The sequence below is a fragment of the Pinus tabuliformis genome, chromosome 6, assembly GCF_031772625.1.
Source record: "Pinus tabuliformis cultivar Carrire ecotype Pingquan chromosome 6, CPIR1, whole genome shotgun sequence".
In the NCBI taxonomy this organism is placed as follows: Eukaryota; Viridiplantae; Streptophyta; class Pinopsida; order Pinales; family Pinaceae; genus Pinus; species Pinus tabuliformis.
Genome location: NC_142292.1, coordinates 1219032834 through 1219321191, shown reverse-complemented (window position 1 = coordinate 1219321191; position 288358 = coordinate 1219032834). Strand labels below are relative to the sequence as shown.

General features: G+C 37.3%; 2 protein-coding genes across 4 annotated transcripts; both read right to left on the bottom strand.

Moving 5' to 3' along the window:
- Positions 1-12373: 12373 nt before the first annotated feature.
- Positions 12374-16357, bottom strand: LOC149263083 (ferritin-4, chloroplastic-like). 2 transcript variants are annotated; one of them, XM_089387102.1, is made up of 9 exons: positions 16151-16325; positions 15536-15901; positions 13531-13614; positions 13342-13402; positions 13134-13224; positions 12962-13023; positions 12786-12851; positions 12619-12682; positions 12374-12496 (listed from the first exon to the last, which is right to left on the bottom strand). In XM_089387102.1, the coding sequence occupies exons 2-9, from the start codon at positions 15880-15882 to the stop codon at positions 12417-12419; spliced, it is 855 nt and encodes a 284-aa protein (XP_089243228.1). In that variant the 5' UTR covers positions 15883-15901; positions 16151-16325; the 3' UTR covers positions 12374-12416. The 2 variants fall into 2 exon arrangements, with proteins under 2 accessions (XP_089243228.1, XP_089243227.1); XM_089387101.1 differs by having other exon boundaries at positions 12377-12496; positions 16241-16357.
- A 34452-nt stretch (positions 16358-50809) lies between these two features.
- On the bottom strand, positions 50810-53177 carry LOC149263082 (ferritin-3, chloroplastic-like). Of its 2 annotated transcripts, XM_089387100.1 has the most exons (9): positions 53033-53177; positions 52329-52700; positions 52089-52172; positions 51937-51997; positions 51734-51824; positions 51549-51610; positions 51365-51430; positions 51201-51264; positions 50812-51051 (listed from the first exon to the last, which is right to left on the bottom strand). In XM_089387100.1, exons 2-9 carry the CDS (start codon positions 52541-52543, stop codon positions 50969-50971), a joined length of 726 nt encoding a protein of 241 aa, XP_089243226.1. In that variant the 5' UTR covers positions 52544-52700; positions 53033-53177; the 3' UTR covers positions 50812-50968. The 2 variants fall into 2 exon arrangements, with proteins under 2 accessions (XP_089243224.1, XP_089243226.1); XM_089387098.1 differs by lacking the exon at positions 53033-53177 and having other exon boundaries at positions 50810-51051; positions 52329-52598.
- Positions 53178-288358: the final 235181 nt, after the last annotated feature.

The following is a 288358-nucleotide window of genomic DNA, read 5'->3' as shown; positions in this document are numbered from 1 at the left end:
CCCCCAAAGATGACAGGTTGATATGGTATGGGGGATCAATGCAGGGGAGAGTAAATGTAAAGGAAGCATACAATCTCATCTCTATGCCCCCTAGACAAATGAGGGTTCACTCGTGGATGGTCAGGGCTTAGAAATGGAATTTCCCTTTGAAACTCAAATGTTTTTCATGGCTTGTTGCCCACAATCGCATCCTCACCTGGGAAATCTTGTGCAAGAAGGGTTTTCATGGCCCTGGTCGTTGTAGTCATTGCCTCTCCTCTGGAGAAGATTCATTCCACCTCTTTTTTCTATGCCCCTTTACCTCTTCAGTGTGGAATGGGGTGCTCCAAATGATAAACTATCCAGCTGATTGGGAGGGCCCAGATGTCCCCACTTACCTTGGTCGATGGAAATTAGACAACAAACCCCATCGTACTTTAGCTTTCTTTATCATTTGGGGTATATGGAAGTCTAGAAATGCCATCATTTTTAAACACATTTTGCCGAATATTTGGAGAACCTGTTGTAGCATCCTCTCATACTATTATGAATTTCTAGCTCCTTTGACATCCAAACAACTCTGTCCTTCTCCTCCTAAGGACCTTTGGTCTTCCTATCCCATGGGATTTTTCGATGGAGCCTCCTCTTTTGACTCCTGTGGATGTGGCATGGCCATCCACATCAACCCTGAGTGCTTTTACAGATTCTATTGGTACTGTGGCTTGGGTACCAATACTCGGGCCAAACTTCTTGCTCTTTGGGCAGTCCTTCACTGTGCTACTTGGCTTGATATCAGGTCCCTCTATGTTTTTGGAGACTCCAAATCAGTTATTGAATGGGAAAACAACAAGGGATCCTTAAACTCAGCTGTGGAAGGCTCACATCAAAGCTCTATCGGTAGTTTTCCATCATTTAACTTTTCAGCACATCAGCAAAACACAAAACAATGAAGTCGACCATCTTTCAAAACAGGGTTGCAGCTCTGTCCCAGATCAGATTATTTTCAACCAGTTTGATCTCGGGATGCTGATAGGGGAAGGTGTCATTCCTATTTAAAATGAACACTCTACTTGCTGGGATACTCTGTCTCCCCTGTTTTTTCCTCTAGTTTTCTTGTGGTTTTTGTCCCTCTACAACGTTTATAAGTGTTGATTTTTGTAGCTGCTTGTTTTTTCTTTCTTCAGATCATTTCAGCATCAGGAAAAAATAGTTTTTTAAGATTGAATGAGCAACCCCTGCTCCAGTACTCTAATAAATGATAGATTGTATGCAATTTGTTATTTTTTTTCTCTGTTTTAGGATTGTAATGGAGAATCACATCTCCCAGACTCATGTACTTTCTCTTATAATAGAAAGCAACTTCTTTCTCTTTGAAAAAACATAAATTATTTACATGGATATGTGTCGTCAATAGAAGGTTTTATATTATCCAACATGTTTACATAAATTGTGCCAAAAAAAACATCTTGCATCTTGTTGCATTTTCTCTGAGACTTCCCAATATCAAAGTTGTTGTGTGGACTAGAATGGAAACGAATTTTAGAGTATTTTTACTTATAGGTCGTAACTTCTCTTTTCTTTTTAATGAAATAATATTGTGGTTCCTTCCTTACACCCATACTTCACTGGTGATGGTCCTTATAATTTCCATTAATAACACTTAAACTGGATCTTAGTTTCGGATTACACTGACCTTATCAACATCTCACAATTCATATCGAGGTCTAGAATTGTTCCTAGGTTGTTGGTTTAATTCGACTTGGCCAGGGGTACTACTCTAGTCACTTTAACTACTCTTTCAATAGTGTTCTTCCAACTTTCTATACTGGGTAAGAGTTCTTGTTATGGTTATCAGTATGCTTAATGAAACCGCAAATTCTTATCCAACTCCAGAACCCACTCTTTTTCCATTGACAATGTACATACTTAGGTGCAGAAACCTAGATTAACAGTGTAACAACATACAGTTTAACAATGTCCATTTTTATATCTATTCTTGTTTATCTTCTTTTCTTTATATTTGAATTCCTCTTACTATATCATATAAATATTTAACCCAATCACTCTATCACATCACAAAATTCCTTCTCAAAGGATTATACTATTTCTTATCACAAGTTATTATTGTAATTTTATCACAATCTTGACACAATTTCATTGTGGACTAGGTATAACGGAATTTCCATCAATCTTTTCCAAAAGAAAATTTAGGGCAGAGTTTTAATAAAGATTTCATGTTCTTCCATTATTTGCAATAACATTTATTAGTTCCTAAAACAAATACAGAACTTAGAAATGCAGAGTACTTATATGTTCCATTAGGATGAAAGGAATTTCACAAGGGAAAAGACTACTCTTCTCAACCAATGAGATTGGAAATTACATCTAATTCTTCCCACAAGACTTTTCAATTCGAGAAAAATAGATTAGGCAATGAACTTATATGTTGCATTAGGCTAAAAGGAATTTTACAAGGGAAAACTCAACCAATGAGATTGGAAATTACATCTGATTCTTCCCACGAGCCTTTTCAATTCCAAAACAACAGATTAGCAGTGACCTAGCAAGGTCTCTTCTCAGACATCAAGGCTAATCCAGTCCAACCTAGAATTCAAAGAATCCAATATGTATTAGGGTTTCCATTGGCTCTCAATCTAGCTCAAGAATATCCTACTGGCAGTGTCGTACCTCTACCTCACCTTAATAATGTTCTATTCAAGGTTTAATTTCTTCTCTCTTTCTCCAAGATGGATCCAACGTTTTCCTCCTGCCCTCCTTGGCTTCTTTTCCCACAGAGATGTTATATGTCTAGGGAGAGAGAAGAAGTAATTGTCCTATGACTATCTGGTAAATGAAAATTTTCTTCCAGGATTTTTTCTGGTGAATTCTAAGACTTGTCATAACCTTTAAAATAATTTTAAATAAAACTTTTTAAAACAATAAATTTTCACTAGTGTTTCCACTCAACCCATAAGTTACCAAGTCTTGTATAGTAAAAGTAAATAACAAAATATTTACAATAAATGAGGTGTTACAAGGGTTCATATTTTTTTTTTTAACTTTTATTTATTAAAAAAAAAGCCTATCAAAATATAAATAAAAAAGTAAACAATACAGAAAGCAAATTGATGTGTAGAAATTTAGCTTGCCCATAAATTTAACCATGTAAATAGTAAATTTAATTAAGTAGAAAGGTGTTTATATCATCCCGTGTTCTTGTGGAACATCTTACATTGGTGAAATGGGGAGGTCCATTAATCAAAGGATTAAGGAGAAAGCTCCTGATATTAAGCACAATAGGACTCACTCTTTAGCCTTAGCAAAGCACACAGAGAAGACAAAACATCATATTTGCATTGAGTAGGCTAAGGTCATTAGGAATATTTCTCATTTCCATCACCGTAAATTTAGGGAAGCCATAGGAATTGAGAAGAGACCTAGTAATCTTAATAGGGATGATGACTCGAAGATTAATACTTGTTGGGTTCTTTCCCTTTCCTCCTAGTTTCTTTTCCTTTTCTTGTCGGATTCCTCGCGGATCCTCTATTATCCCTCTTGTTTCCATTTCTCTATTTTCATTCCCCTTTCTACTTTTATGGTCTCTTAGTTTCCTTTCCCTTAGGTTAATGTTTCTCTAGTATTCCGTTTATATATATATATATATATATATATATATATATATATATATATATATATATATATATATATATATATATTATTTTTATATTGTTTTAGTTAGATATATTTTTATTTATTTTTATATGGTTTTAGTTAGATATACATTTATTTCATTATTTTTCTTTTCTCATGGGTGATCTCCCTTCTTCCCAAATTAAGTAATAATAAAATATAAATAATAAAAATTGTTTATTTTAGAACTATGTTAGTTTTTAGTTAGTTATAATCTATTTAATTGATAATATACCTATTACTATTTATTACTTTTACCTTTGGCCATTAGTTTGAGTTCCCTTAAAATAATATCTACCATTTATTTGACTCTCAGTTTACTTATATTCTTAATTAAACATATAAGTAAAAGAATTTTAAATCAAACTAATTTAAATATTTTAAATTAATTAAAAATGGTTTCTCAATTTAATAATTCAATTTAACAATTACTTGGATAAGGTTTCTTCATACAAATATTTAGGTATTGACATTCATCATGAGCTCAACTAGAATTATAGCATTGAGAAAATGATTATTAGAGGATGAAAAACTTAATGTTATGAGCTTGAAAATAGTTGTAAGTCGACCCATCATTGGGTTTGGAGTAAAAGAAAGTTCCTCTTTGATACTCTCATCACCCATGTTGTTTTATATAGTTGTGAGGTTTGTGGTTGCAGTATACCTAGAGAATCGTGGAGGAAGATCAAGATGATCCAAAAGTAAAGTAATTTATAACTTACAACCTCAAGATTAAAGGAAATGATCCCTATCATATCCTCGTGATTGAAGCTAGCCTTTCGCCCGTTGAAAGTATGACTATGTTTAGGTATTTGATGTATAAGAATAAACTCTACAACATGGAAGCCAAGGAGTTCCCAAAAAATGCTTCTAACTCGTGCCAAAACCCACTCCTCCCACTCAAACAGGGATGGCACAAGGATGCTCAGTCTTGGCTCGAACATTGGGGGACAAAGGAGGAGATCATCATGGGGAAGAAGGATAATTTTGAAAGTACTATCACTTCCGAATTTAAAGATAAGGAGCTAGAGGGGTAAATGAAGTTGAGGTATAATAAGGAGGTGATCAACCCCACTCTTGCTAACCAAAATTATCTTTCTGACTTGACCAGTCCTAAGAAGAGGATGAAGATAAGAACTAATTCTAATGAGCTTTGGTTAACACCTTGGGATGAAAGAATCTTCCACCTTTGTGATACTAAGAGGGTTGAAGATGAAAAACACTATCTCTTGGATTGCTCGGCTCTTATTGACATGCATTATCATTTCCAAAACATTTGCCACACTACCAACCTTCTTGGCTTGTTAAGTCCACAAAACTGTGGTGATTTAGGAACGCTTATTTCCCTTCTTTTTTATCACAAAAATAAAATATTAAAGAGTATCAATTAATTTATTTCTTTATTAAAGTGTGATAGACCATATTGACCTTAGTGAAGGTTGATCATCATCATCATCATATTTTTAGTTTAAAATAAAAAATATATTATCATTGGATCATTTAAACCAATAATAATAATAATAATGTGAATAAATTTTAAATTTTTATAAAAATTCAAATTTAAATATAATGTGAAAAAAAATAATTAAATTATATTATTATTCACTATAACTTTAATTTAAACTTTCTCTAAACCATTTAAGAAAACTACTTCTTTCATAGCAACGATTCTCAAGCATATTAAATGAAATATAGAAAAAAAGGAAAACAAATTCATATAAACTTAAAAAGGAAAACAAATTCAAATTCATATGAACTTCAAAACCGAAAGATTTTCATGAAAAGAAACACATGAACCTAACATTTCCAAGAAACTTCAACCATGTGAAACCTAACAAAAACGAGCTTAGAACATGCCATTCCTACATACAACTTGTGGAAGTATAACTACACATCCTGCAAAACTAAATTATTAAGTAAATTGACCTTAAAAGATAGAACTTTATCATTATCCCCGTTCCATTATTCACTTAATTTGTTCATTCAATGTTGCTTCATGACCATATGAGAACTTCTGTCTGGCCAAAGGCTCAGAGAATGATAGAGAAACTTGCGTTAGCTCATTCTAGACTTTAACAAAAGGCTAACAAAAGGTTTAAGACAATTCCAGTTAGAGCACCTGTAGGCTTCCCTTCACCCCCCTTACAGTTCCAATATTTTAAACCTTTTTAAAAGTTAAGAGGAATGTAATGTTTTGAGGTGTAGTTTGTGGTAAAAAAAAGCTTATATTTATAAAGATTTAATTTTTTTATACTTAATAGATTTAGATTTGATTAAATAAGTAAAAATAATCATAAAATCAACTAATTATAATTTACATATCTAAATATAGCTTAATTCTTAAACATGAAAATCTATATCCAGAAACCAACTGTTCATTCTTGGAAAAAAAAAACAACATTGCTGTAGCGAATTACCAAACTAATAAAGCTAACACAATGCCTATGCATGTTTACCAGTGAAACAAAACAAAAGTATGAAATATAGTACAAATTACTAACCCCTTTTATGTTTTTGGGTATTGTAAACTATATACAAATGAATGTAAAACTGAGCGATAGGCTGCTCCAAATGAAGTATTTATATTTATAAAAAAAATATGTTTATTGCAAAATGCTTTAATGATATCTTCAGATGTTCATGTCTAATATCATTTTACAGTATAAGTTAAATGTTAGAAATTAAATGGAAGTTTCTAAATCTTAATGTGACCCAACTAATTAAGTCATTCCATAATTAAAAGCATTAAAGCATTAAAGCATTAAAGGATTAAAGCATTAAAGCGTTGAATTGGTATATGATGGACGTACCAGATTTAAAGTTAAAAATATAAAGGATTGGGTCCTCTCTCTCCCACACAAGAGTTGTATTCTTCTCCATCAAGAAACACATAAGGAAGTGAGGGCAAGAGGAGAGAAACCGAATTCTGAGAAGAAGAGTAGCAGCTGTCAGGAGACAGAAGACATAAGATGGCAGCCATTACATCTTCCGCTGTTAATCAAGGTATGTCATCTTAAAATCATGTTCTGTATGTGAAATATTTGGTATTGATGATCTTTGGGCTGTCAGTTAAGATTTTTACATTTGGTATCAGAGCTACAATCAATAACTGAATATTTCCTATGATTGCAATTGATCTGTTCTGTGCTTTACTCATGTGATTGAGCCTTCGGGAAATTGTGGGGGTTTCATGAAATGATCAATCCTTTTGTTGCTGTAAGTATCATCGAGAGCCCTATCGAAATCCACAATCGAACCATGCAATGGATCATATACCTGTGATTCCCTTGTCGCTTACTTGCTTCGAACTGATTTGAAGGTCTCAGAGGTGGCTACTCGATTTCGAGTAGATCCTTTATCGATACTAGGTGCCAATGGATTCGATCCTCTGACCTCTGATTCTCAAACCCAAATCCTTCCCGCCGGTTCGTTCTTAAAGGTACCCATTAAATGCCAATGTGTCAATGGAATCCGGAAGTCTATGTCCACTGTGTACACTGTCCAACCCATTGATACTCTGCGCGGCATTGCGGATTCGGTGTTTGGGGGCTTGGTCACACCATATCATTGTATGTTCGCTGTGTATGTTGTTTTGAATAATATTGCATGCCCTCAAGTTTAAAGTTAGATATAGAGGACGGTATGTTCAGTCCATCTATCGCTGCAATCCGCGTAGTCCATGACACTACATTTCGTACATTTCGTTGCGGAATTTTGTCAAACACATTGCATGCATCGTCTATGCTTCCGCATTTGCAACACATGTTTAAAAGGATGTTGTTGAGACATGAGATCAACGCGTAAGTGTTTGATGGGAAGATTAAGATTTTAGTGTAAATCTTTGTTAAACGAAATAGATTTACATTTTAATGTGTAAATAAAGCTATTAATAAAGTTTCAATGTACCACATAAATAACGTAACACAACATGTAAAGAAACCCGTGATGTAGCTTTATCACATATACTCTGTGCATATATATTTTTAAGAGGGAAAATATATATTTTGATATTTTATAGAAAATCAATTTACACATTAAGAAGGGTGTGTATATATTTTGATCAATAATCAGAGTTTTTAGGGTCTTTTCGTGCATCATTTATTGTTTTGGCTTTGCACGATTAAAGTTTACTGGTGCAAAATAATTGTTTGAAATTTGGGCATAAAAGTAATTGCTCTATGACTGATTGTTTTGCATAAGGTATGTGTTATAAATTATTTATGCACATGAGATTTATGATTTTGTTAATCACCAAAGTGGTCAAAATCAGAATGTTGTTTTGCATAAGGTATGTGTTTATGCACATGAGATTTATGATTTTGTTAATCACCAAAGTGGTCAAAATCAGAATAATCATTTAGTGCATAAGTGACATAATGATTATTGATAGAAATTGCCAGTTATAAAAATACCAATTAAAACTGGCGTCACTAATGATAGAACCTGAGAACTTACCCAAAGGAAAGTCTTGTTCTATAACTAGTTGACATGATGAGGTTTAATAGATATTTTGATTAAATAAATATTGATCATCCAAAGATGTCAGTTCTATTTGATTGAATATATTTATTACCTGCTTATGTTTTGGTATTTAATTATGTTAAGTATAAGATAGTATCTACCCAAAGGAGTGCTATATTATACTATTATGTCTACATCTGAATCGCGTTAGTTATGAGCTTATAGATATTTCAATTTTTATTTGCAGGAGTTACCATGAATACACATGCTTCATCTGTTACATTGTTCACTGGTGCTAATTTTTCTGAATGGAAAGAACAAGTCAATTTCCATTTAGGTATACAGGATCTTGACTTGGCACTCCTTGTGGATAAGCCTGCTGCTCTTACAAGAGATAGTACTGAGGCAGAAAAATCACACCATAAAGCATGGGAACGCAGTAATAGATTGAGCCTTATGTTTATTAAGATGACTGTTGCTAACAACATCAAGTCAACAATTCCACAAACAGAAAGTGCTAAGGAATATATGCAGTCTGTGGAAGAGCGTTTTTGTTCAGCTGATAAGTCACTCGCTGGTACTCTTATGGCAGAACTCACGACCATGAAGTTTGATGGGTCGTGAACTATGCAAAAGCACATTATAGAGATGAATAATATTGCAACAAGGTTAAACTCCCTGGGACTTACAGTAGAGGATTCCTTTCTTGTCCAGTTCATCCTGAACTCGCTACCTTCTGAATATGGACCTTTTCAGATTAGCTATAACACTATAAAGGATAAGTGGAATGTTAATGAATTGGCCAGTAGACTTGTTCAGGAAGAAGGACGTTTGAAAAATCAAGTGAATCACTCAGTAAGTTTTGTGAGTAATAAAGCTGGTAAAGAAAAGAAAGGAAAATCAAGTCATTTCAAGAAGGAAAAGGCACCTGCTAAGAATGGGCAGGATGAGGAAAAGAAGGAACTAAAGGGTGTTCAATGTCGTGTCTGTAAAAAGAGACTTATCGTCTAATTCTAGAAAGTGGATATGTATTAAACTTATACAGTACCCTTTATGTACCTTCATTATCTAGAAACCTTATTTCCGCAAGTAAATTGGATATTTCTGGTTTTAGATGTATGAATGGATCTGGTTGTTTTGATTTATATAAGAATGCTGATAATGTTGGTTCTGGTATTCTAATTGATGGTTTATATAAATTGAAACTGAATGACACTTATGCGAATTCCTTGTTGAATGTAGTAAATAATGTTGGATGAAAACGTAGCATGTTGAATGAAAATTCTGCTTTCTTGTGGCATAAACGACTAGGTCATATATCCAAAGAAAGAATGATGAGATTAGTAAGTAATGAAATTTTGTCAAATTTGGACTTTAGTGATCTAGAATTATGTGTGGATGGTATTAAAGGTAAACAAACCAAACATAATAACATAATAAGAAAGGAGCCACTAGAAGCAGCCAGCTTCTTGAACTAATACACACTGATATTTGCGGACCTATGGACACTCCAGCCTTTAATGGAAAAAAGTATTTCATCACTTTTATTGACGATTTTCCCGTTATGTCTATTTGCTTCATGAAAAATCTCAATCTGTGAATGTCCTTGAGACGTTTGTAAATGAAGTTGAGAGGCAATTAGAAACTGGTAATGCAAGATTCATTGAGAATGGTGAAGTCAGTGGGAGTACTAAAAGAGAAATAGTAGAAATAAAGAAACAAGGGTAAATGTTACATTACCTAGAATAGTTCCTCCATCTACTATTACTCCAAATGAAGAAGTACTTCCTGAAGGAAATGACTTACATAATGCTGATATGCATGAACCACAACAAGTAGCATTAAGAAGACCTCAAAGAAATCGTAGGTCAGCTATTTCTAATGATTATGTGGTTTATATGCAAGAATCAGATTATGATATTGGAATCAATAAGGATCCAGTTTCGTTTTCACATGCTGTAGAAAGTAAAGAGTCAAAGGAATGGATTAATGCCATGAAAGAAGAACTGAAATCCATGCAACAGAATGAAGTTTGGGATCTCGTTGAGTTACCACATGGCCGTAAAAGAGTCGGAAGCAAATGGGTTTTTAAAACCAAACACGACTCTAGTGGTAATATCGAACGGTATAAAGCTAGACTTGTTGCTAAGAGTTACACTCAGAAAGATGGTGTTGATTACAAGGAGACATTTTCTCCTGTTTCGAAAAAGGACTCACTAAGAATAATAATGACATTAGTAGCTCATTATGATTTGGAGTTGCATCAAATGGATGTGAAAACAGCTTTTCTGAATGGAGATCTTGATGAGGATGTTTATATGGATCAACCTGAGGGTTTTTCTGTAGAAAGTAAAGAACAATTGGTGTGTAAACTTAAGAAGTCAATATATGGGCTTAAACAAGCATCCCAGCAGTGGTATATTAAGTTCAATACCATTATTACATCTTTTGGTTTTAAGGAAAATACGGTTGATCACTGTATATACCAAAAGATCAGTGGGAGCAAGTTTATTTATCTGGTCCTTTATGTTGATGACGTCTTGCTTGCTGCAAATAATTTAAGTATATTGCATGAGACTAAGGAATTTCTCTCAACGAAAGATTACATGCTCATCCAATGAATCGGAAGTGATTGGATATAGCGATTCAGATTTTGCTGGATGCATCGATACTAGAAAATCGACTTTTGGTTACCTGTTTATGTTTGCTCAAGGTGCCATATCATGGAAAGGTGCGAAACAGACTATCGTTGCTTCATCCACTATGGAGGCAGAATTTGTGGCATGTTTTGAAGCCACAATTCATGCATTATGGTTGCGGAACTTTATTTCAGGACTTGCGGTTGTCGACACCATTAGCAAGCCGCAGAAAATTTATTGTGATAACTCTGCAGTAGTATTTTTCTCAAAGAACGACAAGTACTCTAAAGGTGCCAAACATATAGAACTGAAGTATCTTGTTGTGAAAGATGAGGTTCAGAAACAAAGAGTGTCAATCATGCACATCAGGACAGAACTTATGATTGCAGACCCTTTGACGAAAGGGTTACAACCAAGACAATTTAAGGAACATGTTCAAATAATGGGTCTAATTTAAGGAACATGTTCAAAGAATGGGTCTTGGTTGTATTTGTAATAATTGATGTGTGACATTCTGAGCTCTTTTATGTGTTTCTGATATACAATTATGTGTCTCTTATTTTAATGAAGTAGTACGTATTTTATGTAATTTTAAACAAGAAAGAGTCTTATAAAGATATTGTGTTTAATCATTATGATATAAGACATTATGTGGACCATTATGCTGTTTTATATAAATTATGAGTATGAATTGATGGATTGCTGGTATTGTAGTATATGGAAGGGAATGCATTGAATTAATAGTGCACAACCGCCATAACTCTAAGCAATTTATCATAGTATGATGTTCAACGCTTAATATTATGAATAGTCGGGTCAAGTGGGAGAATGCTAGAAATTAAATGGAAGTTTCTAAATCTTAATGTGACCCAACTAATTAAGTCATTCCATAATTAAAAGCATTAAAGCATTAAAGGATTAAAGCATTAAAGCGTTGAATTGGTATATGATGGACGTACCAGATTTAAAGTTAAAAATATAAAGGATTGGGTCCTCTCTCTCCCACACAAGAGTTGTATTCTTCTCCATCAAGAAACACATAAGGAAGTGAGGGCAAGAGGAGAGAAACCGAATTCTGAGAAGAAGAGTAGCAGCTGTTAGGAGACAGAAGACATAAGATGGCAGCCATTACATCTTCCGCTGTTAATCAAGGTATGTCATCTTAAAATCATGTTCTGTATGTGAAATATTTGGTATTGATGAAGGTATGTCATCTTAAAATCATGTTCTGTATGTGAAATATTTGGTATTGATGATCTTTGGGCTGTCAGTTAAGATTTTTACATTAAATACTTTGAAAAAGGTGTAAACTCAGATTACTCAAGAATAACATGATATAAATATAAACAGACACACCAATCCTAACAGCCAAAAATTTAATATGCTCAAAAACCAACGGATGCAACTATACATGCCCGGCATATTAAGCAGGAGAAAATTTCAAAACAGTTTGACGATTCGCCCATTGGCATCGCAACATAAATATAAATCATAGCGATGAACATCTTTCATATATATATATATACACACACATTAAAAGTATGTACTATAGGAGCAAAATATTATTTCTCTCATGTATATAGAGCATGAACTATAGAAATCTTTCTCAATATGACAATAGAGCAAAATATAAATTTTAAAACGGGCTCAAGCAGCAAGAGCTCCACCGTCAGGGGCAGCAGCTACATCACCTCCATTTTGGAGCATCTGATCAAAATGCCATACAGCTGCAAGAGACAACCAAATAAATTACAGTTCAGCTTTTAGTAAAGGATGGAGGCATGCTTACATAAATTCTTGACTTTGTCTCTTCGCATATGTTATCAAAATGATCATAGCATCATCATACCGTGCCCTTTGCCTACCCTTCTCAGCTGGGACACATATTCCGATACCTTCTTGATAGTTTCAACCTGCAAATTTGCAGAGAAAAATATAATGTGAGCCTCTTACCATCTTTAATGTTTATACTTCTCTCCTACTTCATATAACGAGAAAACTTAGAGAGCATGCAACCTGCGGGGTGAGAAAGTTGCCCTCAATGAAATCCGTCATCTGACCATCGTTAGCCTCTTGGGCTACCTGTTCCCATCAAACCCAAGAAGCTTCAAAATTATTTCTAACGCAACATAATTTCGAAGTAACAACATATATTCAATCAGCAGCCTAAAAAAAGTTCAGCCGATACTGACTGCGTGCAAGTTCAGAAGCTTTTGATTTGTAAGTTTCTCCAAAGATAGGGTCAGCTCCATGGCTGTGACCAGTAAAAATAAAAACATATTATTATCTTAGGGCTACATTCAAACAAACAAAATGACATGAAACATGCGCGTTGCAAAATAAGAGTCTATGGAATGGACTCACCATAAAGGGCATCACCCTTCTGAGCGTTTTCAAACTCCATGAGGGCAGGCATCAAAATGGATTGTAGTTTAACTTTCCCACCTCTGATGTTCTGCTCAAATGAAACATCAATACAGAGCAAAGTATGAAATAACAGTTATAACACCAGCTTCACTAGAGTTTAGAACCTAAAACAACAGAATGAAGTAAAACACAGAGTCTCATAAACCTGATATTTCATGAGCTTTTCTGCATCATCCCGCTCATCGTCACTGGAATCTTTGAAGAACCTGTCAGATTGGAAAAAATCTATTATTCATCACACTTCTTACAAGGATTATATATATACACAAGAATATCAGAATAAAATTGGTTACGAATACAGGAGAATATAAGAAGAAAATTGGAGGGTACTCACTTAGCAAAGCCTGGCAGAGCTACGTTGTCCCTATCGAAGTATGCAAAGAGAACATGATAAATATATGAAACGTTGTACTCCACGCTGCCAAAAAAACAAGGTTCATGTGATTCCAGGGTATGTAAATGAAAGTTTGATAGATCAATATAAGTTAATCTTATATTTTAGATTGGACCAGCTCTATTGAGGTGGATGGAGAAGAGGAATTGACTAGAGAGTTATTTTGGTTGGAATTTCGTCGAAAAAGTTTCAACAAATCTTGCAGAAAGAGTGTTTAAATGGTATTTTTGAAAGTGGAAATAGATTCAGCACCATCAAAAATTTCTATGGCACCCACAATCTTGAAGTTTAACAACTGTAACTTGGATTTATAAAAATTCCTATAATAAACCACTGCTTTTAGATTAAAAATATGAGATTATTTTTAATAATGAAATATTTTTATTAATATTTTTTCAATTTTAAATAAAAATTACATATTTTTATAATAAACAATCCTTACTACCATTTTTTTAAATTATTTTTTATATCTTAAAAATTAAATTCAAGTAAAAATTCAAATATATTAAAATAATTATACATATTTTTTTAATATTATAAAAAAATCTTATCATTTATATATAAATATAAAATTATATATTTATTTTATATTAAGTTATAAAAAATATGTTTCAATACATTAAATCAACTTTTTATTATTAAAAAATTAATATCAATTTCATGTAAAGATAATTTAATATATATCCAACCGACCATGTACATAGTCCAAATTCTAATCATAAGTGTAAAGCAAGATGTTTGATTATGTATCACATAATTTTTATGTATAATATAATTCTTCAATAAAGAGTAGTAAGTTTCATTTATCATCTAAAAAAATGAAAATTACTTTACAAAAGTGTGTAATTGTTATAAATAAATAAATAAATAAATAAATAAATAAATATAATATTTATTTATTAATAAAAAATATATTATAAATCATGAGAAGTTAAATATTTATTATAAAACCAATTGTAATAGACAGATTACATAAATAAAGCTTAAACATCACTTACAAAGCAAATCGTAGGGTAAGAGTTATGCTACATATGTCATAAAATTTTACATATGTAAAAAGTAAATTTAATTAAATAATTATTTTTACGAAAACATTATTCATTAAAAAAATATAAAAAAACAATATTTTATATTTTAATAAAACTAAAATATATAAAAAAATTATTTAATTAAAAAATATTACAATTAAATTAAATAAACAAATAAAAAAAACACATTATTTTTAAAAAATACAAAAATATTTAAATTTTAAAAAATAAATATATTATCTTTAAATTTAAATAAAAAAATATATTATTTTAAAAAATTAAACACAAGTGTCACTAATGCAACTGATTGAGAATAGACTTTTTCAGCGAAATTAGCCAAAATCAAAACTCACAAAGCCACAAGTTAAATTTAAAGATAAGAAATAAATAAACATATTATCAGTAGAATTAAATAAAAAAACATTTAAATTGATATTAAAATTTTTTTTTTCGAATATTTTTATTTTATTTTTAAATATTTATTATTATTTTTATTTTATATCAAATTTAATTAAAAAAATTTACAAAAAAATTAAAAATAAAAACTCTACATAATTAAAATAAAATATTATCTATATTAAAAATAATATAACCCTCTCTCAAAATTTCCCCAAAAACTTATAAGGAGGAACAACCATGGTAAAGCATATTGAGAAAAAGGAGGAAAAAAAATACATATAAAACTTAACAAACAGATTTTCATGAAAAGAAACCCATGAACCTGATTTCCGATAGACTTCAACCATATGAAACGGAACAGAATTTCCAAGAAATTTCAAGCATATGAAACATAACAGAAAAGAGAGCTTGGAACATGTCATTCCCACAAACAAATTGGTCCGACAATAACTACACATGATGTTCTACAAAACGAATTTATTAACTTAATTGACCTAAGAAGATACAACTTTACTTACTTGATTTGTTCATTCAGTGCTCCTTCACAACTATCTGAGAACTTCTGTCTCGCCAAAGACTGAGAGAATGACAAAGAAAGTTGCGATAGCTCATCCTGGACTTCAACAAAAGGCTCAAATATAACTCCACTCAAAGCACCTGGTTTCCCTTCACCGCCTACAGTAGCTCTAACGCTATGAACCCCACCTCCTCTCTTACTCTTCATGTACCTTGCAGCAACACCAACGCCGCATTTGTCTCCTGAAATTCCATTCTTGCACAAACCATTGTGCTGCTGCTGCTGCTGCTTCCATGGAGAAGAAGCATCAATGGCAGGGGAAACAATAGCAGGAGCTCTGAGAAGCATGGTCGCAAATTGAATCAACCTGCAAATGAGTACAGCATGCAGTCTTGTATTCAAATACCCACAATATATAAATTAAAATAAAAATAACCAATATTATACCGGAGATATATATGTAAGCCAGAACAGAAAACTCATAAAACTGAAATCCACTACTCCAAACTCGGAAATCAAAACTCGATTTAAAACGCCCTCAATCAAAAAATGCACATGTTTGGACTCCACAGCTAGCATCATGGAACCTCAATATAAGCATATCATTAAATCCAACCTTTTCACTGTAAAGTTAATATGGCAGCAAAGAAAATTTGTCAGAAACAATTTCAAAATCTGTTTCTACCTCCATTCCAGCAATACTCACCCACTGAAAACCGCAATACACTTAAATTGTGAGAAAGTAGCACATAAACAAGTAATGCAAATAGGGTATGGCAAATTGTGGTTGCTTCTGCCCTCTGTATATAAGCTCGCCTCCGCGCCTCCATGGCATCAACTGATTGAGACATAGGGTGTGAATCATTAGAATATTCTGGTTGGAAGAGCCGTAGGAGCCCATCTTTGCTACCACAGAACGACAAGTGGACGGTTCAGATCGACGGGCATGTGGAGAAGCGTGGCGGACTCGTGCTCTCCAGATTTTCATTTGACAGAGCGTGCCAGACTTGTGCTCTCTAGATTCTCCGGAGATATTATTTTCTTTGCCCTTTGTCTTCTTTCCATTTTAATTGGTGGAATTTCGCTGCCATTTTATAAAATGTGATGGCCGTGCTTTGTCGGTTTTGTCAATTTACATAATTGACAGCGAAATTACTTTGACGTGTTGATAAGTAATAAAATGCATGGATGTTTTTAGTGTGATTTTTCAGAAGTTTTGTTTTTGGATTTTTCTAGTTTAATTTTTTAAAAATTTTGATGGAATTTATTGAAATCACAAATTTGATGGGTAATCTCTGCACAATAGAAGTGTCTTAGTAGTTTTAGTTTTTCATGGTGTTGAGTCTATATATACAGTGAAAAAACTAGTTTAAGTAACACAAATCAATATTTCTACACAACTTTTCTCCCACTAGAAACTCCAAAAAGTCACAATAAAAACATCTCCGATAAAATGTAGATTTATTTTAATTTTAATTTATCATTTTTGGAGAGATTAAATCCGTTGAAAGAAATAATAATATTGTTATATTTTAAATAAAGTTGTGTGTTTTTTTTTGGTCAGATTAAAAACCTGTGCTGTAATTTTAAATATATATATATATATATATATATATATATATATATATATATAATGTTTAAAGTGGGGATAAAAATATTTTTTCTAACCATAGGACCTTGATGATTAGCCATATTCTAGTCAAACAATATGAGCTTATTTTCGAAAAGAAGGTTAGTGTGGCTTGAAAGCCTCTGTAAAAAAGTTAAAGTGCAACTTGGTTGTAGGAGACATCACTCAATTACTCACCATCTTGTCACTCTTAGGATCATTGTGGAGGAATGTCGCAATAGTAAAAGTGATATTTTTGTGTTATGTTGATGACTTTATAAAAGCTTTCGACATAGTTCCTTAGGATAAGCTATGACAAAGACTCAAAGAGATAATGGTTCCTCTTGAGTTGAGGGTTGTTGTAATTCAACTATACAAGAATGTTGTCGCCAAACTTAAGACCACCAAGGGTTGGTCTAAAGAAATTAAATGCAATATTGACGTTAAGCAAGGATGTCCCCTATCCCCTATCATTTTTGACATTTACTATGATAAGCTAGAAGAGTGTTTGGAAGCTACGAGATGTGATGACCCCAAGCTTGGTGATATAGTCATTTCTCCTCTCATTTATGTTGACGATATTGTTCTTCTAGCCGGAAGCCATGATCATCTCGATAAGCAACTTAAAATCCTCTATGATCACTGCTCCAAGATGGGTATGACTATTAATACCGACAACGTTAAAGTCGTGATAATTAAATCCAAAAAGATCAACCATGATAATTTCATTTATGATAACAATTACTTGGAGAAGGTTTCTTCATACAAATATTTAGGTATTGACATTCATCATCAACTCAACTAGAATTATAACATTGAGAAAAAGATTATTGGAGGCTGGAAAGCTTATTATGAACTTGAAAACAATTGTAAGTTTATTGATCTTTGGGTTTAGAGTAAAAAAATTTCCTCTTTGATACTCTCGTCACCGCTGTTATTTTATATGGATGTGAGGTGTGGGGTTGCGGTATATATAGAGAATCGTGGAGGAAGACCAAGTTGATCGAAAATCAATTTATAACCTACAACTTCAATATTAAATAAAGTACTCCCTACCCTATCCTCTTGAATACTCCCTATCGTATCCACTTGACTAAAGCTAGTCTTTCCCCCATTGAAAGCATGACTATGTTTTAGTATCTAATGTATAAGATGAGGCTTTCCACCATGGAAACCAACCGGTTCCCCATAATTGCTTCTAACTCTAGTGAAACCCCCACCTTTGACTCAAGTGAGGATCACACAAGGATGCCTAGTCTTAGATAAACCATTGGGGGATAAAGCAGAAGATCATCTTGAAGAATAAGGATAATATTAAAAATACTATTACTTCCAAATTTAATGGTAAGTTGTGGGATGATGACGATTTAGAGGGGAAAAGGAAGCTAAGGTATTATAAGGAGGTGATCAACCCCACTCTTGCTAACCCGAATTATCTTCTTGTTTTGACAAGTGTTAAGAAGAAAATGAACATTGCGAAGATAAGAACTAATTCTCATGAGCTTTGAAGTGAAATTGGGTGTTGGCTTAGGGTCTATGCATGAAGTTAGGTTACACCTTTTGGGAAGCGAGGGTGCATTATGGGTGGAAAAAAGCAGCGCGATTGAGCCTTCTTAAGTGCTTGGTCGAGCAATCTTTGATCCCTCGACCAAGCTATTTGAGGGCTTAAAGGTTGCTTGATCGAGCATTAAAACAAACCCTCGATCAAGCTCCTGTGTAATCGAAGGTTATCTAAGAGCTGGATCGAGCAACAGGCTTGATTGAGCCATATTTTTGAAATTTCCCACCAAGACAACCTAGGTGTGAAATTAAAAAAAAAGTGGTTTGGGGCTTGATCAAGCTATAAGCTCAATTGATCTTTAGGGCTCGATCAAGCCTCTATTTTTCATTAAAAGACCCATCTGTATTCTGCGCAAGCCATTTTGCACAAACCGCGAGGGAAAGTGGAGCTCAACCGAGAGTTTGGAAGCTCAACCAAGATGGAGGAGCTCAATCGATCCACCCAACAACACCACCAACGTCCCAGAAACTCAAATCAACCACTGTCTAGAGGCCAAGGTAGGTTTCCTATCATTTTTTGCCTATTTCAATTAAATTTTCTTGCAAAAAAAAATGAAAACCCACCATTCACCACCATACAAAGACCATAGAAAACCACAAAATGCAACCTATAAAACCATAAAAAAAACCATGAAAACTACCAAGAATACCATTGAAAACCCTTGAAAAAAAAAAAAAAAAAAACTATAGTTTAGGTTTTATTTATTTTTTCATTCGAAGTAGAAAAAAAAGAAAAAAAGAAAAAAGAAAAAAACTATAGTTTAGGTTTTATTTATTTTTTCATTCCAAGTATAAGTTTTTAATAAATGCAATGATAGCATGTTTATTATGATTTTTTTTAATGGTAAAAAAATTATTTTCTTATTATTTTAGGTTTTGAAGTTTTTTATTAGAAATTTAGTGAAATACAGATTTTGAATTTTTGTTATTTAAAATGCATTTTACATTTCAAACAAATTTGACCAAAAATATGCCCAAAAGAAACTCCAAAACATAAAACAACCAAAATATAACCAATAAATAAGTATATAAATTTCACATGGCATAGAACATTATTATATTATATATTGGATTAGAGGTAGTGATAACCAAAGTCATTAAGAGCTTAATATTGAGATAATGAATATGGTTTCTCATGGTGAAACTCTATTTATCAAATAATTTATTATTATTTATTTATTTTTTAATTTAAATTAATTTATATTTTAAATATCATTTAATAATAAATATATTAATTTGTTTTAAAAAACAATTACATAAATAAAGTATTAACTAAGTTAAAAGTTCAAAACGAGAATTTTTTTTGTTATTTAATTAAATCTATTAACATATTTCATTATGTAATTTATACGTGTGTGTGTTATTATGATGTTTTTCGTGGCGACAGTGTTCAAATTCGTCGTCCTCGACACAATCTTGAACACATGTCCGGCCTACCTAATTATTATAATTATGACGATCCATAGCACTTGAAGAAGTAATTTGCTTCTAATAATGAAGATGAAGAGTCTTTGTGTTCTTTGGATGCTTATTCCTGTGATGAATTTAGAATGTATGAATCTTTATATTCAAGATCTGTGGGCATTTGGAGAGAATCACCAGGTTTCCCCATTCTCCTTCACGAGATGTTGTTGTTGTGTATTCTTGCCCATTTTCATAGTTGTTGCTATTGTAGAAGTATTAACACCGGTGTTGTTCATGGTACTAAAGCCTAAGAAGATGGAATTTGATTTACATAGTGTGACAGTAGTGTCGCACGAGACAAGTCCTCCCCTTTACAACACCCTGACCAGCATGGAAGTCCTTTTGATGTTGAATATAGGCATGAATTTCGGTGATTTGAACCCAAACAAGGTGGGAATCAAGTACAGTGGTATAAAATTCCATGTCATGTACAAGCAAATGCCTCTCAGCCTGGCCATGGTTCCCCTTTTTTACCAGCCTTCACACAGTAACATAATATGATCACAATTTGAGCACAAATTCATCGAATGGAACAAAAGAGAGTACCTTAGTTTAAAGTCGACCGCTTCTTATCATCCTTTGATCCCTATCCCTATATGTTCTTTCTTATAAATACCAATTCCATCTCCCTTTTGGCTCTCTCTGTCCACCTTATACAAGACCTAGCTAGCAAAATAAGCACTGGAATTTGAGTAGCAGACCGCTAGTGCCTACATGGCCTGAACTTACATCTTTAAGTGCTATGGCCACTAGTGCCTACATGGCTTGAACTTGCATCTTTAAGTGCTACGATGTGATCAAAACCAACCTTGAGTAAAGTGGAAGTGTGTAGTATATGTCTTTTTAGAGAAAGATTCCTTAGGGTTTGCATACAAGAAGTGACAATGTCTCGTGCTTTTCTTTTCAATGATGCTCATCTTGGATGCAATTCTTATCAGTATTTTGGTAGATTTATTCAAAAGAGTTGGTGGAAATAGAATGTTGCATATTTCTACTTGGCGTTTTCACATGCACGCTTTTCCTCCTGTCTATCCTCCACAACACATGGTCTCATTTGGCCCACAAAAAAAACATATGTATCGCCTTCCAATGTCACAACTCTTATTGATAAATGGTCTCACAATGGAATACTAGCTTTGCGTTGTGTCTGCCTAATAGTTCCTCGTAAACTATGTGCATTGAGTATTACAACTCATCAGTTCCTATGCCTAGGATCAATAGGTCAGAACATGTGGCACACCATCACAACATTATAGGAAGAAGAATGAGTAAATTGCAAAATGTATTGTTTCATTGTCACATGGACCCTTTCTTTATACTCATTTAAATGGAAAGCTTCTGTAGCACCTCACTTTCGTTTCCCAAGTATTAATTTTAGACTAACACACCTAAAGGAGTAGCTATGGGGATCCATCAATACGGGTGTGCCATGCTACATTAAATCTAGGCTCTATGATGGGTACACTTGATATGTACAATGATGGATCCTGTTACAGAACAGGTTCAAGAGAGTGAGCATGACTAGGTTCTTAAATTCTTTTTGGATTTGTCCAGTCAACTCATTGAATGAAAGATCCAACAACTTTATGTTTCTTAGATTGTTGACATGGGGAAGAATGGGGCCCGACAGGGTGTTCAAGTAGAGGAAGTGTGAAAATATGGAATCCACTCCAACTCATAATGTGCTTGGGGAAATTAATTTAGTTTATGGTATTGTTGCCATGAAATTCTTGAATTGAAAGGTTCTTCAAAGACCAATTTTTATTCACATACTAGGTCATATTTCTCACTAGAGACCATGTTTTCATCATGACATTAGCTAAAAATATCCTTTTTATTGTATTAGCCTATTAGTGTCCAAAGGTTTTGTGAAAGTTATTCTGCAAGAAACATATCGATTTTCTTGAAATTTGTGTTCCTTAATATAGATTTTTATTTCCAAGTATATTCTAATATTGTTTAATATAATAACAAAGGGCGAGCTACTTTCACTTTAACAGTGCGAGTGAAAAGTCTCCAACCTACGCCGATTTTCTTTGTTTGTTTGAAAGCTTTGACTGGAGTCTTCTTTTCACAGAAAAATGGCATCAGATCTTATTCCATATTCTCTATTTGCCGAGAATGCATCTGAAAATATTGTTGTTTCCAAAACAGCTTCAGAGAATGATAAGGAAGGAAGTCCAAAAATTTGGATATCGGACAAGGGACATGATATTTTCAGCATAAAAGAACATGCTTATATGGCAGGTGAGAGGATTACAAATGGTGAATATGACTCATGGTCCAATAAATATGTAGGGGTCCTTGAAGGAAATTGGATCAATAACAGAGGATTTACACCACATGTTTCTATGGAGAATTTCAAGAGTGAGGAGAATTTGAAGGGTGAGACTGATCACCCCAATATAGAGGATTCAAGACAAAGGGAATTGTTAATGGAATCAAGAGTTAGAGAGATAGAAATAAAAACATTTGCAGCTGTCACTGAATGGTTTGAAGATTTGCAAGTCAAATCACGGGAGTTAGAAAGTGCTACTATGATAGACAAAGAGGCCAAAGAGTTAGATCCGAAAGATTGGTTGGCTGGTCTATGGCGAATGGCTCATACGAATTCAGGGATTATGTGTCCTCCAGGAGAGAAGCCAGGAAATACTATTGGAGAAGACAATTGGCTGCTTGCAGAATGGGGTGCATGCATTGCAGAAATTCTAGAATGTGGTGATCACAAGGAAAATTCCAATTGAATTGTACCCAACAACAAAGCCAATTGAGAGTACCAAGAAACCTCCTCTTCTACAGGGAATGGACTAGATATTATATTGGGTTTTCATATTCTTGACTATCAAGAATGGCTACTTGGAAAGTAAGGATAATATCTTGACATTTAAGGAGGGAATGGTTTGAACAAAATGTTGGGTAGATTTAAAGATTTAGGGTACTAAGTAATTGCTATGGACAAACAAATGTTTCCTCCAAGAGAAGAAGAAACAGGTGTTGCACCAAAACTTGTAGGTGACAGGTGCCTCCATGAGCCCACTGCTGACATGGCCAAAGTGTTTTGGGAAACAAGTAGGTTCCCAAGGTTTATCAATTCTGATACAAGTGAAGTAAACTTAGTCAAATAAAACAATGTTACCCAATATGCATTAAATGTGCATGCTATTTATTTTAGAGCCTTCACAAAGAAGTGCAGATACTGGCTTTATTGAATGCAGTAGAAGTGGCCGAGTAGAAAATGACATACAATTTGGAATGTTGAAAGAGTGTAATAAGCAAGTAGCTCCTGGAGGATCGCCTCATGAGGCCATTTTTTTAACTCTATTTTATCTTAGCCTGCAAGATCTTTTTTCAATTGAGAGGGTTTGTAAATCTATGAGAACTAGCATCTACACGTGGAACATTAACTAAACAAAAATATTACAAATGATAGCTTTCCATAGCTCTTGGCAAGGGCTCAAGTTCATCTGCAATGTATGAGCTTGGTGGACTGTTTAAAAATCACAGATGATGGGCTTAAATGAGTTCTTGATAGCAACCCTAAAGTTACAAAGGATGGTACTTGTATTTCTCTTCATTAAGACAGATCTCTTTTGTCTAAATTCAAGTTTTAAAATAAAATAATTTTGGCGTTATGTTTGTAAGGCTTTTTGTCTTTACCACGTGCTTCTCTTGTTTGACTTGTTTGGGGCAATGCACTATCCATCAAGACTTAGAAAGTGTATGTGATGTCATTGGTTGCAATTTTGAGGGCAAGTTGTTTTAATTCCTCTTAGTGGCAATTGGCAATTTTTTTTTTTCTTCTTTTCCAAGAAAATGAGTATCTCACCTTGGAAAGTCAATATTCCTTGAATATGTTTGCATTTCCATTCTTTCATGATAGAGATTAATGTGTTTTTATTTGATGTTTGATTGGTAAATGGTTGATTTTGTTTGTATTAGGTTATTGAATATTAAATTCCCTAACTATCTATAAGTTGTGGTGGTCAGAGTCTCCAAGAAAATGAGTATCTCATCTTGGAAAGTCAATATTCCTTGAATATGTTTGCATTTACATTCTTTCATAATAGAGATTAATGTGTTTTTATTTGATGTTTGATAGGTAAATGGTTGATCTTGTTTGTATTAGGTTATTGAATATTAAATTCCCTAACTATCTGTAAGTTGTGGTGGTTAGAGTCTCATTGATTGACAATGGTCATGGGAGGAAATGAGGATTAGTGGCTTGTTGCTTGGGTAAAGGAGACTTGTTTCATTTTATAATTTCTTAGTTTGTAAGTTTCCATTTTGGTAGGAGAATGGAAAAATATACTTGTGAAACACAAGTCTCATTCATTTAGAGGATGAATGTTCTAAACCTCTTAAGTGTTATGAATGTTATTTGGCTTCTATATGATACCTTTGGAAAAAAATATTATATTATTTTACAACAGTATATTCCAAATGTTGGCTTAACAAGCATTTGAATGATGGACACCTAATACGAACTAGACTTGACCTTATTGAAAAAATGGTCTTTCTGTCGCCAATGACTATGAGGTCCATTGATCCATTGAATACAAAATATCTACTCTTTTTAAGATCACACCCATTAAAGGTTAGCATTTTTTGTGATTCATAGTTCCTTACTGCATTGCTATCAATGACATTAATTGCAAAAGTCGTGCTAGAACGTTCACACTGAGACAAGACAAAATGCATTGTTTTTCATTTTGTTTTCTTAAGAACCCTGAGTTGACATGCCAACTTAACTTTTAGGATGCTTCTTTCCATGGGCTTGCTTCTTTAAGTTTTCCATCTCCTTTTTTATTTGAAGAAAACAACCAATGTAGGCATGTTGGGCACATTATTTATGTTATAGATTGGAGTGTGCTTGAACAACTACAAGCTAAGTTGCATAGGTATGGATCTGCCATATTTTTTTTGAAAAGTTAGGATATGGATATGGGAAACGAATTTGTTTTTATCCCCTAGAAAACATTTTGGGGAAACCCTCCAGGGGCTTCCTTACATTAATACATTCCATAAATGGTGCGCAAGATAAATGTCATTTTTCATTCAACATGTATGCCTTTCTTATCAGAGTTTTGTTTACTGGAACCTTCATGTTGCAAGGGTTCTGTGGGAGAAGGGAAGTTTGATGATATAACAGAAAGCATGGAAGTTCCAGCTGGTATGTGTTCCTAATGCTGCTATAAGTGGTATGGTTGAGGTAGAAGTGTTTCTTAGATTATACCCCCTTAGGGCCTTGCTCGTTGGCTCAAATATCTCAAGAGTAAGTTTGTTAAATCTCTTTTTTAGTTCTCATTATGGTGTGTATTTTGTTAATAATTTCATATGCATCACAATTGTGAGAGGGAGATTCCAAGTTGTTGTTTGTGTATAAACATCCCTCTAGTCACCATTCTCATCGTTTATATTTCATAGAATTCCTTGACTTAATTTCATCTTCAATGTTGTTGCAGAGATGTCTCTTTAATTAATTTATATGGAGACATTCCCTTTTCAATATCGAAGTTGAAACAACTGGAACAACTGTAAGCATGCTAACGTTCTGCAGTTGCTAGATTTTCTATCTTCTTCTAAAGAGGTAAGTCTACTATGTAGTTGTATATTTTCGATTTTTAATATAATCAACAATTGTAAAAAGGTCACAAAATTGACTACATGATTCTCAAAGGATTGGTATGACGAAATTGATTGTAGGTTACTCAAATGATTGGTTTGGAAGTCTGAAATTAATGGGACTAGCATGGCTATGCATTACAATGCCAATGCAAAGTAAGTTTTAGACATATAACAACCTTTTAAATTTTATGTACTCGTGCCCCATTGCTATGGATACTTTTTTCTTCACTATATAACTATTGGGTTAGATTCCCATTTTTCCTCAAACAAAAGTCGTGCATTAACCTACACACAAGTGAATGAAAAGGCCAATCCCCAATAACATGTTGGTTAGATTCTCTTGCTGGAAGGTAGCTAAAGTATGTTGTCTACCCATTTTGGAAATGATGTCGTGCAAGTGATGTGTAGAAGGATCAAAATTATGCCTTTCTACAATAGAATTATCCAAGGACAAAGACAAGAAGAGAATTTCTGAAACATTTACCTTGATATCTCTGCTTAGAGGTGTTAGCAGTTAGAACTATATCTTATTATAAAGACTACTAAGTTACGTTGAATAGAGTTTGTTTTGACCTTTGATATATTATTTCCATTATGGGGGATTGTATTATAACATATTTATAAACTCTCAAATTCTTTTTACACAGGAATGACCATTCTTGGTTGGAGAAATAGATCTAATGTTAAAGCCTTTATACAATATGAAATTTTGTAGTTTCCGGTGATCTATACCTACTTTATTGTATATTATGGAAAACAAGTTATGTTGCACCTGTTGTCAATTCTAGAGACATCCTCTGGTTTCTACGAGACTAGTGCCTAGAACATCTAGATATGATGTGTCTGTGGTAGTTCTTCAAAGAATAGAGACATCACTTGTAACTTTTCTTACACAGAGAATTTAGTTGGTTCAATCATCAAACAAAGACATAATTGTTGTTGGGAAAAGTATCCAATACGGAATGACCCTATCCCACTCTAAGGGTGATAGTTCCTTAGCAACAATCAAAGCAAAGCTATCTGAGATTACTTCTTTATGAGATGTAAGAGAGGGGAGAAAGAGATCCACTAACCGATGTCTTCCGCTAATGATTGATCCAATCTTCTCTCTTTGCTGCTTGCCCTCAGTTCCTTGCTCTTTCACTGGCCCAGCTACACCAAGATCCTGCAAAATGACAAGAGAGGGAAACTACAAGAAGCATACATTCATAATTGATTCAAGGATTAGAATAAATCAAATACACAAGTATAACAACACACCATTGAAACACATGCATATAGAAGAACCTCAAATGCTTTATTAATGGAAGAAGTAAGGTTCAGGAAGTGATACAACCATAAAAGGCCCAATCCAGCATCACCTCCCAGCAGAAAGGAATCTCCTCTTCACCTCCTTCAAAGCAAATCACCCAATAGTTCTAAACTCAAACCAACAACACTTCCTTACATTCACAAGATTCCAGCCTCCTTAGACCTCATGAGAGAGATCTATATATAGGATTTTTGGAGAAAGGATGAGTCAGCTTGAGAGCTGACTAGTGTCCTCTCTCACTTTAGTTATTCTTCAGTTCTTGAGTCCACTTGGAGGTTCTTGCTTCCACTTGGAGATCTAGACCCTCTTACTCATCACCAGTCGAATTCCTTGATCCAAGTGTCATTTTGGAAGCTTCCTGGGCATTGACACCTTGAGGAATGACTGTGCCACATGTCCAAACTTGCCCAGCGCAGGTAGCCTTCTTTGCAGTTGACATTCAGTGCAGGTAGACAGTGGAGCACTTGACATTCAGCGCAGATGCTCAGTGGAGCAGTTGACATGATCCAGAATTGCCTTGTTTTTGAGTGTTTTCAGGTGGAGAACTTTTATTCAGTGCTGTGGTTTGCTGACCTTGTTCCTCTAGGGGTAGGAACAACATGTTTAGGGACTTTGGATCCCTTAGATTATGGACATTTCATGCTTCATGCTGTAAGGCACAAAAATGTCTATAACAGTTGCCCCCCTAAAGTATGAGGTCGTTTATCGGGTGAAATGCTTTATCAGGAGGATCCAAAGTTCATTCAATCGCTGAGAGGTGACCTGTAATAAAATACAATACAATACATTATGACTCATTCTGCTTTCATGATCTGGCTGAGGCGCGCATTCCCATGCTCAGCTTTATAAATTCATTTTGGTACATAGAACAGACGATCGTCTGATGGTAGACTGATAATTCTCTGCTGAAATTATCATCCTTTGAGTAGGATGATCATCTGCTGCAATGATGTACATGTCAAATGTCTTTATATTTCCTGAATATATATCGTAGCCCGGATGGATGAAACTAGATCCGGGGTCTTCAAACTCGTTCGATCTTCACTCTAAGTACAAGTCGATCCATGTGAGAATTGCGCTGAAGGCGAACATGGAAAGACATCGCTTGATTACCGGTCAATGATGTAAACCGTTAACAAGCGCGAGAGGAATCACCGATAATGATAATGACCCTCAAGGTACTGCAGTACAATTCACGTGGTGTGAATAAAGGACTTGGCGTCGAACACCACCCAAAATCTTCTGGTCGAAGGTCATTGATGTATACCTGTCCAGAAGTGAGAAACTTGCCATTGAGGCATGCAAGCTTCAAAGTACTGAGGGGTTTGTTCCTAGATCAACTTCTTGGATAATGAGCTAAAGTCGACAAGAAGCGATCCGTCAAAGGAGGGCCTTAATGAATCCCACATCAGTGACACAGAATGGAGCTAATGATTTTAATGGAGGTGAAAACAATCTGTGACATATGATTCAGGGTGGCGGTCATGGATGGATGAAGGATAATGTATGGCAGTGGATGGGACACGGTTGACTCTTTCTGAACAACATCTCTTGAACATATAACGGCACTGATGCGATGGATCGGTAGCATTACCCCAAATGTGGATGGTTTGGCGAGACCATGGTGATGAGACCGGTGAATGAAACAACCCAACCCGATGTGGTACGGAGGAAAAGTGTCATGTTCAAGAGAGACTTGCTACCATTAAAGCTTTGAGGTTCTCCCAATTTTTCCCCAGTCATTTCTGACCAGTACCTCTTTATTTTTGTCAAGCTTGAGGAGGATAAAATATGCTTGTTCTATAACCTGCCTTTCGGGCAAGCCCATCGCTATGTTTTAACGAGCCTAGCGATAGGGAAACTCGTTCTCGTCTAAAGACAAGTTTGTCGCTATTTAATCATTTTAACGAGTCTAACGACAAGGAAAACTCGGTCCTTTTCATTTTTAGAGAGTCTGAAAAGGTACAAAAAGTTAACTCCATAATTCCTTTTTCGTCATCTAATCCCTTAAGTCCGAAAAAGTATAAAACAATACAGAAGGGATGAGTTTTCGATAACTTTAACGAGCCGAATAAAACAAGTGCTCGACCTTTTTGTGCAATAATCCCTCAGGTCCAAAAAGATTAAAATCTAGAGGAGGGATAGCTCTTCCGGTCCTTTTAATGAGCTGGAAGGCCAAAACTCGGCAAACTTTTCATATTTTACGAGTCAGTTGAAAAGAGCTCAAAGAAGACTCGTCTTTTGAGGAACGAGTGATAAACAGGGATAGCAACTTATTCCAGGTACAGGTTGGAATTTTCCAATCATGGCAGTGTCACAAGGATGGCTAGGTGAAATCACTCTTCGCAGCTGTTCCTCAAAATAGGTAAACAATCATATGGAGGTGAACGATCGGCCAAATGACGGTGGAGGTGGCAGGTGCAAAACACGACCAAGGCTTTTATGGCTGATAAATTTACGATCACAGCGGTTATTTACCGGGATAGGTTCATTTTTTATTTAAAAATGAGCTTAAACTCTGGAGGAAACATTGCTCACTGCTTTTATTTATTTTTTAACGAGCATGAAGACCGCGTTAAAACTGCTCGGATCTTGCGTTTATTTTTTAACGAGCATGAACTTTATGCTAAAACTGCTCGATATACCAGTCATAAGATAAGAAATGTCCCCTGTGAGATCTCTATTTTTTAAGGAGTTTCATCTTCACTAAGCTTTACTCCATATCCTTTCTTTATGCAAGTTCGGAAACGGCTAATCCAAAAAACAGATAAATAACCGCTCTTTGCTTGCACTCCAAAAGGGTTGCATGCCCCCAGGTATAAAATACAATTTCAAGGCTGCCCCTCCTCCTTCCCACCTCTGCTTTTCTTTGGGTGTTCACAGCTACTTGTCGTCTTGCCAGTCTAATGTTAACGATACTTGTCTTCTCGTTATTTTTAACGGGTCTTATGCGATACTTGTCTTCTCGTCAGCCCAACTTTTAACATATCTTTCGCAAGATCGCAAGAGAACAGCTACTTGCGACAAGAGAGAAACTACTTGCGACAAGAGAAGAACACTACTCAAAGAAAAAACATTTGTGATATTGAGGGAGGCTTGCCTCTTTCTGGTTACCCAAAGATGGTCCTGTTATTTTTCAACAAAACACTTCCTCGGCAATGTCTACCGAAATAGACAAGGGTGAATGACCTTTGTCAAACACGTAACTTTGACAAAAGAATCCTGTTCCAGAACAACCCCTCTTCCTCTATGGACGGGGTACGGACTAGTCATATTCTCTCGCGGAAATTCTATCTTATACCCAAGGTTTTCTCTGCCCAAAGCAGACCAGGATGCATGCCCCCTGGGTTCCAGTCCCATCTTTCCGAATCACTCGCACTCATCGGGAAGAAGGACTGGGGGTGGAGACATTTCTTGATTGAATAGACCATTCAGGGTTGGTATGTGACTATTTGCGATGCGTGATCCCGGAAATGAAAGTTGGTCTACGAGTTTGACCATTCTTCCTTCGTGTGGAAAACACATTACTCTAAAGAGTGAGGAGACTATTGCTCCCATGCAATATATATAGTCTCGTCCAAGGAGTAGGTTATAATCCAAGGGTCCTTGAACGACCATCACGTTCATTTGAACGGTCTTCCCTTTCAATGTTACAGGCACATTGGGGAGGATCCCTAATGGTCGACTGGTTCCTTTATCGAAACCCGAGAGATTTCTTATCTCAGGCAAAAGCGTCGGGGAACCCAGTGCTTTCCAAGCAACAGAGGAAAGGATACTCACAGATGCCCCTTCATCAATGATAGTGCCAGCCATTACCATTCTGTAAATTTGGACTATGATTTTGAATGGTTTACTGGCTGGCAACCGGGGTCTGCCCAGTTGGTTCCAATTAAAGGACACAACCAGGTTGCTTGGTGGTGGGACCAAATACACGGCCGGATATGACCCTGACGATGTTCCTTCCTGCGATAAAGGAATGGGCGCATTGCCCTGATGCTCGTCAGAGTCTGTGTTGATGAAAAGAATCTGGATGGTGTCATCCTTATTCTCTTCAGTGAGGGTGTCATTTGAAGATGAATCTTCAGTGACGGTGTCATTTGAAGATGAAACTTCTGAAGGGAGAACCGGGTCAACTGCCGTTTCGACCTTTGGAATTTCGTCCGGTCTAGATTCAGTAGGTTCATTTTCAATGACTGACGCTTCAGCTGACCACTTGAGCGGGCCAGCTGTATTCTCAACCAACGAAGGACTTGGCACGAGTTTTTTGTATCCAGGAGGAAGTCCCAATGGTGAAACTGGACGATCTTCCAAAACTCTCTTTGCTTCGTCTAAGAAGGGACAACGGTGGATGGCGTGATCGCCTTCACACAGTCTGCAGGGGGATCTTGCTCCCCCTCTTTGTCTTGAACCTTCACTTTCGCTGGTTGACGGTAAGCATTCAACATGGCTATCAGAGGTTGATGCTCCCGAACTGTGCAAACGAGGGGACCAGTCCCTTAGTATCCGGGGAATATAGGGACAATCTCTATGGAAGTGGTCTCCTCTACATATGACACATGGCGATTTAGGCCCGGTCTGTGCTGTGTGTGGATTTTTGTCAGATGTCTTTTGCTTGCCCCCAGTCGCCTTAGGCTCCTTCTTCTTCTTCTCCTTCTTCTCCATGGGAGCTTGGCTTTTGCTGGCTCTACCTTGCGAAGATGAAGGATTGGAGGAAGAGTTATAGGAAGTAGAAGGCTGGTGGGCAGCTCTAGACTGATCTAACTGTTGACTCGACTGTTCAGGAACCATGGTGTTCTGAACTACATTGGTTGAGAATAGCCATATTGGCAGGCCAATTGTCAGTCCTGGAAGCGACAATGTGGCCATGTGGGGCGCACCAACTTCTCCCCAAGAGGAGAAAGGACTAGGATTCCCATCACAGGGAATTCCTTGGTTAGTGCGTTCCATGTTCTCAACCTACAGATCAACGCAGGAATAGGAGGTGATTATGTTCCGTTTAAAATAAATTTTATAACGATGCTTTAGACACAACTTGCTTTTTCACTTTTTAAGAGTCGAGAAAAAGCTAAAGATGACTCTAGTCTCCTTCGATGTTTTAACGAGCCTGAAGTGACAAATGCTCGGATGGACTTTTTCAGTTATAGAGTTTGAAAAAGGCCAAAAGAAACTGCTCTGGAGATCTAGGCAGAGGGTGTGCCAAACCTTTCGCAAAACCACATAATACGTTTTATGGTACGGGTGGTTGATCTTCGTGAATGTTGTGTTCACTGCATTGCGATCAGTAGGGCGGCCAACACGTCTTCCTATGGATAAATGCTTTGTTCCTATAGGGGTCTCCCAATATATACGCGACGGTACGTGGGAGCACAATTCTGTATTAGTGCCACCGACTCTCAGGAGGAATCACCCACCTTCTTTGAGATCGACAGTCACTATGTTTAACGACGCCGGAACACGTCTCTACCTTAGACCTCTATGTGTTTGCGTTATGTTTCAAAGCGTTGTTATGTAAATTCAATTTATTTTAAGTTGATCTTCTTTAGCAGTTTGCCTTTATGGATCACCACGAGATGTATGGTACAACTCCTAAATGCAGTCTAAGATGATAAGCAAGCTTTTCAATCTTTCAACTTTGAAAATCTTAACTACTGAGGGAAAATAAAGACATCATCTTTTCACACAGATCATAGAGCACACACTAATGCACTTTTTCCTAAATCAACATGCAAACTGTCAAAATGCACATGCACAATGCATGTATTTCTTTTCTCTTTCTTAATGTTGGTGTGCTACAAAAAGAAAGTTGTTGTATAACTTTGAATTCAATTTCAAGTGAAAGCAAACAAGCTTTTGTCCAAAATCAAGATTTACTTGTTTCAACAATAGAAATACATAAATTCAAACCATATGATGAAAGCAAAAGCTCAATCAGCTATGAACAGCAAACAAACTAACTCTTAAGATCAGAACGACACTTATCACAGGTCTAGATCTAAGAGGCCACAGCAAGACTAGTTCACTTTCGTTATGGGAAACTGCAAATGATGTAAGAAATACAAAAAGAACAAATACAGTTTCTTTATACAACCGAGGCGGAATAGTGGCAAAGAAAGGTGGTTTCAGATAGGTACATTGACTGATAACAGGCTGCAAAAACAAGGATGAAAACAGGGCAATAGGAAGTAGAGAACCCCAGTTGCACAAGGCAAAACTGGTTCAGCGCAGGTAGTACACTGTCAGTTTGAAATTCAGCGCAGGTAGCCCCTTCGGGACCTGCGATGAAATGCAGACTGCCTTCACAGTGCCTGCAATGAAGAGAGAAACTCTCGTTTCTCTTGGTTTCCGGGTTACAGATTGCTCAAAAATCCACAGTTTTTGGCCAAATAAAAAGCTATCAATCAAGTACACACTAAAGGGTAATTAGGAGGATGAAAAGCTATCACTAAGAGCTGTTCAGAGTCCTTGTGGATCAGCTCTTCAAATCATAAACATGCCCAGAAACTGAGCTAGAGTAGCTGCCCTCTACTTTGCATTTGAAAGATTCAAATACAGTTCGATTCGGTACTCCATGTGTTTAGGAAATGAATAGCAAAAACACAAACAACCAACAAGATACGATCCCCAGCGGAGTCGCCAATTTGTTGTTGGGAAAAGTATCCAATACGGAATGACCCTATCCCACTCTAAGGGTGATAGTTCCTTAGCAACAATCAAAGAAAAGCTATCTGAGATTACTTCTTTATGAGATGTAAGAGAGGGGAGAAAGAGATCCACTAACCGATGTCTTCCGCTAATGATTGATCCAATCTTCTCTCTTTGCTGCTTGCCCTCAGTTCCTTGCTCTTTCACTGGCCCAGCTACACCAAGATCCTGCAAAATGACAAGAGAGGGAAATTACAAGAAGCATACATTCATAATTGATTCAAGGATTAGAATAAATCAAATACACAAGTATAACAACACACCATTGAAACACATGCATATAGAAGAACCTCAAATGCTTTATTAATGGAAGAAGTAAGGTTCAGGAAGTGATACAACCATAAAAGGCCCAATCCAGCATCACCTCCCAGCAGAAAGAAATCTCCTCTTCACCTCCTTCAAATCAAATCACCCAATAGTTCTAAACTCAAACCAACAACACTTCCTTACATTCACAAGATTCCAGCCTCCTTAGACCTCATGAGAGAGATCTATATATAGGATTTTTGGAGAAAGGATGAGTCAGCTTGAGAGCTGACTAGTGTCCTCTCTCACTTCAGTTATTCTTCAGTTCTTGAGTCCACTTGGAGGTTCTTGCTTCCTCTTGGAGATCTAGACCCTCTTACTCATCACCAGTCGAATTCCTTGATCCAAGTGTCATTTTGGAAGCTTCCTGGGCATTGACACCTTGAGGAATGACTGTGCCACATGTCCAAACTCGCCCAGCGCAGGTAGCCTTCTTTGCAGTTGACATTCAGCGCAGGTAGACAGTGGAGCACTTGACATTCAGCGCAGATGCTCAGTGGAGCAGTTGACATGATCCAGAATTGCCTTGTTTTTGAGTGTTTTCAGGTGGAGAACTTTTATTCAGTGCTGTGGTTTGCTGAGTTTGTTCCTCTAGGGGTAGGAACAACATGTTTAGGGACTTTGGATCCCTTAGATTATGGACATTTCATGCTTCATTCTGTAAGGCACAAAAATGTCTATAACAATAATCCATTATCTCTTTGTACATTCACATATATATGATACTCAGAAACATAAATGATAAATCGAGAAGGCCAAACAACTCAAGGAATTACAGATCAATTACTTTAGCAGTAGTACAAAAGCATACAGAAAGGAGGAAGTAACCCATCATGTAGAGCTCGAAATATCGAGAATTCTACACTTATCTGAGTTCGGAAAGACATGATGAATATGCAGAAGGAATGGATGCAAATATTCACGGAGCGCAATTAAAGATTTAGTTTCCAAAGACTCATATAGGCATTTGTGCTAATACCTTAATTCAAATGAATCTGTAAGAAAGCAGGAAACATATATGGCAGCTACATAACATGGAATTTGAGAGGAACATGAACATTATGAAATTATAATAGAGAGAAGACATACTGTAATCCTAGAACGAAGGAGTCACCATGATTTTCATTAATAATCCGAAGTGATACATACTTCAAAGAAGTAGAGACGTTCCCAAAAAATAACATAGAGTTTTCTTTCCAAAATTCTGAACCTGTTTTCCTTTGTCGAGACCATATATATACAAAGACCTTAAAACATAGGTCGTTAAAGAAATATTCTTTCTTGATCTTTTCCATCATTGCAAAAAATCACATATCAAAATTATAGCATGCACAAGAGCACAACCCTTCTAATCATAATAAAATGTCTTGCCAAAAACATAGTAAAACCTAGAGTAAAAATAACTAGAAAGTGAAATAAAATGCCATAACTGGCACAATAAGCATGATCTTTTAGGAATGACGAGATGATGTTGATGCTTGGTGAGAAGCAGTTGAAACCTGAGGATGAACCATCTGAAGTAGTGGGGGTTGGAAAATTGTTCGCATCGCTGCCACATGGTTAGAGGAGGTGGAGGGATAGAGTTGAACTGTCTATAATGAAGCCTGAGATTGATCACCCCTGCATAATCCAATTTGCGTTGAAAGATACCTTTAACCATCTCGAGAAGGTGAAATTATTTCTCAAGGAAGTTCATTATGGTTGTTCCTTTAAGGACCAGTGTTTTCTCGGGAGCTGCTCTAGTCCTGCTTTTAATCTTGATCATTTTCTGGGTATATAGCTCCTGTGTGAACAACTCTCCATTGGCTCCCCACAAGTTAGGTAACTTGACTTCAAGGAGCTGACTGAACTTATCATCGAAAGCTGCCACCTACTTTTTTAGATTTGCTAAGCTTTGTCATTCTTTAGCTCTGGCTTCTTCCTTCGAAATAACCTTTGAAATTTCCACCACTGCATCCATTCTGTCAGCTATATCAAGTGGCCTTAGCTCCCCAATTGACCTCTCACTCAGGAACTGAATGTATTTCTTAGCATACTGAGAGTTGGTGATGCTTTCTTGCTTTCCATTTAGGAGAGAAGGAGAACATTCAACACTGAGCTTCTTTTGATCATGTATCAAGGCTATTTGTTCCTAGCTTTGGTTGATCTCATAAATGATCTTGTCCCAGACCAACTACCTAGTTTCAATGAGAGCCAGATTTCCTTTGAGCTGAGTCTTTAGTTCCTTGTTTTCTTGAGTGGAACTCTGTAGATCCCTCTTAAGCTTGTTTGTATTTGCAATCGAAGCTTGGAGTAACTTCTCTTTTCAGACTACTTGAAATTTGGCAGCATCTAAGTCACTAAGGTTTTATTAACTCTTCTTTAGATATTTTCAGCCTGGTTAATGCTTGGGCAAGGTGACCAGTGGGGTTTTGAGGATCATTAGGGACAACTACCGTGCAGACATGAGAAGTGATTCTATTCTATAAATTTGTTACTGTCATCTCTAAGGCAGTAACTCTGTTCCTGCTTTCGGTCAGCTCCTGCATTAAAACTTCTTTCTCCTTTTCGCTCTGGATCAACTCAGGAGTTTGAATGTGCTCACCCCTAGGCATATTTAATTGTCATCTTAACTCCAGATTCTCCTTCTAAGTGGCTTATAAGACAACTTCCATTGTTTCCTTATCCTCATAAGCCATTCCCATATTCATGATCAGTTCTTTATATACTTCCTTCTGTTGAAAAATAGCACGAGACTTGATCTTCTCTGTCTTTACCTTTTCGAAGATTTTCTCTATATAGACTTGAGCCCGATCAATGGTCATCTGGTGCTTGTTGATGTCGTTGTACAACATCTCTCCCACCTGCTTGTGTAAATTGACTTTGTCTGCTAAAAGGACATTGGTAAAATCTAGAGACACATCCAAATCCTAGAACTGGGAGCCAGAAGGCAGGGTTTGGATGGAGGGATGCTGCAATCTTATTTTCGTCTCCTCTTTCTCTAGGTCCATTGCAACTAGTACCCTGGTGTGTCGAGGAGTGATATTGGAGGCAATTTCTTGGCGCAACTTTTCCTTTGCTCTCCTATTTCTCACTTGGATGGCCTTACCTTGTGACCAACCTATTCTTGCAACATAAAGGCTTTCCTCAGATTCTGGTACCGCTACCTCAGTCGAGGATGTTGATGAGGAAACTAGTGGTATTTCCAAGTTGATATGAAAACTCGGGCTATTAGAAACTTGTGTTTCAAGCTAGATACATTGTTCTTCCTCCTCCTGTTCCTATTCCGGCTCTTGACTTCTTTCCCTTTTATGAACCAGTCCTTCTTCCATGTCAGCTATCCCTGAAGTGTCAATAGTCCTCTCTTTTTCTTTGTTCGCGCTGACTAGGGATTCGGTCTCCATTTCTGTATCAAGAGGCCATGAATCAAATTTATCTTTTCATTCAACGTCGGGCTTAGGATCATGCACATAAGTTGAGGCTTTAATCTTTTCCCTTCTCCGAGTAAGGATGTCTTGGGGATCATAATGCCAAATTTATCCTTTCTCAAACTCCATGGCTTCGAGCAAGGCCTCAAATATTTTGAAGGCTTGTTTGGTACTTATCACAAAAGGACCTACTGGCTGTCCCATTTTAAAATGTAAACTTTCTTTTTTCGGTATAAAGTGGAGTAGGTCAACACTTAGGATTTTCTTGATGAACTCGAGGGAAAATATCCTCATTGGCAGAAATACTGGTAGATGATATGGAGGAGTTCACATCTATAAACCTGAATTTCTGTATGATCCTCAAAGAGGTACCGGTCTCCAATGGAAACTTCCTCGTTGAGTTGGAGGAGCTCTTTTTTCTCTAGGAATATTTTGAGAGGTGGGACCCCATGGATGATTTGGTAAGAAATGGCCATAAAAGACGAGATGAAATGAGAGTACCCACCCAAACTATGCCTCTTCCTTACTGAGATATTACAGTCAAAGACTGAATTTCTCTCTTTATTGGGAGCAAACACATCCAGGTGAAGACATTCAAATTCCTTGATATGGGCATAGAGGAACAAGTAAAACAACAATGAGTAGTAGCAAAAGAAGGAGGAGACCTGAAATAGTTGAATTGGAAGCAAATGGAAGCTGAAATATATTTTGGGATGTTTAGTTGACACCTAGGCTGCTTCATCTTATGTAAACATCCCAGAGAAACCCTGCTTATTTTCAGGGTGGTGTCTTCACCCAATAGACAAGAAACAACGGCTAAAACAGGCTGAACAAATGTCTTAAAGAGAGTTAATGGAAATCAAATATCTGAGGGCAGGGTTTTGACCTCTGGAGCGAGGATTTTCTCCAAGAATGATTGCTGCTCTCTAGCTGGGAGTGCTGTGAAATAACTGGCTAGGGATACATCAGTGAATGTGTACATAATGGAGGATGTAGGGAAATTAAGAGCTCTTTGGATTAAGAGAGGGGTTATCTCGAGGATTACAACCCCTGAAGTAGAAACGAAGCGATTTCTTTCCTTTTGATAAGAGTTGGCCAACCAAGTTACAAACTCAGGGAGGTGATGGATTGGAGGGGAAATTTGATAGTACAACCCATAAGTCACAACCCTAAAAGGGTCCTCATTCATCGCATGGTAGGTGAATATTTCATAACAGAGGTTTGCAAGTGGAAAGGGATAGACAGGGTCAACTATTTGGGTTTCGGTGTCCGTTAAAGGCCTGACACCAGTGCTTTTGACCTTGTCGTTGGGGGTTGCAGGCGTTGCGTGCTTCATCCCTCTGAATAAAAAAAAAGAATCAAATAATGAGGTCACGGTGTCGGGTTACTTGGAACCTGCAGGGAGGAATGAAAATGACTTGGGAAGAAGTCCTTGACCTTTTGGAGTGTGTAGAGAGAGGAATCCTGCGTTGTTGTCGAAACGAGAGGTTCTTTGACTCGGATTGAAAGATCCCTGTCGGGCGGTATCTTTAGGGTTTAGGGGATTTATGCAAAGGACATGGATAAATGCCCATATGGCGGAAGACGAACTCAGGTGTGGGAAACACGTGACAATCGAGGATTGGCTTGGGGTGACAGAGGATGAGCTTATGCAGAGGGACGAGTTATTCATGACTTAATCAATTACTTTACCAATTTACCTTTTAGCCTGATACCTGATACCTTATACTTTCCGCATTTCCGAGAAAATAGGAGAAGGAGACCTGTCGGGTGGTCTCCACGTTGTTACGACGGGGTGTACTGTGGATCAGAAGCATCATTCGTTGGGTGCTAGAATGAATCATGGCCATTAGATGAGCGTTGAAGTTCAATGCCAGGGGTTTACACCTTTGTTAACCCCTTTGTATGTATGTCGCTGGAGTTGAGGTTATGTGTCAATGGATTAGGATGGCAAGCGATCCGAGCTCTGAGTTGCGCGGTTAATAAGCATCGATCAAACCTTTGGCCCCTTAGTCCAAAACTTTAAAATAACTTAATTTATTTGCACAACTTTTTCTCCCGTGGGCTCGAAATACATAATATTTTGAGGTTAAGATACATGGAATGGGTTTGTTTCGCCACCTTATAGGTTTACATCTCATCTCTTTCCTCGGAAGGGAACTTTTGGGCGAGATGGAAATAACAACACCTTCAGTATTTCATATATTCTTTCTTTCTATTATTGAAAGAATTAATTGTTTGAGTCCAAAAAAAGAAACAAATTTTGTGTATCTGTAGTTCTTTTCTTAAGGAAATTCAATTGGTTTCAATGAAAACAATGCATGTTTCTTTGATGTCACCTTGTTGTCCAATTTCATCATTCGCACTTGTCAAAGACTAATTTTTTTTTATTTCTGAACAGTTTGAAGTTGATCATTAACAAGATTGGGACAACAACATGCTAACTATGGAATAATTTGATGTTACATTGCAAAGAAAAATAGATGTTGTTATTAAGCGAGAGAGGGAATTTGCATATGCATTTTCTCATCATGGATGTGCCTAACTGTTTCTTGAAACTACTAATACGCCAAATTCAACAGTTTGTTTCACACATTTTGGTAATCTTGCATGTTTAGAGTTAACCAAGTTAAAAAGCTTATGTATTTAACTTTACTAATAAATTAAAATTTGAAAAATATAAACTATATACACATAGTTTATACACATATATCCAAAACATACACCAATTAAACAAACTACTCCAACAAGAAAATACCCCTAAATTTAACTGTTTGGCCAGATTGCCCCCAAATTAAAATACTTTCAATTGACATGATATTTTTATGCTACTTAGTTTAATTTAGCTACTAATTTATTTATTAAGTATTGTTGTTGTCATATTGTTTATTTTCCAAGATGTTATATAACAATTTCACTTTTTCCTTTAATGTGTCATCTACAGAGCCAAATAGTTCAAGAACTTTTGTGCTTCTCAATGGTGGCATTGAGAAATTGTATCTACAATATGTGTCTTTTCTCTTATTACAACTTTATGTGAGCTTTTTCTTTATTTACAACTTAATGTTTTATTTAAAAAAAATATTTTAACTGTGGATAAAGTGTGAGGAGTTTCATTAAATTTCTTCCATGTACCACTAGTAATGAACATGCCATCAAAGTCATTATGGTACTATATGGATTTTGTAAATAATAATTATATTAACTACTAATATATTATTTAATTTTTTAATGTTGTTTATATATTATAATATTTATGATGTATATAATTGGTAGAAGATAGAAATATCTATATTTTTTAAGTACCCTTTCAATATATTGTTAAAAAAAAAGAAAAACTAAAATGCATTTAACTTATTCATTTATCTCAACTTAGCCATGTTCTAAAAAATAATTTTCAAAAAGAATAAATGTATTTTAAAATTTAAATTTATATATAACATTTTCAAGTAAAAGTAAGTTAATTATATAGTATATAAATTTTATTTTATTTTAAGAATAAGCTAAAATATAATATAATGTAAAATTACTACACCATGCATTAGCATTTAATGAAAATTTATAATTATAAATTTAAATTAATAAAAAATTTAACTTGGAGTGTGGTTCTAACACATTAAATAAAATAATAAATAATAACTAATAACACATTCATTTAGTAAAATGTTGAATAGTATAAATTATGATAAATATTAAAGTGCTTATTTCACATTATAAATAACTAAATTTTATTTTTATTTTACATTATTATTAATTATAAAAAAATTAATATATAACTTAAATAATATTATTAATCATAAAAATTTATTATGGAAATTTTTGAATTATTAATCATAAAAATTTAAGCTTAATTTATTATGGAAATTTTTGAATTATAAATAGTTTTGGTTACTCCAATATTAAATAAACAATATTTATAAAAATAAAAAAAATTTGGTAATATATTGTTCCCATTTTTACATGGGATATTTTCAATTCATTCTTTCTGAATTTTATTGAAAAATCCGTGACTTTCATTTCCACTTAATATTGAGTTTTGAGTTCATTCATGCTTTATTTTTAATGAATATAATTTATTATGAATCGTAATATTTAAATTGATTGCACTAAGTTGAAAGAATAAAGATTAATATAATTTATGTTATTAAACTTTTAAATATTTCAATCCAATTTAATTTTTATTTTCATTAGTGATTATAAATTCTTCCCCATATATAACACCGGTGTCAAGACTGACCAGAAGGCATAAAACTTCTGCATACTTTTTTTTAATAATATTTGTTTACAGGCTGTGCCCACAACACTGCAAACGGTACAACATCATCAACATCATTTACATTTTAATCTTAAACGCCTCAAAAGAGGTGCAAACTCTTTAATGTTTACTGAAATATGAAACAAACCGTAAATGAAGCATTTCTTTTAATGTGTTTGAGAAACAATGATACATGCCCATCATATTAAGGGAGAGAAATTGAAGAATAAGAGCCACATTCTTTTAATGCGTTTGAGAAACAATGATACATGCCATCATATTACGAGAGAGAAAATTGCAAAACAGTCTGACAATGTGCCAATTGGCATTGCAACATAAATATAAATCGTAGCAGCGAACTTTATTCATTTATATATTAAATTTATCTCAATGATAACTAGTGATTATTCTAGTTGTGACAGTAGAGAAGAATAAAAATTCTCAAACAGTTCAACCAGCCAGAGCTCCGTCTGGGGAAGCAGCCACATCACCTTTGTTGAAGAATATTGGATCAAAATGCCTTTAAAATGCTAGTAAAGAATGTTAATTGAAAGATTAGGTAAAAAATGAGATTCAAGTTAAAATCAACCACATATGAAAGCTAATTAAATCAATAAATGAATGAAATTGAAGTTTAAATTTTAATTAACAAGGGAATTTAAATTTAACATATAAGAATGAAATTCAAACTTAACCTTTAAGATAAAATTCAAGTTTTTATTAAGAATATAATTCAAGTTTAATATTTATGATTAAAAAAATTAGATATATTAAGTTGGTAGAGTGGAAATAAAGTTCTAACTTGATATCGAGGTAAACTCTACTGGAATATTGCAAAATAAAACATGATACTAGGTTATCAATGTAATTTTCAATACAAAATAGAACTAATTTTTCCCAATCTAGGCTACCAAAACTTGTATGGGAAGAAATCCAAGTTGCGGAACATCATAGTTCAAAAAGCTCATACAATAATATTCTCTTTACTTTTGGAGATTATTGATAGTGAAATAAATTATAATCGCTCATGCTTTGAATTGAAAGACTAATCTAGATCGAATCAAAGGAAAGAAATGGGCTCAAGTACATTCGATAATGTCTCTATTTTACTCATATAGGTGAAATGTTAGAATTAATAGAGAAATATACAGTTAGTTGTTAGTTGTTTTAAGGATAGGATTGAGACTCTAACATTAGGTCTCAGATCCTACTATCTAGGGAGTGGTTGAAACCACTTTGATTATGTGAAAGCTTATATGTACTAGGCTATTCCCCTGATTGATGTGAGTGCGTGTATGAGTGTTTGTACACTCTCCAGGTATCTCACTTGGAGAGCCATTTAGATAATAAACTCAATTTTTATCATGGTATAGCTTCAGGGTTGTTGATCCTGTAAGCTGAGTGGAGACCATGACTAAGGCGAAATCTTCGCAAGCGCGTGAAGGGAAAATCACGCCGATCACACTGTATCACTTCCCGTGCTTCCAAATTTGTCAGTCGTCGCATATATGAGGTGTACAGTCACGAAGACCATCGCGAGTCCATGGTGCTAAGATGTGCCGATCTTGAGAAATAAAATCACCGGGTGCAAGCTGTCAAGGAATATTACTGTGTCATATTTGATGTTCCTCGATGATGTTATTTTGATTGAGAAAGCAACCATTTAGGAATTGAAGGCATATCATCATATTTTATCTGATTTTTTGGCGGCATTGGGTCTAATTATGAGCAAAGGGAATCATGAGCAAGGCGGACCCAAATATAAAGGCAACAATATGTCATATGAGCAGAAACAAAATCGGTGAAGCCCGTGCTGCTATCGAAGATTCACATTTAGATTCAGCGAGCAGAGGAATTTGCTCTCTTATTCTTTTTCGATCAGTGAAGCCCGCACGATTTAGGCCTAGATCCCAGAGTGAAAGCCGTGGAGGAGGCCGTGATCGCTGCTGCGTGAGGAATGCAGGAGGACGCAGTAATTTCGAATTGAATCCCTGCTCAGATCGAATCGATGTTCCTTTGATTGACAGCTGGAGGGAGCTGTCGGGCCTGCAATCATTTCTGCCTTCCTAACGACCATATCCCTGCTATTAAAGGTCAAGGGATTAACTAATCTATCGGATCTGTCCACTCTCATCCTTCTTGTGTTGGTTTAGCAAGAGATGGGCAGCGTGTGATAGGAGCGAGGGTTTAGTCTGTTGTTGCAACCCACAACTGAGGGCTTCTTGAGGATTTAAATCTGGGCAGTGCATTGGATTTAAGGCGTGATCTGGGCACCAGGTCATCACTTGTGTAGATCGGTGGTTTCGAACAATAGTGAAAGAGAACCTGAGACTTCCCTGGAGGCTGAATAGTTTGAAGCCAACATTGCGTTGATCATGAATTGGTGGTGTTGCATGGATTCAATTGCTGGTGCCTTCGATCATTGTAGATTCGTGGTGTCGTGGATCGATAGATCTGCTTCTGGGTGCAGCGTAAAAGAGTGAAAATCGTTCGAGGATCGGAGGAGGGCGGTCGATTGCAGATCGTTGGTGTGTATGCCAAACAGGTTGTGGAGATCCCAAAACGAATTGGGTAAATTTTCTTCGAAGTTATTATATGCCACAATGAAAATATGAAAGTTCTTATTGATTTGAACCCATCTTCAGAAATATATTTTATTAGAAATTGCTAATTACATATATCAGAATTAGGTATTGAGAACGTTTCCAGCTTGTGAGAGGTTGTTTAGTTGCTCGTCGCTAGAGCCGAGGGCACTAAGACCTGCGTGGAACAGAAGCCATAATCTACAAGGTTCTAGAGTTGAAGAGCTGTCAAAGGGAGAAGTTTCCCGCTTGCGTGGTAACGGGGTTGTTGGAGTTCGAGGACAGTGTGGAGTCGAAAAGAAATCTCGAAGCGAGATAAGCTGGACTTTAACAACATGTCTATATTTGAAGATATTTTTGATTATGATGATGATGATTTTCTCATATGGGCATTTGGAAGCATTAGCATGGGTAGTATGTTTGAGTCAGAAGAAATTTCAGAAAAACAGTGTGGTTCTGTTGATGACCACGAGAATCAAGAGGCACAGTCTGTTGTGCAAGATCCTGAGATTGAAGACTCACGAGCTGATCTTCAGGAAGGGTGTGAAGAGGAACAAAGTGTTGAAGATCAATTAGACGAGCCACATGAAGCTGATTGCAAAGACGTGGCAGAAGAAGACAAAGTTGGAGCGAATTTAAATTTAAATTATGATGATCTCATTAATATTTCTGTGTGTGCAGACATTACATGAATGAATGATGAAGACATCATAACTGACTTTCAGATGGGTGACACTTGAAATAGTGAGAGGGAAAATTCTCCTATCCAGCCTGCCATAATCTTGAGAAGGGCGAGAATGAAAATTCAAGCTTTCCATCACTGGGGAAGAAATGAGGTGAAGAGATATCACTACCTCATGGCGAGGAAAGCAAAGATGAAGCCTCGACTCAAGATGAACAAGTATGGACTCTGTTACAAGAAGACTAAAATGAACTCTGTTACCAATTTTTTTTCATGTTTTAATTGTAAGCCCAGCTGAGATAAGACCAGCAGGCATATGTTATTTTTTAGTACCCTTTCTCCATTAAGGGGGAGTGTTAGAATTAATGGAGAAAGATATAAGGATAGGATTGAGACTCTAAGATTAGGTCTCAGATCCTACTATCTAGGGAGTGGTTGAAACCACTCTGATTGTGTGAAAGTCTATATGTACTAGGCTATTCTCCTCATTAATGTGAGTGCATGTATGAGTGTTTGTACACTCTCCAGGTATCTCACCTGGAGGGACATTTAGCTATTAAACTTAGTTTTTATCATGAAAGAGGCTTGCAACTCTGCAAACCATTCCAATCATTACCTAAAAGCAAGATTAAACTTGTTTTTATAAACAAATTCTACACTAAATCAAAGAAAATAGTTGTTGGACAAAAACAAAGGTTAGTTTACACATATGTGACATGAAATTAAATAAAATATAAAGACATATTTACTATAAAGACAATGCATATGAAACTAAAATATGTACACAAGAAAGAAAGGTGCACATGAAGAGATTATGAACCCTCTAACCTTTAACTTGCATACACTAGAAAAGATTATGGATGGTAGAAACTTAAAATTTATGTATATAAAATAAAAGTGATAGATACAACACTTAATAAAGAAACTTATTCCCTTCTATGAGTATTTATACAAAATAAAAATTAAATTAAAATGCTAATAATTCTCGATGACCTAACTAAATGACTAATTTAGTGTTCATCTCCCACATATTCGACCTCTATGGAAGCCAAAATCATGTCATATAGTGGAATGTAAAAAAAGAAAATTTAATAGCATTGACGTGATTTTCCTTTACCACACACAAAGGAATTTTTCCATCTCATGAACATGAACTCGGAGAAAAAATTATCTTAAGGAATGAGAAATTACTAGATCAAATTACTTCCTATAGAATGGGTATAACTGCTTTTCAGCATTTAAAAATTACTAAATTACAAATAAAATAAAATAAAATAAAATAATGTAAATATTTTTTATTTTTTTATTTGGTTTAATTAGACAAAATGGGAAAATCAAGTAAAAGTGAAAGAAAATACATTAAATATGGCTAAAATATTGTTTTATTTGGCTTTATTAGACAAAATGTAAGAAAAATCAAGTAAAAGTGAAAGAAAATACAGTAAATATGGCCAAAATAACCATTATTTTGGTGGTTTTTTAGCGACAAAACTTTGGACTAGTACCACTATCATGGAGAAGGTGAAAAGTTTGTGGATTAGAAAAGCATTTTTTACCAAAATAATTAAGGACAACTTGTTACCTCATCAATCCATCACCTAGAGCAACTATTGTTGGTGGCATTCATAAAGACATTTGGACTAGCAAGAAGGTAAAATATTTTCACCTGACTTTTTTTATGTGAAGCATGTATGTGTATTCCCAAAGAGCATAAAACCAAGTTAGATAATAAATCCATGAAATACATTTTTTCTAGTATATGTGGATGGTGATTTTGGTTATATCTATGCTATTCAGTACGTATAAAAAGTCTGCAAGTGGTATGGAAGTAAAAAAAATTGTTGATATGTTTTTTTTTTTTCACTTACTGGTTCACGGATACCCGGGTCAGTGGGTAGCCGCTACGTCCAGGGTTTAAACACTGAGTGGACGCCACCCGAAGGGCATCAACACCCCTCGGCCTATTTACTGACCTAACCCCAAGAGCTTTCGGGATTCGACCCTGTGACCTCCCATTGGCGAGGCACTTGATTTGACCGATTGAGCTAACTCTTGGGGCTTAAAAATTGTTGATATGTTTGTAAGAACAATAAGAAAATATCCCACCATTGCAAAAAATTGGGCAGCAAACCCAAGAACTTTATGGACAACAAGTGGAAAATGATAGAGAATACGAAGAGGAAACCTTATAGTAGTTGTTGCAAGCGACCCAATTGTAAAGACACCACCATATTTTTTTTGCATTTCTACTAGGCCTCATAAGTTTTCACAAAGGTATCCACCCTCAAATTATATTTTCTTGGCTAATGAAGGGAAACCTCCTTGTTTCTTTGGAAGCTTATAAAGTGGAGACTAGAAAACAGTGGAAGAAATAAATCAAGGAAGAAATGGGCCCCTTGTTGGAAAACAAAACTTGGAAGTTAGTAAAGCTTCTAAAAGGAAGAGATGTCCTACAAAACACATAGGTATACAAGATTAAGCATACACGTGAAGAGAAGAAGGAAAGATACAAGGCAAGGTTGGTGGTGAAGGAATTTTCCCAAAAAGAAGGTATTGAATTGACTTGATAAATTCCACCTATTTTTAAGATGCCATCCATAAGGGTTATTCTTGGTGTTGTTGTTGCTTTAGATTTGGTGAACAGTTGGATGTAAAGAAATCTTCCTTCATGAAGAATTGAAGGAGGGGATTTTTACGGTGCAACTAGAAGGATTCAAAATAAAAGGTAATGAGAAACTAGTTTGAACGTTGAAAAATATCCTCTATGAGTTGGAACAATTACCTCATCAATGGTACAAGGAATTTGATTCACTTATGTTGGAGTTTGGTTTTAAAATACTAGAGCTTGATCATTGCATCTACATCAGGAGGTATAACTAAGAAAATCATATTATACTAATGTTATATGTGGATGACACGTTGATTGTTGGACATGATAAGATTATGATCAAGAGATTGAAGAAGGATTTGGGCAGTCAACTTGCAATGAAGGATTTGGATCCAACACAACAAATATTGGGTGTGGGGGATTATATGTGACAAAAAGAACAAAATTTGTGTCTATCACAAGAAAAAAATATTAAAAAGGTGTTAAACGGGTTTAGCATGAAGGATGCCAAAATAGTTGCTACACCCTCAACATCCCACTTCAAACTCAATGTTGATTTGTTCCATTGTGTAAACAAGAAGGAGGAGGAACTGAGTAAAATTCCTTTTGCTTCGGTAGTTGGTAGCTTGATGTATGCCATGGTATGTACACAAACAGATAGTAGATTCATTGCAAATCCAGATAAACAACATTGGGAAGCAGTAAAGTAGATTTTAGGATATTTCAAGGGTTCTAATCATTATTGTTCATGTTTTGATAATAATAATGATGATGATGACAATGATGATGATTAACGTCCTCTAAGAGCAATGCAGTCTATCTGACCTCAAGAAAAGAAAAATAATCTAATTGAGATTCTTCAAAATCTTGTTTCTATGATAAAAAAGAAGGGAAAGAAGAGCTCCAAAATCACTATAGTTGGGTTGACTTAATAAGTCAAGAAGATTGGAAGTGTGGAAGATGTTAGGGAATTGAAAATGGATGTGAGTAAGAGTTGGGCAGTCTAAAAGGAAGTGTTTTTCATCTTCCACCCTCTTAGTATCGCAAATCTGATAGATTCTATCATCCTAAGGAGCCTTGGGAGTAGACCATCTCCCAGTTTCACTTCGAAGCTCGTGAGAATTAGTTCTTATCCTAGCGATGTAAATTTTTTTCTTAGTGCTGGTCAACATAGAAAGACAATTCTAGTTATCGAGGGTGGTGTTGATCACCTCCTTATAGTATATTAGCTTCCTTTTACACTCCAACTCCTTATCACCCCATAACTTGTCCTTAAAATTTGAGGTAATAGTATATTTAACATTATCCTTGCTTCCCATGATGATCTCCTCCTTAATCCCCCAATGGTTGAGCCAAGACTGGGCATCTTTATGCCACCCGCACTTGAGGCGAAGGTGGGGGTTTTAACTAAAGTTAGAAGCAATCTTTGGAAGCCTCTTGGATTCCATGTTGTAAAGATTCTTCTTATACATAAAATATATAAACATAGTCGTACTTTCAATGGGGGACATGCCAGCTTCGATTAAGAGGATATGATAGGGAGTATTTCCCTTGATCTTGAGGTTGTAGGTTATGAATTTCTTTTGAATCATCTCAATATTTCTCCAAGGCTCTCTGGATATATTGCAACCCTAAACTTCACATTCGTATAAGACAACAAGGTTGACGAGAGTCTCAAAGAGGAACCTTTTTTTACTCCAAATGCAAAGATTGACTGACTTACAATATTTTCAAGCTCATAATACGCTTTCGAGCCTCCAATAATCATTTTCTCGATGTTGTAAGTCCAGTTGAGGTGATGAGGAAAGTTAATACCCAAATATTTATAAGAAGAAACCTTCTCAAAACAATGGTTATCAGTGCTATACTTAAAGGTTATACATATGCAAATATTGCTAGAGATGTGCATTCTAAAAATTCCACCAATGGAAATTTAAATACTTTTACAAGAGTAATAGTGCCTTGGGTTTCTATACTATAGAAAGTAATAGCAATTCTTAGGAGAGCTCGGAGTAAAACAAGACAAACATGTGTTGCATTATGATCGTGAGAGTGTCATTCATTTAGGAAAAAAAATCAGCATATCATTGTAATACAAAGCACATGAATGTGAGATACCATTGGAGTCGTAAGTGATGGATGATGGACTAAATGCTCCTTGCTATTGGGAGGTCATGTGTTTAATTCTCCTTAATGCTCTCGAGGTTAGGCTTGGATTAGTTTAGCTGGGGAGTGTGGCCCCTTCAAGTGGACCTACCCTCATTTTTGAGGTAAAAAACAGAGAGAAAGAAAAAGAAAAAGAAAAAGAAAATATGCAAATGTGATGAAAGAAAAATAGACATAACAAAATGAAGCATCTATTTGTTTTCAAATAAAAAATTATTATATCTAAAACTAACTAAAATAAAATAAATAAATAAATAAAATATTTTCTTAACCTCTTCAAATTAATTTAATTGAGTCATTATTTTAAAACTATAATATCCATGATCCATAGTATCACATAAAATAAAATCCTCATTTGTAATGAAAAAAGTGTTACAAATTGAGATGAGATGAAGGTAAATAACTTTACTAACAAATTAAAACTACTAATCCTTTGAAAACGGTAAACTATATACACACAAATCCAAAACATGCACCAAGTAGAAAAGCTACTCCAACAATAAAGTACATATCACTTTCATGGCAAGCGTTTAACTTTTTGGTCTAAAGTGGGATGGTAGATTGTTCCCAAGTTAAAATACTTTCGATTGAAGTGCTATATTAATAATACAGTTCTGAAATGCACATATCTGGAATCATTTTATTCTATTCCCATTTGTATTTGTATTTATATCTCGATTCATACTCATATAAAATTACTTAAATTACTTATAAAAGATTGTATTCGTTTTAAAATGCTTTATTCCCATTTGTATTTAGATCTTGATTCATTCCTATAAAATTATTTATAAAAGATTATATTTATTTTATAACTATTTAAGAATATTGTTAGATGTTCCTATCCATCTTAAATACTTCGGAATAGGTGTAAACTCTTTGATGTTACTGAAAGATGGCCGAAAATAAATATGGAACAAACCCTATATCAAACATAACAGCCAAAACAGCCGGATTCTATTAATGTGTTTAGAAAATAGTGGATGCAAGAATAAATGTCCATCATATTAACGAGTGAAAATTGCAGAACAGTTTGACAATGTACCCATTATATATATATATATTTTAAAGGCATGAAGTATAGAAATTTATCTCAATGATAACTTTAGAATTTTCCAGTTGTGACAGTAAGGGGAAAAAATATAAATTCTCAATCAGCTCAAGCAGCAGCAAGAGCTCCTGCGTCTGGGGCAGCAGCTACATCACCTCCATTTTGGAGCATCTGATCAAAATGCCATACAGCTGCAAGAAACAACCAAATAAATTACAGTTCAGCTTTTAGTAATGAGACATGATCAAATAAATCTGGGATATAAATCTTTGTTTTAATTGTGAATATGAAAATGGTCTCTCCTCGAATGTTTATCAAACTGGACATAGCATCTTCATACCGTGCCCTTTGCCTATCCTTCTCAACTGAGACACATATTCTGATACTTTTTTGATGGCTTCAACCTGCAAAATTCCAGAGGAAAACATAACATAAGCCTCTTATTATGCTCATTCTTTATACTTCTCTCTTACTTGTAACGACAAAATATACAGAGCATGTAACCTGGTGGGCCAGAAAGTTGCCCTCGATGAAATCTGTCATCTGACCATCGTTAGCCTCTTGGGCTACCTGCTCCCATCAAATCCATTAACTTTCAAAATCATTAATCTAATGCAACATGATTTTAAATATTTCAAAGTAACAAGATATATTTAATCAACACGTAAGGAATTCAGCCTATGCTTACAGTGTGCAAGTTCAGAAGCTTTTGATTTGTGAGTTTCTCCAAAGACAAGGCCAGCTCCATGGCTGTGACCAGTAGATCAAGAACCGACCCAAAGCACAAACAAAAAAAAATATTGCTATGTTAAGCTACATTCAACCAAAAAAAATGGCATAAAATATGGACGGTGCACGTTGGATTGGACTCACAATAAAGGGCTTCACCCTTCTGAGCGTTGTCAAACTCCATGAGGGTAGGCAACAAAATGGATTGTAGTTTAACTTTCCCACCTCTGATGTTCTGCTCAAATAAAGTACCAACACAGATCAAAGTATCAAATAACAGTTATAGCTTCACTAAAGTTTAGGACATAAAAACAACAGATTGAAGTAAAACTCTTAGTCCCAGAAACCTGATATTTCATGAGCTTTTCTGCATGACCCCTCTCCTCGTCACTGGCATCCTTGAAGTACCTGTCGCATTGGAGAAAACCTGTTATTCATCACACTTCTCACAAGGATACGTATACACAAGAATATAAGAAGAAAATTGGGGGGTTCTCACTTTGCAAAGCCTGGCAGAGCGACGTTGTCCCTATCGAAGTATGCAAAGAGAGCATGATAAATATATGAAACGTTGTATTCCACGCTGCCAAAAAAATTTCAAGCTTCATATGATTCCAGAGTATGAAAATAAATTGGTCCAAGAATAACTACACATGTTATAACTTCTACCAAACGAATTTATTAAGTAAATTGACCTAAAGGTATAGAACTTTAAGATAAGCTTCGTCTCATTACTCACTTAATTTGTTCATTCAGTGCAACCTCACAACTATCTGAGAACTTCTGTCTCGCCAAAGACTGAGAGAATGATAAAGAAACTTGTGCTAGCTCATTCTGAACTTCAACAAAAGGCTCAAATATAACTCCTCCCAGAGCACCTGTCGGTTTCCCTTCACCGCCTACAGCAGCTCGAACGGTATGAACACAATGCTTGCCTCCTCTCTTACTCTTCATGTACCTTGCTGCAACACCAACATCGCATTTGTCTGCTCAAATGCCTTTCTTGCAGAAACCATTGGGGCGTTGCTGCTTCTTCCATGGAGAAGAAGCATCAATGGCGGGGGAAACAATAGCAGGAGCTCTGAGAAGCATGGTGGCAAATTGAATCAACCTGCAAATGCGTATAACATGCGGTCTTGTATTCAAATACCCACAATATGTAAATTCAAATAAAAATCACCAATAATATACCCCATATATATAGATATATAAAAGCCAGAATAAAAAACTCATAAAACTGAAATCCACTACTCCAAACTCGGAAATCAAAACTCGATTTAAAACGCCCTCAAACAAAAAAATTCACATGTGGACAGTCCACAACTAGTCATCGACTCAAAACACATCATGGAACTCAATATAAGCATCATTAAAATGGCAAGCAGAAAATTTCTCAAAAACAATTTAAAAATTTGGATGTATCTCCATTTTAACAATACTCACGAATGAAAGTGAAACCTGAAACCGGAATACTGGTTCACTCAATTTCACTAAACACACTGGAAGCTAATGATATGATTAATCCCAGAAACACTCTAAAAAACCAATATGAATCACAAAATTTGAAATTAGACCCTTGCCTTTCATAAGTAGCGGACAGTGGCTAAATTGTGCTAAATTGTGAGAAAATATAAATAGTGGCCGCCTCCTGTTCCGTGGCATCAACGAATTCAGACTTACGGTGTGAATGGTTCCGCTACGAGAAGAATATTGTGATGGAAAGAGGCGTAGGAGGCCATCTCTGCTACCGCAGAATGGCAAGTGGACGGTTCAGATCGACCGGCTTGTGGAGGAGCGTGTACAACTCGTGCTCTCTATATTCTCATTTGGCGCAGCGTGCCCAACTCGTGCTTTCTAGATTCTGCGTACATATTATTTTCTGTGGGCCTTCTTTCTCTTCTTTTCATTTTACTCGGTGGAAATTCGTGGCCATTTTTTAAAATGAGTTGGCGTGTTTTGTCCGTTTTGTCAATTTCCACGAAAGGAAAGCGAAATTACGTGAGTTGGGGTGTTTTGTCCGTTTTGTCAATTTCCACGAAAGGAAAGCGAAATTACGTGGTCGCCGATAAATGTAAATTTTTTTAAATCAAATTTTATTATTTTAAAGAGTAATATATATTTTTTTTAAATATTGTAAATTTATAATAAATATTAAAACATTTATTTTATTCATAATAAATATCACAATATTTTATAATATATTTCAGATTACAAAACATTTAAAATAAGATAAATATTAATTAAGTTATAATTATTATATTTTTATTATTATTAATTATAAAAAGAATATATGTATATATAAAATATTTTTTTTAATTATGGAAATTTATCTCTATTTTATTATGGAGATTCTTAATTTGTAAATAGACTTTATCACAATACTATGGGTTAATACCATGGTTTATCCATACCATATGTCCAAAAAAACCATAACTCATTTAATTTTATATGACTCTTGTTCATATGACATTTGTTTTAATTAATGAGTTAAATTAAAAGAGAAAAAAAGACACCACAACTTGGGAAATAGATCTCAATTTTTAATTTGTGTATACTACCAAAAATATTTTAGAATATTTTATGCAAGTTAAATCTTATTATCCACGTAATTATTATCGATAACCACCTAATAATTATTCATAATTAAATTAAAATTTTAGAAACATTTTTCCAAATAAACATAATTCTAAAAACTTTATTTTAAAATAAACATACCTATCAACATAATAATTAAATTAAAATCCTAAAAATCTTACTCCAAAATAGAAATTCTAATCACATAGTCTTTGACATTGTCTTGAAGATGGACCACATTAGCTAGTTCGAAACATCGACCAATTCATGATTATGTGATTAATATGAAAGGCATCTATATATCAAGGTTCTTATCAACACAATTGTATATAATTTAAGTTAATTATTTATTTTTAATTTATTTATAAATATATAAAATATTATCAAAATAAAAATTCACACAGATACAGAACACCAATCCACCCGGATTTAATAGTAACAAGGGAAGTTGCACGACAACTAGTACCTGCTTGAGGCTCGAAGAAAACTATGAAACCATTGCTCTGGTAAAGCACAATCAAGCCAAAGAACTCTGTAGAGTTTCAACCGGCTAATAAACAACGATAGGGGCAACTTTAGTTTAGTTCAAGGCCAGTGAGAGATTAAGCTCTTGGATCAGGGGGTCAATCTCAAAAAACCTTATAAAATGCATGTTTGAATAAAGAGAACCTTTGTTTGTAGAGGTTCCAAGTCATATTAATCTACCGAGGTTTAAAACACTATTTTTGTATGGGGAATCGAGCTACTCAGTACTCTGTAAGCTATAAGCATTACCTTAATCAAACGTGTTGGTTACATTGTATACGTGTATTCCATGGAGAGCTAATCAAACGTGTTGGTTACATTGTATACCCGTATTCCATGGAGCGTTGCATATCTAACTGGAAGGGAACATAAAGTGATTAATTAAGCTAGTGTGTTTTTTTGTTGTGTCCTGATAATCCAGCCTTTCCTAGCAGGACAATTCCAAAAAACTACAACTACAAGGGAGGGCTAAATCATTGAAAACTACAAATCCTATGAGGTTCTGACCTTAGTCGATTATACACTTTACTCACATTTGCCCACCTTAGCAAAACAAAATTTACACGATTTCAATGCTGAATAAATTTGCATTAATGTAAAATAATAAATTAATTTCAAGTATAAGAGAAATATTCAATCTTGAAGTCCCTGAACTTGATCATTAGCATGCAAGTGGCATAGAAAATTTTAGGGGTGAATGTTCGCCCTTTGGGGGAATTAAGGGGTTTCTAAATTTTTAGTGGGTGAATATTTTGTATCATAGCACATTTTTACAAATCACCTCAAATAACCCACATTTTCAAGAATAGGCTTTATTTAAGTGAATCCATTGGCCCATTTTCAAGAATAGGTTTTATTTAAGTGAATCATATGGGCCAAATACCATATTTATAAAAGAGGTATGGTAAATTAATAAAAATATAAATAAATAAGAGGTATGGCAAATAAATAAAACATTTTTTATATTTACTCCATAAGTCACCTTATATACATGCAAGGGTGTAAACAAATAAAAATATAAGTAAAGTGGAGGTATGGTAAATAAATAAAACGTCTTTTTATACTTACTCAAAAGGTATGGTAAATAAATAAAAATATAAATAAACTAGACGTATGGTAAATAAATAAAACCTCTTTTTATATTTAGTCCATAACCCGGCTGAAGAAAGAGGTTTTATTTATGTGTATGGTAAACAAATAAAACATTTTTTTTTATATTTACTCCATAAGTCACCTTATATTTATGAACACTCAAAAAATGTGTTATAGTTAGGTGAAACCTATGGGCAAAATACTATGGGACAAATACCATGGACTAGATTATTATTAATACCATGCAAAAAAACATTATTAACCCTAATATTAATATTAATAAAAATAAAAATGGCACATGGTATTGACCCATGGTATTCACCTAGAATGTAGCATATTTAAATGGGGGCATAGATCCATCTTTACTCTAGATCTACTAACCCTCTAGAGCTAGCAAATATCATGATATGCAAACTAGCATAGAGTGAAAAAATATTTGATCCCTCTCGGGGCTTGGTGGATTTAATGTATGTTAAACATTTTAGGTTGGTTAAAATAAAAAATAAAATAAAATTCAACTATTAATTTTATTAATTTTTATAAATTACTAATAGTAATTTTTAAGCTCCAGGTTTATGATAACCCATTGCATTGACCCATGGTAATACCATGGTATTCATGTGAGAATAGACTATTTAAAGGGGAAATTCTATCATCTTAGATCCATTTTAATTCTGGGTCTACCAAGTGCTTAGAGGGATAAATAGATTTCATCCCCCTGAGAGTGGTAGATGTGGAGTTAAGATGGATATAGGTTGGTTTTTATGATAATGAAGATATTAAATAGACTTAGGAAATTATACTGTAAAAACATCTTAAGGTGAATGGTTAAAGCATAGACGAACAAGTATATTTTTATACTTCTGTTTTAAACTGAAACAAATCCAGGGCTAAAAGGAATGGTTGATTGCACTAGTCATCCTTCTATAACTTTCCAACATATGCTGGAGTAAAAAGATTGTAATTTGGTTCTAACTGAAAACAGGAACATGGAACATACTTGTGTATTGGTAGGGTGGTTACGAGGTCCCTAGAAGTGATGAATTTGAATTTCTCTTGGTTTTATATATAGTATTAGATTTTTTCTCATGCTTTCTGTGAATGACACGGGTGAATTTTATCCTACACCCACTAGGTTATCGATATGTAATTTCGGTAATTTTGATTTCAAAAGATATTTTAAAGAAATGCAATGATTTCATTTGTGTATTCAATAAACACAATATTTTAATGGAATTATGGATTTGTGGTTTACCTATATAGATTCCATGGAGAAGTGGTTGTGGTGTGACATCAATTGTCCTCAAGCAGAGGCTTTAGTTTTACTCTTTTTGGAAGCAAATACTTTCTTCCAACATTTTTGAGTTCCATTAAAAATTTGAAAGTCCTAATAGTATTCAATTATGGGTTCAAGAGAGACATAGTATTCAATTATGGGTTAAATAGATCCACACTGAATGATCTATCGGCCTTATCTTCACTTAGTTTAAGACTATTCACTTGGAGAGCCTGCATGTGCCGCCACTTCAAGAGCATAGTAAAGTCATGTAGAACTTAGAGAAGCTATCTTTAAGCTTTTAGTGAAGAATGGAAAAATGTCTAGGTTTTAACCTGAAGCACTTTTGTGATTTGGAGGAGATGCTCCCTCGTATTTGTGACACATCTTCAGTTGTGAATTGGACTATTACTAACTGTCATTTCCTTCGAAAGTTACCTAATGACTTGGAGAACCTCAACTCTTTAAGAATGTTAAGGAAGGAAAGAAAGTACATTATGCTAAGTTCTCTTATGCTTTTCAAGTTTTTCTTGGATATCTACAACATTTTAGGTAGGAAAGTACATTCTGTTAATGAAATTTTGTCTTGATAGAAAGGCCCAATTTCAAATTCTAATGCTTTCAAAAAGCATTGTATAATTGTAATGTTTCTAAAAGGAAAACATATTTTTTCAATTTAAGTATCATGATCCCGTATTCCAACTTATTTTTCAGTAACCCATTAGGCTTTGTAGCTTTGAATAAATCCATGTCTTTTGATAAGATCCTCTTCCAAATTAGAACGCAGTTTCCTTTTGGCAATAACCACATACAATGTCTTGATTTTGTTATTGAGAAAATAGAGGTTGTGAAACAAGCTTGTGCCATACAAGGACTTGATTCATTGATTATTAATCAATTATGGCTCTTGATGTAACAATGTCTTGATTTTGTTTCTTGAAAATAAAGGTTGCGCTTTACTATTTCACCGAATTTCTTACAATCTTTCCATAAGTATTGATTTGTAATTGAGGGATGACAATAATGACAAAGTTAATATTCCATGGTTTGAAGTTACCCTCTTACTAAATATTTAAATATATCACCACAATTTAAATGTTAGTTAAAGGAATTGTATTTGATTTGTGAACAATTCATTGCTTGATTTATAGATTTTGATTTTTTCCCTTTTTTATTTTTTTCTCAGATTTGGTATGAGATATCTTCCAATACTTGGGTTCCCTAGTTTCCCCACCATAGCTATGAGGTTTAGATGCTATCATTAAATATTCTCAGAACGTTACAACTTTTATAGTAAGTGTACTTTGAAACATTGTTGTTTCTTTTCCATGGTGTTAATGCAAATAAGCACTACAACTAGTGCCATTATTTAGATTAAGTCCGAAAATCTAGGTGGTCTTGTAATGATGGAGTGATTGTTTTCTAGCTACTAAGGCCATATGCATTTTTATCTCTTATGTTGTCCTGAGATATTCAAATTCAGAATAAGAATTGAGGTCTCGTTTCCACTGTAGATTGCAGTCAGTTTCTTGAACATAATATATAGTAGATTATATTTTACTAATCAACTGTGGATGTGATCCCTCGCAGGAAAGGAAATTCAAAGTGACTTTGTTTTCACATTGATTTGTCAAAACATCCACACAGGAAAGGAGATTCAAAGTGACACTGATTTCAAACTGATTTGTCAAAATGGAGGCAAGAGAAAAGGAAACTTTGTATTCAACAATGCTCTTAATTTCATATGTACATGCATAGACATATTAGTAGAAAATATTGAAGGGTTGCCTAAGTAATATTTTCCATTCCACTACATTCTTTACAGCTTGTAAATAAATAACTCGAAACAATTCATTACACTACTTGTTATTCTTTATTAATTAGTGGTTAAGAATTTGATATTGAACTGGCTAAGATTTTTCTTCCTTCTATGAAATTGTGTGTTCTATAATGCTTCTTTTCCATTCACTATGTATAGCATATAAAGTGTGTCTAATGAAGTAGTAAGATTGGAAAGTCTTGTGATCCTTGAACTATGTTACAAGGCAGAAACCCAAAGGGGCAGGGTAGGTGCATCCCCACAAAGGGGTCACAAATACCAAAATTGGTATTGGCTAGTCCCTTGAGCTAGAAAATTTCCTTTACCCTTGTATTAACAGTGAATCTGGAGAGGATTCTAATATTATCTTTATAAGATTTATATCAGTTAAGATTGATGAATAAAATTCATGAGACATGAGCTAGGATGTCCTTGCAAGGAAGTTGTTGATTATTGGAATCTATGATGGCCATTATGTCAGGCTAGGTGGTCGCACTCCCTTGATCGTGAGCACGATTGTGATCAAGATGGAAGACTTCATAGTCTAGATTGATTTTTTAGCAGTGATAATTAGTGGGATCATTCACAAAAGCTTCTATTTCACTAATCCTTTTTATAGAGTTGTCAGATTCAATTTCCAAAGGTTTTAATTACACTATAGAGTTGAGTTCTGAGAGAGTTGTGATTCACAGTGTTAAGTATAACAGCTATGACACTTGAATGAAGACAAGCATAATAGATGTATCAAACTCTGTTATAAGCTTACCTGCATATTATAAGGGACTTGGTTGGCTTTTTTATAATTTTATAAACAAGTTCCATGTCGTGGAAATGTGAAAAAAAACAGTGATATTGCCACCATGTAGCTCTTGTCATATATGGTTTTATACTTTTTCAAAAAATTCTCTAAGAGTTCACAATGCTAAGATTCACTGGGACCTTACAAAGTTTTATTATTTAGTGAAAGACTCACCAAGATCTTACAAGACTTTATAATTGACTAAAATATTTGCCATGCCTAGTGAGAGATTCGCCAAAAAATTATATATACATATTATATTATTGATAAAATTGCCTTCCATTTTTCGTATATACCATGGAGATTCGCCCGTTTATTATACATATAAATTTGGGGGGGTTCTTAAAATTTTCCCTGGAAAGTGGTAAATAACAATATGTTCATTGGACATGTAATAATTTATTAATCTGAGCTTATTAAACTCCTATCAGCATGCACGCCTTCCTATTAAAATAAAATATTACAGGACCCTGCAAAGGCTGGTCTAATATCCGCTTTCTAGACAGAACATCACTCCATCTTCGCCAAAGCTGGAAGTTGCAACTCGTGGCTACAGGTACTGAGAAAGCGAGGAGATGTGTCAACATGACGTGCATGTTTCACATCTGTTTGAACTCAGAATAACGTTATACATTAATTTTCAGGTATGCATCCAAGATTGCATGCAAGCCACGTGCTTGTGTGCCATTATCCACGGGTATTGGTAAATTATATTCATTGTTATAGCAGACCCTACCTTGAATGTGGATTCATTATAATTCTATGACTTAGGGCATACTTTTTTAAATTAGGTGTTGTTGTTTGCACATTAAACGAAACGAAAAGAGGGAGAGCTTATTCTTGCGGAAGACAATTAAATTGAACAGTTCGCTGAATTTCTTATCTCTATGCCTTCTGGAGTATAGGATGAGAGAAAAAGAGACTTGAAGTGAAGCTCATTCTTACGGATCAATTTCAGGCCCATGAACCCCGATTCCAAGTTATCTCTTTTCCTATGATCTGGCTACTTCTAGCATTTTCTTTCCTCCTGTTGTGTTTGCTAGTTAAACCCGTGCTTCTTCAATGTTTGCTTCAACCAGCTCACCATATTTATTATAGGTAAACCGTGTAGGTAAAATTTATCTGGGACTGCAACTGATGGTTATGGGTAAACGGGCGAAACTCCAACTACTTATAAAATTGTCTTTCCCTTCGCTACTGATTAGTATGGCTTTCGGCAGGCAAGATGGTACTCTATTTTAAGGCCACGTCAGAGGCTAGTGATTACACCATCTACATGGGCATTGATAAGTTCGAAAACGAAGAACTCATCAGATACGATATTCCTGAGGATATCTAGTATGTATGCATGTTCTCTTATGTTATCTCTTCTTTTGCATTTTTGGGGATTGGGATTGTGTGTTATACCTAGGTTTCCTTCTGCAACGTATATTAAATATTGTGCTGCAAATTGATAATATTCTCTTCTCGCTTGTTAATGTGTATATGAGTAGGGCCTGCCCTCTCTGCAAGGTAGGGTATGCTTTCCCTTTCTTGTCACTTTACGGGGGCTGTTTTGGAATTTTCGATCAAAGCATGCTGGTCTAAAATTAAGCAGCTGACTTGGATATCCTTAATCATGGGAAAACCTAGGTGCTTAATAAACATGGAGTTATGTCTGAGCCGTGAACTTCCCCAATAAAATGGGAAAAAAGGGTTGATTGGCCGGTTGGTGGGTTCAATGATCAGTCTCTGTTGTTTTGCCAACTTTTTTTCATTTTAAATTTACATTGATCATATATGATAGCAGATTTAATTGCAACCATCAGATATGAAATGCCATGTTTGTTGCTGCGAGCCCCAATTCTGTAGATTTAGAGACGTATTGGCTTTCTCTTTATTGTTTTGTAGGTATTTTATTGTAAGATATTCAATTGATTGTCCTTTATACCACATTGAATTTCCTTTTCACGACTCTGAAACTTCTCTTGATTGTTGGTATGTGCAAAGATTGTAGCTTTTTCATTCACCAGAAGTTTTCTGTTGAAAGATCTTGGCTATCTACTGCACTATTCTATGAATGATTTGCAAGAATTGATTTAAAGCTCACCATGCCAAGAAGTTAGCCGATATGATACACAAAAACAGTTGGAAAATATAAGTTTATTACAAGATTGCATGATGGAAGTTTAGAATTGGTGTGCTCATATGTTCATAATTGGATTTTAACATAGACCCATGGTTTTCTTTCAGACCTAATAGATGTTAATAAATTATTGTGCTACATGTTCATGTTTCTTATTGTTAGTTGCTTTAAACCCTATATGCCCTAATAGCATTGCATAATAAACACTATAAACTTCTAGCTAATACATAATACTTATTTGTATTAGTAGTATCATCATTGAATCCTCTTCTCTATGCGAGGAATGACCTACATGTAGAAAGAAGCCAGAAGACAGGGAAGCCAGCTTAAGGACCAAGAGCAACTGAGGCACCACTAGTGCACTGTATGATCCTCTTCCATGCAACACTCCTGCACTGCATGATCCTCTTCCACGTAGCACTCCTGAAAGATAACATAGAAATGGAAGAACTTTCTATGCCATGGAGCAAAGATCAAGTAAAACTTAGGTAAAGTAAAACTTAGGTAACGCAAGTTCAAGTAATGCAAGTTCAGGTAATGCTTAGGTAATGGAAGTTCAGGTAATGCTTGTAATTTTAGGTCAGAAAAGTGAATGAGAAAAGCGGGCATACATGGGAGGTGACTGCTGGCTTTCCCTGTAACTTGAAAGCACACCATGTAACTTGGCATCACACCATTACATTCAACGACTGTTGCCTTTACCTATAACTTGATAGCACTTGACAACACACCATGTAACTTGAAAGCACACCATTACATACACACAAAATCATGTCCTCATCTACATATACATTAGCAAATACCCCAAACATTAACTGAAATATTATCCCAAACATTTAATTCTTGCTAACTAATGCTAGCATTAGTTTCTATTTTGGACTACTTGGAAATACCAATGATTTTGTCCTCATCTACATATACATTAGCAAATACCTCAAACATTAACTGAAATATTATCCCAAACATTTAATTCTTGCTAACTAATGCTAGCATTAGTTTCTATTTCGGACTACTTGGAAATACCAAAAAAATAATATATGATTAAACCGAAGTTATATAAGGAATATAGCCTCTCTACCTCAAGAAGAGGCCAAGTAAGACAATCAAAATAATTGATTGATCTTGAAAATCATTCCTGCAATTTCATACGCTGAGCAACATTTGTTTTATGAAACAGAGTTAAAAACTTTAGGTTAACGATAGGCAGTAATAATGTTATTGCCTCATTTTGATTACTATAGTCCACTGCCACAGGGGGCAGGGAGTAAAAAGAAGGTAACCAAAACACTTCAATATTGTCTACGAGTATAAAAAAAGATGAAACTATGTCTTCCATCAAGGTTACTTAGTAATTTCTCTTCTACTTATTTCTTTAAGTCTAAGAGTATTCTTTTAAGTTTGCAAACCACTTCTCGTCCATAATATAACTGAATTCTGGTCCAAAAGACATCAAATAAAACGGCATCCTGAAGTACAAATGAAGTGTTTCATAGTCATAAAATAAGTCTAAGAGTATTCTTTTAAGTTTACAAATCACTTCTGGTCAATATTGATATAACTGAATTTTGGTCCAAGAGACATCAAATAAAATTGCACCTTGAAGTACAAATGAAGTGTTTCATAGTCATTAATTCGAGATGCTTTAATAATGGTAGTTGATGATTAGTGGAATCTTACATCCTTCAAATATTTCATCATCAATATTAAGTATACTATCCAATGAATATTTATTTTTACAATTATTTAAAAATTTTAAATTTAAAAAATTTAATTTTATATAATTTCATAATTGATAAAAGTATTAAGTATTATATTTTAATGAAATGAGTCATAAAATTATTAAACAACAATTTAAGATAATGATTTTGTAAACACTCTACACTTTGTTGCCCAGGTAAAGCATTAAATAATGATGCATTAAAAGCTTCATAAGATAATTGTTAGGTTATCCATTTTTGTAATTAGTCACTAATAAATTATTTATGGTTTTTTATTTAAATAAGTTTACATTTATGTAATTTCTAGAAGAATCAAATTTTTTAAGTTGTAAAAAAATTTGAGTGTAAAATGTGAGAAAATTTTTGTATCTCTACAAATTTGACCTCTCTCTACCCTTGATAGTTTTGGAATTAAGATAGATCTAGATCAGTGATACACACACACACACACACACACCATTGGTAAAACCGTGGGTTATCAGAACCTAGAGCCCAAAAATCACCAATGATAAATTGGTTCTATGACCTCAATTTTACCTAAACTGTTGTAACAATATTTATAAGAATTTTTTTTAATAGTGGGAAAACCTATCATAATTCAATTTTCAAATTAGCAGTAAGGGCAACCATCACTAGTTGTTATCCATGTGTAGGATGACTGATCACTGTCATTTTGATCTTGTATTTTTGGATCCATCGTATTAAATTTTTTAGTCTTTCAAGCTAGCAAGTGTGGCTCATCATCAAGATGTTGATAAGAAATATGATCATGCTTTGAAAGGAAAAAAGAATTTAGGTAAATGTTAGATAAAAATTAATAATAATAATAAAATTAATTAATTAAAACATTCATATTAATTAATTAAAATTATACAAAAATTAAATAATCAAATATATAAAGGTATAAGTATAATAATATAAGAATATAAATAAAATAAAAAATGATAAATGAGAAAATATAATAGTAAAACCATGTCACGTAGAATTATATGTTGGTGGTTTGTAAGGGGGCAACTTTCACTCCTGCCAAATGTCTCTGGGTCTTGGGCCATTAACCTTTTCCTTACGTTCAATGAATATGAGTTCTTGTTTAGGGCATAGTCCAGGCCCAACAATATTTATAAGCATTAGATTGTTATGATTTTTTTAATTTTATTTTTATTTTATGTGAAAAAGAGATCTCGATACTCTACGAACTACATATCTCTACTCTACCTCAAACGAACGAAATACTCGAACTCTCTACATTCTAACTCTAACTTCTATACTCTCTAACCTCGAACTCACTTACTGATACGGAACATAGTGTAGAAAATTCAATTGATTGATTGATTTTATAGCCCGCATCTTCCGAAATAATTTGACCTCTAAATTTATTTTTTTTATTTTTAAAAAACATGCAAAGACTTTTAATAAAATTCTAGAGGGTCCAAAACACAAACACTAACTAATGATTGATGCATGCAAAACACTAAACCTAGATGAGTATCAGGTTATGTTAAATATTGGTTCATTAGGATGAGAGGTGGTTCCATTATTTTAGCATTGTACTTATTCCATATTTGAGAAGAGAATCATAACAAAAGAGGAAGAAGATCATGTAGTAGTCACTGATGCCATATTGGCAAAGGAAACTTCATAGTAAGTGATCCAGGTGGATAATGGTGGCCACTTTCCTACTCCTCTTAGACACACATCATTATTTGTTTTAGTTTCCTTAATTGTAGCACAATTTACTATTTTTGCCAGTTTTTCGATTCCTGAACTTTTAGAGTCATTTTGAGGCCATAAACAATGTTTTTTTTTTTGGAAAATGGACAAGGGTTTGTAGTCGAAAGTTGTAGTCCTCCGATATATATTTCTAATGAGGTATCGTACACCTCAAGCAGAGATCATATGCCAAAGTTACGACCCTGGGAAGTTGATGTACTAATTTACCCCAACAGGGCCTACAGACTTCTGGTGCTTCATCTCCTAGGGTTAGGTTTTTGAATGTTTATGGTTTTCCATTGTTTCTCAATAATAAATAGACTTTTGAGCCTCATTGTAACACGTTTTAGAAGGCATGTAGCTGTCACATCTCTTCTCAGAGATAAGCTACCATCGCCTGAGCTAGTTTATTTCCATTCTACATGTAAACAATTTTCAATACTTTTTTATTAATGAATTGAAGTTCTATTTTCACTATATCTCTGCGTTTTTGTTTATATCTATATTTCATTTTGTTCCTTCATAAATTCATATTAGTGGTATCAGAGCAATCTGCTCTTTCTCTGTTTTTTTTTACATGCCCCCAACGACGTCGAGGTATAAGGAGTTGGGACTTGAACTTGTTGAGCCTTTACAAGACTGTCCTTGCAGACACCGATGACCACCCATGGCAGAAGAAAAGAAAGATGAGGGAGTAAGAGATCCTATCAAACTATTGCTTGAAGAAGTTCTCGAGCGGCAAAGGAACGAGATGATGGACAAGTTTGCCCAGATCCTTCGGCGGATGCCCACCGACGACGGATATTCATCCAACAATCACTTCGGAGTTGTCTCCCCCTTCAAGGTACAAGTTAACTTTTATATCCCTATATACGAAGGTCAAATAGATGCAGATGTCGTAGATAAATGGTTGAATATGTTGGAAGGTTATTTTTCGGTCGATAGTTTCTCTGATGGGGAGAATATTACTATTGCATTGCTTAAGGTTTCCCGCCATGTCAAGGACTGGTGGGAAACTTACTGTGAGAAAAGGGAAGAGGAACCCTCTCTGTTTACAACTACCCCCTATTGGAACTCTTTCTAAGAGATTTTCAAGGAACAATATTACCCTGTGGGGATCTATGAGGACAAGTACATACAGAGGACCACACTACGACAACAAAGGGACCAAGATGTGCATGGGTTCACAAATATTTTTCATACTCTATGCACAATGTTTAATATCAAAGAATCTGAGCGACATCTGGTGCTCAAGTACTGTGTTTATCTACACAAATGCATTCAAGAAGAAATGGAGTTCCTGGACATATCCTTGCTTGGTGCAGCATACCAATATGTTGCCAAGATTGAACATAAATTTAAATAAAATAAGCACAAATTTGTATTTGTGAATCAGAAACAGGACAAGAGTGCACCCAAACCACAAAATAAAGGATAGAGCTAAGGTGGAGTGAGCTAGGAAAACCCATCAAAGCCGCAAGAAAAGAATGACACCATGAAGATAAAGAAGTACAAAGGAATGTGGTGTGAGTTCCACAAGAGCCCCACTCACAACACAAATGAGTGTCATGGCAACCAGTCATTGGTGGTTGAGCTGAAAGCTTCAGAATCCGATGCATGTTTTGATTCTGAGCCAGAACCCGACAAGGGGAATGACAAGGGGAAGCAGATTATTGACGTAGAACCCAGTGCCACCATTTCCACCACCAAGGTCCAAAAGATTGAGACCAAAGATCGAGAGGAAAAGGAGAGTATCTTCCACTCATAGATGTGGGTGAAGGGTTCTTTGTTACAGTTCATTATCGACATCAAGAGCCAAAAGTACCTCATTTCATCAAAGGTCATGAGGCGGTTGGGCCTACCAACCACACTACACCTATAGTCATACACCATCGGGTGGCTTCACCAAGGAAAAGATCTCCACGTTAGCCAACAGTGCAACCTTGCATGGATGAGGTACTATGTGATGTTTCTTCTCTTGAATTTTGTGATGTGTTATTAGCTCAACCGTACTTGTGGAAGCATCATGCTATGTATGAGTCCACAACTTGCACTGTTATTATTACTTTAGGAAATAAGTTATACAGGATACCAGAGGTACCCCTGCCTACTGACATCTCTTTGATCTCTGCTAAGCAATGCAGTAAGATCATCACCCAAACTGGGAAATTTGTTTTCTTTCTGTTTCTCTCTCAAGCCCCTAGGAAGGGATCCCCCATGCAACATAAGAAGGTGGATAAGGGTATGGAAGAATATAGGGACATATTCTACTCACCCATAAGGGTACCTTTGTACTTCCAGGTCAAGCATTTGATGGATATGTCTCCCAGAGCACCTTTACCTAATGGGTTGATATATCATCGTTCCATTCTAGAAAATGAAGAAATCGAGCGGAAGATCTAAGAGTTGCTACAAAATGGGCACATCCAATCAAGTTCCTCACCCTGTGAGGGCTTGATTGTACTTATACATAAGAAATATGGAACTTAGAGACTCTGCATTGATTATCGGGCACTAAACAAAATCATTGTTAGGAACACGTATCTAATCCCATGGATTGATGACCTTCTTGATCAACTCAAGGGGGCCAAGTATTTCAACAAGATTGACTTGAAGTTTGGCTATCACTAGGTGCCAATAGAACCCACAAATGCATGGAAAACCACCTTCAAATCCAAGGAGGGCCTTTTCGAGTGGTTGGTCATGCCTTTTGAGTTGACAAATACCCCTACAACTTTTATGAGGCTGATGGATGTCATCTTGCAACCCTTCACTAACTTGTTCGTGGTTGTATATTTGGATGACATGCTCATCTTTAGTAGGAGTTGGGAAGAACACCTACAACACATTCGGTAGGTCCTTCAAACCCTTTAGCAACAAAAACTATGTGTTGACTTGGAGAAATGCACATTTGGCATGGGCCAGGTCCAATATCTAGGTTATATCATTGATGAAAAAGGTGTACATGTGGATCTGGCTAAGATCTAAGTCATTCGGGATTGGCCAGTCCCAACCACTCTACCAGAGCTTCGCAGCTTTTTGGGCCTTGCCAAGTTTTATCATAGTTTCATGTTGAGATTCTGTCATATCACTTTTCCTATGATTCAAGTTACCAAGGGCGAAGTGAAAGCAACATTTTTCTGGTTTGAGTCCCAACAAAAGGTGTTCCTTGAGTCAAAGCACCACCTCTACTCTGCACCTGTACTCACATTGCTAGACCTGCAACAACCATTTTAAATTGAGACAGATGCCTATGACTATGCAATTGGTGTAGTTCTCACCCAATAGGGGAATTTAGTGGCCTATCACAGTGAGAAACTTTTCGATACAATTTGAAAATTCCCCACATATGATAAATGGATTTATTCCAATGTGTAGGCATGCCAACAATGGAAACATTACATTCTATGAAAGGAGACGATCATACACACAGATCACTAACCTCTTCAGTTTATCTAGACACATGAGAATTTACAGAACAATCAGCATTAGAAGTGGTGTACATATCTGCAACAATTCCACTTGAACATTAAATACAAGAAGGGTGGCACCAATCATGTTGCATATTTCCTCAATCATCTCCCAGTTGTAGCACTAACTACTTTTCTCAACTCTTGTGGCCATGAGACCTCTAGATGGCCACAATTGTACAAAAATGATCCAGATTTCACCACCACATACCAGATGCTAGTGGATGGAAAGCTAGTTCAAGATTTCCACCTCTAGGATGAGTTATTATGCTACCTAGGCCACCTTTGTGTTCCTTCAAGTAAGCATGCCAAGATAATTTTGGAGGCACACTATAGTCGGTTCGTTAGACACTTTGGTGTGGACAAAACTGTGGTCATACTACAGAAGTATTTTAATTGGACAAAAATCCTATAGGACGGTTGAAAATATATTAGATCCCACATTTCCTATGCCATCTCCAAGCAAAACATCAATAATAACGACTTGTACACTCCACTGCCTACTCCCAGCCAGCCCTGCGAATCCATCTCCATGGACTATCTATCGGGCCTCCCTTCTACCAAGAATGGTAATGACTGTGTATTTTTGGTCGTGGACAGATTTTCTAAGATGGCTATATTGGCAGCTTGCAAGAAAAGTATGACAATAGAGGACACTGCCAAACTATTATTTGAATGAGTATGGGTACATTTTGGAATCCCGTAGACCATTATATCAGATCAGGATAGCAATTTTATGAGAACATTATGGTCAAGCCTTTGGACATTAAAGGACACTAAGCTCACCAAGTTGACTTCATTCCATCCCCAGATTGGTGGTCAGACAAAGGTCATCAACAAGATGATAGTGCACATACTGCTCATGTAAAACTCCAAGCATCCATGAACCTAGGATGAGAGCCTTCCTTATGTATATCATAGTTATAATAAATTTCCCCATAGCTCGACTAGCCACAATCCTTTTCAAGTGGGCCTGGCTTTTCACCCATTTTGTTTGATTGATGTTGTCATGTCTCATGTGACTACACAGACATAATCCACACATGTATATTCCAAGGATGATAAAGAAAATCGGTTTATTAAATGCATCCAACACATCTGCTAGTAGGTGCATGACATATTGGATAAGTTTAATGCCAAGTATAAGGAGCGACATGATCAACATTGGGTGCCACACAAGATTCAAGTAGGTGACAGAGTTTGGTTTCATTTTCAGAAATAACACCTTACCAGAGCCCATTGGAAGCTCATACCACTATGATATGGGCCTTACACCATCACCAAGGCTATGGGAGAAAATGATTTTAAGCTCAAAATCCCCGTTTTCCTTGACTTGCACTCAATGTTCAGTTTGGACTACCTTCAGCCATACTTTCCACCGTTATTGGACACATTAGACATTACAAAACAACTAACACCAATAGAGCTAAACCTAGACTACATGGAACATGCCACAACTGATCATATCATGGACACGTAGATCAAGAACACTTTCCAGCAGAATATCCAACTGTAGCGGGTTGCTAAAGTTGGCCAACTCCTGCACCAAGACAAGTGGCTCACAGGGACCAAGTTCTACAGAAGTTTCCCCATCTCATGGAGGCACTCAACATAACATAAACCATTGCTTCGTAAGGGAGGAGGATTGATCCAGGTGGATATTGGTGGTGACCCACCTATTCCACCTAGACCCCCTCCATTGTTTCTTTCAGTTTCCTTAATTGTAGCATAATTTTCTATATTTGGAAGTTGTTTTGGTCCTGAACTTTCAAAGCCATTTTTAGGCCCTAAATGACGTTCTTTTGGGAAATGGGAAAACCCATAGCTTGCGGTATAGGTTTTTTTTGAAATTTGTGGTCCTTGGATAAATATTTCTAATGAGGTATCATACGTGTCAAGCAAAGATCGTATGCCGAAGTTATGACACCGGGATGTTGATGTACCAATTTATCCTAATGGGGTCCACGGACTCTTGGCGCTTCATCTCCTAGGGTTAGGTTCTTGGATGTTTATTGTTTTCCACTGTTTCTAAATTATAAATGGGCCTTCAAACCTAATTGTAACATAGTTCAGAAGGCATGTAGCCACTAATCTCTTCTCAGATATAAGCCACCATCGCATCTGCTAGTTTATTTCCATTCAACATGTAAACAATTTTCAATACTTTTTTTTTCCTCTATATCTTTGTGTTTCTATTTATAAATGTATTTCATTTTGTTCCTTCATAAATCTAGATCAGTGAGGGCCATTTTCATAGAGAGTAGAGCATTTTCCTCACCTTTTGAGTAGGTTTTCTCCCATTTTGAGTTTGCCTCGATACATGGTGTGTTCATTTGTGTGGGTGGTTTTCTTGTTTTTCCATTTTTGAATTTTTGTTATGTTAAATTTGAGCATTAAGATAGTAATAAAAAATATGAGTCCTAACCTAATAAAATATTTTAGAATATCGTTTGATTTTTTGTGATGAATTGTTCTAGTGGAATATCCACAATAGTTTACAAATCACTATCCTTTCAAGTTGGGATTTTAAATTAGAAGCCCACTTTATCACTAGAAAATTTGAGATCAACCAAATGAATATAATCCCTTGCCCCACAGTGGGAATTAACATAATGATGAAAAAAAACGTTGAATGTAAACAAGTCAAAGTTAAGATATCACCTAGCCTCCTAGAGATGTTCAATGTCCAAGAAAATTACCTTAATGAGAAGAAAAAATACCACCAAAAAATCTATCCTATAGACTATATATTACATCCCCTTGTTGATAATCCATGACAACATCCTCCAATGCACATAAAAAATGATACATAATTCCAAAAGTGCCCAAAACAATAGTACTCAGGAGAGGATGAGTACAAAGGGCTATCTTATAGTTACCTATTGGAACTTAAGGTTATGTTGGTCACATCTCTAAAGCTTATGGATATAGCCATTTGAAGGATTTACTAACATCCAACAATCAATCAAGCAGCTGACTAGTAGAGTAGTCAATTGACTGGTCATTAGGTTGATCGAGTAACTAACTAGAAAATAGTAAATCAAATGGTTGATTAGAGGTATCACTAATTGAATGGTTGAATTAATTGAATTAGTAGTCAAGTTAGCTTGGGTAGTTGACTAGCTAACTATAAATGAGTTGACTAGTGGATGAAATAAGATGGATTTCATCAAAACAATTGGAATGTTTGACAATATTTTGTGGACCAAATCTTCCACAATTCAAGGAAGTTGGTTATATTTGGACACTATAAATAAAGGACCCTATGGGTTAAATATGTACTATGACGAAGATCATGAATCCTTGCTTCATCATGCATTATGATGTTCTAATCACAATGCATTGCACCTAAGTGTTATAACAATGTCTTTAGACATTACCCATCATCTTGGAGTATTATTTCTCTTTTTTTATTTTCTTTTAGGTTTTATTATCTATTTTTGTACTTGGGTTCTCCTCACTCCCTAACATGGTATCATAGTTGATGGTTTATACCTAGCCCTATTATCTAAAGATTCTGTCGATTTGGATTTTATTGGTTTGTTAAGTGGAATTGAGTTTGGTATAAGTCAAATCTATTAGAAATTTGAACAACTTCTAATATTAATCTTGTCATTTTGAATGCACAAAATTATGTTTTTTGGGAACTCGATATGGAAACCACTTTGGAGAGAAAAGGGCTCTGGTATTATACAAAGACCACTATTTTAAATTCAAAGGATGACCAGATGAATCCTATCATCAATGGAAAGAAAGATGAGGCCATCAAGATATTTATGGTCTATGTTTCTTAATATATTCATTTTCATACAAGCAAGACTGATTATCCTCATGATGTTTGGAAGAAGCTAAGTTCATTTTTGAACAAAGTTAAAAAAATTTAGGTCACGCAGTTAGAGAAAGAGTTGATCTCTCTTGATCCCCATTCCTTTGAGGACTATTTATCTTGAATTAAAGAGATACAATTTAAGATAGGTGAATGTGGGAAGAACTATTTGAAGAAATGTGGAAAATTCATTGAACTCGTTCTAATTAGTCTAAGAACACCTTACGATGTGTTATATTCCTCATTTCACACCAATTACATATCACATAGATGGTAAGGATTGCACCTTTAACACCTTTTATAATTTGTTGATGAAGGATCAATAAAGGTTGCTTGATGAAGGGAATATTATTAGTACACACCAAGCTCACTTTCTCAAAGGGAAGGGAAAGTCAACACAAAAGAGAGTGGAAATTGATAGAAGTGTCTCAAATAGAAAGCTAAAGGAAAGCACGATGGATATGAATTAACTAAGAAGAATTAAAAGAAGAATACATGTCACTACCATGGGAAGATAAGACATGTGGGTAAAACTTGTTGGAAGAAGAGCATAAAGTTAGATCATAAGGATAAGATGCTTGAAGCAAACATGTTAATTGAGAAATATACCATTCAATCTACAAACAACTTCACCCTTTTAGTTGGAACTCAAGCATTGGATAATCACATTATGAAAAATGAATGGGTGATTGATTCTAGATGCACTCATCATATGGAGAAGGATGCTTCTTTTCTTTCCTTTATGGATGAGGTTGGCGAGCAAATTATTTGATTGGAAGATGATTTTTCTCTTGACATTTTTTTCCATGATGATATACCTTGTTGACATGGTAGAATCCTCAATGTTTATCATGTACCTAGTCCAAGTGAAAATATATTGTCAGTTTATCTACTATCACAAATTGGTAAAAATATTGAATTTGGGCAAGGTTGGTTCATTGTTAAAGATCTAAAAAGAGATAAGTTGATCATTTCCATAGGAATTCTTGACTTCACTAATGGACTATATTATTTTTGTGACTTGTATTGACCCAACACTAAATCAACTACTTTTGTGGCAAGAATTAATGATCGGAGTCGATTGTGGCATGAGTGGCTCGACCCTCTAAAATTTCACAATTTGAATATAATGCCAACACAAAACATGGTTGTTGAGGACGTGTGATCAGAAATCATCATCAAGAACACTTTGACTCTAGGAAATAATGGTGTGTTCCAAAACCACTAAATCTTGTTCACAATGATCTTTGCTACATGAATAAGCCTTTGTTGGAAAGTGTGAAATACAGTCTAACATTTATTGGTGATTTTCAAGATTTACTTGGGTCTATTTCTTGAAGAATGAGTGCCTTGTCCTTGAAAGATTCAGGAAATTTTGAACTTTGGTTTAAAAATAATGCAAGCAACCTATTAAATTCTTCAAATTAGATAATGAATGTGAGCATGTAAATGAACCATTTGAATAAGTACCTTACTTAGTTAGGTATTACTTAGAAAGGGTTGGTCCCCCATACTCCTCAACAAAATGGTGTGGTATAACATAAGAATTGAACCTTAGTTGACATGGATCGATGTCTCTTATAGGCAAAAGAATTATAGGTGAAGTTTTGGGTTGAAGCTATTTATTTTGCCAATTATCTTATGAATCTTGTTCTGACTAGAGATATCAATTTTATGAATCTAATTGAACGTTAGTGTGGTAAGAATCCATCTATCAGTCACCTTATAGTTTTTGGATCTATAGGTTAGATGCATATTTCCAACAATTACATAAGTAAATTGCATGCAAAGAGTCACATCTACATCGTGATGGCCTACTTTGAAGTGTCCAAAACTCATAAACTATTTGACCCTACATTAGAGTAATTTTGAGGTCTAAAATGGGCCTCTTGAGGAATATTATAAAATAATAGTGGAAATGATAAAATAAAATGAGATTGCATTATCAAATTTTAGAGGGAAAAAAGGAAAAAAAAAAATTTCATCTCATATTTTCAACTTATATCCCTATGGTTTACTCAAATTTCGAGTCAGAGCACTCGTTGGATGCATAATTTAATTACTCATCAAAGGAGTACCCATGTTTCATACTTCCAATGGACCTAGATACACGAAAAAAGAGAAATACATGAAAAAATGTGATTGCAATCACATTTTTCATGTATTTCGCATTTTTCGTGTAGCAAGTTCCATCAAAAGTATGCAACATGGGTACTCCTTGGATGATGAATTAAATTTCACATCCAATGAGTGCTTCCACTCGAAATTTGAGTAAAATTAGAAGGAGATAAGTTAAAAATACAAGTTGAAACAATAGGGTTTTTTTTTGTTTCCAAAAATGGTGAATCACCCCCCATGGTTGACATCATCATCTTGGATACTATTGGTTCTTATAATGTATTTTGATTGTACATTTTTATTTTGAGACCTATTTTTGACCTCAAAATTTCTCTAATGTCAAATAAAAAGTCATTATCAAGAGAAATATAATCTCTCATGAGAAGCCTTCTGACATTAAGTTGAATTCTTCTTCTATAATGTTGAACAATGATCATTTTGATATCATTGAAGACAATGGATCGGCTATCCCAAGTTTTTTAGTACTTTGACCAATCTGTTGACTATTGTTTCTTATTCGACCTATTGTCACCTACTGCAAAAATGTGTTTTCAGCTATCAAAAGAGTGAAAAAGAGAAGAGAATATTGCAGTAATATTCGAAACCATAGAATAAATCAAAGACTACATCAGACCCTCTCCATTGGAAATTGATTTGAACAAGATTTCCAATGATATGTAGAATTCCAAAAATGGACTCCTAGATCAAAAGATATGGTCTTATGAAGTTTCAAGGATTCATGTTAGCCTCACTCTCATGATTAAAGAATTATAAATCCAAAATTATAATTAAATAAATCAAATCTTGAGAATTAGGAGTTAGTTCCTCAAACTGGGGAGTTTAGTTAGGATGATAGATTCTCTCCAACTAGTTCTCCTAGATTAATGTTTTGTTGAGAAAATTTCTCAACCAAGTTTGTTCAAGATAGACGCACTATCTTGAGACAACTTCCTCATGTATTTATATGTATGATAAACATTATTTTAATAATGAAATTCATGAGATTGAGAGACTACACAAAAGTCTCTCATGCCCTTTCCGCCATGTCTAGTTTATGTATATTTCTACTATTTATTTTAGGAGTGCTTTATTACTAGTTTCTTAAATCTCTTCAATTGGTATCGGAGCTAAAAATATCTATGGATCATGCAAGCTGTTGTGTAAATTCCTTTTGCGTGTGGAAAGAATGTTGCGCACAGAGGTGTATGCAACTCTGTGTATGAACAGAGCTAGTATGCTGATTGGTAAAACCATCATGTCTTGTGACTGTCGTGTGAGGTTGTGAAGGTCGAGTGGTGCAAAGTTAATAAGGAGGTGTGAACAATATTGTGATTAGCGTTGTGCCATTTACAATTGAAAGCCTGCATAAAAGGTTTTTGAATGAACGTGCCAGAGTTGCGAAAGTGAAGAGAGGACCATGGCATAAAGAGATCCTCCATTTCCATAATTGTGTATTAATTTTGGGTCCTTCGTCATGCATTCCGTTGGCGGATTCCTGTATTTCTCCATGGATAAAGTTTCCATTTTGCTCTTCAAGATGGTTGTCGAACCCTTAGATTAGATCATTCTCTTTTTATCAGGTTGTTGCAAGGGTTCTAGAAATCAGATTGCTGAAAGGGGCTCAACGCAATCGAAAATTTGCTCCAGTAGCCACAATGGATGAGGAAACCCTTTCATGGATAGGAATAGACTTGGAGAGAGGAGTGAAATAATTGAATTGCTGCTAGAAAATTTTCTTCTAGAAAATCTGTGGCGGGTTTCACACGGACCTCTCCACGAAGACCATGCACATTGCATATGTAATCCGCTTCAACAAACTAGATGTCGGCTGCATCACTTTCTACTTTGCCAATTTGGGTTTCCTCTACTGCTTCTCACACCATCTGGGTTCCTAAAAATGAGTTAAATTGTTTTGTGATTGCGCTCTGTACAACATCTGAGAAATGTCGAGCAATTGTTTTTTAGTCTTGTTGGAGTGAAATGATTTTTTTTTTTGTATAGAAATTGGATGAACATGGAATGATAAACCTTAGATGTGGGCATACATTTGCGAGCTACAGTTATGGAGAAAGAGGATAACAGGCAAGAGCACGTTGTATGTATTGCAATTTCTGCCATGCCTTGCTGCTGAATGAATTGTCTCCGGCTCCAAGGCCATGTTGCTGTTAATGGGTGTTTATCCAAACACCTTAGTAACATCCAAGGGAGGTAGTAGAGAGCATCCAAAATTGTTTGTACTTTTTAATGGCCTGTAAGACCAGAGGACTAGGCATATTCCCACAACTTTGAGAAATGAAGTTGCTTTGTCACAACGACCACAATTTCAAATTCTTAATCTTATGATCCTTTCCATTATAGTCTGGATCATCAGGAGCAGTCGCAGTGCCGCGATCATGACGTCCATTAGGCCTGTGTAGTTTCTAAGCAGTTCGCCACTTACTAGATCAAGAAACCCTCGGGAAAACCAAAGGGCTTATCAACCTCTCTGTAAAATTGGCTGAAAAGCCTGAGGTCACAGAGCAACAGCAGCCCCAGGCAGTCGTAGGGTTATATGGTGTGGCCATGGCGGAGCTCGTGAACGCGTATCTGGAAACATTATTTGGAGCTGTAAAGGCGAGCCGGTAACCGCTTACCTAGCCTACCCACCGCCCCAATCATCATCCGCATCACTGTCCCGATTTCCTGCACTTTATATTTCTTTTTTGCATGCATCCATTAGACTTAAAAGTTTGGAACTAAGTGTGAATTCAACTTTTATAAAGTGATATCATAAAAGGATGTTAAATTCATTTTAAGTGGGATGATAAAGTAGAGTTTTTATGGAGCTTTTGGAGAGATTTCTTTAAATTTTTTTTTTTAAATATTTTAAATCATGATAAAGTTAATGGAGTAATAAGGGCATGCTTTTTAATTTGTATAGCTTTTTTGGAGTGATAAGTTTCTTTTTTGTAATATTTGGAGTCATAAGTGAATTTTAAGGGAAGGTAATTCTTATAGTGTTTTGAGAGCGAATGGGCAGAAATTAACATTGACCTTCAAAAGTCATTGAAGTGAGTTTGTTATTTGAAAAAGGGTCCAAACAAACAAAATATTGTAATTGAAAAGTTGACCTTGGGTGTAAGAGCTGGTTGTAACCTGTATAATAAAAAGGCATATTTTTCGTGGTGTTGAAGTGTCCTAGATCCACTCGAAATTGAATAAGGAGATCTTAGGAACACCTTGTATAGTGCATGATTCTTGATATTGTTTTTGTTTTGTGTCTCATTTTGACACTAACCTTCATGTGGTATCGTTCTAATATGGTACACATGTAGCACACAGAAAATTAGCAAATTGCATGCACATAATCATTTTCATTCAAGCTTATGTAATCAAGCTTAAGTACACAAGCACAAAGCGTCACATCATTAACTTGATAAGATAATCTTCCAAGCAAGCACATTTCGCATCATGTAATCAAAGCAATCAATTTAAGGATGCTACAAAATCAAGCATTTCAAGCCAAGACGACATCAAAATCATCAACACTTTTTGTATCACTTGCAGATAAACATTTTTTAACTAAATTTTACAGGTGCATTCTCGGTTGTAACTGACACCCTAATTTGAATTGTTAAGGTGAATACATTAAATCAAGTAAATCTTCAACTTAGTCATCAAGATTGAACTTGTCATTTGTCACTTGGGTTCATTTTCGATAGTGTTCGACACCTTTTTTTTTTTTAAATCAGCACATTCAGTGAGTACATTCAAAAAAGCACAAAGTGTCAGTAATCAATCGAGCAAGTTCAAGCAAGCCATCTAGCAAGCAATCATAATCAAACAAGTGTGAATTCTAGTATTCTATTCTTCAAGTGAGAAATAAGAAATAAAGCAAGCAAGTGTGTCAAAAGCAAGTGCAAATCTCACAACGTCAAGTGAGCCTAAAACTAATTAAAACAAGTTCAAGCGAGCATGCAACAATCAACCAAACATCAAGCGAGCGAGTTTTGAAAATCCAACAAGTATTAAAAGCAAGTGAGCGTGAGTTCCAGCAAGTTCACATGGCAACAAGCATTCAGTTATTAAATATTCTTAACAATTTGATCCTCTCAACTAATGAAGACATGGTACAAATCAACAAAGCCACTCTTGTTGATATTTCAATGACTCTACAACAAGCACATGAAACAATTGAGTTCCTTCAACTGGAGTCGCAACTACAAAGAGATGAGTTGCTAGAGAAGAGTGATGTTTCCAAGTCTTTCATCCGGCGTACAAATGAAGATAAAGATGTTGATTCCAAGTCACTAATCCAACCAACTTCAAGTGTCCAAGTGGTCCCTGATCCAGTTCAAATTTCTTCCAAACCAATCATCAAGCCAAATCCAAAGTAACAGAAATCGACGAGGCTTAGGATATGTAAAATATGACACCAACTTGCGTATCCTAGATTATTCAAGGCCCATTAAGTTTGTCAGTGCAGGGTTTCTTGCACAAATCACATCGGCTAGTTCTGAAAAAGTTGAAGACAAACATAAGTACACACAAACTAAAGTTGTAGAAAAATAGACATGTGTGCAAACTGAAGTTGTAGTCAAACCAAAATGCCTTCATTGTCAAAGAACCAGCCATCTAGAAGATAAATGTTTTTATCTCCATCCTTGTCACCATTGTGGCAAGTCAAATCATTCATTAGAAAAATGCAACAAACAACAACAATAAACCAGATTGAAGATCAATTATTCATGGATTGATCCCTGGGAATGGTCATCCATGATCAAAAGATTGTATAAGTTTTACATTCGAATTCATTCACACATAATGCAACCAATAGTAAAAATGAAGATCATACTCTCGTGCAGTTGAATGGGGGAGTACACCAGTGAAACACTCCTATAATTGAAGGGGGGGAGTTCAACAATAATTTGAAGAAGATTGTCTCTCCTTTCAACTGACAAAGGGGGGGAAATGTCAATGAAATTGACAATGGTTGCCAGATTGAAAGTCTTGACAACATCAGAGAAGCAGCCAGTGGGCATTTTCATCAGCGAGTGAGCATCAACAAATTCACAAGTGGGCGATCGACAGCAAAGTCAGCCGTGAGTAGTTTTCAAACACAGCAAAAGCAACAATGATTTGTTTTTCAACTTCATCAGCCAGTGGGCGTTCTCTATATTTTGTCAGTGGACAAAGGATGCTGATTTCAAGCAAAGGACAGATGGATCCTTTTGTAGATTGGCACATGATGGAGTTGTCAAGCGACATTCAGAGATGAACCAGACATTCAGCTGACTCATGGTTTCTTCATATTGTAGTTTCTTCAGCATCCAGCTTTGGCGGTTTTTCAGGAAAATGTTTTTTGAGGATCAACTTGAGAACTTGGAAGAGGGTTCCTTGTTCTTATTTTGGATTTATCATTTAGGGGGGAATGCTAGCCTCACTCTCATAATAAAACAATTATAAATCCAAAATTATAATTAAATAAATCAAATCTTGATAATTAGGAGTTAGTTCCTCAAACTAGGGAGTTTAGTTAGGATGAGAGATTCTCTCCAACTAGTTCTCCTAGATTAGTGTTTTGTTGAGAAAATTTCTCAACCAAGTTTGTTCAAGATAGATGCACTATCTTGAGACAAATTCCTCATGTATTTATATGTATCATAAACATTATTTTAATAATGAAATTCATGAGAATGAGAGACTACACGAAAGTCTCTCATGCCTTTTCCGCCATGCCTAGTTTTTGTATATTTCTGCTATTTATTTTAGGAGTGCTTTATTATTAGTTTCTTAAATCTCTTCAATTAAAGCCTTAGGAAAGAAGGAATATCAGAGGTGTGATATTAAAGATCGCATATCGGAGGTCCAGTGACATCGGAGATGTTACACGATATTTTTTCACATCCCAACTCTATACCTGAAGTGTCGTCCTTTGTGCCATTGTCACCACAAATGTTGTAAAGCGACAAAAGTTGTGTAGACTCATTCACCATGAATTATATGCTCAATACATCCTTGAAGATATGGAGAACTAATGTCTTGAAGAAATTCTAGAAAAAACTTGTGAAAAACCCTAATTTGCAAGACCAACGCTACTTTTAGCAAGTAAATCCATGTTGGTAACCTTTTATCTAACTAGTGACTAGCGCTAGCAACGCAGATTTTGATAGGAAAATCCACATTGATCCTCTTCAGGCAGTTTCTCCAAAAATGGAGCAGAAGCTTCTCTTACTAGAAGCCTCGAGAATGATGAGATGGTAGTTTTTGGATGAAGATATGGTCAAGTACTCCCATTTAGAGCCTTTGATCCTACCTTTAGGGATCTTACCTTTGGGATAAGGAATTTCTTCCCCCTTTGGTGGATCTGTAACCTCCTCTCCATCACTATAAATATGTTCTTCACTTTCCTCAATGGTTTGGTCATTGCTGGTTTCCATTCTTCTGCTCAATTGTGCTTAGATGTTGCCATTTTGGTGAGAGAGAAAAGTATAGCTTGTTAAGTTTGGCTTCGACTTGGAGCCATCCTGAAGGAGTCCTTCAACATCAATGTGCCGGTTGTATGCTTCCCTCTTTGATTTAATCATTAATACAAAGCATGTTTTACTTCCCATAAGCTTGTCTATTATAGTTTGCTTAGTACAATACTCCTTGATCTATTGTATAACTTACATTGGAATGCATATGATATGATCTCTCTTGTAGGCATTCTGACACAATCAATAGTGGGGAGTAAGCCTGGGAGCTAAGGGATGGGGATCATCATCATAGGTTGAGGGCATATGAGAGAGGTAGGCCATCTCCTTTTCTCATTTTTCATTCTAATTTAGGTTAGGGAAGTTTGCTTGTTTTTTCACAGTTGTTACTAGAACCACACATTGGGCTAGATGGATCACTTCTATCTGTAGAAGGGATTGCATGGTTAACAAATTGGTGGCTCCACTGGAGAATCCTACACCCTTTTTCATCCTCCTTTTGTTTTTTTCCTTTTCGTTAAGTTTGGCCAGCTATTGAAAGACCTTGTCTTTGGATTGATTTTTAGTTTGTATTCTGAATTGCTGGTGTCTTAGGGTATTAGATCTAGAGTTTCTTGTCGAGTATTTCTTGTTTTTCCTAAAACTTCCTCACTAAGCGCGTGCTTTATCAGTGATAGTTGCGCTGACAGCGCATGTTTTTCTCGATACAGTTGTGTTGAAAACCATGTCTTCTACTGTCTACCCACGCTGAAGACTAGCATGCGCTTTGCTATGAAAAGTAGCATTGATAACCCTATTAGCATGGGTTTTGCTATATTGTTATAGACATTTTTGTGCCTATCAGCATGGAGCATGAAATGTCAATAATCTGAGGGATCCAAAGTCCCTAAACATGTTGTTCTTACCCTTAGAGGAACAAGGTCCGCAAACCACAGCACTGAAAATCAGTTCTCCACTCAAAAACACTCAAAAACAGGCCATTTCTGGATCATGTCAGCTGCTCCACTGAGCATCTGCGCTGAATGTCAACTGCTCCTCCTTGTACCTGTGCTGAAGGTCAAAATCAATGAAGGCTACCTGCGCTGGGCGAGATTGGCCAAGTGGCACAATCATTCTGCAAGGTGTCAACTGCCCAGGAAGCTTCCAAACTGACACTTGGTTCAAGGAATTCGCCCTATGATGAGTAAGAGGGTCTTGATCTCCAAGTGGAAGCAAGATTCTCCAAGTGGACTCAAGAACTGAAGATTAAATAAAGTGGGAGAGGACACAAGTCAGCTTCAGGCCAGTCTCAAGATGACTCATCCTTTCTCCAAAAACCTATATATAGAGCTCTCTAATGAGGTCTAATGAGGCTGGAATTTTGTGCAAGTAAGGAAGTGCTGTTGGTTTGTGATTAGAGCTATTGGGTGTTTGCTTGAAGGAGGTGAAGAGGAGATTTCATTCAGCTGGGAGGTGTTGCTGGATTGGGCCCATTGTGGTTGTAACTCTCTCAGAACTTTACTTCTATTATCAATAAAGTATTCAAGATTCTTCTATGTGCATGTATCTTTATGATGAATAGATGTTTGTACATTTGATTTATGCTAATCCTATAATCGATTATGGATGTATGCTTCTTGTAGTTTCCTTTTATTGTGCTTTTACAGGATCTGTGTGTAGCTGGGCCGGTGAAAGGGCAAGGAGCTAGGAGCAAGCAGCGAGGAGTGAAGACTGGATCGACTATAAGCGCAAGATAACGGTTAGTAGATCATCCTTTTCTTCCCTCTCTCATCCCATAAAGAAGAAACTTTGAATAGCTTTGCATTCAGTTGTTGCTGGAGTACTATCACCTTCAGAGTAGGGATAGAGGCATTCTGCATTAGATACTTTTCCCCCCAACAAAATGGCGACTCCGCTGGGGAGAGGATCTTGGTAGTTTGTTGTGTTTTTTGCTATTCATTTCATAAACAAGGAGAGTACCAAATCGAACTGTGTTTGAATCCATCAAACACAAAGTAGAGGGCAGCTACTCTGGCTTAGTTTCTGAGCAAGTTTATGAGTTGAAGAGCTGATCCACAAGAACTCTAATAAGCTCTTAGTGATATCTTTTCATCCTCCTTTACATCCCTTAGTGTGTCCTTGACTGATAGCTTCTGATTTGAGCAAAAACTGTGAATTTTTGAGCAATCTGTGACCCGGAAACCAAGACGGACGAAAGTCTCGTTCTTCATTGCAGGCTGTACACTAGCAGTCTGCATTTCAGCGCAGTTCCCGAAGGGGCTACCTGCGCTGAAGGTCAAACAGGCAGTGTTACACCTGCGCTGGACCATTCTTGGCTTGAGTTCCTGTGGTTTCTTGCTGTGTCTTGATATGTTTTCACTGTTGTTTTTGCTGTTTGCTGCCAGTTAGTAGGCCTATCTGAACCATCTTCCTTTGTCATTATTCCGCCTCAGTTGTATAAATAAATTGTATTTGTTCTTTTGTATTTCTTATGTCATTTACAGTTTCCCATAACAAAAGTGAAGCAGTCTTGCATTGACCTCTTAGATCTAGACCTGTGATTAAGTGTCGTTTCTGATCTTAAGAGTTAGCTTCTTTGCTGTTCATAGCTGATTGAGTTTGTCGCTTTCGTTATATGGTTTGAATTCATATATTTCTAAGTGCCGAAACAAGTAGATCGTAAAGTGTCTTTCGATTTTGGACGAACTTGTTTGCTTTCGCTTGAAATTGAATTCGAAATTATACAACAACTTTCTTTGTATACTTCATCAAACATTAAGGAAGAGAAAAGAAATACTTGCATTTTTGCATTTTGCATTAAGTTGGTATGTTGATTTAGGGAAAAAGTGCATTAGCGAGTGCTCTTTGATCTGTGTGAAAAGGATTTTACCTCTCTTTTCCCTCAGTAGTTAAGATTTTCATAAGTCGAAAAGATTGGAAAAGCTTGCTTCTCATCTTAGACTGCATTAGGAATTTGTATCAATACATCTCGTGGTGAACCTTGAAAGGCAAACTTTAAAAATATCAACTTAAAATATATTGAATGAACCTAACAATGCTTTGAAACATAACGCAAACATCTAGAGGTCTAAGCTAGAGACGTGTTCCGGCGTCGTTAAACATAGTGACTGTCGATCTCGACGAAGGTGGGTGATTCCTCCTGAGAGTCGGTGGCACTAATACGGACTTGTGCTCCCACGTACCGTCGCGTATATATTGGGAGACCCCTATAGGATCAAAGCCTTTATCCATAGGAAACCGTGTCGGCCGCCCTACTTATCGCAATGCAGTGAACACAGCATTCACGAAGATCGACCACTCGTACCGTAAAACGTATTCTGTGGTTTTGCGAAAGGTTTGGCACACCCTCTGCCTAGATCTCCAGAGCAGTTTCTTTTGGCCTTTTTCAAACTCTATAACTGAAAAAGTCCAACCGAGCATTTGTCACTTCGGGCTCGTTAATACATCGAAGGAGACTAGAGTCATCTTTAGCTTTTTCTCGACTCTTAAAAAGTGAAAAAGCAAGTTTTGTCTAAAAGCGTCTAATAAAATTCATTCAATTCGGAAACACAAATTTCCCCTTTTAATATTTTGGTTGATCGAGTAATCCGCAATCGTGGAAGAAAGTCAATTGAAAATCCGTCGTTCGCGGAGGCTTGCGAGTCAACCGTCTTTGTCCCCGGAATCGAAAACAGTACGGGCAAAGCGAACTCGTTTAACCGGGTCAAAATCTCCTTTGAAAGTTAGAACAAGTGTTCCTACTACATCCGAGGTTCCGGTTCCTCCTAACATTTCTGGAAACCCTGCCTCTATAGAAGAAGTTCAACAGCCACAGAAGGACAGTAATACTGATCCTAGTCTGGGGGCAAATACTTGTGTAACTGAACCAGTTCCATCTGTAACCGGTCCAGAAAGTTTTGTTCCCCAAACAACTGTCGCTGTCGAAACAACCACTTCTTCGGCACCAGAAATATTTTACGGACCTGACGGTCTGCCTCTTCCACCGGGTTTGATTGCGATAGAGGAAATTGCAGAGGATCCGCAAGCAAGTACTCCAACTCATTTTGGAGTCGGGGTCACTCTATTTCCTTCATCAGAAGTTAATCCACCACAAGTGGAAGTTCCTGTAGAATCGCTAGGCAATCTATTGGATAGACTTAAAATGTCTGAACAACCGTCATCATCTAGGACTGTGTCAAATGACACAGCAACAACAGAACCCCCTGCCGTCACTCCGACGATGTTTGCCGGCATACCAGCTGTCCCAACTAGTTCTCAACAGCTAGAAGGAGTCCACCAAGGGACTATGTCGACAGTATGGTCTGTTCCAGTTTGTTCATCCGGAGTAATACCCGGTAATTCTTATGTTGAAACTCGACAGATTGATCCTCATGGAGGTCAATTTGGGCCATCTAGTCCTCAAGGATTGACAATCCCTCTGAGTTCCGGATTGCTACCATATGGGGGACAGTATGCCCTTTCATTACCTCCTCCGGGAGGATATCCATATGGCAGTTCTCAACAGTATTCAGGTTATAGTGGAATTGCGTCAAGTAGTTGGGTACCTATGCTACCTCAACAACCAAGGATTGTATATTCTATGCAACAGTGTGTACCTGTGACGAACATCCCAACCACCCCGGCTATTGTAACCGTGTCGCAAGTTCAAGCAATACCTGTTACATGTCAACCTCAGGTTGTAATGCAACAGTCGCTTGACCATGGGTCACAACCACAATCGCCGACTGGTGGGACGACACAAGTACAAGCGGGTACCATTACCCCACACCTTGGTCCAATGGTTAGCATGGCGCAACAAAACATGGCGTCACAACCATGGCTTGTACAATACCAACAACCGCAGTTCCAGCAAGTATACCAAGGGTCTGAGCAGCAGATTTTTGCGAATAGTGGACAACCGTATATCCAAAACGGTCAAAACCAACCGCTTTATAGTGGTCAAGTCCACCAACCGTATCAATCATACCAACATCAATTACATTATGCTGGTATGCAAAGACCCACTGCTCAGGCGATTCCATCATACCCTGGTTACGCTTCGCCTAACCTGAATCAACAGTTACCATTCGTGGCAACTTTAGAGTTACCTGACTTACACCGTTTAACCAACGATCCGGTTGCTTATGCCCCTTGGTGGCCAACGATTCCTCATAAACTTCCATCTGAAATTCCTAAATTCAATGGAAATCCAGGTGAAGACCCGTCGAATCACGTGATGACTTTCCATCTGTGGTGTTCGTCGAACACCCTTAACGACGATTCGATAAGACTTCGCCTTTTCCAGAGGACATTGACAGGTCCAGCGGCTAAATGGTATATTGAATTGCCAAGAGCCTCTTTCGACAACTTTAGTTCCCTAGCCACGACTTTCTTAACCCATTTTCAATTACCGATAAGGTATGAAACAGGAACATAAATATTAACCAACTTCAAACAGACAACTGCTACCCATATATCTGATCATATACATGAGTGGCGTCGTCGTCGTAGGATGGTAAAAACATATGTTCCCGATCAGCTATTAGCTGAATGGTTTATAAAGTCGTTACTTCCGGCTATTACGGAAGATGTGGCCAAGGGGGGAGTCGTAACAGAGGAGCAAGTAATTGCTCGTGCACAATATTTGGACTTAGTATATACTCAGTCCGGCACACTCTATGACAAAATAACTGACGCCCCTAGACCGGAATTTTCAATTCCTCCCCCTCCTAAATCAAATAGTGACTCTCATGCCGGTGATGGCGTGATTGGCACCGCAAACACGAAATCGATAAAGGCTTCCGCAAAGAAAGCCCGTAAGAATTCAGATCAAAATGAAAAAGAAGATATTATTGCTTCGGAAGTAAATGCTGTATCGGAAGATAAGGGCAAAGAAACCAATCAACCAGGAAGCAAGAAGAAACAAAACAAAGGGAAGAAGAAAAAACAAGGTGAATCATCGCCTAAGCAGAATTCTTCAAACCCTCCTGGCAAAGGGAAACAAAATTATCCATGTCTAATATGTGATGATAAGGATCATAACACAAAGAACTGCCCATTCAAAGCTGAGTTAAAGAGGTTCTTTAAAAGTTCCCAAACATCAGCTGTGTTAACTGATCCATTTCCCAACCCAGGTCAAAATCTGGTTGATAGTGGAAATGCTTCCCCGTCGCAAGTCCTTATGTTGTCGGTTTTGAAACAGCAGAATGATGCTTTGATTTCGACAAGGAACAAAGATTATGGGAACCCTCAGGTGTCGAACGAAAAAGGTAAAGATCAACCAAGTAGTTCGACAACAACTTCGACAGAAGTTGTAACGCCTACCATCCCTGAATTAACAATAAAACCGCCAAAGGGTGTAGTACACAAGTCGACATTTAATCCTCGCGCCAGAGCGGCGCAGCATTATAATATAGTGGAAGATTTGGCCCAATCGCCATCCGCTATGTCGACTCTTGAAGTGCTACAAAATTGTCCAACCCAAAGGCAGGCATTGTTATCGGCAATTGGTGGAGTAGATCCTAAGGATTCGAATCTGGTATCCTTTGATCACAAGGGATATGTTCCTCAGTTACCAGCTCAATTAGCTTTCCTTATTCAAGTGAAAACCCTCAACAAAACTGTTCATAGAACGATAATTGATGAGGGGGCATCGACATGTATTATGTCGATGAGCTGCTGGAAGACATTAGGATCTCCAACCTTGTCGCGATCTTCGACGACATTAAAAGCTTTCGACGGAAGGACTTATACCCCTTACGGTATCCTTAATAACTTAAAAGTTGAACTAGGAGGAAAGACAGTAGAAATTGATGTAGAAGTCATTGATGGAAATCTTGACTATAACATCCTACTGGGTAGACCATGGATTTATGCCATGGCAGCTGTCGTGTCGACTTATTTTAGGAAGATCCCATTCCTGTTTGAAGGAGGGATTACGATCGTCGACCAACAGAATTTCCTCCCAAATAGTTCACAAGTTACAGGAAGCATTCCCATGATCCATGAGAGTAACCATTCAATTCAAGATATCGGAGTAGGATTATTGAAAGATCCCACATTGATGGGAACTTTCGCGCTACCACCTCCTTTTTATACAGGAAGTGTACCATTTGTAGCGACCTGCAACATGATATCTTCCACGAAGGTCAACATGGATCATTCAATGGTTTTGCCCCCAAGCCCTTTAGAAATATTGTAGCAATCAATGTTTCAGGCATGGGAGGCGAGCCCAAATCAACGCTCGTCAAGCGTTTGGGTAGATAGATCTAGAGAATATGGAACCCCATTAGATCCTTGGTCGAAAGTACATGGGACTGACGAAGGAATCTTACAATCAATGATGATTGAGGGGACACCATGGAATGATCACCACCATCGTTCCCTTCTTCCGGAATATGAAGAAGATACTCAAAGTGACCTTTATCACCCTTCAGTATTTGAATTCCTAACGAATACTGTAAATACGGTGGATTCCGAGCGAAACCTATCCAATATTGAAGAGACTATAGCCATAAATATCTCGACCAAAACAAATGTTGTAGAGAATATTTATGTCGGCAAAGGTTGTTCCCCTTCAGAACTGGAAATATATAACGCTCTTTTTCGCGAATTTAGAGATGTCTTTGCTTGGTCATATGATGAAATGCTAGGCATCGACTCGAGTATAGTTGAACATGAAATTAAAATGTATCCCGATGTCAAACCAGTAAGACAACGGCTTCGGCAAGTGCACCCGAAGAAAGCCGCTGCCATTAAGGCAGAAGTTGAAAAACTTCTCCATGCTGGATTCATCTACCCGGTTCCTCTAACCGATTGGGTATCGAATATTGTCCCTGTTATGAAGAAACAAGGGACGATTAGAGTGTGTGTCGATTATAGGGATGTAAACCATGCTTGTCCAAAGGACAACTACCCTACACCCTTCATCGACCAGATAATTGATGAATGCGCCGGATGTGAAATCTCTTCATTTATGGATGGATTCTCCGGGTATAATCAAATAAATATCCACCCACAGGACCAGTCAAAGACTGCATTTATTTGTCCGTGGGGCACATTCGCTTATTGAAAATTACCCTTTGGTTTAAAGAACGCAGGGGCGACGTTTCAGAGGGCGATGAATTATGCCTTCCATGACATCAAGAACATTGTTCAACCTTATCTCGACGATCTTCCGGCTCATTCGCGAAAGCGGACTGATCATCCGCAGCATTTAAGAGCGATATTTCTACGTTGCCGACACTACAAGATAAGACTCAATCCGCACAAATGTGTGTTTTGCGTCAGTTCTGGTCGTTTACTTGGCGTTGTAGTCTCTAAAGATGGGATTCGTCTCGACCCCTGTAAGGTTCAGGCAATCATTAATTTGCCTCCACCTTCAAATTTGCTTCAGATTCAGAAACTCCAAGGGAAAGCGAACTTTCTGAGGAGGTTCATTCCAAATTACACAGAACTTGCTAAAGGTTATACTCGTCTTTTGAAAAAGGATGTACCTTTTGTCTGGGACCAGGTAGCGCAAGCTTCCTTTGATGCTCTGAAGGAATGTCTAGTAAAAGCATCATTAATGTACGCCCCAGACTATCAAAGAGATTTTAACCTGTATCTGGCTGCAGCGGATACGACCATTGCGATGGTTTTAGTACAAGAAGTCGATGGAATTGAACATCCTATTTATTATTTAAGTAAAAACTTAAACGATACAGAAAGTAAATACTCTTATGTTGAAAAACTAGCGCTTGCAGCTGTTCAAGCGATTCAAAGGTTTCGACAGTATGTCCTCTTTCGGAAAACTACCATCCTGTCAGATTGCAACCCCATGACTTATATACTGTCGCGACAGTTGCTTGGGGGCAAATATTCAAAATGGATAGCGATCCTTCAAGAGTTTGATCTGGAATTTGTAAAATCCAAATCAAAGAAAGCTCTAGTTTTCGCGGAATTGTTATGTGATCTCCCATCGTCGTCCAACGATGAAACATCAGAAGAGTCAATCATGGACGAAGATTTGTTTCTGATATCTGTAAGCGATGAATGGTATGGAGATATCATAGTTTATCTCAAAACCCAAAAGTTCAGGCCTAACACCTCTCGCTCCGAACAAAAACGTATACGATACCAAGCAAAAGACTACATGATCGTCGGTGATACACTTTACCGTCGTGGTGTCGACACAGTTCTGAGGAGGTGCCTTACCCATGAGGAGGCCGAAAAAGCCCTGAATGATTGACATTCAGGCGCGTGTGGGGGGCATCAGTCTGGATATGCAACAGCACAAAGAATCCTACGAGCAGGATACTTCTGGCCAACCATGTTCAAAGATTGCATAATAGCAGTCAGAAGTTGCCATGCTTGTCAAATCTTTGATAGCAAAACCAGACGACCACCCGCACCCTTGCAGTCTATAGTTGCTGTTGGGCCCTTCGCCAAGTGGGGCATCGATTTCATGCAATGTAACCCCACCTCGACCGGGGGGCATGGGTATATTATAGTCGCTGTTGACTATTTTACCAAATGGGCCGAGGCGATGCCTACATTGGATAACACTGGTGAAACAACTGCCCTTTTCTTTTTCAATCATGTAGTCGCCAGGTTCGGCGTACCACAGGCTATAGTTACAGATCATGGATTGCATTTTCGCAATCACATGATGGTTGAATTAGCTGCCAAGCTAGGGCTATCTCACGACAGCTCTACTCCATATTATCCGCAAGCCAACGGACAAGTTGAGGCAATCAACAAAGTCCTGAAGCGTATGTTGCAAAGGATGATCGGGGTTCATAAAAGAAGATGGCACCTAATCCTGTACTCAGCTTTGTGGGCTTATCGAACCTCGGTAAAGAGCGCAACCGGGTTCACACCTTTTCAATTGGTGTATGGCCTGGAAGCAGTCTTGCCAATCCAGTGCGAAATTTCGTCGCTTAAACTCGCGATCAACCTCCTCCCCGGAACTTCAGAGGAAGAGGCTCGTTTCTTGGAATTAATCCAGTTGGATGAAACCCGTCGTGATGCCGCTTTGGCTAACGAGGCCCATAAGAAACGAGTCAAGGCTCAGTTCGACAAAAATGTCAAACCCCGTGTCTTCTCAGAAGGTGATTTGGTCTTGCTTTATGATCAAGAATCCGATAAATTGGGAGCAGGCAAATTCAAGTCCTTATGGATGGGCCCCTATATTGTTAAAAGGGTGTTAACAAAAGGAGCCTACGAGTTAATGGATTACGATGGAATTCCACTGGCGCAGCCCCGCAACGGGTTGTATCTCAAGCGTTACTATGCTTAAATAGTGACCTGCATGCTTTTGTTGTATTTTGTTTTCGCTAAAGCATCTTGTTCTGGTCGAGTGATCCACCTTTTTATGATGGCAGATGTCAAACCTTATGGAGACATGTGTTGGATATGCCGACGGAGCGAGTCGTAGTTCGCGGAACCTGTCCTCCGCAGCCTGGGCCATTTTTGATCCAAGCGGCGAGTTAGTAAGTTTCAGAGGAGTATGTATTGGGCAATCAACGAACAACATCGCTGAGTATAGCGCGTTGATAGAACTACTCTCTGATGCCATCACACGTGGCATACGCCGACTAATTGTCAGGCTAGACTCACAGCTCGTCATACTACAACTCAATGGTATATATTCTGTTCGCAATCCAGGTATTTATCGCATGTTCCTAAGGGTTAAGATCTTGGAAAGGCGATTTGATTCAATTCAATATCAACATATTTCAAGAAATTTAAACACATTAACCGACTCATTAGCAAACTATGTGTTAGATAGACATTTGCAACATTTATAAAAAGGACACATCATCAAAGATTGTACATATGGATCACGTAAATCAACCAGAATAAAATCCGAAAATCAAAATATATAAGCTGTTTATATAAGTTCATACATAATGTTCTGTAACCAAGACAAAATTGGTCATATGACCTAAAAACTCAAAAAGGTGCTAGGGGGCACCCTAGCCTAGTGGTGCTCATGATAGTACGTCACGGCTTGTGCAATCATGCACAAGAGACGAGTCCATCGTCTAGGCACACCAATGGTGTGACGCTGCATCTGTAAAGGTAACTCGTCAATCTGTACATCCGGAAGGCCACGAGTAAGGCTCTCAACCTGCTCCTGCACAGCTGTAAGAGTCTCAGTGTCGTCAAGATCGCGGATAACAACTCTCCTAGCAGGCTCCCCTGCTGGGGCAGCAACTGGCGATCTCGGACGAACTGCTGGACGAACAGGACCAATGTCTGCATGCACCCAAGGGTACAATTAAAAGTCTTGATAGAATAAAGCACAACAACGTTATGGACAAGAACAATAGACAGTAATGTGGTCAAAGAGTTTACCAATGGCACCCCATTGCTCGCCATCCGGTAAAACCAAATCCGGATCACCTCGAAAATCCATACCCACATATGGATACTCAGAAAACGCCATCTCCTGATGCTCGAACCACCTAAAGAAGGCCTCAGTGAAAGTAATCTGAGTTTGACCTGCATGCCTAGACATGTGGTCAACCCACCTCTGCATGCGTGGCTCGGTCGGAGAAGGCAAGTCAAGTATGATATACTGAGGCTGCATCAGTGGGATTTTCTCCAAGGCAAAGGCAGTCAGAATAGAACCAAATCCAAAGTTCTTCAGCTTCCCATCCTTTATCTTGGTCAATTGACTTTTCATCTGAACAAGTACTGCATCACACCAGTTGAATACTTTCGGTTGGAGACACTCCAAGCGCGCTGCATATAAGACCTGTTGGCAACATGTAAAGCTGCGCTACCGGCCATCCTACCAATAGTAAACAGAATGGACCTGAGAGCTCGATCAGTGATCAAACGGATAACAATCTTGCCGTCTCTGCTCGGCTGAGAACCTTCCCTGCAATACTGACGGACATAATCTCTGGTGGAATCAGTCCCTCGGGCCGTACCTGATAAGGAAACGGAGGCACCACGTCTTGACAACCCAGTCAAGAAATACATGTCCTCTATGGTCAAGGGGATGGTCTTCCCCCTAATCTGGAACACTTGGTTAACAAGATCCCAAGCATCAAGCATATACTGCAGTAAAGAAATCTGTGCTCTCATACTAGAGATCCGGAAGAACTTCAACAGGCCACAGTTCCGCAGCGCGTTCACCGTGACCGGGTCATGGAGGGAAATCATGTCCTCCTCTTCATGTTCTCGTTCTCGCCATGTAAGGGACATTTTGCTCAAGTCACCCTGCAAAACAAACAAGAGAGAGAATGAGTTCCTATTTTGATGAAAAACTGGCGAAAAAATCATCAAAATTACCTTAAAACTCAGTCCTTTTGAGCCCAGCGCAGGTTTCGAAAGGGAAACCTGCGCTGATCCTAGGGCGCCCTGGCAAAACCCCAGGGGCTCAGAAAGACTGTAAAACAGGCAGAAAACAGGAAAAGGAAACCATGAAAAGAAAGAGCTAGGGTTTAGCTCCTACCTGGTCCAGACGGCGCCGAAAATCGTCCGCAGAATCTCCCGGAATCAGCTGGTGAAAATCAAGGGGGAAGAGGCACCTCCAGAGCTCCAACAAACCAAATGCAAATGAAATGGTAAATGAGAGGTAAAAACTCCTTTTAATGGCTTTTTACACAGTTTAAAGTAAAATATTAGGGTTATAATCTCATTTTCATGCAAATATTATCCATTTCTAACATTGTTTGTTGCAGCAATTGAAAATACAGTACTACATTTGAAAAGAGAAAAGCTAGTAATGGTAAAAAATCAAAAATTTGACCACAAATCGAGCAGTTTTAGCATAAAGTTCATGCTCGTTAAAAAATAAACGCAAGATCCGAGCAGTTTTAACGCGGTCTTCATGCTCGTTAAAAAATAAATATAAGCAGTGAGCAATGTTTCCTCCAGAGTTTAAGCTCATTTTTAAATAAAAAATGAACCTATTCCGGTAAATAACCATTGTGATCGTAAATTTATTAGCCATAAAAGCCTTGGTCGTGTTTGCACCCGCCACCTCCATTTCATTTGGCCTATTGTTCACCTCCATATGATTGTTTACCCATTTTGAGGAACAGCTGCTAAGAGTGATTTCACTTAGCCATCCTTGTGACACTGCCGTGATTGGAAAATTCCAACCTGTAGCTGGAATCTACTGCTATCCCTGTTTATCACTCGTTCCTCAAAAGACGAGTCTTCTTTGAGCTCTTTTCATCTGACTCGTAAAATATGAAAAGTTTGCCGAGTTTTGGCCTTCCAGCTCGTTAAAAGGACAGGAAGAGCTATCCCTCCTCTAGATTTTAATCTTTTTGGACCTGAGGGATTATTGCACAAAAAGGTCGAGCGCTTGTTTTATTCGGCTCGTTAAAGTTATCGAAAATTCATCCCTTCTGTATTGTTTTATACTTTTTCGGACTTAAGGGATTAGATGATGAAAAAGGAAATTTGGAGTTAACTTTCTGTACCTTTTCAAACTCTCTAAAAATGAAAAGGACCGAGTTGTCTTTGTCGCTAGACTCGTTAAAATGATTAAATAGCGACAAACTTGTCTTTAGACGAGAACGAGTTTCCCTATCGCTAGGCTCGTTAAAACATAGCGATGGGCTTGCCTGAAGGGCAGGTTATAGAACAAGCATATGTTATCCTCCTCAAGCTTGACAAAAATAAAGAGGTACTGGTCAGAAATGACTGGGGAAAAATTGGGAGAATCTTGAAAAGCTTTGATGGTAGCAAGTCGCTCTTGAACATGACACTTTGTCCTCCGTACCACATCGGGTTGGGTTGTTTCATTCACCGGTCTCATCACCATGGTCCTCGCCAAACCATCCGTATTTGGGGTAATGCTACCGATCCATCACATTAGTGTCGTTATATGTTCAAGAGATGTGTTCAGAAAGAGTCAACCGTGTCCCATCCACTGCCATACATTATCCTTCATCCACCCATGATCGCCACCCTGAATCATATCTCACAGTTTGTTTTCACCTCCACTAAAGTCATTAGCTCCGTTCCATGTCACTGATGTGGGATTCATTAAGGCCCTCCTTTGACGGATCGCTTCTTGTCGACTTCAGCTCATTATCCAAGAAGTGGATCTAGGAACACCCCCCCCAGTACTTTGAATCTTGCATGCCTCAACGGCAAGTTTCTCACTTCCGGCGACAGGTATACATCAATGACCTTCGACCATAAGATTTTGCGTGGTGTTCGATGCCAAGTCCTTTATTCACACCACGTGAATTGTACTGTAGTACCTTGAGGGTCATTGTCATTTTTGGTGATTCCTCTCGCGCTTGTTAACGGTTTACATTATTGACCGGTAATCAAGCGATGTCTTTCCATGTTCGACTTCAGCGTAATTCTCACATGGATCGACTTGTACTTAGAGTGAAGATCAAATGAGATTGAAGACCCCGGATCTAGTTTCATCCATCCGGGCTGCGATATATATTCAGGATATAAAGACATTTGATATGTACATTGTTGCAACAGATGATCATCCTACTCAAAGGATGATAATTTCAGCAGAGAATTATCAGTCTACCATCAGACGATCGTCTGTTATATGTACCAAAATGAATTTATAAAGCTGAGCATGGGAATGCCCGCCTCAGCTAGATCATGAAAGCAGAATGAAAAATAATGTATTGTATTGTATTTTATTGCAGGGCACCTCTCAGCCGATTGAATGAACTTCGGATCCTCCTAATAAAGCATTTCACCCGATAAACGACCTCATACTTTAGGGGGAAACTGTTATAGACATTTTTGTGCCTATCAGCATGGAGCATGAAATGTCAATAATCTGAGGGATCCAAAGTCCCTAAACATGTTGTTCTTACCCTTAGAGGAACAAGGTCCGCAAACCACAGCACTGAAAATCAGTTCTCCACTCAAAAACACTCAAAAACAGGCCATTTCTGGATCATGTCAGCTGCTCCACTGAGCATCTGCGCTGAATGTCAACTGCTCCTCCTTGTACCTGCGATGAAGGTCAAAATCAATGAAGGCTACCTGCGCTGGGCGAGATTGGCCAAGTGGCACAGTCATTCTGCAAGGTGTCAACTGCCCAGGAAGCTTCCAAACTGACACTTGGTTCAAGGAATTCGCCCTATGATGAGTAAGAGGGTCTTGATCTCCAAGTGGAAGAAAGATTCTCCAAGTGGACTCAAGAACTGAAGATTAACTAAAGTGGGAGAGGACACAAGTCAGCTTCAGGCCAGTCTCAAGATGACTCATCCTTTCTCCAAAAACCTATATATAGAGCTCTCTCATGAGGTCTAATGAGGCTGGAATTTTGTGCAAGTAAGGAAGTGTTGTTGGTTTGTGATTAGAGCTATTGGGTGTTTGCTTGAAGGAGGTGAAGAGGAGATTTCATTCAGCTGGGAGGTGTTGCTGGATTGGGCCCATTGTGGTTGTAACTCTCTCAGAACTTTACTTCTATTATCAATAAAGTATTCAAGATTCTTCTATGTGCATGTATCTTTATGATGAATAGATGTTTGTACATTTGATTTATGCTAATCCTATAATCGATTATGGATGTATGCTTCTTGTAGTTTCCTTTTATTGTGCTTTTACAGGATCTGTGTGTAGCTGGGCCGGTGAAAGGGCAAGGAGCTAGGAGCAAGCAGCGAGGAGTGAAGACTGGATCGACTATAAGCGCAAGATAACGGTTAGTAGATCATCCTTTTCTTCCCTCTCTCATCCCATAAAGAAGAAACTTTGAATAGCTTTGCATTCAGTTGTTGCTGGAGTACTATCACCTTCAGAGTAGGGATAGAGGCATTCTGCATTAGATACTTTCCCCCCCAACATATATAAAGTAGCATTGGTCCTTGAATGTGATAATTTGTAGGGTTTTTTCTGAAAAATGTAGTGTGTTCTGGTCTCTGAGGTCATTTCCCCATTCTGTGTGCAGCAGATTTTTTATGTTTGGTTTCAATTTCTTTGTGGTGTGCAAAAGTCAATCCCATCATTTAAGTGGTAAATGGGAAATTTTGTTTGAGTTTTTGATGTTTTGATTTAATTAAAATCATTGTTTGTTGCTTGTATGAATGGAAAAATATTGATCTTGTGTTGATTGAGCATTAGTTGTTCTTTTACAATCATAAAAGAAATTTATCTTGCATTTATTTAGTTTTCATTTCAAAAATTTACTTTTCGTAAAAGTGCATTAGATTATTTACATTGAAAACTTAATTTTTTTTTAGACTTGTCATTGAAAATAGATCACATTTTTTGGTGATTGAAAGCTAAAGAGTGCATTGGGTGCATTAAATCATTCAAAACAAAAAGAAAAGTGAAAGTTCATATAAGTGCATCTTAGTAAAAGTGAAAATCATTTTACTTTTGAAAAGTTCATTTGTGAAGTGAAAAGTAAAAAACTAGTTAAGGGCACTTTGTTTGCTACATTACTGTTTATTCCATCATTGTTTGAAATCTCTCCCCTTACTAGTTTAGCTTTCATCGAATTGGAAAAGAATATTTTTCTCATATAGTTTCATCTTAGGTGTTCAGGTGACATCACTTTGAGCCATAAAATTGAAACATAATTCAAGATAAACTTAAAATTTACCTCAATTAACCTAAGGATCATTTGTCATTAACGAAAAACATTTAGAGGTCTGGGCTAGAGACGTGTTCCGGCGTTGTTAAATGTCGGAGTTGTCATTATTTTCTAGCATTGTATCCCGAGGGTGAAATCTCATTCCACGTACGGAAGTGTATAGGACTGTTCTCAAGTACTTTTAGTTATATCAGAGGCGATCCACGCATGGTAAGTATATGGGAACACTCTCATCGAAGGGTTACACATTAGACATCACTACTACGAACTACACTCCCACGTACCGTCGCGTATATATTGGGAGTCCCCTATAGGTTTTTATCCATCCATTTCCACCTTGTATACCGTGATACACTGAACACAAAATTAAGGGAGATTAGATGTTGTATGTTACGTCCTTGGTTTCGCCAAGGTGTATATTCAAATTCACGGTTGCTTGGTAAACCTTTATGCCTAGTTACCCCTTTTTGATTTATTTGTTGTTAATTTCTAAAATTAATTGACCGCAAAATAATATCCTTCCTATGGAAATACTCCATAGTAGATATTATGTTGAGACTAATGGTAATAGTTCCTGACTCTAACAATCATGGAAACCCCTCTAACGGGAATCCTTTTCCTTTTCCTTGTTTTGGAAATGTTGGTGCTCCCTATATGGAAACGTTGTCCCTTCTTGGATTTACCATTGGTTACTTTTGACCCCTATGGTTCCGAATGTTCAAACTGATCCTCAGCTGGGCTCTCCTCCACCTAAACCATATCAACCTCCTATTGATCCTGAATTTGACTCTTTGCCCCCTTCATATGTTCAGTATTCTTCATATTCTTCTTCTTCGTCTGGTGAAAACATGCAAGTTAGTAACCAGGTGGATAAGAAGAAGAATAAAAGGAAGATTAAGAAGAAGAAAAAAAGCAAGGGGGTATCTAAACAGTCATTGTTACAGATGCAGCTGATGTTGAGAAACCTTCCAATCAACCTCATAAAGTGAAATTCCCTTGCAAGCTTTGCAAGGGTGACCATCTTCTTCGAGAATGTCCTGCTATTCCCATGATATTAGAAGTGTGGTCAACAGGTTCATATCAACCTTTTTCATCAACCTCTGTACATCATGTTGGTGATAAACCTTCAACTAGTGATAGTAAAGTCCATGGGAAAAAGGGAAAAGTCAAATTTCCCTATAGGTTATGTGAAGAGAATCATCCTATTCACCTTTTTCCTTATATGGATGAAACCTCAAAGTGTTGGATAACCTTATAGCTTCTCAACCTCGTCTTCCGATTGGTTATCAGAAGCTTTCCCCTGATCCTCCACTAGTTGATCAATAAATTGATTAAAACTTATCTTTGGTCAATCCCACTCTCTCTGAAGGTGAATCTCACGAGTTCATTTCCAGCCAACCATTTGTTAAGGAAATGGTTGACCCAATTCTACCTTTAGGTGATCACACATTTCCTATAGAGAGTGAACCCCTTACCACTCATGTTCTTCTTGTTTCGAGAAATTCCAATGAGCTGGAGGGAAATCCTCCCATTCCCACGATATAGAGGGGTGATCCTCTTGTTACCATAATGCAAGCACTAGTAGAAAATGATGAAATTAATGACTAGGTGACTAAAAAAGTTAGTCACCGCAATTATTTCAAGTGAATTACTACTAAATTTGAGCAATTTTAAGTGACCAAACTAAAAATGACTAACTTAAATGACTAATTTAGTCTAGGGATAAAAGATACGACTAGCTAAAAAGTGACTAAACTAAAAGTGACTAAGTTAAATGACTAATTTAGTCTAGGATTAAAAAGTATGACTAGATAATAAGTGAAAACATTATTTCATGATGAGAATACCCTACAAGCCACCAAATTTTTCTCGTATCCATGAGGTCAAAAACAATTTGTGGTTCAAGATATAGCTAATTTGGAACAAACTTAGCTTTAGAGCGTGTTAGCGCTTGAAATTTCACCTCAGGCTGAAAAAGGTAAACCTCAAGGCAACGTCAAACCATTTAGCCTCGTAGCTAGCCCTACGGGGCAGGAGAAGGCTCTCTCCGGTCTATCTCGTAAAATATTCAATAGATGAGATGACCAATAGGGTAACACTGATTTTAGGCTAGTACACTGATCAAAAAGGTTGATTTGGGGTTTTTAGGGTTTTTGGTGGCAAATTGAGGAGAGGGCAATTTTGGGTGGGGGGATTGGACACAGTTTCTGCAGGGGGTTCCTTGGGGCGAGGTAGGAGACATTGTTGATGCCTTTGATTGAGGTGGATGGTCAAGAATGAAAGGTGGAGAGCTAAAGAGATCAAACAATAACTTTGAATTCTCTTTAGACAGTAGAAAACATTGAAATTAAACAAACTTAAAAGCAGAGCATGGCAAGCATGAATTCTTACTTTAACACTTCATTTTTTTAATGTGCAGAAGTAAAAGAAAGGAAATGAGTCACATAACAAGCTTACAAGTACATTGAGAAACACACCATCAACAAATGAGTCCACAAGAATCCCAAAGAGGACTGCAAAACCCTGGTCTTCCTTAGCCAAAAATTGCAGAGATACAGTGAATAATACAATGATAGCTTCTCCCTCAAGAGTCCAACCATAAAAATGAGCAAGAAAGTACATAATATAGATCATCTAACCTCTTTCCCTGCCTCCATGGGTCGAGCTCACTATCCTAGGAGCTGTTTCAACCACTTCTAAACTAAGCACTACAAACTAGGCAGTCAAAACAACTTGCCTCTATAAGCTAGGAAACCAATTCATTCATTTAATTTTCACCCTTTTCATGAATGAATCTTCTAGAAGAGGTACATAAGAGTAAAAGTGTCATAAAAGTACAATAATTACATCAAAGAACCTAATAATCCACCCCAAAAAGTCAAACAGGGTCAAACTGCGTTTTTCTGAGCTGTACAGTGAAATTTGGAGAAGTTTGCGTGACGGGGCGCGCGCCTCTGCCTGACGGGTTGCGCGCCTTTGGGACCATATTTGGGGCACTTCCCGGTGTCCAAATTGAGCAAGGGTAGGCTTGTTGGAAAGGTCTGTGAGTCTACTTTCCAAAACAACTGTACTTTTTGAATTTGGTGGTCATTTTCCCCTCCAAAATTGCAATCTCGCAAGACTTCTTTCTGCAACTCAAAAATGTGGCAGAAAGTCAATTTTTGCTTGTTTTTTGACTTTCTGGAGGCCCAAAACTTCATAAAATCTCAAGTCCATTGATAAGAATATGTAAATTCTCATGAAAAATCTGGAAATGCTGAGTTTTTGTAAAATGGAGTTGCCGGGATGAAGGGTCGCGCGGGGGGTGAGACCCGTTAATGGACAAAAACCTGTAAATGGCACAAAAAATTCACAAATGACAAAATTTTCTCCAAATTTCTTGAAATTTGGGCTGGGAGTCCCCAATAAAGTACCATGCTCATTCAAAGAGGCTTTGACCAAAATTTGGAGTGGATCGGGCCTTTTCCGTCGTTTTAGTGCCTTGGCCAACCTCCTTGGATCCGACGATTGTAATTTTGACATTTCTCTAAAACCATGACACCTGTGAAAAAAGTGAAGGAGGTTTCTCTTCTTTGGAATGTTTTGGACAAAAACCTCTCTCAGGTTTGCAAAATTCATCTTTAATTGCTCTGAAACATCATTTGAGTGAAACTTGCCCCGATGTGTGAAACAAGGAATTTTGCCGAAATGGAGCGAAATGAAGGGGATAAGAGGCTTCTAAATTCTTGGGGAAATTTTTGGGAGTGGGGAGGGATGTTAGGAAGCAGGGGAAAGTGGAATCTCAGAGATTGAGTGAGGGGAAGGGGTCCAAAAGGGCAAAACACAGGCCAAACCTAGAAAATTGCCAGGTTGTAGCTAGAAACTAGGGTTTGTGCAAAAATGAGGAATTTGGCGGATCTCAGTGATGGGAAGCATTTGGTAAGGTACTTTAAGGATAGGGGAAGGTGTATGAACATCAGGATACAATTTTTGCCGATGATTTTACCGTCCAAGAGAAATTTCCCTCAAAACCCTAGGAAAGGAAAATGACCTTACCTAGGCGCAACTGAAGCATGGACAAGGTGTAAAAAGACTCATTAGACACTGAGATGATAATGAAAACCCTATGAATGATGATAGGCTCAACTGAATGATGACATGGACCGCCATTTGGACAACTTTAAGCCCAAAAGCACAATGGATACTTTTACTTGCAAATGAAGACCTTTAAAAATACAATCATGATCTTCTTGAACTGTAGCAAGCAATAATTTTTCATGATGGAGGGCCTATCTTGCAAAATTTGGCAATTTGTGGCTCCTTGGTGAATTTGCAGGCGGTTTTGCAAAGAGGGCGCTGACGGATCGCGCGCCTCACCCAACGGGTCGCGCGCCTCTGACGGGTCGCGCCCGTTATAATTTTGCACTGGCGGAGGGTGCCTAACGGGTCGCGCGCCTCTGACGGGTCGCGTGCCTGGTTCAACGGGTCGCGCGCCTGTCCAGCTCACAAATTTCACTCAAACTCTCTTGCAATCAGTTGCTCTATCACTTGGATGCATAATGAGGCTTGATAGAGGGAGATTAGGGCTTTTATAGCCTTGTTTGAATTAATTTCATGTCACAACCCACATGGTTTCCTTTTATCCTGAAATTGGTTGATTTGATGCTTTTCTTTGATAATTTTTGCAGGGACAGCATCTGAGGGATCTTGACAAGGGAGCCAGGGTTATATGCTGTCCTTTGAATCATTTTGAATTTTTTACAATTTTTACAAAATTTTGAGAAATGACCTTGGCTTTAAAAATAGGGTTTTTAAATCCAAGGTGAAAATTAGCTGCACAAGATAGAATCTTTCGAAGAAACACTTTGAAAATCATCCCTCTAGCTTGCTGGGAACTTAGTGACCTTCAGAGACATGACCTTGAAGACAAATTTGACCAAAAACCCTAGACCTAAAAATTTGATCTCAAGACAATAAACAAGTAACCATGACAAAGTTTAATGACTGAAACAAGCTGATCCAGTAGTGCCAAGAGGGGGACAAAGACACCAGCTCCTCCATCAGGGTTATGGCATGCCTAATGGAATGCAAGACACTGATGAGACACCTACTTATGCAAATGAAAAGAGCTTTGATCGCTGATGGAGGGCTACTAGACCGACTCTAACAGAGCGTAGGATTTTTTACCACCTCTAATGTTTATGGACAAAGAGATCAATTTCTAAAGCATGTGGGAGCCAAACTACCACCTTTCCCATGTTGAATCCTTCTATTGAAGATCATGGAAAATCTCCATAGATTAGTTATCCTTACTAAAACAAACATTTAATTGGAAATGATCATTAATCCTACGACGTTACTACTTCACTATACTTTTTGACCACACAAATCTTATTTTGATGTCTACCCTTCTTATTTCATGATAAGACTACCCTACAAGCCACCAAATTTCTATCATATCCATGAGGTCAACACCAATTTGTAGTTCAATATATAACTAAGTTGGAACAAACTTAGCTCTAGAAGCTATGTTATTTTCCACCCCTAATGTGTATGGACAAAAAGATATCAATTTTCTAAAACATGTAAGAGCCAAAGTATTACGTCTTTTCCCATATTGACTCCCTCTATTAAACATCGTGAAAAATCTACATAAATTAATTATCCTTATTCAACAAACATTTAATTAGAAATGATAATTAATCATTACACAAAACTTGTTTTGATATCACCATAATTCACTTTCGATCAATCAACCAAAATCTCCTCAAACAATATTTGTAACACAAAGACCTAACAATTTTCATAAATTAATAAATATTTATAATTATAAATACCTCCCATACAAAAAATTAACTTTTTTTTTAATGGAATTTATTTCCATTGAAAAACACACTAACATTTAAAAAGAGCATTTCATTTTAAGTTCCATTCAAATTTTCATGGATTTGTTTCTTTTAAATATCAAAATTGTTTGTTTATTTCCCTTTATTTGAAAGGTTTGTCCATGGGAAGAAGAGCAAAATTCTTTATTTCCCTCCATCTGAAAGGTTTAAAATGGTTTATTTCCCTCCACTTGAAAGGTTTGTCCATGGGAAGAAGGAGAAAAATTCTTTATTTCCCTCCATCTGAAAGGTTTATCCACTGGGAAGAAGGAGAATAAGGGTGCGGCCATGCCATTGCACTCTGGCTTCAAAATTGACGTTGTTTGCAATTTTTTGAAATTTTTACCAGTAAAATACAGTTTATTCCCCAATAAACACGTCAAAACCAGTAAAATACAATTTATTCCCCGAAAAACACATCAAAAGTGTCATAAAGGCGATATACACAGGTCGGCCGTAATGCCTCACAGATGAAAAATTCAGAAGGATCGAGGGTCGAGGCCACTTTTGGCTTCGCATGCCCGCTAGATTTGAGATCTATTCTCCTGGAGGGGCTCCCAACGTCCCATAATGACTTGCGGGGACAAGCATGCATACTGTGAAACACATTCCCCTAACAAAGTCCTTGTGTTCCTGTTCCTCTTTTTGGTGGATTTCATGTGAACAGAGGAGACCGACTAGTGTTCATGTTCCTCTTTCTAGTGGACTTCATGTGAACAGAGGAGACCGACTAAAGACATTAATCTATCAATACAACCCTCATCTTTGGTATGGATCCTTTTTCATTCTCAAAATCCCACTTTTGCCATTGACCAGTGACAAACTCAAGAGTCAGAGTGGTTTCCTTTGGAGTTCTTGCTTCTTCCAATTTGTGCATTGATTTCTATAAATTTTCTGGCATATCTTCAACTACCTATTGTTTAAATGCCACATCAACATCATTGGAGCCTTTCACTATCACTGGCTATGTCTGTCTTGGTCCCCTCTAGGTTTGCAAGTATGACAAATTTCTAGTGTGTTGTTGTGGTTTCAAGCCATGTTTGATTGCAAAAGTGGACCCTCTGTGATTTGGGTCAACATTTTTTGATGATTTGATGTGGGTTTGAGCTATGGACAATTGGCCTTGCTGTTCTTTAGATGTGGGTGTGAGGTGGGGTGGATGAATTTGATGTGGTTATGAGCCATGGCGAAAGACAAGCCAGTCCTCAGTGTTTTTGGAGTCTCACAATCAGAATCCAAAAATAGAAGTATTGCACAGAATGAGGATCCTCCTATTTGATCCTCGTCCTCACAACAACAACAGAGGGAAAAATATTCTAGAATGAGTGCCTTGAAGGATTCTTCTGCTTCCAAGGATTGTTCGGCCTAGTTTAGAGTGCCCCCAAGGAATAAAGTACAGAGACACATGCATATACCCCTACTAGGAACCTGCGCATTAGAATCACTTTTAACTAAAGATAAGAAAATGATGTTGCAAATAAAGAGGACAGTGCCTAAATATAAATTCTTCTAAGCCTGAAACAATGAATTAGAATTTAGAACAATATGCTATGGTTGGTGCATGCAGTAGCATGCATGTGCCTCATACACATACCTATATCATCAAGCGGTGCCTCATTAATGCACCCTCTCAAGGCTGTATTGATATGTTGTATGTGCCCTGCTATACAGAATCTTAAGCTACATAGGACTATTGTGTACACTCTAGACATCAAGGCAACTAGATCTTCTATATGTTGTTGGACTATGCCACCCTTATTGCTACACCCTCTACTCATCCATCACTATTGTCTCCAAAACGATGCCCCTCTCATCTACACGAGGACCCAGGCATAATGTATCTACTGTTACAACCCTATTGTGTAGATCTGCCATGATTGGTATGCTCTACTAGAGAAGAACCTCTGAGATACATAACAGATAAACTAACAAAATTATTATTCCATACCAGCTGCTTATAACTAGGCACCATGCTTCGATTGCTCATGTTGTTGCTAAATCAAGGCTAAGGCTACCACTAGGTAAGTTGTTCAATTATAAGGGGACATAGTTGAGGATTATGAAATTCATACTATTATTTTCTTTTCAATGTAAAGCTGAGTTAAATTATAGGATTGGTAGAAGCTACACAATTTTATGTTGCTATATTCTTTGTAGTTGGCAAGTTATTAGTAGTGGATGGTATACCAAAGTCACATGCCTTGTCATCAACAAATAATTAGTTCAGTCTGTCTTAGCTTGTAGTTGAAACTCCAATTGCGTAATGAATTTGACAATATTCTTAAAATATATTTGGTTATTAGTTTATCTATCAGGAAATATTCTTCCAAGAATCATCCAATGTATCAAAATTCAAGTAAGTCACCTTCTCATGGTGTAACAAAACATATGGCAAAGACCCACAGTAACAATAATAATATCAGCAACTATAGCAGTCATAGGGATGCAGATAGGGTAGTGTTGCTTGTGAATGGTTTTCAGAGCCTAGTTCTCTCTCCTGGAAGTGCCCACTAATAGGCCCTCCAACAATAGTGTCTGCACCAATAGGCACTCCACTAGCAATCCATTAAACAACATGGAATTCAATCAGTTGAATTCCAGACCCCACTCGAGCCCAGCAGACCAAGACAAACGAAGCAAACTTCGCAACAGACTCAGCAAGAAAAATGCATAAAGGTTGAGCCAATGTATGCTTATGACTTTCTTAATTTGGATAAAAGTATGACAATGCAAGAAATAATTGAAATAGACGATGGGAATGGCAAGGAAGGGGCAAGAGAGCATGCCCACAAGAGAAGACATGCATAGGGGGAATGATTGTATACAAGTGCAATCTCAATATACATTGAGGATGACCGCTAGTCGTGAAGTGGTGTTTGCAAAACTTAACGTGGAACCACCCATGAGTGAAGGCGAGGAACCTACAAAGAGTGAAGGAATCAAAATTGCAGCCGAACTGCATGTAGCAGGTTTTAACTTGACCATCCTCATGCTTATTTTTTACTTTTCAGTTGCAACTTCTTCAACGGTGAATTGTTTCAAAGTTAACATTTATTTATTGTTAGGCACTAGTAGGTGCTATCCCAACACTATCCAATCGACACCTACTATTACAATGAGTAGATCTTGATTCCTCTTTAATAGTAGACAAAATTGCAAGTATACTCTTTATTTTAACATTGAATTGCCAGAAACTAAATTGAATGTATTAGGCTCATTAACACACAGTTCAATACTAGATAAGATTATAAGATTAGATAAGGTGGTTTTATTTATTTTCAATAAATGATCACAAGAGTAGCTCAATGGGACTGAACAGTACATCCAACAAACAAAAGGACAATGTGGGAGTGTGAAAGACATTTCCTAGAACAAAAGTAGAAATAATTATAAGTACATGAAGGAATCTAAGTGCTAAAGTATTTTTTAAAGTGATAGAGACTGAGATCAATGCAATGCAGTTGTAGATAAGATAAGAGAATATTATGTTTAATGTCCAACTAATGACCACAAGAGTTACTTAGTGGGATTCAAAAGTAGAACTAGTGCAAGTACATAATGGGAGTGCAAAAGAAACTCCTAATCCTAATCTACAAAAAAAATAAAAAACAACCAAAAGCTAATCCTTAATACTCCAAAATAATATAGATACAAAGAAAAACTCATGTCAAACATAAGATGCAGATATTAGAAGCTCATTGGATATCATTAGAGCTAGAAGTAGGATGGGAGGAGGAAGAAGAAATAAACACAACATAATAAATAGTTTTAGAAGAAATTGATTCTAAAACCATGTAAATGGCAGAGCTTTTTGCAAGAGGCATGTCCAGAGATGTGTGCCCATATCTTCGCCATTGTATATTTATATTTATTTTTAAATTTTCTGTTTTGTTTTTATGGGATGTATATCTTTAAATCTTTCAAGTCAAGTCTTAGTAACTAGACTATCAATACAACAAATTTTCATACAATGTGTGACTGTAGATATTAGATATGGAGGCAAGACCTATATGCTCATGTCATATATGAGCTAAGTAAGCTGACATATGGATTAAGGATTTGTCGGATACGGGAATTTCGAGTGTTGGATTTGGACGCATTGACCCCGCGAAACAAGACACTTTCGGATACGTTATATATATATATATATATATATATATATATATATATATATATATATATATATATATATATATAAAATTAGATATTTATTACATAAATTCTCATTCATGATACAAATTCATTGATTTCAAACATAGATCTTCATCTAGATGTAAGTTTTACTATTTACAAAGTAAGTTAGTAACATTATAGCATGCATAGTACATACAAAATTCAAATACAATTGTAATTTGTGACATGTCACATAAATGATAAATCATAAATTCTAAATTCATAAATGATAAATGATAATACATATTCAATTCATCAATGATCCAATAGGAGAAAGACAAGATAGTAAGATAAAGACACTGACAACTGTAGTTTCCTCATTAAGTCATCAAAATCAAAATACAAAACAACTAAAAGTATAAAAGCCTCAAGGCAGTAGGTAGCTCATGACTCATGAGTCATCAATCCTCATAGTCATCATCAAAATCAACATCACTGCCCTCATCATCATGGTCACCGTTGCTCTCCATTGTTGCATCCTCCTCCCCTGTATCCAAAGTCGCATCTACATCTATTGGTGTGGAGGATGACCCCTCTATATTATCACCATAATCAAATCTAACAGGCTCTAGCACTGGATCATTGAGATCCATGTTGGCCAATGCCAACTCAACACTGTTGTCCATACCCATATCATCAGGAAAGACATCCCACATATTTGTCTTTCCCTTCAACCACTCTTCCCTTTGCCTGTAAATAAGATGAAGGTTGGTATGCACATACACCATCGTTTCTGCCCTGGACTGCTCAAGACTACTCTTCTTAACACTATGAAAATTCCCATATGTGCTCCAATTCCTCTCGCAACAAGAGGATGGAGTCACCTGAGATAGGTTCCTCATGGCTAACTGTTGTAGAGGAGGTCTTGTTGCCCCATGATTTGCCCACCAAGAATAGGGTTTCTTAGCCCCCTGTCTCTAATCATATCATATCCTGCAAATCGACCAGTGCTAGTGGAAAACTCTGCAAATGCATCGTCCACCTCATCAAGCAATGCTCTATCCTAAGAAACCACCTAAATGCATCTTTCCTCCCCTATGAGATTTCACCATCCATGTGAGGAGGGAATCTGTGGGAAGGTCCACCATTCAACCACTCATGGTTGTAGTATTTTGGGTTCAATGAGTGAGCCAAACAATGTAAAGGTGTGTAATTCTTGTCCCATCTACTGACAAGAATATCCTGTATAGTACCACAGAAGGCCTCTGGTAATGTCTCATACTCGTGGCACTCACTCTGCAAAAGAAGGCTCCTCACAGACTCAATCATGGAATCCCATCCGTCATAAACCTCTCCTAGGATGGGTTGGTCTGTATCTGCAAATCGAAGCAAAGAAATGATAGGGTCCATGATTTGAATAAGTAAATCTACCCTCTCCCACCAAGTATCATCTAGCACTGTGTCCTTCACTCTTTTAGAGGCTACTTGATCTGTATTTCTCCAAAAAGACCAAAAATTTGAAATAACCATGGTCCCAAGAGCGGTTTTGACCTCCCTCAACCTCTTCAACATGATGAATGAAGAGGCAAACCGTGTATCCACAATATTCAACAATGATAGATTCATGTACTCCTTGTAGATAGTGAGGGAATTTGTATGATTTTGTACAAATTTACGGATATGCCGTGCATCCTCAATAATGTTACCAATCCAAAGCACATCAAAAGAAATGGATTTCAGTGCTAAGTTCAATGAATGGACAATGCAAGGTGTCCAAAACACTTGTGGATATTTAGCTTCCACAATCATGCCAACATCCTTGCAAACATGTGCATTATTTGTAATTATTTTCACACAACAATCAAAACCTACATCTTCAATAAATTTAATAAACAACTCACCCATATATTGTGCATCCTTGTATTCTCCAAGTGTATCCACTGCTTTCAAGAAAACTGGACCATTCAAGGAAGACACCATGAAGTTGATGAGTGGGTGTCATGTTGGATCTTTCCATCCATTAGAAACAATGCTAACCCTAGATGTTGGCCATGATGCCTTAATAGGTTCAAGCAGTTTTTGCACCTCTTTTTTTGCTTTCGTCAACAATGTGGTTCTAAGCTTCTATGAACCAGGAGTCACATACCCTTATGGAGCCCCTTGAGTTAGAGCTTGACACATCTCAATAAATAGAGGTGAGAGTGCAACATTAAAGGATATGAAGTTTCGATAGAAAAAAAAAGGCAATGGTGAGATCAAGCTCTTCCCATTTCTCCTTTTGAAAAATCTTGTCCATTGGACGAAGTGAAATTGCCTTTCTTTTTTCTTCTTGTCTCGTATAGAACTCTCAAATTTTTTGTTGCCTTTCCTAAAAAACGAAAGGGGTTCATCATTCTTGGTTTTTTTATTTATTTTGTAGCCACATTTTCCATACCAACATTGAACTCTCTTTCCATTTCTTTCCTCATTTGTAAAGGAACTTTTGTACAAGCTCCAACTCAAAAAAATGGTAAAGCCAACAATTGGCCTTTCACACGGTAATATGTGCTTGTGAAAGCACTCTGGAAAAAGTTGCATCTCCAATTCACATTGCCTCCTCCCTACACCTTGTTTCTTGGTGCTTGGTCCTTAATCTCTTGTGACATATTTCCACAAGGGATATTTCTCAATGTTACATTGAGGAAGTCTTCCCTCAACATTACTTGCAATAGAGGGAATATTTGCAGTAGACTCTAATGAAATTGGGGTAGGAGGGGCATATCCAATGGGGACATTCTTCCCCTTCCTTTGCCCCTGCAAACTGTTGTAATACAAATGCAAAAAATAGAGAGTAAATGCACTTCCTTGTTGCTTGAATCTCCTTGAAAATTCTCCCACACCCTTTGCTCCTTGCTTCAAAACCCACACAGAAAACCCACAACAAACTTACTGCAAAAGAGAGAAGTGAAAGTGATAAAAAAGAACAACAATTTCGCCTTTTTATGGCTGCGCGGGTAACTTTTTCCAAATTTGTGTCTGAAAATTGGGACATGATGTGTCCCATTGGGAAACAATCCAAATTCGATTGTGTCCCAATCGAACACATTGTATCCTGATTTTCGGACATGAATTGACACGAATTGTGTATGATTCACCAGATTCGGGACACGACGACTTATTTCAACGGATCCGAATTTCACAGTATATGAGAAATACTTTTCCAACTATAAGTTCAACTCTCATAAAGTTATGTTTGATACTTCAGCGTTTTCAAGTGCTTAATTCTATTTCCCCTAAATATGTTTTTGATTTGCAAGGGTTTAATTCTTTTATCTCAAAATATGTTTATGAAGAAAGGAATTAGCATAGTTTTTGTGATTTTGTTATTTTAGACTCCTTCATTTTTAAAGGCATTGGCTGACTAACAAATTGACAATCCTTATCCTTTTCATAAAATTTTTTATCTCATTGATAATGAATAGAAAATGATGAATTTTCATTGATTATGTTTTTATATGAAAAATATTATGCAGGGTAAAAGTAAATATTAAAAGTTCTGTGAAGGGCAGTTTAAAAATAAAACTATCATAAAAAAATTCCATGATGGGTAAGGGGACCCGTCAAATTTAACCCTTGATCGCACGTATGATCTGATTCTTTTGGTTGAATTCATGAGATTGGATTCTCCGTGCCTCCAATCATGGTGATTTGGTTCTACCGCGGGAATGTGCACAAGGTTGTCCACACTACTGGGCGATGGCCCATACCCAAGCCCTCCATCTCTTTGAGAAACTTCAAAATACTTCTAGACAAGCACAAAGAGGTGCTCAACCAAAGGAGATCTATCCAAGTGGGTCAGAAACATTAGGAAACTAGGCTATGGAAATGGGCCTCGCCCCTAATAAAGATAGCCGTATCAGGGGTACTACCATCCATTAATCAAGCTTTCCAACCAGATTATGTATTGGGGCATGGAGGGAATCCCAGCTATTGGTGGGGTTGGGAAGGCACAAATAGGGGCCTAAAGTAAGGATTCAAAGATAAAGCCCATGTTTCATACATTATATTTTGTATAGGAGACCGTTTGGTTCTCCCACATTGTATGTGTTAGTGTCAGTCTTTCCAGCCTTCCTCCAGTGATCAAATATGCTCTTTCAAAGTGATTTTAAAGTGTCAAGGTCAAATTTTGTCATTTCAAAGAGTTTTCAAGCAAAATTTGGTCACTAGGCATTAGGTCTAGGGTTTGCCCAAATGTCAGTCCATGTCATCATTCAGCTGAGCCTATCATCATTTAGAGGGTTGTCATTATCATGTCAGTGTCTAATGAGTCATTTCACACCTTTTTCATGCTTCAGTTGCACCTAGGCAAGGTCATTTCCCTCTCCTAGGGTTTTGAAGGCAATTTCACTTGGATGGTCAAATCACCGGCAAAACTTGTTTCCTGATGTTCATACACCTTTCCCTATCCTTAAAGTACCTTATCAAACACTTCCCATCCCTTAGATCCGCCAAATTCCTGATTTTTGCACAAACCCTAGTTTCTAGCTACAACATGGCAATTTTCTAGGTTTGGCCTGTGTTTTGTCCTTTTCGACCCCTTCCCCTCACTCAATCTCTGAGATTCCACTTTCCCCTGCTTCCTAACATCCCTCCCCACTCCCAAAAATTTCCCCAATAATTTAGAAGCCCTCTATCCCCTTCATTTCGCTCCATTTCGACAAAATCCCTTGTTTCACACATCGGGACAAGTTTCACTCAAAAGCTATTTCTGAGCAATCAAAGATGAATTTTTCAAAACTGAGAGAGGGTTTTATCCACAACATGCCAAGGAAGAAAAACCTCTTTCACTTTTTACACAGGTGTCATGGTTTGAGAGAAATGTCAAAAATACCGGCAAGAACGAAGGTGCTCCAAGGACGGTTGGCCAAAGCACAAAAACGAAGGAAAACGCCCGATCCACTCCAAATTTTGGCCAAAGCCTCTTTGACTGAGCATGGTACTTGATTGGGGACTCCCAGCCCAAATTTCAAGAAATTTGGAGAAAATTTTGTCATTTGTGAATTTTTTGTGCCAATTACAGGTTTTTCCCAAGAACTGGTCTCACCCCGGGTGAGACCAGTTTGAAGGGCTGCTCGGAATTTTGCAAACTTGGCATTTTTGGAAAGGGCATTCAAAAAGAAAAATTACCAATACTTGGGAGAAGCCTGATTTTGAGTTTTGAGCCTCCAAAAGCTCAAAATACACCTAAAAAATGACTTTCTGCCCACTTTTTGAGTTGCAGAAAGTGACCTTGGGAGAAATGGTTTTTGAGGGGTCAAATCAACACCAAATTCAGAAATTCCACTTGGGATGGAAAGTAGACAGGCCAAGATTTCCAATGAGCCATCGTGCACCTGATTTGGACCAGTGTAACCCACTCAAAAACAGCTGTAAAGGGGCGCGACCAGAACTTCCAGGGGCGCGACCAGAACTTCCAGATTTGCCAGAATTGCCATTTTCGGTCAAAAAACACTGTTTTGACTATGGTTGACCATTTTTACTTGTAGATGATGGATGAATGTAATATTTTCATGGCACTTTGATAGGCTTTATCTTTCTTTACTCTTCTAGAAGCTTCTTTGATGTAAATAGTTAATATTTAATGCATGGATAGGCTTCCTAACTTTTAGAGGCAAGTTGTTGTGCTGGCCTATTATCTAGTGACTGATTTAGAATTAGTTGTAACAGCTCCTAGGAAGCTGAGCTCGACCCCTAGAGGTGGGGGAAGAGGTTTGACCTTCTATATTATGCCTTCTCTTTCTCATTTTGATGGTTGGACTCTTGTGTAAGGAAGCTTCATTGTATATTGTGCATCTATTTCTGCAATTGAAGGCAAGGAAAGCCAGGGTTTTACAGACATCTTTGAGGATTCTTGTGGATCTGATTGTTGATGGTGTGTTCTCTACATGTTCTTGTAAGTTTGTTTATGTGTTTCACATCTCTCTTATGCTTCTAAATTGGACAGATGAAGTGGTAAAGTTTGAACTCATGTTTTGACATGCTCAGCTTTTTAGTTTGTTCAATTTTAATGTTTTCTACTGTCTAGAGAGGATTCGAATTGTGTGTTTGCCCTCTTTAGCTTCTCCTCTATCATCTCTGATCATCCATCTCAGATTAAGACATCAGCACTCATTCCTACCTTGCCCCTTAGATCCCCCTGTGAAAACTGTGCTCAATCCCCGCACCTTGAATTGCACTTCCACCAATTGCCACCAAAACCCCCACAAATCATCAAATCAAACCCCCTATCAATTTACTAGCCTAAAATCTTTATTCTTAATTGGTCAGCCTAATCATATTGAAAGATCTACCGAATCTGACCCGAGAGAGCCTTCTCATACCTCGTAGGGCTAGCTACGAGGTGAAATGGTTTGATGTAGCCTTGAAGATTTACTTTTCTCAGCCTAGGGTGAAATCTCAAGCGCTAACATATTGGCGACCATACTGGGGAGAACATATTAATCGTTTGCTCATTGTCGTGTTATTTCATAAGTCTTAGACGGAGCCTGAAGTTACGCCAGAAGCCTTCGAAAACGCTCTTGTTTTACATAAGCGCAAGTAGATAAACGCTGCTTCAGTCTATCTCCGTGGGATTTGTGAACATAGCGCTTCATTGACACTTTACCCCAGTACATGTATCAAGTTCAGATCTGATTGCTGATGGTGAACAACGATCAGACACTTGAAAGGCTGAAATCATTCACTGGCGACTCCTTTCACTGAAGAATCCAGCAACTTGTGCTTCATGGTGACTTCACTGTAGGAAGATCAGTAGCTTTGAGATTTTCAAGATGGATCAGATTGCAAGAAGATATGCTCCCTTGAGCCGAGATCACATTCCTGGTTTTCCAAACAAAATTCCAAAGGTAGATTGGTCAAGGAATTTGCCTACATTTAGTGATGATGGTAAGAAGGATGCTGCTTTACATCTAGTCAGATTTCATATGCATATTCGCAAATTCAAGATCGATTTTCCTGAGGATTGCTTGATGAAGATATTCTTGGCCACTCTGGAAGGTAAAGCTCAATCATGGTATGAAAGTTTGCCGCCTGCTTGCATTTACTGTTTGAAGGATTTTCATGTCTTGTTCATTGAAAGATATCAAGCATCTTATCCATCATTAAATTTGGTTCATGACTGTTGCAAGCATGCTTATAGTTTTATTGAAAGCCTTGAGAAGTTTTATGAAGATGATAATTTTATGGATGTTGAGATCATGGAGGCTTTGTATGAGAATCCATTTCAGCAACATGAAGAGAACCTAGAGGATTCCCATAGAGACGATCATGAAAATTTGCAGCAGGACCAAGATCTTAGTATGGTGGAAAATGAAAAAATTTCGCCTCTTGACAATCAACAGAAATTGCATGAAATGGATCTGCAGTATGAGGAAAATCTGTATACTCCTTCACTTGAAATCAATGAAGACAATCACTGTTTGAGCAGAAGAAAACAAAAGGCATTATCTCCTTTGTCCGAAGAGGAGATAGATCAGCTCTTGAGAGGTCTTGCTCCGGCTCAAGTTAATGCAGATTTGCAGTGCACACATGGTCAAGAAGATGATGGTGGACCTTCTTCCTCTTCTGAAAAGGATGACAGTCTTGTAAGCAGCTTTATAGATCAGTAGGTTGAAATTTGTTATATGGCTGAAGATGGTGAAAGAGAAGAGCTCATTTCAGATCTGCCCACAGAAGAAGACAGCATGCAAAGCCTGCATGAGGAGGTAATTCAGTCAGTTCATGAAAAGCAAGATGAGATCTTCATTCAAGTAAGTGAAACAGTTCCTTTGGATGAATTTATGGTAGATGATAGAACTATCATTTTTGCACCTCAAGAATCAGCTGAAGTTTCTTTCCTTATGATTGAAGAATGTAATGAGAATCCGGCTGTCATATCATATGAAGATCACCTACCATATTGTCTGACCACCGAAGATTATAGCATACAGGATTACCTTTCAGATTCTTCATATGTTTCATGTGCTGAAATGTTTTTCCAAGAAGAGATCTGCTCATCTACTTGTTCAGAATTTTTTGAAGCCCATGAGCATACTTTTATCGAAGCACATGATGAAGGCAGATCAGAATTTGAAACAAAAGACACCTTGTTCTTTCAGCAGGAGGTGGCAGTGGCAAATCTTTATGTTTTTCATGATCCTCTAGCAAGTTTGTTGCAGCCAGCAGTGATAGTGTTTATTGCAGTGTTCAGTGATGAAGAAGATCATGGTCAGCTATGTTTTTGGATGCCCAGTTACCACTATCTATTGTTGATCATGAGATCTAATCAGGAGAATCAATCAAGAAGGCATCTGCTTGATTGGTTGCATTGGCATTTTGATATAGTTTGATGTATATTGTCTTGAAAGAAACACAGGTGGTTGTCATCATGATTTCAAATCTTGATGGACTGCTGCCCTTCTCTTGTTTTAGTTAAGTCGGTCATGAGTCATTTGTGTTTGGTCTGTTGAGTGAGTTTTTTCAAGTTATTTCAGTTTGCCATCGAGTCGGTTTGAGTCAAGCTTCAGTTAAGTTTCAGTCAGTTTTCAGTCAAGTTCTCATTCAATAAATGTGTCAAAGTTTTGTGTCAAAGGTGTGAATAAGTTGACTCCATTGCCCAATGAAAAAAGCACTGGTCTGCTCTCCCAAGAGGTCTGAGGTTCTTGGCACCTCCAAGGAGCTGCCATCCCCATTGGAGCCAATGTTAGTGTCAGTCTTTCCAGCCTTCCTCCAGTGATCAAATATGCTCTTTCAAAGTGATTTTAAAGTGTCAAGGTCAAATTTTGTCATTTCAAAGAGTTTTCAAGCAAAATTTGGTCACTAGGCATTAGGTCTAGGGTTTGCCCAAATGTCAGTCCATGTCATCATTCAGCTGAGCCTATCATCATTCAGAGGGTTCTCATTATCATGTCAGTGTCTAATGAGTCATTTCACACCTTTTTCATGCTTCAGTTGCACCTAGGCAAGGTCATTTCCCTCTCCTAGGGTTTTGAAGGCAATTTCACTTGGATGGTCAAATCACCGGCAAAACTTGTTTCCTGATGTTCATACACCTTTCCCTATCCTTAAAGTACCTTATCAAACACTTCCCATCCCTTAGATCCGCCAAATTCCTGATTTTTGCACAAACCCTAGTTTCTAGCTACAACATGGCAATTTTCTAGGTTTGGCCTGTGTTTTGTCCTTTTCGACCCCTTCCCCTCACTCAATCTCTGAGATTCCACTTTCCCCTGCTTCCTAACATCCCTCCCCACTCCCAAAAATTTCCCCAAGAATTTAGAAGCCCTCTATCCCCTTCATTTCGCTCCATTTCGACAAAATCCCTTGTTTCACACATCGGGACAAGTTTCACTCAAAAGCTGTTTCTGAGCAATCAAAGATGAATTTTGCAAAACTGAGAGAGGTTTTTGTCCACAACATGCCAAGGAAGAAAAACCTCTTTCACTTTTTATACAGGTGTCATGGTTTGAGAGAAATGTCAAAAATACCGGCGAGAACGAAGGTGCTCCAAGGACGGTTGGCCAAAGCACAAAAACGAAGGAAAACGCCCGATCCACTCCAAATTTTGGCCAAAGCCTCTTTGACTGAGCATGGTACTTGATTGGGGACTCCCAGCCCAAATTTCAAGAAATTTGGAGAAAATTTTGTCATTTGTGAATTTTTTGTGCCAATTACAGGTTTTTCCCAAGAACTGGTCTCACCCCGGGTGAGACCAGTTTGAAGGGCTGCTCGGAATTTTGCAAACTTGGCATTTTTGGAAAGGGCATTCAAAAAGAAAAATTACCAATACTTGGGAGAAGCCTGATTTTGAGTTTTGAGCCTCCAAAAGCTCAAAATACACCTAAAAAATGACTTTCTGCCCACTTTTTGAGTTGCAGAAAGTGACCTTGGGAGAAATGGTTTTTGAGGGGTCAAATCAACACCAAATTCAGAAATTCCACTTGGGATGGAAAGTAGACAGGCCAAGCTTTCCAATGAGCCATCTTGCACCTGATTTGGACCAGTGGAACTCACTCAAAAACAGCTGTAAAGGGGCGCGACCAGAACTTCCAGGGGCGCGACCAGAACTTCCAGATTTGCCAGAATTGCCATTTTCGGTCAAAAAACACTGTTTTGACTATGGTTGACCATTTTTACTTGTAGATGATGGATGAATGTAATATTTTCATGGCACTTTGATAGGCTTTATCTTTCTTTACTCTTCTAGAAGCTTCTTTGATGTAAATAGTTAATATTTAATGCATGGATAGGCTTCCTAACTTTTAGAGGCAAGTTGTTGTGCTGGCCTATTATCTAGTGACTGATTTAGAATTAGTTGTAACAGCTCCTAGGAAGCTGAGCTCGACCCCTAGAGGTGGGGGAAGAGGTTTGACCTTCTATATTATGCCTTCTCTTTCTCATTTTGATGGTTGGACTCTTGTGTAAGGAAGCTTCATTGTATATTGTGCATCTATTTCTGCAATTGAAGGCAAGGAAAGCCAGGGTTTTACAGACATCTTTGAGGATTCTTGTGGATCTGATTGTTGATGGTGTGTTCTCTACATGTTCTTGTAAGTTTGTTTATGTGTTTCACATCTCTCTTATGCTTCTAAATTGGACAGATGAAGTGGTAAAGTTTGAAATCATGTTTTGACATGCTCAGCTTTTTAGTTTGTTCAATTTTAATGTTTTCTACTGTCTAGAGAGGATTCGAATTGTGTGTTTTCCCTCTTTAGCTTCTCCTCTATCATCTCTGATCATCCATCTCAGATTAAGACATCAGCACTCATTCCTACCTTGCCCCTTAGATCCCCCTGTGAAAACTGTGCTCAATCCCCGCACCTTGAATTGCACTTCCACCAATTGCCACCAAAACCCCCACAAATCATCAAATCAAACCCCCTATCAATTTACTAGCCTAAAATCTTTATTCTTAATTGGTCAGCCTAATCATATTGAAAGATCTACCGAATCTGACCCGAGAGAGCCTTCTCATACCTCGTAGGGCTAGCTACGAGGTGAAATGGTTTGATGTAGCCTTGAAGATTTACTTTTCTCAGCCTAGGGTGAAATCTCAAGCGCTAACAGTATGGACATCATTGTACTCAATAGTCCCTTTGACCTACTTTGTGGTCAATAGCTGGACATAAATATAATTATCTTATCTTATCTTATCTTCTCTCCCCTACAACCAAGTATTCAAGATTTCTCAAACTAAGAAGCCTAGAAGGCAGAGACCCAAAGAACAAATTACTGCCCACATCCAACAACTGCAGGTTTTCATAGTCCCCCAATTCATTAGGAAAAATCCCATAAGAAAATTTGTTTTAACATTCATGTGAGCCATAGAAGTTGGAATGCATATTTGATTGGGAAAGTTTCTGACAAGACTATTGAACGAGAGTTTGAACCCCACAAGCCTCCCACATTGTGATGATTCAAGGCATTCGAATCATTGACGACTCATAGACTCTCTTGTGGCATTTGTAACCAAGACATTTAAAGGATTTGTTTGAAGTTTGAACTTCCTGGAGGGGTATTTGAGTCTATAAATCATTCTGTATGTCTTTTAGTTTTGAGGTCAACAATCTTATCACTTTGCTTAATGTGGCTACTTGTATCAAGCATACAACTCACTAAATTATTCAACCATTAAGAAAACTGATTTTGTCAAAGGTTATTTCATCCACGATGATCTTGTTATCTCCCAAGATATTATTACGTCAACCAACCAAGCACTTGGATATTAGTAAATATCTTACCTGTTGTAAATGCTAGCCAACAAATCCCATCGTACACCGACATCGATCCCAACATTTACAAAGAACCTTAAGCATAGAATTCTCGGCCAGAAAAGAAGAAAGAATAGGCTTGCTTTGTATATATGCATACCCGAAGCATGGAATAGTTGGCCTACCAATAGATAGCTTGAAGACTGATTCCAGGAGCAATTGGGTAAACAAGAATAGGTAAAAGGTCCTTTTTTGATAGTGCATAAAACAAATTTTAGTGGGGTTCCATTCTTGATATGATATAATGGCTGAAGCAGTCATAACACGTTCTTCAAATGCCTCTACTACTTTATGTTAATGGACAACTATCAGTAGTGGCTCTGCTTCACCAGTCCACTGGATAGGGTTGCCTTTGGCCTCTTATTTATATGTTGTTGTAGTCAATGCTCTAGGATATCTTTTTGTAGTTGTTGAACTCAAAAAAAAATTGAGGAACTCACTTCTCAATTAAGAGTAGTTACCATTTTGTTGATGGCTCAGTTCTCACTCCCAACCTATCTTGTAACTCTGTTAAAGACAACCTATCTTATGATTCTATTAAAGATGCAGAGCTATGTGTTGACTTGACATTTTTGCAAAAGTTTCTAGAGCTATTGTGGGGAAGGAAAATATGGGCATTCATCAGAGAGCAAGAAGGCTTTCTAGTGTGGCTTAACATCTAATGGAAAATCATCCAATCATGGCATATGGAAATACCTATTGGAAAGAAAGCTTCAACGTTGGGTAGCCCAATATGTTATGTTTTAAAGCTGAATCACTATCATGTTTAGAAACCTGGTTGCAAGCCTGCAAGTCATGTTTTTACTCTTCCTGTCTAATTCATAGTGCAGGATGCCAACAATGGAAGATGTTTCTTTGACCCTTCTCTGGGAGAAGTAGAAAGGTAGGAAATTAACCTATTGTTGTTTTTCTTGAAGCTCTACTTGTTGTCTAGAAAGGATGGAAGGATTGGACGGATAGATATTTGTATTCAAGGGATAGAGTCAGTGGAAAAATGGGTTATCAAGGCCATATGCAGAAATGTGACCTGAGAGATACTTGTTTAGAATTGCATCTGTAATCACACATGTGGAAGATATACCAAAGCAATATGAACGTTTCATAGTGAGCTCAAATATTTTAAGGTATCCAGTTCATTTATTATTAAGTAGATATGGCAAGCATGTCTGTTGGTTTCCCAACAATTGTGTTGTTATGATGACTGCCATCAATACTAGAATATTTCAGTGTTTCTTTGTAGCCTAAATAACTACCTCGTGGAGCAGGTCTTGGTGATCTCACTCCCACAGTTTATGCATAGGCCATAAAATTAGTGACCGATTTCTTGTATTAATTTCCATATATAGGGGAGACTCTCCCCTCATTTGAGCATTATTCAAGAAGTTAAAACCATCTTTTAGGTACTAAATATCTACCTTAAATATGCATTGTGTTTTAACCATGGTATCAAATGAGAGTTTGAGTGCTCAACTGTATGAACATGCACATTGGTGTCTATGGTAGTGAAGAATACTACCTATAATTGAAAAGAAGCTCTTGATTTTGCATGTGTTTTGTGCATGACATGTGACAGTTGGCCAGTTCAGTCTATCTAATTATTTTACATATAAAGGCATTGTCAAATAGAGAAGTGAAGATCCTAAATGAAATTTTAACACCCATGTACATTGTCATTTTATTTGAGACTCCGTTGATGACTAGCAATAGTGTGATTGTTGTGGGAGGCCAACATAGGACACAATACCTATGAACTGTAGAAAAAATATATATGTAAAGACTGCCACTAAATGAAACAACCTTGTAGGCTGTCACACTTGTGGATCCTATTTCGGCTCTATTGCACCACAAAAATAATGGGGTGAAGATACAGAGAGGAAATTGGGATTAAGCTCATTTCCCTCTTTAATAAAAATTCCCTGTGTTGTGTAGAAAAGTATTGGCTAACCTAGGAAAAAATGTTGAACCAATAGGTACAACCATGTACAAATGAGGGGGTAATCCCTTAATATTTGTAAGAACACACTCCCTAAACCCAATGTTCAATAAATTACTTGCATGCAAAACCCCCTCCCAAGGAACATGTTGCAGAAAACACAAGGTGTGAAGGTATTTATGTATTGATGCACTCCACATTTTCATCAAGGCCACATAGCGAACCGCAATCGAGGCCTTAATAATCCCATTTCCATCTGCAGGAAATATGTGAATTAGATAAATAAAGGCCTCAACCCCTGACGAAGATTGGCTATTCTTCGATATTCACATTTACTACTTTCTATTAGATTACTATGTATGTCCTCCCCACTAATATCATCCATTATGGATGCACTACTTGTCTGTCATGATTTCCATCCTTGATTCAAAATTTCAAACTTTAGCATCTTTCTTCTTCTGCCATTGAAACACATTTCTAGAGATATTCTTTGTATTGACTATTCATATTAATCTGTTCAATCCCCTAATTGGAGCCCACACTCTGTATGCCCTAAAGAACATGTTTTGTGTTCTTTTAAAGCTTTGCTGCTATTTTCAAATACGAATCTAGGTGTTGCTTCACATGCCATTCATTTCTATGATTGACATTTGCATTGTTTGTCGATCACGATTCCTTATCCTTTGTTATGTGTTTGGCCCTAGAAACTACCATATTTCTTATCTCCTAGAACAAACTACACTATCAAATACACAACCTCTGCATTTAAAAAGAATATGCAAGTTTGACATCTGTGGTATTTTTATGTGTATAACTGTATCTAAAATTTAAATTCTTTGGAAAAAAACTCATGTGTAAATGGGCTTCGATTTCAGAGATTCTATTGGCTCTTTCGGGAAAGGAAATTCTAGGAAATGGTATGACTTTAGGATTTCCAAGAATATTTTTTGCATCCTCTTGGGTTCACCTGTAATTATAAACATATCAAAATGAATTGAAATGTATAGCCTAAAAAAAATGCCATGTGAAAGATGCAATATTTAAGCGAACTCAAGCACCATACTCTTTGGTTGATTTCTCACTTGATGAACTAGAGAAGTAGTAAGAACACTTGGGCTTTGTTCAATAATCAGTGGCTCCTTGTGATTGGAAATTCTCGATGACCATTATGAAAATGTGACCCTTACTGTGGGCATCTTCCATTGTGACTATAATGTGACCTCTCAAATGCCATGACCGACAACCTTAATAGTGGTAGTGCCACACCAAACCTGGCCTCACATAAAAATGCTCTCCACACAAAGTGATCACATGTCTTCTCCACACACATTATTAGGTGAGAGTTCTATAACCTAATGACCAAATGACTTCCACTCCAACTCGGCCTATGTGCAACTTAGAGCCACGGAACCAGAGTGGCCTCCTCCTTCCACGCAAACATTGAGAACATGATCTTGTGCAGACACCAATTATCATAGGGCATATGTGCCTTGATCTTTATGAAGGAAAAAAAATCATGTCTAGAAACTATTTTATTTGTTTGTGAATTATTGTTTGAATACTCTATGTGGGGAGTTTGTAGAGATATTCTATGAGAAAATGGATTTGATATCTCCATCTACAAACTAATTCTAGATACAGTCTAATGGATAAAAAAAATATAGTACAATAACATTGTAGCTAAATAATACTAGCTGCCATTCTATCTGGTTCTCTGGAGCAAAGTGGTGTGTCATGACTAAAGGTAGAGTGAGATGCCTGTAGCACTGAATAAGAAAGCAAGTCTATCTCCACCATTTATATGTCAAAGGATGCACTATATGAAGTTGCATTGGCTCGTGGGTGTCCACAAGCATCCAATCCTACCAGTAGAAACCCAATAGTGATGTTTGGTTTAGGGATATTTGGAACTAGGCCCATAGGGATGGCTAGCTTGGAAGTTTGCTGGAACAATTCTGCCCATAGGGGAACAACTTAAGCAATTGAATCATGGTTACTTGAGTTAGAAGGTAAATTTATAACTTACCTGAGTGTACCAACACCCTCTTGGTGTCTATCTGTAATCTTAGTTTAGTTCTTATTAGGCATTTAACCTTACCAGAATTTCTTCCAGCTATTGCCTTCATGCCATGAGTCCTTATCTTAAGAGCAAGGAATGAGAAGCAAAGGCATGGCTAGTGACTAGAGTGAAGTTGCAACAAGTTAGTTGTACTAGAAGGTGCAATTGAATCACTACCTTCAAGGAGATCTAATGCTTGTGAGGTATTTTGGTTTTGCTGAGCCTGTACCTCAAAGGAAGTTATAACTGATGGAAGTTTTCTTTCCCTTCATATAGTTGCTTTTTTTTCCACCACATACCTAATTAAGTTTGAAATTTGAAAATCCCTCTATAGATGAGAAGTGAAAATCCATTCTTGTTTTTTCTAGCTCGTTTAGTTTCGTATTGATGTCATCCACTTTACTATTGTCGATTATCAAGATTCATAATCTTGCATTTCTTTAATGGCACCAAGAGTAACATAGATTATATTTGTAGGATTTCACTGTTAAGTGCACTTGTAGGAGGTATGATATCACAATAGACAAATAGAAACTCCATTATGTTTATGGAATTCCTAACTATTAGCTACTTCTAGATGAGAAGGTTTAGAGATACTACCTTGGAAAGTTAAACTTTTAACATGAACTTATAGTCTTCCAATGATAGCAATGAGCTCTGAAAACAATGAAACTGATTAGAACACCATCCTCCCCATAAGTAAACCACAATTAGTAAATTATGAACAAATTACTTGAATGGTGCTTAGGTTATGTAACTGAGCTTTTTGAAACTGAAAACAAATCAGTGTTTTATGCCATACTAAGTGAACAATGCTACTTAGAGTAATGGCTAACTTCTTTGTTTCTTTCTAGCACAAAGAACTCTCAAGCTTTTAGATAAGCTAATTGCAATTTGATGGTTTTCCAAATGATGTAATAGTTGTTGACCTAGACTGTGAGTAAACTTGAATTTTTTTAGGCATCATATGGTTTGTACCTTTAAATTCAAATGAAATCGAATATTTTCAGAGTAATTACTCCATTATTTCTTGTAAGGACAAATTTCTCTAGCCATCAGTGTGGAAAGAAAAACATTCTCTTCTCTCAGTTAATTTTAGTTTTTCCCTCCTTTTGGTATCTATTTGAGAAAATCTTGAATATTATACTGAAATTCTTGAGTATGAAAATTGTTGGCAGGACTATATAAAAGCAATGGATACCTAATGGTCTCTTGCAATGGAGGCCTAGGTCAGATGTGAGTTGCAATACGCAAGCTAGTTTATCTCCACCTTTTAGAATTATGCACGATTGTCCTTTAGCCAGGGCTTTGATTATGGTTCTCCAAACTCTGTAATTATTTACTTCATGTTGTCACTATGTTTGCTGCATTTTCTTTTGTGACTGTTTTGTGATATATTATCATTTGATCAAGGTCAATATTTTTCTCATGTTAGATATGTGACATGGTTACAATTATCTCAATTTGACTGTGGTTGTCCCAAAGATGGACAAGGCTTTATTTTGGTCAATATTTTTCTCATGTTAGATATGTGACATGGTTACAATTATCTCAATGTGACTGTGGTTGTCCCAAAGTTGGACAAGGCTTCACTTTGGACAGATCCCAGGTGTTTGACTTCAGTATTCCTCCTATCTGTTAACAAGTCTTCAGTATGTTTTATTGATTCATTTCAGTATTGACATTAATTACTTGTGGAGGTGGTTTATCCTTCATGTTTCCTTTTGCAAAAATTAATCTTTAATTTTATGTGAACAGTGAATTTGAAGACATTTTTTATGTGGATCAATTTATGACATCTATCAAAGGCAATTTTCAGATAGAAAATAAGCTTCCTTCAAAGTTGAAGGCAAAGGCAGAAGATGGAGCAGTCTTCACCATGCCTCCTGTGAGCTGGTCAAACATGTCCTATTACCTACATCAGGTTGGGTATCAAAGACTATCATTTAATACTTTGGGATTTGCATATAAGGATACTAACAAAGTTTCCTACCATGATACAAATCCTTCCCCTTATAAGAAAGCACAAAGTTTTGCATTTGAATAAGGCATATGCACATCTAACAAATAATAGCCTTCGACTTGAGGTTTAAAAGCTATGTTGTCATGTGAATTACAACACTCTGCTTTTCACTTCAAAAATTGATGAATTGGGTTATTTTTTTTTTAATATTGCAACAACATGGTCCTTTTGTGGCTCTTCATCTTTTTTATGAAATGGATATATTGGTTTTTCTGGTTGCACTCTTCGTTGTACCAATGAATAAGTTCAGGAACTCACCACACTGAGGTATATTACATGTTTGGAAATCATAATATTTTCTTGGTCAAGTCAAAATATTTATTGTTAACAATGTTGATCCTATTATCTTGTTGTATTTCTTTCACAGGCATGCCTACCCTTGGTGGAAGGAGGTCATAATTTCTTAAATGAAGAGGAAGGATGGACTGTGTCCTGTAACACCAGAGGAGACTCCATTAGTACTGAAAGATTTTGATTTTGATAGAAATATTCAGATATATATTGTTGCTGAAGAAATCTATGGGGGAGAAAGAAGGATGTCTGCCCTCTATTCAACTTATCCAAATATTGTAAGTTGACCGATTCACTCACTTCAACTCATTTTCCTTTGAAGTTGGATTTTCTTATGTCATGCACTCATGCTGATCAACAAAAATCTGCAGGTGAGGAAGGAGACTCTTCTTAGTCCTATGGATTTAAAGCCATTCCAAAATCATTCATCTGAAATGGTTGCACTGGATTACATGGTGTCTTTGGCCAGCGATGTGTTTATTCCTACATATGATGACAACATGAAAAAAGTTATGGAAGGGAATTGCAGGTAATCTTATATTTTTTTGCATATATTAGGCAGAGAGGATATACTGGTTACCTGGTGGTACAAGTTGTAGTGGTGAAAAATTTAGTTCTCTTAGAACAGATCTTTGTAAGTAGCATTAAGAAGCCTTGGGAATCGGGTCACATGTATTATTAGTAATTTTCCAGTCAGTTGTCTACATTATTTATTATATGTTTCCTTTTTCTTTCTTGATTTTGTTGGATACTTTCTTGATTGAGTTTCAGTTCAATGTAAATTGTGGAAACGCTTTGGATGTGTTAATCTTGTTATCCTAGTGATGCATCAACATTTGAGAATTATTGTTATGTTAATATTTTAGAATAAATATCCCTAGTTGTGAAATCCTTAAATGAAACTCTTAGAAGCCCATTTCTAATCAACCCTGAAGGGCCTCAATTTTAACTTAAAAAGTCACTCTGAGTTGGAATTATTTTTTGAAGTGTGACAAATGCCTTGGAGATTGATTGAGGGCTCTCTTAGAAAGCCTTTGAGTCTCCATCTCAAAAATCCTTGGAAGCAAAGTTGCATGGTATTGGGAGAGGGGTACATGCTGGAAACATGATCCTTGCCTCATCCCCCATCAAAAAAGTAAAAATACAAAAAAAATTGAAATAGGGAAACAATATCTATCTGTCTATCTATAAATATAAAATAACACAAGAAGAAAGGATAATTAAGTAAGAAAATTTAAATGTAGCCTCCAAAAAATCTATGCTGTCCAAAATGCACATAGCATGCTTGTTGTAGCTATAGAAAACACTTTTTCCTAAAAGTTGTTGAAGAAAATGTGAAGAAATGAAGTGTGGAATAATGTTGTTGCGCACAACTGTCTTATGGTTGTGACTACAAAACCATATCACAATCTTGACACACAACCGAAGTGCTTCTTGTTTGTGTAGGAGATACCTTTGCTCAAACAATCTGGAAGAAAGTGTGAGGAAATAACAAGTGGTAAATTGTATTTAGAAAAAAGAAAGGGTGTAAGGGTTTTCTAGAAGCTTATTCAATGTGAAATTAGTGTCAAAATTTATGTCAATGCCAATTTAAAGAACTTGGGCAGGTTCCTATGGTCAATTTCCTTGTCAAAACACAGTTAAACCATATTAAGACGTGCCCATTTTGCCTTGAAATGCAACTTGCCACTTTAGATGGAATTTCAGAATTGTGAAACATTATTTGAAATGTTTTATGGCATTTAAAAGGCATAACTTATTGATATTTGTGCTAACAACTGAAAAGGGTTACAGTCATCCTTATATCTAGGGCATTCCTTAAAAAACTCCAATCATATATTAATATTAAATTACCGTTGTATCCCTCAGGCATGGAGCACTTTACTTCTTATTGACTCTTTGACCTTGGAGAATATGACAGTTGCCTTATATCCCTTAAAGATTGGGTATTCTTCTTCATGTTAACCAACTCCTCATAAAAAGGATCTCAAGTGCAAGCTACAACTTCCTCAAAATGTGGCCACCTCCAGGCTCCAAAAGAGGTGCATTAAAGTAGTGATCCATGTGCACAGGATGGAGTGCTCCTCTAATGTGGTCCTTCAGGATTTTTAACCAACCAACCTTCAAAAATAAGAAACTTTCAAAAATGAGTTATGCCTTTGCAACCCGATGAAAATGTTCTTTTCAAATCTAGGTATAGAAATCAAATCTGAACCAGTGTTCTAATATAACTATTGGTTGAAAATAATATCTCTGCATTATCATCATATTGAGGCAATGATAAGGTTTTCTTAACACCTCTGCATATTGTCACCAATAATAAAAGAAGGTAACTACTTTAACTTTGTAAGTCATTTTTGTAGGCTGTAAGCACCCCTAAATCATGATTATAGACCTGACAGGGGTCACAAGTTACAACCCTTCTAAAGAAGGGTTTTTCCCTGTTACTATATGTTGGCTTGGTTAATATCTCATATAATTCATTTTCCATATGCTGGATGATAAAATAGGAGTGCTGGCATAAACTAGAAATTTGTATTGTGTGTAAAGGTCCACATGATCCACTTTTGTATTTGCTCTTGCTGATGTGAAATATATGCCAGAAGAAGGTACAAAGTGAACAATTTCTAGCAAAGTGTATTCATGTGGACAGATTGCACATCATTATAAATGCTATAACAATAAGATCAGCTCAGAAACAAATATTGGACATTATTTCAGTTCAACAATCATTCTACAAATGATCCCCTCCCTTAGCCAGTGATGTTCCTTGGTCAAGCTTTCTGGAGTAAGGTAAAACAAAACTTCCTTAAGTGGTAGTCACGACCACTTGCACACCCAATCATAGAATAGTTGGGCCTAAAATCAACTATGGAAAGTTTTGGATGGAATCCTGAGAAGAGGATGGTATAAGTGATGTAATTATGTACAGATAGTTGCACTGGTGCACTGACTTCCGTATTCTAGTGCTTCTTATACCCTGAAGCCCAGCAAATGGGACATCCCTTGCAAGGATGGAAAAATAACTAGTGTAAAGACCTCAAAACCTTTAAGATTCACACATTAAATTATCCATAGTAATGCAAATATATCGGTATTTCCAATGCCTCGGAGATGGTTGTATGTTGCCTTGTAGTTGCATACAATGCTTCCTTGTGCATCCTGTTTGTATCTTTTATTTGCATAAAGAGGAACTCTTTTACTTCTTCTCTGTGTTGGTTATTTCTCCATGCATGTTACACTAAAAAATGTCACCATGGCTATTTACAGTTAGTATGGCTCTATCAATAGTCATGCTATCCTCTTAGGCAATTATTATACCTCTGCTCTCCATGTCAAACTCCAAAAAGAGAGAAAGTCTTTACAAATGTATTTATCTCTGGGTACGCAGGTTCTCTCAACCTTACCTGCGGGTACGCACCCAATGTTCACAAAAGCTGCGTCTTTGGACGCTCTGTAAGTAAAGGGACAGGTGCGTCCCCCTGTAAAGGTTAAAATGCGCAAGTTTCATCTTTAAAAAGTTACTTGTGGTCATTTCTAGACCATTCTAGAAGGTTGTTCGACGTGTATTGAGCGCCTCCAGATGGTTCATGCACCCCTACCAAAGAGGAACTTATCCCATCAATAAGGGAGCTATCCCATCCAAAGAGGGGATTATCCCATTGATGGTGGACCTGATTAACTTCCTCTTGAACACTATAAATACAGGCATTGGGCCACAAGGAGAGGAGGTTGGAAGCTATACATTTCTAAGGGTAGATGCTGCAGGAATTAGGACTCCCATTTAGAAGCTTGTGAGGAGAGATTGCCATCTTTGCTTGTTCTATTTGGAAGTAGGTGAGCTTTGTCAAAGTAAAGGAGAACTCTTGATGGACCCTGGGAGGGACTTGCACAACACCAAGGATCAGGTTGTATTTGTTCCTTTTGTTACTTATTAATGCAAATGAGTCCATTCTTCTCAATAACTTGTTATTTATGAGTTGTTTCATGTACTCCTTGGTCTATGTGTTAAATATGTTTTATTCTATGAGATTATCAAGTGCTATTTAATCGTTTGATTGTTAGTGGATGCAGGTTTCAAAGTGAAGGAGGAGCTCATCCGGATCAGCGGAGCTGGACTGCTACAACAGCGCTGGACTATAGGTAGGATCTAAACACTTGATTTCTTATATAGTAAATGCATATTTAGAGAAGGATTGCTCTTGTTTGTCTTGTTTGTCACTAGAGAGTCTTAGGCTCCTAGGGAGGTTGGTTGTGTCCGCACAATCGACTCTTTCTGCCTGACAAATTGGCGACTCCACTGGGGACTCCATTAATGTGTAAATTTTTTCCTTTGTATGAACTTTGCTCTGAGAAAATTGGTTTATTTTTCTGGTTTTTGGCTCTGTGACTTTGTTTTTGGGTGGGCTAGCTTAGGGTTAGATTCATTTTATTTTTTCTTGAATTTTCCAGTAGGACGCACCCTCTGAGTATTGCACAGTGCGTCCCTGGACGCACTGTCACTGTGTGCACAGAGCGGGCCCGCACCTGGTTTAACTGGTTGCCTGCGTCCCCTGCTAAAATTTAAGAAAATTCCATTTTTTGCATTTTTTCTCTTAGATTTTGTTTTTTCTTAGTTTTTACTGCCCAGATCCATTAGTCTCTTGTCAAAGATCTTCACCTGAACTTGTTTTGATAGCATTGAGTGTTTTAGTGGATTTCATAGAAGTTTAACCCCTAGGGTTTGATTTTTGAGTAGGTCTTGTAGTGACTTTGGCGGTAGAAGTTGTCAAGCCTTAGATCTCTCTGGTTTTGTCAGCATTCTTAGAAGTCAGACCTGTCATAAAGTCTACCTATGAGAGCAACTTACCTTTGATTGGTCTCTTGGGCAAATTTCGAAGTGCTTGTTGATTAAGTCTTGAATTCCATTTTACAAAAAGAACAAAAAGATTTGAGTTTTGTTTTGACTAGTCTTTTGATTCTGCATTAGCTGGTCCTTGATTTGATTTTGGTCAAGTAAAACATCTTAGAATCATCTTTGTAGGCTTTTGCCTCGTTAGGTTTTCTTAGAGTAATTTCCTTTTTGATTTGCTTGTGAGTCAAATTTTCATAGATTTTATAGTTTTTGAGATTGATTTTCGTTAAGATAGATTTATATGCTTTATTAAAAAAGAGAAAATACAAAAACATCTCCTTTGAAAAGTTTTGTTTCAAGTAGCTTTGAAGACTTTGAAAGAAAAAGAGTTTTTCGTGCACGTAAGGAGTGGTCATGTTTGTATGCTTGAAAAGAAAAAGAGAATTGTTTCTTTGATTGTCTTTACTAAGAAAGTTGTTTTCTATAAAATTTGCATCTCTCAACTCTCTTAGTTAAGAATTTCATTGAAAAGAGAAAAATAGCGTAAATCATCTTAGGTGCATCTTTGTAGTGGTTTGAGTCGAGTCTACACACCATTGGTTTCACTTCCGCTACCTTTTGTCTTTAAGAAAAACCATAAAATTAACGCTTAAAGTAAAATCAACATAGTAACTTTTATTTACTAGGGCTCTGAAACACCAATTTAGATCAGGCTAGTGTCTTGGAGTAGGTGAGTAATTAACTCTCCAAGACAACAAAACCAAACAAGTAGCTTATCTTGTGATAGAATAAATCCAATTGTCTCATTTTCACTCTGGGAAAGCTCCTCTTAAAGGAGAAGCACGAGCTCGTGTCCGAACCAGTGAGGGGATCAATCCCCCCTCGTTGGGAACAACGCCAGACACGCACGTATTACAAACGGTAAACCTCAGATTAACCATTGTCGAGGAGCCAGGGGTCACTTGTCGGTAAACCTTGGATTATTGTCAAGGAACCGGCAAGGGGATTGAGCTTGATACTCTGCCCTTGCGTGCTGTCGGAATTTAGACTGTTCCCCCAGGTGCATTTGTTGCGGTTGGTAACCTTAGTGACCATTATCTTTAGGATTCTACCGAGGTGACGGTGGAGGGAAGATCCCACTGTACCTGGAGCAGACGTTGGCTAGACTCACTTGGATTTTCCGGGGGGTTCACTTCACTCGAGACGGTTAAAGTGGAGGAACTTGTGCCGGTCTATTCATCAAGCAGGTTGCCGGGGTAACTGTTCCACCCGCCACTTCTGTACTGAATCCGGCGATGTTGGGCTTCATCACCAACTAGCGTTTTTGGTCTGGAAGGCTACTGTTTGTGCTTGGTTTGATGCCCTAGATTCTTTAGGTGTGTGATTCAAATTTGTTTGGTTCTTTAGAGACTTTAGGTGGTTTGATTTGAGATTTTACTTTGTTTTTGTGTGTAGTAGTTAAAAGTTTTTAGCTGTGGCGGAATTACCGAGACAGTCCCGTAGACTTCGGGGCCAGTCTCCTGAAGTTGTTTCTGTGGCCGAATTGTTGAGAAGATCCCGTAGACTTAGGGGATCACCTCCTCGAGACGACCTCGGTAATCTAGAAGGTTTAAAGGTCCTTGTAACCCCTCCTAGTGGCAGTAGAGTAGGTTCACCTGAAGAAGGAGAATCTTCCTTGGTAGTCCATTCAGATTATCAAGGCTTAGAGACAGGTTATAATCCCGAAGCTGTTACAGTTTCTGAGCTTGTTGGTAGTTTTTCGTCTGCTAGTGATACAGGCGAAGAACCTGAAATATCTGAACCTGTTACTCTGACTTCTAGTGTTCCAGATTCACCTAGAGTAGAACGAGTTATCACCGAAAATTTTCCTACTGGTTTGATTGCTATTGAAGAACTTGCTCCTGAGGAAGAAATAGGCGTCTCTAACCTTGAAGATCAACTTACCATTGATCTAAGGGAGCGTGAATCTATCTTTTACAGTCCTCCTAGAAGTACTACTTGGTACCTTTCCTTAACCAATTTGTTAGACAACTCAGGGGTAGGTTTTTCTACACCTCATACTCCATTTCCACCTGGAGGTATTTATACTCCTGTAAATATGTCTGGTCAGTCGTCCGTGTTTACTCAAAGTCCTGAATCTTTTTTACATGGTGGCCCTTCTGTTCCCACTGGGTATCAATCACTTTCTGGTACCTTTGCGGGGGCATCTCCTTAAACCATTGATCATGGGTTATTAGCTGGAAACAGTGGTAATATACCATTGGGTGTAGGTGACATTTACATGATGTCAGGTTCAGTTCCCGTTTCCCAACCTCAAGGTGGCCAATTACCGCCTGGGGGGCAGCCTCAGTTAACGCCTGGGGGGCAACCTCAAGGTACACCATTCGTGTCTGGGGGGCAACCTCAAGGTCAGTATGTACCCATGGTGCAATACATGCCTCAAGGTCAACCCCAGCCTCAATATGTACCCCAGGGTCAACCTCAGTATCAATATCAACCTCAAGGATGGCAACCTCAAGGATGGCAACCCCAAGGGTATCAACCCCAAGGGTATCAACCTCAAGGCTATCAACCTCAAGGTCAAGGTCAACCCCAGTATCCGTATTTGCCTCAAGGTTATCAACCTCAAGGTCAATACTCGGGTCAAAGTTATCAACCACCTCAAGGTCAGTCATATGTTCCAAGTATGGGAACTGCACCTTACAATTATCAATCCTATCCTCAATCCGGTTATGGATCTCAGTATCCTCAACCTGTTACGGGTCAATACCCCGGAATGTTAGTATGGGATCCATCACAGGGTCAACAGGTGTTGCAGCCAAGTTTACAGTTGGTACCTCAAGCCGGACAACCCGTAGTTTCTGGTCCACCCCAGCAACCGCAACCTGTCCAGTCAAATGTTCAAACTTCTGTAACTTCGGTAGTTACTCAGCCGCCAATTGCACCTAGTACTCCATCTCAAACGGCTGCTGCAACTACCGCCACATCTACCATACTTACTTCTGGAGTATCGACAACTCCGGTTTCTACTGTCTCTGCAACCACTCCTCAGACATCTTTACCATTGTCCGGATCTACGATTCAAACCACGGTCCAGATGCGTACAGGTCAGCCTGGTATAAGTACGGTGGTCACTACTCAACCTCAATTTGTTCAACCACCATACCAGGGACAGTACCAACCTGGGCAAGCTGTCCAACAGCCAGTTTACCAGTATCAACCGTATCCTGGGTACACTTATCAACAACCTCAACAACCCCAGTACGGTCCGGTTAATCCTGGTTTTCCAGGAGGATATAATATCCCAAATGCGACTCTTGTTCCTAGTTATCCTGGATATCCTCCTCCTAGGACTGGTCTTGTGACCCAGAGTTTTAGAGATCCTAACCGGCAGTTACCGTTTATCGCAACTTTGGATTTACCTGACTTGACGCGCCTAACGAACGATCCAATTCAATATCTTCCATTCTGGCCGCCAATGCCAAATAAGTTTCCCAACGATATACCCAAGTTCGAAGGTAAGTCTGGAGAGGATCCGTCCAATCATGTGATGACTTACCACCTCTGGTGTGCTTCAAATTCTATCTCGGATGATTTGATCCGCTTACGTCTTTTCCAGCGTACACTCATTGGTCTCGCGGCCAAGTGGTACATTGAGTTACCACGGGCCTCTTTTTACAATTTTAGCCAGTTAGCTACCTCGTTCTTAACTCACTTTCAGTTGCCGGTCAGATACGATAACGGCACTGAGTTATTAACTTCACTAAAACAATCGACGTCCACGTATATTTCTGATCACATTCATGAGTGGAGACGTCGAAGAAGGCTAGTGAAAGTTTTTATCCCGGACCAAATCTTAGCTGAATGGTTTGTTAAATCATTATTACCGAAGATTACTGAAGATGTAGCTAAGGCCGGAGTAGTTACTGAGGAGCAAGTCATTGCTCAGGCGCAATACCTTGACTTATTTTACACTCAGTCGGGTACGTTACACGAGAAGATTCCGGATCTTCCAAAGTCAAATCAAATCGTTGCTGCTCCTTCGGGATCTCATGTTGCTGATGGTATGATTGGTATCGTGAATACAAAGAGCAAGAAGAAGTCTTCCAAGGCTTCAACTACTCCTATTATCACTTTGCCTGATTCCCCGACAGGAGAGTCTTCTCCTGAACTTACCGCCGATATTCACGCTGTAGAGTCATCTACGGCCAAATCAAAAAACGGTGGAAAGAAGAAAGGAAAGAAGAAGGCTAAAGCAGACAAGGCTCCGAAGGAGAAAACGGAAAAGTCGGAAACCAATGACGAAAAGCGCAAACCTCGATATCCTTGTCTTATTTGTGAAGAGGATCATTTTACGAGAGATTGCCCTCATCGGGCCGAGGTTGTGAAAATAGTCAAAGGTTCTCCCACTCCTGCTGTGTTAAAAAATCCATTTCTAGAGCAGGAGAATAAGATGATAGGTTCTTCCTCGAATGCCAGTGAAGAACCCATTTTGATGATGTCTCATGTGAGGATTGCGACTCGATCGCAAGATTATGGTAGTAAGAATCTTGTTGATGGTAAGGAAGCAGAATCTTCTCACTCTAACCCATCAACCTCAGCTCCTGGTTCCGATCCACTACAGATCGAAAAACCTAACCCGGACTTAGTAATTAAACCGCCCGCCAAGGGTGTACTTCGAAGGTCTGCTTTCAATCCACATGCGAGAGCGGCCCAGAATTACAACATTGTTGAGGACTTAGTTGTTTCACCCTCAGCAATGTCGGCATTAGAAGTGCTGCAATCATGCCCAGCACAACGAAAATTACTTTTGTCGGCTATCGGAGCTGTTGATGTTCAGGACCCGAACCTGATAATCTTCGATCTAGAAAATAGTACACCGCGTCTACCCCATCAAATGGCTTTCCAAATTCCAGTGATAGTCAAAAACAGGCCTATTCATCGGACTGTGATTGATGAGGGAGCTTCTACGTGTATTATGTCGATTCAATGTTGGAGATCGCTTGGTTCTCCTTCGTTGAACCAATCCCCGACCATCCTTAAGGCCTTTGATGGCCGTGGGTTCCGTCCGTTTGGTATTCTACAGGAATTGCCTATAGGGGTAGAAGGTAAAACCGTTAGTCTGGATGTGGAGGTGGTTGATGCCCCTCTAGACTACAACCTTCTTTTGGGTCGAAGTTGGTCATATGCTATGACAGCGGTCGTTTCATCGGTCTTCAGAGTAATTAAGTTTCCATATAACGGTAAGATCGTGACTATTGATCAGCTGACATACTTTTCATCCGACCCAGCCTCTTCAGAGAGTATCCAGCATGTCGGTAAGACGACAATCCCTTATAGGGACGTTGGCGTAGGTTTAGTTAAAGATTCCGGTTTACTGGGAACTTTTCCTCTCCCTCCAATCAGCGTAGATCCTTCATTTGCATCAATTCATATGATTACATCAGACAACATTATTTATGATGATCCTTGGATTGTCCCATCTGAATCTGAGATAGACTCATTCGGTGATGCTATGCCTTTGAGTCCATATGAAATTGCTTATGAAGTTGTCATGTCTTTTACCGACTTGCGTTCAACCCCAATCGACCAAATGAATGTGGTCAGTGAAGAATCACTTTTCACCTCAACCTTAGAACGGATAGCGTTTCCCGAAGTCGTGTCATCTGACGAACAACTTCGCGAAATCCTCAGTGTAGACGATCTACCATGGGAAGATCTCCATCACAGATCTTCGTTTTTACCTAAGGATGATGCTTTTGAAAATGATTTTTCATCTATCTTTACCGCTGAATATGTCAAAGACGCTCAGGATCCAACGAAACATTCTGATTCAGAGTTGAATTTAGGGAATATTTCTCGTACTATTCCCATTGATATTTCAGTGAAGCCCGGAATTGAGGAGAACATTCATATAGGTGCCGCATGTACAGAAGATGAAATCCAAACTTACAAGGCCCTATTCCAAGAATTCCGCGATGTGTTTGCCTGGTCTTACGAGGAAATGCCGGGAATCGACCTGCCATTGTTGTTCATGAAATAAAGACCTACCCGGATGCTAAACCCGTCCGACAACGGTTGCGTCAGATTCACCCTCGGAAAGCGGCTGCGATTAAAGCAGAAGTCGAAAAGCTGTTGAAAGCAGGTTTCATTTATCCGATCCCGTTAACGGATTGGGTATCGAATATTGTTTCGGTCAACAAGAAACAAGGAACAATAAGAATCTGTATCGACTATAGGGATATAAATCGAGCTTGTCCAAAAGACAACTATCCTACGCCTTATATCGATCAAATTATTGATGATTGTGCCGGAAGTGAAATGTTTTCCTTTATGGATGGTTTTTCGGGCTATAATCAAATCAATATTCTACCTGCCGACCAACCAAAAACGACATTCATTTGTCCATGGGGGACATTTGCTTATTGCAAATTACCTTTTGGGCTTAAGAATTCCGGGGCCACTTTTCAACGGGCGATGTCTTATGCATTTCATGACATCAAGCACATTGTGCAACCGTACCTCGATGATTTGCCTGCTCATTCTTTACATCGAGCTGATCACCTTGTCCACTTACGAGCAATCTTTATGAGGTGTAGGCATTATCGAATTCGGTTGAATCCCCACAAGTGTGTTTTCTGTATAGAGACGGGTCGATTGCTGGGATTTGTTGTTTCAAAAGCCGGCATTCGCGTCGATCCCTCGAAGGTCGAAGCTATCATCAAATTGCCTCCTCCTTCGAGTTTGCGCCAACTCCAAAGTTTGCAAGGGAAAGCGAACTTTTTACGCCGATTCATTCCAAACTACGCCGAGGTCACTAAAGGTTTTACACGGTTGTTGAAACAGAACGCTCAATTCTTTTGGGACGAGATTGCCCAACAATCTTTTGATGCACTTAAACACGCGTTGACCCATGCACCGTTGTTGCATCCTCCCAACTACAACCAGGACTACTTCTTATACCTCGCAGCTTCGCATTCCACCATTGAAATGGTGTTAGTTCAAGAAGATGAATTCGGAGCGGAACATGTGATATATTATCTTAGTAGGACCTTAAATCCCACTGAGCTAAAATATTCGCATGTGGAGAAATTGGCCCTGGCAGCCGTTCAAGCTGTCCAGCGTTTTCGTCACTACATTCTTCTCCGTAAAACTACAGTTATTTCGGATTGCAACCCTATGATTTATATTTTGACAAAACAACTGCTAGGGGGCAAGTACTCTAAATGGATCGTTATCCTGCAAGAGTTCGACTTGGAGTTCGAGAAGTCCAAGTCTAAGAAATCTTTAGTTTTTGCGGAATTGATGTGTGATTTCCCGCGTGCTGACACAGAGACTGTGGCAGAGGAGTCCATTGCGGACGAATCTTTGTTTCTTATCAGTACTTTAGATCCGTGGTACGGGGATATAATCATCTATCTCCAAACCCAAACCTTTCGGCCTGAAGCTTCAAGGGTGGAACGTCGAAAAATTCAGTTTCAATCCCAACAATACAAAATTATTGGAGATACACTTTATCGCCGGGGGGAAGACTTAGTTTTTCGACGTTGTTTAACTCACGAAGAGGCTGAGAGGGTTTTGAATGATTGTCACTCTGGAGCATGTGGCGGTCATATGTCTGGGTATGCCACAGCTCAGAAGGTGTTGCGCGCTGGCTACTTCTGGCCATCTATGTTTAAAGATTGTATCATTGCAGTCCGGAAGTGCCACAACTGTCAAGTGTTTGATCGCAAGATGCGCGCACCACCTGCTCCTCTCCACCCTATAATTGCCGTTGGTCCATTCGCCAAATGGGGTATCGATTTTATTACTTGTAACCCTCACTCGGCCGGGGGGCATGCGTATATCATCCTCGCGGTTGATTATTTTACTAAATGGGCCGAGGCGATGCCTACATTCGACGCAAGCGGCAAAACAGCTGCAGTTTTCGTATTCAATCATATTATAACTAGGTTTGGTGTCCCACAAGCAATCATTACTGACCATGGGAGCCATTTTCGAAACATCATGATGACTGAGCTTACAAGCCAGCTTGGTTTGCGCCACGATAGCTCTACTCCTTATTATCCGCAAGCCAACGGTTTGGTTGAGTCTATCAACAAAGTTCTAGTTATCATGATCCGACGAACCATTGGTATTCATCGGTCGAATTGGCACAACATGTTATTTTCAGCGCTATGGGCATACCGAACCTCAGTGAAAACTTCAACAGGGTTCACTCCTTTCCAGCTAGTTTATGGCTTGGAAGCTGTGTTACCCATTGAATGCGAAATCCCATCACTTCAAATGGTTGTCGAATTACTTCCAGCTACTTCCGAAGAGGAGAAACGTTTATTATACTTAGCTAAATTAGATGAGACTCGACGTGACGCTACATTGGCAATCGAGACTCACGCGAAGCGAATGAAAGCTCAGTATGATAGAAATGTGACCCCTCGAAGTTTTTCAGAGGGAGACCTAGTGCTTTTATATGATCAAGCTAACGATAAGATAGGTGCTGGAAAATTCGTTCCTATGTGGCATGGACCCTACATTGTAAAGCGAAAGCTAGCAAAAGGGGCTTATGAGCTGGTAGATTTTGATGGGGACTCTTTGGGTAAACCCAGAAATGGACTTTACCTAAAGAGGTATTATGCTTAAATGGTGGGTATGGAGAATTTTTAGTTAGGTTAGATTTTCTTTCTAGCTAGTGTGTTTGTTAGTGTGCTTAGCTTAGAGAGTGTGTTTTTCGTCGTTATTCTGGCTTATCTTGGTTTTACTCTTGATATTGCAGATGTCGACGCCTCTCCAAACATACATTGGATTTGCTGATGGTGCTTGTCGTAGTACACGGAATATCTCTTCCGCAGCTTGGGTTATCTATTCGCCCTCTGACGAGTTAGTTTCTATGCATGGGGTAAGCCTCGGTCAAACAACGAACAACATTGCAGAATACAGTGCAGTGGTTGAATTATTATCCGAATCTATTTCATTTGGAATTCGACGTTTGATAGTGAGGTTAGATTCTGAACTTGTTGTATTACAGCTTAATAGAGTATATGCCATTAGAAATCCTGTGTTATTAAGGTTGTTTTTGAGAGTGCGTCTCTTGGAACGTGAATTTGATTACATTGAATATCAACATATTCCGAGGTCTTTAAATACATTAGCAGATGCAATTGCTTCTCGAATGTTGGACAGACATTTACGATAATCATGCAAGTAAATTTAAAAACATTTCATCACATATGTTAAACAAGATAAGTCGGTAATAGTGATATATATATAGATAGGAGTGTGTCAAAAAATATACATCGTCTTCGATCATAGGTTGAAAAACACCTTATGATCGGCAAAATGATAAGTACAAAAAGTCAAAAATGTCACATGTGTCTACAAAGTGACTAGCCAATCACTGGTGGTGCTCCCTATACGACACCACTGCACGGGCTACCTTACACAAAAATCTCCTAAACGGCCCAGGGACTGCGACTACATAGCGCTGAAGTCTGATAGGAATATCATCTATGGTAGTCTCAGGTATATCCACCGTCAGACGCTCTAGATCCTGCTCCAACTCAGCTAGTGACTCTGCAGCCGCGTCCTGTGGGGCCGGTACCGGTGCAACTGGATGTCTCCTCTCAAAAGGCCGGAGGTTGGCTGGGCGCTGTGGACCAACATCTGCATTTTGAAAATTTTACTGTCAGTTTTGAGACGATATATATAAAAAAAAAAAAATATATATATAATTTGAAAACTTGTGAAAAATAAAGTACCTCTGTCATCCCATTGTTCTCCCTGTGGAAGAACCATGTCTGGATCACCTCGAAAATCTACTCTGGCATACATAAAGTCCTGGATCGAAAAAACCTGGTCCTCTAACCAGTGAAAATAACTATCAGAGAATCGAACAATCGTCGTGCCCTCGTCAGGATGCCGGGCCATCACCGTAACCCATCGTATCAGCTTTGGCTCCCGAGGACCCAAGATATCAACAGTGAGTTGCTGAGGGATCAGCATCGGAACTCTCTCTAAGGCAAAGCTCACAACTAGAGGCCCATATCCAAAGGTCTTCAGTTGTTCGTTCTTTGCCCTAGTCAGTTGGCTCTTCATATTAGCCGACACAGCATCACACCAGTTGAAAATGGTGCCTTGGTAACAGTCAATCACCATCCGCATTTGGGACCCGGTGGCAATATGTAAAGCGGCTGCACCGCAAATTCTGGTAACCGTGAAAGCTATAACTTTGAGTTCACGCAGAGAGATGTGTTTGATTTCTACGCCTTTCACATGGTGAGCATTGGGTGTGCACCAATCTGCCCGGAGACTAGCGAGGGATTGGCCACCCGGCCTAGTCCCGGCTAGATTGAGTTGCTCGCCTCTATTTGGCAAGCCAGTGAGAAAGTATATGTCAGAGGGCTCTATCTCGAGCTGGTGCCCTTCGATGTAAAAGCATTGCTCATGAATGTTCCATCTCTCAACCAGCCACTCCAAGAATCTCACCTGAGCCCTCATGCCAGGTATGGCCCAGTATTTATATAGCCCGCATGCTTTTAGGGCATCAATGGAAGGTTGATGATTAATTGCGGCTAAATCAACGTCCTCGTGCTCTCTTTCTCTCCAATCCAACATGGTGAGTGCCCTACACACCAAGAAACAAAGATTAGAATTGATTTGGGAAATTTTAAATGGTTGTTTGTGGAGTTTGGGGTTTCAAATTCCGCATTTCGTGGGGGACGCACCCCGCGTTTAGAACACAGAGCGTCGGGACGCAGCTGGCCTAAAGGTGGGCTACGTCCCCCGACCGTTTTCCTATACAGGAAAAAGTCGGGGGACGCAGGTCACCCTAAGGGCACCTGTGTACCCCGCGGAGCGTTTTTTGAAACCCAAAACCCCCCAAAAATCAAAACTAAAACCTAAAACACAATTTTAATCGGATGAAATTGAAGGGGAGGATGTTGTGAAATACCTGGAAGAGACGGCGTTCGATTCTGACGGTCGGATTTTCCGCAACGACCACGGGAAGTTTCTTGCCAAAAGCCCTTTTTTCAACCTCAACAGTAAAATGGTAAAATGACATGGTAAAAAGTCTTTTTATAGGTTTTTTGGATGAATGAATGCTAGGTTTGTTCATTTTTCACCATGGAAGGATATTTTTCGATGTATTTTTGCCTATCTTAAACAGGTATGAGTAATGGGTCGTTTTTGTGCAGGACAAAGGGATTTAGAGGGAAAATTGTCATTTTTCACGAACCAAAATATCAGAGTCATCTTTTAATCCCTTTTCTGACTGGACTAAAATATGAAAAGATTGCCGAGCGTTTCTTTTACACTCGTTAAAACGAAATTAAAAGACGGTCCCCTTATAGCTCTTTTCTGACCGTAAAATCAGGAAAAGATTGCTGGGTTTTTGTCGTTTCAAACTCGATACGGAAATAAAACGACGTGTCTTTGATCGCTTTTTACTTTTCAGGTCAGTGACACTAATTATGAAAGTACTCCTTGGTCGCAAGATCAAGCGGTTCACCCAGGTATTATTTTATACTTTTTCGGGCTTGAGGGACACAAATCTACGAAAAAGTTCAACTTGGAGTCTTCTTAAGTTTTTCAGACTCTCTAAAATTGAAAAACGCCGAGTTTCTCCTATACTGGACTCGTTAAACATTTCACAGTAAAGGACCTGTTCAATTACAAACAGGAACGAACCACTCCTTCCTAGGGTTTGATTCAAAACTAGGTTGGACTCATCTGAAGGATGAGCTTATAATCAAGCATATGTTATCCTCCTCAAGCTTGTTAAAAATAAAGAGGTACTTGCCAGAAATGGTGGGGGAAAAGAGAGAAGAATGAGCCTATTTGTTATCTTTTGTCTCAGAAGAAACTTTATTACCACTCTTGGACACGACACTTTTCATTCACCTGGGTTGGGAAATCCTTTACCTCACAGTTGATCAAACCACTTTGAAAGTCTTCAGCCAGGTTCTGGGGATTAACTTTGAGTTATTCATCACCAAGCCATCTGTCGTGTCGTTATGTGTTCAAGAGGTCTGCAAGCAAAACTTTCATCTGCAAAATACTTGTCATCCATTTGACCATCCCTGAGTCAGTCCTTACAACAACATTTCTTCAACTTGAACAATGATTTCGTGTTGTGGGCTTGCCTGCAACGGGTCGCTTTCTATCGACATCAGCACATTATCTAGAGAGATGACTTAGAAATCGTCAGTACCTTGAAGTCTGCATGCATCAATGGCAGGTTTCTCGCCTTTGACGTCAGTTTACATCATCGACTTTCGATCAAAGGATTCCGTGAAATGTTCGACATCGACTCATTTATTCACATCTCATGGATTGTACTGGGTACTTTGAGAACCATTGACATTACTAGTGGTCTCTCTCACGCTTGTTAACAGTTTTCATCATCGACTGGTAATCAAGTGGTTTCTACCATGTTCGACATCAACTCATTTATTCGCATGACTAGAATCGTATCAATTCGAGAAGTAGAAATGAAGACCCTGGATCTAGTTTCCACCATCCAGGCTGCGAGGAGTTTTGTATTCATTATCTAAGTAGACTAATCATAAACAGATGGCTGCGCCCATACTGTGTCTACAAATTTCTATGATTATGATGTACTGCAAGATCATTCCTGTATCAGAATAGTTAGTCTGTTAGTTAAAGCTTTGATCTGAGTATGGGAATGCCTACCTCAGTGATGATGTAATCTTATACATGTATTTTGTGTTGAAAATTGCGGGTTCTGACCAGGTTCTCCACGAGATAATCCTTGAAATGATAAAGCGCCCTTCCTAGATAATACAAAACCCTAATCTATTACAGGCTTCGCACTTTAGGGGGCAATCTGTTACACTAAAAAATGTCACCATGGCTATTTACAGTTAGTATGGCTCTATCAACAGTCATGCTATCCTCTTAGGCAAGTCTTATACCTCTGCTCTCCATGTCAAACTCCAAAAAGAGAGAAAGTCTTTACAAATGTATTTATATCTGGGTACGCAGGTTCTCTCAACCTTACCTGCGGGTACACACCCAATGTTCACAAAAGCTGCGTCTTTGGACGCTCTGTATGTAAAGGGACAGGTGCGTCCCCCTGTAAAGGTTAAAATGCGCAAGTTTCATCTTTAAAAAGTTACTTGTGGTCATTTCTAGAGCATTTTAGAAGGTTGTTTGACGTGTATTGAGCGCCTCCAGATGGTTCATGCACCCCTACCAAAGAGGAACTTATCCCATCAATAAGGGAGCTATCCCATCCAAAGAGGGGATTATCCCATTGATGGTGGACCTGATTAACTTCCTCTTGAACACTATAAATACAGGCATTGGGCTAGAAGGAGAGGAGGTTGGAAGCTATACATTTCTAAGGGTAGATGCTGCAGGAATTAGGACTCCCATTTAGAAGCTTGTGAGGAGAGATTGCCATCTTTGCTTGTTCTATTTGGAAGTAGGTGAGCTTTGTCAAAGTAAAGGAGAACTCTTGATGGACCCTGGGAGGGACTTGCACAACACCAAGGCTCAGGTTGTATTTGTTCCTTTTGTTACCTATTAATGCAAATGAGTCCATTCTTCTCAATAACTTGTTATTTATGAGTTGTTTCATGTACTCCTTGGTCTATGTGTTAAATATGTTTTATTCTATGAGATTATCAAGTGCTATTTAATCGTTTGATTGTTAGTGGATGCAGGTTTCAAAGTGAAGGAGGAGCTCATCCGGATCAGCGGAGCTGGACTGCTACAACAGCGCTGGACTATAGGTAGGATCTAAACACTTGATTTCTTATATAGTAAATGCATATTTAGAGAAGGATTGCTCTTGTTTGTCTTGTTTGTCTTGTTTGTCACTAGAGAGTCTTAGGCTCCTAGGGAGGTTGGTTGTGTCCGCACAATCGACTCTTTCCGCCTGACAACGCAGCAAAAAATTTACTTACTGTTGGTAATATACTAGAAAATGAGACTCAACACCCGTGCCAATAACATGTTGGGAACAATTTTTTTGGTGCCCACCTCTGTTTTTTTTAAATGTAACATTTACTTAATTCTTGCATTCAAGTGGAGAATTTCTAAATCTATAAAGGTGTGAAAGGTTGAACTCATTGTGACAATGAAGGAAGAGATGAATCAAGACCAAACAATTGGTTAATAATTGTCATTCTAAACTTGATCAATGACTACTCGTGCATAAATAGTGAGGCATTATTTAGTGACAACCATCAAATTAAAATTCTCTTGGGCTGGTGAATTATTGACAATGGTGGCATAAAAAAATTGACTTATAGGACCTATTTCAAAAATAATGCTTGCCCCAAATTGCCATCCACATCCATATACACCAAGACCAATTATAAAGTGCATGCCAAAAATATCGAATCATATTTTTAATTTGAGGAAATGGGAGGCTGAACCTTGGGCCTCCATGACCATTTTAGAGGGAACCAGTTGAAAATGGATTCAATTATGGAGTCTCTATAAATGATGGCTAGGTGCACATTGGTTCACTTCAACCTCCACCTAGAGGTTAAGTTATCTCCCACTCTTGACTTAAGCAACACCTTTGTAAACTCTACCTCCTCTGGCCCACCTCATTCTATGGATACACTCTATGTGGTCATATATTGAAGCTACTGGAAAGCCCCACTGAAGACAATCATGTGGCTATCTACATTGACACTAGCTCCACAATTGTGAAATATGAAGCCCTAACATGTCATGCAGACCAAGTATCTAAAGTACAAAATGGGCATTACATTTTTACCTTTTTTTAGTAACCTGGTTTGTTTTGTTGAGTTCTGTTTTTATTATGCCAGTATGTTAAGAAATATACCTATGGAATTCTAAGAAGAAGATATAGGTAGGCCTCCATAGTATTTTGACTGGTTCATCCTTAACTAGGGATTCCAGGTTATGCTTGCCTAGGACTATAGATTTTTAGTAAACTTAAGCTGTATCATATAGCCACAACTTTTTTAATATAATATCTACTGATCCCCACCCCACTCAGCTTGAAAAAAGAACATCAAAAATTAACTAACCTAGAAAACCTTGAAATTTACGATATGCCTTAACAATGAATAGGGATAGTGTTTTTCATTTCTGTTGGGGGGGTAGGGTTTAGGTTTAGGGTTTTTAATAGTGCCCTTAACTAATACAAACTGCACCCAACCCATTATATGGACTACAAGCTTGCTTCGTTAACCATGAGTTTCCAACAATGACAACTTCAAGTAAATGTCAATATATCTTCAAAGGAATCCAGAAGTAATGGAATGTATCAATTGCTATACTTACTACCTAGAAACAATTGCTAAAAGGATTCCAATCAAGTCAAAATGTTTACATCATATTACATCATATTCAAGAATTGGATATTCTATGAATGCATCCAAATAAAACATTTATGTTGTCATTGTTACACTGTTTTATTCATTTGTAACGATGAGTGACAAAATGATTTTTAACCCAGAGACATAATTTTTGTAAATGATTGTGTGTGTGATCCTAATCACAATTGTCCTTTTATTTATGTTTGTTTTTATCTCTGTTGGGCAAGAAATGTGCCAAAATAATCATAATACGACTTGTGCTTCTATTTATTTATGCCAAACACTTTATTAACAAACTCTATTGTTGTCTCTTAGTGAATGGATTGATTCCAAGATGAATTTTCTCAACAAGCATTTTTTAATGGTAGCAGTAGCATAGTTTTCATTGAATTTTTGCAGTATGCAATGTCAGTGGAAATATGTAATTCACAATAAGAGCATAAGATGGTAGGCTCTGTAACATAAGAAACTATAAAGATTATATGCAATCATATTTTGTGATCATTTTTCATACCCTCTATTTTGGTAACATTATTAAAAACTTGAAACTTTGCAACAATTTTTTGTATGATCCGTAGAACACCAAACTGATTGCGATAGGTCCAGAGGCAAGTATTTTCCATCATTTTGTACTTGGCACTAAATCAAGCATCAAGTAAGTATTACTCATAGCAGTGATGGTGTATGATACATAGTAGAAATCATTTTTGACAATAATTTCTAACTATCGTTCCCTTAGAAACTAACCTTTCACCTTCCTCCATCTTTCATGTGAATGCCCCATAAGTAGTACAACTCAAAAACAAACCCCTATTCAAAATTTATTTCAATTAGTTGTTTTCATCTTGAATTTGGCTAGCCTTGAAGAGGTCATAGATCATAGAAAAACAAATGAATGCAAACAATAATCTTTAAGAGAAATACTCCATCACATAATTAGAATGAAATTTCCTTTGGCAGATCAGGAAACCTCCCTGACATGAAATTTGTGTACTTGGATGTAGTATACCTAGGGAGGATAATATGGGGTACAAAGGGAGGTACCCAGGGGAATAATGTAATAATGGGATGGGCCATAGTAATAAATAATGTGGTTAACCCGTATCATGTAAGGGACCACAAGTAGTTAGCAATAATGTAATAAACCCATGGTATTAGATAGATGGTATTGAGGGAACCATGGTAATGACCCATGGTATTGTATGTATGAGGCCTATATAGAGGCTAGAGACTCCCCATTGAGAGATGTCAAGGAATATTGTATGAACATGCATATGGCTTGTGGAGTGTTCTCCTTCCTTAAGGAGTGAACGTATGGTGTTGCCTACCTTAAGGGTTTGATCAATAAAGATATACCTAGGGAGGATAATATGGGGTACAAAGGGAGCTACCCAAGGGAATAATGTAATAATGGGATGGTCCATAGTAATAAATAAGGTGGCTAACCCGTATCATGTAAGGGACCACAAGTAGTTAGCAATAATGTAATAAGTCCATGGTATTAGATAGATGGTATTGACGGAACCATGGTAATGACCCATGGTATTGTATGTATGAGGCTTATATAGAGGTTAGAGACTCTCCATTGAGAGATGTCAAGGAATATTGTATGAACAAGCATATGGCTTGTGGAGTGTTCTCCTTCCTTAAGGAGTGAATGTATGGTGTTGCCCTACCTTAAGGGTTTGATCAATAAAGAAGAATTTCTATCTATTTCTATCTTATTATTTTTGGGTATATTTTTGTTCTCATATATTTTTGGATTAGATATATAACAAGTGGTATTAGAGCTATAACAAGTGGTATCAGAGCACTTTTTTGGGCAAAGTGGAGATTTTTTTTTTTTTTTTTTGCAGGAAGTTTTTGGGGCGGTGAGTTTGCAGATCAGATCTGTACGTTTTGGTGCAAAATCTGCATAATCTAATTGTAGATCTGAGTTTTTGGCAAAAAATTACCCAATTTGAAAAGAAAAAAATCGGCTGAATCAGAGTCTGGATGAGGGAGATATTAGTGATTTAAAAATCAGTTGGGTTGCAGACATTTTTTCAAGGCGACGAGTTTGCGGAGCAGATATGTATGTTTTGGTGCAAAATCTACAGATTCTAATTGCATATCTGGATTGTTTGTGAAAAAATACCAAAGTTCAAAAGAAAATCAGTCGAATCGGTGTCCAGATGAGGGGGATATCACTGATTTAAAATCAACTCATTTTTCATAAATCTTTTGTGACGGTTGGACAATTGCAGCGCAGATCTGAAATTACAGTGCCTAGATTTGGATTTCTACCACACGAGGAGATGCAGAATGGTTATTCCATTTCCGAAAATAGGTCATAATAGGGATTCTGAGCAATATTGACAAAATTGTGGCCATTTCAAATTTTCGCCAAGTAAGCGATTTGTTTTACAAACCCTCTTCATGGCTTATAACAGTAAGTTTTTTAAAGGACAATATGATTGGACTTCTATTGAAAATTTTATAGCATATCATAAGTTGGACCGTCCAAGGTGTTGGAAGGACAAAATAGGGTCTTATTTGAGAAATGAGGCCGCTATGTGGTGGCAATCACTTGACAGTGAGTTTCTGAAGTTATGTAGCACTAATGAAATAGAAGAACTACTTTTGGACGAATGGTCTCATACTAGAAAGTAGAAAACTACAAAAACTAGCAAGGATTTTATTTGTACAGGAAAGAAGGAAACCAAGAAACCTAAAGGGTTATTTTCTACTAGTATCTCCTTATTGCAGGTTCATGGATTGATTCAGAAGGAGAAGATTGTTGTGTCTATAAATCCTAGTTGCAAGCATAATTTTATCAATATTAATTTGGCAAAAAAATTGCAAGTTCCAGCAAAACACATTGAAAACACACAGGTTGATAATGAGGATGTTCAAGTCTATAAAGATTTGAAGCTTTCTATGGATAAGTATGTGTTGCATTGTGACTTTTATACTTCAGATATGGATAACATGGATGTTGTTTTGGGATATCCTTGGATGGAATCTGTGGGTAGTGTCAATATTAATGGGTATAATAAATTACTAAAGCTCTGGTATAAAAAGAAGAAAATTAGATTGCAGGATATTTCCATTAAGACTCAAGCAGAGACTATGGAGGCAGAAGCACAAAGCTCTAATGACACTTACACATCAAATGATGAGCCTTTGATGGTCGACAACCAAACACAAACATCAAACCAGATACAATAAAAACAGGTAGATTACAAGGAGGTTGAAGCAGAAACTATTACAGGTACGGATACATCAGATGAGGACTCAGTGGTTGAAGTAATATTGGAAGATAAGCAAAACAAAAGACACCACCACATGTACCAGCTACCAATTAGGCTCCATTCAATGGTGAATTAAAGAAAAAGACACTATGGGTTAAAACTTAAGCATATCACCACCCACATCACCCCACAAGAAAACAACCAACAAGATGGCAACAAATTAGCCACAAGGGCAACGACCCTGGCATGACAGATAGAGAGGAGCGACGATCCACCTACTACACACAGAAGAGCCGTGAGGGTCAACTTTTGTCTCAAGTGAGCAAGGCACCAGCGAGATCGAGGGTTCACCTTTCTCTGGGATGGCTAGATGCATGTGCATGGTACCAGTGGACTACTCTTTTGAGTAGATCTTATTATTTGTGTTCTTCCCATGTTTTGGGGACGAAACATGTTAAGGGGGGTGGAATGTAGTATACCTAGGGAGGATAATATTGGGTACAAAGGGAGGTACCCAAGGGAATAATGTAATAATGGGATGGGCCATAGTAATAAATAAGGTGGTTAACCTGTATCATGTAAGGGACCACAAGTAGTTAGCAATAATGTAATAAGCCCATGGTATTAGATAGATGGTATTGAGGGAACCATGGTATTGTATGTATGAGGCCTATATAGAGGCTAGAGACTCCCCATTGAAAGATGTCAAGAAATATTGTATGAACAGGCATATGGCTTGTGGAGTGTTCTCCTTCCTTAAGGAGTGAATGTATGGTGTTGTACTACCTTAAGGGTTTGATCACTAAAGAAGAATTTATATCTATTTCTATCTTATTATTTCTGGGTATATTTGTATTCACATATATTTTCAGATTAGATCTATAACATTGGACTTCAAATCATCTATTGCATTTTTTGATGGCTTTTTCACTTTACTTGATGGAAATTTCTCTGAAAGAGTTTCTTCCACCAATTTCAAGATATCCTCACCTGATAGATACTTCTCCTCGACATTGACATTGGTGAGAAAGGAAGAAATATTATTTTTTGTTAACTAAGAGGAAATTTCCTTGGTAACTATGATAGGACTAAGAGACATTGGACATGACTCATATGTAGCTACAAAGTTTCCATTTTGGTATCCAACCAAAAAGTGATAGAAAACTTGACCAGGTGTGAGGGCGTTAGCTTGAATATGCCATTTTATTATTTTTAGTGCTTTATGTAGCTAAGTGACTCTTATTGTTAGGCCTATCTATACTAATAGAGATTGGATGCACAACCTTAGGATTCCCCTTGGTTCATTCAAAGTGGGCTCCCACTAGCTTTGGTTTGAGATAGCTCACGACATCACACACCTCAAATGGAATTTTCAGCTATGTGACTTAAAAGAGATCAAGTTGGGGGAGCACATTGTCTTCAAATGTTCCATCTAGTAGGAGATAGTTGTTACATATTTATTGGATCTATTCTTGACTAATAACACTTGTTGTTTAGTTGTTTTGTCATGACTCACATCTTATTCATCAATTTTAAAGTTTTGTTTGTTGCTTAGAGTCTATAGCCCAGGGACCAAGCACTATGTCTTGCCTAGCTTTCCATTTCAAATCTTAAAAGACAAAAACAATATCATTTTGCAAATATGTTTTTTTAGCGTTTGAAGGACAAGTTTGTAGGCTTATCATGGATTCCTCCCTTATGTTGGAGGAGAGCTAGCATTATGTGAGAAGGATGATCACCAAGGTGATAATGTGTGATGTTGCCAAGTAACTTTGGGGTATATAGTTGATAATTGAATCTATATTTCGAAGCACAAATTTTAGAGGTAACAATGAAGTGGTTTTCTCCTTGGATTGATGGAATGAGTTTAAGCACTTATTCCATTTCTTAACAAACCATCATTTGGCTGATGTTATGGTTCTTTTGATTTTGAGAAAGAAGCTGCCACAAGATATTTGAAAGCTTTTGTGGCTGCCTCAAAGGCTAGATCAAAGGAGGAAAGGGAGCCACCCCTCCTTAGGGAAGTCATGGCTACCCCTAAGAATAGAGAACTTGAGAGTGAAAACCTCATTGTGCAAGGTGTCGTCTCTATTAATTGTAGGATTTGAACAATCAAATCTATCTTTGACATCATATTTATCTTTGAACAATTTGCATGCTTAATGTAGGTGTTTTTTTGTAAAGTAACAACCTGCAATACTTTGTATTAATTAGGACATTGCTACATTCTATAAGTTAAAACATTCTTTCAGTTATTGTGGCATTCATTTTTACCATTTAGAAAGACATGACAATTAAGGTGATTAGACATTTGTGTCAATTGTGCCATTTTCCTGAATGCATATATTTGCAATATGTTGTAGTTTTCATCTGTAGTGTGCTCTTCCACTCAGTCTCACCTGAGAAGGGATCAAATTTCCAATTCTGTAATTTGAAATAAGCCATTTGGAAGGATATGAAAAATAATAACTGGTTTTATATGTGAGAACCATTGCAACGAAACATCTTGTTCTTGTTTCTATCTGGAGCCTTTTCTTTGTAATATTGTAGACATTTACTCAGACATCCATATTAGTCAGGCTTCAACATGCCCCCTAATTTTGATCATCAATAGTCACAAGGTTATCTACATGGTAAAATTTCATGCTGGTATGTTGTGATAAACACAATGCTTAACAACATTCTTCATGTTTTATAGTGATAAAAATACTTTTGTAATTTTTTTTGTGAAACAGATTACACTTTAACTTTTCTTACATTATATATTGTAAATTTGACAGGTTGAGCTTCAATATATGCATGATTATGTAGGGGTCAATACAAGCATTGTATTGACACCATCTCCAATAACAAATTTCTTAGGAGTAACTGGAAACGAGAATCTTTCTGTAGGGGGTGAAGTTGCTTTCTACATTGCATTAGGAAACTTCTTAAAATATGATGAAGGCTCGAGTATTTCAAAGCTTGATTTTGTTTCTTCTTTTACATTGTAAGACTTGGTCCTTGCCATTCTTGTAAACTAAAATAGTGAATTTTAGTGGGTTTTTTGGTAAAATTTAGGGGCAATTGAAAACTTTTTTATGAAGCATTGCATAGAATTTTTTTTGGTGTCATACTGAAAGTGACTCATGCTTTGCAGAACTGGTAAGGGTGATACCTTCAAGGCATCTTACTTGAACATTGTTAGTCCTCTAAAAAAGACTATTGTTGGAGTAGAGATATCACATATCTTTTCAAGGAACAAGAATATGTTACCATAGGCATTCAACATGCTTTGGAACCACCATGTCAGAACCTAGGTTTATTAAGATGATAACCTTGGTTTGAAGATATCCACCATACAAACTAGGACCACCCATATTTATCGTTGCCATCTCTCTTTCATCATCAAGACTAACATACTGAGAAGTTGTAACCCGTGGAGGCCCATGGTGGTCATTGCAATGCAATTTATTAGAATGCATGCCATGTCCACATGTTTTTATATTTAATCTTTGCATTCAATGTGGCCATTTGTTATTATGATATTTACCACATTTGAAAATGGCATCATTCACATCATTTTGAATAAGTCTACAAAGGTCAACATATTTTTTTTTCACATTTACAACTTCCCTCAAATTTGTTGGTTCTTGAAGCTCGAGCACTTTCATAACAAAAACAGGCAAAGTCAAGCGACAAAAACGGTCCACTCTATTTTCATCTGTTGATATTAGAATGAAGTTTTATTAGAGGCACTATTTGTTTGTTTTGGTTAGAAAAGGGTTTGCTCTTGGTTTTATGTGACTTTTAATTTATCATATGTAGCATGTTGAGAAATGGGAAAGAATAACGTGTGACATTTATCTTGCAGAAATTGATGCTGAATGAAAGGATACCAAGTTTAACAAAGCTACAATTCACTTTGGTAAAGGCGGAGGAACATCTTAAAAAGTTTCCTAAGAATACACCATATACAGAGTTTGAACATAAGTAATATATGGATTTTTCTTTTGCAGATATGTTCTTTTTTATACCCAAGATATCATAGCACGAAAAATATATTGTAGAAATTGTTTGAGGACCTCATTGAGATCGATTTTTCTAATGTCATGCTTGATTGGTACCTTCTCATATCTTAGGAATACTTTAAATATGAATTAATATGTTCTTGAAACAAATCAGATTCAAATTTTATAGATATAAAAGATAAAAACAAATGTCAATGTCTTTGTTTGATTGTTACTTGACTCTGTTGTGGCCATGTTACAAGAAATGTGATTGGAAAAAGGATGGGGAGACAATGCAGAGCATGTACTGGATATGATTCATTTGATGTTAGAGGTCCTTCAGGCACTTGAGCCATCGACTTTGGAAATGTTTCTAGTAGGGATTCCTATGGTTTTTAATCTTGTGATTCTTTCACCTCATGGTTATTTTGGGAAAGAAAATGTTTAACAATGCCAGAAAAGACATCGGTGGACAGGTAAACAATTTTTTTATAATTGCAATGTCCATTCCATGATATCCTTTCTTTATTGTTGGATTATATTTTGAATGTTTCTTATGATTTTGTTTTGTCTTTTAACTATGAAATTGAAAGTACTTGGTATCATGTCAATTTAAACAATAACGAAAGCTTGAAGTGTTGAAATATGGAAATAATAATATTCCAATTTAATTTGTTCTTGAATTAAATTGTGAATTAAAATCGAATTTAGTCTTAACAGCGACTTGGAAATAATTAATTTATTTATTTTAAACTAATTAGTTGGAGAAATTAAAGTTAGAAGTCTTTCTGAAGTCATGCAAGAGTTATCCCTTAAATTAAGGAGATAAGATTGAGTTATATTTGAGTTGTAATTAGTTAACTTAGTTTACTAAGTTAAGTCCAGTTAGATTAGTTCCAAACTGTTTGAGAACTAGTGCTACTCCAATTAACTGAAGATTCCCTCATCAGAAACTCATGCATGTCTATTATGAGAAAGATCAAGTTGAAATTAATGTTCAAGGGCAATGTACTATCAGTTGCATGTGTTTTCTCATGGAGAAAACTCATGCGTGTAGTCAAGGGTTCATCCTTGAGGATTGCACAATTTTTAAGGCTTGTTTTTCCACTTGGTAATAGGTTAATCATCCATAAGGAACAACACAAGGTAATAGGAGCTTGGAGGGCAGAGAGGAAGGCTGTAGAGAAGCCAAGATTGCCTGTGAGCATTTGTGAGGATTGTACTGAGAGCTGGCTAGCTGTGAGAGCTAAGGCTTTTTATAATTCCTATGTATTTCCACCATGTAAGATAATACAGTAGTGTGGGGTTTTTAGATGAGGCTTTCCCCAAAGTATTTTCATGTGTATTGTGCCATTGATTCTTCTTCTTCTGGTTATATTTTTCAGCTCGATCTTTAAGCTTCCGTAAATTGATAGTAGAAGTAGGTTATGGTATTCTATGATTTATATTTCATTATCGGGTTAACCTATCACAAATTTTCTACATGAAGATGAAATTAGTATTACACGATATTGATTGGAATCCTTATAACTATTTTGTGATAAAATATTTTCATGCCTATTAGAAAAGTTTACTTCCATGTTGTTATTTTAGCACATGTTGTTTATATACTTGACCAAGTTCATGCATTAGAAAATGAAATGTTGTTGCGAATAAAATGACAAGGATTAAACATCACATCTTAGATTATTTATTTTCACAAGTTACCTGGAGCTTGACCTTTTTAGCATGTAACTTAGTTGTCATGATTGTCCCCAAGCTTTCCCTTAAGGTTGAATACTAAGTTACTAAGGTGTTATTTTATATGGTGACATTTTATTTGCTTTGTTTATATAAGTCATCTGGCTACATTATAATGGCCACTGTCGCCAAACTGAAGAAAACTTGTTCGAGTTTCTTGCTTGTATGGGGAAAATGGATTTGACATTACTGATGTTGAGGAATATGTTGTATAACCTCTTTATAGTCTACTTTAGTTTATATTTTACTGTTCATTATATTTCATGTCTTACACTCTGCATTGTATCTTCTTTTGTTTTCAGAAAATGAACTCAGTATTGATGCTAAGAAGCAAGAATTGAAAGAGGTTGAGAGCAATAATATTGGAGTGACAAATGAAAAAATAGAGAGAGAAGAGAACCGATATAGCGATATTCTTAGATTCAATATCCCACATAATACACACATAGAGACTGATGGTAAAGTCTTCAGAGTTGGTGAATTCACCTGTAGTGCCTTGGCAACACAATGATAATGTTTTGAAGTGATGAAACATCATTTTATATGTAAATTGTATTTCAAACAATATTAAATTAGAAACTCATACTGTAATACTTTAACATTTCATATAATATAATTTATGTGGTTGAAATTATTTATAGATGGACTTGGTATTGTTTAGTATTGTAATTAACATATGAAACTCTGCGTTTTCATATTAGATGAACATGCACATTGTATTGCAATTTTTAAATTTAGTTGCAAAATCATACTAATTAATTTATGTTGATTAATAATGAACACATAAAATCAATTTAAAACTACTAAATCAGTAGTTTATATTGATTAATGATGAACACAAATAAAATGAATATATGACTAAATTAGTCATTTATAATGATTATTAATGAAAGTAAATGAAATGAATATAAACTACTAAATTAGTCATTGATATAATAAATATGAAACTACAAAAAAAAAATGACTACTGCAAATGGTAAATTTGTGATTCCAAAGGATGACTAAATTTTACATATATATGACTATTAGTAGCTAATTTATAGTATCTTATAACACGACCAAAATTTAGGAATATTTCTATAGTCACTAATTGGTTTCAAATGATGACTAAAAGTTGAATATATATGACTATTAGTAGCTATTCACAATATTTTATAACACAACCAACATTCTGGTCATATTCTTTGGTCTTTAATTCATTTTCTCGGGTGACCATATAGTAATATATTTTGTTGTATATTTGATCATTAATTATGGCAATTAATGACTGAATCAATGACCAAATTTATGACTAAATATAATACTAGACGATAAAGTTGAGACAACCAATTAATGACTAAGCTAAAAATGACTAAAAGTTGTCGCGTTATAAGATACTGTAAATTAGCTACTACTGGTCACCGACTGAAAAATGGTTGTTTATATGCAAATTTTAGTCATTTTTTAGTAATTAATTAGCCATGTTGTACTAGTAAAAGGGGCATTTCTCCCATTCCCATGACACCCCCTCCAAGTAGTATGGTTGTTTCCCTTGATTGGATTCAATTGGTAGGATATTGTCTTCCTTCTTATGTGCCCTTCCAGATCATGGTGCAAGCTTGTAATATGGTTGTACCTAGCATAGTTATAGATGAAGGTGTGTTTGTTAGGATTCTGTCCTCCACTACTTGGCAAGATTTCCGTTCTCTATAACTTGTGCACGTTACCTAGAATTTGTTAGCTTTTAACAGAGGAACCAGTCAACCTTTTGGGATCCTTCCTAAGTTTCCTATTACTTTGGGAGGTCTGTCCTCCACTGCTTGGCAAGATTTCCGTTCTCTATAACTTGTGCACGTTACCTAGAATTTGTTAGCTTTTAACAGAGGAACCAGTCAACCTTTTGGGATCCTTCCTAAGTTTCCTATTACTTTGGGAGGAAAAATAATCTACCTCGACATGATGGTTGTCCAAGGCCCTTTAGATTTTAATCTACTCCTTGGAAGTGACTATGCTTATGTCATGGGAGCTCTTGTCTCTTCTCTCTTTCGTGTGCTTTGTTTGCCACATGAAGGAATAATTGTGACCATTGATCAGTTGCCATTCGTTGGTCCTAATTCAGCTCCCAATCAACCATATTCCCTAAATAGTTCTTACACGCAAGTGGTATCTTCCCTAGCACAGGTTAATTATGTGACCACTTGTTCCATGCCCGCGTTAACTGATTATCTAGTTAGTGATATAGTGCATCATGTATTGGGGACATTGGAACCCAATCTTTCCATTAGATCCCTTAACAGGTATCCCTTCTAGAGTTTTGTTCTCCCATATGATGAGAACCTCTTGGAAGCCATGGCCTCTTATAGTCCATGATCAAGGTGTCATGAGGATAGTTCTTTTACTATGTCAACCTTGCTAAAAAATGAAATAGGTATCATGAGGATAGTTCTTTTACTATGTCAACCTTGTTAAAAAATGAAATAGGTCCCTATGAGCATGGTTATTTTCTTGGGTCAAGCTCGATAAAAATGAAACAAGGTGTCATGAGTATGGTTCTTTTCCTGTGTCAAGCTCGCTAAAAAATGAAAAAAATCTCCTTCTAATTAGATTCTTTGATTAGATCTCATAAAATCCCAATCAAGTATTTCACTTGATCTCATAAATAAACCTTCATTCCATCCACCTGTTAGTAACCAGTAGTCTACTTAGGTGAATGAAATGAAGTTTGTGGGGCATGTACCTCGAATTGAGTCATTACGTTGGGGGCATAAAAACTCATCTCAAGAATACTTTATCTTTGTTTCAAGCTTGTGTAAAAATGAAACCATTCTCAAGCATAGTTTGTTTTCGTTTCAATCTTGTGTAAAAACGAAACCAAATCCAACAATAACTTTTTCTCATGTTTCAAGCTTGTGAAAAAATGAAACCATCTTCAAGTATACTCAAGCATAGCTTCCCATATTTCAAGCTTGTGTAAAAATGAAACCATTCCCACTTTACCTCTCATGATTTCCATCTTTATCAACCTGTTTTACTCTATGAGTCTTGGTTTTTACATTCCATCGTCACCATGTCTTTGGTCGATCAACGCTTTCACATGGTTCTTTTACCCTTTCCTGAGGAACATCTGTGATTAGTGGTCTTATTATCCAGCCTCTTGACCTTTACATGTTTTGAGCAGTTCCATCATGATAGAAACCAATTGCTATCCTTTTATACCACTTGTTCCTCCAGGAGGAGTCCTCTTTTAGCTCTTTTCAGACTCCAAACATATGAAAATATTGTTGAGCACTCGTCTTTTCGAACTCGTAAAAGTAAATGAAAAGACTTCTACTCAGTATAAGTTTAACCCTTTTCCAGACTGAGATAAACTAATGTATGAAAAAGGAATACCTTGGTCACACGTGGTTAAGAGGTTCTCTTGGATATTGTTTTCTACCTTTTCAGATTCGATCGACTATTTACGAAAAGGGACCTCTAGAGTTTTCTTTTTTTCCTCTTTTTCAAACTCTCTAAACATGAAAAATATGTCAAGTTACCCCTCCGTCAGACTTGTAAAGCTTAAACGGTGCAATACTTGTCACCATGAAGAGATCGAGTTACTACTTCCTGGGGCTTGTTAAACTTACTAGGATGGATTCATCTGAAGGATGAATTTATACGAAAAGAATATGGTATCCTCTTCAATATTGTAATTAAAAATAAAGAGGTACTCGCTAGTGATAGCGGCAGGGAATGGAAGTAAATGTGTCTTGTATTTTTCATGAAAGGCATCATGTCGCTCTTGAACATGACACTCATATGTATCTCATGTAGGGTTTCGGATATCCTCTCTTTGCCACTTGCCTTCCTAAGTTTGGGAAATCCATTTTCCTCTTATTTGATCACCCCTTTGTTCATCATGACCTCTGATTTCGTTTTGAGTCAAGTGTTGTCGCACTTCGGAGTCGTGTCACCAATATTTTCAAGAGAAGTTCTATCTACAAAATTCAAACCTCTTATACATATGTGACCCTCTCTGCAAAAATGTTGAATCACTCCTATCATTTTGAGATATCCTATGTTTCGTGTCAATGATGTGGGAAACATTATGACCCTCCTTCAATGGATTACTTCCTGTTGACTTCAGCTCATTATCCAGGTAGTTGATTTAGAAATTCCCTTTAAGTACCTTGGAGATTTCATGCCTCAATGAAAATTTCTTTGTGTTCTACGACAAGCTTCCATTATTGGCCTTCGATCGAATTATTCGACAAGTGTTCGATTTCAGCTCACATATTCACAATTGTAGATTTTACTAGTGTACCTTGAGGGCCATCATCATTATTGGCGGTTTCTCTCTCACCTGTTAATGGTTTACATTATTGACCAGTAATCAAGTGTTGTCTACCATGTTTGACGTCAGCACATCTATTCACATGGTTAGATTCATAGTTCGATCAAGATAGAGATGAAAACCTTGAATCTCATCTGTTAAAATCCAGGTTGTGAGGATTTATTGAGTATTCATGATTGTATACATGATCTTTTTCGTACGGATGGCTGCATCCATGCCATGGACCCATAGATATGATCCTTTTTAGATAGATGGATGTGTGCATATCGTGGATTCATGTATCATATTTTGATGCATATTCATATGTATTATCATGCATATGTATATATCAAAGATGTCATATATTATATCATGTTTTATTTGTAGGTCTCTTGACAGTGGTATTCCAAGATCCTTGCCTTAATTGATAAAGCACTTCAACCATCACTTCATGTTCTACTTTCATGCTTTAGGGGGCATCTGTTACACAGTATTTTGTCACATTCCCAACTCTATCCCTGAAGTGTCTTCCTTTGTTCCATTGTCTCCACAAATGTCGTAAAGTGACAAAAGATGTGTAAACTCATTCACCATGAATTATATGCTCAATACATCCATGAAGAGATGGAGAACTGATTCTTGAATAAATTCTAGGAAAAACTTGTGAGAAAACCTAATTTGCAAGACCAACACTACTTTTAGTAGGAAAATCCATGCTAGTAACCTTTTGTCTAACTAGTGACTAGCATTGGCAGTGCAACTTTTGATAGGAAAATCTGCTTTGATCCTCTTCAGGCAGTTTATCTAAAAATGGAGCAAAATATTATCCTATTAGAAGCCTCGAGAATGATGAGATCGTAGTTGTTGGATGAATATATGACCGAGTACTCCCATTTAGAGCCTTTGATCCTACTTTTAGGGATATTACCTTTGGGATAAGGAAATTCTCCCCCCTTTGGTGGATCTCTAACCTCCTCTCCATCACTATAAATCCATTCTTCACTTTATTGAATGGGTTTGTCATTGTTGGTTGCATTATTCTACTCAATTGTGTTTAGATGCTGCCATTTTGGTGAAGAGGAAAGGAGAGCTTGTTAATTTTGGCTTGGACTTGGAACCATCCCGAAGGAGGCCTTCAACACCAAGGCATCAGTTGAATGCTTCCCTCTTTGCTTTAATCATTAATACAAAGCATGTTTTACTTCCCATAAGCTTGTCTATGATAGTTTTCTTAATACAATACTCCTTGATTTGTTGTATAACTTACATTGGAATGCATATGCTATGATATCTCTTGTTGTTGTATTTTGATCTCTCTTGTTGTTGTCTTTTGATCTCTCTTGCAAGTATTCAGACTCAAGGAATAGAAAGGAGCGAGCCTAGGAGCTATGGGATCAGGATCATCATCAAAGGTCGAGCACATAGGAGAGAGGTAGGCCATCTCCCTTTCTCTTTTTTCATTCTGATTTAGGTTAAGGAAGTTTCCTTGTTTTGTCACGATAATTACTAGACCGAGACATTGGGCTAGAGGGATTGATTCTATCCGTAGAAGGGATTGCCTGGTTAACCGGAGATCAGCGATGGAACATCAGGGCATCATGGCTTATCAGTGAATCGCATATTAGAGGTTCGATATGTCAAAGATAGCAGATTTACGAGCGCAAAATCAGAGCTTGGAGGAGATTGCACATCGCAACATTTGAACTTTTGTAGGTAAAAACCTTTTAAAATTTGTGACAAGGGTAAAGTGTCAATTGTTTTTAAAACCACCACGAAGCACCGAAAAGGATTAACAAAGGATTTCATCACAAAACCAAAGACGGGCATACCCTTTTCTCTCTCCTCTAGCAGGACACGTGACAACATATGATTGGTTCCGATAAGTTACACGTGGCATCATATGATTAGCTCTGATAAAGACACATGACATCATATGATTGGTTCTGGTAAAGCTGCAGTGGCATCTAATATCAACATGATGTGGTGGCATAAAAGGACATGTGGCTGGTAATTTTGGCATTTTGAGAGGGCCTATGGGGAAGAATCTGGGTGACAAATGTCACCACTCATGAGGTGCCACATGTAAGTGATGACGTGATATTGTAGGTTGAATATCAGAGAAGCGAGAATATCACAAATCCAAAGTTACTTCCCAGACTGGAAACCTTTGATGAGAGGGGCTCTGATATTCGGCTAGCACATGGTCTAGAAGAACTTAAAGGACCAGGGGCACAAAGCACTTTTAAAAGGAAAAAAAGCCCTCGATAGGAAAAAAGGCCCTAACGCCTTAAGGCTAAGAAACAAGTCACAACCCTCAGTCCTATGATGAGAAATGTAGTAAGGGGGATAAACAAAAGGGGCCAAAGACATTGAAACTCATTATTTTCATAAGGTCCTTTAAGAATAAAATTCTCGATGAGGCAAAGCTATGATATTGCACTATGGAGATATTATACGGCATATTGGGCTTCAATAGTGTAATACATAGAAGCTATGGGATGGATGAGTAGGTAGTTGTGATTCTGCCACACCATTAAGGCCACAACAGCTGATCACTCCCAACTCTAGAAAGTGGGAAGTTCAAGCGGTTAAGAGGAAAGCAACAAGCGAATCGACCCAATAACTGAAGAAGAGGAAAATTATGGTAGACATGTGGTTTGATTAAAGGCCATCAAAGTAAGTGGCGTGGATATATTTTGCTATAATCATCATTCAATTTTTCCCATGTTTTGTTATTATGTTATTGTTGTATTTTAAAGAAAGGAATCATTTTGTTGCAATGATTTGGGTGACAGAGCCTTCGCACGCTGAGACAGCTAGTCGATCACATAGTTGGAACTCCACTAAGATATTTTTGTAATTTTTTTCAAGCTCTCCCTCTCCTTATAAAAGGAGGGAAGAAACACTTAAAGAAGGTTCAGAATTTTTGGAAAGACTTCTCTTAAGGGACCTTTTCCTAGTTTCATGAAGGCATGTATGAATCTTGATGTACGCACTTTTCTCAGAAGATTATACAAGATTTCTGGTGATTCCAACTTATTGGATTGCAGTATGTTTATATCCCTCTATGTTTTCACATATGTTAAATATTCTTCTCAGATTTTATGTCACGTAGCAACTAGATATATTTCTCATTAAATGCAGATTCATTTAGATCAAGCTATTGATGGATAATTCCTGTATTGATGTGGAAATTCAGTATTTGAAAAGCGCTCCATGTATCTTAGCATTTCTTTGCTTTCGCTTCTCTCCAAATCTAGATATACAGAATTCTTAATGTTTAATATCTGTATGATAGATTTATCCTTTACTGTCCTCTACCATTACATTTGTATTAACAATCAATTTGCTGCAAGATCTCAATTTGATCTGGCCACCACTGACCAAGGATTATTTCCTGTGTATACATTGCTTCATACATTTTAACTTTATGAATGGTTCTGAATCAATCCTATTTGAATTACTTTTGAAAACCTATGGTGTTGTTAGTCTTTAAGATAAATTTGAAAGCATTAATTAAGATGTCCTAGCCACTAGTCTCCCATCAACCCAGAGGTTGTCTCTAGGAGTGACAAAATCTTTTTTGTGTCGTTTCTGAGGAAGAATTTGAAATACTTTTCCCTGGGTGTGAAAATATTTGACATTCCATCTTTTGGGAGAGCAAGGGAAGTGTGGGTTGAAGATATGTCACCCTGGCGACTCCATTGTTTCAATATTATTATAAACACCCTAGCGACTCCACTGTTTGTATCTTTATTTTGTCATTATGGATTTCAAGCAATCTCATACTCGCTTTGACGCTAAAATAGAAAAAAAATTCCCCTACATTTGAACTTGAGATCACTCACCTAAAGGGGTTTTCAAAATGTCCCTTCTTGCATTCTTGGCTAACAAATTTTCCCCACTAGATTTTTCTTCTGTTGCTGGTTATCACCATCATGTCCCTTCATTTCATGAATGGTATCCCTATGTGCCTAAATTCAGTGAAGACACAAATAGAAGGTCAAACCAACACCTCAAGGATTTTCATGAATGCATGGAAAAACTAGGTATTTGTTTTTGAATATGTCAAAATGAAATTGGTCATGTATTCTTTAGAAGAATATGCTAGACAATGGTAGAAAACAATGCCTCGTGGCAACATATCTTCCTTAAAAAGATTTCACATAACATTTAATATTTTTGCAAAAGATTACATCCACCAGGTGCTCCGTTTGAAGATTGTTGTGCACATTTTAATGTTGGAAATATTTCTGAGGTTAATGATCACGTTGAATATTTTTGTGGGGCTCAACTCCAAGAAAACATATACTTGCATCAAGAAGCATCACCTAGAGATCAAAAAAGGGAAGAAGAAAACATTATCAATCTGCGAATAAACCCTCAGAGATCTCATCCTGATGAATTTGATGATTCTCCTTCTTATGATTCGCATCAATCCAATGGGAGGTTGAGAAATTCAGGAATACAACAATCCCAATCATGGGAAGCTGAAAAAAAAAGAGGAGACACACGAGGAGGTTAATAAAGAGGCTCTGATTTATGACTCGCATCCTTAAAATGGAGCACAAGTTCAAGAAGTTGATATTGAAGTCCATAATGATTCTTCAATCTTTGATTCAGATGATTTAGAGGAGGATGATATTGTTGCAGATTCTCAAAGGGATCTACTTACAAATGAGAGTGGAAACGATTAACACCAACAAATCCTTCAAGAGGAGCCTAAAGTTGAAGAGCTCAACAATGTCGGTGGCTACCTATCACAGAAAGATTCCTCCTTGGAAATTGTTCAAGAAAGCGAAAAAACCATAATTTTTTCTCATCAATTCCATGATCCAGAAGCTCACTATATGGAATATTTCTTTGATCAACAGCTGATCTCAATTATGGGGTATGTATTAAATGTTTTACCTCAAGATTTCAAATTGTGCATACCTATTTTAGTCACTGATTTTCAAGAACACATCCAAATTAGAAGGTTCATGGAGGAGATTAAAAGAACTAAGCATCAAATATCAGTTTGGGGGTAGTGGTGTATGCTTGTTTTAGTTGTTGACTTCCAAGAGAAAAATGGAATAAGGTCTAGTACTCAGATGTTGGGTTGGTATCATTGGAAGGTTGACCTCCCTTGGGTGAATTTAGCCCTGTGCATAAGTAGGATTTGTATATAAATAAGCTCACTAGATCAGCATTTAATTTCTAGTTGTTAAATTTTATATTTCGGCATTTCAGTATTATGAGGAAAAGGCTCCCAACAAATAAATTTCTGTGGATATTTTCAAGTTGTATAGATTCATTATATTTTTGGCTCCATGCCCAATGGCGAAGGCTAATAGTCTATAGGTTCTCACCACCTTGCAAGCAAGGCACTGTCCCTAGTTGGAGCCAATGTTGTCACCTATTGAAAAATGTGTTTTTAGTTGTCAAAAGAGTGCAAAAGATAGGATAATTTTATAGTCATCTTCCAAGCCATAAAAAGACTCAAATCCTACATTGGACCCTCTCCATTGGAAAGTTATCTGAACAAGCTTTCAAACAATATGTGGAAGTCCAAAAATGGACTCTTGAATTAAAATATATGGTCTTCTGAAGTTTCAAGGATTCAAGCCTTAGGAAAGAAAGAATATTGGAGGTATGATATCGGAGATCACATATCGGAGGTCCAATGACATAGGATATCAGCGATTCCACTTTAGAGCATCATGGAATATTGATCCATCGCATATCATATGTTCGATATATCAGAGATAGTAGATCGACGGGCGCAACATCGGAGCTTGGAGGAGATCACACATCGCAACATCGAAACTTTTGTAGGTGACAACCTTTTAAAAGTTATGACAAGGATAAAGTGTTGATTAAGTTTGAAACCGTCGGGGAGTGCTGAAAAGGATTAATAAAGGATTTCATCATAAAACCAAAGGTGGGTGGGCCCTTTTCTATCTCCTATAGCAGGACACGTGGTAGCATATGATTGCTTCTGATAAGCTACATGTGGCATCATATGATTAGCTCTAATAAAGAAACGTGGCAGCATATGATTGGTTCTGATAAAGCTGCAGCGACATCTAATGTTAGCATGATGTGGTGGCATGGAAGGACATGTGGCAGGTAATTTTGGCATTTTGAGAGGGCCTATGGAGAAAAATCTGGGCGACAAGTGTCACTACTCATGAGGTGCCACGTGGAAGTGATGACGTCATATTGTAGTTTGCATATCAGAGAAGTGGGAATATCACAACTCCAAAGTTGTTTCCCAGACTGGAAACCTTTGATGAGAGGGGCTCTGATATTGGGCTAGCGCATGGTCTATAAGAACTTAAAGGACTAGGGCCACAAAGCACTTTACAAAGGAAAAATGGCCCCCGGTAGGAACAAAAGGCCCTAGCAACTTAAGGCTAAGCAGCAGGTCGCAGCCCTCGGTCCTATGATGAGAAATGTAGTAAGGGGGCTAAACAAAAGGGGCCAAAGAGATCAGAACTCATGTTTTTCGTAAGGTCATTTAAGAATAAAATTCCCGATGAGGAAAAACAATGATATTGCACTATGGCGATATTACAAGGCATATTAGGCACCGATAGTGCAATACAAAGAAGTTATGGGATGGATGATTCAGAAACTATGATTCTGGGACACCACTAAGGCCACCACAATTGATCGCTCCCAGCTCTAGAGAGTGGGAAGTTCAAGTGGTTAAGAGGAAAGTGACAGGCGATTCGGTCGAGTAACTGAAGAAGAGGCACATTGTGGCAGAGACATGGCTTGGTTAGAGGCTATCACAAGAAGTGGTGTGGATATATTTTTATATAATCATAATTTAGTTCTTCCCATGTTTTTTTATTCTATTATTGTTGTATTTTAAAGAAAGGAATCATTATTTTGCAATGATTTTGGTGATATAACCTTCGCACGCCAAGACAACTAGTCGATCAGACAGTTGGAAGTCGACTAAGAAATTTTTGTAATTGTTTTCAAGCTCTCCCTCTCCTTATAAAAGGAGGGAAGAAACACTTAAAGAAGCTTCATAATTTTTGGAAAGACTCTCTTAAGGGACCTTTTCCTAGTTCCATGAAGGTATGTATGAATCTTAATGTACGCACTTTTCTTAGAAGATTAATACAAGATTTCTGGTGATTCCAACTTATTAGATTGCAGTATGTTCATCTCCCTCTATGTTTTCACATATGTTAAATATTCTTCTCATCTTTCATGTCACATAGCAACTAGATATATTTCTCATTAAATTTATATTCATTTAGATTAATCTATTGATGGATAATGCTTGTACTGATGTGGAAATTCAGTCTTTAAAAATCTTTCCATCTATCTCAGCATTCCATAAGAATTTCCTTACTTTTGCTTCTCTCCAAATATAGATATATACAATTCTTATTGTTTAAGCTTTGTATGATATATTTATCCTTTACTATCTTCTACCATTACATCTATCTTAACAATTAATTTTCTACAAGCTCTCAATCTGATTTGGCCACCACTGACCGAGGATTATTTCTTGTGTATTCCTGTGTATATGTTGTTTCATACATTGTATATTTATGAATGGTTATGAATCAATCCTATTCAAATTACTTGTGAAAAACTATGGTGTTGTAAGTCTTTAAGATAAATATGACAACATTAATTAAGATGTCCTAGGCACTGGTCTCCCATCAACCCAGAGGTTGTCTCTAGGAGTTACAAAATGACCTACCATCACTCATATCTAAACAAAATTGTAGCCTCTCATCAACGGCTTTCTAAAACACTTATCCATTTCGTACATGTTTACCTTATTGATTTTCAAAACATAATAAAGCCATTGGATCATATGTCAGTCATAATACTTCAACCCAATAGACTCACACTCATAAGTAGCATACTATTATTGCATTGATGGATAATGTTCATGAAACTTGTGATCCAAATTTCTATGATGATGCATAAGGACAAACTGGATGGGAACATGTTATGCAAGAGAGATAGATTATTTTTTTAAGAATCACTCTTGGGACTTAGTACGTTTATCCCAAGGGAAGGATGTTGTAATATTTTGATGGGTATGTAAGACCAAATTTAAATTTGAAGGTGTTATTGAGCCTCATAAGGCTTGTTTTGTTGAGAAAGAATTGTTGTAGTAAGAATGCATTGACTACACTAATACCTTTTCCTTTTTTGCAAATATGATTTCTATTCAAATAATCCTTTCCTTTGTTTTTCACTTTGGATAGAAAATTCATTAGATGGGTGTTAAGAGTTCTTTTATTCATGGTGACTTATGTGAATAAATATACATGGAGAAACCCCTTAGTTTTGTGATAGATTCCAATCTTGTCTGCCAACTATAAAATTTTCTATATGGTTTGAAGTAGGCCCCTTGGATTTGGTATGCTAATATTGATTGGTTTTTTCCTCAATATTGAGTTCAAATACTTTGAATATGATCATAGTCTTTATGTATTACACAATAATGGTGATACTTTGATTGTTGTCTATTTGGATGATTTTATCATAACTAGCGCCAATACAAATGCAATTCTCATATTGAAGAGTCCATTTTTTGACACCTTTGAGATGACCAACCTTGGTCTTCTACATTTCTTTCTTAGTATTCAATTCTTAATTTTGCATGACAGTATCTTTAGCTCTCAATCTAAATATGTATTGGACTTGTTGAAATGGTTTAATATGGAAGACTATAAGCCATGTGATACACTTTTTAGTCAGGTATCAAATGGACTAAATAGTGTCCCTTTCCAAAAGTTGATGCTACCCTTTATCGATAGCTTGTTGGTATCCATATTTATTTAACTCATAGTCGACCTGATATTTCCTTTTCTATTAGTGTGTTTTCCCATACTATGTAGGATCCAAAATAAATGCACTAGAAAACTTTGTAGAGAAAAATGTAGGTTACATTAAAGGTACTTCACATTAAAATATAAAATACTATTGAAGGTTAGATTCATTAGCTAGATTCATTGACTCTAACATGGAAGGTGACATTGATGATATCAATTCCACTTCTAGTTCTGTGTTTCACTTTAGTGTTGGACCCCTAATTTGGTCATGCAACAAAGAATGTGTAGTCTCTTTGTCGACTATGGAAGAAAAATATCATAGATTTGTTAATGCAGGAATGTAGGTAGTTTATATTTTTCATGAGAAAGCTTGGGTTTCTTATCCAAATTTTAACCACTATCTATCACGAAAATCAAAGTACAATTCAAGTTGTTATATCTAAGACTTTTGTGATCCATATTGTAGACAAATGTCTTTCATATTAATCACATCATTAGCATTTGGTCGGCATTTAAAACCAACTAATGTGGTTCATCCTCAGGACAAGGAGAAAAAATCATAAAATCTTCATGAATAAATAGTAGGGATGCATCATTGCTCGAGGTTAGCTGTTGAAAACTAGTCATTGAAAACTAGCTGATGAAAACTAGCCACTGGAGATTATTTAAACAGGTAAATAGAAATTCTAAAAAGTTGAAAGGAATTATTTAATATTCTAAATTTAGTTATAAATTATTTAATATTCCACACAGTAAGATGAAGCAAGTTCAAATTCATTGTATTACACACAGTAAGATGAAGCAAGTTTAAATTCATACTCACTACTTATAACAGGTGGTTTAAGATAAGGTTGTCACTCTTATCTATTGAAAAGTGAATGATCAAATCACTAATATTTTTATGAAACCATTAGCCAAAGAAAAAAAATTAAGCTACATGGTATGCTTGGGCTTTAAGAAGCTACAATTATTGGGGGGTTTGGGGGGGAATCTTGCAAATGCAATTTCACCTCTTAAACCTCCATATTTTTGTGATGATGGGAGGGTACTGGAACCTAAGGTTATGTTGGTTCATCACATATATGGATATTCCAGTGATATTCAGATGAAGGATCGATTGAAATACAACAATAATTCAATTAGCCAACTAGAAAAGCAGTAGGCTAAGTGGTCACCGGGTTAGTCAAGTAACTAACTAGCAGAGAGTTGATGACTTGGTCGACTAGAGGACCACTAACTGAGTGGTCAAAGGAATCGATCTCATTGAAGGAATTAAAGGAATGAAAAGGTCAACTCAAGAAATCAACTAGCCAACAAGAAATGAGTCATATAGAATAATTGACTATTCAATGAAACATGGAAGATTTCACCAAAATGGGTAGAATGACTGATGATCATTTGTGGTCTAAATCTTCCATAATTCAAGGAATTTGGTTAGATTTGGACACTATAAATAAAGGAACATGTGGGTTGAATATGTACTGTGAAGAAAATCATGGATCATTGTTTTATCATGCAATGTAATGCTCTAATCATAATGTGTTGTTCTTAAGTGTTGTAACAATGTCTTTAGACACTACCCATCATCTTGGAATATTATTTCTCTTCTATTTATTTTCTTTTAGATTTTATTATCTATTCTCAGTTCTTGAGTTTCCCTCATTCCCCAACATTACTTTCATAGTGCACCTCCTCAAAGGCCCTGGTAAATATCTTGGCCATAATTTCCCTAGGCCTTGTCCATCCCTGAACTTCAAATCAAGTCCTTTTATCATAAATAGTAATTTCATTTGAAATATTTTCAATCAACAAACCAAAATGTACCATACCATTTCTCTTCTTCCTTTAGAAAAAAGTTCACTCTATAATGAATCATGAATAAGAAACAATACAATCAAGGAAAATAATGTTTCCATGAATTCCTACAATATTACAAGGTCTCCTTTGCAAATGTTATCCTAAGTAGCAACATTGACAAGCAACAAACTAGAATCTTGATAATTTCCCTAACATATCCCTTCTTCCTTGGATTAAATGATTTATTATATAATGACCCATGAGCCAAACATAGTTCATTCAAGGAAGATAATGACTCCATGAATCCGCAAGACATTACTAGGTAGCCTTTGTAAAGATGTTCTACAGTTTGGACCCCCATTGGATACAAAATTCAACCTTGTATTTCAACATAGGAAGCCTCAACAAATCTACTACACTATAGAAGTGTAGGAATGTGGCTAGTGTTATTCTAATGGTAATGAGGTAAAATAATAGCTCCATGAATCCTTGCAACATCACCAAAAAGGATCAACAAAGGTTTCTCTTGGTTTGGTCCCAAATACAAAATCCTACCCATGTGTATCTCAAGTAAATCAAGCCTCAATAATTCTACCAAGCTACACAAGCCTGCAAATCTAGGCAACATGACTATAGTGGCCTAGAGAGGATTCAAGTCCCTAAGAGAAAACAGGTGATTTTGGTGTGGTTTAAATAGGAAACACGAGGAATAGAGGATTCATAGTAGGGTTAGAAAATTCATAGTAGCCTCTTACATAAACGAGGAAGATAAGAAAATGTAGAAAATCTACATTTATAAGGGGTGACAGGTCTGGAAGGCGTGGGAAGGGTCATCCTTAATCCTAAAGAACAATAGGAAATTATAAAAAAGAATTTTTTTTATCCTTAATTTAATGTCTAAAGTTATTCAAACACAATGAAATAAGAGAGGTCACAATGATTATGGACTCCACTATAATTATTTGGTTCATGTGATATCTCTCATCATCTCAAGAAACCAACTAAGAAGGATAGTTACTAATGTTACATGTCATTTTGTCTCATTTAGCCAAATGACCTTGAACCTAGATCAATCATCATCTGTTCACACTTTGCAATCATTCCCTACAAAGGCAAAAGTATCCCCTTTGCAGAAGTTCCAAGACTTTTCATTATATTGGTTAAAAACCCTAGTTTAGGTCCTCATCGCACTTTCCTAGTTCAAACAATGTGATGACGCAGGTTGCATCAAAGGGAAAAGCACTGGTTAGTGCAAGTTTCTTTCACTGTAAGTGTGATGACCCTTGAAACGAATAAAAAATTAAATATAATTTCAAGGCTTCTGCTTCTAGAGGATTCTATCATGGAAGTTTCCATTCTCTGTTAAGGATGCCCTTGAATTCCTACAAATGAGGTCGCATCACTTATCCCATGGAGCTTATTCCATTCTAAAGTGAATTTGACCCTAATTTAATGGATCTACAACCTCCTCATTTCTCCTATAAATTCATTACCTAATATTGTGACTGGGTTAGCTTTTGGAGGCTCTTAGTTATGCCCTCATGTTGTCCATTTGTGTCTAGAGGTCCATAATCCATCCATGTACTAATGAATGATTGAAGTTTTTCCTTTGTGGAAAAGAAAGGACAAGATAGTTGAGAGAGATCTTCAAGGTCAAGGTTTTCAAGGGTTTTATTCTTCTTTTACTTTCATTAATACAAAAATGACTTATTTTCCTATACATTATGTTTCATTTATGCATATGTAGAACAATGAATCCTTGGCTTATTGTTTAGAGTTGTTTGTATAGGTTATTTGTATGTTTTGGTTCTCTTGCTTGTTTGATATGTTTTGCAGGTTCCACATATAGAATTTTGAGTTGGAGCTAAATCTTGCAAGAGGGAAGAAGAAGAGGGTTTACATTGGTTTCCAAGTAAGTCTTTCTTCGATGTTACAAATTTATCTAAGGAAAACATAGAAAATTTATCTTGATTGTTTCTAGATCAGGCCGCTAGGTCTAGGGAGATGATCCGAAAATGAGATCTTAAATCAATATAAAGGTATTACAGATTCATGTTCAGGAATGCCTATATTACTTAGTGCAATGGATCGAAAAGATTGCGAATAATATAGACAATGAGCAAGTAGAAAACACAATAGTCACACACATTAACACATCAAAATAATCAAGGAGTTCACCAGACTTCCTGGCTACGTCTCCTGGTCCAGCTTTCAGTGTTGACCTATATATTATGTCTTCAAGAGCAGATTATTACAAGTGTGAGCTCAAACCGAGTCTCAACACAACAGTGACAAAACAACAGGGATTTACTTGAAATCCTCAAGTCTACAAGAGTACACAGACTCTCCCTCTTGCTCTATGTCTTCTACTTTCTCTCTGTCTCAACAACTGCCTTCCTATCTCTGCCATTGACTGGCTTTTAAGCCTATCGATGCTTGTCTGTTCATCTCCCCTTTCGGGCTCATTGGCTCCCAGCCGATATTGCTTCCTCTCCTTCTAGAGCATTTAATAGTCATTGCTAAACTCCCTAAGTTATGGTGGCCACCTATTCGTAACAGAAAGAACCACTGGCGCGGGTGAAATCCCAAAAATTATTTTCTCTATTTACACACAGAAAACATTGAAAAATCCGACAAAATGCTTTCTATTAGACTTCAAATAATATCAAATCCACCCTATAATCGTTTCAGGTCCGCCCTTGATCGCTATCACAAGCCCATTGTTGATCTGTGTGATCTTTGATCGAACGACTAATATCGATTTTGGGCGGCTTATGTGCACGAAGATTACCCGCCTGAAAAGGCGATTTTCTCTCTCTTGTGCCAAGCCACGTGACAGCCAGTGTATGGGATTGGGCGGAGCCCGTCCAATACCACTTACCGCCTGAGGCCCGCCCGAAATCTAGCTTTCCACAGAACTCAAATAATATAAAGCTGCATTTATAAACCTTTGAAGTCTGGTTTTATCGCTTTGGGTGCATTTCCTTTGTATTTCGGTTTTATAACAGAAATGTGTAAATACATAGAAAAACCTAAAAAATCCCTTTTTATCAGAACTCAACAAGCCACATCTATAAACCCCATCAGGTTTGGCTTATCGCAAGTCGCATGTTGTGTCGGCCCCGCTCCTTTGTATCGCTGCAATGTGATATATCACAATCGCATATCGCATGGTCTTCGGTCCTCCGATAAGTCCTCCCTTGTGTTTTAGCGATGCGATATTGCGAGTTAATCTGGGTCGTTGATCTGCGTGCTCGATCAACGGTCCCCATTAAATCGTGTTTATCGCTATCGTGATTTCCATAGGGATGCCTCCGATGTACTCCGCTGACTTCTCCCAATTTCGATATCCTGATTTGATCTGGACCGTTGATCGGTCCAATCCGACGGCTCCTATGCAGCGTTACTTCCGCCTCCGCTTAGCTCTGTTTTCTGCCATTCTTTCACTGTTTTCCCTTCCGATAGTGTTTCCGATAGTTAAGGTATATGAAGACTTAGAGGTTTTAGGATCCATTTTGGATCACGTCTTCCCACTGAAAAGATTTTGGACCACCAAAAGTTGTTTTTTAGGCATCGATCAAGTGAGGATACAAGTCCCTCACTTGTTTAACTTCTATCCACCATGCTTTTCTTAGATTTGAACCTTTGAACCCTATTCTCAGGTACTCAACATCCCCTCCACGCATAGTTCTCACCTTCCTGTCCAGAACTGTATCTTCCTGTAACTCATTGAGATATTCAGTCAACAAATCCTTAATAGAAGGCAACTAAATTTGCTTTCCACAGAACTCAAATAATATAAAGCTGCATTTATAAACCTTTCAAGTCTGGTTTTATCGCTTTGGGTGCATTTCCTTTGTATTTCGGTTTTATAACAGAAATGTGTAAATACATAGAAAAACCTAAAAAATCCCTTTTTATCAGAACTCAACAAGCCACATCTATAAACCCCATCAGGTTCGGCTTATCACAAGTTGCATGTTGTGTCGGCCCCGCTCCTTTGTATCGCTGCAATGTGATATATCACAATCGCATATCGCATGGTCTTCGGGCCTCCGATAAGTCCTCCCTTGTGTTTTAGCGATGCGATATTGCGAGTTAATCTGGGTCTTTGATCTGCGTGCTCGATCAACGGTCCCCATTAAATCATGTTGATCGCTATCGTGATTTCCATAGGGATGCCTCCGATATACTCCGCTGACTTCTCCCAATTTCGATATCCTGATTTGATCTGGACCGTTGATCAGTCCAATCCGACGGCTCCTATGCAGCGTTACTTCCGCCTCCGCTTAGCTCTGTTTTATGCCATTCTTTCACTGTTTTCCCTCCCGATAGTGTTTCCGATAGTTAAAGTATATGAAGACTTAGAGGTTTTAGGATCCATTTTGGATCACGCCTTCCCACTGAAAAGATTTTGGACCACCAAAAGTTGTTTTTTAGGCATCGATCAAGTGAGGATACAAGTCCCTCACTTGTTTAACTTCTATCCACCATGCTTTGCTTGGATTTGAACCTTTGAACCCTATTCTCAGGTACTCAACATCCCCTCCACGCATAGTTCTCACCTTCCTGTCCAGAATTGTATCTTCCTGTAACTCATTGAGATATTCAGTCAACAAATCCTTAATAGAAGGCAACTAAATTTGCTCTTCAGGATCTTCAATCAATGAAGATTCATACAATCTCAAGTTTTTTGCATTAACGATTGAATAGATCTGCATATAAGTTGGCAAATCAAGGCGAAAAGCATTTTCACCAATTTTATCAAGTATTTGTGTGGATCATCTTCCGGATTCATTGCATTTGGTTATTTGATCGACGTTTCGAACCATCAACGGTGTTTCATCTTCAGGATGTGAAAGATTAGTAGAAAACTGGTCTTATTCTTTAGTTTGATAAATAGATGTAAGAGATGCATTGCCGACAGATATTAGGGATTGTTAATTTATTATTGAATTTATTTTCTATAATTAATATTAAATTATTGTTAATGTTAAATTCTAAAATATTTTCATTTTAATAATTTATTGTTGAATTGTAATTTATAATGATAATTGTGAATATAAATACAATTATTGTTAATTCATTAATTTATTATTGATTCATTAATAAATTAATAATAATTATTGTTAATTTATTAATTTATTGGTGAATTTTTATTTATTTATTTATTTTTGTATATTATGATTCTTGTTGGATTATAATTAAAGGATTAACTTATTTGTTTTTGGATAATTTAGAGGAGTATAGTGGTTAGGGAAGGGTAGGATTAGATGATAGGATTGGAGTCCAGTTTTCATTATGGTCCATCCGTCATCTCTGTTGAGGTTATTAGGGTGCTTACTAATTTCTATGGTTTCTTTGAATTTCCTTATGAAGTAACGCTCACTTCTAGCTAAGATGCGGGTATCTTCTATACAAATTTGGTGTTTAGTTATATTGGAATGTTCTGCTAAAGCGGATGATTTGGATCGATTATGTTTAATGTCAGCGGCATGTTCTTGTATTCTTGTGTTAAAGGATCTCCCGGTCTCACCTACATATGGTTTGCCACACGAGCAAGGAATTAAGTAGACACCCTTATGACATTTTGGATCAATTTGACTTTAATTGGCTTGAGGCAGCTACGGATGGTATTTAAAGGTTTGAAGGTGCTTAGAATTCTATTCTTTTTTAGGATGCGGGAAATTCTATCCGTGGTTCCTGATATGTAAGGTAAGTTAACTTTTCCTATAATATTATCAAAAAATTTATTCTTATTAGGTCATGTGTTTGCTTTATTTATGGCTTTGATTGCTTGATGTTTGTTGTATCCATTCTTTAGGAAAACTTTAATAAGGTGTTCTTTTTCTTCTTCTAGGTGTTCTTTGTCCGAGATTCTGAGGGCTCTTGTTGCTAATGTGTTCAGGACTCCTAGTTTGTGGGTTGGGTGATGATGTGAGGAGGCATGTAAGTATTGTTCAGTGTGAGTCTTTTTTCTATATACATGGTGAGAAATGGAGCCATCATCCTTCCTAGTGATAAGGATATCAAGGAAGGGGAGGCTCTTATTGACCTCGACTTCCATAGTGAATTTTATGGAAGTGGATAAACTATTTAGGTGTTGTTTAAAGGTTTCTAGGGTTTCTCTTCGATGAGGCCATATGATAAATGTGTCATCTACATATCTTTTCCACAGTTTAGGTTTCAGGGGTGAGGTCATGAGGGCTTTGTTTTCAAAGTCTTCCATGAATAAGTTGGCAATAATGGGGGGCAAGGGTGATCCCATGAAAACTCCACATGTTTGTTCACAGACATCTTCCATGAAGTTGAAAAAGGTGGATCTTAGGAAAATTTCTATGAGCTTTGATGTGTTAGGGTCTGTTAGTTTAGAGATGACTTCCATGGCATCATTAATAGGGATATTGGTGTATAGCGAGGTGACATCAAAACTAACCAAAATGTCATTTTGGTCAAGTTTGATGTTCTTAATTTCCTCAATGAATTGGGTCAAGTCTTTGACAAAGGAGTCTGTGTTTCCCACTAGAGGTTTTAGTTTTTTGGCTAGGTGTTTTGCTAGGTGGTATGTGGGTCCATTAATGGTGTTTACTATTGGTCTGAGAGGGATTCCTTCCTTGTCAATCTTTGGAGCTCCATAGATTCTAGGTGTGTATGGATTGTTCACTATCAGATTTTTGTGGTCTTGTATATTACTTGTTGTTATTAAGTTGCAAACATTTTTGGAGATCTTGTTTAATGGGTTTCTATTAAGTTTTCTATAGTAGCCATTATTGTTTTGTTGATGTTGCTTTTGGGGGTCTCGATTTCCTAAGAGTGATAGAGCAGTCTTGTCTTATTTGTTCTTTTGTAGTGTCAGGCAGGTTTTTAATGCCATATTCAATGTTGCACATAATATCTTCAACAAGGATCCTGTGAGGGGCAATAGAGAAATTTAATCCTTTCCTTAATAAGTTGAGGACGTGTTCATCTATTTGGAGGTTAGATAGATTTATGACTAGATTGTTGTTGTTATTCTTATTATTATTATCGGTGTGTGATGTAAGTTTAGTATTAATTAGTTGCCTTGAAGTGGTTGTGTTAATCGTGTTTTTGCTCCCAAGTGTAGAATCATAAGTGTTTTTTTTATGGAATTGTCATTAGGGTTTATTGGATCATTTAATTGTGAGATTTGTTTTTCTGGTTGTGTGGATAAGGAGATTAGATAGGGTAGCTTGGGCTGGAGCGTGGATTTATCAAATATCTTGAAAGGTCCATACCTTATTGGTTTTAGCTTCTTACCTTCACCTTGCATTCTGTCTTTGTTGATGTACAGCTAGACTTGATCACCAACCTGGAAACTATGCTCAACCCGATGCTTGTCATGTCTTGCCTTATACTTGGCTTGAATTCTTTCCAACTGTTCCTATACTGCCTAGTGAATTTCCTAGATTTGTTCAATGAACTTGGCTACTTTGTCCACATCACTGTGTCCATCAACTGCTATGTCTTTACCAAAGACAAAATCCAAGGGAGACTTTGGTATAAAACAAAACAAGTCTCAAAAGGAGATCTCTGAGTAGAAGAGTGCTTGGCATGGTTGTAAGCATGCTGCACATAGCACAAATGCTCATCCCAAAGCTTGGGATGCTTGCCACAATAGCCTTTGAGCAACTGGATCACTGTCCTGTTGACCACCTTTGTGTGACCATCTATTTGTGGATGAAATGTTGTGCTCTTCTTCAACCTGGTGTCCATCAACTCCCATAGATTTGGCCAAAACTTCCCAACAAATCGAGAATCCTGATCAAATACAATAGAAGTGGGTAAACCAAAATGAACCCATACATTCTGAAAGAACAACTTTGTTGTTTGTTCAGTTGTAACCTGCTTGTTACAAGGTATCAAAATACACATTTTACTGAACCTATCCACAAAAACATACAAATAATCATGACCCTTCCTAGATTTTGGCAATCCCCCAACAAAGTCCATGGAAACACGTTCCCAAGGATGAGAAGGAATTGGAAGTGGAGTGTACAAGCCTAATTTTCTCTTACTTGTCTTGCTTGTAGCACACATAGTACACCCTTTGATATATCTAGAAATTGTCTCATGCATTCTTGTCCAATAACAGAACCTTTGCAATTGTGCAATTGTTTTACTTACACCAAAATGACCTGATATTAGAGAAGTATGTGCTTCTTGAATTATGTTAACTCTTTCAGTTTGTGGAATGCATAACTTTCCCAAATGATATAAGAGTTGGTCCTTTACATAATAATCCAATTCTTCTACTTGTTTTCCATGACTTAAATTTGCATATACATCTTTAAAATCTACATCTTGAGCATATTGTTCAATGTAACTTTCATGCATTACTGAGTTATTCTTAAGTATAGTAGATGCATTTACGATTGGTCTTGATAACATGTATGCAACCTTATTGTGTATTCCCTTCTTATATTTGATGACAAGATGAAATTTTTGTAGAAAACCCACCACCTATAATGTCTTGATTTCTGCAATTTAGTTTGTGAGGGAAAATATTGAAGTGGTTGATGATCTATATGTATGACTGTTTCCATACCCATTAGGTAATGTTTCCACTTTTTCACACTTTGTACTAATGCATACAATTCTTTATCATATGTGGGATAATTAACTACTGTAGAAGTAAATGTCTCAGAATGATAACATATGGGTTTACCGTGTTTCATAAACACTGCTCCCATGGCATAGTCACTGGCATTTATCTCAATCTCAAATGGATGCTGAAGATCTGGCAGTGCTAGTACTGGTGTTGTACTAATTTTCTCTTTTAAGGTGTCGAAGGCTTTCTGCTGTTTGCCTCCCCACTTAAACACCTATTTCATTCATGTTAAAGCATGTAATGGAGCTACAATCAATGAAAAGTAAGCAATAAACTTTCTCCAGTATTGTGCTGCCCTTAGGAAAATTCTAACCTCTGTAGCAGATTTGGGTTTAGGCCAGTTCACAATGACTTCAACCTTAGAGGGATCTATCTTCAATTCACCACCCCCTACAATATGACCCAAATAATTTAAATATGTTTTTCCAAATTCACATTTTGACAGTTTTACATAGATATTTTCTCTTTTTAAAACATCTAGAGTCTGCTTTACATGCTTTACATGGTCTTCCCATGTCTTACTAAAAACAAGAATGTCATCTAAATAAATAATTACAAAATCATCAATAAAAGGTCTGAGTACATCATTCATAACTCTCATAAACGTAGCAAGAGCATTAGTTAAGCCAAAAGGCATAACCAACCATTCATACAGTCCTTGCTTTGTCTTGAAAGCAGACTTCCATGCATCTTATTCTACAACTCTGACCTGATGATAGCCACTTCGCAAGTCTAACTTAGAAAAGTAAACTGCTTCTTTCAATTGATCTAATAGATCATCAATATGAGGAAGAGGATAACAATTCTTGATCGTTATTTTATTCAGTGCTCTATAATCAATGCACATTCTCCACGGTCCATCTTTCTTTCTCACTAGCACGATTGGAGATGCACATGGTAATGTGCTTGGTCTTATAAACCCTTTATTGAGCAACTCTTGTACCTGCTTCTTTACCTCTGCATTCTCTAAAGCTGACAACCTGTACATTCCAATGTTAAGTAATGGAGCATCTTGCTGCAAAAAAATATCATGTGCTATTTCTCACTTGGGTGGCAGACCTTTTGGTTCTTGAAATATAACATCATACTCTGAAACAAATTTAACTAAATCATCTTTCTGTTTAGCATCACAACCTTCAAATGCATTGGATTTTTCAGGATCCTTTTCCTTTACAACCATTAGTAAAAACTACTTACTTGAATTCACAATTCTTTTCATCTATCCTGAGTTAATGAGAGAATAGTTATTTTTGAGTTTATGAGCTCTTACAATATATTCTATTCCATCTTTAGTGAGTTGATACTTATTTTTAGCTCTATAGAAGATAGCTTTCCTATCATACAAGTATGGACTTCCCAAAACAATACCACATATATCCAAGGGAACTATATCTAACTCAACCTCATCTACAAATGTTGATCCAATTGCAAACCTAAGTTTACATTGTCTTGTTACTTGTAGCTTTGTTTTATCACACACCCAACCTAATGGATATGGCTTCTCATGAGGTTTTGTTTGCAATCCCAAATTCTTTACAATTGTTTCAGAAATCAAATTTACTTGTGATCCACTATCAAACCAAGTATTAATCTTATTATGCTTGGAAATTACTCTAATAGGAAAAAGATCATTTCTTTCTCTCTCATTACTTTCATTATTAACAGATTGTGAAAAATTACTTATGGATGCTTCAGAATTTTTACCTCTAATACCTGTGGTTGTAACTATTGTTTCATCCCCTAAATCTGATCCCAAGTCCTGCTGAATAGCTGCAGCATTCTTTCTCTCCTTACCACCAAACTTCTTGGGTTTCAGTTATGGATGCAAAGACCAGCAGTGCGCCTCATCGTGTCCTTCTTTCTTGCAATGGGTGCATGAAGGTTTATCCTTCTTTACATTGTTTACTTTCCTCTCCTTCCATTTCAGTTTCTTCTTTTCCTTGTTCTTGCTTACAGAATATTTAGATGTTCCCCCAACCTCTAGGTTTACATTCTTACCTCTAACTTCTAGATGTGTTTCTTGAACTGATACAACATCTAAGATAGTGGGATTAATCATGAGTATAGTATGCTTTAAATAACCATGCAGACCACCTATATACTTCAATAAAGTCTCAAGTGATTCTAATGATATTCCTAGAGTTAAAGCTCTTTTCTTGAATTCCTAAGTATAACATTGTACACTCTGACCCTTCAACTGGCGAAGAGTTTGCCAACTCATCATTTCCTGTTGCATGTAAGCTAAAGGATAGAATTGCTTTTTGATAGTATAAACAAAGTCTTTCTAGGTAAAAAGGATTTTACCATGTTTTTTCATATCAACTTGTGTCTTGCCTTCCCGCCATACTAGTGCAGTTCCTCCAAGTCGAAGGCTAGCCAGCTGAATCTTTCTCCTTTCTGAATCAATGTTCTGCACCCTGCAATATACATCAATCTATCTTATCCAATTATCTAGATTCTCTGCATTTAGTTCTCCATCATAAATTGGCAAATCAAACTTCACATCTAATTTATTCAAAGAAGTTTTTTTTTTTTATTTTTTTTATTTTTTTTAATTTTTTAATTTTTTTTTTTTTTTTTTTTTTTTTTTTTTCAGGGCTAGTTTTATGCGAAGAAGATGATGAGGATGATGAAGGTGATGATGGAGGAGTTGGTGGAGGAGGCATTTCTCTTTTTCCTTTGCCTTCTGGAGAGGCAACTGGAAAAGGTTTCTCTACTCCTTTGTCTAATTTAGGTGTTGAGGGGCTTTCACCTCGACCCTTCTTAAATTCCAGATACATCTCTTCCACCATGGCTTGGAGTGCCTTAAAACCATCCATAAATTGAGATTCTGATCCAAATGGAGTTTTTTCTACCATTCTCCTCTGAGAATAGACTCTTCCAATCTCTGGATTATCCTCAACAAGTTCTCATTCTCCTAATCTGAGCTTTAATCTAGTTAGCATTCAAAACCCACCACAAGCTTGTCTAACCTTAACAAAACCTAAAGCTCTGATACCACTTGATCTGAAAATGAGATATTAAATCAATATAAAGGTATTATAGACTCATGTGTAGGAATGCCTATATTACTTAGTGCAATGGATCGAAAAGATTGTGAATAATATAGATAATGAGCAGTTAGAAAACCTAACAGTCACACACATTAACACAACAAAATAATCAAGGAGTTCACCAGACTTCCTAGCTATGTCTCCTCGTCCAGCATTAAGTGTTGAACTCTATATTATGTCTTCAAGAGAATATTATTACAAGTGTGAGCTCAAACCGAGTCTCAACACAATAGTGACAAAAAAAAGGGATTTAATTGAAATCCTCAAGTCTACAAGAGTACACAGACTCTCCCTCTTGCTCTATGTCTTCTGCTTTCTCTTTGTCTCAGCAACTGCCTTCCTGTCTCTGCCATTAACTGGCTTTTAAGCCTATCAATGCTTGTTTATTCGTCTCCCCTTTTGGGCTCTCTGGCTCCTGGCCGCGGTCCCTTCCTCTCCTTCTGGAGCATTTAATAGTCATTGCTAAACTCCCTAAGTTATGGTGGCCACCTGTTCGTAACAGAAAGAACCACTGGCACGGGTGAAATCCCAAAAAGTCATTTCTCTGTTTACACACAGAAAACACTAAAAAATCAGACAAAACTCTTTCTATCGGACTTCAAATAATATCGAATCTGCCCTATAATCCTTTCAGGTCCGCCCTTGATCGCTATAGCAAGCCCACCGTTGATCTGCGTGATCTCCAACCCAACAACTAAATCCATTTCGGGCGGCTTATGTGCACAGAGATTACCCACCCAAAAAGGTGGTTTTCTCTCTCATGTGCCAAGCCATGTGTCGGCCAGTGTATGGGATTGGGCGGAGTCCGTCCAATACCACTTACCACCTGAGCCCCCCCCGAAATCCCACTTTCCACGGAACTCAAATAATATAAAGTTGCATTTATAAACCTTTTGGGTCTGTTTTTATCACTTCAGGCACATTTCCTTTGTATTTTGGTTTTATAATGGAAATGCGTAAATACATAGAAAAACTCGACAAATCCCTTTTTATCGAAACTCAAAATTTATCAAGCCACATCTATAAACCCCGTTGAGTTCGACATATTGCAAGTCACATGTTGTGTCAGCCCCACTCCTTTGTATCACTGTGATGCGATATTGCGATGCAATATATCACAATCACACATTGCATGGTCTTTGAGCGTCCGGTAAGTCCTCCCTTGTGTTTTAGCGATGCGATATTACGAGTTAATCTGGGTCATTAATTTGCGTGCTCGATCAACGGTCCTCTTTAAATCGCGCTGATCGCTATCGCGATTCCCATAGGGATGCCTCCGATGTACTCTACTGACTTCTCCCTATTGCGATATCCCGATTTGATCTGGACCGTTGATCGGTCCGATCCGACGACTCCTGTGCAGCGTTATTGCCGCCTCCATTTAGCTCTGTTTTCTGCCATTCTTTCACTGTTTTCCCTTCCGATAGTGTTTTCGATAGTTAAAATATATGAAGACTTAGAGGTTTTAGGATCCATTTTGGATCAGGAGATTGCTTTTGTCCATAGAAGGAATTCATCCATAAAACAACTAGTATTAATAATGGTAAAATGTGAGTTATTAGTTCTTGTATCTTCATATGTCTATAATTTTTTCTACTCAACTTCTCAAATTCTGAGCATCACAAGCTAATAGACTAGTTTCTACTCATTGCTACATTCAATCCTCTTTACTTCTCTATTAGCACTAAAAAGGGGTGTGGTACAAAAAAAATTATGTGTTTGATGAGATGAATCCAACATGAATTTAATGTCAATAAAGGGAGAAACAATTACTAGTAAGAATTTGGGAGAAAGTGCATCAAATGTTAATAAGAACAAGTCCAAAATGAAGATTAATGATCAAGTTGAGTCTTTAAATGTAGAGGAATAGACCTATGATAGCTTAGCAAGTTTCAATAAAAGATGAAAAATAGTAAAGGAAAAAAAACAATTGAAAGTATGAGTAATATTTGATGAGCCCCATAAATGGGTAATTATATGGGCTCATTTTGCCTCCTAACATAGTTAAATCAACCATTCTCTTAGCTTATTGCATGTTTTTTTATTATATTTATGCTTATGGAGTGAGTTGGGTTAGTTATGATGCCATGAGGTCTAGTATGTGTTTAATGCAGATTTTTGTTGACTTTTGAAGACAAAGTCAAAGATTCAATGGACAATTGGCAGCAATAATTCGAAGTGGACAAAGGATAGGATTTATAGGAGGGAATCCCCCTCATTTATTACTCCCCACTTCGAATTCCCCTTCATGCAACTCAGAGTACAAACAACCAAATCAATGTAATAGGAGGCAACCGAGCAGGTGGAGGATAACTTATGTTTATCTCGAGTTTTGGAAGCCAAGCCTCCCTGATTTTAAGGAAGCTATTGGGAGCTTCATTTGTATAAGTATAGAGGCCTAGGGCCTCACTAGGGTCAAATTTTTGTTGAATTTTTGCTACAGTTTTGCTCTGCTCAACTTCGAGCTTACTTTTGATGACAGTTTCATGTAATCCTATTGCTATTTTGATAATAAAGATAAGATCTTCTTTGAGCTAGCACTGAGTTACCTTAGAGGGTTGAAGCTCTTGGGTTAGGGCCCAATCCAAGCAGCCAAGCTCCTCTTGTTTGTATTTATATGCTTTGTTTCAGTTTATCAATTAGTTGTTGTTAGATGAATTTCTTTCTTGGTTAAGAATAGGTTGCTTTTGGTGATTCAGAAGGTTTTTTCCATTTTTGTTTTCTATAGCAGGTTGAATAGTGATATAAAGAGGATACAAAAGGCCAACAATAGTACCTTGACCTCCTTTCCTCCCCTTGGGACCATGAACTGAGGGCAAGACCCTCTTGCTGCCACAAAAACACAGATTTTCCTTCTCCATAGGATTTCTAGTGTTGCAGTTTGTTAGAAGGTTAATGCTTTGCTTAGATCTCTTTCACCATGATAATTTCTATCTTTGCAATAATTCTTCTTCAATGCTTTCTCTCATTATAGCATTTTTCAGCCTTTCTTTCCATAGCTCATAATTTAGATTATCTTGATGCAAAATTCTGTTTTTTGATGTACTTAATTTCCTTGCTTGCTTGATTTCATTGGTTGACTGTCAGTTCTTTTGCAGCATATTTCTTCTCACAGCAGGTCAGCCTATCAGCCATCACATTCTCTCCCTGATCTATGCCCTACAGGTCACCCAAAGTTCACCTCAAATCTGCCTTAGTTTTCTGCGTTTTCCATAGGATTTCTTCCTCTCCCTTGACCATATTTCCCTCTCCTAGTGATCCTTGGTGAACCCTAGGCACCCTAACACATCATCCCAACCTTCATCTACCCTTTCCACCCACTCTCACACCTTTAAAACCTTCAAAATTGTTCTCGGTGTCTTCCTGTAGACCTCCTGTAGATCCCCTGTGTCCTCCTATAGATTTTCCTGTAGGCTTCCTTTTGAAGTCCGATTGCGGGAAAAGCCTATAGAAGGAAACCTGAGACCTTCTAGGACCCATCCACACCATCCTACATCCTCTCAAGACCCAATACCTCCCTCCTTTGCCACCTATTCGCTACCACATTCACAAACAAATAAATTACATGCATGACAAATTCACATAAAAATACATAAACATCCAAAAAGATGTTTTTCCTCATTTCCTTCTAGAAATAGCTTGAGTAGATGTTGTTTACTTCCTCAAGTACGCCATGGCATTCATTTCATGGTTTTCATATTTCTTTCTGCAAAAGTAGGATTAGTAGGTTAAGTAGGGTTTGCTAGGTTTACTTTACATTTCAGTCTTTTTCCTTTCTGCAAGTAGAGTAGCCTCTGTAGAGTAAGCTTTCCTTTCTTCCATCACATATAGAGCTTCTTCTGGAATCCATAGAAGTTGGCTTGAGCTCCTAGTGATCTTGCGCCAGCTGACCAAGTGATAGCTTGCAGTAAGAACTAGTACTTGTGCATACAACACCATCGCTTCAAAGTTTGTTACAAACTACCGGGTCGATAAGAGTAAAGTAGGCAGCCCAGGAGTTGCAGCATTATTGCTGCAATACTGGTGCTCACCAATATTCTTAGTAAGGAAATTTCAATGCATTAATTGTGTAAGGAGATAGTGAACTTGAACATTTGTTATCAATATGGCAAGGCTATATTGGTAAACCAATAGAGTCATAAGTATTTGTGTCATATATAGGATGCAAATAATTTGAGGTGAGGATATCATGATATAAGTTTTTAGTGTTCTTAGAATTGTAGATGGAGAATTTAATATTATATCACATGTATTTGTATATGAGAGGTTTAGCTAGTAATTCTTTTCATACAATTTATTGACCAAAATAGTTGTGTAAATTTGACATTAGTTTTCTGTGATGGTATTATTTACATTAGGTAGAGAATATATTTAATTTACCTCCATGTGATCCAATTGGATACAAGTGAACACTTAAAGCTACCCCTGATTTAGAAATGGTCTTATAATGTGAATTTTATAACATTTTTGTAGGTTTTAAAATTCTAGTGCATTTTTTGAGCACTTCCCATGCATTTTTGTTGATTAATATGGTATATCAAAATTTTATTCTTAGGATAGAAAAATGGATAGATCTTGGAATAAGAATTTTAAAAATATGAGAAACTCCCCAAATGGAGTTTGTTTATGAATTTTCAACCCTAAAAATAGATGTATCAACTAGGCTCCTCGAGGCTTATAGCCCTTTTTCCACCTCATCTCCTAAGGCTAGGGCTTTGGACCTTAGGGATCTAGAATTTAAGTTAAAATGCATATTCAACCTCTTGTGAGGAGATGATTTTGAGAGATCATAGTTGACACGCCTGTGTACCACCATTCTAGCCAATTTATATTGCTTTTCATATTATAGTGTTTCTATTATTTCATTCATTAATAAAGTTTGAGTTTTAGTGTATTATTGTTATCCTTGCAATATTTTTTGTTATTTCAAATTATTTATATATTCATTTTGTTCCCAAAATAATATGGATCAAGATATTTGAAAAATATGCTCCTCTTTATTTTTTATTCTATTCCCCCAACAAGTTCAAGCTACAGAGAGTTGGGCCTCAAACTAACTACGCCTAGCGTATACTTCTGTCACTGACCCATGAGGATTCCTGTGGTGGATAAAAATAAGCAAAACATATTTATATATTCTCTCAAAATATTTCCCAAGGAATCCATTAGATAATGAAGGATGATATGATTCATAATCTCACTCAAATCCTTTAATGACTCTTGATGATAATGGAGGCACCTTTGAAAGTGATGGTTCATAGGCATCACACCCTTCACGATATAAGAGAACTTTGTTATTCCTTTGTTTGGAAGAAATATAGGTTGATATACTTTGGATAAATGATTAAGTCTCCTAGAGGTTATTAATTTTTTCATCCTTTTTACAATAGTGAGAGCATAAGCTATGTGCTCCTTAAGTCCCTTCCCCATGTTAGATATTGGTAAGAGATTTATTATGTGCAACATGATGAAGATGCATTTGAAGTATATGAGAAAAAAACCCACTTGGAAAACTTTTGTTGCACTTATTGTTCCATTTAGAACCATAACAATAAATGGCAAGGTAGGGAGGCAACCTGGGAACCAGCCACAGTAGGAACACATACAAGAGGATGGATGAAAGTGGATTTAGGTGCTCATATTACCTAGATAGGAAGTGGCAATGGGGTAGGTTTGAAATTCAAAGGCTCCATATAAGCCTTGATTCTCAAGTCAAAACGAATTTGAATAGGCCAACAGGAACTCTGAACCTTGATTCCCTGCAGATGGTCACCTCCGATCCTAACAAATTTGTGGCGCTCCAGGACACAACCTCTGTGTATGACTAGAAATTGTACAGAGTTGACCCATACACTGCCTCTGGTTGTTTCCCCTCTGATGAAGGGGATACCCAATCCCCCTTCGGGGCTAGTGGCCCGCTACCTAGCCACTTCCCAATCAAACGGGAAGGACCACACTGCCTTGATGAGTGTCAAGCACTTATGTACCCAAGCGGATGTAAAGGGGAATGAGATGTGGTCGATCCCATTCACCCTTGAACCGCTTTAACAAAAGGAAGCGTTGATTGGTTACACTTGGCCTTACTGGCTGAGTTTCGTTGTTTAATTCCGCGCATATCTATATATATATATATATATATATATATATATATATATATATATATATATATATATATATATATATATATATATATAGATATATATATATACTTCAAAATGGTGAGCAGCTACGAGACGACCCAGATGTGCATTCATACTCGGTGATTTTTGAAGAACCAAATAGGGGGGATTGTACATGGTCATCTTTCGAGCTGGCTCAGGTGGTTAGTTATATATATATATATATATATATATATCCATCCATTAGTATCAATCTATATATGGATATAGAGTAAAAGGCCTTTTTGGCCTCAACATCTTCCTTCACTTCATTCATTTCCTTTCCACTAGTGGAGGCTACCACTATCATGCATGTATGAAACCGGGGGATTGGACAAGGTTTGATTGGTCCATTTCATGGACTGACTATACCCCCATGGGGACGTCGGAACACCCACATTGGCACCCGTAGTTACTCATAGTGATATAACTAGTTATTTTCATCGTATTATAATAAAAAATAGAATTTTGTAACTTGACACTATGGGAACAACTAAGAAGTTCCTTGGCACACTAATACTTCCCATTCCTTATGTGAAAATTTAGGTACTAATGGATTCTAATGGAACTTGGTTCTATAATACCACAATAGGCTACACACATATGTCAAAACATAAATGCATTTATTCAAAATCTCTTCCCTAGTAGTTGATTACTAGAATGTTTTCAAGACTAAGCAAAAAATTCAATGGAAGGGTAAGAAAGAGTTGGGTATTCAAATCAATCACAAGAAAATAATGGTAAAAGTGGCCCTTGCTTGTAAAAGGAAGGAAAGGAAAGGATAATAAATCTAATGAAAAATAGTCCAAACTGCATGAAATGAAGAGAAAGAGATGTTGATAGACACTAGAATTTGGTGTGAGATCCGTAAAATCCCTTGGACCAACATTAAAAACTCTTGTTCATAACTATTGGGTATGCTTTAAGCTCTTCAAATTACTTTCCCTCCATGTGATTTGTTGTGTTGGGAACAACAAAGGGGTCATGAGGGTGGGGCTTTTGTTCGAGGGGGGACATGGAGCCCCCATACTTTTTTGGGGGTGTATTTTTTTGTCCATTTTTGGCAATTTGAAACACATGAATTTTTATTGTAGTAGTTTTATGGTGCATGGTGGTTCAACCCATGATTTTCTAATTTTGGTTAATGAAGTAAGGTTGTAATATAATCTGGTTATTTTATTACAGGTTTTGGATGTTGTAGGGTCCTATATATTGTATTATAAATAATAATTTTGATTAATGAAAAAAATAAAGGTGTGGCTCCAAACATTTTTCTAGTTTTCCTAGTTTAGGTTTCTAGGGTAAAAGTCTATGTAATATGTGATTGCCATTGTTTTACTTCTTTGCTTATTAATAAATTTGGTATGCATTACATTAATATATAATGTTTAAAACATACATTTGGTATTAGAAAAATTATTGGCTTAGGGGGGACACCCTTGTGGCTAAGGTTAAATTATCTTCGGTATGTGATAAACCTTGTTGCAGTGGGAGATCTATGGTGGTGATTATTATGCTAGAAAAGAATGGAAAGAAATTCAAAAATAGAGATCAAGAGATATAGTGGGAAAAAAATTTCAACTATGGAAGCTTAAGATGGAATATCTTTTGGTAGACAAAGATCAATGGGTCACTATGGATCTAGTTAGTGCACCTATAGTAATGTTAATAGGAGAATGGGAAAAGTTGGATTAGAATGCAAAGGGAAAAATTCAATTGCATATGAGTCAGATTCAATATTACTAAATATTTTAGAATAAGGGACAACTAAGGCATTATGGAATAAGTTATGGTATTTGTATTAGTTTAAGTCCCTAGTAAATATTTTTTTTTTTTCCATAGAAGAAGCTATACAACCTAAAGATAAATGATGGAGACTTAGCGAGAGACCATATGGATGAATTCAATACTATGGTAAGTTAGTTATATTCTAGTAATATTAATATTTTATTTGAATATAACCATATTATTTTACTATGCTCTTTACGAAACTCATGGGATAGTCTTGTTGTAGCCATAGGTAGTAATGCAACCAATTTAAGTTTTGACGATGTGGTATTATCCCTATTATTAGAGTAGATGAGGTAGAAAAACATGGAAAGTAAGAGAATATATGCCTTATTTGTAAGAGGATGACCACATAATAGAAATAAGAATAAGTCCTCAAGTGGGAGTTATAAACTTATAGGTAGATCTAAATCTCCAGGAAAAATTGTAAACAGGTGTTAAAATGTCAAAAATAAGGGAATTTTAGGAAGAATTCTAGATCCAAAAGTGTTGAAAGATTATATATAAAGTAAAATAGATATTCCATTGGATCATATCGTTACAATTCTTTTAATATTACTATTATATTTACTATTATATTTTCCTTATATTTTAGATCCTTTAGTTAGTCGATTTCCTACTTAATTAATTAAAATTATTTGAAATGAGAGAAATAGAAAAAAGAAATAAATACACACATCGTCCATAATAGGCACAAATATTTTCCTTTGGAGACCTTTATGGGAGAAAACCTAGCTAGTGAGGCTACTTTACTCTCTTTTATTAGGTATGGAAATGTGTAAGTACAAAGTGGAGGTACTCTCTATGGGGTTACCTAAGGCCTATGACCTATATGGTTGCTACGGAATCTCAAGCTCCTCTGTTACACTCTTTATTTTACTACTTATAGTTGATCTTGTCTATACAGAACAAATTACATAACATAGAATAGAACCCCTATTCCTGCTAGTGGCCCAATATATAAAATAGCTCTATATCCAACTAGGGGTAAGGTTTGAATCACTCAACCCTTATCTATATTTATGGGTTTGAGCCTTCTATATCCTTCTTCAATGTCCACATGTGGATATCCCCTTATGCATGAGCAATGGGGTTTATGTGGCATATACTCATACCATGGTGTTCAAACATGGTAGGTCAACTTTTGAAAGTATAAATTTTCCATAATAATGTCGTTTGACATGATTCTTGAACTGTTAGAAAATGTCTGAGTGTAGAAAAAATATTAGGAGGTATAACACAATGGATAATTTTTGACCCCCAAAAAACTTTCTTTAAGGCCTCAAAATGCCTCTAGAAGGTTTCAGATCCTAATTCTCAAAACTAGGACCAATTGGTAAAAATGATCCTGTAAGTTGATTCCTCCAATGTTTCCAATATAAAAGCATCAAGATAGATGAAAAATAATATAATTATCTGATCTGGATCATACCTTCCCATTTTTAGAGGCTTTTGGTCCCCAAAATATTTGTTGAATGAGGTGAGGAAATGTTTCCTCTACCTTCTCCCTAGAGTATCATTTTTCTTTTCCTGGAAGTTGTCCTTTCAATCCATTCTTCCAAAGGTCATGTTTCTCCTATCTTCTAATTTTAGACCTCTTCTATAAAAATATGTCCTCTGCCAACTCTACTTAAGCATCTAGTATTAGTCCTTTATAGAAGGGAGGACCTACCCCTCCTTGTGATCTAACATGGAAGGCTCATAGAGTTTGAGATTCTATAGATTCACCACTATATAAATGTACATATATGGGGGTAGAGTAGGTTTATAGGAATTATCTCACACCTTTTACAATATATTGAAAGGGCCATACCATACAACCTTGATCTTCTTACCAGGACCCTATCATATTTTCTTGTTCATAAGATATACTCTATCTCCCACTTTGAATGAATTCTATATTTTTTGTTGATCATGCCTAGCCTTGTATTTTTCTTATGAATTATTTAGTGTATCATGTGCTCACAAATGTATCTACCTAATCTTACAAATATGTTTTTTTACCTTAACACATCCCTTGTGAGATCCTCCCATTTTTTTTCCCATAGTCATGTTTTTTGGGGTTGTCCTCTCATTCCATGAGAACCCCCACTTGAAAAACTCACACATAAAGATTTGGACAAATTGAAGAAAGCCCCCACTCAAAGGAAAAAAACTTTCTCCCATCCCTCCATGACCTCAAGGGTGGAACTGAAAACTAGGAATAACTTTGAAACCATAGCTTCAGTGAAGGAACCTCACTCACAATCTAATCATGAAGTGATTTGTGTTATATATCCATTTGGGCACATCACTCCCATTATCTAGATCAGTGTTTTAGGGCTCATCAAACCCTAATTTTAGTTGCTGCATGCCCTAAACAAGTCACCCTTTTGAATGCCTCCTTCCCAGATAGTTTCATGACTTGAAGACATCTTGAAATGACCTCTAAAGGGACCAGCACAGGTAGGCCCATGTAAGGGTGTGCTGCAGAGCAATTGAGTCCATGCCAGGGTGCTCTGCAGAGCACTTAGGCCCTCTTTCACCTGCGCTAGGTGAGATTGAGCGAAATTCACATAGGGTTTGGGGAATATTCTTATCTCTTGGAGTCATCTAGAAATTTCCCTCACTTATCAACTCCTATGAGCTCGAAAATGGATGAGGAATGAGTTAAGATGCATCCTATCCTCTCATCCCTTCCTCCATGGAAATAATTGTAAGTATAGAAGGCCATTCAATACCCCCATTTATGACATAACCTCCTTCATCTTCCTATAAATTGAACACTCATCTAAGTGATCACGGGTTGGACTATGTTGAATTGTAAGGAGATAATGCTGCTATGAGAATTGACTTTGAGACAAGTATTGTTATGCTACAAGTTTGTCATGCTTTTGATGTGATGTGGATGGGATCCAAGGTAGAGGAGTGACTTCGAATCAGACTTGATGGCTATAATTCCTTCTTCTATTTCAATAAAGTATTTGGACCTTTTTCCCATATTCTTATCTTGTTATATGATTCTTATATGTGTGAATGTATCTGATTCCATTTACTTGTATTCAATAGATCTTTTGCTTTGATCAGTTCTTTGTCTTCTGTTGATGTTTACAGGTACTTCTCAAGTGTGTTAAATACGAGAAGGAGTGGCAGGATCGATACAAAGGAGACAAGAGAAAAATGGAACTACAAGTAGGTCTTCTCATCTTCTTTGTCTTATCTATTTCTTATAGGAAAAGGATAAAGTGCTTTAAACTGTTGTTCTAGATATGGCTACTTATTTAGGGAATTAGTATTTATCTGTAGATACCAAATTCTCCAAAACAAATTGGCGACTCTGCTGGGGAAGATCATCCTTCCTATTAGCTTATCCATCTCCTAGGACACTCTTACAGACCCTACTTGTGTTCATTGATTGTATTTCAGCTCTTTTGCATCGAATTTTGGTCAAAACTGTGTCAAATTTCATCTTGAAATGGCTTACTGTCACCAGCGCAGGCTTGTGAGGGACACAATGCGCTGCAAAGCACCCTTGGCTTAGGGACAGTGCTTTGAAGCACATTGTCTCCCATTTAGGGTTGCGTTGATCATCCTAGGGTCATTTTCCCACCTTTGGATTGAGTTTTTGCCAAATTTCCTCTGTTTGATTTATTGATGATTGATCAATGAATGTCATGTCTTAGAAAACAAGTTTTTATCTCCTTTTCTAGCCATACTTTGACTTGGTTGATTAATGTTTCTTAAATGTTTTCTTTGTCATTATCAATCCATAGTCAAAGTTAGATTGTAGCCGATTAATATTTGTTGGAAAGAAAGTGTCGTAAAAGACTTCTTTTCCTTCGAAACAAAACTGTCGTAAAGTCTTCATTCTTGTTAAAGATTGATTGAATGTATGTGCATTAGTTTCCTTTTGTTCATATTCACATTAAGGAAATAAAAAAGAAATACATGCATTTTGCATTGAAAAAGTTTGTGTGTGCTCATAGGAATATTTTATGGAAATTGCATTAGATTGTGCTCTTTGCTCTTTGCTCTTTGATTGAAATAAATTTGATTGCTCTATCCCTGTTAGCTAAGATTTTCATTGTTAAACTGAATCGAAAGAATGCTTATCATAATAGCTGCATTCTTAGGAATTTTAGAGTACATCACGTGGTGAACTGAAAGGAAAATTCCTAAGCAAGATCAACTTAAAATTAACATCAGTTTACCTAATAGAGCATTATCACCTAACGAAAAAGATTTAGTGGTTCTAGGCTAGAGATGTGTTCCGACGTCGTAAAACAAAGCAGTTGTCACTAACCTGTCTACAATACATCCCAAGTGTGATACCTCATTCCACATATGTGAGTATATTGTAGCTCGTCCACGTACCTCGGGTATATAAGGCAGTGTTACAGTACGTAAAGTATATGGGAATGCTCTCACTGTGCGGTTTTTCATTAGACAACGCTTATACGGATTGGGCCTCCACGTACTTTCGAGTATATATGGGAGGACAAAACTAGGTTGCTATCCATCCTTAGGTAATTGAGTCAGCCGCCTTGTACACTATGATACAACGAACACAACATTCGGGGAGATTGCCTGCCCATACTTCATGGTCCGCCAGGAGGTATTTTGCAGTTCATAGTTGCTTGGTAAACCTTTTGCCTAGCTTACCCCTTTTTGTTTATTTATTTTTTATAATAAAATTAATCAACAATCGTGGACGGACATCAATCCTTACCCCATCATTCATGGAGAACAACGAGTAAACCCCCTTTGCCACCTGAAGATACACCTATTTGGTCAAAGTGGTCTCATTTAACTGAGTCAAGTACATCAAGAACTCCTGCTTCTTCATTTGAATTACCAGAATCATCCATTTCGATAAGTACTGAGACTCTAGTTACTCCAACTATTTCTGGTACATCCGTTACTGAAGGATAAGTTTCACAATTACCTGAGGACACTATAACTGATACTAGTGAAACAGTAACCGAAGTTGTTCAACAACAAGTTGATCCTCAACTTGAAGTTGCTCAACAAGAAATTACTTTTGAACTTGAATATGTTCAACCAGAAGTTAATCCAGAAGCTATAACAGTTCAAACAAAAGTTACATCTAAACCTAAAGTTGTTCAGGAACCTCTCCCTGAAATTGTTGTTCTTTTACTAGAACATCTGGACTTCGAATTTGAACATTAAGAAGTTGTTACTTTACTGAAAGACGATCAACCGGTTAACCTCAGACATCAGTAACTACTGAAACTTCCACTTTACCAACACCAGAAGTCTATTACGGACCTGACAATGAAGTTCTTCCACCTGGTTTAATTGTTGTTGAGGAAGAATTTGAAGAAGATACTACACCTGGAACCCCATTCCATTTTGGAACCGAGCTTTATCTTTATCCTTATACTCCTCATTTTACTGCTCCTTTTGATCTTGTTTATTTTCAAGCACCCGTTGATTCTTTAGGACATCTATTGGGTTAGTTAACTATGGTTAAAAAACATCCCAGACTGTATCATCTGATGCAACTATGGCAGAATCTTCTGTCGCAACCTCTTTGATGTTTTCTACTACTCCTGAGTCACACCTATATGGTGAATCGTCCATCCCGGTTGGTTACCAATATTTATCTGGAACCCACTCAGGGGTTGCTTCTACACCATGGTCATCACCCATGTCCTCAACCAGAATTTTACCTGGTTCTTCATTTATGGGAACTCAACAGTTTGATCCTAGATATCAATATCAAACTGGGAAAGCTAGTCAACAACAACCTATGTATCCATTACATACTAGATTTCCACCATATGGAGAGCAATATGCTTATTCACCTTATCCTCCATTACCTGGAGGACCATCATATGGTAGTATCCCATCATATTCAAGTCAGTCTGGAATGCGAGTCTGTCAATGGCAACCAACAATGCCAATTCAACCAAGGCTTGTGTATCCAACACAAACGATGTAAACTGTGTCAAATATTCCTACTACACCTATTGTTACCATTGTACCGCAGTCACAAGTTCAAACAATTGTATCTCAACCTATAAAAGCTGGTCCTTCTACCTCGCAAGCACAAGTTTCAAGTCAAGAGGCCCAAGTTTCTCAGGCTGTTATAAAACAACCGCTTGTGTCTGGGGTCCAACAATCTCAGGTTAGTGTACCTTTATCCAGAGTGACTCAGGCCTACACTGGTATAGTTTATTCATGATCTGGTCAACCTTACATTGCTGGGAAACAACAATCGTTCAATCAACAATAGTTGTACCAACAGCAACAGTTGATTCAACAACCGTGGCAGCCCCAATATCAATAGCCTCAATTCTAGAAATTCCAACCCCAATTTGCACCTGCCCAACTAGCTCAACCTAGGTTTGGACAATATCAAGCTTACCAAGGTCTTGGTATACAAGGCTTTGATGGTTATGGAAAACCACAAATTCAACCTGGTTATCAACAACCACCTTATCAAGGTTACCAGATACAGATGCCCTATGATAGTATGCAAAGACATATTACTCAGGCAATTCCATCATGTCCTGGGTATACTCAACCTGACTTGAATCAACAGTTTCCGTTTGTAGCAACTCTTGAATTACTAGATTTAAATTGGCTCACTAATGATCCAATCTTATATGCACCTTAGTGGCCAGTTTTTCCACATAAGTTACCTTCTGACATTCCAAAATTCAATGGAAATCCCAGAGAAGACCCATCAAATCATGTCATGACTTTTCATTTGTGGTATTCATCAAACTCCTTAAATGATGACTCAGTTAGACTCTGTATTTTCCAAAGAACGCTTACTGGTCCAACTGTGAAGTGGTACATTGAGTTACCATGAGCTTCTTTCAACAACTTTACGACTCTAGCCACCACATTTTGACTGACTTCCAGTTACCTATCAGATACGAGACTGGAATGGAACTCCTAACCAACTTTAAATAGACTACTGCTACTCATATATCAGATCATATTCAGGAGTGGCAGTGTCATTGACGAATGGTTAAGAATTATGTTCCTAATCAGCTTTTAGCTGAGTGGTTTATAAAATCATTACTGCCATCAATCACCGAGGATGTGGCGAAAGGTGGTGTTGTCACAGAAGAGAAAGTAATTGCTCGTGCCCAATATTTGGATTTGATTTATACACAATCTGGCATGCTCTACAATAAGATTCTGAATGCACCCCAACCAGCTTTCACTATTCCTCCTCCTCCACAATCGAGTAAGGACTCTCATTCTGGCAACGGTGTGATTGGTTCTTTGAGCACACAAACGACAGGTAGACCATCTGGTCAAACACTTTCCATTTCCAATCAAATTTCCAATGCATTAGAAAACACTCTTGCTTCCAAAGTCAATGTTGTGTCATTTGAAAAAGTTAAGAATCAAAAGCAACCAAGAGGCAAGAAGAAGGGGAGAAACAAGAAGAAGAAAGATAAACCCCCCAAGAGAAATCATCTGATTCCTCTACTTCAGCAAGGAAACCTTGTTATCCATGTTTACTCTGTAATGATGAGAATTTTACAAGAGATTGTCCACACCACTCGGAAGTCTCTAAGATTTTAAAGACTTCTAACACATATACAGTGTTGACTGATCCGTTTCCAAACCTGGAGACACATTTGGTTGCAACAGACCATGCTTCCACATCCCAAGTACTTATTCTATCCATTGCAAAGCCTAAAAACGAAGTTTTGGTGTCTACACGAAATAAAGATTATGGAAATCCACCGTCATCGTCGAATAATCAGGCCACTGATCAACCTAATCCTTTGACTTCAACTTCATCGGAAAATATTCCACTACCTATTGTGCCAAGAATTGACAATAAAACCAACAAAGGGAGTTGTGCATAAATCAACATTTAACCCTCGAGCTCCAGCATCTCAGAATTATAACATAGTAGAAGACCTTCCTCAATCACCTTCTGCTATGTTGACGCTTGAGGTGTTACAAAAATGTCCCTCCCAAAAGTAGGCTTTATTGTCAGCAATTGGTGGAATAGACCCTACAGATTCCAATCTTGTAGTTTTTAACCATGTGGCATATTCACCGCAGTTTCCGACACAATTATCTTTCCTAATTCAAGTAAAGGCTCTCAATAAAAAAGTTCACTGAACTATTATTGAGGAGGGGTCATCTACTTACATTATGTCAATGAGCTGCTGGACAACACTTGGCTCACCGTCGTTGTCAAGATCACCAACAACGTTAAAAGATTTTGACGAAAGAACATATACACCTTGTGGGATTTTGAGTAACCTGCAAATTGAACTAGGGGGCAAAATAGTTATTGTTGCAGTTGAGGTAGTTGATGGACCTCTCGACTACAACATTTTACTAGGAAGGCCATGGATATATGCTATGGCTATTGTGGTTTCCACGTACTTTCGTACGATTGCATTCCCTCATAAAGGTGGAATCATAGTTATTGATCAGCTTGCCTTCTTTACATCTAGTTCTCAGGCTACTGGAAGCATTCCATTGGTACACGGACCCCCACTGTCACTTCAAAGTGTTGGTGTAGGTCTCTTTAAAGATATTTCCCTAATGGGTACTTTTATGCTACCGTCATCATCTGATTTGGTGGAAGTGGCAAGAGTAGAGACTTGCAACATGATTTCCTCCACCTCATCTGATTTAAGGAGGATTACCAACAATTCTGAAGTTGATAGTAATACCGAAGTTATGCCGCTAAGCCCCATTGAGATTTCATAGCAATCACTTTTTCTGGCTTATATGGGAAACCCAAATCCACTTTCACCAATTGTATGGGTAGACCATTCATTAGAATATGGTACTTCTTCGAATCCTTTTTCACGTATATTTTCTACGGATGAAGGATCGTCCAATCAATGATGATAGGAGAAGAACCTTGGGAAGATTATCATCATCTTTCCCATCTTCTAGATGACATTGAATATTATTCAAATGAACTTAACCACCCTTCAGTTCTTGGTTTCCTTTCGAATTCTGTTTTTGTAGACACAGTAGATTCCGAGCAAAACCTATCAAATATTGAAGAAATGATTTCTATTAATATTTCGACCAAACATTATGTTGTAGACAACATTCACATCATTAAATCTTGTTCGCCATCAAAACTCGATAATTACTGTACTCTCTTTCGTGAATTTCGAGATATATTTGCATGGTCACATGAGGAGATGCCAGGTATAGACTATAGTATTGTTGAACATGATATCAAAATGTATCCTGATGTCAAACCAGTATGACAATGGCCTCGACCTATTCATCCAAAGAAAGCCACTGCCATTAAAGAAGAAGTTGAAAGTCTTTTGCATGTTGGCTTCATTTACCCTATACCTCTTACTAACTGGGTTTCCAACATTGTTCCTGTCATGAAAAAACAAGGGACAATTCGAGTGTGCGTCAATTATAGGGATGTAAATCAGGCATGTCCAAAAGACAATTATCCTACTCCTTTTATCGACCAGATAATTGATGAATGTGCCGGATGCGAAATCTTCTCATTTATGGATGGTTTTTCCGGTTACAATCAAATCAATATCCGCCCACAGGATCAATCTAAAACAACTTTTATTTTTCCATGGGGCACATTCGTGTATAAGAAACTCCCTTTCTATTTGAAAAATGCAGGGGCCATATTTCAGAGGGAAATGAAATATGCCTTCCATGACATCAAGCACATTATTCAACCTTACCTTGACGATTTACCTGCTCATTCAAGAAAGTGGATTGATCACCCGCAACATTTGAGAGCAATATTTTTACGGTGTCAGCATTACAAGATACGACTCAATCCGCACAAATGTAAAATTTGTGTTGGTTCTAGTTGATTGCTTGGATTCGTAGTGTCTAGAGATGGAATTCGACTTAACCCATTAAAGGTTCAGGAAATTCTTGACTTGCCTCCACCTTCAGATCTTTTACAGTTACAGAGACTCCAAGGGAAGGCTAACTTTCTGAGGAGGTCCATTCCCAGTTACGCTGAAATGGCTAAAGGTTTTACACATCTTTTGAAAAAGGGGATACCCTTCCATTGGGATTAGGTTGTGCAAGCTTCCTTTGATTCTCTTAAAGATACCTTGATTAGAGCGTCATTAATGTATTCTCCGAATTATCAAAACGACTATTACTTGTATCTCGCCACTGAAGATACAACCATTGGCATGGTTTTAGTCCAAGAGGAAGATGGGTTTGAACATTCGATATATTATTTAAGCCAAAATCTCAATGATATAGAAAGTAAGTATTCTTATGTCGAAAGTTAGCTTTGGCAGCTGTGTAAGATGTTTAGAGATTTCGCCACTACATCCTGCTCCGAAAGACCACTATCATTTCGGATTGCAACCCTATGACATATATTTTGTCACGTCAATTGCTGGGGGGGGAATACTCAAAATGGATAGTAATTTTGTAGGAGTTTGATATGGAATTCATCAAGTCCAAATCAAAGAAATATCTAGTTTTCACCGAGCTACTTTGTGACCCTCCCTCGACCTCCATTGATTCAACATCTGAACCATCAATTTTGGATGAGTCTATGTTCCTAATATCGTCATCTAACCCGTAGTATGGAGATAAACTAATCTATCTCCAGACCCGAACTTTCCAACTTGATGCCTCTCGCTCGAAACAACGATGTATCCGATACCAAGACAAACATTATCTGATCATTGGTGACACTCTTTACCGTCATGGTATCGATATAGTTTTATGAAGGTGCCTCACACATGAGGAAGTCGAGAAAGCATTGAATGATTTCCATTCAAGTGCTTGTGGTGGACACTTATCTGGTTATGCTACCACGTAAAGAATTCTCTGTGTTGTTTACTTATGGCTTAGTATATTCAAACATTGCATACTTGTCATCAGAAGTTGTCACGCATGCCAGATCTATGACTGTAAATTTAGATTTCCACCTGCACCATTGCATCCAGTCGTTTTTGTTGGACCATTCGCCAAATGGGGCATTGACTTCATGACATGTAACCCCACCTTGGCTGGGGGGCATTGGTATATTATAGTTGCCATTGACTATTTTACCAAATGGGCCGAAGCGATGCCAACATTAAATAATAGTGGCAAAACGGCTGCTCTTTTCTTTTTAACCACGTCGTTACCTAGTTTGGTGTACCACAAGCCATAGTTATAGATCATGGATCACAATTTTGCAATCACATGATGGTTGAGTTGACTGCTAAGTTAGGACTGTCACATGATAGTTCTACCCCTTATTATCCGCAAGTGAATGGACAAGTTGAGGCCATCAACAAAGTATTGAAGCAAATGTTGCAAAGAATGATAGGGGTTCATAAACAAAACTGGCATTTAATCCTGTACTCTTCCTTGTGGGCATATTGAACCTCGGTGAGAAATGCAACTGGATTCACACCCTTTTAGTTGGTGTACAGTTTGGAAGCGATCTTACTGATACAATGTGAAATTTCATCTCTCAAACTCGTGATTGACCTATTACCTGACACTTCTGAAGAAGAAGCGCGTTTCTTGGAACTTATCCATTTGGATGAAACCCATCATGATGCCGCATTGGCTAACGAAGCGCATAAGAAACGAATCAGGGTGCAATATGATAGAAATGTCTAGCCTCGTAACTTCTCGGAAGGAGACTTGGTCTTGCTTTATGATCAGGAAGCTGATAAACTTGGAGCAGGGAAATTTGAACTGATGTGGATGGGTCCTTATATTGTCAAGCATGTTTTGGCAAAAGGTGCCTACGAGTTAGTAGATTATGATGGGATTCCATTGTCACAGCCCCGAAATGGGTTGTACCTCAAACGTTACTATGCTTAATTGAGTATAGTAAAACTCACTATATATATGCTTTCATTGCATGTCTGTGTGTTAGTGTGTGTCTTTTAGAGTTTTTTATCTGGTTAATAATCTGATTTGCATTTGTTGCAGATGTCGGAATATTAGGAACCATTTGTTGGTTACGTCGATATTGTTATTCATAGTACACAGAACCTATTCTCTGCAACATGGGCTGTTTTCACTCCAAGTGGCAAGTTAGTGAGTTCTCAAGGGATTTGTATCGGTCTATCGATGAACAATATCATTGAGTATAGTGCTTGATCGAACTTCTCTCTGATGCCATTTCACTTGGCATTCATCGAATCATTTTTAGGATGGACTCACAACTCATCGTACTACAACTTACAAGTGTGTATACCATCAGAAACCCAAAAATTCTTCGTATGTTCCTTAGAGTTCGAATTTTGGAAAGGAATTTTCAATATATTCAATATCAACATATTTCCAAAAACTTTAACACATTAACTGATTCTCTAGCGAATTATGTGTTAAATAGACATTTGCGACACATGCAAAACATTTTCAATTCACATCATTATTTGAATAGGATTGCACATAACCATAGAAAACTCTGAAAGTAAAATAGATAGATGTTTTAAAAGTTTTTACAAAATTTGTGTCCAAGACAAGTTTGGTCATTTGACCCAAAAACTCAAAATGCATGCAAAATATCCTAAGTAGACCTAGTGATGCTCATGATAACAAGTCACAGCCTATGCTATCATGCGCAAAAGCCTCATCCAACTACTAGGAACACCAATAGTGTGGCACTACAACTTCATAGGTAACTCCTCGATCCGGACATCTGGAATACCAAGGGTTAATCCCTCTATGTGATCCTACAACTCTGCCAAGGTCTCAGCCAAATCCAAGTCCTGGAGGACCGCTCTCCCAATGTTTCTCCGCGCTAGCCCACCTGCACCCTGTTGGTGTCCCACAAGTCAAATAGTACCCACATCTGCATGCATGAGAATGATTTCAGTTTAGTCTTGAAAAAATTAAAAACACAAAAACCTGTAGAAACTTGGAAAATCAAAATCACTTTGGTCAAACAATTTACCTATAGCACCCCATTGTGCTCTAACTGGTAGAATCAAGTCTGGATCTCGATGGAAATCCTTCCCTAAGTATGGATGCTCCTCGATTAAAAGGTTTTTTCGATCGAGCCAATTGAAGAATGCAGTGGAAAAAATGATTGTTGACTGACCCACATGTCGAGCCATCAATTCGACCCACCTCTGGATACATGGATCTCTAGGACCAACTACACCCAGTGATACATGCTACGGTTGCATCAATGGGATTCTCTCTAAGGTAAAAGTAATTAAGATCAAACCATAACATATATACTTTGTCTTACCACTTTTTACCTTGGTCAGTTGTTATTTCAATGAAGAAAGTACGTCCTCACACCAATTGAATACTTTTGGCTCTAGACACTCAAGTTCATACTGCATTTATGATCTGTTCCCCAGATGAAGTGTCACACTGCCAGCCAACTTTATGATTGTGAAGAGGGTTGTTCTCAAAGGAAAATCACCCACATCCGTGATGTTTATTTTCCCATCCTTGCTAGTCTGTGTACCTGGTCGACAAAACTATCAAAGGTAATCCCTCACCGATTCACCTCCACGGGAAAATCTAGAAAGTGAGATGGGGGCACCTCGCCTCGATAGTCCGATAAGAAAGTAAAGATCATCAATGGTAATAGGGACCATTTTGTCCCTTATGTGAAAATTCTAATCTGTCAGATCCCATGCATGAACAAGGAACTGCAATAGTTTTATTTGTTGCCTCATTCTAGACAACCTGAAGTATTTGAGTAACCCACAGTTTTTGAGGGCCTCAACTATACTCGGATTATTTAGGGAAACCATGTCTTCTACCTCATGCTCTCTTTCTCGTCATGTAATCAACATTCTGATCTGATGAAACCCTGAAACCCAATCATAAGCTTAGTTAGGATCTTTCCATGCAAAAAATAGGACAATTTTTGGAGCAAATAGCTAAATCAAATTTGGGAAACTCGCCCAGCACATCCCAGGCACAATGACAGTGCACTGAAGAGCAGGCAACCTTCTATCAAGGTTCTCTTCAATGCAGTTTTCAATGTGAAATCCTAGGCTGATCCGCGGGTAAAAAAAATCAAACCCTAGAGGCCCCAAAAAACCCTAAAACTTGCATGAAACAGTAAAAGAATGACTTGAAAATAAAGAGGAGGGGTAGATCTCCTACCTGGTCTGGACAAAATGAGAAATGGTCCACATAATCTCTCGCAATCAACTGATAAAGTTCGAGGTAAAAAACTAGCCCAAAGCACAAAACTGAACAGTAAGTATCAAATGGTAAAAATTTCGTGGTAAAAACTTGTTTTATGTTTATTTCATGTTCATTAATCGAGTAAACATTAGTATTTGCCTATTTTTACCTATGAAATAGGTATTTTTAATCCATTTGGTGATGTTTTGAGCAGGTTTTGCAGCTGACTTATAGAATTTGATGTGCTCGTGTTATAGACATTTTTGTGCCTAACAGCATGAAGCATGAAATGTCAATAATCTGAGGGATCCAAAGTCCCTAAACATGTTGTTCCTACCCCTAGAGGAACAAGGTAAGCAAACCACAGCACTGAAAATTAGTTCTCCACCTGAAAACACTCAAAAACAAGCTATTTCTGGATCATGTCAGCTGCTCCACTGAGCATCTGCGCTGAATGTCAACTGCTCCACTCTGTACCTGCGTTGAATGTCAAAATCAATGAAGGCTACCTGCACTGGGCGAGATTGGCCAAGTGGCACAGTCATTCTGCAAGGTGTCAAATGCCCAGGAAGCTTCCAAACTGACACTTGGGTCAAGGAATTCGCCTTGGGATGAGTAAGAGGGTCTTGATCTCCAAGTGGAAGCAAGAATCTCCAAGTGGACTCAAGAACTGAAGAATAACTAAAGTGGGAGAGGACACTAGTCAGCTTCATGCCAGCCTCAAGCTGACTCATCCTTTCTCCAAATCTCCTATATATAGAGCTCTCTCATGAGGTCTAAGGAGGCTGGAATTTTGTGCAAGTAAGGAAGTGTTGTTGGTTTGAGTATAGAACTATTGGGTGATTGCTTTGAAGGAGGTGAAGAGGAGATTTCTTTCTGCTGGGAGGTGTTGCTGGATTGGGCCTATTATGGTTGTAACACTCTCAGAACTTTACTTCTTCTATTAATAAAGTATTTGAGGTTCTTCTATATGCATGTGTCTCTATGGTGAATTGATGCTTGTATATTTGATTTATTCTAATCCTTGAATCAGTTATGGATGTATGCTTCTTGTAGTTTCCTTTTCTTGTGCTTTTACAGGATCTTTTTGTAGCTGGGCCGGTGAAAGAGCAAGGAGTTGGGAGCAAGCAGCAAAGAGGGAAGATTGGATCAACCATTAGCGCAAGATAACGGTTAGTGGATCCTCTATCTCTTCTCTTTCTCATCTCATAAAGAAGTAATCTTGAATAGCTTTGCATTCAGTTGTTGCTGAGGTACTATCACCCTTAGAGTGGGATAGGGTCATTCTGTATTGGATACTTTTCCCAAAAACAAATTGGCGACTCCGCTGGGGATCGTATCTTGTTGGTTGTTTGTGTTTTTGCTATTCATTTCATAAACAAAGGGAGTACCGAATCGAACTGTGTTTGAATCTTTCAAATGCAAAGTAGAGGGCAGCTACTCTAGCTCAGTTTCTGGGCAAGTTTATGATTTGAAGAGCTGATCCACAAGGACTCTAATAAGCTCTTAGTGATAGCTTTTCATCCTCCTTGTCATCCCTTAGTGTGTCCTTGACTGATAGCTTCTGATTTGAGCAAAAACTGTGAATTTTTGAGCAATCTGTGACCCGGAAACCACCAGAAACGAAAGTTTCGTTCTTCAGTGCAGGCTGTACAAAGGCTGTCTGCATTTCAGCGCAGTTCCCGAAGGGGCTACCTGCGCTGAAGGTCAAACAGGCAGTGTACCACCTGCGCTGGACCAGTCTTGCCTAGTGCTACTGGGGTTTCCTGTTGTTTCTTGCCTTGTTTTCACTCTTGTTTTTGCTGTTTGTTGCCAGTCAGTAGGCCTATCTGAAACCAACTTTCCTTGTCACTATTCCGCCTCGGTTGTATAAAGAAACTGTGTTTGTTCTTTGTGTATTTCTTGTACATTTACAGTTTCCCATAACGAAAGTGAACTAGTCTTGTTGTGGCCTCTTAGATCTAGACCTGTGATAAAGTGTCGTTTTGATCTTAAGAGTTAGTTTGTTTGTTGTTCATAGCTGATTGAGCTTTTGCTTTCATCATATGGTTTGAATTCATATATTTCTAGTGTCGAAACAAGTAAATCTTAAGGTGTCTTTTGATTTTGGACAAGCTTGTTTGCTTTCACTTGAAATTGAATTCAAAATTATACAACAGCTTTCTTTTTGCATTTCACCAACATTAAGAAAGAGAAAAGAAATACTTGCATTGTGCATGTGCATTATGACAGTTTGCATATTGATTTAGGGAAAATGCATTAGTGTGTGCTCTATGATCTGTGTGAAAAGGTGTTATCTTTCTTTTCCCTCAGTAGTTAAGGTTTTCAAAGTTGAAAGATTGAAAAGCTTGCTTATCATCTTAGACTGCATTTAGGAGTGTTACTATACATCTCGTGGTGATCCATAAAGGCAAACTGCTAAACAAGATCAACCTTAAAATAAATTGAATTTACATAACAACGCATTGAAACATAATGCAAACATCTAGAGGTCTAAGCTAGAGACGTGTTCCGGCGTCGTTAAACGTGATATCTTAGCGTTGAGTGGTTGGGTGATTCCTCCACGGTGAAGCGATAAGTATCAATACGGACTTGTGCTCCCACGTACCGTCGCGTATATATTGGGAGACCCCTATAGGAACAAAGCCTTTATCCAATAGGAAACTGTGTCGGCCGCCCTACTGATCGCAATTCAGTGAACACAGCATTCACGAAGATCGACCACCCGTACCGTAAAACGTATTCTGTGGTTTTGCGAAAAGTTTGGCACACCCTCTGCCTAGAACTCCAGAGCAGTTTCTTTTGGCCTTTTTCAAACTCTATAACTGAAAAAGTCCATCCGAGCATTTGTCACTTCGGGCTCGTTAAAACATCGAAGGAGACTAGAGTCATCTTTAGCTTTTTCTCGACTCTTAAAAAGTGAAAAAGCAAGTTGTGTCTAAGCGTCGTTATAAAATTTATTTTAAACGGAACATAATCACCTCCTATTCCCGCATTGATCTTAAGTTGAGAACATGGAACGCCCCAACCAAGGAACTCCACATGATGGAAATCCTAGTCCATTCTCCTCTTGGGGAGAAGTTGGTGCGCCCCACATGGCCACATTGTCGCTTCCAGGACTGACAATTGGCCTGCCTATTTGGCTTTTCTCAACTAATGTAGTTCAGACCGCCATGGTTCCTGAACAGTCGAGTCAACAGTTAGATCAGTCTAGAGCTGCCCACCAGCCTTCTACTTCTTATAACTCTTCCTCCAATCCTTCATCTTCGCAAGGTAGAGCCGGCAAAAGCCAAGCTCCCATGGAGAAGAAGGAGAAGAAGAAGAAGGAGCCTAAGGCGACTGGGGGCAAGCAAAAGACATCTGACAAAAACCCACACACAGCACAGACCGGGCCTAAATCGCCATGTGTCATATGTAGAGGAGACCACTTCCATAGAGATTGTCCCTGTATTCCCCGGATACTAAGGGACTGGTCACCTCGTTTGCACAATTCGGGAGCATCGACCTCTGATAGCCATGTTGATTGCTTACCGTCAACCAGCGAAAGTGAAGGTTCAAGACAAAGAGGGGGAGCAAGATCCCCCTGCAGACTGTGTGAAGGCGATCACGCCATCCACCGTTGTCCCTTCTTAGACGAAGCGAAGAGAGTTTTGGAAGATCGCCCGGTTTCACCGGTAATGCTTCCTCCTGGATACAAAAAACTCGTGCCGAGTCCTTCGTTGGTTGAAAATACAGCTGGCCCACTCAAGTGGTCAGCTGAAGCGTCAGTCATTGAAAATGAACCTAGTGAATCCAGACCGAACGAAAGTCTAAAGGTCGATACGGCAGTTGACCCGGTTCTTCCTTCAGAGGTTTCATCCTCAAATGACACCGTCACTGAAGATTCATCTTCAAATGACACCCTCACTGAAGAGAATAAGGATGACACCATCCAGATTCTTTTCATCAACACAGATTCTGATGAGCATCAGGGCAATGCGCCCATTCCTTTATCGCAGGAAGGAACATCGTCAGGGTCATATCCGGCCGTGTATTCGGTCCCACCACCAAGCAACCTGGTTGTGTCCTTTGATTGGAACCAACTAGGTAGACCCCAGTTACCAGCCAGTATACCATTCAGAATTATAGTCCAAATTTATAGAATGGTAACGGCCGGAACTATCATTGATGAAGGGGCATCTGTGAGTATCCTTTCCTCTATTGCTTGGAAAGCACTGGGTTCCCCGACGCTTTTGCCTGAGATGAGAAATCTCTTAGGTTTTGATAAAGGAACCAGTCGACCGTTAGGGATCCTCCCCAATGTGCCTGTTACATTGAAAGGGAAGACCGTTCAAATGAACGTGATGGTCGTTCAAGGACCCTTGGATTATAACCTACTCCTTGGACGAGACTATATATATTGCATGGGAGCTATAGTCTCCTCACTCTTTAGAGTAATGTGTTTTCCACACGAAGGAAGAATGGTCAAGCTCGTAGACCAACTTTCATTTCCGGGATCACGCATCGCAAATAGTCAAATACCAACCTTCAATGGTCTATTCACTCAAGAAATGTCTCCACCCCCAATCCTCCTTCCTGATGAGTGTGAGTGATTCAGAAAGATGGGATTGGAACCCAGGGGGCATGCATCCTGGTCTGCTTCGGGCAGAGGAAACCCTGGGTATAAGGTAGAATTTCCGCGGAAGAATATGACTAGTCCGTACCCCGTCCGAAAAGGAAGAGGGGTTGTTCTGGAACAGGATTCTTTTGATAAGGTTACTTGTCTGACAAAGGTCATTCACCATTGTCTACTTCGGTAGACAGTGCCGAGGAAGTGTTTTCGTTTGATGGTGTTAACAAAACAATCTTTGGGTAACCAGGAAGAGGCAAGCCTCACCCTTTAAAACAAATGTTTTATCGGATAAGTAGGGGCAGCCTTGAAATTGTACTTTATACCTGGGGGCATGCAAACCTTTTGGAGTGCAAGCTAGGAGCGGTTATTTATCTATTTTTGGGATTAGCCGTTTTCCGAACTTGCATAAAGAAAGGATGTGGGGCAAAGGTTAAAATTTGCCAAATTAGGAGCATAGCTTCGTGAGATAAAGCTCCATAAAAAATAGCTATCTCACAAGAGACATTTCTTATCTTATGACTAGTATATTCGAGCAGTTTTACCGCGGAATTTATGCTTGTTAAAAAATAGAAAAGCGAGATCCGAGCAGTTTTAGCGTCATAGTTCATGCTCGTTTAAAAATAAACATAAGCTTTTGAGCAGTGTTTTGGCGCATTCAAGCTCATTAAAAAATGAACCCATCTTGGTAAATAACCATTGTGATCGTAAATTTATTAGCCAGAAAAGCCTTGGTCGTGTTTGCACCCGCCACCTCCGTTTCATTTGGCCAATCGTTCACCTCCATATGATTGTTTACCCATTTTGAGGAACAGCTGCGAAGAGTGATTTCACCTAGCCATCCTTGTGACACTACCGTGATTGGAAAATTCCAACCTGTACCTGGAATCTGCTGCTATCCCTGTTTATCACTCGTTCCTCAAAAGACGAGTCTTCTTTGAGCTCTTTTCTCCTGACTCGTAAAATATGAAAAGTTTTCCGAGTTTTGGCCTTCCAGCTCGTTAAAATGACCGGAAGAGCTATCCCTCCTCTAGATTTTAATCTTTTTGGACCTGAGGGATTATTGCACAAAAAGATCGAGCGCTTGTTTTGTTCGGCTCGTTAAAACTATCGAAAACTCATCCCTTCTGTATTGTTTTATACTTTTTCGGACTTAAGGGATTAGATGACGAAAAAGGAATTTTGGAGTTAACTTTCTGTACCTTTTCAGACTCTCTAAAAATGAAAAGGACCGAGTTTTCCTTGTCGTTAGACTCATTAAAATGATTAAATAGCGACAAACTTGTCTTTAGACGAGAACGAGTTTCCCTATCGCTAGGCTCGTTAAAACATAGCGATGGGCTTGCCCGAAGGGCAGGTTATAGAACAAGCATATGTTATCCTCGTCAAGCTTGACAAAAATAAAGAGGTACTGGTCAGAAATGACTGGGGAAAAATTGGGAGAACCTCAAAGCTTTAATGGTAGCAAGTCGCTCTTGAACATGACACTTTGTCCTCCGTATCACATCGGGTTGGGTTGTTTCATTCACCGGTCTCATCACCATGGTCCTCGCCAAACCATCCACATTTGGGGTAATGCTACCGATCCATCACATCAGTGTCGTTATATGTTCAAGAGATGTGTTCAGAAAGAGTCGACCGTGTCCCATCCACTACCATACATTATCCTTCATCCACCCATGATCGCCACCCTGAATCATATTTCACAGATTGTTTTCACCTCCACTAAAATCATTAGCTCCGTTCCGTGTCATTGATGTGGGATTCATTAAGGCCCTCCTTTGACGGATCGCTTCTTGTCGACTTCAGCTCATTATCCAAGAAGTTGATCTAGGAACAAACCCCCCAGTACTTTGAAGCTTGCATGCCTCAATGGCAAGTTTCTCACTTCCGGCGACAGGTATACATCAATGACCTTCGACCAGAAGATTTTGCGTGGTGTTCGACGCCAAGTCCTATATTCACACCACGTGAATTTTACTGTAGTACCTTGAGGGTCATCATCATTATCGGTGATTCCTCTCGCGCTTGTTAACGGTTTACATTATTGACCGGTAATCAAGCGATGTCTTTCCATGTTCGACTTCAATGCAATTCTCACATGGATCGACTTGTACTTAGAGTGAAGATCGAATGAGTTTTGAAGACCCCGGATCTAGTTTCATCCATCCGGGCTGCGATATATATTCAGGATATAAAGACATTTAATATGTACATCATTGCAGCAGATGATCATCCTACTCAAAGGATGATAATTTCAGCAGAGAATTATCAGTCTACCATCAGACGATCGTCTGTTCTATGTACCAAAATGAATTTATAAAGCTGAGCATGGGAATGCCCGCCTCAGCTAGATCATGAAAGCAGAATGAAAAATAATGTATTGTATTGTATTTTATTACAGGGCACCTCTCAGCGATTGAATGAACTTCGGATCCTCCTGATAAAGCATTTCACCCGATAAACGACCTCATACTTTAGGGGGCAACTGTTATAGACATTTTTGTGTCTAACAGCATGAAGCATGAAATGTCAATAATCTGAGGGATCCAAAGTCCCTAAAAATGTTGTTCCTACCCCTAGAGGAACAAGGTCAGCAAACCACAACACTGAAAATCAGTTCTCCACCTGAAAACACTCAAAAACAAGCTATTTCTGGATCATGTCAGCTGCTCCACTGAGCATCTGCGCTGAATGTCAACTACTCCACTCTGTACCTGCGCTGAATGTCAAAATAAATGAAGGCTACCTGCGCTGGGCGAGATTGGCCAAGTGGCACAGTCATTCTGCAAGGTGTCAAATGCCCAGGAAGCTTCCAAACTGACACTTGGGTCAAGGAATTCGCCTTGGGATGAGTAAGAGGGTCTTGATCTCCAAGTGGAAGCAAGAATCTCCAAGTGGACTCAAGAACTGAAGAATAACTAAAGTGGGAGAGGACACTAGTCAGCTTCATGCCAGCCTCCAGCTGACTCATCCTTTCTCCAAATCTCCTATATATAGAGCTCTCTCATGAGGTCTAAGGAGGCTGGAATTTTGTGCAAGTAAGGAAGTGCTGTTGGTTTGAGTATAGAACTATTGGGTGATTGCTTTGAAGGAGGTGAAGAGGAGATTTCTTTCTGCTGGGAGGTGTTGCTGGATTGGGCCTATTATGGTTGTAACACTCTCAGAACTTTACTTCTTCTATTAATAAAGTATTTGAGGTTCTTCTATATGCATGTGTCTCTATGGTGAATTGATGCTTGTATATTTGATTTATTCTAATCCTTGAATCAGTTATGGATGTATGCTTCTTGTAGTTTCCTTTTCTTGTGCTTTTACAGGATCTTTGTGTAGCTGGGCCAGTGAAAGAGCAAGGAGCTAGGAGCAAGTAGCAAAGAGGGAAGATTGGATCAACCATTAGCGCAAGATAACGGTTAGTGGATCCTCTATCTCTTCTCTTTCTCATCTCATAAAGAAGTAATCTTGAATAGCTTTGCATTCAGTTGTTGTTGAGGTACTATCACCCTTAGAGTGGGATAGGGTCATTCCGTATTGGATACTTTTCCCAACAACAGCTCGATTGCAAATTGTACCTTTGACCACAGAGCATACTTTTATCTCTTTTTCGAGCTCTGTTAAATAACGAAAAAGGAACCCCCTTAGAGTCCTCTTTAAGCTCTTTTTAGACTCTCTAAACATGAAAATATTATCGAGCACTTGTCCTTTTTAGCTTGTTAACGGATTGGAAATGACATCTACTAAGTATAAGTTTAACCCTTTTTCAATTTGAGATAGATTAACTATGAAAAAGGAATACATTGACCGAACATGGTCAATAGGTTCTCTCTTGTATTGTTTTATGCTTTTTCGGGGTTGAGAGACAAATCAACAAAAAATAACTTGTGGAGTTTTCTTTTTGTCCCTTTTCAAACTGTCTAAACATGAAAATGACCAAGTTATCTTTGTCTTTAAACTCATTAAAACATCAAATAGCGACAAACTTGTCCATCTAGACAAGGCCGAGTTTCACCTTCTCTAGACTCGTTAAAACATCACATAGTGATGGATTCAATCGAAGGGTGGAAATATACAACGAGCATATGTTGTTATGAAACCATCTCAAGAAAAGATAGAAAAGATAGATCAACGCCTTAGAATTCAGCCTCTTCGAGGGGGAAACCTCTTTTACATTACATAAATGAACAATTCTTGGATGATTCAAATGACAAAACCTCCTTTCTATATATAGGAGTCTAAGGAGTCACAATATAATCCAGCCGACCTAACAATAATAATATAAAGCCACAAAAATAACAATAGAGGGATTCTATGGGGCACAGAAATAACAATATGGGGGTAATAGGGGCACAACAATATAAATAAGGGGTATAACTACAATAGTAATGGGGTAATCACTAGTATTATAGGGACCCAACATGCCCCTCTCCTTCAAAAAAGTGTTGTCCTCAACGCTTGAGTAGTTCTGGATACTTCTGCATAAAATTCTCATCCTCCCATGTGGAATCTTCAGCGGATAAGTTCTTCCACTTGATAAGATACTCTGAAATTGATCGATTTCGTAGCTGTCGAGTTCTTGTTTCTGTGACTGCTTCCGGTTCCAATATAATTTTTCCTTCCTCGTCAAGTTCTGGCAATATTGTTTGAATTGGGAGCTTGTCGCCTATAACCTTCTTTAAACATGAAACATGGAAAACTGGGTGCAATCGAGAAGCTGCAGGAAGCTCCAATTTGTATGCCATAGTACCAATCTTTTGCAACACCTTGTACGGACCATAATACTTTGGTGATAATTTATTATCCTTCTTAGCTTGCTTTAGGGACATTTGCTTATATGGTTGTAGCCGTAGGAATACCCAATCACCTACATCAAAACTTCTTTCACTGCGATGTTGATCTGCCTGTTGTTTCATTCTATTTTGTGCCAACACGAGGTTATCCTTTAAGAGTTGGAGGACTTGTTGTTGATGTTCGATGTGATGTTCCACTGCCTGAACCTTAGAATTTTCTCTTAAATATGATGTGATGGATGGTGGTTGATACCCATAAAGTGCCATAAATGGGGTCATTTTTGTTGCTGTATGGAAGGAAGTGTTATACCACCATTCAGCCAGAGGCAACCATTTGACCCATTGTGTCTGTTTATCAGATACAAAGCAACGAAGATATCCTTCCAAACATTTGTTTACTATCTCAGTTTTCCCATCAGATTGAGGATGATAAGATGAGCTATGAGCTAACTGAGTACCAAGACAAGAAAATAATTTTGTCCAAAAATTTCCAGTGAAAATGGGATCTCTGTCACTTACAATAATCTTTGGGTTTCCATGTAGCTTTTGAACTGTTTCCATAAATGCAGTAGAAACTGTACTGGCTTTAAATGGATGTGATAATGCACAAAAGTGTGCATACTTGGTAAGTCTGTCAACTACCACCATGATGACACTCTTTCCCTCAGACTTGGGTAAACCTGTGATAAAATCCATTGAAACCTCCTCCCAACGTTGGCTTGGAATGGATAAAGGTTGTAATAGACCCGGTGTCTTAATTGTTTCAACTTTATTTTGTTGGCAAACCAAACATTCCGCCACAAACTTTTGAATATCTGATTTAAGGCCATCCCAAAAAAATTCCTTCTTAACCCTGTGGTAAGTTTTTAAAAATCCTGAGTGCCCTCCTAAGGGAGAAGTGTGCAATTCCATAAGAATCTTTTGTTTTAGCTGGGAATTCTTACAGAGGTATAAGCGATCTTTGTACCATAACGAATCATTTTGCCAGCTAAATGTATCAGAAGTACTGGAATCTTGTTGTAGCTTTCGAATAAGTGCCCACACTTCTTCGTCATTCTTCCATTCCTCCCTTGCTTCGTTTATCCAATCTGGTTGGATAATAGAAATGGCACACAACAATGCTTCCACATCCTCATCCTTTCTTGAGAGTGCATCTGCCACCACATTTTGCTTCCCTTTTTTGTAGATGATTTCAAAGTCATAACCCAACATCTTTGTGACCCACTTTTGTTGCTCTTCAGAGGATAATCTTTGTTCTAAAAAGTATTTAAGGCTATCATGATCCGTTTTTACCTTGAAGTGTCTTCCCATTAGGTAGGGTCGCCATTTCTTAAGTGCATGGAGTATTGCCAACATTTCCTTCTCATAAATAGCTTTGCTTAAAAACTTTCCCTTGATTGGACGACTTTCAAAAGCAATGGGTCTTTCATCTTGCATTAGAACAGCACCAATTCCATTTCCTGAAGCATCACATTCCACAATAAAGGTTTTTGTGAAGTCCGGTGTAGCTAAGACCGGTGCTTGGCACATTGCCTCTTTAAGATGTTCAAAGGCCTTTGTTGCTTCCGGAGTCCATGAAAATGAATCTTTCTTCAATAATGTTGTTAGAGGTGCTGCTATTCTCCCATAATTCTTAACAAACTTGCGATAATACCCTGTCAACCCAAGAAATCCTCGCAGATGCTTTATGGATGTGGGGATTTTCCATTCCTTAATGGCTTTAATTTTGCTAGGGTCTACCTTAACTCCTTCATGAGATACAATATGACCCAAATATTCCACCTCCTGGACTCCAAAGAAACATTTGGATCTTTTTGCATATAATTGTTTCTCCTCCAATAGTTGTAGCACCCTGTCAACATGTTCAACATGATCCTTCCAAGACTTGCTGTAGATTAGTATATCATCAAAAAATACTAACACAAATTTTCTAAGGAATGGTTTGAAAATTGAATTCATCAAACCTTGAAATGTTGAAGGTGCATTGGTAAGGCCAAAAGGCATGACCAAAAATTCATAATGACCCTCATGAGTTCTAAATGCCGTTTTCGGAATGTCTTCAATCTTCATTCTGATTTGATGATATCCCGAACGAAGATCCAACTTGGTGAAGTAAATTGATCCATGCAATTCATCCAGTAATTCATCAATGACAGGAATGGGGAACTTATCTTTAATAGTGAGCTTGTTGAGCTCCCTATAATCCGGACACATGCGCCATGATCCATCCTTCTTGTGCACCAATACTACTGGAGCTGAGAAAGAACTTTGACTCGGTTGAATTATACCAGCCTCTAGCATTTCTGCAACCATACGTTCAATTTCACTTTTTTGGACATAGGGATATCTGTACGGCCTGATGTTTGGAGGAACACTTCCTGGAATCAGATGAATAGCATGATCATGATCACGCATAGGTGGGAGACCTTTGGGAGTCTCAAATACCTTGGAATGATTGTCCAGGACTTTTTGGAGATCTGGAGAAATAGATGATTCCAATGTGGAAACATCTAGCGAACATAATTGTGCAATTACACCTCTTTGCTCCTTTTTTAGAAGCTTTGTCATGCCATTAGAGCTGATTATCTTTCCTGGTTTCCCTGCAATACCCCTTAATTCAACTTCCTTTCCTTCCGTAGAAAATTTGATGAAAAGTTCTTGAAAATTAAAAGCTATTGTACCCAAGGATTGTAGCCATTGGACTCCTAGTACAACATCAGCACCTCCCATTGGAATGGAAAGCATTGGGCTAGTCAATACATATTCTCCCATGGATAGCTTGATATTATGGCACTTTCCAGAGCAATTTATTGTTCCTCCATTTGCAATCATCACTTGACACTCTGGTGCTGGATATAGGAAGCAATTCAATTCTTTTGCTACCCTACAATGAATAAAATTGTGGGTGCTTCCTGAATCAATCAACACTATTACCTTTTTCTTCTTGATTTGTCCTTCTATCTTGATGGTTTGAGGAGTGGTAATTCCCGCCAATGCATTACAAGATATGGTCGGATTTATTTTTTCTTCATCTAGGCTTTGTTCCTGGAGTATATCCTCTTCTTTTGACCTTTCTTGCTCCTTTTCTTCTTCCTCTTCACAATCTATGTAGAATAATTTCTTCTCAGCACACTTATGACCTTTAGTGTATTTGCTATCACAACTGTAACAAAGCCCTTTTGCTCTTTTTTCTTCCAATTGTTGTGGTGTCAACCTTGTAGGTTGTGGAAGACTAGGGGCAACAACACTTCCGTCTTTATAGTTGTGAGTGGTATGCTTCCTAGTTGCCATAATTTTGCTTTCCATTTTTCTTGCTAACCTGAATGCCTTCTCTAATGAATCAGGTTCCCAAAGGCGAACATCATGTTGGATATTATCCTTTAAAGACCCTATGAACACATCAATCCTATGCTCCTCTGGAATATCTTTTACCCTTATGTTCAATTTTTGGAACTCCTCAATGTGCTCCATTATTGAACCCTTTTGTTTGAGACTTATCAATTGGCTAAAAAAAGTGTTGCTTTTTGTATCCTCATAATGTGCTATCAATTCTTCCGTAAAAATTGCCCAAGTGATAAATTGTTTACGAGAACAAAGCCATTGATACCATACAAACTGATTTGGTTCCAAATATACAGTTGCCATACGTACCTTTTGTGTGTTTTGCACATTATTGAGATCGAAGAATTGCTCCATCTGTAATATCCATGTGGCGGGATCCTTGCCATCAAACTTCCTCATATCGATTTTTGGAACATGGTGAGTCTTCGATCCAACATTAGAGTCTATGGAATCATGATTAACATTTCTTTTGTTCTCATCATGAGTTTCCTTTAGTACCCTTTCACCATTAGTGACCATTTCTTGTAGCAACTTATTCATATTTATCTTCAATTCTTCCATCTTATCATCCATGCCATCAATTTTAGCGTCCATGCCATTCACCTTAGCTTCCATGCCATCCATCTTAGTTTCTACACATTTCTTTAAACCATCCATCTTAGCTTCTACATCTTTCCTTAAACCATCCATTTTAGATTCTGTTGCTTTTTGTGCAAGTGACATTTGTTGCACTTGTTCTTGTAATTTTGATATATCATGTAGCATTTCTTCCTCTTCTTCATGAGTCATGCTAGAGCTTTCAGGTTCCTTACTAGGTGTTTGCATTTTCTTTCCTCGGGGCATCAGTTACCGATAATAATGCTCTACTATGCCCTTTGAATTCCTTCAAAATAAATTTTCAAACCAAGCTTAAGCAAAAATTTAAGAAAATCTACACACCTTTTTTCACTTTGTAGGAGCTCAATATTGCCTCTGATGTATCTCTGTACTTTTTGATCATCTAGTTCTGAATTTGTGACCTGTAGTAGCCCTCTGTGTCCTCTTTCCAATGCCACAAGTCTGACCCAAATTGGATTCTCCAAGGAAGAGTTATGCGAAATCTCCCACAGTGACTTGATTATAGACTAGTTCAGTAGAGCGAACTTGTATGACGTGCCACGAGTCACTGTTTTGACCTTTGGATCTAAAAAATGCATACAAGAAACTACAGTCCGTCCTCTTTCTGTACCTTCTTACGAAATTTCAATCCGATCCTCAGAGAGAAAGTTATGACGATTTTTCCCAGGTCACCTGTTTTGAATGTAATTCAGGAGTCTGCAAAAGACCAACTTCCTCAGATCATATCTCCGCAAATATCGTGCGAAAAGCTCTGAAATTCGGACCCAAGGTTCAACGCAATTTCTTCTCAAATGGGTTTTTTTTGCGACTTCTGAAACGTCACAAAAAAAAGTTATAGCGAAAATTCCACGATGACCTGTTTGGAGCAGCGAAACCCTAGAATCCAAAGCTCTGATACCAAATGTTATGAAACCAGCTCAAGAAAAGATAGAAAAGATAGATCAACGCCTTAGAATTCAGCCTCTTCGAGGGGGCAACCTCCTTTACATTACATAAATGAACAATTCTTGGATGATTCAAATGACAAAACCTCCTTTCTATATATAGGAGTCTAAGGAGTCACAATATAATCCAGCCGACCTAACAATAATAATATAAAGCCACAAAAATAACAATAGAGGGATTCTATGGGGCACATAAATAACAATATGGGGGTAATAGGGGCACAACAATATAAATAAGGGGTATAACTACAATAGTAATGGGGTAATCACTAGTATTATAGGGACCCAACATATGTTATCCTCCTTAAGCTTGATAAAAAATAAAGAGGTACTAGTTAGCAATGACTAGGGAAAAGGGAAAAATGGAAAAACCACTTTATGGTAGCAGGTCGCTCTTGAATATGACACTTTCACTTCATCACCGTGACTAATTGGGTTGGGTTATTAGCTTGATGGCTATCATACCATTGGTTTATCATACCATCCATCACTTTGTTTTGGGTCAATGCTACCAATTCATTTCAATGTCATCGACATGTTCAAGAGAAGTCATCCATTTTAAATTCATCCTTTATAGTACCATAAACCTTCATTTTCATGACTGCCATTCCTGAACCTTGTGTTTTCAGTCAAATTTCGTCTCCAAAATCATTACACTCATTTTTTGTCGTTGATGTGGGATAAATAAAGGCCCTCCTGCGACGAGTCACTTCTTGTCGACATCAGTACATTATCCAAGAATTTGACTTAGAAACACCCTTCCAGTACCTTGAGGCTTACATACATCAATGGCAAGTTTCTCGCTTCTAGCGATAGGTTGACATCAATGGCCTTCAACCGAAATACTTTGTATGGTGTTCGACATCAAAACATCTATTCACACCATGCAGAATGTACTGCAGTACCTTGAGGATCATTATCATTATCGGTGATTTCTCTCGCGTTTGTTAACGGCTTACATCATTGGTTGGTAATCAGACAGTGTCTTCCCATGTTCGACTTCAAATCACATATTCACATGGTTAGACTCGTACTTGAGTGAACGATTGAACAAGGTAGAAGAACCAGGATCTAGTTTCATCCATCTGGGCTGCGATTTAAGGAGTACTAAATCATATGTACAATGGATTTACATTGATGGTCATTCTGATCATGGATCTATATCTGTATATGACTATCTGTGTACATGTAATGAAAGTTTATATGTTGAGCATGGGTATGCCTTCCCTTAGCAATTCATGAAAAAATTAAAAAATCATGATATATGTATTGTAATTGATGCAGGTCACCTTCCACTTCGAAACCTCCTCATCACATCGTAAAGAATTTCATTCGACATTAACATTTTTTCGACTTCATGCTTTAGGGGGCAGCTGTTACAAATCCATTTGGGCACATCACTCCCATCATCCAGATCAGTGTTTTAGGGCTCATAAAACCCTAATTTCAGTTGCTACATGCCCTAAACAAGTCACCTTTTTGAATGCCTCCTTCCCAGACAATTTCATGATATGAAGACATCCTAAAATGACCTCTAAAGGGACGAGTGCATGTAGGCCCATGTAAGGGTGTGCTGTAGAGCAGTTGAGTCCATGCTAGGGTGCTTTGCAAAGCACCTAGGCCCTCTTTCACCTGCACTGAGCGAGTTTGAGTGAAATTCACATAGGGATTGGGGAATATTCCTATCTCTTGGAGTCATCTAGAAGTTTCCCTCACTTATCAACTCCTATGAGCTCAAAAATGGATGAGGAATGAGTTAAGATGCATCCTATCCTCTCATCCCTTCCTCCATGGAACTAATTCTAAGTATGGAAGGCCATTCAATACCCCCATTTATGACATAACCTCCTTCATCTTCCTATAAATTGAACACGCATCTAAGTGATCAGGGGCTAGACAATGTTGAATTGTAAGGAGATAATGTTGCTATGAGAATTGATTTTGAGACAAGTATTGTTATGCTACAAGTTTTTGATGCTTTTGATGTGATGTGTATGGGATCCAAGCTGAAGGAGTGACTTCGAATCAGACTTGATGGTTGTAATTCCTTCTTCTATTTCAATAAAGTATTTGAACCTTTTTCCCATGTGCTTATCTTATTATATGATGCTTATATGTGTGAATGTATCTGATTCCATTTACTTGTATTCAATAGATCTTTTGCTTTGATTGGTTATTTGTCTTATGTTGATGTTTACAGGTACTTCTCAAGCACATTAAGTACGGGAAGGAAACACAAGATCGATACAAAGGAGACAAGAGGAAAATAGAACTACAAGTAGGTATTCTCATCTTCTTTGTCTTATCTATTGCTTATAGGAAAAGGCTTAAGTGCTTTAAACTATTGTTCTAGATATGGATACTTATCTAGGGAATTAGTATTTATCTGTAGATACCAAATTCTCCAAAACAATCTGTAAAAAGAGGAATGGGGGAAGGATCGAGGTATTATCTAGAACCCTCAAGTGAATGATAAAAAATGCACGAGGAAAACAAAGGGAATCCCTTAACTAAGGAAGAAGTAATGATGGAAGAAATAAATACAAATATGAATGAAATATTAGAGAACATTGAACCCATCAGTATGTATATGTTAGAAATAGAAATGACATGAAAATCCAAGAACCCTCATTTCATCTCAAACCATAAAGTCTAGCCTCTCCATAAGGAACTTCTCAAAGCTAGGAACTAAAAATCCCAACATCTTTCAATTATTGGATCTTCCAATCCACATCTAGGGGTTGATACCAACTCCTTTAAATACCATCCCAAATCCTCTAAAGAGGATGGGAAATGGGGAAGTAGGAGCAATAAGAAACTATTCTAGGAACTAGGGGAGATGTTGATTAATTATGAATGAATTGTAGACATGAAAAATGAATTCTCCTCTAATCCACTCAAGAATCAATGAACATTATCTCATATAATATCATAGGCCTCAATTTGCAAGGGAAATTAGAGGCTTTTCAAAGAAAGGATATGTAACAAAGCACCACCCACCGTAATTTTACAAGAAGCCAAATGTTCTAGTGAAAAGGTGAGATAGTCTATGAATTCTATAAAGATTTTCAATCTATAGTATTGGATGCTTCAGGATAAGCAGGGGGTTGGTGATGTTGTATAACCTGAATGAGGTGGCCATCACCGATCTCTCTGTATCCTTGAACCCTATCAACCCAATTCTAACCAATCAAATCATAAAGGAAGGCTTCATATCCAATGTGTATGGGCCTCATTTGGTGGTGGATAAACTAAACTCCCTTTACAATATTCAACATAGGTCCTATTATCTTTGATGGCTTTTAGATTATTGGAGGGGCATTTGACATCATTAAGTCCCTAGAAGAGAATATGGGAGGACTGTGTCAATTGGAATTGGATGTGGAGAATTTCAAGGGAATGGTGAGACAGTTAAGTATGAATGATGTGGATACAATCAATGACATCCTTAATTGGAACAATTTAAGGGTGGGCCAACATCAAATCACATCAATCCTAGGCTCCTTCTTGATCTCTAAATCATTATTAGAGAGGGATATTTTCCTTCATTCTTCAATATTTCCATGCGGGGGATCAAACCATTGGCCTATACACTCTGATATTGATATTAGATCTGTTAGTGTCAGTCTTTCCAGCCTTCCTCCAGTGATCAAATATGCTCTTACAAAGTGGTTTCAGAGTGTTAAGGTCAAATTTTGTCATTTCAGTGAGTCTTCAAGCAAAATTTGGTCACTAGGCATTAGGTCTAGGCTTTGCCCAAATGTCAGTCCATGTCATCATCCAGCTGAGCCTATCATCATTCAGAGGGTTTTCATTATCATGTCAGTGTCTAATGAGTCATTTTACATCTTGTTCATGCTTCAATTGTGCCTAGACAAAGTTCATTTCCCTCTCCTAGGGTTTTGAAGGCAATTTCTCTTGGACGGTCAAATCATCGGCAAAACCTGTATCCAGATGTTCATACACCTTCCCCTATCCTTCATGTACCTTATAAAACACTTCCCATCCCTTAGATCCGCCAAATTCCTCATTTTTGCACAAACCCTAGTTTCTAGCTACAACCTGGCAATTTTCTAGGTTGGGCCTGTGTTTTGCCCTTTTGGACGCCTTCCCCTCGCTCAATCTCTGAGATTCCACTTTCCCCTGCTTCCTAACATCCCTCCACCCTCCCACAAATTTCCCCAAGAATTTAGAAGCCCCCTATCCCCTTCATCTCGCTCCATTTCGACAAAATTCCTTGCTTCACACATCGGGACAAGTCGCACTCAAATGATGTTCCAGAGCAATCAAAGATGAATTTTGGGAAACTGAGAGAGGTTTTTGTCCAGACGATGCCCAAGAAGAAAAACCTCCTTCACATTTTTCACAGGTGTCATTGTTTGAGAGAAATGTCAAGAATTTTGTTGCCTTAGGAGAATCAAAGACAACTCTGAAGTGACCTTGGGAAAATCAAGTTTTATCCTAGCTGGGTTGGCCAAATGATTTGCTTGATGGGTAAAATGATTGCTAGACACAAATATATTTCTAATGAGCTATCATGAGCTCAATTTGGGGTTGAGGAAGGCATTCAAAAGTTGACTACAACAGTACTCTTCTTTCAGGCAGCCTCATTTGGCACTTTTTGACCAGTCTTGGGAGATTTGATTTTTAATAGGTCAAATCAACTCCAAATTGAGAAATTCCACTTGGGTTGGAAAGTAGACTCAAAAATCTTTCCAACGAGCCATCCTTCACCCGATTCCAACACCGAGAAGGCCTCCAAAAGCCTCCTGCAAGGTGCACGACCCGTTGAGCCAGAGGTGCGCGACCCGTTGGGCAAGGTGCGCGACCCGTTGAGTTGTAAGCTACAAATTCACTTCAAACTCACTCAAATCTTCTTCAAATTTGCAAATTGGGTTGAGGTGGGCTCTCTAAAAATTGTTTTGTTGATTGATGATGAATGATTGACCTCCATACTTGTTTTAAAGCCTCCAAAGATGCAAGTGAAAAAATCATTCAGTGGCTACTTGTTGATGTTTGAAATTTGCTAGGGTTTTATGTGGTTTCAAGAGATTTCCCTTTGCACATTTTTTTTCCCTTCCCTTATCACTCACATGTTCATTTGCCCCTATTTTCCCATGCCATGTTGAAAATAAAAGTGCAGGCCATCCCTTGTCCCTAGTCACCAAAAAATCAAAAACCCTACCCCCTCCTAAAACAGCAAAACTGTAAACCCTAGCTGGCCTCACTATAAGCATATTGTAAACAAGAAAAGTTGATGAAATTGCAAAGGACATTGTGGACAAACTTCCCAAAACAATCCCCATGATTTTCCCTTTGTCCACACATGTATTTCCCTTATTTCCCTTATTTCCCATATCCCTGCATATATACATTCAGATCTTCATGAGATTATCAGGCAGAGAGAGGCGGAGAACCGCTTGTTACAGCAGAAGCTTGAAATGGCTCAATGGACTATCAACTATCTTGAGCAGCGCAACAAGCAATTAGAGGATGAAAAGGAACTTGATGAGCTATGGAGGATACGCAGCGACCGAGTCATAAACCGTAGGAGGCCCGGTGACCTATTGCCTAAGGAGAGAGAGTCAATGTTCATCCGGGTGAATGCACACTTGGAGAAGCTGTTGGCGAAGGCCAACCAAGACAAAAGGCTGCTAAGGAACATGAAAAACCATTATTGGGCTAGGATGCACGTTTGTAAAGCAAAGATGAAAATGTTCCAAAGAAGGTTGACTGAGGCTCTCAAGAGGAAGAAGAAGGCCAACCCACTCCGCATCTTGGCCGAGGCTTCTCTCACTCATCATGACACTCACTAGCCTCTTCACAGCACCAAGCACAAAATTTTTTGGAAGTTTTGGCTCATTTTTGGCATTTTTGGGAAATTTACAGGTTTTGGCTTCTCAACGGGTCTCACCCCCGGTGAGACCCTTTGTCATCGTAGCTCCGTTTTGCAAAAACTCAGCATTGATGGATTTTTCATGTAAAGTTACATATGCCCATTCATTACCTTGAGTTTTCATGGAGTTTTGGGCCTCCAAAAGGTCAAAATACAGCTAAATTTTGACTTTCTGCCCCTTTTTTGAGCTGCAGACGTAGTCTTGGGAGAATTGCATTTTGACTGGGAAAATGACCTCCAAATCCAAAAATTCCAATTGGATTGGAAAGCAGACTTAGAGGCCTTTCCAACGAGCTATTTTTCACCTCATTCTGACACCGGGAAGGCCTCCAAACAGGGCTCCAAAGTGCACGACCCGTTGAGGATGATGTGCGCGACCCGTTGAGGAATTTGTGCCAGATTTGACCAGTTCAGCCCAGAATTTGCAGTTTAGCTCCAGTTTGACTTGCTGAGGTCGATGGTGGTCCTTTTGACTGTACTTGTGGCACTTTTTGGATACTTTTACTCTTGTTTTACTCTTCTAGAAGTTTCTCTCATGTAAAAGGGTAAAATTGACTGTATGAACTGGTTTCCAAATTTATAGAGGCAAGTTGTTTTGACTGCCTATTTTGTAGTGCTTAGTTTAGAAGTTGTTCAAACAGCTCCTAGGATAGTGAGCTTGACCCATGGAGGCAGGGAAAGAGGTTAGATCATCTATATTATGTACTTTCATGCTCATTTTCATGGTTGGACTCTTGAGGGAGGAGCTATCATTGTATATTTCACTTGTATCTCTGCAATTTTTGGCTAAGGAAGACCAGGGTTTTGCAGTCATCATTGGGATTCTTGTGGACTTATGTGTTGATGGTGTGTTTCTACATGTTATTGTAAGCTTTGTTATGTGATTATTTCCTTTCTGTACTGCTGCATATTAAACAAACGAAGTGATAAAGTTAGAATTCATGCTAGCCATGCTCTGCTTTTAAATTTGTTTAATTTCTATGTTTTCTGCTGTCTAAAGAGAATTCAAATCCATTGTTTTCTCTCTTTAGCCCTCTCATCTTTCTTCTAGGTCATCCCTTTCAGCTAAAGACATCAATACAGGTTCCTACCTTGCCCCAAAGACCCCCCTGCAGAAACTATGTCCAATCCCCGCACCCTAAATTTCAGTTCCTCAATTTGCCACCAAAAACCCCAAAAACCCCCAAATCAACCTTCAAATCAGTTTACTAGCCTAATATCAGTGTTACCTTGATTGGTCATCTCTTCCCATTGAAAATTTACCGAGATTGACCGGAGAGAGCCTTCTCCTGCCCCGTAGGGCTAGCTACGAGGCTGAATGGTTTGATGTAGCTTTGAGATTTGCCTTTTCAGCCTGAGGTGAAATTTCAAGTGCTAACATACTGGCGACCATACTGGGGAGAACAAACTTGTTTGTGGGTTGATGTGTTTGTTTCATAAGTCTTAGACGGAGCCTGAAGTTACGCCAGGTAGCCTTCGAAAACGCTCTTGCTTTGCATCAGCGCAAGTAGATAAACGCTGCTTCAGTCAATCTCTGTGAGCTTGTGAATACGACCACTTCATTTGCATTTCACCCCAGCACATATATCAAGTTCAGATCTGATGGTTGATGGTGGACAACGATCAGACACTTGAAAGGCTGAAATCATTCACCTAGCGACTCTAAATCAGTTTCGAGATCAGATCCAAAGACTCCACTGGAGGATGAGCCCGACCAGTAGAAACATGAAAGGAGAATATGGCAAGATCAGGTACTCAAGTTGGAATTTCATCCAAGACATTTTGTTCTTTGTCATAGATTATTTCTTCTCTTTTCCCGAGAATGTCAAAACTTCTTTGCAAAGTATACTATGCTTGAGAAAAGATCCCAGGCCTGCAGTTGATTCTTTCCCTTTGAAGATTGTGAATACCAAAGATTTGCATGCCTTTAAGCTTGATCAAGATCCTTTTTCCGAATTTTGTGATGACCATCTTCAAATTGATGAATCTCAAAAGACCAAGTCTGATTCTATACCTGCTGTACATACCCCTATACCTTGTAAAATTCCAGATCAGTATAAACCTCTTGTTTTACCTTCTGTTCTTCATGCTTTTCCCAAAAACTATGATCTATACTTGCCGATGTTTGATGGTGAATGTAAGAATGTCAATGCTGAGCAACATGTCCAGAATTTTGAGAATTTTCTAGATCTTTTTGAAGTTGATGAAGAAGATGTTAGTATAAGGCTTTTTGCTCTTTCTTTGCAAGCCAAAGTGAAGAGTTGGTTCAAAGCCCTTCCTGATGCGAGCATCTCAGATTTCCAGCAGTTCGTCAAAGTTTTTCTCGATAGGTGGATGATCGAGCAGAACCTTTTCTTGATTGTAGAAGAGTATAACCAGCTGAAAAGATTGCCAGGGGAGACAGTACAACAGTTTTCAGCCAGATTTAACCAAGTTTATTATTCAATGCCAGTTGATATAAGACCTTCTCCTAGATATGCTCTCTTGCACTACCCGGGCGCCTTTGATCCGGAGATGGAGTTTCAGCTGAGAGAAAGGGATATTGCAACACTTCATGAGATGCAAAACAATGCAGTAAATGTAGAGGCTCATCTGCTGATCCGACGGGCAAGGTTGAAAGAAGAAGAGATGAAAAACATAGATCCGGAAAAATCAACATCTCTAGAGGTAAAGCTTGACGTTTTGGTAAGTGCAGTGGAAGAGACGATGGACAAGATCAACGCAAGAAATTCTTCTGATGTTCAAGCCCATGGCTCGCTGATTGAAGAAGAACAAGTTGCTGATTCAAATCATTTTCTTTTTGATGCCAATTGTTATGGATTTGATAATGATTGTCTTATTAATCATCTTGGAGAAAAGAGATCTGTTGATATGACCTGCATGCTTGATGATATGTTTTATACCGATGGTTTGCCTCGGTTTGATTAGTATGATGATGATTATGTTCTTCAAACAGAAGCTAATCTTGCAGACGAACCAACAGCTAGTTTGTGGGAGGAAGAAGTTCATTTTCAGCAGCTCAAATATAATGATTACCCATCACATATCAGCTATGACAGTGACGAGGAAAGTGCAGCAAATTTTGAACCCCCAAATGCCATTGGTTTTCAAGTTGCAGATGAAAGCATGGAAGCTGACATATTTGATCAAATGATACAAGAAGGTGACTCCGTACCATTCTGTTTTGAATCATTTCAGTTTTTGAAGGGTAGATTGCATAGTAAGTATTCAAATGAACAACCTATAACAAATCAGCAATCTCTCAGTGTAAATGTTGAGGATGAGACAGATGACAAAATTCTTGAGCAGCCTGTAGCATCAGATTTGCAGCTACCAAATGAAATTGAAAGGCAGATTACAGATGAAGCTGTGGCAGCCGAAATACATGATTTGATGATGCAGGAAGATTCTATACCCTTTTGTTTCGAAGCATTTCAGTTTATAAGGCAAAATTCTCGTAAAATCTCTCAAGAACAAGATGAACAGCTAGAAGGATGTCATGCATTTTCAATGGATACATTACAGCAGTCTTTTCACGTTTTTCATGATCCAATAGCTGATGTTTTGGATGAGGTTTGCAGTCAAAGTCTTTCTCCATTGACTACATATGAGCTTGAAACGTGTGCTGATATGAATTTGATCCGGCAGCCGGTTTCTTTGTCATTTTCAGCAGAGGTCTCATCACAAGGCTCAGATCAAAGTTTGCATTCATGGTATGAGGAAAAGAGAAGTAATCCATTCGATGAGCTAAGTCCCAGTGTGCTTGAATTTCAAGATCCTTATGCAATGTTTTTGGAGGTGGATAGAGAATTCATATCATTCTATGGATCTGTCTCTAAGTTGTCATGGGAGTTGCCTTTCAGTAGTTCTCTCTTGTTGGTCATAAGTGAGAACTTGCGGAGATTTCAAACAGCAAATGAGATACTTACTTGGTTGCATTGGTTGTTTCATTTCACTTGATCAGGTGATGAATGAAACTGTTAGAGTAGGTTGTGATGAATAAGCTCCACTTTGAGTATCATTTTCAGTTGGTTGATTGTGTTTAAGTATTGAGTCAGTTTTTAGTTGAGTCATGAGTCCTTTGTTAGTCCATTTTCAGTCTTGTTGTTAAGTTAGTTTGAGTCGGTTTTCAGTCATGCATTTCAGCTTGAGTTTTTGACTCCATCGCCCAATGGTTGAAAGCACTAGTCTGCTCTCCCAGAGGTCTGAAGTTCTTGGCACCTCCAAGGAGCTACCATCCCCATTGGAGCCAATGTTAGTGTCAGTCTTTCCAGCCTTCCTCCGGTGATCAAATATGCTCTTACAAAGTGGTTTCAGAGTGTTAAGGTCAAATTTTGTCATTTCAGTGAGTCTTCAAGCAAAATTTGGTCACTAGGCATTAGGTCTAGGCTTTGCCCAAATGTCAGTCCATGTCATCATTCAGCTGATCCTATCATCATTCAGAGGGTTTTCATTATCATGTCAGTTTCTAATGAGTCATTTTACATCTTGTTCATGCTTCAGTTGTGCCTAGACAAAGTTCATTTCCCTCTCCTAGGGTTTTGAAGGCAATTTCTCTTGGACGGTCAAATCATCGGCAAAACTTGTATCCAGATGTTCATACACCTTCCCCTATCCTTCATGTACCTTATAAAACACTTCCCATCTCTTAGATCCGCCAAATTCCTCATTTTTGCACAAACCCTAGTTTCTAGCTACAACCTGGCAATTTTCTAGGTTGGGCCTGTGTTTTACCCTTTTGGACCCCTTCCCCTCGCTCAATCTCTGAGATTCCACTTTCCCTTGCTTCCTGACATCCCTCCCCACTCCCACAAATTTCCCCAAGAATTTAGAAGCCCCCTATCCCCTTCATCTCGCTCCATTTCGACAAAATTCCTTGCTTCACACATCGGGACAAGTCGCACTCAAATGATGTTCCAGAGAAATCAAAGATGAATTTTGGGAAACTGAGAGAGGTTTTTGTCCAAAACATGTCAAAGAAGAAAAACCTCCTTCACTTTTTGCACATGTGTCATTATTTGAGAGAAATGTCAAGAATTTCGTTGCCTCAAGAGAATCAAAGACACCTCTGAAGTGACCTTGGGAAAATCAAGTTTTCTCCTAGCTGGGTTGGCCAAATGATTTTTGTGATGGGTAAAATGATATCTAGACACAAAGAGCTTTCCAATGAGCTATCATGAGCTCAATTTGGGGTTGAGGAATGCATTAAAAAGTTGACTGCAACAGTACTCTTCTTTCAGGCAGCCTCATTTGGCACTTTTTGACCAGTCCTGGGAGATTTGATTTTTGACAGGTCAAATCAAATCCAAATTGAAACATTCCACTTGTTTTGGAAATTAGACTCAAAGACCTTTCCAACGAGCCATCCTGCGCCTGATTCCGACACCGGGAAGGCCTTTCAAAGCCTCCTGCAAGGTGTGCGACCCGTTGAGCCAGAGGTGCGCGACCCGTTGGGCAAGGTGCGCGACCCGTTGAGCTGTAAGCTACAAATTCACTTCAAACTCACTCAAATCTTCTTCAAATTTGCAAATTGGGTTGAGGTAGGCTCTCTAAAAATTGTTTTGTTGATTGATGATGAATGATTGACCTCCATACTTGTTTTAAAGCCTCCAAAGATGCAAGTGAAAAAATCATTCAGTGGCTGCTTGTTGATGTTTGAAATTTGCTAGGGTTTTATGTGGTTTCAAGAGATTTCCCTTTGCACATTGTTTTTTCCTTCCCTTATCACTCACATATTCATTTGCCCCTATTTTCCCATGCCATGTTGAAAATAAAAGTGCAGGCCATCCCTTGTCCCTAGTCACCAAAAAATAAAAAACCCTACCCCCTCCTAAAACAGCAAAACTGTAAACCCTAGCTGGCCTCACTATAAGCATATTGTAAACAAGAAAAGTTGATGAAATTGCAAAGGAAATTGTGGACAAACTTCCCAAAACAATCCCCATGATTTTCCCTTTGTCCACACATGTATTTCCCTTATTTCCCTTATTTCCCATATCCCTGCATATATACATTCAGATCTTCATGAGATTATCAGGCAGAGAGAGGCGGAGAACCGCTTGTTACAGCAGAAGTTGGACATGGCTCAATGGACTATCAACTATCTTGAGCAGCGCAACAAGCAATTAGAGGAGGAAAAGGAACTTGATGAGCTATGGAGGATACGCAGCGACCGAGTCATAAACCGTAGGAGGCCCGGTGACCTATTGCCTAAGGAGAGAGAGTCAATGTTCATCCGGGTGAATGCACACTTGGAGAAGCTGTTGGCGAAGGCCAACCAAGGCAAAAGGCTGCTAAGGAACATGAAAAACCATTATTGGGCTAGGATGCACGTTTGTAAAGCAAAGATGAAAATGTTTCAAAGAAGGTTGACCGAGGCTCTCAAGAGGAAGAAGAAGGCCAACCCACTCCGCATCTTGGCTGAGGCTTCTCTCACTCATCATGACACTCACTAGCCTCTTCACAGCACTGAGCACAAAATTTTTTGGAAGTTTTGGCTCATTTTTGGCATTTTTGGGAAATTTACAGGTTTTGGCTTCTCAACGGGTCTCACCCCCGGTGAGACCCTTTGTCATCGTAGCTCCGTTTTGAGAAGACTCAGCATTGATGGATTTTTCATGCAAAGTTACATATGCCCATCCATTACCTTGAGTTTTCATGGAGTTTTGGGCCTCCAAAAGGTCAAAATACAACCAAATTTTGACTTTCTGCCCCTTTTTTGAGCTGCAGAAGTAGGCTTGGGAAAATTGACTTTTGACTAGGCAAATGACCTCCAAATCCAAAAATTCCATTTGGGTTGGAAATTCGACTCAGAGACCTTTCCAACGAGCTATCCTGCACCTCATTCTGACACCGGGAAGGCCTCCAAACAGGGCTCCAAAGTGCACGACCCGTTGAGGATGATGTGCGCGACCCGTTGAGGAATTTGTGCCAGATTTGACCAGTTCAGCCCAGAATTTGCAGTTTAGCTCTAGTTTGACTTGCTGAGGTTGATGGTGGTCCTTTTGACTGTACTTGTGGCACTTTTTTGATACTTTTACTCTTGTTTTACTCTTCTAGAAGTTTCTCTCATGTAAAAGGGTAAAATTGACTGTATGAACCGGTTTCCAAATTTATAGAGGCAAGTTGTTTTGATTGCCTATTTTGTAGTGCTTAGTTTAGAAGTTGTTCAAACAGCTCCTAGGATAGTGATATCGACCCATGGAAGCAGGGAAAGAGGTTAGATCATCTATATTATGTACTTTCATGCTCATTTTCATGGTTGGACTCTTGAGGGAGGAGCTATCATTGTATATTTCACTTGTATCTCTGCAATTTTTGGCTAAGGAAGACCAGGGTTTTGCAGTCATCATTGGGATTCTTGTGGACTTATGTGTTGATGGTGTGTTTCTACATGTTATTGTAAGCTTTGTTATGTGATTCATTTCCTTTCTGTACTGCTGCATATTAAACAAACGAAGTGATAAAGTTAGAATTCATGCTAGCCATGCTCTGCTTTTAAATTTGTTTAATTTCTATGTTTTCTGTTGTCTAAAGAGAATTCAAATTCATTGTTTGCTCTCTTTAGCCCTCTCATCTTTCTTCTAGATCATCCCTTTCAGCTAAAGACATCAATACAGGTTCCTACCTTGCCCCAAAGACCCCCCTGCAGAAACTGTGTCCAATCCCCGCACCCTAAATTGCAGTTCCTCAATTTGCCACCAAAAACCCCCAACTCAACCTTCAAATCAGTTTACTAGCCTAATATCAGTGTTACCTTGATTGGTCATCTCTTCCCATTGAAAATTTACCGAGATTGACCGGAGAGAGCCTTCTCCTGCCCCGTAGGGCTAGCTACGAGGCTGAATGGTTTGATGTAGCTTTGAGATTTGCCTTTTCAGCCTGAGGTGAAATTTCAAGTGCTAACAAGATCCAAGGAAAAAACTAGACATTCCAGTTTGAAAGATTTTGGTTGAAGGACCCATCCATTCTTGAAAGGGCCAATGATTGGTGGATGTAATAAAATTTCATAACGGGAATGGCGATGTATAGATTTTAGCAAAAACTAAAATATATTAGATTCAAAATCAAAATTCAATGATATATTTCGTGCCAATCATGCTTTGGAAAATCATATGCAACAACTGTAATATAGGATTGTACATAAGGGGCAATTATATGCATTATTACTAGAAGAAGCATATTTTATCGGTAGCCTTAAATAATATAGAAGCCAAGAACAGACACTTTGGTGCTATAATTCCTTAGTGAGATGGTCAAGGAGGGAGAGAAAAATAAAAAGTTTTTCCACAAATCAATGGTGAAGCATCGTCATCACAATTGAATCCCCTCCCTTAAATATGGTGATGCTAAAAAAGTAATAGATCACTTAGATATGGAGGTGAGTTTATTTTTGACTACTACTCATTAATTTCAAAGCCACATCCTAACATAATGGTGTCCATAAGGAAAATTATTAGACATATTCCAACAATATTAAACTAAGAGCAAAATGATGCATTGATGAGAGAGATCTCTTCACCAAAAGTTGAAGAGCTAGTAATGGATATGCCCAAAAATAGGCCCTTGGGTCCAAATGGATTTATAATGTCCTTCATTAAGGCATGTTGGTTATTTATGTGGGTGAAAACACTAGAGTTGGTAGGGTAATCAATGAGATCGACATCAACACTCTTTTCCCTCAATAAAATTTCCTTCATGCTAGCCCCCAAATTTGGAAAGGTAGAAAATCCCAGGAGATTTCACCCCATTGGATTGTGCAATGTCATCTATAAGATAATTTTGAAGGTTATAACCAAACACCTCAAGCCCTTGCTTCCCTCATTAATTTCAACTTAGAAAATGAGATATGTGGAAGGATAACAAATCTAAGATGTCATTCTAGTGGCCCATAAGGTCATCCACTCTCTAAAGAACTATAGAAAGGAAGATACCGAAAGCTTTTGAAAACAAAGGTTGTCTTGCATTCATAAAATTATACTTTATTTGGCTTCTTAGATTCCTTGTCTAATTAGTTTGTTTTTCTAATTTCATCTCCCTTATTTTCTATCCTTATTAATGGATGCCCTTATATCACTTTCAACCCTTCCATGGGCATGAGACAAGAGCATCCCTTTCCTCATTTATTTTCATCATGTTAGCAGAAGGACTTGGAAGAACGTTAAAGGATGTCATATTTACTAGAAAAACCAAAGGTTTGTGTCTCTTTAGGGAGGATCTCCCGATTTCCCATCAACAATTTGTTGATGACACCATGCTCATGAGTTCCCCTACTATTAGGAAATCCTCAACCTTTAGCCAAGTTCTTAATGATTTCATGGCTTTGTTTGGGACCTCTATCAATCTATCCAGGTCTCAAATATTTATTTTTAATACACCCCCCCAAGTAGTCCAAGGCCATATTTCACATATTCTTAGGTATCGATGTTGCTACTTACCTACCAATTATCTTGGAACCTCCATGGTGGATAAATTGCTAAAGTCCAAATACTTTCGATATCCTTTGCAAAAAAATTATCAACAAATTTAAATTGTTGGAACTTGTGTTCTCTTAACATCATAGGCCATTTGGTTCTCTTAAAATCCATTCTTCACGACATTCCTATTCACATCTTCTCTACTTTAGTGGATTTTAAGGGTATCCTTAAGGACATCAAAAGTCTCCAAATTCTTTTTTCATGGCGATGGGTTTTTCAAGAAATAAAATCACCCTTGATATCCTAGGAGAAACTCTATCTTCCAAGTTATAGGGAGGTTTAAGTCTCTAGTATCCCCAAACTCTCAGTGAATTTATGGGAGCCAAGACTCAGTAGTATTGGCTCGAGGGAGGAAATGAACTTTTGCATCAAATATGGAATAAAAAGTATAGTAGCAACACCTCGTCTAGAAAAGGGTAAGATCTTAACACTCAGTTCAAGGCTCCTCCATCTACAATATTAAAAGTAGAAACAAGTATTTTATTCAATGACATTGTGTATGGGAGGTAATAAATGGGAAAAGTTCCCTTTTTTGGGATGATTATTGGCACTAATTACTACAACTGAACGGGTACAAAATGTTGTAGGATTTGAGGGCATTAATGATCTTTGAGATTATAAAATTGTTGTGGACTATTGGCAAGGCACAACATTAAATTTCCAATGACAATAGTGGATGAAACAGGATGATTGGATTCTAATACTAGATCATATTCATTGGTTGGCCTTCTAAACATCTCTACAGTAATGGTAAATTCCTATCTTAGAAGATTAATACAAGATTTTTTGGAGATACTAATCCAAAGGAGAATTTATAATATAAGAGGCCTATCTTTTGGTAGTTAGCCAAGTCTACTCTCCTAAGTGATATATCTGGAAAAAATTATGGAGATAGGACTTGTGGTAAAAAATCTATCACTTTCTTTGGCTTTTTGTTAGAAGAAAATATGACTTAGGACCAACTTACCAATACAAGATTTAAAGGGCCCTCTATCTATGTCACCTATGTCATCTTAACTTTAAGGGTAAAAAGCATATATTCAAGACATATTCCTTCTTTTAATCTCTTTGGACTCAAGAAATATTTCTCTTTACACAATATGATACATTTCAAAACAATGTATGGGACACCATTGTAATTTGTATAACAATGGATCCGTAGAACCTCATTATAAATAAAGCCTAGCACATATGGAAAGAATGTAGTCACATGATTTTTTGCAGTATGAGATTGATGATGGATTCTATCTCGAATAAAACTCTATGGGGAATAAGTGAAACTATTCTTCTCAAACCATGGTCAACTGAGCGTTGGAAATCCTTGTATTCATATTAGCACATTCTCCATTAGCTTAATATATCTCTAGGCACTTCAATATGTCTACAATAATGTAGAATTCACCTGTTGCCTATTTGTATTCATTTTCACCCATGGATGGATTTATGAAGCTTAACTTTGATGGAACATCAAAAGGGAACATGAGCACTAATGGATGTGACAGTCTTTCAAAATTCTCAAGTCTAGGTAATGTACATTTATGTTGGCATATTGGGGTCCAACAATTATAATTTTGTAGAGTTATTTGCATTATAATTTTGAATTCAACATCCCATCCATAGAAAATTTCCGAAGCTAATGATTGAAGGTGACTCCAGGTTGGTGATAATGATGGTTAGGAAAATGATATATAACATGCACTTGAGTCAACATCACATAATTGGAAATTCAAGAATTATTTGTTTTGAAACATTATCCCCCTTCCCCATATCCTTTATTACTTTTCATGTGTATATAAAATGGAATAAGGTAGTGTATTAGTTGGAAAATGAAGGTTACTCTAACCTATACATTCATCTAAGCAGTCCTTGGGGTGAAACCCCTGATTCTCATTTGAAAAATAATTTTCAAGCTTTGCTAAGAGCTTACTTGTCATCCCTAGATAAGGTTTCCTACGAAGTACAAAGAGGTGAGGTGGGTGAGACCATTTTCACCTCAAGAAATGGAGGGAGACATCATTCCCACCACCCCTCATAATATGTTAGCTATGTGGTATGAAATGCAGAGAGTGCCTCTTTGAGTTATAATGGGTATTATCTTTCAAAAATCAACTATCATATGCAACCATATCTCTAGTGAGTTGGCCACTTACCTTAGGATTTTTCTCAAAATACCCTGCTTCTAGTTCATAATGGTTCTCTCATTCTCTTTCCCATGATCCTTACCTTCCTTTCCATTTTGTCTTGCCTAATATTTGTCTCTAGACTTCCATGAACTAGACTAGGGAGCATTCTGTTTCATCTATTAATCGTTTACTTGGCTAAGTCAAGAATTTTTTTCCATCATTTTAAGATCATGGCAAGGACCTCCTAGCGTGAGACCTCTTCCCAAACCTTTGATTTCACTCACATGGGTTTTTGCTTCGACGTCTTTGTTTCCTTCCTCTAGTTGGGTGCCCAATATAGCCAATAAACAAGCTTGGAGTAAGTTGGTAGTAGTTAGGGTTCAATTAGTGGCTCATGAGCTCACACACGATCCTAGTATTGACATGTCTTTACCATATGCAAGCACTACCTAAGGTGTAGCAATAATTACATGAGCCAAAAGAGGAAATGGTAAATGAGAAGGATTGTCATTCAGAATATGAGGTTTTTGCTATTGTGGCAGAATGGGTGCATGAGAAAGGTAATACTCATAGTCATATGAATCAATATTTGCAAATTTTTGGTCTATATTGGCAAACAAAAACATTTTTGTGAAAAATCCTATCGAAAAGGTTTGACTTACTGATGTTAGATGAACTCGAACTGAAATTCAATGTCATGGCAAATAGGTTAGCCTAGATAGAGGCATATTTAGCCCATGGGAAAGTTCTAGGACTAAACAACCTAGATGAATTTGTGTCCATAATGGTGGAATCATTTTTCATATCCTTTACATGTTAGGATTTCTTATGTATGTATAGTTTTCTAGTCTCATAGGCTTGTTAAGGCTGCAAGATTTTGTCTAGTTATTCCTGCTGAAACTTTTGGTTACGGGCCTTGGCCTTATTAAATTTTTGTTATGGTATAGACATTAAATATTGTTTGGATAGAAGATCTTTGATTTTTCCCATCATTTGATTCCCCCATGGAAGACCAAAAGATAATAGAGATCCAAAAGATATTTAATCTATTTTTTTAAATGTGTGATTTTGACCTACAAAAATATAAAATATAAAATTGTATTTTATTCATCCTGAAAAATTGTTTCCAAACTCACATTTCCTTGAAGTTGAAGATCCCAAGTTTCAGGAATAGTTCCTAGCCAATTAAGGATGTTTCTTTCCCATTCCAAAGGTCTCAGAAACATGGGAATGGAGGAAATGATTTTTAAGAAGACGAGGAGTGGTTCCCCTGCAACTATGATAAATTCATATTAATTCATTTAACAAATACCTAAAAACTTATTATTAAATTATATATATATATATATATATATATATATATATATATATATATATATATATATATATCTATATATATCTATATATATATATATATATATATATATCTATATATATATATATATATATAGATATAGATATATATATATATATATATATATATATATATATATATATATATAGAGAGAGAGAGAGAGAGAGAGAGAGATAGATATAAAATTAGATAATATAAAATAATTCCTGATAGTATTGAAAGGTGCTCTATATGAGGAGAATGTTGTCATGTAGTGAGTATGTTTTAAAGTGAAAAATAAAAGTTACCCTTAAATTAAATTTGAATTTTCTTTTTTTCAAATTAGAATTATAAAGAGAAAATATGAATAATTTTACCATAAGTCACTAGTAATAACAACACATTTAAAAAAAAGGGAGGATGGGGGATAAAAAACCTTTTCATTTTTTCAAAGGCTCTAGCCACCAAAATTATTTTGAGGAGTATGTTTTATGTCAGCCTATGTGGAACGTTAATGCGACACAAGTATTGGAAGAATCAAAATGTAGAAGAATGGGTTTAATAAGAGACAAAGTCATTGCAAGGAGGATAAAATATTTGGAAGGCATTAGTGACAATGTTTGACATAATTAAAAATGGTATTGTTTGGCAGGTAGGAGTTGGAAGCAAAATAGAACTAAGCAAAGATTTGTGGATAAGAGGTGATGGCCTCAAAAGAGTCTCCTTGAATCTGGCAGTGGCATTAAAGTACAAAGGAATTTCTTTACTTTTTAAAGAAGATGATCCTATAGCCAATAAGATGTCCTTGAAACCTTGAAAATACTAATGCTTTGGGCCTCTCATGGAATCTAGCATGAGAATGGACACAAATTTTATTTTCACTTGCACATAATGGCATTAGACTTAGCAGAGACCTAGAAAAAATCATGTGGAAAATGAACAAAGAATGTATGGTGGTCATGGAAAAACAAGGTTACGAAGTGATGATGACACAAGAAGTAGAGTCAGATCCTTTTCAGTGGTATAAAGTTGTTTGGAAGTGGTGTTGTCCTTTAAATATACACCTCTTTCTATGGTTGGCACTAAATAATAGGATCCTCACGTAGGATAATATTCAAAGGTGAGGTTGGGAAGGGCCTACAAGATTCCCACTTTGCTATGATAACCAAGAGTTAGTAACTCACCTACTTGTTGATTGTGTTTTTTCACAGGCAGTGTGGAGAACAATCTTATTTGAGGATGCCTACATAACGACATGGTTGGTTAGGTCATTATCAGAGTGCCTCACAAAGTTGAAAAAACTCCAACCCTTGAGTATCTTTCCAGTCTTCCAGGATTGGTCCTTTGGCATATTTGGTTACACCAGAATACATTCATATTTGATAGTCATGTCCCAAATATACAATAGGTGGTGCACCAAATAAATACATCAATGAAGGAAATTAGCACATAAGGTTTAAAAAAGAAGAACATAATTCTAATTAGGCCAAAGATAGATATTTCAAAGGCTTGGGCCTTCTTTGGTGGAGCCAAAAGTCATGTAACGGTTCTGTGTGAAAAGGAAGTTGCATTTCACTAGGACAACCATTACACTTTTTTTATTAGCCCAAGGATGGAGCCTAGAGAAAATTCTAAAGCATAATTAATTGGGCTTTTGCTCATCCTTGACATTTCAATTTATAAGAAGGTGAAGTGTTTACAAATATTTTGTGATTCTTGAGTGTTTATTGATTAATTCTTGGGTATCAATATGTTATATTTTCAAGTGTAATAGATACAAGCACAATATTTCTAAAACCTGGAAATTACTCCAATGATGGTGTTTATATTTAAATTTTTCTAGTATATCATTAAGCAATTACACTTTAGAAATTCAACCATATAAATACAATAGGATAATAAAGATCAAAATTCACAAAGGCAACATAATATTTTCCCTAGGAAAACCCTTTTGGGGGAAACATTTAGCAGCATTGTCAATACATAAATTCTTATTTTCAACAAGCGACACACCTAGACTTCTAGTCAAGAACTAGGTAAAAATGATCTTCAACAAATCTATGGTTAAACTTGGTCAACACCCTCCAAGTCAAGCTCCAATATGATGTAGCAATTTGACCTCCTTGATCTACCTTAGACTGATTTTCCACCTCCCAGAAACTGTCTAGAATCCTAGAATTTCAGCCTTGAAATTGCCCAAGCATTTTTGACCCAGCAACTACAACTACTCAGAAAAAGATGTGAGCTATAGAGAGAGAGATATCCTCCACACGTGTGATCTGGATAGAGAGCAAAAGAGATGAATTCATCCTTCTTTTTTGTCCTCCTTGTCCTTCTTGTGCTTTGCTTGGATGCCTAGAATATTCTTGCTTGAGAGAGATCGAATTGTTTCCTTGAGGAGGAAGTCGACTTGTCTTTATATAGAGATATTTTGGGTCGAATGTGTGTCTCTTATTCCTGGGATGATTTAACTTGGAGGGAGGCTAAATTGACTAGTTTTGGAGCCAAAAAATCATTTTTTTCTCTTTTAGAAGTCCATAAGGACATGACTCAAAAATACTTTTTCCTTTTGACTCTAGAATGAAGAGCATGCTTTACATTAATCAATATAAATACTTTAAGGACCAAAATACACATGATGAAGACTGACCATAGTTACAAAATTCAACACTCACTCTTAATATAACGACCTAGAAAACAAGCATTAAATTTACCCATTCATATGAATAATAATTAACACCCAATTATTCAACTATTGAACATAAAAATTGAGAAATATTAGCCAAGAGGGGACCTACCTGTATTGATGATATTCCTTACTTGAGCTTTTGGAGTTGAGTGCTCCTTGAATCCCACTAACCACAACAAGGTTTTTGGGACTTCTCTCCACCCAATCGTAGGCTCAGTTGCACATAATATTTCTACAGCTAGCCACCCCCGAGCCCTCAATCAACATACTACTGCCAGGGAATCCTTTGTCTCACAACACTTTTCTCCCAAGAGAATGGATGATGGAATGATCTCTCATCTTCCTCATTGTCTATTAAATAAACCAAATATTGGAAATGGAACCGCATGCACACATTCCATGTGTCAACATGCAACTTTTCTTTTTTTTATTTTAAGTTATACTTAAGTTATATTTTCTCTTAATTTATTTCTTTCTTATTTTACTATTATTTTTATAGTTCTATTAGTTAACTCTTTCTTATTTTATTTAACTTTTATATATACATATTTAGAACTCTAGTAATGTTATTTACTATTTGATTTATTTGTTATTATTATATTTATTCATTATTTATTATCTATTTACTGTTATTATCTTTTCTTTATTGTTTATTATTTAGTTGCTTATATTTTAATATTATATTATATTATTTATTATTATTATTATTATTGTTATTAGGGAACATTACATACTCCCCCTCTTTAAGGAACTTCATCCTGAAGTTAAATTGAATCATTTAACATTTTATTTATTTATTTATTTATTACTTCATGTTTTCCTTACACCCTCTGCGAACTAGTATAACCAGCAGGCATTGAAAGTTTTCACAACATCCGGGAAATCTCAAGGAATCTTTTTCCTTTTTCCCACTTTTGGAACCAAGCATAAGCCTCATCGGTTTGTATCCTAACCCAAGGCTCATGCTCGAATTAGACCTCATCTGCCCCAAGGCAGACTGTAATGACTTGCAGCTCCGCTCAAAGTGCGACCGCGGAGGGCGCGCAATTGGAAGTGAACGAACAACGTTCGGTTGAAGTGAAAGCTCCCTTGGTTATGCGATGGAGATGTGTTACGCATATGATGAGGACGAGATAGACTTATACACGTGGGAGCATGGGACAAACATTATGGAGGCCGACCACACTTGGAGACAAAGGCCGACGTGAGGTTAATGACTTTTGTGATGAAGTGTGGGCATGGGGAGGTCAGCTGGGCAAGCCACGACCTTGCCCTACGATTGGTATAAACAAGTAATGCGTGGATGGCATTTGGAAAACATTCAACCATCATTCGCTCATCGCTCAACAAAGAGAAGTGCGCAGAACAAGGTGAGGACGCGGCAAGAAGAAGGAAAGGCGGAGTTTGGGTAATGTGCTCGTTCTTGGGCGAGGCCACATGGAGGTGAATGCGTTTCTTGGTTTGGGTGAAGGGCGCGGGTAGAGGAGCTCCCGCCGGTTGGAGTATGGCATGCACAGGTGTGTGGCGCCCAGATTATGCGACGGAGCGCCCGACGATGAAACGGTGGTGGGCTCCCGGTTTGTGTGACGACTTGGCATGGGTTCTTGGGCGACTCCGGTGAGCACCCGCCCGTCGTGCAAGTGTGCATGGTGTGACTTTTGGTGAAGTGTTGAGATTGTGAATGGAGGTGTGTCTCGGGCAGAGGCGCCCGTGTGTGGTGACTTGGAGGCGCGCCCAAGTTGGGAAAACAACACAATTGTGCGACGAGGTGAACAAAGGGTTTGTGAGTCGCGCGACGACCGTGCGAAGGCGCCGACGAGATGGGAAACTGAGTTTGCCGAAGTTGAAAATTGGCTAAGTGTAAATTTGGGGTTTCCCAAGATTTAACTTGTACTTGTAAAAGTGAAGATTGTATAATATATTGATTTGGGAAGACTCATATTGCAAGGAGTAGCCCCTCCCTTTATACTATTGTGCATTTTTCTTGTATATGTTGTTTATGTGAATGTTATGGGCTTTCACTTGTATAAAGGAACACATTAATAATACTTGGTAATGAAAAATAAAATAAGTATGGAATGTTAGGCGTAGTCTACAATCATAAGTATTGGTGAAAAGAAAACGATTGGTAGTGCCGCACCTCGCTATAAGCGGTTGAAAAACTACCATTGGCTTGAAGAAGCTTGACAGGTGGTATTAGAGCTCGATTGGAGCTGGTGATTGAAGCTGATTCAAGGTTGAAGAAGCTTGACATTTGGTGACAGTGAAGAAAGTACTTAGAGGTGAAGGAAGTTGTTTCACATACAAGTGGAATAAGGGCTGGTTCAGGTTGCAGGCAACTTGGTGAAGCTGTTGGATGGTCAAAACTAGATCGCAAAGAAGAAGGAAGCTTTTAGTAATGGCAGTGGAATCTCAGGTTGGGTCTAGTCATGGTACGAAGGATGCTACTTTGGAACTTATGGAAAAAGTGTTGGAGAAGATGGAGGACTTGGAAGCTTCCTAGACTAAGAAGATGGACTTGTTCGATAAGGAGCAAGAGGCCAATTCGAAGATGAAGGAAGAGCTCGATGAACTCCGGACTCAACACGAGTACACTGATCTTATGTGTACACAACTTGAAGTAAGAGTCAAGGAGGTTGAAGAGGCAAGAGACCAAGGTCTTGTAGAGATCGTGGGCTTGCAAAAATCTCTTGACGAAGCCAGAGATGAGATCGCGGTGTTGAAGAAGGTCGTGAGGCATAACTCAGGTGGAGGAGTGCCTCATGTGAAAGTCAAGGAACCAGAATCTTACGATGGTACAAGGAGTGCAAAGACTCTTGGCAACTTTCTATGGGACATGGAGCAGTACTTGGAACGATTGGGTCTATCTGATGATGAGACGAAGGTTAAGGTAGTTGCTCAATTCTTGACAAAGGATGCTAAGATGTAGTGGCAAAGGAGGATGGATCAGATTGCCAATGGTAGTGCTGGTGACATTACTTCGTGGGATGACATGAAGAAAGCTTTGCAAACCCATTTCAGTCCTCAGGATGAAACGTGGGAAGCAAGGATGAAAATTAAGTTCATAAAGCAGACCGGGAAGCTTCAAACATATCAGCGGGAGTTTGCAAGTGCGGTTCTGGAACTTCCTGACATGGTGGAGATAGACAAGGTGTTCAATTTCATTATTGGGTTGAAGCCTTGGGCACGCAATGAAGTGAAGAGGCATAGGATTAGAACACTTGAGGAAGATTTTGCTGTTGTTGACAGGTTGGTGGAGCATTATGATGAGACTTCTGATGATAGGAAGAAGAAGTCCGATAAGCCAAAAGAGAAGAAGAAGGATGATGCTTCGAATTTGGATGATAATTCGAAGACGAAGAAAGCCTTGAAGTGTTGGATATGTGCTGGACCACATACGGTGAAGAATTGTCCTTCTAGACCGAAAGTGGTTGTGATTACACAATCTAATACGAAGAATGAAGAAGCTTCTGTGGGGATGATGCAGATACTTGGTGCTGCTGCTGCTACAGAGGTGGTCTCTCAGAGGGGTCCTGAGAGGAACAGTTTGGAGTATGTTCGGATGAAGGTTGGAGGAGCTGATATACTCACTATGGTGGATAGTGGGGCCTCTCACAACTTCATGGGAGAAGATACTGTTGGAAGAATTGGGATGAAATTTGTACCGGTGAAGGCACAAATGAAGACAATCAATTCTCCTCCTGACAATGTTCTTGGTGTAGCTAAAAAAGTGGACACAACACTAGGTGAGTGGACCTGGAAAGTTGACTTCACTATAGTGCGGATTGATGACTATGAAGCTGTGCTAGGAATGGAATTCACGAAATAGATTGATGTTATGATTGTTCCAAATTTGAGGAAGCTGTACATTTACGATGGAAGGGAAGATGTACCCATTGGTGTACCAACCATTGGAGTGACAAGACCTAATTGTAAGTTGGCAATGATGTAAATGGAGGATGAGAAGCGGATGGAAGACATGAGTAAGCGATTGTCTACGGTTAAGACAAAGCTTACCGAGCAGTCATTGGTTATCAAGACACTTTCAGATAGTATCTTGGATTTATCAAGAAGGCTAGAAGTGGTTGAGGATGATGATGATCATGATGAGGCATATGTGAGGCCGAATGTCTGGGAGGAGGATCGGGTCACTTATCTACAGAGGATGGAGATAGAAGATCTTGATATATGGATTGAGATGATTAGTGAGGGTGAGACTTCAGGCTCTACCCCCTCCACATCTTCTTAGATGACAAGAAGATGGGGCTCATTGTTAGCTACTCATGGCAGTGAGTCCTTAAAACAGGTTGAGCAGGTATGGCAGATGGTGCAGGGATGGATTGGCATCAAGCATCATGACATGTTGCATATGGGATGGAGTTTCCATGGACCTGAGCATGGGAGAGATTCTTGGTGAGTCCAGGATGTGGAAAAATCCGAGATAGACTGGTGAAGGCATAAGGATGTTCACTCTCATGGCTTGAGCGTGACAGTTGGATTAGCTACCCAACTAGTTCAGACATGGGGTCCAGAAGTGCACAGAGAGATGCTGACATCAGGCAGGCAGGAAGGATGACAATTCACGGGATGAGGATGACACATGGTGGAGATGGAGTTCTACATATGCTGCAGGGATGTTTGTAGTATGTGGAGAAGTTGACATCATGGACCAAAGATGAGACAGATATTGATGTTGATCTTGGTCGATGGCTACGAGGATGGTATGTTTTCAGGGACGATAACGATTTCAGGTGGAGGAGGATGTAACGACTTGCAGCTCCGCCCGAAGTGTGACCGCAGAAGGTGCGCAGTTGGAAGTGAACGAACAACGTTCGGTTGAAGTGCGAGCTCCCTTAGTTATGTGATGGAGATGTGTTACGCATATGAGGAGGGCGAGCTGGACTTATACGTGTGGGAGCATGGGATAAACATTATGGAGGCCGACCACACTTGGAGACAAAGGTCGACGTGAGGTTAATGACTTTTGTGATGAAGTGTGGGCATGGGGAGGTCGGCTGGGCAAGACACGACCTCGCCCTACGATTCGTATAAACAAGTAATGTGTGGATGGCATTTGGAAAACATTCAACCATCATTCACTCATCACTCAACAAAGAGAAGTGCACATAACAAGGTGAGGACACAACAAGAAGAAGGAAAGGCGCAGTTTGGGTAATGCGCCCATTCTTGGGTGAGGCCGCACGGAGGTGAATGTGTTTCTTGGTTTGGGTGAAGGGCACTGGCAGAGGAGCGCCCGCTGGTTGGAGTAGGGCGTGCACGGGTGTGTGGCACCCAGATTATGCAACGGAGCACCCGACGGTGAAACGTTGGTGGGCGCCTGGTTTGTGCGACAACTTGGCATGGGTTCTTGGGCGACTCGGGTGAGTGCCCACCCATCGTGCAAGTGTGCACGATGTGACTTTTGGTGAATTGTTGAGATTGTGAACGGAGGTGTGTCTCGGGCAGAGGTGCCCGTGTGTGGCGACTTGGAGGCACACCCAAGTTGGGAAAACAACACGATTGTGCGACGAGGTGAACAAAGGGTTGGTGAGTCGCGCAGTGACCGTGCGGAGGCGCCAATGAGCTGGGCAACCGAGTTTGCCGAAGTTGAAAATTGGCTAAGTGTAAATTTGGGGTTTCCCAAGATTTAACTTGTACTTTGTAAAGTGAAGATTGTATAATATATTGATTCGGGCAGACTCATATTGCAGGGAGTTGCCCCTCCCTTTATATTGTTGTGCATTTCTCTTGTATATGTTGTTTATGTGAATGTAATGGGCTTTCACTTGTATAAAGGAACACATTAATAATACTTGGTAATGAAAAATAAACTAAGTATGGAATGTTAGGCGTAGTCTACAATCGTAAGTATTGGTGAAAAGAAAACGATTGGTAGTGTCGCACCTCGCTATAAGCGGTTGAAAAACTACCGCAGGTGTAGGGGTGTGACACAGACATCCAGTCCCAGTACTCAATGAATCTAGGCATCTCGCAAGGCAAGCCTACTCCCTCCACACCTACTAAGGTGCACAGCTCTAGGCATTGAAGTCCTTACCCCCCCACCAGACTTCGACATCCCAATCCAATACTAGGCACTTGGCCTACAATATCAGGCACTTGGCCTCTTCAAGATGGTCCCACAGCCCCTCAAGAGCTATCCATTAAGAATTATACAAGACAAAGGAACCACTAGCATACGTAGTGTTGATTGATTTTGTCCCCAGCCCATATGGTGTTACATATTCTCCCTCGCATGTATGGGCTCCTACGAGATCATCAAATAAACCAACCCTCTCAACCCATTTGTGGATTTCTTGTCCATCACCACATCTCAACATATGTACAATGCATTAGCAATAACCATAGTATCATAGAAAATAATCCACATGTCAAGCCTTTCAGGTCATCATGAGAACATAACATCATTGTTATCACAAAATTTTGCATGTCATCAATCTACATACAATTACCACATGCTTGACATCATAATATCCTCTTAAGTTATAACATCAACATTCAACATCAAATGCGTATTGTCACGTAATAAACATACGTCAACGTAACATCATAATGCCTATGCATATCATAATCATCATACACATACATCATCACTATTGTAACAACTATAAGAACCACATGTGCATCATTATCCTCATACCATCATATCATGAAACCTCATCCAACGTTATACTCAACGACATAATAGTTAATCAAACCATAAATGAAATCATAGTGCATGATTTAGATGTATCCATAAAATTTAAACAATAAAACATGTTTTAGATGCTCCATGAAAGTATCTATCTCAGCTAAGTTATGCACTCCTATTTAGTTCACCACACATTTTTAATCAAATAGATAAGGAAATTCATTAAAAATAACATCTGCATTTTCCCAAGTAGATGACCCTGGGCTATATTGGTCCCGCTGGACCTTTATTTGCTCAAACTCACGATTCGTGAGCTGACGAACCCAACGGTACAGTATACAAAATGGTTCGACCTGAAGGACTCCCTCCTCAGAAACCTATAATTTTCCAAATTTCAACACATGGGATTGGTTGGGTACATATTTTCTAAGCATAGGAACATGACACACATTATGCATCCTTCTTAGATGGAATGGAAACTCAAGATTATAAGAAATTGGTCTGATCCTCTATAGGATCTTGAATGGGCCAACGAATCTAGGGGGTAACTTTGTTCCCTTACCAAACCTTAAGGAACTCTTAGAGGGTTTGACTCTAATAATAACTTGGCTTCCTTCCTCAAATTTTATATAAATTCTCTTTCCATCAACATAATTTTTCCGGCTATCCCTGGCTTCTTTTAGCCTTTGCTTAATTGTGGCCATTTGTTCTTCCATTTCTTAGAGCATTTCAGGTCCCAACATGACTCGATCTTCTAATCGATCCCAACTTAATGGAGTACGTCATGGTCTTCCATACAAGACTTCAAAGGGAGCAGCCTGAATTGAACTATGATAACTATTGTTGTATGTAAATTCCACTAAGGGAAGTTATTTCTCCCATTGGTTTTGTTGACCCATGACATACATTCTTAGCATGTCCTCTAATACTCGATTTACTCTTTCTTTTTTCCCATCTATCTCTGCTTGATATGCAATATTGAAGTTTAGTTGTGTTCCCATATATTGTAAGAGGCTTTTCCAAAATCTGGAACTAAAACATGTGTCTCTGTTGGATATTATTTTACGGGGCACTCCATGAAGGTGAATTATTTCTTTTAGGAAAATTTGAGCAATAGTTGGTGCTTAAAAGGTGGTATTAACTGGAATGAAGTGAGCAATCTTATTTAATTTATCAACAATGACCATAATGTAGTCATGTCTTTGGGAAGTCATAGGCAAGCCTCCAACAAAATTCAGTGAAACAACTTCCCACTTAGTTTTGGGTATAGCATGGGGTTGTAAAAGACCTGTAGGGTGTCGATGTTTAGATTTAACCTGTTGAAATTCTAAACATCGAGCCACAAACTGTGTTATATCCTTTTTCATTCCTGTTTAGAAAAATAGTTGTTTTAAATTTGCATACATTTTCTGGGCTGCTAGATGTGCAGAATATGGAGCTTGGTGGGCTTCCTTCAATATTAATTTCTGAAGTTCATCATCAGCCAAGACATACATCTTACCCTTATATCGTAGCAATCCATCACTATCTAAGGTGTATCCTTCCCACTTGGGTGCCACTGGTACTTCTTGTAAGGTAAATTTTATTTGTTGGTATTGCGGATCCCCTACTAGGTGGTTTAGTATCTGGCTTCTCAAGTCTATCTTCAATGGCAATATTGAATGAACTCTAGGTCTCCTGCTTAAAGCATCTACAACTTTATTTTCTTTCCCCTTGATGTAGGATATCCTGAAATCATATTCACTAAATAGCTCACTCCAACGTCATTGTCGAGCATTAAGGTACTTTTGGGTGAAGATATACTCAAGACTTTTATGACCCATTCTTAATTCAAATTAACACCCCATCAGATAATGTCTCCATAGTCTCAAGGCCATTACAATGGCCACTAATTCCAGATCATGTGTGGCATTATTGATTTCATGGGTCTTGAGTTTACGTGAAGCATAAGCGATAACCCCTTCATCTTGCATCAAGACTACACCTAATCCTTCTCCTACTGCATCCGTGCATGCACGAAAGTCCTTGTCCATGTCGGGTACCTTTAATATTGGAGCAGTTGTTAATCGTTGTTTTAGCTCATTAAATGCTTTCTCACACTCACTTGTCCATTCAAACTTAACCCCTTTCCTTTGGAGGTGGGTGATGGGACTAGATATCCATGAGAACCCTTCTACAAATCTTCTATAATAGCCTACCAACCCCATAAATCTTGGTACTCCCTTGATATTCTGAGGAGTAGGCCAATCCATTATAGTTTCAACCTTGATGTGATCCACTACAATGCCTTTCCCGCTAATGGTATGCCCTAGATATTGAATTTCCTTATCTAAGAAGGAACACTTAGTAAGTTTCCCATATAGCTTATGTTCTAAAGCATTGAAGTACCAACCTCAAGTGCTCTTGATGCTCCTTCTCATTGCGAGAATAAATGAGGATGTCATCGAAGAACACTTGGACAAAGCAATCCAGATATCTTTGGAAAACAATATTCATCAAGTTCATGAAGGTTTGGGGCATTAGTCAAACCAAATGGCACAACAATAAACTCGTAGTGTCCATATCGTATTCTGAATGATGCCTTAGGTATGTCTTCCTCTTTGATTCTTAGATGATGGTAACCTGGTCGTAAGTCTATCTTGGAAAATATTGAAGCTCTTTCAGTAGACTCATTGCTATTTGGGCCTTTTCCCTTGAAGTGTATGCCTTAAAGATAAGTTCTCTTTTGACACCAATTACCCACACTTTTACTTTTGAACCCTCTTCTTGACTTGTAAACTCTGGTAATTTGGATTTTTGGACTTCTTTCATAATATCGAGGTTTGTTTGTCCATCTTCAGCATTGAACTGAGAATTGGTCTTACTTCTATTTTCGTTCCAACTCCCTTCCTTTACCTTGATCATTTCCTTGACTTGTCCTTGGCTTGTGACCCAATCCTTAAAGATATTTGTCATTTCCCCAAGGGAATGTAATATAGCTTGCTCAGCTGGGGCTCCAATCCTTGTAGTTGCGGGAGGTGGGGTTTCCACCTCAAGGGTGACTTGGGTTTGTCTTTGACGCTTAAGAGCCATGATCTCCCCGATATCGAATCAAGTTTAAATGTTACATTTATCAATACAACATTGCATAAGAATTCAAAAAAAATTCAATGAATCACTAATACATATATCCATGTATTTCTCTTCATTTTAAAAATCTCAACTATGTTTTAAGTAACCATTCAAATATAAATAATCTTAAACTATAACTGTTATTTAATTTGGATTTTTGGACTTCTTTCATAATATCGAGGTTTGTTTGTCCATCTTTGGCATTGAACTGGGAATTTAGGTTTTATTTCTGTTTTTGTTCCAACTCCCTTCCTTTACCTTGATCATTTCCTTGACCTTGTCCTTGGCTTGTGACCCAATCCTTAAAGATATTTGTCATTTCCCCAAGGGAATGTAATATAGCTTGCTCAGTTGGGGTTCCAATCCCTGTAGTTGTGGGAGGTGGGGTTTCCACCTCAGGGGTGACTTGGGTTTGTCTTCAATGCTTAAGAGCCATGAGTTCCCCTGTATTGAATCGAGTTTGAATGTTATGTTTATCAATACAACATTGCAGGGAATCACTAATACATATATCCATGTATTTATCTTTATTTTAAAAATGCCAACCATGTTTTAAGTAACCATTCAAATATAAATAATCTTAAACTATAACTATTATTTAATTTAATGTCATACACTTTCACTTTTTCCATTTTACTTTTATTTAAGACAAAATTTATTAAAATTAAACTTGTATATATAATTAGTTAATATACCTACCTAATATTTTAAACATTTTAAACACGGCCCTACCATATATCAACATATATCACCTACCATAACATTGATTACTAAATCAGAAAATCAATAAACCTAATTTCACCCCATTTTACTATAAGCCAACCCGATATTTTATTTATAAATTACAATTAAGTATAAAATTAAATTTAAACACCACCCTACCATAACATTGATTACTAAATCAGAAAATAAATAAACCCAATTTCACCAAATTTTACTATAGGACAACCCGATATTTTATTTATAAATTGCAATTAAGTATAAAATTAAAGTTCAAAACTTTTATGTACAAGTTGCAATTAAGTATAAAGTTAACCTGAGAACGTACAATAACAAAGCTTTATAAATTGAAAAAAAAAACATAATATGTTTTTAGCATAAAAAAAGTAACTTAATTACTCGAGAGGCGTTATGCTTTTAAAGCCGGAGTATGCCGTAAAACTGCTTCTGCTTGGCTAAGAGCTCGTCTTCCTCGGACGTAAGGAAACAGGTTAACGGCCCAAGACCCAGAGGCATCTGGCAGGAGTGAGAGCCTGCTCCCGATTACGGACCACCAGAAGGGTTATGTCAGGTGGCGTGGTTTTCCTATTTAACAGTGATGAGTCAACCCAGCATTCGCGGATAGCAGCCAGAGATGGCTGTCCTCACTGTTGGTTTGACACCTGAGTTGATAGGTTTTACCACCTTCGGAAAAAAAAAAAAAAAAAAAAAAAGCCCACATTGATAAACTGGACAGCTTCATTTCTATTGTTCAAACTTGTGACTTCGTGGTTCACATAACCACTTCCCTGTATTTTTATTCTATAACGGGAACTGCAGATATTTTTATTCTATAATGTCTCAGATCTTTTTATTCTATAATGTCTCACTTTGAACTCTAGGAAAATAATTCACACTGTATTTCATGGCCAATGCTTCTGGTTTTTCTCTACAAACCAAAAAAAATGACAACGCAATGCCCATCCAAGCCATCAACAATAAATAAATAAATAAATAAATATAAATATATATATATATATATATATAAGAGAAATTCCCCATACTAGTAATTGAAAAAAATTATTAAATTATTAAGAATTATTACAATAATTCTAATTGATGGAGGAAACTTTATAATGTTTTTACAATAATTAAAATAAGAAAATTTTCTCCCAAAAATGAAAATCTATTTTACCTAAAGTGAAATATGCTCCAAAAATTGAAGTCCAAAGTCGATGTGGAAGTATGCACAGAATAAACGTGGAGGTTAAAAAAATTAAATGCTAAAATTCCACATAATTAATTCTTGAAGGGTGGATTTATATGATTAAGATCCAAAGGAAAGACCTTCAAATATTTAGTGCCCAAAAATGCCTGCGGCGTCACTAAAGCTGTCAAATCTGGAAAGTCGAAACCTTAACTGAGATCCTTTAAAAAATAAAATCCTATAAATGAGAACCCTTAAGAAAATTCAATTTTAAAGCAAATGAAAGAGTCTCAAAACCCTAGCGGCCTAAAAAGAATGATTCAAACTTTAGAAAAGACATGCGGCTTTGATGAATTAATGACTGCCGCCACCGTGAAATTAGGCTCAGAAATGCTTGCGGCCTAGCAGAAAATTGGTTTCAAAGATTACGCTAAATTCAACAAAAGTTTATGAATGATTTCCTTAAGGCTTTGAGGCTTGAATTTTCAGATATTTCGTTTTATTTCTTTTGCAATAAGTTCAAGCCTGAAAAAGCGCTTTCGCTTCAAGAGATGGCTCGAGCCACAAGGGCTTGCGGCCAAGAGAAGAAAACACCTGCGACTGTCACAAGAAGTTATTCTGGAACTGCCAAATGTTTTTGTTAAAACCCTAGGTCGATCCACGCAATAAATGTGAAAAAACTCGTTAAAATTTCTTATAATTTTTAAAGCCCTGAAAATTTCGATTTAGAGAAAAGATGGAGCTTTTTAAAACTAGCGGCCAAGCAGAAAAACAACCTCAAAGGGCTGTGACCCTCACAAAATAATTCCAAGGCCTGCAAATGTTAGTTCCCTACCAAATTCGAATTTTAAAAATCCTTCAATTCATTGCATCCACATTAACAATAAATCATTCCTATGTTTTTTTTAATTATTATAACGTTTGTTCCAATATTGTGTTTATGATTGTTATGTGCCATTGTAATATTATTATTATTATAAAAGTAAGTTAAAATATTTACAAAGTATTAGGTTTTTTTTTTTTTTTTTTTCCAAGAAATAAAAACATAACGCTCTTTTTGGTTGGGGCATTGTGTGTTTAGCTTTGATCTTGATACTTGATTTTCAGTGGAGATTATATATATTTTTTAATGGGAAAATAAATATTTTTTTAATTGGAAAATAAATATTGTAGAGATATTTAACAAAAATAAATATTGTATATATTTTTTAATGGGAAAATAAATATTTTTTTAATTGGAAAATAAATATTGTAGAGATATTTAACAAAAATAAATATTGTAGAGATATTTAACAAGGTTAATAATCCAATTTATATATAGATCTTAATTAAAACTGGATATGTATGTCAATGTTCATAGGTTTCAAGGTTGTAAGGATGCTTTGATATCATATGTAATGATCTTGAATTAAACAAGCATTAAATCTATCCATTTATATAATTAATAATCAACACCCAATTATTCAACTATTGAACATAAAAATTGGAGAAATATGAACCAAGAGGGGACTTACCTGTATTGACATATTACTTACTTTTTTTGGAGTTGAGTGCTCCTTGAATTCTGCTAACCACAACAAGGTTTTGGGGACGACTCTCCACCCAATTGTAGGCTCAGTTGCACATAACCTTTCTACAACTAGCCACTCCGAGCCTTCAATCAACGTACTACTGTGAGAGAATTTTTTGTCTCACGACATTTTTCTCCCAAGAGAATGAATGATGGAATGATCCCTCATCTTCCTCATCATCTACTAAATAGACCAAACATTGGAAAATGAATTGCATTGCAACTTGTATTTTTTTATTTTAAGTTTTACTTAATTTAAATTTTCTCTTAATTTATTTATTTCTTATTTTATTCCTTTTTACTTTTTGATAACTTTACTTATTTTTACTATTTTTATAGTTCTCTTAGTTAACTCTTTCTTATTTTATTTTACTTATATATATATATATATATATATAACTTTGGTATTGTTATTTACTATTTTATTTATTTGTTATTATTATATTTCTTCATTATTTATTATCTATTTACTATTATTATCTTTTCTTTATTGTTTATTATTTATTTGCTTATATTTTAATGTTATATTATATTATTTATTATTTTTATTATTGTTGTTATTAGGGGACATTATACTTAACTAGGGAGGTATTCATTATAATTGTCTTACATGTTCTCAAGTTGACAATTTTTTTAATGAAAAGGTTATAACAAATCATCATTAGCATCATCATCAACCTAGAATTTTTTTTTTGTAACATCTAAACGTCAATTCCATTATAAACTTTAGGAAAAATTAAAAAAAATAAAATTATTGTGGCAGATAACTATTGACTCGTAACCTATTAAACCATATATATACACTTTTATTAAGGGTTTCGTATCCACGGCAACGTACAACATCATGATACTTTGTACAACACTTCAATGTGTTTAAGTGATAAATTTATTGGACAGGTGGGAAGATCCGACCAGGGATCCCCCTAGTTAACTAAACACACGAGGATATGGTTTTCTCTGTCGTATGGGCCCTCATTCATAGCTCCATGTTGCAACAATCTATGTTGTGGGATGTCAAATCCATCTGACCTTGCCATCTGTCATGACTGTCGGTTGTTGATCCAACGTTGGCCATCGAACGGTGGAGATGAGCTAGGGTTTAACCTAACTAACTTTGGGCGCGAAACCCTGAGTTCTCATTATTGTCACTCCTCTATGTCGCACTGCTCTGCGAGGGTTCTAGTTTTCGTGCTTTGTGTGAGGTGATGGCCAAGGAGGTCGATACCACCATCATCGCAGGTATACCTCGTAGCTCTGCAACCCGAAGCTTTTATTTCTGGTGTTGGAAGTCGATTAGGAGTTTAGGTATCGGTTTTACGCTTGTGCTAAAGCTTTCTCGCCGCTGTTCAAGGGAGACTTTTACAGTTCTGAACATGAAGGAAGACAGAATGCTTACAAGGCCATCAACAACAGGTATTTTCACATCATAAGGCAAATTCCCTTGTTGAAAGTTTGAGCCCAATCACATTGTAGGAGGGTTTAACATTCTAGCTTGTTCTTTAATTAAATGGTTATGATACTAAATGTTTTTTTTCCTGTCTTTGCATGTTGGCGACTCGCCGAGGCAACACTCTTAAATCAAGTAAGAACCCATCTTGATTTTGGGTTGAGGCTATGTGTAGAATAGCATATTTATTGCCTCTGCCAGCAGTGACTAATTTGTAATCTTTGAATGCAGGTATGCCATCTGCCAGAAGGTTTACTGTTCGGGACCGCAACCCTTGAGTTCGTAGAAACTGATGGCATTTCCATGGCTTTTTAGGTTGGAACTAAGCCCTTGGTCTCCATTCACAATTAAGTTATTTGAGGGTTTAAGATGAGGGTTTCAAAAGAGGGTTTCTCTGATGGCGCAATAGGGTAGTTTTTTATTAAGCACTTGTAGTCTTGAACCGAAAAGTTCTAGGTTGTTCGACCAGCTACGACTGTCGTCTTTTCTCCAGTTTTTGATATGTAATTTGCAACAGTTTAAGGGGCCTCCGAGCCTGCTTTTGATTATGCTGAGTAGAGACTGTAATGGTTGTTTTCGTTAGGTTTGTAAGGAGGCCGATAAGGCCGTTAATTCGGCTATCTTGTTGGCTTCATTATTGTCTGGTCTATTATGTTTAAATAGTTATAAACTCTTGTATTCTTTTTGGTCTTATTGTGTTAAGAAAGAGTTACTGCAATTCTTATTTGCATTACTGTATTAATTTCTATAGCAGATTCCTACAGGATTCATCTATCAATTCCACCATACTATGATGATTAATGGCTATTTTCTTATGTTTTCGTTAATAGGTACAACTTTTACATATTCTACAGATAGGTTGTCATACTGCAACAATAGATTAAATGCAAATGACTGCGTTCAAGTAGGGGGTTCTATACCATTACGCTGCTCTTAATCATATGCAAGACCTTTTCTTAATTTCATTCATGCGATAGATGGATACTTCGAATATAGGTGTAATTGTCTTATCATTATTGGTTAACAAATCACCCTCTGGTTATTCGTGCAACAATTAACATCTACATTATGTATTATTTGTACTTTAATTGTTAAAAGCTATTGTTCAACGACTGTTAACCTCTAAAATAGATATGCATAACTACTGGACATTACATTTTATATTTCTTCTACAAAAGCATAGTTATAATTCAACAATCAGTTCTTTAAAAGTTTGATATCTCAGTTATTTGAAAAACTTGTAATGTAATTGTATTCGAAAGGTCTCTCCTCCCAACCATGAGTTTGGAAATCATGTCTAGGCTCTCCCCCAAGCACCTTCTATTCTTTATGCTGGATCTAGTCTAGTCATAATCAGTACTATGGGCCTTAGGACTTCTTTCCAACCACTATCTCTGTACTCTTTAGTCGATTGTACTGAGAAAATTTCCCACTGGTTTGTTCCACCCAGCTCTAGGACCCTTTTCTGCTCTTCTTCCCTCTCTATATCACCCTTCTCAGGCAGAGGGTAACTGTTTCTTGGAATCTGTTTCTTTTAAATAAGTAAAACAGTTTCATTTTTGTTAAAGTATTACTACCTATAATCTAGGTAATTACCATCTATATTATTCATCAAAATATAATAATATTTAAAATGTATTTTAGTAAAACATTCACTTAATGATCTCAGTAATCTTTTATGCAAATAGGGGTGTTACATCTCCCCCCCATAAGAGGAACACCATCCTCGGTGTTCTCTACCTTTTCAGAAAATAGTGCTGGATAAGCCTTTCGCATGAATTCTTCCTCTTCCAAAGTGGCCTCTTCCGGGCCAAAGTGCTTCCATTGCACTTTAACCTGGGTGATGGCTTGCTTCCGCAAGTTGGTTTCCCACTGATCGAGAATACAAAGAGGTTCTGCTAGGAACTCTCCTTCTGGTTCAACCTGCACCAAAAACAAAAATTCAATCATTTCCGAAAAAATATAACAAAAATATATATCCATCCTTATACCCATTAACCTCTTTACCTGAATACTTTCCCAATCAATAATGTGCTCGAGGTTATACACATATTTCTTTAGTAAAGATATGTGAAATACATTGTGGACTTGGATGTGGCTTGGTAGCGCAAGCTTATAGGCCACCGGTCCAATTCTTTCCAAGACTTGAAAAGGCTCGCAGTATCGGGGTGCTAGTTTAGCACAACCCCGCCACTACAAGGAAATTTTCCGGGGCTTCACCCTCAGGTACACGTGATCTCCGAGTTGAAATTCTCTGTAGGTCCTCATCTTATCTACATACTCCTTCTGTCTATCCTGGGCTGCCCTCAAATTTTGTCGAACTTTCTTAACAACCTCCTCCATTTCTACAGAACGTCAGGACCCAGTGCTAGCTTATTCACTGGATTATTCCAATCTATGGGTACTCTGCATTTTCTTCCGTACAACACCACGAAAGGGTTCACGCCTAACGATTCGTGATGTACATTATTATATTAAAATTCCACTAGATGGAGGTAGTCCTCCCTCTTGTGTGGTTGCTGCATCACGAACATATGTAACATGTCTTCTAACACCTGATTTACCCGTTCAGTCTGCCCATCTGTTTGAGGATGGTAGGCAGTACTAAACTGGATTTGAGTACCTAATCCAGCAAAGAGATTCTTCCAGAAGGTGGATGTAAATTTCATGTTCCTATCTGAAATCACCATCTTGGGTATCCCATGTATGCGAAATATCTCCTTCATAAATATTTCTGCGATTTCCACGGGTTTAAATGTGGAATTCACAGGTATAAAGTAACCTGTTTTACTCAATTTGTTGGCGACCACATAATTGAATCATGTTTCTTCCTTGTACAGGGTAGACCGGTGATGAAATCTAAGGATATGGTCTCCCATTTCCATTTTGGAATGGGCAAAGGTTGTAACAATCTGGCGGGATGCTGGTGTTCTGCTTTCACCAGTTGGCACTCCAAACATTTGGACAGATATTTTGCAATGTCCCTTCTCACTTCGGGCCAAAAGTGCCCTTTTTTGATGGCTGACAACATTTTCTGATACTCGGGGTGGCTCGCACAAGGTTTCTTATGAAACTCGTCTAATATTAATAATTTAATTGAGTTTTGGTTTGGAATATAAATTATGTCTTTAAAAGTAAGGAGATTATCGGGATTGATACAAAATTTTGTTTTCCCCTTTTTTAGCAAGGCTCCTTTTGTCTGTTTCCAAAGGAAACTATACTCCGGATCTCTGTTGGCTACTTCCTTTATGATGTCAAGAATATTTGAGCTTACTTGGCTCATTTGGAATTCATAAATACAATGTAATTTTCTGCTCAGTGTGTTGGCCACTGAGGTTTTCCTTCCCCTTTAAATGCTTCATCTCAAAGTCAAATTCACTTAAGAAAGTTGTCCATCTGGCCTATCGAGCGTTCAAGTTAGGCTGATTGAAGAAATTGGTAAGACTGCTATGATCTGTTAGCAGCAAAAATTTCTTCCCCAATAGGTAGTGTCGCCACATTTTAAGTGTGTGCACTACTGCTGTTAATTTAAGGTCATAAGCTGAATATCGTTGCTCATACTCCTTCAACTTTCGAGATTCATAAGCAATCACCTTTCCTTCCTGTGTTAGCACACCACCAACACCCTCTTTGCTCGCATCTGTGCAAACCACGAAAGACTTTCCTGGATCTGCTACTTTTAGTACTAGTGCGGTGGTGAGTAGATGCTTTAATTTTTCAAAGCTTTGCTGACATTCAGCTGTCCAGTGAAAAGCGCAACCCTTTTTCTGTAAGGAGGTCATTGGAAAAGCAATATTTGAAAACACCTCAATGAATCTACGGTAGTATCCGACTAATCCCAAGAATGATTTGATATCAATGACATACTTTGGGGCTGTCCATTCCATGATTGTTTTGATCTTTTCTAGATCTACTGCAATGCCTTCTGTTGATATAACGTGACCCAAATACTAAATTTGATCTTTAGAGAAGTAACACTTGCTAAGTTTGGCATACAATTGATTTTCCCTTAATGTCTGCAATACTATTTTTAGGTGTTCTTTATGCTCCTCTAGATCCTTAGAGTATATTAGAATATCATCTATAAAAATCAGCACAAATTTATCCAGGTAAGGTTGGAAAATACCATGCATCAGACTCATAAAGGTGGCTGGGTGTTTGTGAGGCCAAATGGAAAAACCACGAACTCGTAGTGACCATAACGAGTACAGAAGGCTGTCTTATAAATGTCTTCATCTTTTATTCTTATTTGATGGTATCTGGATCTTAGATCGATTTTCGAGAACACTTGAGCCCCTTGCACTTGATCAAATAGATCGCCGATACATGGTAGAGGATACTTATTCTTAATGGTTAGTTTGTTTAGTTGTCAGTAATCGATGCACAATCTAAGGGTTCCATCCTTTTTTCATACAAATAGTATGTGAGCTCCCCAAGCGGATACACTAGGACAAATATATTTTTTATCTAAAAGCTCCTATAACTACATTTTGAGTTCTGCTAGTTCAAGTATGCTCATGCGATATGGAGCTCTAGATATGGGGGCTACACCCAAAATTAACTCAATGAGGAAGTCAATATTTCTCCTTTGTGGTAAACTGGGAATGTTTTCCGGCAAAAAAAAAAAAAAAAACATCAACGAAATCCTGAATTATAGGAATACTTTCCAGCGAAGTCATTTTATTTTTAAAGTTTTAAAATCCCACCTGTACAACATATATTTGAAATCCTTCTATAATGCACCTTCCTAACTGACTGGAAGTAATAGGACGTAGCTTGGTACTAGTTTTTACCCCTGTATTTCTTTTCTTTGACCTCATTCTGAAATAAAACTTACAATTTTCTGTTTACAGTCTACTAGAGACCAACATTTTTCCAACCAGTCCATTCCAATTAAGCTATCATAAGAACCCAAAGGAAGGATATCATAAGAACCCAAAGGAAGTATATTAAGATCAACATAAATAGGTTGTCCAGAAATGGTTATGGGGCAATGTTTTGTCTTGGCACTAACCCTTATCTTTGTATCAATGGCTAGTTGAACTAGCCAATGTTTTGAAATTTTTCTGCTCACTAACTGGCACTTTTCAACAACTTTAGGACTGACATAGCTTAAGCTAGCACCTGGATCAAATAAAAAAAAGATAGGTTGCTTAGCGATCATACCTTCACATTCGATCATTGTGGGCTGAAATTCAGCCTGATGATCATCCAAAGTGGCATTAATTCTGGGTATGTTCCTCGCCACTTCCCTAACTATGGATGCTTCTTGCATATTTGATAACTATTCTGTTCTAGCTCGTTGTGGACAATTTTTGTAATAATGGGGTTCTCTGCATCCCCAACATTGTAGCAGTGGTTTTGATTGCTGATCATTAATAGATTTTGTGACTCCCTTTGCTGGTTTGTTTTCAGAGTATGCAGTTCTGGGTTGACTTTTGGTTGGAAACTTGTTGAATGTCTTTTGCTGCACATTCCTATGGTTAACAAATTTTGGGTGTCTGTTAGGAATCAGACTTCTACCCTTCTTGTTTAATCCCCCTTTCGGCCCTTCATTTTTTGTTTCATTTGCTGATAGTAAATGCGGGCCTTCCGCATAGCATCGTCCATTGTCTTGGGGTAATCAAATTCCATTTTTTCCTTCATGAAGTTTGGTAAACTGCTAATGAAACGCTGAATTTTGGCTTTTTCCTCTTGTATGTAAGGAATGTAGCGTAGTAAGGATGTAAGTCTAGTCACGTATTCATCCATGGTTAAGGTTCCCAATCTTAACTCATGGAATTCTTTCGCTTTTTCATCATAATAGCACTCATTTAGATATTTGTCATTAAAATGTTTTTGAAATTCATTCCATGTAACTTGTTTCTCATCAATTTTCCTTATTGTCTTGATTTCCTCCCACCAGAGAGTCGTCTTTCCTCTTAACTGATAAACCGCCAATCGTGACTTCAATTTGTCAGTGTACTCATAAATATGAAAGTACTTGACCATATCGATGAACCAAGCCTTTGCAGCTTCTTCAAATTCTCCCTCAAAGAGTGAGGGCTTAATTTTCTTAAATTCTCCATGTAATTCTGACTTCTGTTCTGATTTTTGTTCTGACTTTTGTATCTTGGTTTTACACTGGTCGGAGACATTATCCAATGTCCCTCTTCATCCTTTGTATGTATTTCAGCTGACTCGGCGTTTTCTTCTCCATGTTGAGCGGTTGGAGTCTTTTCCCGATTTTTTGCATTGGGTTCTAGGTGGCGCTGATTTTCTCTATTGGAAAAAATCCTTAGAATGATTTCTGATTATAAGCACATTCGTTCATTGTCTGTCCTCAAACTGGTCATTTCCGCTTGCAACTTCTACATAGTTTCGAGTAACATGGCATTAGCTTGTCGGGATTCCTCGCCCATCTGTATCCAAATATCTGGATTGGCATTCACATAAGTTGTTCTGGGCGATTCCGGTGGTCTAGAGTCCCTTTGCATGATGATATTTCTTTTTTGTTGTTGCAGTGATCTTTTCTGTTTTATCTATATTCACACGTAAGTTTATTTAGTTTACAACAAAAAAAACACCAGCACGAGGTTCCAGTACATAACTGTTCCCAAAGAGTCTCAGTGTACAAACCTGAGCTCTGATACCATTTGTAACATCTAAACATCAATTCCATTATAAACTTTAGGAAAAATCATAATATATATATATATATATATATATATATATATATATATATTATGGCAGATAACTATTGACTCATAACCTATTAAACCATATATATACACTGTTATTAAGGGGTTTGTATCCATGACAATGTACAACATCATGATAATTTGTACAACACTTAAATGTGTTTAAATGATAGATTTATTGGACAGGTGGGAAGATCCGACAGGGGATCCTCCTGGTTAACTACGAACATGATTCTATGGTTCTCTCTGTCGTATGGGCCCTCGTCTGTAGCTCCATGCAATATCAATCAATGCTATGAGATGTCAACTCCATCTGACCTTGCCATATGTCGTGACTGTTCTTTGTTGATCCCACGTTGGCCATCGGACGGTGGAGATGAGCTAGGGTTTAACCTAACTAACTCTGGACACTAAAACCCTGAGTTCTCATTATTGTCACTCCTCCATGTCACGCTGCTCTGTGAGGGTTCTAGTTTTTGTACTTTGCATGAGGTGATGGTCGAGGAGTTTGATACCACCATCATAGCAGGTATACCTCGCAGCTCTCCAACCCAAAGCTTTGATTTCTGGTGTTGGAAGTCGGTTAGGAGTTTAGGTATCAGTTTTACGCCTGTGCTAAAGCTTTCTTGCCACTATTCAGGGGAGACTTTTACAGTTCCGGACATGAAGGAAGATAGAATGCTTACAGGGCCATCAACAACAGGTATTTTCACATCATAAGGAAAATTCCCTTGTTGAAAGTTTGAGCCCAATCACATTGCAGGAGGGTTTAACATTCTAGCTTGTTCTTTAATTAAATGGTTATGATACTGAATGTTTTTTTTCCTGTCTTTGCAGGTTGGTGACTCGCCGAGGCAGCACTCTTAAATCAGGTAAGAACCCATCTCGATTTTGGGTTGAGGCTATGTGTAGAATAACAGATTTATTGCCTCTGCCAGCAATGACTAATTTGTAATTTTTTAATGCAGGTATGCCATTTGCCAGAAGGTTTATTGTTCGGGACCACAACCCTTGAGTTCATAGAAACTGATGGCATTTCCATGGATTTTCAGGTTGGAACTAAGCCCTTGGTCTCTGTCCGCAATTAAGTTATTTTAGGGTTTAAGATGAGGGTTTCAAAAGGGGGTTCCTCTGATGGCACAATAGGGTAGTTTTTGATTAAGCACTTGTAGTCTTGAACCGAAAAGTTCTAGGTTGTTAGACCAGTGATGATTGTCGTCTTTTCTTCATTTTTTGATATGTAATTTGTAACGGCTTAAGGGGCCTCTGAGCCTGCTTCTGATTATGCTGAGTATAGAATGTAATGGTTTTTTTTGTTAGGTTTGTAAGGAGGCTTATAAGGCCATTAATTCAATTGTCATGTTGGCTTCAGTAATGTCTAGTCTATTATGTTTAAACAGTTATAAACTCCTATATTCTTTTTGGTCTTATTTTGTTAAGAAAGAGTTACCGCAATTCTTATTTGCGTTACTGTATTAATTTCTACAACAGATTCCTATAGGATTCACAGGTTTCGATATATTTATATATATGTATATGGATTACTTATGATGTCATCTATCAATGCCACCATACTATGATGATTAATGGCTATTTTCTTCTATTTTCGTTAATAGTTACAACTTTTACATATTCTACAGATAGGTTGTAATACTGCAACAATAGATTAAATGCAAATGAATGCATTCAAGTAGGGGGTTCTATATCAATATGCTACTCTTAATCGCACACAAGACCTTTTCTTAATTTCATTCATGCGATAGATGGTTACTTCAAATATAGGTGTAATTGTCTTGTCGTTATTGGTTAACGAATCACCCTTTGGTTATCTGTGCAACAATTAAAATCTACATTATGTATTACCTTTACTTTAATTGTTAAAAGCTACTGTTCAATGATGGTTAACCTGTAAAATAGATATGCATAACTATTGGACATTACATTTTATATTTCTTCTACAAAACCATAGTTATAGTTCAGCAATAAATTCCTCAAAAGTTTGATATCTCAGTTATTTGAAAAACCTGTAATGTAATTGTATTTGAAAGGTCTCTCCTCCCAACCATGAGTCTGGAAATCACGTCCAGAATCTCCGTCGAGCACCTTCTATTCTTTACGCTAGGTCTATTCCAGTCACAGTCAGTATTATGGGCCTCAGGACTTCTGTCCAGCCACTATCTCTATACTCTCTGGTCAACTGTACTGAGCAAATTTCCCACTAGTTTGTTCCACCCAGCTCTAGGACCATTTTCTGCTCTTCTTCCCTCTCTATATTACCCTTCTCAGGCAGAGGGTAACTGTTTCTTGGCAATTGTTTCTTTTAAATAAACAAAACAGTTTTATTTTTGTTAAAGTATTACTACCTATAATCTAGGTAATTACCATCTATATTATTCATAAAAATATGGTAATATTTAAAACATATTTTAGTAAAACATTCACTTAATGATCTCAGTAATCTTTTATGCAACTAGGGGTGTTACATTCCCCCCCCATAATAGGAACACTGTCCCTAGTGTTCTTTACCTTTTTAGAAAATAGTGTTGCATACGCCTTTCACATGAATTCTTCCTCTTCCCAAGTGGCCTCTTTCGAGCCAAAGTGCTTCCATTGCACTTTAACCTAGGTGATGGCTCGCTTCGACAACTTGGTTTCCCATTGATCAAGAATACAAAGAGGTTCTGCTAGGAACTGTCCTTCCAGTTCGACCTGCACCAAAAACAAAAATTCAATTATTTCCGAAAAAAATACAACAAAAATATATATCCAGCCTTATACCCATTAACCTCTTTACCTGAATATTTTCCCAATCAATAATGTGTTGGGGGTTATACACATATTTCTTTAGTAAAGATACGTGAAATACATTGTGGACCCAGATGTGGCTTGGTAGCGCAAGCTTATAGGCCACCGGTCCAATTCTTTCCAAGACTTGAAAAGGCCCGCAGTATCGGGGTGCTAGTTTAGCACAACCCCGCCACTGCAAGGAACTTTTCCGGGGCTTCACCCTCAGGTAAACATGATCTCTGGGTTGAAATTCTTTGTAAGTCCTCTTCTTATCTGCATACACCTTCTGTCTATCCTAGGCTGCCCTCAAATTTTGTCGGACTTTCTTAACAACCTCCTCCATTTCTGCTAGCATGTCAGGACCCAGTGCTAGCTTATTCACTAGATTATTCCAATCTATGGGTACTCTGCATTTTCTTCCGTACAACACCTTGAAAGGGCTCATGCCTAACGATTCATGATGTCCATTATTATATGAAAATTCCACTAGATGGAGGTAGTCCTCCCACTTGTGTGGTTGCTACATCACGAACATATGTAGCATGTCTTCTAACACCTGATTTACCCGTTCAGTCTGCCCATCTGTTTGAGGATGGTAGGTAGTACTAAATTGGATTTGAGTACCTAATCCTGCAAAGAGAGTCTTCCAGAAGGTGGATGTAAATTTCACGTCCCTATCTGAAATCACCACCTTGGGTATCCCATGTAAGCGAAATATCTCCTTCATCAATATTTATGTGATTTCCATAGTTTTAAATGTGAACTTCACAGGTATAAAGTGATCTGTTTTACTCAATTTGTCTACCACCACCATAATTGAATCATGTTTCTTCTTTGTACGGTGTAGACAAGTGATGAAATCTAAGGATATGGTCGCTCATTTCCATTCTAGAATGGGCAAAGGTTGGAACAATCCGGCGAGATGTTGGTGTTCTGATTTCACGAGTTGGCACTCCAAACATTTGGATACATATTCTGCAATGTCCCTTCTCAATCCGGGCCAAAAGTACACTTTTTTGATGGCTGACAACATTTTATGATACCCAGGGTGGCCCACACAAGGTTTCTTATGAAACTCGTCTAATATCAATAATTTAATCGAGTTTTGGTTTGGAATATAAATTATATTTAAAAGTAAGGAGATTATCGGTATTGATACCAAATTCTGTTTTACCCTTTTTCAGAAAGGCTTCTTTTGTCTATTTCCAAAGGAAAGTATACTCCGTATCTCTGTTGACTGTTTCCTTTATGATGTCAGGAATATTTGAGCTTACTTAGATCATTTGGACTTCATAAATACAATGTAATTTTCTGATCAGTGCATCGGCCACACGGTTTTCCTTCCCCTTTAAATGCTTCATCTCAAAGTCAAATTCACTTAAGAAAGCTATCCATCTGGCCTGTCGAGCGTTCAAGTTAGGCTGATTGAAAAAATTGGTAAGACTGCTATGATATGTTAGCAGAAAAAAAATACTTCCCCAATAGGTAGTGTCGCCACATTTTAAGTGCGTGCACTACTGCTGTTAATTCAAGGTCATAAGCTGAATATCATTTCTCATACTCCTTCAGATTTCGAGATTCATAAGCAATCACCTTTCCTTCCTATGTTAGCACACCACCAACACCCTCTTTTCTCGCATCTGTGCAAACCACGAAAGACTTTCTTAGATCTACTACTTTTAGTACTGGTGCGGTGGTGAGCAGATGCTTTAATTTTTCAAAGCTTTGCTAACATTCAGCTGTCCAGTGAAAAGCGCGACCCTTTTTCTGTAAGGAGGTCATTGGAAAAGTGATATTTGAAAACCCCTCAATGAATCTACGATAGTATCCGGCTAATCCCAAGAATGATCTGATATCAACGACATTCTTTGGGATTGTCCATTCCATGATTGTTTTGATCTTTTTCCGGATCTACTGCAATGCCTTTTGTTGATATAACGTGACCTAAATACTGAATTTGATCTTTGAAGAAGTCACACTTGCTAAATTTGGCATACAACTGATTTTCCCTTAATGTCTACAATACTATTTTTATGTGTTATTTATGCTCGTCTCAATCCTTAGAGTATATTAGAATATCATCTATAAAAATCAACACAAATTTATCCAGGTAAGGCTGGAAAATACCATGCATCAGACTCATAAAGGTGGCTGGGGCGTTTGTGAGGCCAAATGGAAAAACCACGAACTCGTAGTGACCATAACGAGTATGGAAGGTTGTCTTGTAAATGTCTTCATATTTTATTCTTATCTGATGGTATCCGGATCTTAGATCGATTTTCGAGAACACTTGAGCCCCTTGCACTTGATCAAATAGATCGTCGATACATGGTAGAGGATACTTATTCTTAATGGTTAGTTTGTTTAGTTGTCAGTAATTGATGCACAATCTGAGGGTTCCATCCTTTTTCCATACAAATAATACGGGAGCTCCCCAAGGGGATACACTAAGACGAATTCATTTTTTATCTAAAAGCTCCTGTAATTGCATTTTGAGTTTTGTTAGTTCAGGTATGCTCATGCGATACGGAGCTCTGGATATGGGGGTTGCACCTAGAATTAACTCAATGGTGAAGTCAATATCTCTCCTTGGTGGTAAACTGGGAATGTTTTTCGGAAAAACATCCACGAAATCCTGAATTACAGGAATACTTTCCAGTGAAGTCATTTTATTTTTAGAGTTTGAAAATCCCACCTGTACAACATATATTTGACACCCTTTTCTAATGCACCTTCCTAACTGACTGGTAGTAATAAGACGTAGCTTGGTACTAGTTTTTATCCCCTGCAGTTCTTTTCTTTGACCTGATTCTGAAATAAAACTTACAGTTTTCTGTTTATAGTCTACTAGAGACCAACATTTTTCCAACTAGTCCATTCCAATTAAGATATCATAAGAACCCAAAGGAAGTATATTAAGATCAACATAAATAGGCTATCCAGAAATGGTTATGGGACAATGTTCTGTTTTGGCACTAACCCTTCACTTTGTACCAGTGGCTAGTTGAACTAGCCAAGGTTTTGAAAATTTTCTGCTCACTAACTGACACTTTTCAACCACTTTAGGACTGACATAGCTTAATCTAGCACCTGGATCAAATAAAGCAAAGGTAGGTTGCTTAGCGATCATACCTTCACATTCGATCATTGTGGGCTGAAATTCACCCTGATGATGATCCAAAGAGACGTTAATTCTAGGTATGTTCCTCGCCACTTCCCCAACTGTAGATGCTTCTTACATATATTGTTCTGTTCTAGCTCATTGTGGACAATTTTTGTAATAATGGGGTTCTCCTCATCCCCAACGTTGTAGAGGTGGTTTTGATTGTTGATCATTGACTAATTTTGTGACTCCCTCTACTGGTCTGTTTTCAGAGTATGCAGTTTTGGGTTCATTTCTGGTAGGAAACTTGTTGAATGTATTTTTCTGCGCATTCCTATGGTTAACAAATTTTGGGTGTCTATTAGGAATCATACTTCTACCTTTCTTGTTTAATCCCCCTTTTGGCCCTTCATTTTTTGTTTCATTTGCTGATAGCAAATGCGGGCCTTCCGCAAAACATCATCCATTGTCTTGGGGTAATCAAATTCTAGATTTTCCTTCATGAATTTTGGTAAACTACTGATGAAACACTGAGTTTTGGCTTTTTCCTCTTGCATGTAAGGAATGTAGCGTAGTAAGGACGTAAATCTAGTCACATATTCATCCATGGTTAAGGTTCCCAATCTTAACTCATGGAATTCTTTTGCTTTTTCATCATAATAGTGCTCAGTTAGATATTTGTCCTTAAAATGTTTTTGAAATTCATTCCACGTAACTTGTTCCTCATCAATTTTCCTTACTGTCTTGATTTCCTCCCCCCAGAGAGTCGCCTTTCCTCTTAACTGATAAACCGACAATCGTGCCTTCATTTTGTGAGTGTACTCATAAATCTGGCATTACTCGCCCATATCGATTAACCAGGCCTCCGCAGCTTCTTTAGATTCTCCCTCAAAGAGTGAGGGCTTAATTTTCTTAAATTCTTCATGTAATTATAACTTCTGTTCTAATTTTTGTTCTGACTTTTGTTTCTTAGTTTTATGTTGGTCGGAGACATTATCCAAACATCCCTCTTCATCCTCTCTATTTCTTTCAGCTAACTCAGAGTTTTCTTCTCCATGTTGAGTAGTTGGAGTCTTTTCTTGATGTTCTGCACCGGGGTCTGGGTGGCCCTGACTTTGTCTATTGGACAAACTCCTTAGAATTCTTTCATGTTCTAAGCGCATTCATTCATTATCTGGCCTCAAACTGGTCATTTCCGCTCGCAATTGCTGCACCGTTTCGAGTCACATGGCATTAGCTTACCAGGATTCCTCGCTCAGCTGTATCAAAATATCTGGATTGGCATTCACATAAGTTTTTCTGGGCAATTCTAGTGGTCCGGAGTCACTTTGCATGATGATCTTTCTTTTCTGTTGCTGCGGTGATATTTTCTGTTGCAGATAACTATTGACTCATAGCCTATTAAATAATATATATATACACCGTTATTACGGTGTTCATATCCATGACAATGTACAACATCATGATACTTTGTATAATGCTTAAATGCATTTAAACGATAAATTTATTGGACAGGTGGGAGGATTTGACCAGGGATCCTCCTGGTTAACTAAGCACATGAGTCTATGGTTTTCTTTATCATATGGGCCCTCTTCTGTATCTCCACATGACTGGAATCTATGTTGTGGGATGTCAACTCCATCTGACCTTGCCATCTGTCATGGTTGTTCGTCGTTGATCCTTCGTTGGCCATCGGACGGTGGAGATGAGCTAGGGTTTAACCTAACTAACTTTGGGTGCTGAAACCCTAAGTTATCATTGTTATCACTCCTATGTGTCGCATTACTCTGTGATGGTTCTGGTTTTTGTGATTTGCATGAGGTGATGGCCGAGGAGGTCGATACCACCATCATAGCAGGTATACCTCGCAGCTCTGCAATGCAAAGCTTTGATTTCTGGTGTGGAAGTCGGTTAAGAGTTTAGGTATCGATTTTACGCTTGTGCTAAATCTTTCTTGTCGCTGTTCCGGGGAGACTTTTACAGTTCCAGACATGAAGTAAGACAAAATGATTACAGGGCCATCAACAACATGTATTTTCACATCATAAGGAAAATTCCCTTGTTGAAAGTTTGAGCCCAATCAAATTGTAGGAGGGTTTAACATTCTAGCTTGTTATTTAATTAAATGGTTATGTTACTGAATGTTTTTTCCCTATCTTTGCAGGTTGGCGACTCGCCGAGGCAACACTCTTAAATCAGGTAAGAACCCATCTCGATTTTGGGTTGAGGCTATGTGTAGAATAGCAGATTTATTGCCTCTGCCAGCAGTGACTAATTCATAATCTTTGAATGTAGGTATGCCATCTTCCAGAAGGTTTAATGTTTGGGACAACAACCCTTGAGTTTGTATAAACTGATAGCGTTTCCATGGATTTTCAGGTTGGAACTAAGCCCTTGGTCTTCATTCGCAATTAAGTTATTTGAGGGTTTCAAAAAAGGGTTTCTATGATGGGGAAATAGGGTAGTTTTTGATTAAGCAATTGTAGTCTTGAACCGAAACGTTCTAGGTTGCTCGACCAGCTACGACTGTCGTCTTTTTTCTAGTTTTTGATATATAATTTGCAACGGTTTAAGGGGCCTCTGAGCCTACTTCTAATTATGTTGAGTAGAGACTATAATGGCTATTTTTGTTAGATTTGTAAGGAGGCCGATAAGGCTATTAATTCGGCTGTCTTGTTGGCTTCATTACTGTTTGGTCTATTATGTTTAAACAATTATAAACTCTTGTATTCTTTTTGGTCTTATTGTGTTAAGAAAGAGTTACCACAATTCTTATTTTCATTATTGTATTAATTTCTATAGAAGATTCCTACAGGATTCACAGGTTTCGATATAGTTATGATTTCATCTATCAATGCCCCCTTACTATGATGATTAATGGCTATTTTCTTCTGTTTTCATTAATAGTTACAACTTTTACATATTCTACAGATAGGTTGTAATACTGCAACAATAGATTAAATGAAAATGACTGCGTTCAAGTAGGGGGTTCTATATCAGTATGTTGCTCTTAATCGCACGCAAGACCTTTTCTTAATTTCATTCATGCGATAGATGGATACTTTGAATATAGGTGTAACTGTCTTGTCGTTATTGGTTAACGAATCACCCTCTGGTTATTCGTGCAACAATTAACATCTACATTATGTATTACATGTACTTTAATTGTTAATTGTTAACTTGTAAAATAGATATGCATAACTACTGGACATTACATTTTATATTTCTTCTACAAAACCATAGTTATAGTTCAACAATAAATTCCTTAAAAGTTTGATATCTCAGTTATTTGAAAAACCTGTAATGTAATTGTATTTGAAAGGTCTCTCCTCCCAACCACGAGTCTGGAAATCATGTCCAAACTATCCCCCGAGCACCTTCTATTCTTCACTTTGGATCTAGTCCAGTCACAATCAATACTATGGGCCTCAGGACTTCTATCCAACCACTATCTCTGTACTCTCTTATTGACTGTACTGAGAAAATTTCCCACTGGTTTGCTCCACCTATCTCTAGGACCCTTTTCTGCTCTTTTTCCCTCTCTATATCAACCTTCTCAAGCATAGGGTAACTATTTCTTAGCAACTGTTTCTTTTAAATAAATAAAATAGTTTCATTTTTGTTAAAGTATTACTACCTATAATCTAGGTAATTACCATTTATATTATTCATCAAAATATATTAATATTTAAAATGTATTTTAGTAAAACATTCACTTAATGATCTCAGTAATCTTTTATGCAACTAGGGGTGTTGCATCTCCCCCAACAACAGAGCAACACTGTCCCCAATGTTCTCTAACTTTTCAAAAAACAATGTTGGATAAGCCTTTCGCATGAATTCTTCCTATTCCCAAGTGGCCTCTTCTGGGCCAAAGTTCTTCCATTGCACTTTAACCTCAGTGATGGCTCGCTTCCTCAAGTTGGTTTCCCACTGGTCGAGAATACAAATAGGTTTTCCCAGGAACTATCCTTCCAGTTCGACCTACACCAAAAATAAAAATTCAATTATTTCTAAAAAATATACAAAAAAATATATATATATATATATATCCAACCTTATACCCATTAACCTCTCTACCTGAATATTTTCCCAATCAATAATGTGCTTGGAGCTATACACATATTTCTTTAGTAAAGATACATGGAATACATTGTGGACCCAGATGTGCCTTGGTTGCACAAGCTTATAGACCACCGGTCCAATTCTTTCAAAGACTTGAAAAGGCCTGCAGTACAGGGGCGCTAGTTTAGCACAACCCCGCCATTGCAAGGAACTTTTCCAGGGCTTAACCCTCAGGTAAACGTGATCTCCAGGTTGAAATTATTTGTATCCTCTTATTATCTACATACGCCTTCTGTCTATCTTGTGCTGGCCTCAAATTTTGTCAGAATTTCTTAACAACCTCCTCCATTTCTGCTAGCATGTCAGGACCCAGTGCTAGCTTATTCACTGGATTATTCCAATCTATGGGTACTCTACATTTTCTTCCGTACAACACCTTGAAAGGGTTTACGGCTAACAATTCGTGATGCCCATTATTATATGAAAACTCCACTATTTGGAGGTAGTCTTCCCACTTGTGTGGTTGTTGAATCACGAACATACGTAGCATGTCTTCTAACACCTAATTTACCTATTCAGTCAACCTGTTTGAGGATGGTAGGCAGTACTAAACTGGATTTGAGTACCTAATCCTGCAAAGAGAGTCTTCCAGAAGGTGGATGTAAATTTCACACCCTATTTGAAATCACCACCTTGGGTATCCTGTGTAAGCGAAATATCTCCTTCATAAATATTTCTGCGATTTCCACGATTTTAAATGTGGACTTCACAGGTATAAAGTGAGTTGTTTTACTCAATTTGTCTACCACCACCATAATTGAATCATGTTGCTTCCTTGTACGGGGTAGACCGGTGATGAAATCTAAGGATATGGTCTCCCATTTCCATTCTAGAATGGGCAAAGGTTGTAACAATCCGACGGGATGCTAGTGTTCTGCTTTCACCAGTTGGCACTCCAAACATTTGGACAGATATTTTGCAATGTCCCTTCTCAATCCGGGCCAAAAGTACCCTTTTTTGATGGCTGACAACATTTTCTGATACCCGGGGTGGCCTGCACAAGGTTTCTTATGAAACTCGTCTAATATCAATAATTTAATCGAGTTTTGGTTTGGAATATAAATTATGTCTTTAAAAGTAAGGAGATTATCGGGATTGATACCAAATTTTGTTTTCCCCTTTTTCAGCAAGGCTTCTTTTTTCTGTTGCCAAAGGAAAGTATACTCCAGATCTCTGTTGGTTGCTTCCTTGATGATGTCATGAATATTTTAGCTTACTTGGCTCATTTGGACTTCATAAATACAATGTAATTTTCCGCTCAATGCGTTGGCCACACGGTTTTCCTTACCCTTTAAATGCTTCATCTCAAAGTCATATTCACTAAAGCTATCCATATGGCCTATTGAGCGTTCAAGTTAGGCTAATTGAAGAAATTGGTAAGACTGCTATGACCTGTTAGCAGAAAAAAATTCTTCCCCAATAGGTAGTGTCGCCACATTTTAAGTGTGTGCACTACTGCTGTCAATTCAAGGTCATAAGCTAAATATCGTTTCTCATACTCCTTCAGCTTTCAAGATTCATAAACAATCACCTTTCCTTCCTGTGTTAGAACACCACCAACACCCTATTTGTTCACATCTGTGCAGACCATGAATGACTTTCCTGGATCTGCTACTTTTAGTACTAGTGCAGTGGTGAGTAGATGCTTTAATTTTAAAAAGCTTTGCTGATATTCAACTGTCAAGTACAAAGCGCGACCCTTTTTCTGTAAGGAGGTCATTGGAAAAGAGATCTTTGAAAACCCCTCAATGAATCTATGGTAGTATCCGACTAATCCCAAGAATGATCTGATATTAGTGACATTCTTTGGAGCTATCCATTCCATGATTGTGTTTATCTTTTCCATATTTACTGCAATGCCTTCTGTTGATATAACGTGACCCAAATACTGAATTTGATCTTTGTCAAAGTCACACTTGCTAAATTTGGCATACAATTGATTTTCCCTTAATGTCTTCAATACTATTTTTAGGTGTTCTTTATGCTCCTACGGATCCTTAGAGTATATTAGAATACCATTTATAAAAATCAACACAAATTTATCGAGGTAAGGTTGGAAAATACCATGCATCAAACTCATAAAGGTGGTTGGGGAATTTGTGATCCAAACAGCAAAGTCATGAACTCATAGTGACCATAACAAGTACAGAAGGGTGTCTTGTAAATGTCTTCATCTTTTATTCTTATCTAATGGTATCCGGATCTTAGATCAATTTTTGAGAACACATGAGCCTCTTGCACTTGATCAAATAGATCGTCGATATGTGGTAGAGGATACTTATTCTTAATGGTTAGTTTGTTTAGTTTTCGGTAATTGATGCACAATCTGAGGGTTCCATCCTTTTTCCATACAAATAATATGGGAGCTCCCCAAGGGGATACACTGGGACGAATGTATTTTTTATCTAGAAGCTCCTGTAACTGCATTTTGAGTTCTGTTAGTTCAGGTATGCTCATGCGATACAGAGATCTGGATATGGGGGCTGCACCCGAAATTAACTCAATGGTGAAGTCAATATCTCTCCTTGGTGGTAAACCGGGAATGTTTTCTGGAAAAACATCCACGAAATCCTCAATTACAGGAATACTTTCCAACGAAGTCATTTTTTTTAGAGTTTGAAAATCCCACCTGTACAACATATATTTGACACCATTTTCTAATGCACCTTCCTAACTAACTGGCAGTAATAGGACATAGCTTGGTACTGGTTTTTATCCCTTGCAGTTCTTTTCTTTGACCTGATTCTAAAATAAAACTTACAGTTTTCTGTTTACAGTCTACTAGAGACCAACATTTTTCCAACCAGTCCATTCCAATTAAGATATCATAAGAACCCAAAGGAAGTATATTAAGATCAACATAAATAGGCTGTCTAGAAATGGTTATGGGACAACGTTCTGTCTTGGCACTAACCCTTCTCTTTGTACCAGTGGCTAGTTGAACTAGCCAAGGTTTTGAAAATTTTTTGCTCACTAACTAACACTTTTCAACCACTTTAGGACTGACATAGCTTAAGCTAGCACCTGGATCAAATAAAATAGAGACAGGTTTCTTAGCAATCATACCTTCACATTTGATCATTGTGGGCTGAAATTCGCCCTGATGATCATCCAAAGTGACATTAATTCTGGGTATGTTCCTCGCCACTTCCCCAACTGTAGATGCTTCATGCATATTTGATAACTGTTTTGCTCTAGGTCACTGTGGACAATTTTTTTAATTATAAAGGGGTTCTCCACATCCCCAACATTGTAGACGTGGTTTTGATCACTGATCATTGACTGATTTTGTGACTCCCTCTGCTGGTCTATTTTCAGAGTATGCATTTCTGGGTTGATTTCTGGTTCGAAACTTGTTGAATATCTTTTTCTGTGCATTCCTATGGTTAACAAATTTTGGATGTTTGTTAGGAATCATACTTTTGCCTTTCTTGTTTAATGCCCATTTTGGCCCTTCATTTTTTTGTTTCATTTGCTGATAACAAATGCAGGCCTTCTGCACAACATTGTCCATTGTCTTGGGGTAATCAAATTCCAATTTTTCCTTCATGAAGTTTGGTAAACTGCTAATGAAATGCTGAATTTTGGCTTTTTCCTCTTGCATGTAAGGCACGTAGCATAGTAAGGATGTAAATCTAGTCACGTATTCATCCATGGTTAAGGTTCCCAATCTTAACTCATGGAATTCTTTCGCTTTTTCATCATAATAGCGCTCAGTTAGATATTTGTCCTTAAAATGTTTTTGAAATTCATTCCACGTAACTTGTTCCTCATCAATTTTCCTTACTGTCTTGATTTCCTCCCACCAGAGAGTCGCCTTTCCTCTTAACTGATAAACCGCCAATCATGCCTTCAGTTTGTCAGTGTACTCATAAATCTGAAAGTACTTGCCCATATCGATTAACCAAGCCTCTGCAGCTTCTTCAGATTCTCCCTCAAAGAGTGAGGGCTTAATTTTCTTAAATTCTTCATGTAATTCTGACTTTTGTTCTAATTTTTGTTCTGACTTTTGTTTCTTGGTTTTACACTGGTCGGAGACATTATCCGAATGTCCCTCTTCATCCTCTCTATGTCTTTCAGCTGACTCAGCGTTTTCTTCTCCATGTTGAGTGGTTGGAGTCTTTTCCCGATCTTCTGCACTAGGGTTTGGGTGGCACTGATTTTGTCTATTGGACAAAATCCTTAGAATTCTTTCCTATTCTAAGTGCATTCGTTCATTGTCTGTCCTCAAACTGGTCATTTTCGCCTGCAATTGCTGCACAGTTTCGAGTAACATGGCATTAGCTTGCCAAGATTCCTCGCCCAACTGTATCCAAATATCTGGATTGGCATTCACATAAGTTGTTCTGGGTGATTCCGGTGGTCTGGAGTCCCTTTGCATGATGATCTTTCTTTTCTATTGTTGTGGTGATCTTTTCTGTTTTATCTGTATTCACACGTAAGTTTATTTAGTTTACAACAACAAAAAACACCAACACGAGGTTCCAGTACATAACTGTTCCCAAAGAGTCTCAGTGTATGAACCTGAGCTCTGATACCATTTGTAACATCTAAACATCAATTCCATTATAAACTTTAGGAAAAATCATAAAAAAAAATAAAAAATTTTATTGTGGTAGATAACTATTGACTCATAACCTATTAAACCATATATATACACTATTATTAAGGGGTTTGTATCCACAAAAATGTACAACATCATGATACTTTGTACAACACTTAAATGCGTTTAAATGATAAATTTATTGGACAGGTGGGAAGATCCGACCGGGGATCCTCCTGGTTAACTAAGCACATGAGTCTATGGTTTTCTCTGTCGTATGGGCCCTCGTCCGTAGCTCCACGCGGCAGCAATCTATGTTGTGGGATGTCAACTCCATCTGACCTTGCCATCTATCGTGACTGTCCGTCGTTGATCCTCTGTTGGCCATCGGACGGTGGAGATGAGCTAGGGTTTAACCTAACTAACTCTGGGCGCTGAAACCCTGAGCTCTCATTGTTGTCACTCCTCTGTGTCGCGCTGCTCTACGAGGGTTTTGGTTTTTGTGCTTTGCATGAGGTGATGGCCGAGGAGGTCGATACCACCATCATAGTAGGTATACCTCACAGCTCTGCAACCCAAAGCTTTGATTTCTAGTGTTGGAAGTCGGTTAGGAGTTTAGGTATCAGTTTTACACCTATGCTAAAGCTTTCTCGCCACTATTTAGGGGAGACTTTTACAGTTATGGACATGAAGGAAGACATAATGCTTACAAGGCCATCAGCAATAGGTATTTTCACATCATAAGGCAAATTCCCTTGTTGAAAGTTTGAGCCCAACCACATTGCAGGAGGGTTTAACATTCTAACTTTTTATTTAATTAAATGGTTATGATACTGAATGTTTTTTTCCTGTCTTTGCAGATCGATGACTTGCTGAGGCAGCGCTCTTAAATCAGGTAAGAATCCATCTCGATTTTGGGTTGAGCCTATGTGTAGAATAACAGATTTATTGCCTCTACCAGCAGTGACTAATTCGTAATGTTTGAATGCAGGTATGCCATCTGCTAGAAGATTTACTGTTCGGGACCACAACCCTTGAGTTCGTAGAAACTGATGGCATTTCCACGGATTTTCAGGTTGGAACTAAGCCCTTGGTCTCCATTCACAATTAAGTTATTTGAGGGTTTAAGATGAATGTTTCAATAAAGGGTTTCTATGATGGCGCAATATGGTAGTTTTTTTATTAAGAACTTGTAGTCTTGAACCGAAAATTTCTAGGTTGTTTGACTAGCTACAACTGTCGTCTTTTCTCCAGTTTTTGATATGTAATTTGCAATGGTTTAAGGGGCCTCTGAGCCTGCTTTTGATTATGCTGAGTAGAGACTATAATGGTTGTTTTCGTTAGGTTTGTAAGGAGGCCGATAAGTCCATTAATTTGGTTGTCCTGTTGGCTTCATTACTGTCTAGTCTATTATGTTTAAATAGTTATAAACTCTTGTATTCTTTTTGGTCTTACTGTGTTAAGAAAGAGTTACCACAATTCTTATTTGCGTTACTGTATTAATTTCTACAGCAGATTCCTACAGGATTCACAGGTTTCAATATATATATATATATATATCTATATATATATATATATATATATATATATATATATATATATATATATATATATATATATATATATATATGGATTAATTGTGATGTCATCTATCAATGCCACCATACTATGATGATTAATGGCTATTTTCTTCTTTTTTCATTAATAGTTACAACTTTTACATATTCTATAGATAGGCTATAATATTGCAACAATAGATTAAATGAAAATGAATTCATTCAAGCAGGGGGTTCTATATCAGTATGCTGCTCTTAATCTCACACAAGACCTTTCCTTAATTTCATTCATGCGATAAATTGATACTTTGAATATAGGTGTAATTGTCTTGTCGTTACTGGTTAACGAATCACCCTCTGGTTATTCATGCAACAATTAACATCTACATTATGTATTACCTGTACTTTAATTGTTAAAAGCTACTATTCAACAACTGTTAACCTGTAAAATAGATATGCATAACTACTGGACATTACATTTTATATTTCTTCTACAAAACCATAGTTATAGTTCAGCAATAAATTCCTTAAAAGTTTGATATCTCAGTTATTTGAAAAACCTGTAATGTAATTGTATTCGAAAGGTCTCTCCTCCCAACCACGAGTCTGGCAATCACGTCCAGACTCTCCCCCGAGCACCTTCTATTCTTTACACTGGATCTAGTCCAGTCACAGTCAATACTATGGGCCTCAGGACTTCTGTCCAACCACTATCTTTGTACTCTCTGGTCGACTGTACTAAGAAAATTTCCCACTGGTTTGTTCCACCCAGCTCTAGGACCCTTTTTTGCTCTTCTTCCCTCTCTATATCACCCTTCTCAAGTAGAGGGTAACTGTTTCTTTTAAATAAACAAAACAGTTTCATTTTTGTTAAAGTATTACTACCTATAATCTAGGTAATTACCATCTATATTATTCATCAAAATATAATAATATTTAAAATGTCTTTTAGTAAAACATTCACTTAATGATCTTAGTAATCTTTTATGCAACTAGGGGTGTTACACTTTTACATAAGGTAGATCATCAGCCACAATTGGTTGGTACCACTAACCCATAGTCCCAGTCGGTACTCCTAAAACATCGCATCATTTTTAGCATCAACAAGTTATCATAACTCTGATTGGTACCACTATCCCATAATCTTGGTTGGTAGTCCTAACCTAGACTAGTCTTGCTTCACCATCTTGGTCAATCCATTTGAAACGTGGTGAAACGCCAAAGGCCAAAATCTACATGAGCAACGGGCCCGATGCTAAATGAGCTCCTCATCCTATCTGGAGAGATTGAGTTTGATGTTGAACACGACACACTCAATTGAGTGATCCTGGGCTTCTAGGACCATTCTCCCCAACTGGTCAACATCATTAACATAAGGAGAATGATTTCCCATGATGTTATCATATCAACACTCCCTCTAAATGAGAAGGGAAATCTCCACAAGCCTAAGCTTGTCCTTGAAGTATATGAAATTCACTATGGACAATGGATTTGTCAAAGTATCAGTTGTATGCTCATTAGTGGAGATTTACTTTAGCCTTACTAATCCTTTCTACACCATATCACATATTTAGTGGTACTTGATTTCCATGTGATTTGGCCTACCATGAAACACAAGTTTGATTGTCACAATATATCATAGTTGATTCCATCTCTTGGTTAAACAATCCTGTAAATAACTTCTAAAGCCACATTGTGTCAGTACAAGCTTCATTGGCTATGATATACCTTGCTTATGTAGTGTTTAGTGTGATATATTTATGCTTATTTCTCATCGAAGAAATCATGGAAAAGCCTATACTGAAGCATCCTCTTGAAGTACTCTTCCTATCATCTACACTCCATTTCTAATCAGAATATGTATATCCCTGCAGTTGTAAATCATTGTTTGAGACATATCTCAAAACATGATTTACAGTACCACGTAGATATCTCAATATGTGTTTTGTTGCAATCCAATGCTCATGTATCGGTTCCTCCTAGAATTGGCTCAACATGTTTATTGCAAATAAAATTTCCAATCTAGTATTAACTAAATACATCAACAAGCCAATCAATTGTTGATACATAGTCAAATCTACCAGATTAGATTCATAGTCTCTCAACATCTTCAAATTAGTTGCCATGTGTGTTGTCATGGATTTACAGTCCATCACACCAAACTTCTGAAGGATATCAATAACATACTCTCCTTAACCAAGGAAACTCTCACTAGCCTTCTTCCATACTTCTAGACCCAAATAATAATGCATCAAGCCAAGATACTTCATGTCAAACTCATAGGCCAACTACCTATTATAATGAATAATGAGAGGGTCAACACCTCTAAGAAATACATCATTAACAATAAAATCACAGGTGCATTCTCCACAACCTTGAAATAGAGGTTTGGATCAACATCACCCTTAGAATCCAATTCTTTTCAGTTAGCCATCAATTCAAGCATACCAAGCTATTGGAGTTAATTGAGTCCATACAAGGCTTTCTTCAACCTGCAAATGTTAGACTCCTTCCCATGCACCTCAAAATATTAAGGTTGTTATTTGTACACTTCTTCCTCAATTACACCATTTAGAAAAGAAGTATTTGCATCCATCTGATGTAAAATCCAACCCAAATAAGGAGCAAGAGAAATAATAGATCTAATAGAGTTATACCTAACAATTGGAGCAAAGTTCTCATCGTAGTGCTCTCCCTCTTTTTGGGAGAATCCTCTAGCCACAAATCATGTTTTTTATTTGTCAATACTTCCATTTGTTGCATGCTTGATCTTATATATCCATTTGGAAGTCACCAATAACTTCCCTTTGACACAATCTCCCATACATCATTCTTCATGATGGATTGGTATTTTTCAATCATAGCATGCTTCCACACTTGCTAGTTAGCTGCTTCTTCATAAGTGGAAGGTTATGAAGCAACGAGATTAGTCATAAGAGTTGCATAACTAGAGAATCTTTTAGGTTTCTTAATTTCTTTATATGTGCCATGTGGAACTAGTTGCATGTCCTTGTGATTCTTCTAAGGTAGATCTAAGCCATGTTAGTCTTTTCTTGATCTCAGGAACAACAACTGGTTCTATAGGTTCACAAGTCCTTTCTAGCTCTTTAGGATTTTCTGTAGAACTTGACCTTCTTCCTTAGAAGCTTCATGTTTTTTTCATCATTGGAGTCCATGGAAATTTCTTTATACTTCCAATATGCAACCTTTTCATCAAAGGTAACGTCCCGACTAACCTCAACCTTTTGCTACTTTGAAATGTAGGTCCTATAAGCCTTTGATGATTCACTATAATCAATAAATATTCCTTTCTTTCATGAAGGTTCTAGCTTCTGCCTCTTATCCTTAGGAGTATGAAAGTAAACTAGGCAGCTAAAGATTCTCAAATTCCCAACCTTTGGATTATGTCCATTGAATGCTTCTTCAGGAGTCATATCTTCTAGAATTCGATGAGGCCTTATATTCTAAAGTTATACAACTATTAAAGACGCTTCTCCCCATAATAACATAGAAAAATATTGATCATGCATCATATCCTTGACAAATTATTCAATGGAGATGTTATTTTTTTCTAGCACTCCATTTTGTTTGGGATTATAGGGGACAATAAACTCCCCCTTAATCCAAACTTCTTTACCAAAGGCAACAAGTTCTTTTGAAATGTATTCTCCTCCATTACCAAATCTCAAAATTTTGATCTTCTTTCCTATTAAGTTCCCTACTTCAGCCTTGAATTCTTGAAACTTGGCGAAGACTTAATCCTTGGTCTTCATGATTTAGATCCATTTCTTATGAGATAATTCATCAATAAATGTTACATAGTATAATGAACCTACATGTGATCTCATTATACGTCAGACTGAATAAGATCTAAGATTTCTTTGTATCTACTATCACTGCTTGGAGATGAATTTTGACATTATTTCCAAGTGCACAACTTTTACATACACATTCATGTTCTATCTGTAATTCAGGAACACTTGAAACTATTTGACTTCAACAAGGAAATTTTGAGGATGGAAAATTTTCTTGAAGTTTAAAAACATTGGCGAATCTCACTAATCCCTAATATGCAAACTATAAAATGCTTATTTATATATTTGTAAAATTATTCAAATTTATAATGATTTTATATATAGTCTCTATATAATGTTGGCAATTTTTAAGGGAAAATAATTTTATATTCTAAAATTTGGGTGAATATTTTTTTATAAAATTGGAAATTGGAGAATATTTTTTGGGGAAAAATCATGGAAAATTAGCCCACTGGGCAAACATTAGCCCCTAAAATTTTCCATGGACTTCAAGTAGGAAAGGATCAAGAGTGTAGGCGAGCATATCTCCTATGCCATAGTTCACATAGATTGATTTCATCATGTACTAAAGTTTGAGTTCGTTTACCCAAGAGTCTATACAATCTTCCATCACGAATTCCAATAACTCTAACATCATCTATACTCGATCCCTTGGGCCATGCAAGTAATTTTCCGTCAAAAAATGCTACTATATCTCCTTTATCTTACAAACATGAAATAGAGACTAAATTCTTTTTCAAACCTGGCACATGTAGAACATTGCTAAGATGAACAGTGTTACTGGATTCCAACTCAATGAATGCCTTTCCAATTTCTCTGACTACATAGTTGTGATTGTCTCCAAGCTCTACCCTTTTTGATAATCTTATTTCCATCGTGCTAGTGAGATTACCACAATCTCCTATCATATGTCTTGAAGCACCATTATCCACGAGGCACATTATCATCTGGAATATAATCGGTTAGAGCAAAGAAATAAAATAAATCTTTGTCACCTTTGGATTTCTTTGGATGTTCATAAATGTCTACTCCTGAAGCATGTTGTTACCTTTCCTCTTTCTATCATTATTTAGTTCAAGATATTGGCTCATATAGTGACCAAATCTATGACAATAATAGCATTGAATCATTTGACATATCTTTTTTTCCTTTTGAATTAGGTATTCCTTTTGGTTTTCTATTTTGGAAATCAAACTTCTTCTTGCCTCCGACATTCTTATTTTTGAAACGAGTTGCAAATGCTTGAGATTCTTCCTCTTTTCTATCTCTTGATATAATCCTTGATTCGTCTTGAGCACAAGAAGTCCATAGTTCTTCAAAAGAGGGAACTTCCTTCTTGCTACTAATACCAGTTAAAGATGCATGCCATGATCTAGGTAGTCCATTAACTGTTGTAGTCACAAGTTCCTTCTCAGAGATGACTTCGTTAATTTCTTGAAGTTGGTCTCTTAGTTGAGAGATTTTTATGAAATATGAGGCTACAGTGTCATTATTTGTCATCCTTGCATCACAAAGCTCATTCTTCAAACTTTTGACTTGACCAATGTTGTTGACTATAAATAGATTATTTATGGCATCATAAATCACCTTTGAAGTTTCAAGCTTTGAAATATAAGGAATTAGGTGATATCTAATGGAACCCACAATAAAGCTCATGGAAATGATTCCATCCTCCTTGAACTTCTCTTTTCTAACATTATCTCTTGATTCTACAACCTTGACCTTCACAATATCTAAAACTTTGTTCTTTGTAAGAATAATATCAATTCTAATTTTCCAAGCTCTGAAAATTAAAGCCGCTTCTAACTTTTTCTCTAACTTCATAGAGGAAGCCATGGATGTAGATCAACAATCAAGAAGGTCTCAATAATAGTGATCTCAATGTAGGCTTCTTCAAGAGTGATCTTAGTGTCCCTTTCTTCACCAAAGCTCTAATACCATGTTGATTTTTCAAGTGCAATAGATACAAGCACAACATTTCTGAAAACTGATAATCACTTATAATGATGTCATTCTTCTTTTATTTTTTCTAGTATATCATTGAGAAATTACACTTCAGAAATTCAACCATATAAATAAAATAGGACTGTAGAGTTCACAACACACAAAGAGAACAAAATATTTACCTTGGGAAAATCCACTTGGGGGGGGGGGGGGGGGGGGGTGGTGTTGGAACAACAACCTTTTCAATACATAAATTCTTCTTTTCAACAAGAGACATGTGTAGACTTCTTGCCAACAATTAGTTAAAACTAATATTCAACAAATATATGGTCAAACCTAGTCAACACCCTCCAAGTCAAGCCTCCAACCTGACCTAGTAATTCAACCTTCTTATTCTACCATAAGACAAACCTCAATGTTTCAGAAACTGCTCAAAATCCCAGAATTTCAACCCTGCAATTTCCCATAAAAAATTTCCCTACTTCTGCAACTTCCCAAAAAAAAATATGTGAACTAGAGAGGGAGAGAGAGATATCCTCCATACGTGCGAGCTAGATACAGACAGTTCATCCTACTTGTCCTTCGCTTAAATTCCCAGAAGATTATTTCTTGAGAGATATCGAATTGTTGCCTTCAGGAGAAGGTCGAACTATCTTTATCTAGAGATCTGTTGGGTCAAATGGGTGTCTCTTCTGCCTATGCTAACTTGAATTGGAGGGAGTTTGACTTGACTAGTTTTGTAGCAAAAAATTCAATTTCGAAAATTTAAATTTTTCTTTTTTAGAAGTCCATGAGTACATGACTCAAAAATATATTTTTATTTTGACTCTAGCTCGAAGAACATGCTTTATATTAATCAATATAAATACATCAAGGACCAAAATATGCATTATGAAGACCAACCATAGTTACAAAATTAAACATGGTACATTACACAACTTGGCCCTAAATCTTTGGCAACAAAGAATTCACCAGTTACAGGAATTGTTCAAGGAGTTAGAGGTATCACATATCCACAGGGAACACAACATTGATGTGGAAAAAAGATCAAGGGAAGCATTACTCTAGCTTTTAGAACATTTAGTGATTGCAAAAAAAAGTCGTCGATGTCCTTAGGGTGAATTCCAACAACATTTTCTGAAACTGAAGCTATTGTGATTGTTGGGACCTTGCCTGGTTTTATGTTTTAACTATTTTATATTATGGATTGTTAGAATGCCATATCTCTTGACAAGGTTGTCTTGGAAGTTGTAATTAAACAATAATTTGTATATTTTGATTCCAATGAAATAGCAGTTATGTGATTTCCCAAAAAAAAAAAAACTTTAAAATAATACAAGCTTGAAATTAAAATAAATAAATAAATCTTGTAAAATAAATTTATATTTATATTTTTAGTTAGAAATAAACATATAAAAATTCTTAATTTTACAAAGATGTCAATAATAACATATATATAAACAAAACAATATTAGGCTCTATTTATAATTGATTTTGTCTCTCTATCTGTACAGGGGAGATGTTATCCCATAATATTACACGGGAACAAAAAAAAATTACTTAAATAAGTATATACATATTTATATGTTAAAAAACAAAGAATTATGTATCTGTATGACAACATCTAAACACAAATCAAAGTGAATCCATTTTAAGAATCAAATTTCTTAATGCTTAATATTTTTATGATTTAATATAAACGAATTGATATATTATATGAAAATAAATGATTAAAAATTTAATGTGCAAATTTAAAGTGGATTTACACTTATACTATATATATCTAACTTTAAATATATGTTTAAATTTTAATAGTGTGCATATTCACATATCTATATATAAAAACCTATTTATATTTTTTTATAAATTTTTTAATTTAGTTAACAAACAATGTGTACATATAAATTAATAACTTGAATGGTTGGGATGATAGTTTATTCTTCCATTTACCTAAATTCAATATTCCAATAAAATAGGTTTAACCCGTTGTAATAATTTTTAAAGAGTAAATACCCTCCCCCAAAATAAATGACCCGCCCACATCGCATTAATATAATTCAACTAAATACATTTTTTAAGCAAGATGGGTTGCATGGCAGCCAGTCCCTGCCTTAAGTCGACAAGGTGAAAAATAGATACAACCGACAACTTTGTTGGTTTTTGTAAAATCGTAGTCTACAAATTGTTACAAACTTGACTAAGTCGACCAATTTGAATTAGAATTAGTCCTTATTCTAGTTTAGAGGTTGATTGTATTAGTAGTGTAGGAGAAAGGCACAAGTACTCATCAAGGCCATAGATAGCTAGTCATCCATATTAGATAAAAATTTACTGCCTAAAGATATACATTTGCTTCCATCTGCTAAATCCAACGGATAATTTGTTATTCTTCCTCGCTGAAGTTACGTGAGTTCACTAACCATTGTGGAGAGGGCCATCAAGCAATGGGACTAGGCAGCAGAGGAATATAAAAATAAATAAGGAAAGAGAGCACTGTCAGCAGTGGTTGCAAGGGAAGAAGGTCTCGCCGAGCCCTCATTAAAGAAACCTTGGCTCAACATGTAGGAGGGAATGATATTGGAGTCTACTGAATCCTCACAAAATTGCATGTTAAGAGGGACCTAATTCAATTTGTAGTACTTGGACCAAAAGTCCCTAAGCCCAATAATGCATATGATTACTCAGCCACAAAAATCATTGTGGATATCAATAACATTGGCAGTGTTTACAAGATGGAGATACAGATCATCTGCCTAAGTATAGATTCAAATCAAGAGAGTGTTTTGTACATAGATATTTGAGAATCTAAATAATTCTTCCATATCACTCGGATTGGGTATTTGACATTTGTGGTCTTGTACAATGCTTTATCTTCTAGAAATCCTCTTCTTGAAATAATTTTTAATCCTAGAGGTTACCCGGACTGCATGAATGATTAAGCTTTAGATAAGTTAAAAAAATGTGGAATATAATCATGGACATGGCCATAGGTTGCATACCTTACTGAGAATTAAAAATTACAATGTATGATACAAATTTCTACTACATAGGAGGAATAGAATTTTGAGCATATATTTGTGTCCAAGCTTCAGAGGGCTACCTTATGTGAATAGTTTTCAGTGACAAAGCACTTTCTTTTGACTGAAGGGCCTTTACACCACCTATGTTGGGTGCACCAAACAACTTCCAAAAGTGAAGTGTTTCATCGACTTCGACTGATACAACGGTAGTTCTATCTGGGCTATGCAATGTCAAAACAATTTATAGAATAAGTTTAGTTTGGCGTTAAATCAACATTAAAAACTTCTAGTTTAAAGTTGAATTACAAAACTCCAAACATGGCCATGAAGCACAATTCTTCCTCGAGATGCAGAAATTTTGGTACTGAATTGAAATTAGATTGATTGCTTCACAAGACCTGTGCAAGATGCAGGACACATGTAGTGTGGCCAGTAAGTTCACCCACTTTGGCCATACTAGGGTATTTCCATAGAGAAAGTTGATTTTGACTAAATCCATCGCTGTTTAAGATCTCCTTCTGATGTTCGCTCCACTACAGGGAGAAAACCTGGATTTCCATATCAAAAGCTTCCAATACCAATCACAACGTGCAAACCTTTGAAACAAAGAAGTTGAGAGTTATTTTCCTTACATGAGATCTCATGTCTTGATTGTTGACATAGGCTCTAGTTTGTGTGTTCTGAAGCTTTATGTAGCGAGAATGCCAAAGCAAATGAAAGTTCAAACTAATAAAATCTCCTTTTGATTAATAAGAAAATAGATGTAGTAACTTAGCATATACGAAGGATTAGGCTACCCTAACAAAGATGAATAGTAGGAAAGGGAGTAATTAATCTATTAGGTCATCAAAAATGGAAATATGCCAAGATCATTGCAGATCAACTCTCAAAAGGAAGGATTTCATCTACATGAGCTTTGTGATTCCTTGGAAGAAGTACAAACTAGTCACACAATGATTTTACAACAATTTTCTTTTAATGATTTTTGAACTCCTTTTGAACATGTAGTTTGTCAACATACAAGACCGTTAAAACCCATTTTTTGTTTCTAATTACTGGATAGATAGTAAAGTGATGTTATGAATACTCTAGATATTTATGGATATATAGTGAAATATTTTAAAAATATTTCTCTGGATGATATTTTTGGGACTGTGCCTAAACACCTGAGTATTGTATTTTGTTTATTGCAAATAAAAATATGTTTTTTCTTGGTTAAAAAAACAATAATTGAAATCAAATAAAAAATAAAAAACCTTCATTCATACAAAAAAAATATGCAAATTGGAATGAAGAAGAATAAAACCGAAAATATCAAAACTTTAAAAACTGAAACTAAAAGTTAACACTAAGAAATTTGAGCATCTGAAGATCTAAGCTATAAAATAGGGAGCTCTGGTCTTAAATATCTACTGTGGACCACCACTAACAACTCCTTCCAAAATAATAACTATTAAAATAACTTCCTCATAATACTTATGTAATATATCACAAGGCCTAGAAGAGATCCTAAATTAGATAACTGGACATGAAGGATTCAAATCAGATCACTGGGTGTGAGGGATGCAGACTAGATATTAAAGTTTGGTTTAATACTAGGCTGGTAATGTAACCTATTTCTTACAAAAAGGAAATATTTCAAAATCTCTAAAGATTATGGAAGACTAGTTAGACTTGCGAGGGTCATGGTTTAAGACTAGTTGTTTATAAAATCCAACTTTGGAAAGGCCAACTACAAGCCATGTGGCGCATTATTAGCACTGCTTAGTGCACTGCAATTTGTCACTCACTTTATCAGCATATGAACAATGTTTTTTAGATATTGCATTGCAACTTGCAGCAACATTAACGACTTTCGATCTAAAATTATCTATCTAATTTAGATCTATTTTGAAGGAATGCTCTTTGGCCCTAACCCTCTTTGTATCCAACTAAATCTTTGGAACACCTAACTACCAAAAAATGGTGAAGTCCAAAATGAACAAAGCATTCCACAACTAGTACAAAATGGACAACAATATGTGAACAACCATGCTGCCAATGATCCGTTTGAACGGTGATGGAAGATAAAAACTACATAGAGGAAGACATGGAATGCATTCAATTTTTATAATGCCTCCAATTTGAATATCAATTTCAATAAGGCTTAGCTTACCTTAGCATGAGTCAATACGTGTGCATTAACTATCTAACAACTTTTGAGTGGGCTTGAATCTATACAGTGAAAATCATTGAATTTATCAAAATCCCACTAGGCTCCATGAAATTATCATATAATTTATTTCAATATAGAGTAAGAAACTTTAGAAGAATGTAGCTTGTTGCACCATAAATCCAATATCAATAGCTATTAAATTTCATATTTGTACTAAGTTTCTAACAAAAAATTATCTTTATCATGTCTATGTATAATTGATATCAAGTTCGAAACTTGCAATTATTTGTGCCATATGGATTGTCAAAGTTGTTGAGCATGGTAAAGAATGGAAGGAGCTTAAAGAGAAACAGCCTTAGAAGCTCACTACATGGCATCCCAACTTTCAAAGGCATAGAGCTCCATAATCTCTTACTGATGCCAAGACTTGTGAAATTGAATATTTATTGATTGATTGTGTTTCAAAGGAATAAAATAGGTTGCAAGATGTGCAAGCCATTTCTAAAATAGATCACACATCAATTAAAAACAGACATATTTGTAAATGAACACCCTGTATCATGTGTGTCAAACACTGTTAAATTCAAATTGGGAATATCTTCATCTGGAATTGGCTCTTTCCAAATTCTCACGTTTTGATGCATACAATTGGCTAGTCACAGAGGTCTCAATAGAGAGTAAATATAACAATCATCAGTCTATGGCTTCTGTAAGTCTCAAAATTTTGAGTTTTATGAGTTCATATGGTCTAGTTTCCCTATGTA

Excerpts from the sequence above, each read along its gene's own strand:
- LOC149263083 (XM_089387101.1), bottom strand. The coding sequence starts at position 15,882 with ATGCTTCTCAGAGCTCCTGCTATTGTTTCCCCTGCCATTGATGCTTCT. Across the intron at positions 13,024-13,133 it reads GAAGGGTGATGCCCTTTATG|CCATGGAGCTGACCCTATCT; the intron begins GTGAGTCCATTC and ends TACTGGTCACAG. Across the intron at positions 12,497-12,618 it reads AAGGGTAGGCAAAGGGCACG|CTGTATGGCATTTTGATCAG; the intron begins GTATGATGATGC and ends TGTCTCTTGCAG.
- LOC149263082 (XM_089387100.1), bottom strand. The coding sequence starts at position 52,543 with ATGAAGAGTAAGAGAGGAGGCAAGCATTGTGTTCATACCGTTCGAGCT. Across the intron at positions 51,611-51,733 it reads GAAGGGTGAAGCCCTTTATT|CCATGGAGCTGGCCTTGTCT; the intron begins GTGAGTCCAATC and ends TACTGGTCACAG. Across the intron at positions 51,265-51,364 it reads GCAACTTTCTGGCCCACCAG|GTTGAAGCCATCAAAAAAGT; the intron begins GTTACATGCTCT and ends GGAATTTTGCAG.